The sequence below is a fragment of the Diabrotica virgifera genome, chromosome 7, assembly GCF_917563875.1.
Source record: "Diabrotica virgifera virgifera chromosome 7, PGI_DIABVI_V3a".
In the NCBI taxonomy this organism is placed as follows: Eukaryota; Metazoa; Arthropoda; class Insecta; order Coleoptera; family Chrysomelidae; genus Diabrotica; species Diabrotica virgifera.
In genome coordinates this window covers 197594086-197826429 of record NC_065449.1, presented here as the reverse complement: position 1 = coordinate 197826429, position 232344 = coordinate 197594086, and the positions used below count along the sequence as shown (strand labels likewise).

General features: G+C 33.6%; 3 protein-coding genes across 4 annotated transcripts; 1 reads left to right on the top strand and 2 right to left on the bottom strand.

Annotated features, from left to right (window-relative positions):
• The first annotated feature begins 32524 nt into the window (after nt 1-32524).
• LOC114329064 (uncharacterized) lies at nt 32525-174411 on the top strand. Of its 2 annotated transcripts, XM_028278079.2 has the most exons (5): nt 32525-32662; nt 38014-38037; nt 136862-137185; nt 143722-143916; nt 173357-174411. In XM_028278079.2, the coding sequence occupies exons 1-4, from the start codon at nt 32554-32556 to the stop codon at nt 143904-143906; spliced, it is 642 nt and encodes a 213-aa protein (XP_028133880.1). In that variant the 5' UTR covers nt 32525-32553; the 3' UTR covers nt 143907-143916; nt 173357-174411. The 2 variants fall into 2 exon arrangements, with proteins under 2 accessions (XP_028133880.1, XP_028133881.1); XM_028278080.2 differs by lacking the exon at nt 38014-38037.
• Nucleotides 151053-159831, bottom strand: LOC114329063 (uncharacterized). Its single transcript, XM_028278076.2, has 3 exons — nt 159507-159831; nt 153980-154551; nt 151053-151350 (listed from the first exon to the last, which is right to left on the bottom strand). The coding sequence occupies exons 1-3, from the start codon at nt 159748-159750 to the stop codon at nt 151117-151119; spliced, it is 1050 nt and encodes a 349-aa protein (XP_028133877.1). The 5' UTR covers nt 159751-159831; the 3' UTR covers nt 151053-151116.
• Nucleotides 174412-188005: 13594 nt separating the features above from the next.
• LOC114329062 (rutC family protein UK114) lies at nt 188006-224383 on the bottom strand. Its single transcript, XM_028278075.2, has 3 exons — nt 224224-224383; nt 213763-213992; nt 188006-188180 (listed from the first exon to the last, which is right to left on the bottom strand). The coding sequence occupies exons 1-3, from the start codon at nt 224286-224288 to the stop codon at nt 188062-188064; spliced, it is 414 nt and encodes a 137-aa protein (XP_028133876.1). The 5' UTR covers nt 224289-224383; the 3' UTR covers nt 188006-188061.
• Between the last annotated feature and the right edge of the window lie 7961 nt (nt 224384-232344).

Here is a 232344-nt window from a genome sequence, read left to right as displayed (position 1 = left end):
TATAGTTTTCTTTACTTAGTATTATATCCTCATTAAATATTGGTGATCATTCTTATTATCATGATCAGTGATGCTACAGTCCTACTAGTTGCACCTCGACCTTCCCCAGTCTTCCTCAGTTTTGTTTTTTCATCACCAAATCATTCTTTAAATGGACAGTATCAAATTCTTCATATTTAAAATAAAGGTCTTAAACTACCTATATTAGAATCGATGAAAATTAATAAATTAAGAAATACAGATATATTTCTGAATAATGACCTACTTGAAACAAACAACTTCCCACTCCTCAACCTATTCAGTTAAAGACTTATAAAATGCAGACACACGGTAAAATATATCACTTGAGAAAGACTCTCTGCCGAAACAGGTGAAGTGACATTTACTTATAATAAATTTTGTAGAACTGTTGCAAACAAAAGTTTTTCAGTGTTTTATTGTTAGATAAAATGAACTTCCATCAAGTAACGGTCGAATCTAGCACTCTTGTACATAAAAAATATATACACATGAGGACTATAAAATAATCATAATACAAATATATTTTGATACCAAATATACCAATTGATGCTTACAATAGCATTAAATAATAATTATAATTTCATAAAAGTTTTGATGTCAGAAATACTTTTACGAACATGAAAAATTCAGGGAAATTATAAAAATCGATAGAGGATAAAATCGATACTGCGTGGGATTTTTATAAAATTTTAATTTTCCTAAAATTAAAACTAAATTGGGGAACTTGTAAACTGATAAGGTTATTAGAACAATATTTTCTTTCGCAAAATTACCCTTAAAAGTCATAATTATATTAATAAAAGAATCTGATATTTTTGATTATTAGTTTTCCTTTAGATTTGGTAAACTACATATAAATAATAACAATGTATTATTTTATTTTCTGTTTCTATCTACTTTTGACGGTAAAATTGTGGCTTTATGTACTGATGTGTATGAACGAGCTTTGATTGAAAAGGATTAACATTCGCGTTTGAATGACATATTGTTGTATCTTTCCAGTTCTAATGTATGGAGAAGAAGCGTGGTCTCTAAGTGAGATTAATATGAAATCTGAATACTGAAAAATATAATCTTTTACATCTGATCATTCAGGGAAAGATTCAAGGTAAACGTGGTCCTGGTAGAAATATATCGTATCCAGAGTTGCTCTCAATAAAGTCACGATAGCGAATATGATAGCCAGAAGGATATCCAGCGATCGATAACAGTCATGGAAGTACATAGAAGAAGAAGAGTCGAATATCGATATAAACTGTTTTTTTTTTATTTTGATAATTATTAACACTTCATGGTTTCACTTTTTTATCAATATTGTATTGTTCTTTATTAGACTGAATTTTCTTCTCCGAATGTTAAAATTAAATAGTTTTGTTCGATTTTTTCTAATATTTATTTCAGTCTTGCCCTTACCCTTTGACATTACTACCCTTGGCTCCGACACTCGACACCGCAATTTGACTCCAAGTTATAGATCACCCATTAGGCCTGTAATCCATCCTTTTTGTGTGCTTCCTAAGACTTTATTAGACGGTACTCGTATATCGGTTTACATTGGTAAGCGTTTTTTCTTCAGACATATGGACAAACATTCGAGTTATCTTTCCCTTACATATAATTTTCTTAAGAGGTTACTTTTCTGTCCGAATTAGACCATTTCAACCTATCATGCAGCAGGTTTGCAGCTGAATATTAGCATAATATTTATGGCAAGTAGATAGCACCATTGTAAGTTGAAAGTGAAAAAGTATACGTATGTCTTGGTTGATTCTTTATTTGAGTTTGTATGCACCTGTAGATTTCTTATGATAGGGAAAACCACGATCACATGCTGGTATAAAGTGTAAATACTGACAAAATATTGCGTTCCTGAGACGTAGTCTGTATACATACATCTAAAGGTATATATATCCACTATGTTCGCGAACCTCTTGCGCTCCGCGCTCCCTGCTACTGCTCCCATGAATACGGCATGCGCTCCTCTTCATATAAACCGCCACCGATTTGAGCACCGAGGCAGAGCGCGCACTGTTGCACGGTCCAAGAGGGCCAACGTATCCACGATATGAAGCAGTTGCAGAAGCGAGGAGCGCAAGAAAAGCGCGAACAGAGTGGATACGTGCCTTAAGCTATTAAACCATTATTTCTCTATTTATTTCAGAACTATTCATGTAAGACTACAATCTTACACTCAATTCTATACATCATCATCAGGGCGGCAAACATTCCAGATGGAATGTTTGCCGCCTTTACTTAGAGCTCTCTGATTCGCTTATTGCGGTGAATCACTCCGCATTCCACTTTAGCCCAGGGCGCATCTGTTTTGAGATGGACGTTGAGAAGTGACTGAAATTTTTTTGCAGAAATTGCTTGAAAATAACTCAAATAATAATATTTGAGTTATCCTCCCTCTCAAAATGGTCCGGAACATTTTTTAAATAATCAAAATGTCAAAATATGAAGGAAAAATTAGATTTTTTTATTGCTTTTTTTATTATAACTTTAAAACTATTCATTTCTAAGAAAAGTTGTACTAACATGAAAGTTTCATAATTGAATTTCCTACAATATCAAATTGGTTATGCAAGCAAAATGATACAAGCAGAAATAAGTAATGAAATAAACACACAAATTCAAATATTGACGACAAACATTACCGAAGATCTAACACCAACATGGAATACGATTACAAGTGCTGTAACAGACATCATGAAAAGCAACTTGGGGTACAAACCAAAGAACAAGAAGCAAAAATGGATGACAGAAGAAATACTATTACTAATGGATGAACGACGACGACACAAGAATGGCCCAGATGGCAGCAATATGTATAAAAACATTAACAGGCAAATAAAAGCAAAGATAAGAATAGCAAAAAATGAATGGCTTAAGCAACAATGTATCGATCTAGAATCTAGAACATTTACAACGACAGCACGACGATCGGAATTTACATAAAAAGCTTAAGGAGACTGCTGGAATATACAGAAAACGAAGACCAACTATTATAGTTAATCAGGATAACCAGGTAGTGCTAGGTGAAAAAGAGAAAATTCATATATGGGAGAACTATATTCAGGAGCTCTTTCATGACGAAAGACCCATGAGTGAAGTTTATACAGACGACCAGCTGACTGGCCCTTCAATTACTAAAGAGGAAATAGAAAAGGCAATATTATATTCAAGAAACAAAAAGGTACCTGGACCTGATGAAATCCCTTCAGAAATACTCAAACTACTAGATGAAAGGGGAATTTCAGCACTACATAAAATATTTAATTTTATTTATGAAACTGGTTGCTATCCTCAGCAGTGGTTACTCTCTACATTTATTCCCCTACCCAAAAAAGTCAATGCATAAAGATGTGAGGATCACAGACTCATTAGCCTGATGAGTCACACTTTAAAAATATTCTTAAAAATACTACATCAAAGATTATACAAAAAATGTGAATGGGACATCAGTGATTCTCAGTTTGGGTTTAGGCAAGGTTTGGGAACAAGAGAAGCAATAGTAGCAACACAGGTGTTGGTCCAAAATTGTTACGATCAGAGGAAGGACGTATTCCTGTGCTTTCTAGACTACGAGAAAGCGTTTGATCGTGTCCAACATCACAAGTTAATGCAGATCCTCAAGAAGCTTGATATAGACCAAAAATACTTAAGATGCATTGAAAACTTGTACTGGTATCAGGCAGCACAATTAAAAATAGACAATTCTATATCCAAATCCATACATATAAGAAGGGGTGTTCGGCAGGGATGTGTGCTTTCCCCTCTTTTATTTAACATTTATTCGGAAGCCATATTTCAAGAGTCTTTGGAAGATGCAGAGATGGGAATCAAAGTGAATGGAGTATTAATCAACAACATACGATATGCTGATGATGCTGTCTTAATTTGCGACAACATAGCAGATCTTCAACAACTTGTCACTATAATCGGAGAATACAGTAAGCGAATGGGATTAGAGATTAATACCAAAAAGACCAAATTCATGATCATCTCCAGAAACTTGGATGCATTTGAAAACTCCACCATAACACTGAATACTAAGTCCATTGAGAGAGTGAGCAAATTCAAATACCTAGGAACGTGGCTTTTTGAAGACAGTATCGGACAGGGAAGTAAAATGTCGCATTGAGCAAGCTCGACAAGCTTTCGTAAAATTCAGGAAGGTACTGAGCTGCTCAGAGTTCGACCTTACACTGAGACTAAGGTTTACTAAATGCTACGTGTGGTCTGTGCTGCTATATGGCATAGAGGGCTGGACACTCAAAACGAGGAATATAAACAGATTAGAAGCCTTCGAAATGTGGCTTTATCGCCGTATCCTAAAGATACCATGGACGGCGAAAGTCACAAATGTGGATGTCCTTAAAAGAATCAACCAAGAACGTCAGCTTTTCGAAAACATCAAGAAAAGAAAAACGGCGTATTTGGGTCACATCATGCGAAACGAAAAATACCAGTTCCTTCAACTTATAATCCAGGGTAAAATTGAAGGCAAGAGAGGAATAGGACGCAAGAAAATGTCCTGGCTCCGAAGCATAAGACAATGGACAGGGATTACCGACATACAATCACTGATACACATTGCAAGAAACAGAGAGTTAATGGAAAATGTGATCGCCAACATCCATTAGTGGATTTGCATTTGAAGAAGAAGAAATTGGTTAAAAATTTAAAAAATAGTCACCATTGTTGCAAAATGGCAATAATTGCGAAAAAAAAAACCATACAAAAACAAGTATTAGAATTTTACGTTTTTCAACCATTTATGCTATACTTAGGACCTTCATATTTAACTCAGAAAAGCTTTATGATATAGTTAAACAATACTGTAAATTTTGTTAAGATCGGTTTAATAGATTTTGCAAAATAAATTTTGCAATCCAGCTTTCGCAAAAAAAATAATTTTTTTTTAATGTTGTAGGACTGAAAATAAAGCTGATACAAAGTTGAATTTTTTTTGCTTATAGAAGTGTACTGTACCTTTCATTTTCTATTTGCAAAATTAAAATCGATGATTTAACACGGCGTCAGGAAATTTTTTAAATAAACATTAAGTTTTGGTGCTACGCGCAGCACAGCGGTGTTCGATTCACACAAGTTGATTTCCACCAAAATTTCTTCCAATCTTTATCTAATATATTATTTTCTTTCCTATATTTTGTTGTATTTGAATATTTTAATTCCACAAAAATCAAACTAATTTTATTATTGTTTGTGAAATATTCTTTAAACAATTGCATATGTTAAAATATAATAAACTTTTATTCTCTAAGTTAAAATATATGAACAAAAAAAGTTTTTGCTAAAAAAACTGTTATTTCAAAGGATAGAGTATGTGTTTTTATTTTGCAATAAACAAATTTATTTATTTATGTCGAAATGTAATAAAAATTTAAAGGTATCAATCATTATCAAAGGTCATTGGAATGCCCAATCAGAGCAAACTATCCGCTGTCCTGCGCGTAGCACCAATAATCATTGTTAATTATTAAAAAATCCTGTCGCCGTGGTAGTTAATCGATTTTAATTTTGCAAATTGCAAATGAAGGGTACAGTACACTTCTATACGTAAAAAAAATTTCAACTTACTATCTGCTTTATTTTCAATCCTGTAACATTTTGAAAAAAGGTTTTTTTGCGAAAGCTGGATTGCAAAATTTATTTTGCAAAATCTAATAAACCGATCTTAATGAAATTTACAGTATTCTTGAACTGTATCATAAGGTTTTTCTGGGTGAAATATGAAGGTCCTAAGTTTAGAATAAATGGTTGAAAAATGTAAAATGCGAATACTTGTTTTTGAATGTTTTTTTCGCAATTATTGCTATTTTGCAACAAGGGTGACTATTTTTTAAATTTTTAACCAATTTTATATTGTAGGAAATTTAATTATGCAACTTTTATGTCAGTACAACTTTTCTCGGAAATTAATACTTTTAAAGTTATAATCAAAAAACGAAGGAAGACAAAAATCGAGTTTTTCCTTCGTTTTTTGATATTTTGATTATTTAAACAATATTCCGGACCTTTTTGAGAGGAAGGATAACTAAAATATTATTATATTAGTTATTTTCAAGCAATTTCTGCAAAAAAATTTGAGTCATTTCTCAACGTCCAAATGTACTAATATTTTTACAGATGCGCCCTGGTCTACTTGTGTGTTGTCAAAGTTTGTTGTCAATTCTATACATAGTAGTCTCATATTGTCATTGCAATAAAATTCAGAATGTTTTGCATGTGCAGTATATTACAGCAGAATTGTCTGATATCCTCTACGTAGTAGATAAATATATTTTTTAGGTATTTGGTGAGATGGCTTTACTAAAGACCAATTAGCCAGATCTAAAAAGTCGCATACAATAAATACTTATCGTAAGATAAATACGGTCAATGGGAGCAAGAATAGGATATTACCTCCGAATTCTATCCTACTGCATGGATTTCAATGAAATTTTAGGCCTAGCCTCTACTTATCTCCTAATTCAAAGTCTACCCTATGCCGATGTGTGCTTTTATCTTGGGGGTGGTTCCCACCCCTTCTTAGGGGTGGAACATTTTTGGTTAAAATTACCACGGAATCCGCTAGAGAACCTAATTCTAAGCAAAAACTGTTCTACATTTTTTTTAAACTCGATACTTTTTGAGATATTCGTGGTTGAAAATTGGCCATTTTCATTGAACTTTTCGAACGGTTTTTTGCGAATACCTTAAAAACTATGCATCTAACTAAAAAAACTATTTTAAACATTTTTATAGCTTATAAAAAAAATAAAGAGACACTTGCCTTCATAAATCTTCTAGTTATAATACTAAAAGAGATATGGTAGGTGAAAATAGTTTGTTTTTTGATACATTCTCAAATTGGTGTATTCAACTTGAAATAACAGAGAAACGGTCAACTTTAGGTGTATAATAATGCTACTAACACATTTTGTAGTACTTGAAAAGAACTTCAAAATGAGCTATATTAGAGGTCCCTTACATTAAAACTAAGCAAGATATGCTGCAAACAAAATTGATAACTAATGTATTTTAAGAAAAAATGAGAAACCCCCATTCACTGAAATGTAAATGCATCGTTTTCCTTCTACAGTACCTTTTATTATAGTGTTATTTCTATGTTCAAAAAGTTGGAAGGGTTTAAACTGAATGGTTTTTGAAAAAAAAGATCAAATTATAGAGCGCATTTTTAAATCTTCTTAAAAATCTTCCTTTTTCTCCATGTAACTTGAAAATGATAAGAGATACAGTAATGAAAAATAAAAAGAAAATGTATATCTGAAAAAGCCCTACATTTTTGTGTGGTGTCTTTTTTTCGAATCTCTTATCTTTTTCGAGTTACATGGAGGAAAAGTAAGATGTTTAAGGAAATTTAAAAATACGCTCTATAATTTAATCTTATTTTTTCAAAAACCATTTATTTTAATCCAGTCCAGCTTTTTGAACAAAGAACTAATAAAAGGTATTGTAGAAGGAAAACGATGTATTTAAGTTCTGATGGATGAGGGGTTAAAATATACTTCTCATTTTTTCTTAAAATACTTTAGTCACCAAATTTTTGGCAGAATATCTCGCTTATTTTGAATGAGATCGAAATTTAGTATTGCTCATTTTAAAGGTCTTTTCAAGCACTACAAAAGTTATTAGTATCACTATACACCGAAAATCGACCGTTTCTCTGTTATTTCAAGTTGAATACACCGATTTGAGCATGCAGCAAAAAAACAAACTCTTCTTACCTACCATATCCCTCTTTGTATTTTAAGTAGAAGATTTATGAAGGAACGAATCTCTTTGTTTTTTTTTTATAACCTACAGAAATATTTTATATAATTTTTTTGTTAGATGCATACTTTTTAAGGTATTCCAATTTTCAACCACTAATAACTCAAAAAGTATTGAGTTCTCAAAAAATAATTGTAGAACAGTTTTTGCTTAAAATTAGGTTATTTAGCCTTTTCCGTGGCTATTTTAACCAAAACATTTTTCACCCCCGAGAAGGGGTAGGAACCACCCCCAAGATAAAAGCGCACATCGGCGTAGGATAGACTTTGTTTCTTGAGCTATTCCCTACTTACTGTGAAAATATCAAGTAAATCTATGTAGTAGGATGGAACTCGGAGCCAAATACCCCCATTGACTGCCCTAAAATGCGAAAGTAATTTATTTTTGCCCAATTGAAAAAATGCAATTTTTTAATAATGTTATTTAAACATTAAACCCTTAAAATAAGAGACTTTATATAAAATTGAGGCCAAAGACAAACTCTGTGTGGCTTTTTTAGGTGTGTCTTTTGTTGGCATACATTTTACTGAATATAACGTTCAACGAGATCTTAAGGACAAATTAATAGGTTTTCAATAGTTCACATTTTCCTTTCTTATAATCCATATAAAACTTTATGTAAATTTTATGTGATATTATGCACTACACGTTAGGTATTTGACAATTCTTCATATGTACAGAGTCACCGTTTTTAATAATTTCTAAATGTTTAGTGGGTTTTTAGGCGAACTTACCTATATATTCTCGTACCTGCCAATCCCTCCTTAAAACGTGAAATATTATGCTAATTATAAGATCGCCAAAACTCACTCTGGACAAGACTTGGAACAACCCTTACTACAACATACTGTTATAGATAGCAAAAATAATATAAAGGATGATTTTCTTGATTTTTTTTTAATTCCATGAACTAATATCGCGTTTGATATACTCATGGATACAGGTTCCATAAACTCTCAAATTTGTCAAATTATTATTCTTAATAACTTTTCTTCTTCTGGAGTGGAAATCGTTGTCAAAAGATATTATGAGCATTCCTATGAGTATCGTATACCTAAAAAAACATTTGACAGAGTCAGACTTAGCGATATATTACAGAAAATGAAGCAAAAAAGGATATTAACAAACATTGTGGAAGTCATAAAACAAATGGACAATACCAACAAGACAAAAATTGAAACAAACGACACCGCTACAGCTAACAAACCAACACCAGGGGGACCCAGGCAGGGAGACAGCCTCAGCCCATTTCTATTCAATATGCTGATGGATGATATACAAATAGGCTACAAAAGGAGAAGAATTTCGATTCTGACCAATAGTCAGATCCTTTTAAAATATTATATTTTTAAGTGTTGGATTTTTTGTGAACAAAAATAAAAAGTATTAAGTAGTTTAAAATATCCTAAAATATCATTTTGTATATCCTTGTAACAATGTCTCAGCATTGTAACTTTATTTAAGAAAGACGTAAATTTTACGACACGCGCCCACTCATGTGAAATTAAAGGACGCATCCACTGGAAGGTTAATAAGGAAAATTAACTTATCGAATAGATCTTTTTAAAGTAGTAACAACTTAAAAAAAATTTAAAAAAAAAAATTTTCATTAAAGATAAAATTCTTTCGCAAAATATAATAATTAAAGACCTGTCTCCACCCTAGTCTAGAATTCCAAATAAATATGAACTACGGGTAAATATTTAAACAGTTTAGAAAATCATCCTTCTGTATTGTTGTAACACTTTTTTCTAGACCATCGATTGGTTTAATTGGAAGTTCACCTCCACGTATTGGCCTAATTTTAAGATTTTTTGTTTTGTTACATCTCTTACCAGGTGGGGGAAATCAATTTGCTCTGAATATTTTATAGGGAGATATAAAGTTAATAACATGATTTTTCTCTAATCTTTTAAAAGTACAAAGGTCACATATATACCTATTTAATTATTAATTACTTATATGAGGCATTTGGGATTTATAAATATGTATTAGTTGAAATTACAGAAACATGCAGTTATACTATGGATTTGCACAGTTTTTACTGTATTCCTTAACTCAACAATTCTCTCCAGATATTTTTGTTTTGCCAGTCCCCTTCCTGCAGATGTCTTCTTTCCAGTGCTTCGTCCACTTCATCTCTGAAAGATCTTCGGGGTATGCCTCTCTTCCTTTTTCCTATCGGGTTCCACTCTATTATCCTATTTATTCAAATATTTTGGTCTGCTCTTCTGGCATGTCCGTAGTTACTTTATCGTGTCCGGGCATGTCATTTATAAAATTTCGGCCCAGTATAAGTAAGGACAGTTTCTGCATGTAAAAAGATGTTCCATATTCTGCGTTTCTCCACAGTCACAGTTCACATGATCTTGGTCTATTTTTCCCCATTTTACCATGTTTGATTTCACTGGAGCGACCCCCGTTCTTATTCTATTCATAGTTTTCCAAGTTTTAAAGTCTAAAGACTGATTGGTCTATTGAACCTGAGGAAGAGAAAAATACTCAGGCGGTTCATCCTGCACTGTTCCAAGGAAGCTTTTGCTGGATTTTAGTCGCTTTCGTGGTGTTCGAGCTTTGTATAAGGCATGTCGCTCGTCCACAATCTGTTTGATTTTCTCTATGTGCTCTGCAACGATTCTGCGTGTTGAGGGTTCTGCTAAATCTGCTGCTTTATATAAGCTTGAGAGTGGTGTTGGTTTCATGTACCCCGTTACTATCCTGCATGTTTCATTTAGCGCAGTATTGACTTGTTTAGCGTGAGTAGATCTGCCCCAAACTGGGTACGCATATTCAGCAGTTGAGAAACACAGTGCCTGTGCCGTTGTTCTTAAGACGCCAGGACATGCACCCCATTTACTTCCCGTTAGCTTTCTGAGTATGCTGTTCCTAGTTGTTATTTTTCCTCTCGTTTTTATGCAATGTTGTCTGTAGGTAAGGGACCGGTCCAGAATTACTCCAAGATATATAGGTTGGTCTGTGTGCTTTAGTATATTACCATTCCACACAATTTGGAGTTTTCGCTTGGGGTTCTTTGCGCGAAGATGGAAGGCGCAGACTTGTGTTTTAGAGGGATTGGGTCTTAGGAAATATTTTGCAGATAGTACTCTGTCATTGTTTTTAAGGTAGTTTCGAGCCTCTCCTCCACTTCTTTAAAGCTATTTCCTTGAGCACATATTGCGAGATCATCAGCATAGAGGAAATGCTTGGTTTCACTTGGCGTAGGTTGGTCGATTGTATATATATTGAAAAGCATTAATGCTAAAACACTTCCCTGTGTGAGGCCGTTCTTTTGGACTCTCCACCTACTTACTTTTCCCTCCAGCACCATGAAAAAACGCCTGTTTTGCAGTAAGGAATATACGACCTTACCCAGATGGTGGTCGTTGAGAGTGTCGTATAATTTGCGGAGCAATGTTTTGTACCTTACTGTGTCATAGGCTGCTGACAAATCTGCGAAATCAGCCCCTGTTATAAGTTTTTCTTCAAAGCCCTCTTCAATGTGTTCTGTTAGTGCGAGGACTTGACCGGTGCAAGATTTGCCGGGTCTGAATCCTCCTTGTTGTGGGATGAGGTGCTTGTCGACATTTTTTTCTATTTTGGCGAGGATGGGCCTCTCATATAGTTTGAAAAAGTGACACAACAGCGAAATAGGTCTGTAGCTACTGGGATTTTCTGGGTCCTTTCCTGGATTTAACAAGGCTATCACTTTAGATTTTCTCCATGATTTTGGAATTTGCAGTCTTTGCAGCACGTGTTTTAAAGTTGCAAGATCCAGTTTTTTGCTCATTGGCCTAGATGCTTTATTTGTTCACTGCATATATCATCCACACCTGCAGCTTTCCAGTTTTTAACCTGTTCATACCGTCGTGGAGTTCTTTTAGTGTAAAAGGAGTTCCTAGGTAGTTTCTCTCCTGATTCAATCCACTTCTAGTACAGTAAAACCTCGATATAACGGACCTCTATATAACGGACTTCGGATATAACGGACGAAAAATCCGGTCAAATGTAAAAAAATTAAAAACGTCCTGTTGATATGATACATTCTTACCTGTCACATACCAAGATACATTGAATACCAACGGGGTTCCCGTGGACCCCAAATGCTACATGTAACTAGAAACTTTAGTTGTATGTTTTTGCCAAAAATACAACATCGCATATTCAACCCATGGATCAGGGAATAATTTTGTAAACCAAACGAATATCTAGTAAAAAAAAATTATCTGTTGGCCAAGATGCAGACATAAGATTAGAAGGGTTTGAAATTCCTGATTTCTGTAAGACAATACATGTCTAATAATGCCGGAGAAGAAGTAGGTAGCTGAGATGTTTTATTTTACAATGGCTGGAAGTAGATGAAGGTGTCCCTGGGTATAATATCACGACTGAAAGTGAAATAGCAAATGAAGTTATGAACCTAAAACATGAGGATGGGAGTGAAGATAGCAAATAAGACAAAACAACACTGCAAAAAATGAAGTTCTCAGGGGTAAGATCGCATATTAACGATCTAATAACATTTATTGATTATTCAGACAACGAAGTTCGACTGTATTATACGCAATTGCGTAATTTTAGAGAGTTGATTATAAAAAAAAACAGAAAACTTCAAAAGTGCAAACAAAACTTGATTTTTTCAAAGCAGGATTACCGAAAGCAAGCGTGTCGATATCAAACAACGTCACTTCACGACGAATTTCTAAAGATAATTAAATATAATTTTGTTTGTGTTTTTTATTTATATTTAAATACTGTGTACATATTTTCAAAAAAGAAGTTTTTTTATTTATTTTGAACCTATTTTTATATAACGGACTTTCGGCGTTAACGGACACCCCGTCCCCCCAATTAGTCCGTTATATCGAGGTTTTACTGTATATGGGTCTCTATATGTGTTCTTAGTTTTTTCATTCATAAGGAGTTGAGTAGCAACTTGGTTTGCTGTGCCATGCTGTAGCAACATAAACAACCTTGCAAGGTGGTTTATGTTCTTTAAGGTTACCGCTAAGTTTTTTTACAAGGTTCCATGCTATTTTGCTGCTATATGTGTCATGTCCATTTTTTCCAGGGTTTCAATCCACTTTTCCTTTCTGGCTTGACTCAGCTGTTGGAGTAGGTCTGCTCCGCAATCAACCGTTTCTTGGCTAAAAGGGTAAGTGGAATAGAGGGTTTCGTATGCTCTTATTTGTTCTTTGGACTCGCTGGACATCCCGGGGGCATATTGTTGCCTACATCCTCTGGGCATAGCTTTTCTAGACATATTTTTTATTACTTCCACAAATTTTTCGTAGTTACATGTCCGTACCGGGTTAATGTCTTCTGCTCTATGTAGTCTATTATATCTGAGTTCATTCCCATTCTATGCTTAATCTCTATGTTATTTATTGTTACTTTCCTTGTTACTCTACAGCTTCTTCTTAAGAATTCCATTTCTGTTGATCTTATTTTGTTTTTGGTTTTCTTATTTATTGTCCAATTTTCACACCCATAAGTGAGGTTACTTCTTTTCATGGTGTTATATATTTTTCATTTTGTTTTTATACCCACTGATGTTCTTATCCAACAGTACCGGGTTCAATTTTCGTATGCAGTCTCTTGTTTGTCCTAGTCTATTTTCATATCTTCTTTAGTTCTTTTGTTTAATATTATAATAATAATAGTCTCCTGTTTTATACCGCTCACGTGGCTTTGGGAGTATAGCAGGGTAGTCTGCTATATCTAGGGCCAACGGTATAGAAGGAAGTTAACAGGGGCAGTGCTACGCTTCAACCGCCTATTATTACCCCTGGTTTTACCCAGGGTACACATTTTATTCAGGCTGAGTCGATCTGGGGCCTATAAACATTTTAAAAATGTCTAGTTGTTCTTGCCGGCGGTAGGATTTGAACTCCGGCCTACCAGCACACGAGCCAAGCACACTACCGCTTAGCTACGCTGTCCCACAAAACCGTTGTTTGATATTATGAAACCTAAACACTTGTACTTGTCTGTTTCTTTGATTCGTTTACCTTCGTTTATTTCCAGTTTTTTTATTTCTGTATTCTCCGTTTTTAGGTATTCAGTTTTATTGGGTTTATTTCCTTCCCTATCTTTGAATATTCCTCTTCCAGTTTTCTCATCATAAAACGGAGGTTATCTTTGTCTTGTGCGATCGCTATTAAGTCCTCAGCAAAACTTAGGGCGTAAACATACATTTTCGTTTCTTACTGGTATACCCATTCCTTCGCATTTTCTCTTCCATGGTTTCAGCGTTTTTCCTGGAATATTTTAAAGGGTAGGGGATGTGGAGCATCCCTGTAGTAGCTTTGTCATCTTAAATAGACTGCATATTCTATTGCCTGTTTTGATAGCTACTTTGTTATTATTGTAGAGTGCTTTTAGTCTATCTATCTACCGCTTCTCGCATTTCGACCGCCATATTTTTCTGTCCATCCATTCGTCTTCCTTGATGGCTCTATCTCTCATGATGTGCCGTATATTTTCTTCCCAGGCAACTGAAGGCCTTCCCCTTCTTCTTTGTTGTGGTATGTAATTTAAAGCTTTCTTTGGTTATTTATCTTCATTTATTCGTTTCACGTGACCATACCACATTAGTTGTCTCGTTTCAATTCTATTTACACTGGAATACACAGTATTTATCCTCCTTCTAATATCTTCATTCCTGGTGTAATCTTTTTTGGATATACCACGTGCTCTCCTTAGATAATCCGTTTCTACTACTTCTATTATTTTTCGAGCTTTCTTCGTGATCTGCCAAACTTCTGCAATATAAGTCATAATAGGCTCTACCAAGGTACGATAGATTGTCTATTTCGTTTTTTGTCTTATATCTTTAAACCATACTAGAGATTTTAGAATGTTTACCGCTTTTTTGCCCTGCTGCGTTTCTATTTGACAGGTTGGTTCTGTGTTCTGTGAAGAATATCCGTAAAATTATTTCGTAGATTCACATTTCGGAGGCTTCGACCTTACTTCTATATATTTTGTTTGAGAATCCATGATTCAACTGAGCATGTAACAATGGGAAAAATAAGGGCATTGACCAACCTTAGCTTAGTATTCGAGTATTCCTTGTTATTATTCAATCTTTTTATATTTTAATTAATCCAGCTGTTGCGGTTCAGGCCATTGCTAGTCCTGATTTCTAAAGAGCTATCGCCATTGTTGGTTATCAAGGATCCCAAGTATACAAATTTGTCTATTACTTTTAAATTCGCCACTTAGTTTATGTCTTATTCCTCTTGGTGACTAGGTATTCCCATATTTCCCATTATACTACAGAGGGGATACTGAATAGAAAGCTTTTGTGTAATCTACGAAATAGAGCAGCATTGGTATATTGTGTTCCCTCGCTTTTTCTGTTATCTGTATGGTGTTCAGTATGGGCTCAAGCGTTCCTTTTCCTGGTACGAATCCGTATTGTTCTTCGGCTGTTTCTGGAAGGAGAATTTTCTTTATCTGTTCATTGATTATACCTATGTAGCAGAATTTTGCTTGCATGAGGAATAAGGACAATGGTTCTGTAACTGCTGCATATGGCTGGTGATATTTTTTTATGGATAAGGAGAAAAGTTTACTCGCACAAATCAGCAGGCCATTCATCTGTGATACATATCATGTTGCACATATCCATCTACGCAAATCTCGCCTATTGTTTTTTGAGTTTCAGCTGGTATGCCATCTATCCCTGGATTTTTCTTTGTTTGTTAAAATTGGTTTCTTCTCTTATCCCTTTTTAGTTGAATATTTCTTTCGTTCTGAGACTGATGCATCTTGTGGAAGTATCTTTGTATAATTCTGAGCGGTAATGTCGGTTTTACTTCTCTATTATGATCATGAATGGCCTGAATTTATGGCGTAAACCCTCGATCCAAATATTTAATTGTTTTGAACAGTGTATGACTTTCATGGTGGCTGAGATGAGAACATTTGGCACCAGATTGTTTATGTATCATTTTACTCGCTGCAAAGGTTTATGAATATCGTATTTGTCCTTTCAAAGATCTTTACTAGGTTTCTATAGTTTATCCCAACTCTGTATTCTAAAAAAGTAAAAAATGTGTAAAAATTAAATGAAAACATATTTAAGAATAAAATACTTAATGGATTTCTTTATATCTCCCATAAAAAGAAAATATTTTGTCACTACCTTCCAATAAAAGTTGTTGTTATTGTTGCTATTGATTAGTATGTGAATATTCAAGAATAATAAATACTTGCACTTGTCTTAGTTAAGGAATGACCGATAATAATACTAACACATTACTATTCCAAAAGTTATATATCAACGAGACTTGATATTGTATAAAATCTAAAGACTTCAAAAAGCAATCAGATTTTAATAAACCTCAGTGAAGATTCCTTAAATTTAAAACTTCTAGTATATTAGATATTACTTGACATACCAATCAATTTTTGGTTGTGTATATAATTATATAGTAATAGATACTCGATTGATCCTACTGATAATAAAAAATTTTCCAGGCCGAATTTTAGAAAATTTCGGGTAAATATACGTCACAGTGTAAAATTCAGAATCAAGTAGGGGAACAAGGGGCTTGTTGTAACAGGGGTAAGTAGTAACACGACTTTTTCATAGGTTATTTGAACGTTTTTAACTAATATAGCTGACTCAATCTTATTCTCTTATCGCCCTGCAAATGAGACCGTCTAGCCAGTCATCCTCCGATAGATGCAAATAGTAGTCTTATGCACGTGCTTCATTTGGATGAGGTAATATAAAATTTGACACTCATAAAATTTTGGTTATCGCTGTTGTTTTAAACGGAAATGAAACTTTCGGTGTTCATTTCTTTTCTAAATTTAGTTATACTTTGATGTTGCTTAACAATTTTACGATTAGGAAGTTATTTTTACAGTTATTTTAATAAATATACAAAAGTGGGCTACGGGGTTTGTAAAACAAAACGTTGGGGCTTGTTGTAACATGCTACAACTTGCGCTGAATCTTACTAAATTTCTGAAGTGCGCCGAAATATATTTTGGACTAATTCCAATGAATATGCGAAAACTGGCTTACCAATGTGCCGTGAAACTCAGTGCTAAGCAACTTCCTTCTTCTTGGTATCAAAATTATACAGTTGGTCCAGATTGGATCCAAAATTTTATGCATAGAAATCTACAATTATATTTAAGAACACCAAAAGCCACGTTATTAAGTCGAGCAACATCTTTCAACAGGATCAACGTTGGTATTTTCTTCGAAATTTACCAAAAAATTCGAATATTCCTACTGTTACCACCTGCCCCATTAGGTGTTACAACTATCCCCAAGCGCGGGGTAAGTTGTAACAATGCACTGTTTTTGGTAAAATCCTAGTTGATTGAAAAATACCAGTCTTTTTAACTTTTCTTCAGTTCAATTTTATTCATAAAGAGTTAAACTAGCGTTTAGTGTTTAATTAATGATAATTGGGAAACTCGCTGTCAAGATATATTTGATTATATGAAAATTGTTACAACTAGCCCCCTGCTCCCCTTCACATTTAATTATGTTTTTCGTCATTCAATGTTAAGCCTATAAGTCACATATAGTATATGTGTTGAGTTTTGTCGTTATTGAAATAAAGACATTATCTTTTAACACGGAAACAACAATAAAAGGACTAACCTAACTGCGATTACAGGAAATACACGTAATATACATCTACCGGAGAACTTAAATATCGGCAGATAGTCCCTAATAAAATGCCAGCCCATTTGGATTAAGATCAAAAGATATTAGCACTAAGCTATTCAAAGTTGAATCGAATCTACATAGATATAACATCTGATCATAGTCCAGTTATCTTAACTGTGTATACTAACATACTACAAAAGCTTATACCTCCAGGACTGTGCAATTTTAACTTCAGATGGGATGAAGAATTCCAGGAAATAAATAACGTGGCAAGAAATCTACGGTGTCATTAAAATCACGAACTTATGCGGAGAATTAAGAAGAGCGTTCACACAGAATATCCACCTCCCAAGGAAAACATGGCCAGCATTAATCAGTAGACGTTATTTGGTGCTGTGGTGAATTTGGGGGAGGATAGGAACATAGCTGAATTTCATCGCATTGCTCAGTAGGTGTTTCTCTTTCTGATTTCTTACTAAGCTCTAAGGGTTGGCTTATATACTATATACAAGACGATCCATTTCACTTTAGCCATAATATGCGCAAGTCCAGAAGAGAGCGCATAGCAACAAAGACAGTAAAGATTGTCTCGGGGCTGAGAGTGTCTCTCTACCCTAACTCATAAAAAATCACTGCGTATCTCAACTGGATGGTCAGAAATAAAGTGGATGTTGACAGCCAATGTATTAGTTTTAGATGCCAGCAGAATTTAAAAGTCAGAGGTAGTGTATTACAAAAATATTCATCATTCTGTGTTCCGACAGAAACATTTTTGTATACATGTTTATACAAACTTTTAGTCTTAAAATTGAATGACAAATTTCTGATTACTCGGATAGTACATACCCCATATACATCTGAAAACTATATGTATATTTTATACAATAATAAAATATATCTGACAGATTCTGAAAATAATTATAAAAGATAAACTTAAAAATGGCAGTGCATTTGAATTTTTACATAAAGCTAAAAGCGTTCTAAAAGTATAGCAGAATGCACCATGGTGGGTACTAAATTCATTCGAGGCATTATTTAACAAAGATAAAACATAAAAACGCTGGACGGAAGGGCCGCCCGAGAACTTTATCGTACCGATCTATTATCGTTATCGTACTAGATACTGGCATTCTATAAAAATAACAAAGTTACTCGTTATTTTGATATTTTAGAAACACCTTGTATACTTGAAAATATTTTATGGTTCTACGCATCATTAATTCCTGCATTTGAGAAAATGTTCGGGGACACACTATAGATTATTGCATAAATCAATAGAATATTAGTCATACTTTCATTTCAAATTAGTCCATTTTTCTGAGAAATTAATAGTTTACAATAATTGCACTTTACTGCATGGATTGTAATGAAATTTTGGGAGTAGCCCAAAGCCCAATTTCCTAATTCAAAGTCTATCCTATATACTATGGCGCTTTTATCATGGGGGCGGTTCTCACCACTTCTCGGGGATAAAACATTTTTATTTTCGAATTGCATGGAGCAAAAGGAAGAATTTTAAGAAAATTTAAAAATGCGCTCTATAATTTGATCTTATTTTTTTTTTCACCCGTCCAACTTTTTGAAAGTAGAAATAACACTATATTAAGAGGTATTGCAAAAGAAAAACAATGCATTTAAATTCTGGTGAATGAGGGGTTAAATGTATGTACTTCTCATTTTTCCTTAAATTACATTAGTCATGTATTTTTTTGCACCATATCTCGCTTAGTTTGAATGTAACCGACATTTAACGGTGCTCGTTTTAAAGGCCTTTTCAAACACTACAAAAGCATGAGCACTTTGAGCATGCACCAAAAAACAAACTCTTTTTACCTACCATATCTCTTTTTGTATTATAAATAGAAAATTTACGAAGGAACGAATCTCTTTGTTATTTATAATTAAAAAAAAATTTTAAATAGTGTTTTTAGTTTGATGCATAGTTTTTAAGGTATTCACAAAAAACCGTCCGAAAACGTGTCATTTTTAAATGAAAATGGCCAATTTTCAACTACGCATAACTCAAAAAGTATTGAGTTCTCAAAAAAAGTATAGATCAGTTTTTGCTTAAAAACAGATTCTCTAGCCACTTCCATGCTTATTTTGACCAATAAATTTTCTACCCCCTTGAAGGGGTGGGAATTGCCCCAAGATAAAAGCTCCATAGTATATAGGGTAGATTTTGTTTCTTGAGCTATTCCCTACTTACTGTGAAAATATCAAGTACATCGATGTAGTAGGATGGAATTTGGAGCCAAATACCCTCATTGACTGCCCTATAATAATGCTCTGCTGTGATCGCGTGAGAGGGGACACGCACAAGATTCCAGCAAAATTTCAATTTTCTGTAACTTTTCGATTTTTTGAGTTACAGCAACGAGTTTTATGTCATTGGAAATTAATTTTACATTCTTTCAAAATATGTAAAAATATACAGGGCGTATGTAAAAAATTAAGATTTTTTTTTTCATTTCCGCTTAAACCGGAAGCCATATTGTGGGTAAAATTTATTGTGCTAATAGATAACAAAGTACTGTATATGTCTGCCAAATTTCAAATTTTAGTTTATATTACAGAGGTAGTTACGGGCACTCGAATATTTTTTTATAAAAAATTCATAACTCCCCTCCTATGAGGAGTTAAGAAATCTGACTAATGTTATTCAATTTACCGATAGGATATCAAAAATATATTAAAAAATAAACAAATTCCTTGGAGTCATGTTTGAGAAAATTTAGTTCAAATTTATGTCAAATTTTGACCCCTTAAATATAGGCAACCCATAACTTTTTCTGAAAAACGATAATATTCTTGTTATAGCCCCATCTTTAGGCTATATAAATGTTTTTCAAATTAAATTTATCTTAAACAAGTTTTTAGATTGGTAGGGAAATGTATCGGGTGGGCTATTTACCTATCGATGAGCTAACTTTAAGTTAAATTTCATTCTTTTCGGTCAAAATTTGCAAAAATGGGCCCCAAATAACCCCCTATTTCGGCCCCCCTTTGAGAGGTTTTTTTCAAAAGCTTAGTTTCTCGACAAAGTTCTCTTAAACTTACTCATACCGAATTTCATCGAAATCGGTCCAGTAGTTTTTGCTGGGCGGTGGCGACATACGTACGTACATACGTACATACTTCCGACATGTTTTTTTATTTGCTTTTTAGACTCAAAACGGGGACTTAAAAACGGGAAAAGGGAGAAAAAGACTTAGGGGGACTCAAAACGTCGAAAAAAGGGAAATCTGAAAACAATTGTTTTGCACGATCCTATAACTTTATCTATTATACTCATACTGCGTATGTAGTACGATAAAGTAAAATTACAATAACTACGGTTTATGTTCTGAAGGCTATCAACTAATAGCAAAAAGTTTAGTAATAGCGAGCTGAAAATTTGTTAACAGCTTAACGGTGTGTAGTCGGACAAACTTTGATGTACGGGAACACTGGAACAGGAGAAGTTTTAATTGTGGAACTGATTTTAATTGTGGGACGTGCCATACTGACATGTTTATGATTGTGAAAACTAGCAGGTTATTTTTAAGTTTATTCCATAGTAAATTTATATAATATATAAAAAAATGTTTTTCCAAAAAATATGTTGTATATGTTGACACGTAGAATATGTCAAATGACAGAAATTATGTTGGTGGTACATAGCAGTCTAATTTTTGCATGAGAGTTTAATGAAAGGGTAACAAATCAATTGGAAGTTCTGTCCGACAAAATATATGGGACGTTTTCGTAGTCTGATGTCCGAAACCTGTAACCTGTTCCACAATTAAAACTTCCCCTGTTCCAGTGTTTCCATGAATCAAAGTTTGTCCGACTAGACACCGTTAAGCTATTAACAAATTTTCAGCTTGCTATTAATAAACTTTTTTTGGTACGCGGGATCCATACCAGGCCTATAATTTATCTAGGTCGTTTCCAAAAATTTTAGAATTAATTTAGTCACATGGTATTAACAAATTCTCTGCAAAAAAATTATTGAATATTACAAAACATATTGAATCAAGATAAATAAATCCAAGTATCAATACTTATTCTACAAGAGAGGTCGACAATCAGAAAACTAATTTTGCAGGAAATAATATTTTAAAAGTTCTAGAAATAGTACGAAAAATGTCTACCTCCCTTTGATACTTAAAGTTTAGCAAGAAATTCAATAAAACCAAAAAACTTTCTAAAAATTATATTGTAGAAAATTATATTTTATAAACACATTATTATATTATAGTTGTACAGTGATGAGCGCGCTAATAACCTGCAAAATACCGCAAAAGATAGAAATCATATTAGGTTGTGAGATAAAAAGAAGTGAATCTAGTATTGGTGGGAAATTTAGCGATAAAAACCTATAAATTTACATTAAATTGATTGTTTACCACCTTTAAACGTATCAGAGGTATGTCAACTAACACTGTCACAGTGGTAATTTCCAAACTCGTCCAATACGTCTAAAGGTAAGAAACCATCAATACAATGAAAATTTATAGGTTCCTATCGCTAAATTTCTCACCTCTACTAGTTTCATTTCTTTTTATCTCACAACTTAATAAACTTTTTTAAAAATGTAATGTCAGTTTACTTTATATTATATGAAAAACTGGACTTCCTGCAAGGAAAGGTCTTCCACTTTATACATTAAATAAACTAATATACTGATTTTCAATTTAAGGGGTCAGCACTGATTTCTTGTAAACTAGTATTTTAAATATGTATATGAATATATGAATCTAAAGCCAATTATATGTGATGAATGTAATGTAACACTATATTTATATGATGAAACATATTTACATCTAGAAATATATGGTAGTTTTCACAAAATATACCCAATTATTGTATTGTTGAAAAAATAAAAACTGGTGTTGATTAGGTAGTTTTTCTATTCCTATTGAATATTGTTAATGTTTGCGTGGAAAGAGACAAAGAGAAAAGTTGGTGAAAAAAGCAGTTGCATATTATCTATACACTGATAAAAACCAATTTAATGGAGTGGGAATTATTTTTAATAAAGATACCAACGACAATTTAGTAAATTTTTACTCCGACAGAATAAAGAATAATCATGCTTCAATTTAAGTTAGCCAACTTCAACAAACTTAACGTAATACAGGTATTAGGACCGTTCAAGTTCGAAAGAGCGACACCTGGTTTCATAGCTCAGCAACATTTTTAGCACTTTTAATTATATTGGCCAATTATATTAGTCCTGGTTGCTGAATAATTGTCAAGGCCATAGGCCAAAAAAGAATAAGAAGAAAAGGTAAGATTTAGGTTATGTTATTAAAAAGTAAACATTGCAGGTATGTAGTAATTAAAATTATTATTAAAATGCAGTACTACAAGCAAAATACAATTAATTAAATTCACTTTAATAATTGCATATCATATCAATATTATGGAGCAACATATAATTTTTACAATTTATAACAGAGCATTTGCGAAATGCCATTTTCTTCAATGACAGTAATATACGTCAGTTTGACAATATGAATTATTTAAGAAATATGTTAAGAAGGTTGCAAGATTTCTCCGCTACTCGCGTACGATCGTTTCTCGTATCCCCTTCAAGTACTTGCACACAGCGAATACGCTTCTACCGCTGACAAACCTTGGAAAGAAATTTAAGCATTTCTTGTCTTCTTCTTGCCTTGAATCTTTCTGGATGTTGCTCAAGCTTTCGTTAGAGCACTGCTCAAGCTCAAAGTAAAAAGATCACTAACAAAACAATACTCTCAATTGTTGCAGTCCTATAAGATGGAGTCCTATTTGGAAACAGATTGCACAGAGAGCATTGCACAAAGAAATGGTATAAAATCAGTTGGTCAGGTCCCTATTGTAGATTCTACCAAACAGGTACCTGGGGTTACATTTCGATAAGTGACTGCATTGTAAATTTCAAGTAAAAAAGAAAAATAGAAACTTAGAAAGAATTTCTAAACTATCTACTGATAACCAATGACTGATTTACAAAGAAACGCTAAGACCAGTGTGAGCATACGGTGCGCAGCTCTGGGGATACGCCAGTATCACAACAACGTTGAAGTAATACTGAGATTTCAGAATGGGGTACTAAGAAGTACCGTTAATGCTCCATGGTACGTAAACACAGTACCGAGATCTGAAGATGGAGACCGTAGAAATTGCTAAATGTGCTAGCAGACATAAGCAACGTCCACTTCAACATGTGAATATCCAAGCAATGTGAATAATAGTTGTTAGTGTAAAATCAGAGTGAAAGAGAAAGAAAGGCAATTTATGTTTTATTTCGATTCAGTGGCAAGGCATATTCTGCAGACAACGCTGTTTCTGGTATCACCGTCGTCAGTACAGATGTCTGCCCGCCTCTGAATCAACACAAAACAGAATTATTTATTTAGGGGGTTTCGATTTATCTTTGAAATTCCCCTTAAATAGGCAACTTTGTTTTGTGTTGATTTAGAGGCGGGCAGGTATCTCTACTGACGACGGTGATACCAGAAACAGCGCTGTCTGCAGATTATGCCTTGCCTCTGAATCGAAATAAAACATAACTTGTCTTTCTTTCACTTCTATCTTTACTCAGATTGTGAGTACTAAAAACTATTTCTTGTACCTCTTCCCATATGAAGGAAAATGGGATGTGATTAAATATTGTAGAATCCATTCCGTTTTTTATTTCGTCCCTCTTTTCTTGTAAATTGTAAAAGGCAGAGATGCAGGATGTTAATAAAGAATAGTTCTAATTAAGGAAGGTTTCGAGATTTAAATTAGTATATATTATTTTTAATAATGTATTCTTTTCTAAAATCAGAGTATTGTGCGACCTTAATATTATTATGTAAAGTGTAAATATTACTGTAAGTTACAGAAATATTGCTTAATGAAACTACAGTTCATTAAATGACAACTGTAACAATTTAAGTAAAAAAGGAATTGGTCAGTGATCTTCTTGATCAAATTATAGTACAAAGTACCCCCAGTTTGTTCTTATAATAAACAAACTTTCAGCTTTGATTCTTGTGTTTACCAGAAATGTTGTACAATATAGGTCTGGATCCCGCGTACCAAAAAAAGTTTTTTAATAGCAAGCTAAAAATGTGGTAATAGTTTAACGGTGTCTAGTCGGACAAATTTTGATGTACGAGAACACTGGAACAGGGGAAGTTTTAATTGTTGAACAGGTTACAGGTTTCGAACGTCAGACTACGAAAACGTCTGTATTTTGTCGTACAGAACTTCCAATTGATTTTTTACCCTTTCATTATACTCTCATGCAAAAATCAGATGGGTTACCACCAACATAATTCCTGTCATTCGCCAACATATCTGTCGGGCCAACAGTTTTTCATATATTATATAAAGTTTGCTATTGAATAAACTTAAAAACAGCCTGCTAGTTTTCACAATCATAAACTTGTCAGGATGACACGTTCCACAATTAAAATCACGTTCCACAATTAAAACTTCCTCTGTTCCAGTGTTCCCATACATTAAAGTTTGTCCAACTAGACACCGTTAAGCTATTCACAAATTTTCAGCTGGCTATTAATAAACTTTTTTTTGGTATGCGGGATCCAGGCCTAATAAGTTTTACCCACTAGCTGTGTGTCTCGTATATAGTCGCATAATATCATATACTTAAATTGGGCAGATATTTATAAATTTCACAGAAACTGAGATATATAATTTTTTGTTAAATTTCTTTATTTGAAAAGTTATAAATCCCAAAAAGGATGAGGTGATACTGTTAAGTTTGTAGATTGCCATGATACGTTGCAGGGTTGGTATGTCGAGTTGAAACACTGACTCTAACTTATAACTTTGTTTCTGATTTACAACATCCATCAACATATATGTTATTAAGACGTTGTTGCGCGGGTACTAGGACACCCTTCTCGCATGACTGCTAACTAGCATAGTAACGATCTTAATCTTAATATAAATAATAACAATACTATAATGCCAATATTAATCCCTCTGTGGGCTATTTATATCTTCTTATAATTCGGACTTTGAAAAGTAAACGATACGTGAGTCTCTGCGTGTTACACAAACAAACTCCGTCAATCAACCTTTGTTTTGTTTGCGTATGTAGAAACAACATTTTTGTAATAACCTAATTACTTAAATTATATACATTTTTTAGATACATATTATATTATGCAGTAAGGGTTTTTCCCTTACTGTACAATATGAGGTTTCTTTCATCTGTCATTGGTTTTAATCTTTTTAACAATATTTTTGCAAATATGTAGTTTCAGTAATATAGGCAACAGACAAATAGGTCTGTATGATGAAACTTCATTTTGCGAATATTATGAACAAATTAGCTGCTACACCAACCAAATATCTTAATTCTTCTTATTTTAGACTTATTTAGGAGTAATAAATTAAATTCCCATTTCATCTTGGTATTTCCATTTTGTCAGTTCCTCGAGGTTTGGTTGAAATGAGTTTTGTAGGTTTTATTCTGAGTTTCTGCATTGCATTATTTAGTTTTCTTGTATGACTGACAGTAAATAAAATTATAATATCTAATAAAATATAATATCTAATAAAAATAATGCCATTTTTTGTATAAAAATATAAACTAAAAGTGATTATACATATATTATTGACGTCTTAATTCATCATTTCGCATTCATGCAGATTTGGGAGATAACAATGCCGGAAAGCTAAATATACGAACATAAATTTGCGACCAGGTCTTTGACCAGTTAGGCCTTTGTGGCTCACGACGCGGCTTTTTAACAAAAGTAGTACACACTGAACTCTTATCCTAATATCTTTCAACCTATTGATTAACTCTAGAAAATGATATTTAAATATATTCAAAACCCTTAAACAAGTGGCCGGCCTCTTGCCCTGTCGTTCGATATACTCTGAATAATAAAAAACTTTTACTAGAAGGTGTTGAAAATAGTATAGGCTCATAGAAAGCAAGATGTATAATTTAACTGTTAAATTTACATTAGTCCATTCTTTCACGGTTTTTGCTCTAAATTTTAAAGAACCGCTTGGATTGACATGAAATTTGGCATACGCATAGCTTACAAGTCAAAGAAAAAAAGTGATATTGTGCCGATGTGTGCTTTTGCCATGGGGTTGACTTTCACCCCCTTTTATGGGTGAAAAAATATAAGTCCAAAATAAGTCCGGAAATGGATAAACTGAATAATTTTAAGTAACTTTTGTTCTATAGAACTTTTTGGCCAAGTCAACACTTTTCGAGTTATTTACCAGTGAATATGTTCATTTTTCAACACAATAACTACATTTTTAGACGGTTTTTCGCAAATAACTTAAAAAAGTAAGTATTTTGTCGAAAAAACATTTTGTGAAAAAATAGAGCATGTAAAAAAGTAAAAAAAATGGTGTACGCGTTAGGTCTCTGGACCTCGTAAAACCGGAGTTATAGCCAATGAAAATAGATTTAAATTCACCAAATTTCAAATAGAATACTTCGAAGTAAAATATCCAAAAAATTAGGCACTTTTTGGGGAAAACTCATTATAACTTTTTTAAAGTGTTTAAAAAAAGTCTGTCTGTTTTTATAAAAAGTTTCTAGCGTTAAATTTAAGCAAGTTACACTCAAAATAAAGTTGGTCCCTTTTGTTTTGGCAAAAAAAACGGGAAAACCACTCCCTAATTAGCAACTTAAATGAAATTAATCGTTACCGCTCCACACATTATTTTACTTATGTTCTGTTTATATGACCTGTAAGTTTCATCGATTCAAAGTGGTTATTTGGGAAAAAATTTGGTTTTAAAGAAAAATTTTTAAAAATTTTAATTTTGAAAAATATGCTTTTTTTCAAAATAACTTAAAAATTGTTAGAGATACCAAAAATCTCGAAAAACAAAAAAAAGTCAGCACTGCTTTTCTGAATATCATGTATTTTTTGTTTTTCTGTTAGACAACAATTGATTAAGATTTGGTGTTTCTAAATTTGCATACATTCGTGATCAGTGACTCGTTCAACCCCTTTTAACTACAGCCCTTTCAAAAATAAGGACTTTGAATCGATGAAACTTACAGATCATATAAGCAATACATACACTAGTAAAGAAACTTGTGAAGTCGTAACGATTAAGTTCATTTGATATAGAGGCTGAGTTTCCCGAATTTTTTACCAAAAAAAAGGGACTAATTTTATTTTGAGCGTAATTTGTTTGCTTTTGATGCTAGAATTTTATTTACAAAACAAAAATGAAGCTTTTTTTAAACAATTTAAATAAGTTGTAATGAGTTTTCCCCGCAATGTGCTCATTTTTGGTTATTTCACGTTAAAGTATTCCATTTGGAATTTGACGAATATGAACCTATTTTTAATTAGCTATAACTCCGCTTCTATTAGGTATAGAAACGTGATATATGCACCATTTTTTTAAATTTTTTACAGGCTATATTTTTGCTGCGAATGTTTTTTCGACAAAATACTTAATATTTGAGTTATTTGCAGAAAACCGTTTAAAAGCGTGGTTATTTTGTTAAAAAAATGAACATATTCACTGGCAAATAACTCGAAAAATAGTAACTTAGTGAAAAAACTCTATAGAACAAAAGTTACTTAAAATTAGCCAGTTTATCAATTTCCGGACTTTCTTTGGACGAATACTTTTTCACCCCCCAATAGGGGGTGAAAAGCACCCCCGGGGCAAAAGCACATATCGGCACAATATCACTTTTTTTCTTTGACTTGTTAGCTATGTGTATGCCAAATTTCATGTCAATCCAAGCGGTTCTTTAAAATTTAGAGGTTTTGCAATATTTTACCGTTAAAGAACGTACTACATGGGCGCATTCGCCATTTTACCAACATAGATTTTCCTTGGATTTTGTCTGGCATATTCCTTTTAATATCCTCTCATTTGGTGAACTATAATATTGCAATTTTATATAAATTCTTATATAACCCTTTTTGTAACTTTTGTGTTTTATATGATTTTTTATAAATAAATGTTCTTTTTGACCAGTTTTTTTATTAGCATTCTTATAACCCCTGTCTTTTTAACATTTAATAGCTATTTGTATAACAAGGGAGGAAAGTGCTACTTTTCCTCCCGAGAATGAAGTTTACTGCCCGACGCGTAGCGGAGGGCACTAATCATTCAAGGGAGGAAAAGGCACTTTACTCCCATGTTATACATATGGTTTTTCCACATTCCTCAAATTAATAACAAGTCATTTGTTCATTTTTACTTTATTTATGTAACTAACCAACAAAATTTATTAAATCTAAAACTAACAAGTAGGTACAATATAACTGTCAACTGTCAAATATAAGTCAAATTATTAATGTAAACATTGTTAAATCAAAATAACAATTTACTGTTTTTTACCATTCTGCAAAATACAGGGTGTTTTATAAATAAACGTTAAAATGTATAGATACTTAAGTAATAGAAAATAGATATTGTACAGGGCGTCAATAAGTTATATTTCATGAATGAAATACCATGACGTCACTTTTACTTTTCCTCCCTAGGGAGGAAAAATATTTTCCTACCTAGGGAGGAAAAGTACAACTGTGGTCCCTACAATCAGGTCCGGAAAAGTATACTTTCGGTAGAGGTAGGTGGAAAAATATATTATTTTTTGGATCATCGTGTTTCGATTATTCTTGGTATGAAACCTTTAGCCACGTAATTACATATTAGATTATATAGCTCAAGGGAGTAATGTAAAGGTCTTGTTAATTAGTAAAGTCGACGTCATTATCTCTTCTAAGAGAGCTTATTGAATCCGAATGTCTGCGATCTCTTAAGTGAGTCCCGATCCCAGAAAGAGAGAATTTTACGTTATTTTTTAAATGTTTTAATAAAGAAAACTTTCCCACCCAGCCGGGATTCGAACTCACAATCTTTGGATCCAAATGTAGGCTCTCTTATCACCGAGCGACGGAGGGGATCTCTTATTAAATTCAAATTTAATATGTATCTAACTTTAAAATATTAATAATCTAACTTCATTATTATTAGGTTACTAATGATAGTATGACTTTTACCCCAGTTAATGGGAGCAAGAATAGGATATTACCTCCGAATTCTATCCTACTGCATGGATTTTAATGAAATTTTGGAAATAGCCTCTACTTATTTATTAATTCAAAGTCTACCCTATGCCGATGTGTGCTTTTATCTTGGAGGTGGTTCCCACCCCTTCTTAGGAGTGCAAAATTTTTTGGTTAAAATTACCACGGAATTCGATAGAGAACCCAATTCTAAGCAAAAACTGTTCTATCATTTTTTTAAAACTCAATATTTTTTGAGGTATTCGTGGTTGAAAATTGGCCATTTGTATTGGAACAGCCTTTTCAAACCTTGGCCTTTTCGAACGGTTTTTTGCGAATACCTTAAAAACTATGCAACTAACTTAAAACATTTTAAAACATAACTCTATATTAAACATTTTTGAGGTTATAAAAAAACAAAAAGACACTTGCCTTCATAAATCTTCTAGTTATAATACAAAAAGAGATATGGTAGGTGAAAATAGTTTGTTTTTTTTTTGTACATTCTCAAATTAATGTATTCAACTTGAAATAACAGAGAAACGGTAGATTTTAGGTGTATAATGCTACTTATACTTTCTGTAGTGCTTAAAAAGATCTTTAAAATGAGCTATTTTAAAGGTCCATTACATTTAAACCAAGCGAGATATGCTGTAAACAAAATTGATAACTAATGTATTTTAGGAAAAATAAGAAGTAATTTTAACCCCCAACCACCAAAATGTAAATGCATCGTTTTTCTTCCACAATACCTTTTATTATAGTGTTATTTCTATGTTCAAAAAGTTGGACGGGTTTAAAATGAATGGTTTTTGAAAAAACAAAAAAAAAAGATCAAATTATAGAGAGCATTTCTAATTTTCTTAAAAATCTTCCTTTTGCTCCATGAAACTTGAAAATGAAAAGAAATACAGTAATTAAAAATGAAAAGGAAATTTTTATCTGAAAAAGCCCTACATTTTTGTGTGGTATCTTTTTTTTCGTATCTCTTGTCTTTTTTGATTTACATCGAGGAAAAGAAAGATTTTTAAGAAAATTTAAAAATGCGCTCTATAATTTGATCTTATTTTTTTCAAAAACCATTCATTATACTCCTGTCCAACTTTTTAACATAGAAATAACACTATAATAAAAAGTATTGTAGAAGAAAAACGATGTATTTAAATTCTGATTGATGAGGGGTTAAATATACTTCTCATGTCTTAAAATACATTAGTCAGCAACTTTTTTGCAGAACATCTCGCTTAGTTTGAATGTAATCGACATTTAGTATTGCTCATTTTAAAGGTCTTTTCAAGCGCTACAAAAGTTATTAGTATCATTATACACCTAAAATCGACATTTTCTCTGTTATTTCAAGTTGAATACACCGATTTGAGCATGCAGCAAAAAAACAAACTCTTTTTACCTACCATGTCCCTCTTTGTATTTTAACTAGAAGATTTATGATGGAACGAATCTCTTTGTTTTTTTATAACCTACAGAAATATTTTATATAGTTTTTTTGTTAGATGCATAGTTTCATATCAATTTAATGCCGAAAACTCTCGAAACTCGAGAAGATGACGTACCCTAGGCACAATGTGATTTGTGAGTCGGATACCAGAAACCTAAGAGTAATGCATTTGATTCCTCCATTTGATGCCTCCGAAACTCCAGAAGATAACTTGTCTTAGGCACCAGGTGCTCCTGTTTCTGCGCTGATCACCTATTCGTGTTCAGCAACCTCAAAAACCTATATCTAATCCGTTTGCATTAATGTAGCACCGAAGACCCTCGAAACTCCAGGAGCCCCTTTCATTGATCTTGGAAACCAGGTGCTCCGGGAGTCGGTTCTGGTGGCATATGCGTTTTTAGCGACCTCAAAAACCCTCCCGTAATTCATTTGCATCAATTAAATGCCGAAACCATCGAAACTCTAGACTCTAGAATATGACGTCCCTTGCAGTGATCCTGGCCACCACGTGCTCCGGAGGTCAATTCTGATGGCATATTCGTGTTTTGCGATCCCAAAAACCCATGAGTAATCTGTTTATATCAATTTAATGCCGAAAACCCTCGAAACTCTAGAAGATGACGTCCGTTGAAGGTCAAGGTCAAAGTAAAGTTCGCCATTGAATAGCCAGGAAAAAATCCTAGACTACTAGTACTTTTCTTTGATCCAAACTTCTACATGTTGCCAGATAAACAGTAAATCTTATAATTTTTCGAGTTTGTGCCTCTATATCTTCAAAATCCTCCATATGATCGAGTTGTGCCCATGAGAACTTTTTATCACAATGCTTCAAAGAGTATTTTCCCAAAGTATGAACTAAATCCACTGGGACCTAATTTCCATAAGGTTTGTGCGTGGTACTTTAAGAAGAAATTGCCCTAAGCAGTCTTTTTTCTACTGATCAAACTGATTTCAAATTAAGATTCAGCTTCTCAAGTAAATAGTTAAAATGGTAAATACATCATAGTGGAATAAAATGGTTGTTTTACAAATAAAGAATCCATCAAGATTCTTATACACGGATATTCCATTAGGCATATTAAGAAGAAACCCATGCCTAGCACCAAAATGTGACATTTAAAAAATTGTATTCTTTTTCTAATAAACGGAAACAGACTATGGGCCATTCCACGAACATACGCCTGTTTTGGATTACTTCGACAACGAATATTTTACTGTGCAACATAAGAAGTACGAAAGTAAATGGCGCTAATAATTATTCCAATAAACAACAATGGTATTTGCAATTTACTTTCGTTCTTCTTATTTTGCACAGTAAAATAGTCGTTGTCGAAATAATCCAAAACAGGCGTATGTTCGTGAAATAGGGTATATCAATTTTGTTTTTTAAGTTATAAAAAAGTTGTAAAAAAACATTTCAATCGCTTTGGAAGATAACAATTTATAAAATCTAGGAATCATGTTAATTTTCCCTAACAATCCACGCTACTACGAATTCTTGTCCTTCTCAGAAAATTCCATGCGGCTCGCCACCCACCGGTCAGTTTTCCACGACTCGGCAATATTTCTACCGGTCAGTTTTACACCATCAACCGTCGCGTCCAGTGGTCGTTTCCATTTTTAACAGAATGGGGTGCGCTAGCAGCTCTCCTATTATGGACAGCGGGAAAACTTTTGTGGACGGTGCGAAGGAAACGGTCTCGGACACCATGTCGAAAGGGGGCAAAGTTCTCGAAGGTAATGAAGTAGTTAAAACGCAAGGCAGTCGTAAAGAGATAAGCTTTATGTCTTTTTTTATTTTTTATTTTACCTATTTAAATATTAAAAATACCTGGTTAACAACTTATTAGAGTAGATAAGAACGGTGAAATTTTAGTAGATCGTTACATTTCTGGACATTATTTTATTTAAATTAAAAAAATTGTGTGTACATTACGACAAAATCAAAAAAAAAATTATAAAATCAGAAAGAATAATTTTTAAGATGCTCTATAATTATTATTTCCATTTTATGTTTCCATTCTTTTTTATTTGATGTTAAGATAGACTGTTTTATCTTTATATACCCTCTCCTTCTAACTTAAGTCATCCCTTCACCAGGGAGGACCCACTTCTTCTTCTTCAGGTGCCGTCCTCGTTCCGAAGTTTGTCTATCATCAAGGCTATGCGTATTTTTGATACCGTAGATCTAAATAATTGGCAGCTGCTGCACTTGTACCAATCTCTTAAATTCTTCAACCATGAATGTTTTCTTCTGCCAATGGATCTTTTACCTATTATTTTTCCCTGAATAATTAATTGCAGTAGCTGGTACTTTTGTCCCCTCATTATATGTCCCAAGTATTGCAGTTTGCGCTGTTTAATAATAAGCGCAAGTTCTTTTTCTTTCTGAATCATTCGCAACACTTCCATGTTTGTCACTCTCTCTGTTAACGATATTCTCAGTATCCCGCGGTACATCCACATCTCGAATGCTTCTATTTTCCTTGTATCGATCTTTTTCAGTGTCCAAGCTTCCATTCCATAGAAAAGAACTGACAGCACGTAACATCTCATGAGGCGAATTTTAAGATTTAAACTTAGCTCTCTTCCGCACAAAACTGTTTTCATTTTGGTAAAAGTAGCTCTAGCTTTTTCTATTCTGATCTTGATTTCTTCAGAGTTGTCGTTGTTTTCATTAATAACAGTTCCCAGGTAATTATATTTTCTTACACGCTCAATTCTTTGATCATGTACGGTTATGTCAGAAAGATTTTGTGGAGATTTCGACACCATCATTATTTTTGTTTTTTTGATGTTAAGTGATAAACCGAACTTTTCGCTGCACTCTACTATTCTGTTTATCAGTGTTTGGAGATCTTCCGGAGTTTCTGCTATTAATACTGTGTCATCAGCGTATCTCAAATTGTTTATTAAAGTGCCATTTATTTTAACTCCTATATCTTGGTCAGCAAGGGCTCTGTTTATAATATCTTCTGAATATAAGTTAAACAAGGTTGGTGAAAGTATGCATCCCTGCGTTACGCCTTTTTTGATCTCGAGTTCCTCGGCTGTTTCCCGTTCTACTCTAATATTGTGTATACAATAGTATACACATTGTGGGGACCCACGCTGCGGTTATTATTGTGTATACAAATATCTCAAGTGAGATGTGGTTTATCTCAAGGAATTTGCACCATTCTCCCTTTTTCCATTTAGTAACTGTGTATATTTCACCTTTATTTGTCTAATTATCATCAACCTGTACAAGTCTACTGCTGAACATAGGTCTCCCCCAGCTTTGTTTAGCTGTCTCTATTGTGCAGCTTGTATCCAGTTACTGTTAACACGTTTCACGTCGTCATCGCGTTGGTGAGCGTCCTCTGCTCCTTAGTGCTTCTTGTCTTGCCTTCCACTCGACAATGCGTTTTGTCCATCTTCTTCTTCCTCTTCTTCTTGTAGCACTACAACCCGGGGTGGGTCTTGGCTGACTGCACAACTTACTTCCATCTCGAACGGTCGTCCATTGTTCTTAAATCTGACCATATATTGTCTCTTTATCGCATTCGTGGGCGTCCTAAGGACCTTCTTCCTGTAAGAGCTTCCTCCCAGATCAGTTTGGCAAGGCGGTTATTAGAGAGTCTATGGATATGGCCAGCCCATCTTAGACGTTGAGATTTAATTTCTTGAACTACGTCGCTCGCCCTATACATCTGCTTGACCTCAGCATTTCTTCTCATTCCGTATTGGTTGGTATTAGGGTCGTGATAAGGTCCAAAGATTCTTCTGAGGATTTTTATTTTAAAACATCTGTTTTGTTTCAATTGCTTTGGTCAGAGTCCACGTCCCACACCCATACATGATCACCGGTCGAATCACTGTTCTTTGATGCTCGTGTTAGTCTCGTAGATTTAATAGTATTGTGGAAACTATACACACATCTGTTTGCTGCCTGAATTCTCCATTTAATCTCTTCCGTGATATCGTTATCTGCAGTGATTGTTGCTCCGATGTATGTAAAACTCTCCACTCTTTCAAAGTTACATGGGTCTATCTTAACATTTTGCCCTATTCTATCTCGTCATTTTTGTCTGTTGATGCACATGTATTTGTTTTCTCGTCATTTACCCTTAAACCAGTTTTCTTTGCCTCCACCTCCAATTTATTGAAAGTCATTGGTGACTGCGTTTCCCACAATGTCAATGTCATCCGCGTATGCTAGTAGTAATTTTGGTCCATTTACTGTCAGTAATTCTGTTCTAATTTGTGCTGTTCTTACTATTTTCGTCAGGATTATATTAAAAAGGAGAGGTGACAGCGCATCTCCCTGTGTCAGGCCACTGCTTATTTCGAAACATTTTGGGAGTTTGTTACCTATCCGTACTCTGGATCTACAGCCATTTGTTTTGTCCATCGGTTGTCTGATAATTTGGCGACATGTCTTGCCCAATTCCATTTTAGCGATGCAATTTTTTCAATGGCGTCTGTTGTTTTTGTTGTACGTCTCTTAAGAGGCACCCAACAGTCACGTAATTAGTGACGTGAAGTGACACAATCTGGTCAAATGTTTTCCTTTTGAAACATATCGGTAGTTCCGATTTGAATACATAGTTTATTTACAAAACGCTGTCCAGGCAAATTGTATGCGACGTGGGAGCTCACCTGTCTAGTTTTCAGTATCCAACCACATTTCATGCCCTTAGTACTTCTAGGATGCAGTCTGCTAAATATCCATTCCATAAATAGCAATATCACGATTTAGGATCAGATTCATCATTATCTGTATCTTGTTCATGTTAATCTTCAGCTCAACCTCCAAGGAAGCGCGATATAATGTTTCCAACATTATTTTCATAATATTTAGCATTATTCATACTATAAGGCTATAAGGACGATGTCTACGAATCTGAAATTACTGAGCTTCGCTACATTTATGTTGATACCATACTCAGTCAAATGTGCCTTCTAAACATACTTGTAAATTCTCAACATACTTGTAATGTTCTAAAAGCGTCGTGAATACCTTTGTACAGATGATGTCTCCTTAACGTATTCCTCGCTGTATACAGAATTTATTTGGTTCTTATATATCTGATTATGTTAGTATAGCGATGATCTATTCGGCATTTTATCAATGCTTCTAACATTTTTTGCTAGCTTAGGTTGTCGAATGCTTCTTTGTAGTCGACGAATATCATGGTTTGTTCCCTTCTGCAGAGTATTCTATTAAGTTTTTTATCACCAGTAAGTGATCATTAGTGCTGTATCCTGATCTAAATCTAGCTTGTCCTCTAGTTTTTAGGTTTTTCCTTAGTAGATTTATTCAATGAAAAGTTTGGCCAAAACCTTAATAATTTTATTTTCACCTTATTTGATCGCCTTGATCAGTACTCCGCCATCGCCAGGGATTTTGTATTTTTTATAAAGTGTCATTTTGACTTCATATAGTGTTTAAGGTAATCCATACGAGAATTTACAAGCTATGTGAAAGTCAAATTTCGCCCAACCAGCTCAGGTTCATAAATGCTGTTGGTACGAGACAGGCTTTGTTTTCAATACAAGTCTCATTCTAGAGATGCAGAGACGACAATTGCGGCGTATACGCGTTTTTGGATGATTATGAGAAATTGTTTGATCGAGTACAGCACACCAATATGATGCAAATACTAAAAGAAGTAGGAATTAACCACCAAGATCTGAAAATGTTTAGAAACCTCCACTGGAATCAGACTGAAAACCTCAGAGTTGACGGTGAACACACCAAATATGTGAAACTGAAAAAGGTATTCTACTAAACGGGTACCGGCTAAATAACATCAGGAATGCAGATGACCCCATAGTATTTACGGACAGCCTAGAAGACCTACAACTCATCATTAGCAAGAAAAACAGAAGGTCAACTCTACATCAACCAAACTAGAAAGAGTAAGGCACTACAACTACCTCGGCACCATAATAAATGAAGAATGGACCAACAACCAAGAGATCAGAGTGCGCATCGGTAAAGCTAGATCAACCTTCAAACGTATGGGGGCCTTTTTCAAAAACCACAACCTTTCTCTTGGTATAAACGTATGAATGCTGAGATGCTACGTCTTCTCTGTCCTTTTATATGGTATTGAATCATGGACCTTAAACGAAGATATATACCGAAAATTGGAAGCATTTGAGATGTGGCTATATCGGAGAATAAAATTTCATGGACTGATCGGGTCACAAATGAGGAGGTTCTTAGAAGAATGGGGAAGAACCGAGAGGTACTAACTACCATCAAATCTCGAAAGTTAGAATACTTTGGACACATTATGCGAAATGAATCCAGATATGCCCTTCTACAAGCCATCCTGCAAGGAAAAATATTTGGAAAGCGAGGTCCAGGAAGAAGAAAAACATCCTGGTTAAAGAACCTCAGAACCTGGTTCAACACAACATCTCTGCAGCTTTTCCGCGTTGCTGCAGATAAAGTGAAGATTGCCATGATGATCGCCAACATTCGTTACGGAGAGGCATATCAAGAAGAAGAATATGGTGTTATTTCTGATATTAATTCTGTTCCTTAGTTTGTGATTTTGGGTAGGGGCTAATCTTGTCTTTCGTTGGTGTTCTCATACATTTGGCTATTAAAGGAAAACTAAAAGAAGCAGAAGTCCAGGTAGGAAAAGATGTTCATGGTTGAAAAACATCAGAAAGTGGACGGGTCCGAATACTCAATTCTTATTGAAGCCGAAGATTTGTCATAATTTTTGCCGACATTATGAACTGAAGAAGCCACGCTAAAATGACTGGTTCTTATTTTTAATACTATTTTCTTAAGGATTGTTTGTTTTCACGTTTGTTTATTTCATTTGCTTGGTTCTTTTAAAAATAACTATATTAATTATATTATGGATATCATTGAAATTGAATATTTTATTCATATTAAAAACAAAACTGTTCAAATCTTATGTAAAAAATAATATTCTGAAATTGTTTAACAATTATTAGTAATAACTTTTTTATATAAAATATTTGTAATAACCGTAACGATCATAAAGATGCTGATTTAAAGTTTGGAATAGAATTAACCAACCAAAATTTAGCTCACCTAATAAACAACTTATTATTTCCAGGTTTACCGTCAATAAAAATCATACGTATGTATCCCAAAGACTACATTCAAATACACTTTAAACCATCTCGATCTATATCACACAAATTCATTTCTTAAATTGGTTTTCCTTATTAATCTAAAAGATTTGATCTTTATGTTTGCTAATCATGCTTGAAAAATGATTTTGGTGCTTTTTTAATTCAGTCCTTGGCATATGACGTTTGAGTTGTACATAAAGCTCGCTCAGAAATGGGTCACAAAGAAAAGAAACATTTGCAGTCATTTTTAAGAAGAAGAAAGTCGTGACTTTTACTTTATCAGGTGTTGAATCGAAACTATACTACACTGCAAAAAATTGATCGAACTAATTTGTATAAAACCAGTATCGAAAATGTAATATTTTTATGCGCGATATTTACCTCTTTACCGAAAATATTTTTGCATGACCCTATCTTTTAATCTAAAAGAATTGACTCTCAAATATTATTTATATACATATATTTTTTATTATGTTCCTTTTTTATCCTTATACTTATTTCTAACCTAAACTAAATAAACTTTTCTCAACGTTACTCGACAATATTTCTTTAGTTCCTATAAAGCACCGTCTCTTTACATTAAGATTAACGTGTAGACTACCGTACTTTGGTGAGATCACTTCACTTCGATGGCTTATATGGTTTAAGTCTCTGGTCGTTTGGTCTGCTTCGTGTTGTAACGTAGCTGGTAACATTGACGAGACGATGAAGCCTATCTTGGTAGTTCTGAGCATGTTTACAAATAGCCTGTCTGAATGATAACAAACACCAGGCCTTTTCGGATATTACTATTTCTAATGGTACGTTATTAGGAATGGTATAATTCCGAAGTCATTCTACTATTGAAGAAAGGAGACAAAGCGAACATTAAGAATTACTGACCAGTATCCTTACTATCACATCTGTATGAATTACCAACCAAAATCATAATCAACAAACTAGGGATTGCAATCCAGCAGCATTTTCAACCCAGCTGGATTTTTGTAAGATTGGCCTGAATCCAGCTGGATGCAGCGTGGATCCAGCAAAATGTGAAAACAAAATAAAACAATTTTAGGGTTTTTTGTCTGTATTCTAAATTTCTAAACAACATAAACATCAATTATTTAGTTTTTTGGAAGTGAGACCTTAAAAAACATTTTATCTATCGTCTTATCGCCTATCCTACTTCGCACCGAACTGCACATAGAAAAAACCCTTTCAGCCTTTATGCTGGTCGGTTTTAAGGTCATCAAATATTCATAGACCATGGACAAATGATCGCTTTTCACTCCTTCGGTCTCATAAACGGTCATTTTCTTTTCCAAAATCTTTTCGTAATCTTTTTAAGACTTAGTTTTTTTTTGTTATAAAAGTTTTCTCTTTCTCGTTTCAATTCAATCTCAAGTTCTTGTTCCAATGTAAAATTTACGAGCTCCGAATTAGTCGGCCCAAATTCTTCCCTTGTGTCCTCTTCCCTCAAACAAATTGAATATTGACCACTCGCAGGCAGAGAATTTTATCGCAGAATCAATGTCTATTAACGCTTTATAGATGCAAACTTGTAGGCTGTAGAAACTTTCCAGCATACTGAGCTACTGCTAACGCGATAAAATTGCAAGTTACCGTCTCGCGGCTTTAAATAAAAAGGTTAATGAAGATATTAAGTAACTTATTTCGAATTTGACACGTTTGCGGATCAGCGCTGCTGGGTGCAGCACGGTTTACTGGATTTAGCATGTAAAAAAGCGCTAGATCCAGCTTAACTACTGAATGCTGGATTCAGCAATTGCAATCTTAACAAGAGACTAACAAATAAGCTCTACTTCTACCAACCTAGCGAGCAGGCTAGATTCAGAAAACACTTGTATCATAGACCAGTTATACACCGTAAGACTAAGAACACTAATACGAGTAGAAAAATGTACCAAGTATAACGTTCCAATTCACATGGCGTTTGTGTATTTTCAAAAAGCATTCGACCCCATCTAATTATGGGCTGTGCTTGAATCCCTAGAAAACAAAAGTATAGATTCAAAATACACTAATATAATTAAAAATATATGTATATGAAAATGTCGCCATGCAAATCAAGATGGACGAAAGCACAAAAACGAATCTCATAAAACTACAATGGGGAGTGAGTCAAGAAGATTATTAAAACTATTAACCATTGCGCTAGAAGACATTTTTAAGAAATTAGAATGGAACAAGGGTGTAAATTTAATTGGTGTGATATTTAACATCGATAGCGTTGTCTGTAAAATGAGATACGAACTTTTCATATTTTACCTCACTAGCATGTTGAACCAAGATTGATTCACAGATATTTTGCAGTATTCTCATGTGCAACACGCCTCATTACAGTTTACATCTATTAAGTTCTCTGTTAATCATCATGTATCTACTCAATATTAAATATTCTTGCAATGTTCTGGAACCTGTATAGTAATAGTTTTAGGTTATCTGTATCAGCATAGCAGCATATTTTAATTTTTTTTTACACCTTATTATGTAACCTCTCCCGGACGTTTTAACATCTTTTATGATCTCATCCATCACCAAATTGAAGAGAATTGGCAAAGGCTGCCTCCCCGTCTTATCTTTGTGTATATAGTTACTTTCCTATTTAGCCAGTTGCAATGTTTTTAATATCATAAATTCCACTGTTTTTTTAAACACATGTTACTAAGATTACAAAACAGTACTTATATGTATGTATAAGTGCCAATATTTAAGGCTATGGGTACATAATTCGCAAATATTTTACGTGTATCCCTACTTTTTCTGTCTTTACACGGCAAATTACGTGTAGTAAAATTCACACTGGTGTGGATATGTAAACATTACTAGAATGTCATTCTACTTGAAAATGTCATAATTAATTTAAAGAGATGGCTTTTGAATGTTCTTGGATAACTGTTATTTTTATAATTGCAAATTATTAATTCAGTTAATAAATGTGATAATTTTTTCACTAACTATGTTTTCAGTGATTGTAATAATTTATTTGTACAACAAAAACTAATAATCAATCGAGAAAAGAGGAAAAGTGTTAAAGTGATTTTTTAATAATATGTATGTTGTTATTTTGGAACGCTTACAATTTTGAACATCTCTAACAACAAAATACTTGGATCACAGGATATATCTGATGTATTCTCTGCTTGGATCTTCCACAAATAATACACAATAAATAACTATTTATTAAGTTCACGTCTTAAATCAATTATTTATCAAATACACTATATATCAATAATATTTAATCAATTTCTCAAAATATTCCCGATGCAATGTCAAATATTTAAAATTGTCACTGATTGTCAGTGTCTGACTGACAATATATGCTGACAATATTATATTCGGTTGAGTGCGTTGTAAGAGAAAGACAGATTTGGAAAATATTACCACGGCATTGTGTTCACTTTTTCAAATCCTGAAAAAACCAATAAATATGTTTAAAAAATTTAAACGAAGAATGAAAGACTAAATTATTACCGAGGGCCGAAAGTCCCTTAGAATAAATAAAAAGTTTATTTTGAATGAGATATTTGAAATTAAAAATCACACTAAATTTTCTCTTAGTTTTTTCACCCCTGTAACTTATTAAAATAAAATTATAGAAGTTCTCAGGGACTTTCGGCCCTCGCTAATAACGTAATCTTTCATTCTGCGTTTAAATTTTTCAAAAATACTTATTAGTTTTCTCAGGATTCGAAAAAAATGAATCCCCATTTGAATAGCATTGCAGCCGAAAATACGTACCGATCCTCTTAAGGAGAATTTTTGTTGCAATGGCTTTTGGTCTTCCAATTTGCCTAATTTATATTCTCTTTAAATATAAGCCTAAATTATCTGTTTTAGTAAAGTTCGGATTTATTTTTTGCAGTGTAGAAATAAAACAGTGATTATTTCAGTTTTGTGACCCAGGTTCAATATAAACCTACAAATTGTACATTTGCATGTGAAATGTGGTTATTCTTTTAAAGGTTAAATTTCTTTTCTTTGTCTTTACTAAAAATAGTAGAAATCTTGCATTGGAGTTTGTACTTTATATTGTTTTTAATATTTAATAGGTAATGACGTGCATTTTTTTGCGAGTTTAAAAACATATCTTCTGTTAATAATTTTGCTATAGCTTTATAGACTTTATTAAAATCATTTACAAACAGTTAACTGAATTGAATCTCCCATAATTTAATTGAAGTTAATGAAACAATAAATAAGTTACTATAATTTATCATTTTCGATAATATCGACAAGATTAGACAGTATAAGATTAGACAATATTATTATTATTGTCCAATCTTACACAAATTCATTATTTTGAAATTAGATTAATAAAAATATATATAGTCGGTCCGCTATAACTTTTCCCATGCGGTACGATTCATTTTCAATCAAATAAGTCAAAACAGAAAGTGAAACCTACGACGATGTGTGTAGTATATAGTATACAGTATACAAAATGTATATACACATCGACGTTCATTTCAATTTATGTTTTGACTTAATTTGATTGAAAATGGTCAAATGAGAAGATTGGTCTTTCCCAGAAATTCTGGAGTCTGGATTCAGCAAGCTCATTCATATCATTGAAGAGATAAAAGAGTCTTGATCATGAGAATGTGCATGCAAATGTTAAAATATTTGACACACTGAAACAGCTCCCATTAATCAAACTTTCAATTAAACTATTGATTCAAAGTGTGTTATGATTCGATAATGGTGAGTGTTATGATTCGATAACGCCAAGATGTTTTTGTATGCTTCAGAGGTTATCAGAAAGCCTTCGACAATGTTAAACACAATATGCTATGCTTACAAGAATTATTGGCAGAAGATTTCGTATTTATTCTCTAAATACATTATTGAAATGTGCATGTTGACTTCTATTAGTAGCATGTTATAGGAATGAAAATAATTATCTCTATTTGTAACTTACATATTAAAAAAATATATCTATATATCTAGTCAATAAAGTACACCGTACAAACCTTATGGAAATTAGGTCCCAGTGAATTGCGTTCATACTTTGGGAAAATACTCTTTGAAGCATCCTGATAAAAAGTTCTCATGGGCACAACTCAATCGTATGAAGGGTTTTCAAGATATAGAGGCACAAACTCGGAAAATTATAAGGGTATTCCAATTCCCTGAGTTACTTGTTATCTGGCAGCATGGAGAAGTTTGGATCAAGGAAAAGTACTAGTAGTCTAGGATTTTTTCCTGTCTATCCAATGGCGACCTTTACTTTGACCTTGACCTTCAACGGACGTCATATTCTAGAGTTTCGAGTGTTTTCGGCATTAAATTGATATAAACAGATTACTCATGGGTTTTTGCGATCGCTAAACACGAATATGCTATCAGAGTTGACCTCCGGAGCAAGTGGCTCCTGGAGTTTAGAGAGACTTTGGTACTACATTAATGCAAACGGATTAGTTATAAGTTTTTGGGGTTGCAAAACATGAATACGTGATCAGCACAGACACAGGAGCACCTGGTGCCTAAAACAGGTTATCTTCTGGAGTTTCGGAGGAATCAAATGGAGGAATCAAATGGATTACTCTTAGGTTTTTAACTCCAGAAGATAACCTGTCTTAGGCACCAGGTGCTCTTGTGTCTGTGCTGATCACGTATTCGTGTTCAACAACCCCAAAAACCTATAACTAATCTGTTTACATTAATGTAGTATCAAAGACCCTCGAAACTCCAGAAGCGCCTTTCATTGACCTTGGAAACCAGGTTCTCCGGGAGTCGGTTCTGGTGGCATATTCGTGTTTAGCGACCACAAAAGAATCTCCAGTAATTCATTTGCATCAATTAAATGCCGAAAACCATCAAAACTATAGAAGATGACGTCCATTGCAGTGTCTCTGGCCACCAAGTACTCCGGAGGTCAATTCTGATAGCATATTCGTGTTTAGAGATCCCAAAAACCCTTGAGTAATCTATTTATATCAATTTAATGCCGAAAACCCTCGAAACTCTAGACGATGACGTCCGTTGAAGGTCAAGGTTAAAGTAAAGGTCGCCATTAGCTAGCCAGGAAAAAATCCTAGACTACTAGTACTTTTCCTTGATCCAAACTTCTACATGTTGCCAGATAACCAGTAACTCAGGGAACTGAAATACCCAGTAAATCTTATAATTTTCCGAGTTTGTGCCTCTATATCTTGAAAATCCTTCATACGATTGAGTTGTGCCCATGAGAACTAATTATCAGGATGTTTTAAAGAGTATTTTCCCAAAGTATGAACGAAATCCACTGGGACCTAATTTCCATAAGGTTTGTGTGGGGTACTTTAGTTACTTTGAGAAATAGAGAAATTGTCTGAGTGTCGTAATTAGTTATGCAGATTTGAAAGTATATAACAAATAATATTGTGAGCGGCCGTGGTGTAACGGCATAATCGCTGGCCTCATACGCCAGAGTACGTGGGTTCGATTCCTGCCAAAGACAAACCATTTTCATTTCCAATAATGACACGAGCCGTCTCACCGTGCCTCGGAGAGTACGTTAAGCCGTCGGTCCCCCTGGGCTAGTGTACATCGACACTAGTTACTTGAAACAGGGTTAAAGATGTAATTGGCGCTGGAACTATCCGAAAGGATCTCCCCGGCAAAAATGCCATACGATATTATTATTATTATTACAAATAATATTCTTACTGAGGAATTAAAATGGTTGAAATATTTGTCAGAGTCCTGTTCTAATCTTAATATGTCGATGAATGAATTATTAACAGTTACCTGAGAAAGTAAAAATGATTTATTGAAAGCACGTCTAGAACAAGGAATAACAACACCGCTAATAACAGGGTTGCCAGATGTAATTTTATAAATCCCCCACGTCGAAACTGAAATTCCCTCAAACTGAAGCTCAAATCCCGCAAATTTAAATTTTTATCGTATTTTAATAAATTAGTAATCATATGTAAAGAACTGTAAACCAAAATTATATTACTCATTAACAGAGGGTCCTGGAAATAATTCATAGGTCCTATCGTCTTCGATTATATGAGATTATAATATACAGTTCTATGAACATTCGCAAATTTAATTTACCATGATCCCTTAGAATTCCACATAATTCCCCCCCTCTCCCTAAAACTCCCCCAACCCTTTTTGCTTAGAAATATTCCCCTAAACGCATTCAAATTACCCCAACATTGTGGGAAAATACCCCAATCTGGCACCCTAGCTAATAACCTAGTAGTTGTTGCAGGTAATTAAATTAAGAAAAAGTTTAATAAATATTGAAGTAAACTTTTTGTTGAACTACTTAATCTCAAAAAGCTTTTCAAACGCATTATACAGCCGATAAAGGTACGTGTAGACATGCGCGCCGCGCACCTTGCGCCGTGTGTGCGCTGCGCGTTCGTTAGATTAGTACGTGTTTTCAAGTGCGCGGCGCGCATATCTATACGTACCTTAATAGTTCTGATTCTTGGTATTACAAATTAATGTGACAATTTTTTCAACAGTTCAATATTTTAACAATCTATGTTTAACAATAATCATAACTTGTTATGGTAGGGGAGCCCAAGCGGGGATTTTTGCAGTTACTCGAGCGCGTCAGATTATCATATGGAGAGAAACCTGGTACCCTGCAGATGTACCTCTACCATATACTAGCTCTTAACACAGGGAAGTTCGTTAAGGAGAGGCCCGAAAAAAAAATAAATCCTTAAAAATACTCGATATTGTCAGATTAAGAAAATATAAGGTAAGTTAAGTATATGCAAAAGAGTGTATATTTCAAAAATCTGACGATTTGAGCGGGGCGTAAGAAAATGGGTGAGTCAAAAAGTTTCAGAACGTCAGAACGTCAGATCGAAAAACTAAAAAATACGTCTTCAATATTATTCAAAAATCTATCGAATTGTACTAAACATGGCCCCCACGGTGAGGGGTGGGGGGTAAATTAAAAATTCTAATTTTAGATAAAATTACCGCGATATTTCGCAAAATGAACATCAGATCGAAAAACTGCAAAATACACAAAATGTTTTTGAAAAATCTATCGAATTGTACCAAATACGACACCTCACGGAGGTGTGGTGGGGGGTTACTCTAAAATCTTAAATGGGACCCCCAAATTTTTATTGTAGTCTTTACGTAAAAATAAGTATCTTTTATTCGTTACATTTTGTCGAATTCTGGATAGATGGCACTATAATCGGAAAAAAAGATTGTTGGAAATGGAAAATTTAATTAAAAAGTGGAAAGTCCCCACTAAAATGGCAAATTTTACTTAACTTTTTTTGGTTTTAGGACCTAATCTGCACAACACAATAGGTCCCCATAACGCTCGAGTGACTGCAAATTTAGCATACTTTGCTCCCCTACCATTAATAATATGATAAAAGTGTCATTTTACATTAAAATTGCTTCACACCATGTAGGTATTAAAGAATTAAATTTTAAGGATGAACAAATAAAAATTATACTTTATGAAGATTATTCTTAATTCGAAAAAAACATACTTACCTACTTACTTGGCAAATGTTAGTAAATATAACTTTATAATTATAGTTAAATAGTCCTTCGTGTTTATAATTCATATTCACATAATTTAAGTACTTGCTCTGTAATTTTATCCTTAATTAAATAAACTTAATGGCGTTATTAGTTGGTATTATTTATAAACATATATTTTACATATTTATAATACAGTGCCTTGAAATCGCCTTAATGGAAGAGTACATTGAGTTTCTGAAATTTTTTGGCCTCCTCGTTCTCCAGATTTGACGCTACGCTATTTTTTTGTTGTGGGTTTACCTATATGAAAATATGTGTCTTCAAAGGCAATTTACAGATGCTGCTCATTTGGAAAAAAATTAGGAAAGAAAGTTAGAAGAGTAGTGAAAAACTTTCGTGATACAACAATTACCTGTATTGCAAGAGAAGGCGGATATGTGGAATGGTTAGTAAATTGAGGGAGCTAAAAATGTTCTTGAATTATTACAACAAAAAATGAACTATTATGGTATTACTAATTTATATGCATCGCTAAAATGTTACAAGGCAGATACTAACCAATTAAAAGGTTATCTTCTTCTTCTTCGGCTTTTTTTTCCCATTATGAGATCGCCGTTTTCGTCTTCCACAGCACTCTATTCTTCCAATCGCCATCTCTGAGGTCTCTATCTATCACAGCATTTCCTATGTAAGTTTTCCATCTCATATCAGGTATCCTTCTCCAGTGGCAGTTCTAGCCCAAGGCAGGGGGGCAGCTGCCCCCCCAGGTTTTACAGGACTTTTGTACTATAATCACTTTTGTAAACCGGTCCCTCAAAATCTATGGTGACTTGCCACTCCAGTTTTTTTGGTATAGAACCGCCACTGTTCCTCTCCGTCTTCTTCCCCGCGGGTCCCAGTCCAATACTCTTTTCGCCCATCTATTCCCTGGCATTCTTTGTATACCACAATATTCATAGCCTAAGACAAAGATAGTCCACAAAACTAGTCCATAGATTTAACATAACAACAAAAGAATTTAATATGACAAACTCAACCTAGAAAACTAAAACAATATTAATCAGCAAAGAACCAACAGATGTAAAATAGAAATCGATGGCATCAGTATTGAACAAATAGTGGGAATAAAATATCTTGGAATTACACTGTCCAGCTATCGAGACCAAGGGCGGATCCAGAGAGGGGGCCATGGGGGCTATGGCCCCCTCCGAGAATTTAAAAAAATATAAATTTAAATATTTGCAGTTCAAATGTGTTTAGTGTCAAACACATATACATATATTATGTACAAAACAAGGGATAACCAAAGATGTCTTCTGGACTAGAATTGAACAAAAGTAGTAACGAAGGCTTCAAGAATGACATAGGATGTTTTGTAAATCAGAATGTTGGTAATTTTACAAAGTGCCAATTGTTAGAACGACCTTGGCAGCCATCAAAATGATATCAATTTCCATAATCTGTACACACAAAGAATAAAAAGAAGACAAATAAGAAAGAAGAATGAAAAATGTGGTCACAATAAAGGGATAACAGCCCAAAACCTTGCCACGAAACCTTAAATATCTTTCCCCAAACTCATGGGCACAGACGGAGCCATACACCCATGAAAAAACATCATATCACAAGGAGTGCGTTTAGGCTGGACTGGATTTTCTGCAAAGTTATCGCAACCCGCAAAAGTCAGTCATTAACCAGATAATATACTCTCAGAGGTCTAAACAGATACAAGAAAATAGAGAAAGACTACGACCAATATTAGAGTCTATAGTGTTCTTAGGTCGACCAAATATTCCTCTAAGGGGTCATCGTGATGATGCTGCCTTCTGCTTCTGGACGAAGATGCTGGACCTATCAATGAGGGAAATTTCAGGGAATTGTTTAGGATTAAAATCGCATCACGAGATAAGACTCTTAACCAACACCTATCCACAGCATCGGACCAAACATCGGACGAAATAGAAATACGTAGAGGGGTACGACAGGGTTGTATATTGTCACCGCTCTTGTTTAATATCTATAGCGAACAAATATGCCAAGAAGCTCTCTCATATGCAAACTAAGGGGTAATAGTCAATGGAGAAGTTATCAATAACAATCGACATGCTGACGATACTGTGATAATGGCATGAACAGCGGAAGATCTACAACATCTAGTTGAAAGTATGAATGAGATATGTAATAACTATGGCATAAGGATGAACGTCAAAAAAACCAAATATATGACCTTCAGTAAGAATCCAATAAATGACACTAGTATCACAATAGACGGTACCCAACTTGAAAAAGTAAACGAATACAAATACTTGGGAACCCTTATCAATGAAACAGGTGACCAAAATCACCAGATAAAAAGACGTATTGAAATTGCCAGGTCTACTTTTATAAAAATGAAAAAATTATTTTGTAATCGTGATATTAGTATTAATCTACGAACTAGAATGTTAAAATGCTATGCATTCAGTACTTTGCTCTACGGTGTGGAGTCATGGACTCTTAAACAAAGGAATATTAAAAATCTTGAAAGCTTTGAGATGTGGTGCTACCGCCGTATACTAGGAATAAGTTGGGTGGATAAAATTACAAATGAAGAAGTAATACGCAGAATAAACAACGAGCCAGAAGTTCTACTGAATATAAAAAAGAGAAAACTTGAATACTTAGGCCACCTGATGAGAGGACAAAAGTACACATTCCTACAAAATATAATGCAAGGAAAAATCCAAGGACGAAGAAATCCAGGCCGTAGAAGAATGTCCTGGATGAGAAATTTGAGAGAGTGGTTTGGCTGTACCACTAACGAATTGTTCAAAACAGCAGTAAATACAATTAGAATTGCCCTAATGATATCCAATCTCCGATAGGAGAGGCACTCAAAGAAGAAGATCCACAGCACCTTCCCGAGCAACATACACGTATTGTGGTGAAGAAATAATTGAGCAAATAATGAACCAGGTTCAAAGTTCAAATTATTACTCTGTTATATTTGACGAAACGACCGACGTATCCCACGTGGAACAGCTTTCTCTAAATTTGAGATATGTACATACACAATAACAACATTCGTGAAGATTTAATGAAGTTCATTGACGCTTATGAGAACATAAAAATACTTGGTGAAAGTCAAGAAAGAGGGGAAGAACAACGCCTGACAGGAGAAGTTTTGGGAAAAATAGTATTAAACTTGTTGAAAGAACTGCACTTGGATCCGAAGAAATGTGTAGGAATCGGTACTGACTTTAATATTACTTTAATAACGATAAGTTTTGATTGTCTTTATGCCACTCAAAAGTGTGTGAGAAATGCCTAAAAACTCACCACCTTAGCCATAATTTTTAAAAAATTCCCTCAGTCCCCCGTTACTCCCCCAAAACAGCCCATGGCCCCCACCGAAAATCGGCGCTGGATCCGCCCTTGATGGAGACCTGGACAAAGAAGTGAGAAATCAAGTACAAAAAGCAAATAGACTATGTACCAGAATGACTTAATAACACTATATGGTGAAACCGATATATTAACACTGAAATGAGGTCAAGAATTTATTAAACCGGCATAAGACCGATAATGACATAATATGCATCATAAACAAGACCCGACATAGCCATAACACAAAGGCAGCTGGAAAGTAGAGATGGGAGTACTGAGAAGAATTTCAGGATATACACGGAGAGGTCGAAAGAGGAGTGAAAGCATTAGAAGAAAATATAACGTACAGTGTATAAACGACTAGACACTAAACAGAAAAAAATATAATACATAACAACATAAGCAGAATGGGAGAGACCCGTGTTGTCAAAATAGTAAAAGATAAATAGATAAATAGTAAAGATAAAATAGGTAGACGAACTATCGGACAACCATGCAAAATATGGAGTGACAACCTTCCATAGAGGCATCAATCCGCCAATGAACAGACAAAATAAAGAAGAATAAGAAGAAGAAGGATCCTCTGTCCATTCTGGTAAAATAATATTATCCCTTTTCGTTTTTTATCTAGAAGCACTAGTGATTCATCGTTGGATTTCTTTCATTGTTCACTTTCCATTTTAATCCAATTTATTTTTTATAATTCGTATTTTTATATCCTTTACATCCATGTAAGGCTAATTGTTTGATATAGCCACCGTCCCATCCTTTTTTCATCTTCTCTGTGTGTATTTGGATTATCTATAAATTTTTAATTTCGCATAAAAATGACTTCTCTTTTAAATGATGAACATGTTGCTGATATAATCACATTGTGTAAATGTTAGGATATAGAAAGTCTAATGCTCGCTATCTTATTAAAGGTACAAAAAGCAAATAGACTACCAGAATGGCTTATTTAAACAGTTTTCGGGCGACTGGTTTCGGCGTTTACAGTTTATACGCCATCATCAGGCCCTACAGAAACTGAACAATCTAAAAAGAATAAGCTATGTTAAAATACAGTTGCCCTAGGTTAAGTTTTAGATTTAAGTCTAACAATAGGTAACAAGTTATAGAAAGTTTCACAATAGTGTTTCAATAGACCAGTACTACTCTGATTTTAACTGTTTTAGTCAGTATATGATATATAAAGTATTAATAATGATATTATTGGTACTTACATATCAGTACAAGAAATATACAGTGTACAATCAAACATCACATTGTACACTGTATATTTCTTGTACTAATATGTAAGTACCAATAATATCATTATTAATACTTTATATATCATATACTGACTAAAACACTTAACATCAGAGTAGTACTGGTCTATTGGAACACCATTGTGAAACTTTCTATAACGTGTTACCTATTGTTAGACTTAAACCTAAAACTTAATTTATGCTGTTACTAGGGCAACTGTATTTTAGCTTGTAGCTTATTCATTTTAGATTGTTCAGTTTCTGTATGTTCTGCTTGTTCAGGCTTGATGATGGCGTATATACTGTAAACGCCTAAACCGGTCTCCCGAAAACTGTTTCAATAAAAACCTTCAATAAGATTGTGAGCATTAGACTTTCTATATCCTAAAATTTAGACTTCTCTATTTTTTCATATCATTTTCTCCTCTTTTTTTGATTTCGGAGAAAAATTATTATCCACCATAATATAGTACACATCTAAAAAGTTTTGTCTTCGTATAGGATATACATACTTATAGAAGTTTAAAAAAACATTTTTATACCAATAATTAAAACAATTATACTTTTTACCACAAGTTACTGCTAGATACTTCGTATGTCGATACTAATATACTTCTGGTGGATCGAATTTGGTATGATTTTTCTCTTAGAGGATCATAATATAAAACTATATTTCGGTAGCTGACAATGAACTGAATAGAAACTCAAAAACTAATAACTCATTAAATGACCTATCTGTAGCTTCTATCTACATGGTATACTGTTTTAACATTAACAAGTATATACAATACACGCTACTTTTTTCTGCATAAAATACACGTAGATCCATGCATTAACCTTTACAAACAACATTCAAGCTCCTTTTAAAAACAAGAATAGAATATTCATGTAGAAATAACTAGAAAAGATATTAGGATAAAAAGGATCTTTTCGATCGTGACATTTCCTCTACAAAGGCAAAGACACGAACTTACAAAAGAAACAAAAAGGAAAAACAAAAAATCTGGAAAAGCTCCAATTAGAAATGTTGATACCATTACTACTAAATTTAGAAATTTGAGCTGCTAAATTTAGAAACCTGCATATTTTTGTTTTGCAACACTTTGTCCAAAAGGTAATAAATCACTTTTCATATTTTCAACACACTCAAAAATGAATTACGCATTTTCATTTTACACTAAAATATCCTATTATTAGACTCACACCGTCTTATAGAAATCAATACCCATATTTACCAATTCAGATGAGCCACACACAGGGACGTAGTTACCGCCGTATCAGCTGTATAAATCATACGGGGCCCCCAACATATAGGGGCCCCTAACCTACATGACAGAGTACGCCACGATAGGCTAAGAGACATTCTTGAAAGAAAAGACATAGATAATAAAGATCTGCGAATAATTCTCAACTTATATTGGAATCAGAAAGCTAACATCAAAATAGAAAACGAGATATCAAAAGCAATAGAAATACGTAGAGGAGTAAGACAGGGATGCATTTTGTCACCACTGCTATTTAATGTATATAGTGAAAGCATCTGTTAGGAAGCCGTTTTGCAAGCAAATGAAGGAATCGTAATCAATGGAGAGGTTGTAAATAATATTCGATACTCAGACGACACTGTACTAGTTGCAAGAACAGTAGAAGAATTACAACGATTACTTACAAACATAAATATTGCTTGCAACAATTATGGCATAAACATTAATATCAAAAAAACCAAGTATATAGTCTTCAGTAAAATCATGACACAACCAGCACATATTAGTATAAACGGCATTCAAATTGAAAAAGTATCAAGTTATAAATACTTGGGAACTTTAATAAACGAAACTGGAGACCAAAACAATGAAATAAAAAGACGTATCGAAATTGCCAGGGCCACCTTCATAAAGATGAGAAAATTCTTCTGCAACAGAGATATAAGCATCCCTCTACGATTAAGAATGCTAAGTGGCTATGTATTTAACACGCTATTATACGGTGTAGAGGCCTGGACTCTCAAACAGAACAACATAAAAAATATTGAAAGTTTCGAGATGTGGTGCTACCGTCGAATGCTGAAGATAAGTTGGGTTGAAAGAATCACAAATCTTGAAGTAATACGAAGGATAGGAAGAGACCCAGAAATTTTATTAACGATAAAACGAAGAAAACTCGAGTATTTGGGTCACCTGATGAGAGGTCATAAATACGCATTACTTCAAAATATAATGCAGGGAAAAATAGAAGGAAAACGGAATCCAGGCCGTAGAAGAATGTCGTGGATGCGGAATTTGAGAGAGTGGTTTGGCTGCACCACTAATGAACTTTTTAGGTCAGCTGTAAACAAAGTCAGGGTAGCCTTGATGATTTCCAATCTCCGATAGGAGTGGCACAAAAGAAGAACCTACATGAAGCCCAATCTACATGGCCCCCAACATGTCGAAAGAGAAATTCAATTTGCAAAAAATTGAAGCAAATTTCACTGTTAGGCCGTACTTAGAGTCAATCTTCTAAATGTTCTACAACAGCAATAAAATTGTTATCCACTTTTGTGAGGCTCTTAATTCCAATACAAAGACTCATTTTACTGCTGCTATAATATTCTTACTCGATTTGGTTTAGACGACAATACCGAGAAATAAGAACGCCTTATAGATTTATTTACATCAGCTGAGCTATTGAAGTTAATCAACGAAGAAGACCTTCTTTTTGGACTATTTAATAATATTTACACTACAGTAGTGATCCCTAAAAGAAGGCTTGAATCCGTCTTCATACCACTACCAAAAAGAAGAACACCAAATTATGCCAGGACTTCCGCCTTATAAAGTCTACTCAATAACATTCTGAAGCTTTTCTTGCGAGTCATACAGAACAGAATATATAGAAGATGTGACGAGGTCACCGGGCGTCAAGAACAATTTGGCTTCAGGAAACGTATGGGGATACGAGAAGCAATATTCTGTCTTCCAACTTTGGCACAAAGATACAAAGATCAACAATGAGACCTTTTTGTCTGTTTTATAGATTTTTAAAAAGCGTTCGACCGGGTGCAGCTTAGGACCATGATAGGAAGATTAAACGACATAGGAGTCGACAAAAGATATTCTTAAATTATAGAAGCTATTTACTTGAATCATACAGCAACCATAAAGACCAATAGTAACATGTCAAGGTTAATTGGAATACAACAAGGTATCAGACAGGGTTGCGTGCTATCACCGATACTGTTTAAAGTTTACTCTGATGTAATATTTGCAAAAGATTTATCGGAATCTTCAGAAGAAACCAAGATAAACGGTCAAAGAGTAAATGACATTCGCTATGCAGATTACACTGTTTTAATCACTGATTCGATCCATAGTCTCCAGATACTGTTAATAGGGTTACTGAGAGTTGTGAAAAGATGGGTATGAAGATCGAAACTGCGAAAACCGAAGTTATGAAAATATCATGGAACAAAAATTTACCCCTTACAATATATCTGAGCCAACAACAGCTTGAATATGGAAATCGATACAAATATATTGGCAGCTGGTTCAACAATTAACTTGATTATAAACAAGGAGTAAGAGCGAGAATAGAGGTAGCTCGACAAGGCTTTATAAAAATAAAAAGCTTATTTTGTAACAGTAGCATTAATATCAGCCTTAGAAGATGTCGTCTGCATTGCTATTTATGGTCAATACTTTTGTATGGAACGGAGGCCTGGATACTCAACATAACGCTGATGAATAAGTTAGAGGGCTTTGAACTCTGGCTTTATAGGAGAATCTTGAAAATACCCTGGACAATCCACATCACCAACGAAAATATTCTGAGGAGAATAGGTACAGATAAAGAGCTTTTGAAGATCATCAAAGTTAGAAAAGTTAGGTACCTAGGATACAAAATGAGAAACGAAAAGTACCATCTCCCGCAACTGATCATTCAGGGTAAGATTGAAGGAAAACGGGGTCCCGGTAGGCGCCAGATTTCATGGCTTAGAAACATCAGAGACTGGACCGGCCTTGATTCAACATCTTTGTTTAGAGCCCTATTGGACAGAGACAGATTTGCCAGTATAATCGCTAACTTCCACTAAAAGAGAACCACAAGAAGAAGATAGATTTATTAAAGATGTCTAAATCCTGGCAATAAACTCTACCAAGTGGCCTTTTAGACTGAGTCATTGTGTCATTAGCGAGTTTTTCCTTGCCCTCTTTTCTACCTGATTCTCAACAATTCAAATCTATTTTTAGACTTTGGTTTATTGGAGTTATTTCAATTTGTGCAGCCGATTCAGAAATTTAAATTTTAAAAATTTTGTGAATAAAAAAAATGAGTGAAATAAAAAGAGAGTACCTCAGTGGAACCGTGAAAGGAAAAATAAAAAAAGGAAAAGGTTTTGAAGAAAATGCTCAAAATTTCTTCATTTTTTCTTTACCCAGATTTCTAAATTGATTTAGATTGCAATAGTAAGTACTATACTAAATGTACAATCAAGATGCATTAGAAATAAACAAACCAAGACACGTTAAATGCTACTAGCAGCACTCCCGAATAATAATTTACAATGTATAAACTTTGGAAATCATGATTTGGGATTTACAATTTATATTCATTGTAAATTATGTTTCCGAAGTGCTTATAGTAGCATTTAACGTGTGTTGGTTTATTTGTTTCTACTGCATCTTGATTGTAAATGTAGTATAGGTTTATATCTACTAGGGTAACAATTCGCATCCAGTGTAGTATGTAACTTATTAGAGGGCTTGGGCACATTACAGTAAATTTGAAACATACAAAAAATCAAAATTCGTTTCATTACTTGATAAACGAGTCTAAAAGTCTAGCAAAAAAGCGGGAGGTGAGGTAACAACTATTGTTAAAAATAAAAAACGAAAAGTAACAATACAGAAGATGAGAGGATGTCAGAACCGGAATCGTACTTCGGGGTCAATGTATACTCATCGGAAAAGTCTAGGGATATTTTTAGAAAGAAAAATTTCTTCTTGAGTTGTTTTGGATAAATAATAATCGATTTGTAATGATTCCTATTTAGTATATACGAAAATTTGTTAAAATGTCAAAAATAACGAGAATGCCATTAAGTGTAATTAAATGTATGTTTACTATAAATAAAACTTACCCAATCATTTGCATCACAGTTTTGACATTCTTGGCACCACTTTAATCTTGCAACGCATTTGCCTCTGGAGATAGGTGCACATCTCAATGGACTTCGACTGTGGAGATTGGCTTCATGAAGGTGATTATTTCTTACACTAGTACGGACTATGGTTACCTATATGCTGCATGTCGCTAATCAATTCAGGTTTGGTTGTCTTCTAGCGGTTAACACTAAAAATGAATATTAAGCTGCAGTTGTAACGCGCTCAGGTTCTGGATGGCATTCGGCTGGTCTTCCAATGTCACAAAAACGCCAGCACAATCGACTGATAACACTTTGGGAGACTCCCATGTACTCGGCTACATTAGTTTTCCGCTTGTCACCTTGAAGAAGGCCTAGAGCCCTATTCATCTCAGTCTAAGGTAAATGACGTTGCTCCATGATAAAAAAACATTTTCAATACACCAACTAAATAAGAACTTTATAGCACGAAAAAAATCGAAACTACAAAAATATTTACTGCAATATAAAAACCACAGTTTTTTCCTCTCCTGTTAAAAACGTTGTCAAAAATTCGTTATCACTTTTGACGTTTTGTTTTACTCACAAAAATGTACAGACTGAGCAACTGTACAAATTCAATTGAAATTAAACGAGCACATAAATTTATTTGTATTAATTTTATTATGATATACAAATATCCATAGACTAATTCCTAAGTCCCTTTGTCTAAATAAATTGTAAACAAGCAAGTCGAAAGACTGACTGTTAAATAGTAAAGATCCTTTTGTAGAAATAACTTTACTTCTATAGAAACCAAAAATCTGAAGAAATATAAAATTTCTTCAGCTAGGCTTCTTCTTTAATAAATAAGTTAAGCTGTACTGAGACAAGTTCATTTTTAAATGGTTTGGTTAACATATTATTCGCTCGCCGGCGCATTTGTATTTGTAAATATATTTGTATTTCTAATTATATTTGTATTTGTAATTATATTTGTATACTTTATAACTATATTTAATAAATATTTTGTTCAATAAAAGCGTTTCTGCTTCTTTTGTTGAATATTTTTTAGGACTATCCCATATCAGTCGGGGAAAAGGGCCCCGCGACAAAATTCGATACGTAGCTCTATGGGGCTAGCTACGCCACTGGCCACACAACACTTAAAAAACTCTTGACGCTTCTAAATATAGTACTTCGTATAATTATTGCATTATGAATTGAAACCCTTTTGTAAGAGAGTTATTTATTATAGCTTATATTCCTTATTATGCAAATTCCATTGTCTACACTTGGAGCAACATGTTTTAGACTCGAACCTTTGAATTACATTATAATGGATATAAAAAGAATGACCAAAATAGATTTTTATAGTTGTTACACAAAGAAATGTTTCATGTTTTCTTATACTCTGACCATGAGAATAAAAAGCAATTATTTTTGAAGTATTTGATATTTTTACAAAACAGGAAAGCATTTACTGCAGAATTGTTATAGTTATCCGGTTCTAATAAAAATACACGCTTACTCTCTAAAAAAATGGCAATTTTGTCCCTTAATTCCGCTTCTAAAAATCCTCCAAAAAATCAAATATTGCTATAAAACCACCTAATGTGACAAGATTGTGAAATTAATCCTTAAATGCGAAGATTGACAATCTAGTCAACCATCCATTAATTTCACCTAATGATATGACAGTTAGGGTTTGATATTGTCAAAATAAAGATTGTTTGTCCACGTATAATTCTCGTTTAGTTTTTAAGCAAACTGAATCTAAAAATGGTATCCAACTTACCTCCCAAAAAACAATCATCAATGAATATTACTTTTGTACAGATACCAGAAGTTACATTTCTCCATAAGTCTTCATCTTTGGTCATAACTCATACCAGTATCAAACCTCCTAACCAATATGTTCTGTCTAAGCGTCTCCGCCCAGATTTTCTTTGATATTTCTCTTCTATTCCTTCCAGGAACGTACAAAATCAGCAATTCTGCATATTCTCATTCAATCCACTCGGCCATCTAAGCATTATCATTTCCGCCACATGCATTCGATGTTGCTCTTTCCATTTAACTGGCCAACACTTAGTTCTGGACATTACAGCTGCTCTTATTGAAGTTTTATTGAATATATATTCTCTACTAACACTACATCATCAGCATACATTCAGCATCAGTGAATGATACCCTGTAAATTTTCGAGGTTTTCGAAAGGAGTACATCCCAGGCTGGACGGAAGAAAGCCAAAAACTATATGAAGAATTTTTGAAATCAGAAGATCCCGAAATCGGTGACAACTTACTCAAGTCACTGGATTCAACTAGACTTAATAAATGGAAATCTACCGTAGAACATATTGATTTCTCCCGTTCCAGTCGGAAGGCATGGGGACTGATCCGCTAACTGGGCGAAGCAAGCAGAGCACAACACTTAAACAAATCAACAATTGAGCCAAATAAGATAGCCAATAGAATAATTGAGAACTCTCGAGCTCCATCTGAGAAAACTCATACATCGATGGTAAAAAAAGCTCTTAAACAACTTAAAGCAAATACCCCCACAACATCAGAATACTCACGTGCCTTCTCATTGGATGAAATAAACGAAGCGCTTAACCAAACCAAAACGGGAAAAGCAGCTGGTTTCGATGGAATATATCCTGAGTTTATAGTCCACACTGGTACAAAAACAAGACAATGGCTCAAAGAATTCTTTAGCGACATTGTGACTACAGCTATGCTTCCCCCAGAATTTAAAAGAACAAAAATTATCGCAATCCAGAAGCCTGGCAAAGACAACAAACTGCCTGAAAGTTACCGGCCTATCGCCTTACTCAGTTGCTGTTATAAATTACTAGAACGACTCTTATATAATAGAATATGTAACACCATTGAGGACGCTGTACCAATTGAGCAAGCTGGATTTAGAAAAGGACGAAGCTGTTGTGACCAAGTGCTGTCCTTAACTACATTCATCGAAGCTGGTTTTGAAAGACGTGAAAAATCTGCCATAACATTTATAGACCTTACGGCTGCCTATGACACTGTGTGGAGAGAGGGCCTTATTTATAAGTTGATGAAAATCATACCCTGTCTCAAAACTTGTCAGCTGATAAACAATCTACTAACTAACAGACTGTTTCAGGTATATATAAATGATGCACGAAGTAGCGTTAGAAAACTTAACAACGGCTTACCTCAAGGCTCAGTGCTAGCTCCTTTATTATTTAACCTTTATACGGCGGATATACCTGAAACAAAATCGAGAAAATTCGCTTATGCAGACGACCTGGCCATTGGCTTCCAAGATAATAGTAAGGAAGCTGGTGAACGAGCTCTAAACGAGGACCTAACTACACTTAGTAACTACTTTAAGAACTGGCGCTTACGTCCTAACACAAGCAAAACTGAAACCTGTCTCTTTCACCTGTCGAACCAACTTGCGGGCGATACCCTCAATGTAACTCTAAATGATGCAGCTATCAAACATAACAACAACCCCAAATATCTAGGCATCACACTTGATAGAACACTCACCTTCAAAAGCCATCTTACAAACGCAGCCGGTAAACTGAGAACAAGAAATAATATAATAACAAAACTTGCTGGAACAACTTGGGGTGCTTCTGCAGATACTCTTCGGACCTCTGCTCTAGCTTTGGTTTTTTCAGTGGCAGAATATTGTGCACCAGTATGGTTAAATAGTGCACATACAAACAAAATCGATGTCCAACTTAATCAAACCATGAGATTAATCACTGGAACAATAAAATCAACCCCAGTGAGATGGCTGCCTACTTTGAGCAATATTGCCCCACCAGATCTACGCCGTACAGCAGCATTAGTGAGAGAGTATCAGAAAATTGTAGCCAACATACAATTACCAATCCATCAAGACATACCAGACATCTCAAAAGAGCACCAGCGACTGAGGTCTAGAAATCCTCCAATCAGAACTGCCCGAACAATTGGTGATTCCTATGATATACAAAGGCAATGGTCCACAAGATGGATGCCAACAATAGCAGCAGACTATATTCAGATATCCACCCCAACCCAGGGTTTCATCGGATCGGGTCTGCCCCGGCCCACCTGGACGAGGCTCAATCGCATACGTACCGGACATGGTAAATGTGCTGATTCTCTGTTCAAATGGGGTCGTGCAGAAAGTCCACAGTGTGATTGTGGATCGCTTAGACAGACCATAAGTCATTGTGTTTCAGATTGCCTAAATCGGGCCTACCGTGGAAACCTCCAGGACTTTGTGGAATTCTCCCCAGATGCAATTGAATGGCTATGTAAATTGGACATTAATATTTAGATTCATTCATTATGTTTTGGTGTTTGAATAATATATGTGTGTATATGTGTATATATGTATATATATTATATTTGTGTATTTATCGTACTGAGAAAGTCCATACGCTAAATAAAAATAAATAAAACCCTGTAAATTCGCTGTTATCTGATCCAACACTAATAAGAACAAATAAGGACTAAGCACCGAGCCGAAAATCCTACTTTTACGTATTTATCAGTATCTCCCATACTTGTCCTAACACTAGTTGTTACTCTCTTATACATTTCTTTCAAAACCTTTACATATTCACCGGGAATTCCTTTCTTGATATAGATACATATATACACTGTGGGCCAAAATAAAGGAGTACATTTTTTAGTTGAAAATAACTTTATTGTTTTTTGGGAGATTTAATTTATTTTTGCAGAGCTAATAGCCTAAGATGTCCTCAACATGACTGCAAATTTTGAAGCAAAAATAACGTACAGGGTCGGACTTATAAAAAAATTTATATAACGGTGCATTTGAGCTCGTTGCAAATGAAAACTGTCTTAGCTAAATTTAAACCGATATGCTCTTTTGGTAGGTTAACTATCCAGAACACATTCAGTAAAAAGGAAATTTTTCAAAATTACCGGATTCGCAAAATATCATTTTTTTATTAAATTAGAAAAATATAACATTTTAACAGATAACACATTTATGAAAACAGTTCAATAATTTTAAAACTAAAAGACTAAAATATTATGAATGTAGCCACCATTATTTTTTACCACTACTTGAAGTCGTCTGCACCATTAATTGATAGCCTCATGTATTACACCCTGTTCAAAATTATTCCAAACAAACTGCATTCTTTCTTTGAGCTGTTCGATGGTTTCAAATTGTTGTTCGTCTTACAAATTTTGTTCAAAAATATCTCAAACGGATGTAATTCTGGGCTGTTAGGTGGCCACATCACGGGCTCAATATATTCCGGGCAATTTTCACTCAAGAATATCCTTGTATTGTGGGAAGTGTGCTAAGAAGCACCATCCTGCTGGAAACTGTAATCATAATTTCAGGTAATAGGTGCTGCAAGATTTGTTCTTGATATGTTTCTGAATTAAGTTTTACCCCGGCATCAACAAAAATCAGACGATATTTTTCCAACATGGATACTGCAACAGAGACTATTACACCTTTTGAGAAATGACTTTTTTCAATTAAAGATGCTCTAGAGGTAGAGAAATTTCTCTCTTAAATTGTACGTCAGAATACACCCTATTATTTTGGGTATTTTTAGGAGGCCGTAAATAAAACATTTTTTCATCTGAAAACCATATTTTTCTAATGTCTTCACGAGAGCGGAATTTTCTTAGTAGCAAATTACAATTTTCCAGTCATTTTTCTCTTACATTGGCAGTAAGTCTTTGAGAGTAAACTTTTTAAAATACTCTAAGATGGCAATATTCTTTAATAATTCTTTGAACTGATGTGTAAGAAATCCTAGGTTCTTTTGCAATTTTCCTTGTTCCAACAGGTTGACCAGGATGCAAATTTCCTAATACAACCCTTACTCTAGCAATATTTTCTTCAGTTCTTGAGCTTCGCTTCCTCCCTTTTTCACTGTTATGTTCAATAGACCATGGGTTTCTCTTAGATGTCTTAAGAACTCTCCTATCGTTCTGTCCTTTTTGTTCAAAAGTGGCATTATGAACTGGCCCATTTTCTTACTTAACTATAAATGTCAAACAAATTCCATGGCAACCTAAGCAGTCATAACTTACTAAGTAAAATTGACATATTTGAGCGTTTGAAAAATTCTTAAGACATTTAATAAAAATTACTGCTAATATGAGGCAAAAACGATGGAAACGGTGTAATTTAGTGTTAGAGAGTTTCGTTCTGGTGAACATATTAGAAAACTACTCGAATAAGATTTCCCAATTTAAGTAAAAAATATTTTACAAATACGGGATTTTTTTAAATCTTATGGCGAAGGCTTGTTCTGAACATTATTTAAATAAAAAAATGATATTTTGCGAATCCGATAATTTTGAAAATTTATTTAGCGTATGGCTTAAGTATATCACAGAATATAGTTAGATTTATGCATTATACAATGCATCACAAACAGATGTCCAATTTTTTTATATATTCGATTGACCCTTCGGTTGCCATTACAAAGTCTATAGGGTCGCCTGTGTATGCTCTGCGTGGACAGTCCAGAACAATGTGACTGATCGTCTGTCTTGCAGCGCCGCAGTCACAAGAAGGCGAGGGGAGTTTACCCCATCTGTGGAGGGAGTCGGCGCATCTTCCACAGTTTGTTCGAATTCGATTAAGGGCTGCCCAAATCTTACGGGGACGTTCAAATTCGCCAGGTTTCCCTATGATGTCCGGTAGACTATGGTAATGCGGATCTGTCCTACTTTCCCAATCTTCTCTCCATCGGGTATTTAAGTCAAAGTTGGATTGCTGCAGCGCTTGAGCAGATTGTAGAGGGGGTAACCTGGATCGGAGACGGTTTCCAAGAATATCGGGGATGTCGTTGTGGACTAGAAGCTGGCGACTGTCCATTATTTTGTTATATTCTTTAACCAATGCATGTTCGCGGCGTAGGTTGGGTGGTGCTATATTACTAAGGGTAGGTAGCCACATTGTAGGGGTGGGCTTAATTGTGCCTGTTATCATACGCATAGTACGGTTTAGTTGGGTGTCGACCAGGTGGGTATGCCTGCTATTTAGCCACACTGGAGCACAGTATTCTGCCACCGGATATATCAGGCCAAGAGCAGAGGATCTTAATGTTGATGCTGTGGACCCCCATGTAGTGCCGCAGAGTTTCTGTATTATATTGTTGCGTGTTTTCAATTTTGCTGCTGTTTTCGTCAGGTGTTCTCTGAATGTGAGCGTTCTGTCTAGAGTAACCCCAAGGTATTTCGGGTATTTATTGTGTTTTAACAGCTTGTTATTAAAATACACTCGCAATTCTCTGTTTGCCAACTTGTTGTTTAGATGAAAAGCTGATACTTCAGTTTTTGTAGTACTTGGCTGTAGTCTCCATTTCTTAAGGTATTCGCTGAGGATGGATAAGTCATTCGTGAGAGTGATTTCTGTAGTTTCTAAAGATTGGTGGCTTGTTGCAAGGGTCCAGTCGTCAGCATATCCAAACTTCCGAAATTCGGTTTCAGGCATGTCAGCAATATAGAGGCTGAAAAGTAAAGGGGCAAGGACAGAACCCTGTGGAAGACCATTGCTAAGTTTCATCTGTCTACTCGTCTCCTTTCCCATTATAACCTGGAAGGCTCTGTTGGTCAGCATGTTGTCAATGAGGTTAATTATCTTTCTGCAGGGGATAATGCGGGCCAGTTTATATATTAATCCCTGTCTCCAAACAGTATCATATGCTGCTGTTAGATCTATAAATACTGTTGCTGTCTTTTGTTTCTTTTGAAAACTAGCTTCTATAAAAGTTGTTAATGACAGCACTTGGTCCGTACAGCTTCGATGAGGGCGGAAGCCAGCTTGTTCAATGGGGACATTTTCTAGTATCCTGTGACTAATTCTGTTGAGGAGAAGCTTTTCTAATAGTTTATATACCATGCTGAGTAGAGCTATGGGGCGGTAGTTTTCTGGCTTATCGTTTGATTTGCCCGGTTTCGGAATTGCAATTATCTTTGTTCGCTTAAGTGAGAAAGGAATGTTACCTGACTGAAGTATATCATTAAAGAACATTGCAAGCCACTGTTTCGTGTATGCACCACTGTGTATCAAGAACTCTGGATGGATACCATCAAACCCAGGTGCTTTACCTGATTTCATTTCTTTCAGCGCATGTGTGATTTCAGAAATAAGTATTCTTGCTGAATATTCGGAGTTCGTTCTGTTCATTTGTTTTAATACCCTTAAGTCTCTTTTCACGTTGGTAGTATGTGTTCGATCTCGTGGAGCTCTGGATAGAGATACTATATGGGAGGCAACCTTGTTAGGAGACATTTTAGACTCTCTGGATTCCAGCTGGTTAGCTCCTCCAATTTTCCGCAACAAGGACCATGCCTGCCGGCTTGATTTTTTGAAGTCTTTATCCATTTTTGGCGTCTAGCTGTATCGATGTTGTGTAAAAGCTCATCGGCTATTTCTCGGTCACCACTTTCGAGAAACTTCGTGTATAAGTCTTCACATGTTTCAGTCCATCCAGGCACATATTCTTTGCGATACCCCCTAGGGATGGTTTTCTTGGCAGTGCTTATTACTGCGCCCACAAACCTCTCATAATGTTTGCTGGTTGGAGGGACCCAGCTCAAGGTCCGGTCTAGTTGTTCAGAGAATTTCTTCCAGTTTGCTTTTCTAAGATTCCACCTGGGTCGAGGATATGATCTAATTATTGGAATTGATATTCCGATGGTGATAAGCACCGGACGATGTTGAGTATGTGGGAAGTCTGCAAGGACACTTCTCGCAGTTGTTAGTGGTCTGTCATTGGTATCTTTTGAGACAAAACATAGGTCTGGGTTATATTCTTTTCTCCATGCAGCTGATTTAAATGTTCCTCTGTCTTTGGCATCAAAAACTAGGTATGTGTTTTGCTCTTCGGACCATTCTACTAGTGCCTCCCCATTTTCATCATTCGTGGTGTACTTCCACATTTCGTGGTGGCTGTTGAAGTCGCCGATGTATATAGTAGGATGTGGATGAGTCTTTAGCACTTCTGGGTTCCATGTAGTGGCTGGAGGTTTGTATATGTTAACTACGGTAATATCTCCAATCTTGGTGACTACTTCATGTATATTATTTTCATTGGAAGCAGAAAGTAGGAAACCATTTTCTATATTGCAGCGAATGTAGGTTGCGACGCCGTAATGTTTATCATAGGTGGCTCCCAGTAAATCGTAGCCAGGTATCTTTCCCCTTAAATCAAGCTGGACTTTGTCTTCAGTATGGGTCTCTTGTATGGCAACCAGGTCAATGTCGTTATCGTGTAGGATTTTTTGCAACACTTGGCATTTTGCCTGGCTTATGCCCTCGATGTTAAGGTGACAGACTCGGATACACGGTCCGAGATCTCTAGTCAGTTGGTTCTGAGAAGAACCTTTATTTGTTCCCATCGTATGTTTACGTATAGATAAGATTTCTGTTTGTGATCTGTGATGTTGGCAGGATATTGTTTTTGTTTTTCGTTCGTCTGCCGCCAAATTTTTGCTAGTTCATTTAGCGTTACCCAGGGTGTACCACATGGAGGCGAACTAGCATTACACCCCCATTGAAAAAATTACTTTTTACTGAAGTGTTCTGGATAGTTAACCTACCTAAAGAGTTAACCTGTACGTTATTTTTGCTTCCAAATTTGCAGTCATGTTGAAGACATGTTAGGCTATTAGCCCTGCAAAAATTAATTAAATCGCCCAAAAAACAATAAAGTTATTTTCAACTAAAAAATGGACTCCTTTATTTCGGTCCACAGTGTAGATATTTTTAGTCCAAGAGATTAAATCCCAACCTCTAAGATAAGATGGGCTGGCCATATACATAGACTTCCTAATAACCACCTTAAGTTAATCTGGAAGAAAGCCCCCAAAGAAAGAAGCCCCCCTTAGGATGATCACAAATGCGATGGGTAGATAATAAAGGGTGATTCATTTAGAGGTACTTTTTTAAAAAAAGAAAAAACAATGAAAAAAATTAATTTTATTTGAAAATCATTATTGTCGTAAAAAAGAATCATTCTTTACAATTACTTCTTAAAAATAATTTCTTCCAAATGTTGACCATGACTGCGGTTAAAACGGTCCATTCTGAAGGTCTAATTCTCGATGTCGCGTTCGAGCTTTTTGATTGGTATTGACCAGTGACTCGAGTAATACTAGCCTCCAATGGCTCAATCGTAGCTAGTTTATTTATGTAGACTTTGGACTTGAGGTAGCCTTAGAGGAAAACGACTAGACGTGTGATATCACAGGATATAGGCCGCCAAGGCACTTGTCCGAAGCGTGAAAAAAATTGCTCACCGAACCGTTTTTTCAGTAAAGCCATGCTTTCACGGGATGTATGGCAGTTGGCGCCATATTTTTGGAACCAGATGTAACTTAAACTACGAACTTCAATTTCTGGTACCAAATAGTCCGTTATCATGGCGCGATAATGCTCTCCACTCACAGTAACATTCTGGCCGGTCCAAGACATGGACCGACGATGACACCGGCCCATAAACCACACCAAACAGTGGTTTTTCTGAATGTATTGGCAACTCTTGAACCTCTTTGGGTTGTTCATCAATCAAAATAGGGCATTTTGTTTATCTACGTCCTCATTAAGCCAAAAACGGGCCTCATCGGAAAACATTTTTTTTTTGCTCTAAGCCCACGAAACACATTCTTCATTGAACGCCTATTTTCGTAATACAGCTAAATAATTTCTAGACGTGTTGTACCGAGTTAAGTTTTCTAGAATGAAATGTCAAACAATTAGTGGAGTCAATGAAGGTGAATATGAGCTATTACCTCCGATTTCGTTAAACCTCCATCGATTTGAATGAAAATTGGTGAATGGTTAGAGGATATCTCAAGGAACAAAGGTGAAATGGTGCCAACTTGCGCTTTTACCATGGGGGTGGATGCCACCCCTTCTCGGGGTGAAAATTATTTTATTGAAAATAACCCCATAATTCGATAGAGAAACAAATTCTAAGCAAAATTTATTATATAAAGTTATTAAAATAAATCAAAACTTTTTGAGTTATTAAAGATCAAAGATTTTAATTTTTCTTGAGAAAAATTCATGTTTTTAACCGATTTTTCATCAATAACTCAAAAAATATAAGTTTTTACAAAAAAGTTATTATTATCAAAATTGAAGCTAATAAAAAATTAAATAAACTCCTTGCTAGAAAAACCTTTTAGTGTTAACTAAAAGTGAGTTATAGTTAATTGAATGTATATTTTTTTCGGCGAGTAAAAAAATCTACGTATTCAAGCTGAAATAATGGGAAAATGATGCATTTTATAACATAAACTTATTAAACATTTGTCAAAGTACTTAAAAATATCTATCAAATGAGCCCTCGAACATGTTCATATCATTAAAATTTCTGCTCCAAAATTTTTTCAAAATTTATCTTTTAAAAATGTTTCCAAAAAATGTTAATGTTTTTTTTAATAGCTCCGTTCATTTTTACGATATCAGGTTCGTCTAAAAACCATTTGAAAGTTAATTTCAAGTGCTATTTAACCACGTTAAGCTTAATCTTTTAACCCCCTTACTTTTTAAAAAATAAAAGGTTAATGGCCCCGGTTGCATGGTTTTCATAGCAAAATTTAAGATTTAAACGTTTCTATCTCGGTTATTTTTTACCCTATAGAAATAGTAAAACAGGTTAAGTATTTGTCGCAGAAAAAACTAAAATTTGGTTATGTATCATTTTTACGTGTATTGAGTATTTTTGGAGTTTTTATCAAAAGGATATGAAAACTACAATAATTTTAAAAACTATGACTTTTTTAAATTATACCTTTTTTTTCAAAAATATGCATTTTAAACCGGTCAAAATTATTGAAATCATTACTTATGCTAATATAAAGAAGTTCTTGTAAGGATTATTATAAATTTTATTTTTTTGTGGAAATCGCGTATGTTTGATTTTTCACTTTTTCCTAAAAAATTCCAAAGGGTTCTCTTATTTTCATCATAACTTGCTTAATTTTGATGCCATTAACTTGTTCTTAAGCTCATTTGATAGTTATTCCGAAGTACTTTGACAAATACTTATAAGGTATATTTTATAGATTGCATCGTTTTCCCGTTATTTAAGCTTGAATACTTAATTTGAGTACTCGTCGAAAAAAATACACATTCAATTGCCAATAACTCACTTTGAACTAACATTAGTTTAGTTCTTTAAGTGAGGAATGTATTAAATTTTTTATTATCTTCAATTTCGGTAAGAATAACTTTTTTCCAAAAGCTTATAGTTTTTGAGTTATACGTGAAAAACCGATTTAAAACATACATTTTTTTTTACGAAAAAATAAAGTTTTTGGTCTTTAATAACTAAAAAAGTATTGAGTTATATTAATAACTTTATATAACAAATTTTGCTTATAATTTGTCCCTCTGTCGGTTTATGGTATTATTTTTAATAAAATAATTTTCACCCCCGAGAAGGGGTGGCATCCACCCCCAGGGTAAAAGCGCAAGTTAGCATCATGTCACCTTTGTTCCTTGAGGTATCCTCTAATTACTCACCAATTTTCATGAAAATCGATGGAGGTTCTACGAAATCGGAGGTGAAAACCTTCAGTGACTGCACTAAATACTGAATAAGAAAGCTACTTTAGGTGATACCATTCATGCACGATCTCCCAACAAATCCTCACCAAAAAAAGAACCTCTAAATGAATCACCCTTTCTAAATATATGGTCATATCGCCTGGTGAGAACAATAGTGGCGAAACTTCAAAATGAACATTTAGAGATAATCTTATTTGAAGTTTTGATGAAACTGCTAAATAGTATAACTTACTAATAGGTAATGATTTTGCAAAATTTTTCTAATAATATGCTTTCTAGGTATTTAAATCAATTAGTAGAAGTAATTTTATTTGAAGAAAAGATAAACATTGTATTTATTTTAGATTTTTTTGCGTTACGTCTTTATTGCATTATCTACTATTGCTACTACTACGCTACAACTAGTCTAAGAGCTGGGAGCGGATTTTGTGCGTGATAAGTAATATGGAAAAACTATACTGGGATATGTTGAATTAGTTGTGTACATGACTTTCACCAACAGCCGGAAACCAGAGTTGGGGCCGAGGGTAGTTATAAGGGATCAAAATCGCGGATTTAATTATTTTTTTATGACGCTCATGATCGAGATAGTGCACAAAAATTTGGGAATAAGTAGGTCATGACGTACCTAAGTAAAATCTCTAGGGGCTCAACGCTGCGTGGCCGATAAAGGGGTGGGGGTAGGGGTGAATATAAAAAATATAACGGGTTTTTTGCGACGTTCGTGATTGAGATAGTGCACCAAAATTTGGATATAAGTAGACCATGACATAAATAATTAAAATCCCCAGAGCCGGAAACCAGAGTGGGGAAGGAAGGTAGTTATAAGGGGTCAAAATTCCGTTTTTTATTATTTTTTTTTTTTGTGGCGCTCATGATCGAGATAGCGCACCAAAATTTGGGAATAAGTAGGTCATGACGTAACTAAGTAAAATCTCCAGGAGTGCAACGCTGCGTGGCCGACAAAGGGGTGGGGGAGGAGTGACTATAAAAGAATGTAAGGGGTTTTTTGCGACGTTCGTGATTGAGATAGTGCACTAAAATTTGGGAATAAGTAGACCATGACATAACTAAGTAATATATCCAGAGGCGGAAACCAGAGCGGCGGACGAGGGTAGTTATAAGGGGTAAAATCGCGGTTTTTTTTTATTATTTTTTTTTTTGTGGCGCTCATGATGGAGATAGTGCACTAAAATTTGGGATTTATGACGTAGCTAAGTAAAATATTCAGGGGCAAAACGCTGCTTGGGGTACAAAGGGGTGGTAGGCAGGAGTGAGTATAAAAATATATGGGGTTTTTTTGCCGTTCGTGGTCGAGATAGTGCACCAAAATTTGGGAATAAGTAGATCATGACATTATTAAACAAAATCTCCAGGGGCGGAACGCTGCGTGGGGGACAAATGTTGTGCCGGGTAACAAAAAAATAATACACACTGCTACTTTGACCCCTTAAAACTACCTTCATCCCCAACTCTGGTTTCCGGCTCTGGGGATTTTACTTAGCTAAATCATGGTCTACTTATTCCCAAATTTTGGTGCACTATCTCAATCTAGCACGTCGCAAAAAACCCCTTATATTTTTTATATTCACACCTACCCCCACCCCTTTATCGGCCACGCAGCGTTCCACCCCTGGAGATTGTACTTAGTTACCTCATGACCTACTTATTCCCAAATTTTAATGCACTATCTCGATCATGAGCGTCACAAAAAAAAATAATAAAAACGGTGAATTTGACCCCTTATAACTACCCTCATGCCCAACTCTGGTTTCTGGCTCTGAGGATTTTACTTAGTTATGTCATGGTCTACTTATTTCCAAATTTTGGTGCACTCTGTCAATCACGAACGTCGCAAAAAAAACCCTTATATTTTTTGTATTCACCCCTGCCCCACCCCTTTGTCGGCCACGCAGAGTACCACTTCTGGAGATTTTACTTAGCTACGTCATGACCTACTTATTCCCAAATTTTGGTGCGCTCTCTCGATCATGAGCGTCACAAAAAAAAATAATAAAAACGGCGACTTTGACCCCTTATAACTACCCTCATCCATAACTCTGGTTTCCGGCTCTGGGGATTTTACTTAGTAATGTCATGATCTACTTATTCCCAAATTTTGGTCCACAATCACAATCACGAACGTCGCAAAAAACCCTTAATATTTTTTATATTCACCCCTACCCCCACCCCTTTGTCGGCCACGCAGCGTTCCGCCCCTAGAGATTTTACTTAGTTACGTCATGACCTACTTATTCCCAGTTTTGGTGCACTATCTCGATCATGAGTGTCATAAAAAAATAATAAAATCCGCGATTTTGACCCCTTATAACTACCCTCGGCCCCAACTCTGGTTTCCGGCCGTTGGTGAAAGTCATGTACACAACTAATTCAACATATCCCCGTATAGTTTTTCCATATTACTTATCACGCACAAAATCCGCTTCTATCTCTCCGACTAAACAGTTTGGTTTGTGCATCAAATAACATATTTTATTCTACAAACCAAAAAATTATTCACAAAATAAAACTAAAGTAACATAGAAGTACATAGAAAAATAACAAAATAAGATCTTAAGTAATAATAATTAACATTATCTATGAATAGTAAAATAAAATTCATTATTGCACTTATGTTTCATATTTCAAGGTACTGAAGAACTGATTGTGGGCGGAAGGAATTGATTTATTTTGTAAGAGACTTTGCAAGTCACACTTTTTTTAGAAATGGATATTGGTTCTCGATAGAGTGGAACCAAAGAATACTGATCCAAAGTGCACAGTCGCTTTCTTGATTTTCTATTTCTAAGTAAGACCGGTTGAAACTAAGTTTCTGTGTAAGAAGCTGTTTAAGAAAACCACACAAACAAAAAAGACCACACAGACAAAAGTGCACATTCGCCACCATTGTACATTGCACTACTATTTTTAAAGATAATAGTTCAATGTTCAAATACGTGGAAGCATGGCGTAATTGGAGATTCTCCTGTGTTGATATAAAGTTTCGTTACGTTCCCAAAGAAGACGATTTAAGAACTGGCATTTCGTCGTTAATGCATCAAAATATTTGACAAATGGACCGTGATAGTGTGACGTCAAAACGTCAAAAAGGTTTCCAAATAATAAATACCAAACAAAGCAACTGTGAATTGATTATACAAGTGATTTGTGTAATCATTTTTAATTTTATTTTGTTTTAACAATCATTTGCACATTTTTTCTAAAGACACCATGTTTGTTAGTCATAACAATCATATTGCTTTTAATTTTATAAATGTCCTTACACAAAATCAAGGATTTACACACTACACAATACATACTGTGTTTCTTCAGGTTTTTAACCAATCCTATTTGGAAATGTGGTGAGAAATATAGTAAGGTATGCTTTATTGTCAAAAAATTTTACCAATTTGTGGACAAAGCTTATACAAAATAAAAAATACAATAAATAGCAAAAAATAATAAAAAACTACAAACAAAACAAAAACAGAAACAGACACCAAGTAAATGGCGTGAGTTATACTACTTAATATAATTTTATAGTTATTAAGTACACATTAAAAAATTATAAATTTTGCAAACAATATGTATACAACGTCAGAGCAAAAAGAAGGCGAACAAGGAAAAGGGAAAGGGAAAGTAAATCAAAAGTTCTATGCCGCTGCAAATATGTACAAAAGCACTCGAAAGTAATAATCCTGCAAGTCAATTTGCTGAATTAAAATCGTTTATAAAAAAGTCATTCACTGTATAAAAAGCTCTCTCTAGCAAATAAGCTTTCAAGGCCTTGCGAAAAGCGGGAAATGCTGTAATAAATTTGATGTTAGATGGCAGGTGATTGTGCATTTTTCTCGAATTGTATAGTATAGAGCACTTAACCAGCTCAGACCGTGGGGTTGGCAGATAAAGATTATGCTCCACGATTCTAAGGGGATAGTTGTAAGTGGGTCTCTCTGGACCTTCTGATGCATGTTTGCGGATTAAACAAACGGATTCAAAAACAAACAAAGAAGGAAGAGGTAATATTTTAATTTTTTAAAGAATTCTTGGCAATGAACTCTGCTATTGAGTCTCAGGGAGTAACGAAGAGCTCTCTTTTGTAGTTTAAAAATACGCTCAAATTGAGTCGCACAACACGTACCCCAGAATGGAAGGGCGTACCGAAGACGAGACTCAAAAAGGGCATAATAAACGGTCCTAGATGTTGACAAATTCATTTCCGTAGCAACTGATCTTAGCGCAAAACAAGCAGAACTTAATTTTTTGTGTAAGGCATCAATGTGCAAGTTCCATTTTAGAGACTTATCCACAATAAGCCCTAAGAACTTCACCGATTCAACTACCTCTAGACTCTAGACTGTTGTTATTAAGTACTAAAGGTTGCATCATACTGTTGTAAGGTAGGCCTTTGGTTTTAGAAACGTTAAATAACAGGAGATTCAAATCGCACCACGATTTAATGGTGACTAGGTCTTTAGCTATGGTATTGCGAAGATCCATAATATCCGTGTTACTCCAAGTAATACTAGTATCATCTGCAAAGAGACATAATTTTCAGACTAGAGATATCATTTATGTATATCAGAAGCAATATCAGAAACAAACCTAGAACTGAACCCTGAGGTACCCCACATTCTAATGGCATGCAAGAAGACGTCTTCGTGTCAACCCTTACAAACTGACTTCTTTTATTAAGATATGATTTAAGCCATTTAAGAGCCTTTCCCCTAAATCCGTAGTGCTGTAATTTGTCAGTCAAGATGTTATGGTTTACACAATCGAATGCTTTAGAGAAATCACAGAAAATTGTTGCTGTAGAGTGATGGTTGTTTAGACTGGAGTAAACATGATCGAAAAGGAAGAACATAGCATCATTCGTGCATTTGTCACTCAGGAATCCAAATTGATGTGGAGTAAGCAATTTGTGTTTCAACAGAAATGAGCATTGATTGCATCACGGGTACCCAACTCATTACCATTTTGTAAAAATTAAACATCCTACCAGCAATATATTCCAATTATAAAAATCAAAACAAACACCATGTGTGATTGTGTGAATCTCTGCTTTGTTTGGAAACCATTTCAAAGTAGCCAACATTGATTTGACGTCACGACTATGACGGTCCATTCACAATACAATAAAGACATGTAGGCGCCCTCTAGTAATAAGGAAATTAGGTAATTGTTCGCCGATATTGCACATAAAAGAGAGCATATTTAGACGTCGGTTGATGGACTTTGATTTTCGGGTTTCGCCACTAATGTTCTCACTAGGCGATATTTAAAAATAATGGGGCTACCCACTGACTTAACTATCATGGAAGACCGTTCCATAAGATGGAAGCAAGTTGTGCAGTCAGCCAAGATCCACCCAAGGTTGTAGTACTACGATAAAAAGACGAAGAAGAAGAACTCCTTTTTTAGTGACAACCCACTACAAAATTTCTCGATGAACTCATATGAGTGTTTGATTCTTTATTCCTCTATTTTTCCCTAACATGTCTTATAATGTAAAATGCATCTGTTTTTGATCTGACTTGCATAAAACTGTCTATCAATTACTCTCTGCCATACTGCCATATGTTTATAGTGTGAGTAAGTAGTTTTATGACCCTGTAATTTGTACACTGTTGTATATTTCCCTTGTAACAGGTACTAATATACTGTTTCTCTATTCGTCTGGCATTTGTTCCACTTCCATACATGTTAGCCAATTTGTTCCGTCTTCGTCTCTCCTAAAGCTGTCAATACTTCCCCAGGAATATCATCTTGGCTATCTGGTTTACCTTTCTTTATTTTTTGAAGTTATTGAATAACCTCCTCCTTTGTTATTTTGTCCACCATATCTGCTACTGCCTCCTAAACTGATTAAAATATTTTGCTTTGTTTGCCCTATGATTGGTTAAATGCAAATTGTGACTCTGATTAAACGTTAATAACCAGGATCGAAATAATCGAAATAACAGAAACCTGTCGATTCACATTTTCAAGAAGGTCGGGAAAGGTTACGTGTGATCTATCGTATTGTATGGTTGTGAGACATGGACGTTAAAACCACAATGCTAAACAAATTAGAATCAGTTGTGGTGCTATCGACGGATATTAAAGATATCGTGGGCTTCTAAAATGATGTATATATGTATGTTTTTAAAATGATGAATTCAGAACGTCTGCTCATAAATATCAAAAAGAGGAGAAAACAGAATATTTTTGGCCATATAATTAAAGGACCTAAATACCATCTTCGTCTTATAATACCAGAAGAGAATATCCAAAGAAGATAAGCTAAAGGAAATTGAAGAAAAATTTCAAACTAAAGAAATAAGCTCATTTTACCAGGAGGTTAAAAGAATGGACAAAGGATATCAGAGCCGAAGCATCTATATTAAGAATAAAGAAGCTTTACTAATAAGTGAAACAGCGCAGGTGCTAGAAAGATGGAAAAGTTATTTCGAAGAGCTATTAAATAACATTGAAGAGGACGAGATGGACATAATACAGAACATTGAAGAAAACGATCCAATAGTGGAGATGCCAACAAAACAAGTGGTAATGAATATAATCAGCCAACTTAAAAACAAGCTCAGGAACGACAGAAATAATAGCTGAAATGTTAAAGGCAGAAGAAGAACAACTGTATGAGCAACTATATGGGCTGGTGAAAAAGATATAGGAAGAGGAAAAAATGCCAAATGACTGGATGCTGGCTAGAATCTGCCCCATACATAAAAAAAGGAGATAAACAAACATGTGAAAATTATAGGGGAATAGAACTCCTAGAGCTGAAGACTAAACGAATACATAGAGAATACTGTGGGAAAGTACCAGGCAGGCTTTCTATCAAACCGTTCGGTAACAGACCAGATTTTCGCTCTAAAAGAATTACAAGCAAATTGCTATGAGTACAAAATACCCCTTTATGCGCTGTTCGTAGATTTCAAGCAGGCATTTGATCATATAAATACAAAAGAAATATACCGTAATCTGAAAGAATTAAAAATCCCCAAAAAATTGATTAGCTTGATTAAAATGGCGTTGGCAAAAACAAAAAGTGAAGTAGTGTAGAAAGACATCTCAGGTGATTTCGAAATCAAACAAGGACTCAGGCAAGCTGACCCGATGTCAACCACGTTTTTCAATCTTGTTCTTGGAGTAATAATGAGGAATTGCGGCATAAAAATGGAAGAAACCATATTGAAAAAAGAACATCAATGTATTGCTTTCGCGGATGATCTAACAATATTAGCAAAGTCAAAGAAAGTATTGAAAAGAAGGATTACATATTACAGTTTTGACAGAGTGGAAGAGTTTACCTACCTTAGTGTGAAAGTAAAGCAAAAAAGGACATGAAGATAACGAAATAGAATCCAGAATTACAAAAGGCAACCAGAAATATGGAATGCTGAGATCCCTAATGAAGTCTAGGTCTGTTTCAAGAAAAAACAAAAGAAAGAATTTACAGGACAGTGATTAGAGCTACGGTTGTATATGGAGCTGAATTATGGGTTTTGAGAAAGGCAGATGAAGAAAAATTAGAAAGATGGAAGAGGAAAATTCTCCGATCAATGTACGGAGGCATAAATTCACAACTGGAATGGAGAAGGACAAACAAAGAGTTGGAACAGCTGTATACAGAACCAAAAATCACCGCTATAATAAAAGCACATCGAATAAGATGGCTGGGACATGTGCAAAGATTGGAAAACCATATAACGACCAGAATTACTTTGAACAGGAAACCAGTCGGGAAAAAAAAGAAAGGAAGACCTCGTAAAAGATGGTTTGACAGCGTCCAAGCAGATTTACGTGAATTAAAAATAGATAACTGGAGAAACAAGGTACTAAACAGAAGATAATGGAGAGGGGTGGTAAGAAGAGCGCAAGAGAAATTGTAAAACAAGAATGTGCCATGAACTGTAAAATGATAGCTATATATATTTACTTATATAATGTATTTTTATTAAACAAATATTGTATATTGTATGTATAGATAAAATGTAATAGTGTATTTCAAGCCCAATGGCCTACATGGCCTGTTGAGCAAAATAAATATTATATATAATACAAGGAAAAGTGGAGGTAATATTAGACAATAGTGTGTTATTAGACCGTACTATGTCGCTAGTTTAAATATACCATTGTCCACTGGTTGACATAGATCTCCCTCATAATTTTCCATCTGTCTCGATCTTGTGCGTCCAACTCCTATGACAACGTTTTAGATCATCAGTCCAACGTGTAGGTGGATGACCTCTGCTTCGGTAGGCATCACCTCTTGGTATCTATTGCAATATCCGTTTTATCTATCTTGTGTTATCTGTCATTCGAGCCACGTGACCTGTCCAGTTCCATTTTATTTGAACCACACGGATCTTGTGCAGTACACTGTTCTTTCAGTTTCCTTTATATTTTTTATTATTTTAGTTTCAATTATTGCTTTTTCCCTGATAATGATGTTTTCACTGATAATGAACTGATTAGAAAGAAAAGGTTCTTAAATTTTTAATCGGTTGGGATAATTCCAATTTTATAAATAACATTCTGAAAATGCGAGCATTATCATAACGAAAAATTTGTTTATTTGCGTATTTTAATTCATAATATGGAAAATTGCTGTTATGAAAAGTATATGTAAGTTTTAATGTGCAATTATATCATTCTAATTTAAATGCTATGAACTATAAAGGTAGTTTACTCTTGATCGAAAGTCATATTTTTTATATACCTCGTATAAAATTAATAAAATTTTACATGATGGTTGCATCATAAATCTTAGAACATGAAGAGCTTTTTATGAATAACTTTTCTTCGTCAAATTAAAAATAAAAGAGTTATAAATGAAAATGGTGTTAGTATCCATAATTTGAGAAAAAATTTCAAATACTTTTTTCCATTAGAAGGATGCACATATCAAACCATAATTTTTTATTCCAAACAACATTTCATATGGTCGGTTCGCTAAACTCAGACACAACTGGCTAGTGATTTTAGTCAGTAATTTTGCCAGTTTGGCAAAAAAAATAATTACTAAATAGTTAATAATCACTAAATAGTTAATAATCACTAAATAATTTATAATTTTGCCAATTTTGGCAAAATTGGCAAAAAACTAAAAAATTACCCACTAAAATCACTAGCCAGTTGGGTCTGAGTTTAGCAAACCGACTATAATAACAATTTTCATTTTATAACAAATGGAACAGTTCATTTTTCATTAAAGGGGAGGCCGTATACTTGTATAAACCTTTTTAAAGTTTTTAATAAATTATTACCTTCAAAATATACTCAAATTGTATTTTTGAACATCTTATTTATTTTATATTATAATAATTAAATTCACTATCAAATGTCATTGATATTTTATTAATACTTCATTTAAAATTTAGTTTGACATTCACGAAGTGTCAAACTCAAATGTTAGTAACCAATGCTTTGCTTGAAAATTTTATATTAAAAAACTAGCCTACTTACTAACAACGATTTCAGCTGACATGACGGTTAGTGTGTCGGTAGAAAATAAAATGATTGTTACTTCACATTTTAGACTTTGAGGTCGATTATCTCTAAGACGGTTAGAGATATCGAAATGCCGTTTTCAGATTTGGATTCAGAAGACAAAACTAGATAAGAAACCATTGATAAATCTGCTCTAAGTATTGCAGTAGCGGCAACGCAATAACACACAGACTTTGCGAATTTATAAACGAAAATTTTTCGTTGAAAATTAAACCATAAGCCAAGCCGCACACCAACGAAACATGAAATGAAAAACATGAAACATAAAACGTAAAACTCGTTTCATGAAAATTAAACACGGCTAATAAACAAATCTTAAAGTCCGCCTACCAATGAAACGATTCATAAATGGCCGGACGTCTATTTGTTTAGCAGTGTTTTATTTCCATGAAACGTGATTTACGTTTCATGTTTCTTTGATGTGCGGCCTGCCTAATACAACAAGTTATTTACTTCTTATGGTATAAAGCCCACCGCTGGGATTTTCCTTTTTATTTGTTAATTATCTTGTTTGGTTCACAAAAATGTGCTCCCAGAGCTCTATCATCCCTATTTTTGCGTGACTTTTTAGTTAACGACTAGTGTAACTTAAAAACAATAATAATAGAGTGCGTTTTAGCGTATTGCTGAGCAAAATAATAATTGTACACTGTGGAAATGATCTTCAATTTAATTAATTTGAAGAAATTTTTTAAATATTCATATGAAAAAAAGTAGAAAAGTAAAGAGTAGACCATTATCACCAGATATTATTGAGAAAACTGGTGTAAGTAGAGAAAAAAGCTTATTAAATTTAAATTTAAGAGAGATATTTCTTTCAAAAATGCATGGATTTGAGGATTTAACAAAGCAAACACTTTATACATTGGAAGTTCACATGGATAAGGTGGCGCAATAATAATAAACATAAACATTGATGAAGTGTAGTAAATTTTGCCCCATACTCCAAGAGAATTATACTCACGTGCACTATAAACTAAGGTAACATCCACCTTATTCCCCAGATTTGTCTCATATTTATCTTCAATACTAAGGGCCATCCTCGACGATCAGCATATTTCGTTTGATGTTCATATCATGACGGCGATAGTCTCCGAGACACCTGGTACTCAAGGTGGCCTCGGCTCCCGTAGTTCTATGGAAATTTGATAGAAAATCAATGCAAACTCGTTACTCGGATGTTTTTGGGCTCGCTGTATACTAATATCATGTAGGCAAAGGTCTCTGAGACATCTGGTGTCTTAATGAGTCTAACCTGGAGTTTTATGGAAATTCAATACAAAATTAGTGCAAACTCGTTACTCGGAGGTTTTTTGGGACGCTGATTACGAATATCACTACCGTGATGGTCTCTGAGGCACCCGGTGATCAGGACAGGGATCATTTTCTGGAGATTTGTGGAAATGTGATACAAAACTAGTGTAACTCGATGGTTTCTGGGGTGTCGCTGAAGACTAATATCATATCAACGATGGTCTTAGAGGTAACTGGTGCCCAGAGTCCTGAAGTTTTATGGAAATTTGATACAAATCAATGCAAACTCGTGACTCGTGTGTTTTTAGAGTCACCGATTAGGAATATCATGTCGGCGATGGTCTTTGACGTACCTGATGAGCAGAACAAACTGAATTTGTATAAAAATTCTATAAAACTACTGTAGATGAGTTCTTTCTGTGCATCAGGATGATGGTATCTCGAGATCTGTTGCCCTCATGATATTCGTGACTAGGGACCCCAAAAAACCACTGTAAGGATTTTCATTGATTATGTATCGAATTTTCATAAAACTCCAGAAGAACACGCCCATCATGGGCACCAGCTACTTCGAAGATCATCGTCGACATAATATTAGTATTCAGCAACCCCAAAAATCAGGTTCCTCGGAAACATCCCTGAACAGCAGGTGCCTAGGAAAACAGCGTTGTCATGATATTTGTGATTAGCGACTACAAACACTCACGAGTAGCGAGTATGTATTGATTTTGTATCAAATTTTCATAATAAAACTCAATGAGACGAGGTGCAGCGTAAGCACAAGGTGCCTTGGAGACCATTGCCATCATGCTATTCATATTTAGCGGGCCCAAAAACCCCCGGGTAATAAAATTGAATCTATTTTCGTCAGTTATTTCCTAATTACAAATTTATTCAAAAATGAATAACCATTTTCAATTTCATTACAACACGAAACTACGGCCGCATCATTATTCCAGTTCAATCAGAGAGTGCAGCAAGCACCTCTACCGGTTTCGAAACTTATTAGTCTCTCATTAGGAGGCACATATGCTACTCTCTCTGACCCAACTAGGACAAACTCCGACGTGCAGTCACGGATTGCAACGAACAAAATGGCAGGAATGCCCTAGCGGCAACTGCTATCAAAAAACTAAGTTTTCAATCTAATAGCACATAAAACAACATCCAAAAATGGGGCGGCCGTAATTTCGTGTTGCAACGAAATTGAAAATGGTTATTCATTTTTAATTTACATGTTTACTCCGATAGGAGTACGAAGGGAACCATTCTCGTTGGAACTTTACCGCGCTGAGCAGATGGGACGTGAATTATAAATTGTAAAATTCCGTCATCTTCCCTAGTCTCAGCAACCGTTATGGCTTGCAAATTTTAGAAGCCTCGAAGGTGTTACCAGAGTTGGTTCCCATTGTTTTCAGTCTGGTAAGATGTAGAATAACATTTTTGGATGTTGTTTTATGTCCTATTAGATTGAAAACTTAGTTTTTTGATAGCAGTTACCGCTAGGGCATTCCTGCCATTTTGTTCGTTGCAATCCGTGACTGCACGCCGGGGTTTATCCTAGTTGGGTCAGAGAGAGCAGCATATGTGCCTCCTGATGAGAGACTAATAAGCTCCGCAACCGGTAGAGGTGCTTGCTGCACTCTCTGATTGAACTGGAATAATGATGCGGCCGTAGTTTCGTGTTGCAACGAAATTGAAAATGGTTATTCATTTTTTATTTACATGTTTACTCCGATTGGAGTACGAAGGGAACCATTCTCATTGGAACTTTACCGCGCTGAGCAGATGGGACGTGAATTATAAATTGTAAAATTTCCTCATCTTCTTTAGTCTCAGCATCCGTTATAGCTTGCAAATTGTAGAAGCCTCGGAGGTGTTACCAGAGAAGGTTTCCATTGTTTTCAGTCTGGTAGTATGTAGAATAACATTTTTGGATGTTGTTTTATGTGCTATTAGATTGAAAACTTAGTTTTTTTACAAATTTATTATTATTCATCACTTCTAAATGCATTTTAGAAAATGCATTTTCTTTGTGCAATATTGCAATTTTCATTTTGTCATCATCATTTTTGTTCACAAAGTTTCTTAAGGCTCTTATGAATTGATTGCAAAAAGTTTCATAAGATTCATCCAACTGCGGAAATTTGGTGGGTTTATTGCTTCATTTTCTCGCCTGTCAAATACAATAGTTGATTTATTATTTTAATAGGAGATATAAATACAATTACACGGAATTTTTACTGCATTGACTGAATGATACTTATTTCGTATAAGTAGTGATTTTGTTGCTGGAATAACAAGCCGAGTAGGTATCTACCAGAAATCGAATAAAACCATACTTTATAAGCAGTAATATAACGTGCTCACGCTATTTTGAAAAATCGTTAACATTTTGAAGCTGAAAAACATAACACGCGATCAACACTTTTGCCGTTAAGCCAACAGAATCGGCATTCGAAGTAATTTCCTAACATTAATATAAGGGCTCCACTGCTGAATATTTTTAGAAATTGTTCTCCAAGCTTATTACTAGAGTTTGCAGATACTTAACGGTAAGAGACTGTCTACATGCACGATAATAATAGGAATTTCACAAGAAACGCATAGAACAAAATTCACTTCGATGTTGATAAACAGATAACATGCTAAAAAATGTTAATGTCGAATATGATTTTGAAAGGAATATGCAAGTTATGAAAGAAAATAATAGGAGCAGTAAATTCTTACAGGTACTAGGTTACTCCATACATATTCCATAAGATAGAACGGTTTCTGAAATGGAAATCGAATCGACAAAGAAATAAGTTTTAAACTAAAATTCCACATCCAAACATCTTCATCTTTTTGTATAGATATAACTCTGTCTGTTTTTGCAATGTGCCTCTAGTAAGTTGTGGTTCCATCGTTTTCGTGGTCTTCCCACTGATCGTCTTTCTATTGGGCAACCGTATGGTGGCTCCTGGCTTCTGAGCCACCTTAGATAATTAGGGGTTGGTTACCCCCGACCATAAGGGTTGATGTAGTAAATAACTCTCACAGTTAATACATTTATTTATACGTGGAATATTTAACGGTAAGTAGCTGGTGGTATATTATTTGCTTAATGTGATGTTACTCGCTGGAATCTCAACTACTAATTGATTTATCTGTTCCCCGTGAAAGTATAATTAAAGGTCGATTGTTTTGTTTTATGTTTTGGTAAGCAAAAGTGAGAGTGATTAAAAACTGCTGACTGCTAACAAACATACATTGATTATTATTGCAACTTGACCTTGTATCAAATACTAGCATGTATCGATGTGGTAATCTAGGCTAATCGTATTTATTAAAAACAAACATATTTGTTTTTACCACGGGCATTTAATTATTAAAGAGTTTGTCTTAAGAAGATGTTTACAGAGATGCTGTGTACCCCAACACATCTTCCCCTTCCCCCGAAAATTTTCTGACTACGGAAAAGGAAGAAAATTTTTCTATTAGTACCACCACCTGCTTACTGCTTTTTAATAAATACAATATATACATTTTTTATTCCTATAAATAATAATTAAATACAAAAAAAATAAAAGTGAAAATGTTCGTTATCAACATTGTTCCCGTTTCACTTGTCACTCACTGTGTTCTCGGATTATAAGCATATAATATATTCTTATGTATTTCCCTGAATTTATTGTTTTCCAAACTGATCTTACAATTAACAATATTAACCTCTGTTATTGTGAAGGGGCCTACATAAAGACTATCAAACTTACCATTCTCTTCCCTTTTTACCAGGACTAGGTCTCCTATTTTAAAGTATTGTGGTGTTGCTTTGCGCTTGTTATTTTCTTGTCGCTCTTTTTTGTATTTTAGTAAGAAGGTTCTAGCTCTCTCGTGTGCGCTTTGTAGTTTGTAGGGTAACTCATTGTAGTAAGCATCTATATTGTAACATGGTTGAATTTCCTGTGTAAGGTCTTCTGGTAGGTTAACCTTCCTGCCATATAACAGTTCAAACGGTGTGTAACCATGATACGCGTTAGGGGTTGTATTGTAGCAGTATGTGAACATCCTGCAACACACATCCCAATTTTCTCTGTATTCGTCTATGAATGCTCTTACGTACTCGTTTAATGTTCTGTGCAGTTTTTCGCAACTTCCAATGGACTGTGGATGGTATGCCGTTGAGAAGTTGTGCTCTATTTTTAGTAGCTTTGTTAGTTCCTGCATTACTTCATTTTTATATTCTGTGTCTTGGTCTGTTCTTATTTGCTTCATGAGTCCGTATGTTGGTATGAAATGATCAAAAATTCCTCGGGCTATTGTCTCTGCTTCTTTATTGCACACGGGTATACTGACCGCGTATTTCGTAAGCTCACATAACATTGTTATACAGTATCTATTACCTTCGTTACTTTTAGTGAATGGACCTATCGTATCTATGTATACTATGTCCCATGGTTTGGAAGAAGTGTCAGATATCACGAATTCCCCGACATGTGTGCTTTATGGTTTGTTAATTTGACATTTATGACATTGTTTAACGTATTTTCTTACGTCTTTTTCCAAATTTTTCCATCTAAATCTTGCTTTTAGCTTCTTTATGAGTCTGTTATTTCCTACGTGTCCTCCAAACATCGGATGATTATGATATTCTATTAACCTGTGTTTTTCTTTGTCATCTTCTATTGTTTCTGGTACTTCACATATGTATATTTCTACATTCTTCAATATTTCGTTTCCTTGTTTAATAAATTCCTCAATTGTGCACACTTTAAAAATAATATCGTTTACGTATATTTTTACTTTACGTACTGCATTCTCTACCGCCAGCTTATCAAGCTGTTCCAACATTTGGTTTAAATCGAGATGATTGAATCCTGTGGCTATGCTCTTGCTGCACTTTATTTTGTTTTTGACCCTAATGCTCAGTCTTGGTGAGATTAGTTCTGCTCCAAAAGACAAAATTGGTAGTATATGCGCCTCTAAATTATTTAGTACCTTTCTTACTATCTGTTTGTGGGCTTCTGGCTGTAGTGCGAGTTCACTTTCTGCCTTCGTTTGCCTTGCTTCCTTCTTCTTTTCTCTTGCTTGAGCTCGTGTTATAGCTAATATATGGGTATTGTCTATGTATAGGTTCTTTAGTTGATGTAATGTTATTCTTGAAAGAATATCTGCATAGTTATTTTTCCCTGTTATATACTCTATTTCGAAATCGTATTCTTCTAAATCTAATCTGATTCTTGTAAGTTTCGAAGTTGGTTCTTTCATTGCGAATAAATGTGTTAGTGGTTTATGATCCGTTTTGACTAAAAATGTTGGTGCTCCATATAAATAACATTTGAAATGATTAATTCCCCAATGAATCGCTAGTAACTCCTTAACGATTATAGGTTTATTACATTCTCCTTTATTGAAACTTCTTGATGCGTATGCTATTGGTAGGTCTATTCCGTTATAATCTTGACTTAAAATTGCTGAACAACTCTCGTTGGATGCGTCTGTTGTTAGTATGAATTGTTTATTGAAATCCGGATATTTTAGGATCGGTGGCTTCATCAGAGATGATTTAAGCTTATTGAATGCTTTTTCACATTCTTCTGACCAAAAAAATTCTACTCCTTTTCTTGATAATCTGTTGAGTGGTCTGCATATTTCAGCAAAATTTTGAATAAAACGTCTATAATAGTTACAAAATGCTACGAATCTTTTTGTTTCTTCCGCTGTCTTAGGTGTCGGGTATTGTTCAATCGTTGCATATTTCGCTTTGTCTGGTGATACTCCTTCCTGAGAAAGATCATGTCCTAAATATGTTACTTCTCTTCTAAAAAATTGACATTTTCCTGGGTTAAGTTTCAAATTGAATTTTCGACATGTCTCGAATGTCTTTTTCAGGTTGTCTAGGTGATGTTTTTCGGATATTCCTATTACTACTATATCGTCCATGTAAATAAATGCTTTGTCCGGTGTTAATCCCGAAAATGCTATTGACATCATCCTTGAAAAGCTATTTGGGCTTACATTTAATCCAAAAGGTAATCTGGTAAATTGAAATGCTCTATTTTCTGTGCTAAACGATGTGTATTTTCTCGATGATTTTTCTAATGGTATCTGGTGAAAACCTGACATTAAGTCTATAACTGAAAGCCATTTCGCTCTTCCTAGTTGATCTAGTATCGAGTCTATCCTTGGTATGGGATCTAGTATCCCGTCGGTTGGAATAGGAAAGCTAGGTTCCACTAATTGAAAGACATGCTCAAATCGAGATCCTTTTACTTCTAGCGTTGTTTCAACTTCTCCCATTGTTTGTAATTCTCCTTTAGTTACTCCTTTTATTTTCGCTTTTGTGTTTGGTTTCACATGTTCCTTCATAAAATCTTGTGAACATTTCAGTATTGAAATATCAGCTCCTGCGTCTATGATAAAGGTATTTGTGTTTTCTAGGATTCCTGTTTTCATTCGTACAAAATTCGTTAGGTTTAAATCGAAGTTGTAAATATTATATTCCACTTCTGACTGTGTACTTTCCTTGTTTCGTTCATTCAAAACCCCAACTGCTGGTTTTCTGGTTCTTCTTGGCTGTCTTCTAACTCAAGTAGCCTTACGTTTCTGTTACGTCCTCCTCTCTGGTTCCCTCTGTACGTTTGGTTGTTGAATTGTCTATATCCTCTGTTGGAATAATTCCTTTGGTTTCCTGTTTCTTCTCCTTCGTTCCGTTGTCCGAAGTTATTTCTTCTTCCTCTGTCGTATTTGTTATCGTATCCTCTTCGGTATTGCTGTTGTCCTCTCCTATTTTCATAATTCGTCCTATAATTGAACACTCTTCCCTGTGTGTTCTCCTCTGTCGTATCAATCGATAAAAATTTAGATACTACTTCCTGCGGTGTTGTGAAATTACCTGCCTCCAGTATTAACTTAGCTCTATCATTTCGTTTCATTGTTGCTACGACTGTTTCCGTTGTGTATTTTTTCGCTAGCTCCAATAGTATTCCTTCCGCTATGTATGCTACCTTCAACTGTTCCGCTAATTCCTCTACTTCGGATGCGTACACTGCTGCATCTTTGTTTCCTTGCCTTTTCTTTGCTAACTTGTCTGTTATCGTTTTCGGATTGTCGCCTCTTAATTCCTTCTTCAGTGCCGCTGCTATAAGTGGGATCGTATCTTCTGTGGTTATCAGGTTTCTAGCCTTATTAGTCAATCTTGTTTTTATTAATGTTATCGCTGTTTCTTCATGTCCTTCTGCTATTTTTCCAAGTAACTCTAATGCGTCTAAAAATGGTTGTAGTTTCCCTGCGCTTCCATCAAACTCGTTGGGCAATACCTTGCTTGCAATATTCAAAAATGCATTGATTGTCAGAGCCATGTTTAATATTTTTATCTCTTGTTTTATGTCGCTTTTTCCCTCTCTTATTTCCTCGTCAATTTTTTCCTCTATCTCCTCGTCACTTTTTTTCTCTTCTACTTCTTCGTCGCTTTGTTCTTCCTCTATTTCCTTGTCGATTGTTTGGTGTATTGAACTTGGAACTACTGTCCTTAAGTTTACAGCTTGAAATGAGCGTATAACTTTGTCTCTTATTTTTCCGAAATATTTGTCGCACGCTTCTCTTTGTTTGTCCGATAGCGCTTCCTAATTTTTCTTCGTTAAATGTGTGAATTTGTTATACAATTTAATTAGCTGTGTCGTTACTTCTTCTTGTATATCCTTAGATTTAGGTACTTTCTTCTTCAAGACCCTTCTACTTTGTCTTGTTACTTCTTGCGTAATCTCCTCAACTATTTTGATGAAGTCTTCCCAAGTAACTTTGTTGCTACTCATTTATTCATAATTTTCCTTATTCCTGTACCCGTAACGAACTTATAAATTTGACAGTCTTACGAGGTATAGTAAATATATATATATATATATATATATATATATATATATATATATATATATATATATATATATATATATCAAACAAATGAAATAGAGAATGTGGAAAAATCCCCTTACGAATAACTCACACATCCACTATTTCTGGCTGGGAAAAATTTTTCGAATAGAATCAAAGATCCAAACACCAGTTCTTAGAAATGTGTTTCGCCCTCTTCAACCTCCGTGGGCTCGTCGGTAAAGATGAGAGGTTGAATATCTTTAGACACATTCCATCAAAATTATATATATATATATCCTCATTCCTATATATATATATATATATATATATATATATATTTATTTTTAGCATCTCATGACGTCCCCCCATGTTAAACTGTAGTCTCTCGTGGCGTCCAGGTCTTCGTGGACTCCGATATACGGTTGCCACGAGGATTTTCTCTAAAATTTATCGCAGGTGAAAGGTACCACTTCCTACAATGCTTGAACAAAATATTGGCCGGATGTCCTCAGACTCGTTAGCTGTATAATAATATACACATTACTTAAGGCAGTTGCCGTCAGGCGCGCCACGTTCGCTTGCTGTATATCTAAAATCACTTTAACGGTTTTGATGACGTCCAAATATATATTTATTCATTTTAAGGTTGTCGCGGAATCCGTATATTTCAGTTAATGTCCTCATGGCTTCTACTACGCTGTTGCCACCTCAAATGTTGGTATTTAGACTTCGGATATTTTTATAAATGATTATTGTAGTATGTTAAAACAATTATTGTTGTGACAGATTAATGATATTCTCTTTGTATAATTAACAGTGTATTTTTTTACTGCAAGAATAAAAACAATTAAGAAGTATGTTCATTAAAATTGATGAATTTATCATAACCAGTTGCCGAAACTGGTAGTCTAATTGCTCAATTGTAACATATTATAGAAGTGTTAGAATTTAATTCTTAATTCTTTATTAGGAGATCCAGATTTAGAAATTAGAACAACAAATACATTTAAAGAATATAAATGTCTCGAATCTATATTATCTAAAGAAGGCAAAAGAGACATCGAAAACAGAACACAGCAGGGCAAAATAGCGGTAAACATTCTAAGCTCTCTACTATGGTCTAAAGAGATAAGACAAAAAACGACAATCTATCGTACCTTGGTAGAGCCTATTATGACTTATGGAGCAGAAGTTTGGCAGATCACAAAAAAAGATAGAAAGAGAATAGAAGTAGGTAGTAGAAATAGATTATCTAAGGAGAGCGTGTGGTATATAAAAGATCGCATCAGGAAGGAGGACAAAAACTGTATATTCCAGTGTAGATAGAATTGAAACGAGACAACTAGTGTGGTATGGTCACGTCAAACGAATGAATGAAGATAGATGGCCAAAGAAAGCTTTAAATTACATACCACAACAAAGAAGAACAAGGGGAAGGCCTTCAGTTACCTGGGAAGAAGATGTACAGTACATCATGAGAGATAAAGCCATCAAAGAAGACAAATGGATGGACAGAAAAAGATAGCGGTCGAAATGCGAGAAGTAGCAGAGGCTATAGGAACCTGGCTTATAGATATAATTATTTATTACAATATTTTTAATAATATAATTTTTCTATTCTCATACTACAATATATCAATTATAATGTCACCACCTGTATAATAGATATAATCAGATAGATCATTAGATAGAACTAAAAACGCAGGACGAACTTCTCCAAGAAGTAATTACATAAAATAATGCCCTCTATTCGTAACGGAACATCACAAGAAATATGGGAGACTTTTAAACATTGTGTAACAACACCTAATCCTGTGAAACGGAAACACTGGATAACAGATGGAACCTTTCAAATCATTGAGAATAGAAGAAATCTTTGTCAAAGTGGTATGCATAGTGAAAGGAAAAAAGCTAGTTTAAGAAACCTCAATAAAAAAGTAAAGCGAAGATGCAAGGCAGATAAAAACTGTACTATCAAAGTATATGCAAAGAAATTGAGAGACATGGTCAGAATAATCAGCCGAGAGATCTATTTAGAAAAATACGCTACTTAACAAGATACTTCAAAGCCAGAACTTGGGCCATTGAAGACAACACTGGAACTCTGAGAACAATCAGAGAAGATATAGCAGAGACATGGAGATCGTATTGCAGGTACCTATATAAAGATGATTAACCCCAAGAACCTGTTAACCAAATCTTTGATGAAGTAGAAGGAGAACCTGATATACTTGAAAATAAAGTAAGACTAGTGATCATTAAGCTTAAATATAATAAAGCACCAGGTCCAGATATGATAACAGCAGAAATACTCAAAGCCACAGAAGAAACTGGCGTAAAATTACTTCATCTACTCTGTAACCAAATATGGCATTCTAAACAATGGCCTGAAGACTGGACAAAATCTACAATAACAATAATTCATAAAAAAGGCAGCTTCCATAAATGCGACAATTATAGAACTATTTCTCTTATATCACATGCCAGTAAAATAATACTAAATATAATCAATGAGAGACTAAAAACATTCCTTCAAAGAGAAATTCCACAAGAGCAAACTGGATTTACCAAAGGTAGAGGTACTCGAGAACACCTGTTGAATATAAGACAGATAATCGAAAAATATAGGGAATTTAATATTCCACTGTACATATGCTTTATAGATTATCGTAAGGCGTTCGACAGGGTCAAGTGGAGACACTTATGGCAAATACTAAAAGAAGTAGGCGTACCCCAACACCTTATTTCGCTTATAACTGAACTATACGAACACACTATTGGATCAGTTAAAGTGCTTGACACACTTTCAAAGGAATTTCATCCAGAACAGGGTGTCAGACAGGGATGTATACTATCTCCACGATTATTCAACATATATGAAGAGCATATTATGAGAAGAGCACTTGAAGGATGGGAAAAAGTCATCTCAATAAATAATCATAAAATAGACAACCTACGTTTCGCAGATGACACAGCCCTTCTTGCAAATAGTCAATCAGAGCTGATTGATCTTACACGACTGGTTGAAAACGAAAATCAAATATTTGGTCTGCAATTAAACATATCAAAGACATGCGTCTTTGAAGTAAGGGTCAAAATAAAGATGAAATTAGCCAAAGACAAAAACCGGAAAATAAACACAAGAATCTAATTCACAAAAAGATTGAAATTAAACCGAACAGCAGTGTCCCAACATGAGGAAACAGTGGAAGAAATATGGAAGAACTTCAAGGATATTATGCAAAAACTGCAAACGAAATTATAGGGATGAAAAAAAAGAGAAAAGAAATGGATAACCGGAGACACATTGTACTCCAGGGAAATAAGGCAAAAATATACGTTCGGAACACTTGACCGGCCAGGTTGCAAATGGATTTTTTGGATACTATATACCTATTACATTATAAATATAAAAATGTCCGTTACAGTTCGGACGATAATTTTAGTTATTAGCAAATAAGGGTCAAAAATGTCAGTTTTTGAATTTTGGTACAATTATTTGTTGCTTCGGAAGTTGCAAAATAAAACTTAAATTTCAAAAATAAAAAATTTGCTATGTGAAAACCGCATGAAAAAAGAATACTTATGTTTTCAAAGTTTTTAAAAAAATAATAAAAAGTCATTTTTATCATTCCGAAAATATTTTAGTAAAGTAGAGTCATTTTTGGCTTATAAACAATTTGAATAACTTTGTTAGTATTGACTGCAAACTAAATTAATCGATTTAGGGATGGGAAAAACCTACCGGTTATAACCTAAAACCGGTTTTTTAATTCGAAATAATCGGTTTTACCGTTTTTTTTTGTCCCGGATATAACAGGTTTTTTCTTTTTAAAGTAATAACCGGTGAAAAACCGAATAAGTTACCTGTGGAAAAAAAATTTATTTAGAGAAAAATGAAGAAATTTCTATCTATCTTCGATCTCAATCATATGTATTATAAATAATATGCGAAGTAATAAGTAATTAACCCAAACAACCATAATTCAACTTTTATTTACTAATAGAGAACTGGACGAAATTGTCACATCAGCTTTTATGAAACAATTTTGGGAATAGTTATTTAGTTTTAGATGATAATATAGTTACGTAAAAAAGTAAGTGATCTGCTTGAAATCGATATTCCAACCATCATCTAAAAATTGTTTATACTTGAGTACTTGAGACTTGAGAGTCTTGTATGAAATGTGAATACCGAAATACGATTAGGAATCTCCAATATGTAATTTTTAAATATTAGGAAATAAAAGGTAGGTATTACAAACGTATTAAAAAATATAACCTACTGAAATTTTTTGATGGCAATAGAGAAGTAAATAATGAATTGGTTTATCGAATTTATTTTTAAGTAAAATATAAGTCATTTGGACATTTTTCTAAACTTGATAGATCTAAGGGACATTCGGTAGATCGGGTAGGATCATCATTTTTGAGAATATCCCAATTATTGACAACGCACTATACGCCGAAGCCGTCTACAACGAGCGACGAATCAGAGATTGGGGTACTTTCGCCCATTTTTAGGGTAATTTGAGAGCGCCTAGGAAAATTTTTATAGGTTGAATTGGTTGGGAAATTTTTCGGGAGGAAAATTGAGCAAACTAAAGTGCAATATAAATGTAACATTATAACCTATTTGCTTTTGATTAAAAAAACGAAAACCGGTTTTTGGAACAACCGGTTATTTGACCGGTTATAACCGCCAGGTTAAACCGTAAGTAAAAAAAACGGTATAACCGAAACCCGGTTTTTTGTTCAACAACCGCCATGCACCATCCCTAGACTTTAGGATTTAAAAAGCTGGTACTTTTACATTATTATTGTATTATCGGTTTATAACCTTCTCCGTCTTCCGATACCCGTTCGCCGTTCGCCATTCCTCTCTGTCCGCACATTGATCTACTTACAGACCTCTTTCATCCATGGCTTTGTTTATTCCTGCCTGCCAACTTTTTCTCGGTCTACCTCTTCTTCTTCTACCTTGCGGTTTCTAGTTTTGCACTTGTTTTGTGATTCTATCTTCATGCATTCTTTGTACGTGACCCAACCATCGTAGTTTATTTCGTTGATTTCGTCATTTATTGTATGTGTGACCTTCATTATTTCTCGTATCCGTTCATTGGTGACATGTTCTCTTCTTGATCTTCCTGCAGCTCTTCACCAAAAATCCATTTCAGTGACATCTAACATTTGTTTTGATTTTTCCTTGATATGCCATACTTCGCAGCTGTATGTTATAATGCTTTTCACTACGGCGTTATAGATTTTTTCTTGTTTTGGTTGTTTATCTGCTTGTCCCAGAGTACTGAGTTTAGGAGCCTAATTGCTTTCCTGCCCTGAGTATTTCGTTCTTTAATGGCTCCGTCCAGTGTTCCATCATTCGTGATTTTCATACCCAGGTATTTATATTCGTTACATTTACTGATTGTTTCTCCTTCTTCTATAGTCGAGAAAATGAAGCATTTTGGCTCGCAATTTTTTCGTCCAGCATGTATTTACTTGAAATTTTCACAGAGGGTAGGGAATAGTCCAAGGATCATTTTCTATATCATGCCGCTGTACGCTAAAAGCTTGGGGTGGTTGCCACCCCATCTCGGGGACGGGAATTTTTTATTATATTTTAACCACGTAAATCGATGTAAAAATGAATTCTAAGAAAAAAATGTTTTTTACATTTTCTTCGTAAAACTAGTATTTTTCGAGATATTCGCGCTTGAAAGTAACAGTTTTTCGACGAAAAAATCGACTTTTTTAGATGGTTTTTTGAGAATACCTCGAAAAATATGGATTTAATCAAAAAAACTGTAGATATCAAAAATGCATCTTTTAGTAACACAAATTAAATTAAACTTAAATAATCTTTTTAAGTATAATGATAGACCTTTCAAAAAATAATAATATGAAGCTCCTAGCATGAAAATTAAGCGACTTATGATCAAAAAATGTCGGTACCTGCTATTCTCTATGAAAAAATCAGTGAAAAAAACCCCCTAACTTCCCTACTGATTAAAAATTGGTCTTCACCTTTCTGTAATTCCCTTTATATTCGTATTATCAATACACCCAATAAGTTTGACTTATTTAAAAGGCCTAATTTTAGAAAAATTGATTTTTTGCAATTTCCTATGTCACCTTTTACTTCAAAATATCTCCGAAAATACTGGAGATATGAAAAAATTATGGACTATTAAATTGTAGCTTATTATTTAATAAGTAAAATTCTCTTGTGCATGGATTTTCATTACAGTGAACAGATAGCGAGAGACTATGGCTATTTGAAACCTCTATTTACGAGCAGACACCCCCTTATTCGAGTCTTTTAAATTCACCCCAATTAAAAACTAAGGGATCTTACAGAATTTAGTTTTCACGGTCTTAGAACTCTTCAAAAATCCTACAGAATTATTTTTGAAAAAACTTTTTATCGTCAAAAATGAAGGAGCCATGTTTAGAAAACGATTTTTTTTAAATATCGAATAGGCTGCTTATGGATAATTTTCAATGTATGTATAATACCACAGAACCGGTTGATATACTGGAAGATGACTAAAAAACTATTTGTATTTGTAGATATTTGTAAATTCGTATTTTTTTGTAAATAAATGTTTTTGTAATTCTTTAATTCTACTTTTTTTCTGTATAGATCTATTAAACTATCTACTTATAAAAATTGTGATGTTATTAAGGGTGGTTTTTAGGGTTGAAATATGATATTTTATCCTAAAGTATAAAACAATCATTATTTAACCAATCAAAACCAAATTTTACCCATATTAAAATTTACAATGTTTTTATATATTTTTATCAATAAGGGGTAGATTACACCCCTAAAATAATCAACGCCCTTAAGCATGATCTAGAATATGAAGTACAGGGTGATATGATCCTAATCCCAAATTTTTATGTAAATCGATGCAAGCCGAAATGATTCTTTTAGGATAAGTAATTTTTTTATATATAGCTTCAACAAGGGTGGTTTTAAGGGTTGAAATATTATGATAGTATATCTTAAAGCATAAAACAATCATTATGTACCTAATAAAAACCAAATGTTGACAATATTAAAGTTAAAATTGTTGTTTTATAATTTTTTACAGTTAGGGGTAATTTTCACTTTTCACATTTCTATGTTTATATTTGTATTCTCCATTGCCTTCCATAACTTTACCGAAGGTACACTGTCGTATACCTTTTTCAGATCAATATAATATACGAAATGAATCTCTTGGTTAATCGCTGTTTCCTTTTCCATGACTTGTGCGATTGCAAAAAGGTGATCAATTGTAGATCTTCCGGCTCTAAATCCTGCTTGTTCTTCTGCTTCCATTTTCTTGTATTCGTCTCTATTCGGTTTTTTAAGATCCTTCCGTATATTTTGCTGATTGTTGGTGTACAGGAAATACCCATGTAGTTATCACATTGTTTTCGATGTGTACTTTTACATAAATGTTAAAAAAACATTCACCTTGGTTAATTACGGTCAAAATTAGCCACTTTTTTTTATTAAGAAAGCTAACTAGCGCTAGTTTGAAGTTCAAGGTATGTATATAGTTTATATGTAAAAGTTTGAGTAAACTTGAACAGAGTGGTTAATATATCTTTAAAAATAACGCCCTAACGAAATCGACTCGTGGTCAGTGGAGGGGAATTATTAAAATCCGTGCACTCAAAAAATGAAATTTATTTTTCAAAGATATGTTGCTCTTTATATCTCCAGAGATAGTTGATGGATTTTGATCATTATTTTTTTAAAATTTATATATATTTCTTGTAGTCTTGTAGAGTATGTTATGTACACATATACCTACCTAACAATACAAAATGTTATGGGGCCGATAATTATGATTCTAAGACCTTCGAGTATACATATATAATTTCATAAAAATCGTTCAAGCGGTATCGGAGGATTATGGCAACTAACATTACGACAGGAGAATTTTATAGATGTAAATAAATAGATGGCTATTAAAAAATAGGGTCTTGGTGATAGAAGGGTGAAAATTAAGGGTTGTATATATATTTTTAATGGTACATACTATAAAATTAAGGTAGACAATTTTTTCTAAAACAATAAAAAAGTGGCAGAGGGTAAACCCCTTATAACTTATGGGTATAAATAATAGATTACAATCTATTTTCAATCCTACAGAATATATGTGTAAAATTTCATAAAAATCTGCCAAGCCGTTTCGGAGGAATATGATAACTAACACTGTTACAGGAGACTTTTATGTATATAGAAGTAACTGTAAATTAAATAAGTAATAAAAGTGGCTTAATTTGCTCGTAATTAACCTAGGCGAAAAGTTTATTTTTTTAAATTCGTGTCAAAATATCAGCTTTTCAAATCCCAACGCAGATTTAGTCAATATGTTAATATGGTTATTCAAATTGTTTATAAGCCAAAAATGATTCTACTTTCGTAAAATGTTTTCAGAATGGTAAAAATGACTTCTTATTGATTTTTTAAATAAGTTGAAAATGTAAGTATTCTTCTTTTTTGTGGTTTCCACAGAATTGCTGTATCATTATTATTTTCTGAACAACAACATTGCAAAAAAGTTCTTTGTGATAAACAAATCGAATGCAATTTAAACTAATTGACAAATCGTCTTGCATTTTTTTATGCATTATGTGGACTGTTTGACTCAACATTTCATGCAATATCAAAGTCTTAAGTTCATTTTTGCAAAATTTATAGCAATTTCTTTATTTTCGAAATTTAGTTTTATTTTGCAATTTCCGAAGTAACAAATAATCAGAACAAAACTCAAAAACTTCCATTTTAAACCTTTGCTTATCTACTAAAAGATGAATAATCTAAATAAGATATTTAATTACGTTATTTTTACCTGTAGCCATTTAAACGAAAAAATTGTCATATTTGACCCTTATTTGTTAATAATTAAAACTCTCGTCCGAACTGTGACGGGCATTGTTGTATTTATAATGTAATAGGTATAACTCTAAAAGAACCATTTGCTACCTGGCTGGTCAAGTGTCGTGACAAAAACCTTATTTTAAGGAAAAGTAGTAGAAAGGAAATACAAAGAAAAATATAGCGGTTAAAAAGCAAGCCAGAAAAGACAAAAGATACTACGTAAATCATATGGTAAAAATGTCAGAAAAAGTTGCGCAAGAAAACGACCATCAAATACAGTACAATATCATCCGAAATTTGACAGGGAAAACACTAAACAGTAATAAACAAATCAAAGATAAACAAGGAAATAATATAATTAAATCAGAACATAAAATAATACAAAGATGAAAAGAACCCTGCGAGGAAATATATTCCAAACACCACCTATAGACGGAGATAATGTAATACAGGAAATAAACATTAGAACAGTTGAAATTACCAAAGAAGAAATACAAAACACACTGAATCAACTAAAAAAATGGCAAAGCCGCTGAAAGCGACAAACTACCGATAGATTTAATAAAGGCGGACGCAAACGAATTAGTACAAATGTTACACAAATTCTTTAACAAGATATGGGCCGACCAGGAGCTCCCACAGAAATGGAACGTGGGTTTAACCATTAAGATACCAAAAAAGGGCGATTTAAATAAATGCGAGAATTGGCGAGAAATAACACTGCTAAGTGCCACATTCAAAATAATGTCAAATATCATATTGAATAGACTGAAGCCAGAAATAGACAAGAAACTAAGACTAAGAAACAACCAAGAAGGTTTTCGCGCAAAACGCTCCACTATCGACCACATTTGTATTATATCTGTACCTACCTCGTATCTTGTCCCTGTACCTCTGTATCTCTTGTACTCTATAATTATCTTGGAACAAGCTGGTGAATGGCAAAAAAATATAAACATGTTTACTTTCACTTTGACTTTGAAAAGGCCTTCGATGGTATAAACAGAGAACAAATGTGGAAGATTCTAAAACTATATGGACTACCGATAAAATAAATCAACTTAATCAGACTATTTTACAGGAAATATAGAGCCAGACTAGAACATGCGGGAAAAATGGTAGTAGATATAGCTATACAAAGCGGAGTTAAACAAAAATGTGTGCTATCCCCGACAATATTTATAATAAAAGCGGACTGAATCATGCAGAAAATAAGCGATAATAAAACAGGTATTAGATGGAAATTGCATAACTAGTTGGACGATTTGTAGTTCGCAGATGACATTTGTCCCCTAATCGAACATAGCAGCCATAAGCAAAATAAGATCGACAAGCTTGCAAAATACTCCCAAGATAATGGGCCTAAAGATAAAGACAAAAAAAAAACAAACTTAAAAAAAACAGCAACCAAGAAACTAAAATTAAAATAAAAGGAAGACAAATACAGGAGGTATGTAGATAACTTTACATATCTGGGATCGATCATGGAAAAAAGGCGCTAGTAGAGCAGTTGTAGAAAAAAGGATAGTAAAGGCACAATATGCACTCATTATATAATCATATAATGCATTAAGGTGATACAGTAGCGATCAACAAGTAGCCAAAACGCGTTCCAAGATTGCGGCTCTAATTTTGAATATTTTTTCGAGATATTTGGCACACGTATTCGTAATATAATAAAGAATGGCGGTACAGAGCCCAATTTGAAAAATATATTAATATGTGGAAATTACTCTGTAATTAAATACAATATTAAAAAAACGAGCCTGTACCGCCATTAAGAAGAACAAAAAAATACACTTTCTTCAAATAAACTTTTTTTCCGATGCCTAGATTTTGTGTCATTTTGGAACTACTAATGAAATAAAAAATTTTAGTAGTTCCAAAATTACACAAAATTTAGGCATCGGATAAAGAAGTTTATTTGAAGGAAGTGTATTTTTTTGTTCTTCTTAATGGCAGTACAGGCTCGTTTTTTTAATATTGTATTTAATTACAGAGTAATTTCTACATATTAATATATTTTTCAAATTGGGATCTGTACCGCCATTCTTTATTATATTACGAATACGTGTGCCAAATATTTCGAAAAAATATTCAAAATTACAGCCGCAATCTTGGAACGCATTTTCGCTACCTGTTGATCGCTACTGTTTCCTCTTAAGGAAAATCTGGAACACAGGCGATATATCACAGTTAACCAAAATCTAAATATTAATAGCTGGAGAAGAACTGTTACAAGAGATCATGAAAGAATTGGCGTTGAGATGAAGAGAAGTCAAACAAAGAGCGAGAAACAGAGCAATGGAAAATACTTGTATAGCAAATTTCGAAAGAATAAAACAGAAAAGAATGCGCTAATCCTGCAAATCAGCCATCTTTGATTTTTGGCTAAGAAACGCAAGAGCGCCCAATACTTCATAATAAGGGAAGGTATTACAGGGAGAGGGAGAGAGAGAGAGAGAGGGAGAGAGAAAGAGAGAGAGAGAGAGAGAGAGAAAATATACTGATTATTTATCAAAATAAAATTTAAGGTAAACCTAACCTAACCTATCGAAAGGCTCATCAAACAATTATTAACTAAAAAAAAACATTTGTCAAGGGTATATAGTGGTATTAGGTATATTACATTATAACTTATTCCATCGAAATCTTCCGAAATCCATAATCTTCCATCGAAATAAAATAGAAAATTTTAAAGTCTAGAAAATACATTATTCATAACTACACCCAAGAAATATGTTTTTCTAACCTGATTTAAGAGTATAAAAACGAAAACAAAGAATTTACAGCAAATCTTTATCGTATATCCGAGCAAACCACCTAGTTGGCAAAAGTTATAAATAGAATTTGTCTGGGTTCTTCAACTAAATTCTCACGTAAACACGACCAAGGTTAAATATTTTACTTGATATTATAAGTACATTGTTGCCAGTATAACGGATGCCAAAGCGAGCGCTAACTGTATGGAATCATTCTTGTTAATATACACGCTGTATATTGATCGGAAGTCACGAAGAGTCAAAACTATACAGAAGCCACGAGGGACGCAAATGCAATATATATATATATATATATATATATATATATATATATATATATATATATATATATATGTATATAAAATGTTATGTCAAAAATAGTAAAAATATAGTAAATTGCAATAAAAATCATTATATCAATCAATATAAATCACCATTAAACAGCAGTAGACCAATAAAAATGTAATAAAAATCAGTAGGTCAAATAATAAATGGATAAAAGTCAATAAAGATAAAATATATGTTGGTAAATATATAAAAATCATATAAAAATTGTATCATTGCGTCCTATAATAACTAATATCAGGGTTAAAAAAAATTCCTTATAATACCAATAAGGAAATTAAAAATAGAATAGTTAAATAAAAATAGGTAAAACTTAAAAGGTTATGTGCATCTTAAATTACAATTACGTTAGTATTACTTTATACTTTATACTTTATATTATACGAATCAGGACTAATATCATAAAATACTTAATTATTATACGAATCAGGAAATACCATAAAAATAGCTAATATGGACTTACCACTTTTACACTTCAATGTTCGCTGTTGATCTCGCCAGTCCACGATGAATGTTCCTTTTGAGGTTCCTTCTGTGGGCCTTCCATAGTGACCACGCCAATCTAAGAATCAGAACAGCCGTAATTATGTAAAGCAGCACCTTCAGCTCCGTATCAGGTTTGACGTCCTTATTCTTGACGATAAAGTTGCTGTTCACTAATCCATTCTCCTGGAGTTCATCCTTGGACGACTTTCCTCCCATCCTTGTTCCGTTTACCAGTCCTGAGTTCTTCCCTGGTCTTGGATCGCCATATGGTGGCTCCTGGCTTCTGAGCCACCTTAGATAATTAGGGGTTGGTTACCCCCGACCATAAGGGTTGATGTAATAAATAACTCTCACAGTTAATACATTTATTTATACGTGGAGTATTTAACGGTAAGTAGCTGGTGGTATATTATTTGCTTAATGTGATGTTACTCGCTGGAATCTCAACTACTAATTGATTTATCTGTTCCCCGTGAAAGTATAATTAAAGGTCGATTGTTTTGTTTTATGTTTTGGTAAGCAAAAGTGAGAGTGATTCAAAACTGCTGACTGCTAACAAACATACATTGATTATTATTGCAACTTGACCTTGTATCAAATACTAGCATGTATCGATGTGGTAATCTAGGTTAATCGTATTTATTAAAAACAAACATATTTGTTTTTACCACGGGCATTTAATTATTAAAGAGTTTGTCTAAAGAAGATGTTTACTGAGATGCTGTGTACAACCGTCTCTTGCCGTCTTTACTACTCTATTTTTTGTCATTCGGCTTATGTGGTCGTTCCATTCTACTCTTCTGTTTCTTATCCAGTTGTTAATGTTCTCCACCTTTCGTCTCCATCGTATATCTGTACTTTCGAAGGGTTTTATCTCCAGTGTTTCGAGAAATCTTTTTTCCTCTCTGTGTTAAGGCGTGCTTCACCAGCATATGACATTATTGGTCTGATGACTGTTTTGAAAATTTTGCCCTTAGTTGTTTTTTCTGATATGTTTATTTCTCCATATTTTGTCATTTGGACAACTTGCGGCTCTGTTTGCTCTATTCAGTTGATCTTCCACTTCTGTTTCAAGCTTTCCGAGGCTAGATAGTGTGATGCCTATACATATATTTAAACTTCATCACTTGTTTTATTATCTAACCCTCCAGCTCTAATTTACATATTAGTGTATTTGCTGTTATAACCATGCATTTTGTCTTTTTTGGGAAAATTAACATGTAAACTTTCTGGCGGTTATATGAAATTGATGCAGCATACATAAGTTGTAAATCATCCCCACTTTGAGAGACTAGTATTGCATGGTCTGCATAGCAGATAATTTTAAGTTGTTTTTCTCACATTTGGTATCATTTTTTAGTTCTTACTTTTTGATTATTTCATCCATGATCGGTTTTAATATTAAAACATATCACTATGAATTGACTTATCTGTTTCTAAATTAGGTGTAACACAATATCCAACCTGTAGTTTTGAGTTTTCCGCAACTTCAAACATACATTTTTACTGAAAGTGTACTCTATACGTGTTTTAAACTATTCATTTCTCATCAGGAGCACTGAAATGCTCTCAACTATTTGGGCGTTATACTGGAGCTTGTCTTGAAAAAAAATACAGTCGTCAGATTTCATTTCAACATCTTTTCTTTACGTAAAGACTGCAAAAACGATGGTGTTTTCAAGGGTAAAATATAATAATCAAATAAACAAAACAAATAAAATTATGGTAGACGGGCGGAATATAAGGCAATTGTTATATTTTTGTATATAACCTTGTTATATTTTTTTATTATCAAGTTATCGATTTGCCTATTACATAGTACTCATAAGTAAAAATACAGAAGAACTGATCTGCATGCTAAAGGAGCTTAAACAAGAATCTGAAAAAGTCAGTTTAAAAATGAACTTACATAAAACAAAACCAAGGGTTGTGTATATTCCACGGGACAAAGAGTGTATATTCCACGGTTGACCGAATAGAAACAAAGAAATTGTTATGGTATGGTCATGTTATGAAAATGCAAGAGGGAAGGTGGCCAAAAAGAGCATTAAATTACACGCCTGTAAATAGAAGAAGAAGAGGAAGGCCTACAGAAAAATGGAAGAAAAGCATAGTACAGTCTATTGAATATAGAGCTATAAAAGAGAACGAATGAGTGGATAGAAAACGATGGCGAGCGAAATGTGGGATGCGGAGGAGACCGTAGGAACTTCACTGCTTAATATGTATATAAATAAAATAAAAGTCACGACAAATCAGGATATCACAATCGAGTTAGATGGAAATAAGATCAAAAGTGTCAAAGAGTATACACGGTGAGTCACCACTAACGGGACGAAATATTACAGCGAAATGGTAAAAGATTTGAAAAAATTTTTAAATTAATAGTTTGTAAGTTAATAAAAGCTACATTTTAAAACTATTTTGGAATATACAGGGTGTCCCAATAAATGGCGGCGTATCAAAGTTATAGTTTTTCTTATAGAACACCCTGTATTTTATTACATTTTTAATTGTCCGCAAAAAGTAAGGTATAGTTTCATAAGGCTTCCCTATACCTATGCACAGAGTGTTCTGAGTTATGTTGACTTTTCTTAAAATGTAAAGTTTTAAAAGAAAGCTTATTCTCAAGTTATTTAAGAAATTATAAAAACATTACTTTTACATCTAAATAGTTGGATATTGGTTGAATGTGGTCCATGATTAATTATTACATATTTGTCTACAGGGTGTTCAAAATTTACAGTTTCATATATATTAATAAATAATTATACCAAACAAATTAACCTCTTTCAAATGGTATATGGATGTCCTATACCTAGGTGTCATAGTTTTTGCGTAATTTACAATTATTTAAATTCTTAATCTGTAAATCGATTTTAAAAAAAATAGATATAGTTAATTAATGTCAATATATGACATTGTCAGTTTATAACAGTACGGCCTGGTAATTATCAAAACTATAAACATCCGTGTATGATATTCAATTTTTTTTACTTAAAAATGGCTTTGGCAGAGCCAATTACATTCAAATTTAATTGTTCCTAAAAATGAATAATCACGCTATCTATGAAAGAGTAGACATGCTACTTTGCATTGGGGAATATTTTTAAAATTGTCTCTTAGCTTCTAATGTTTGCGCTTAAAAGTAGTATCCTGATAGAAGACACCCAAAAAAGGACGTTTTTGAGAGATTTCTCGATAGATTCCGTACTATTTACTGGTAATGTTGCATAGGTACTTAAATAAAAATTAACCATTTATTTTTGATGACGTCAACGAACTTGTTGTCCTGCTTTCTGTAACGGAAAACCCAAATACTATTACGTGAAAAATTTCGAGTCAATTGGAAATCAGTCAAACGAGTGTATCTAGAATACAAAAGAAAAACCACTATCATCCGTATAAAACTCAACTACACCAGCATTAGACAGAACAGAGGGCCTGGATTCCGTGCACTGTAGATATCTATACGTCGCTTTATACCGATGTCAATTTTCGTAAAAATATTTGAATTTTTAGCTTTAATTGAATTATTTTCTAGTTTTGCTAGGTTATACTCTAATTGATGCTGAAGTGACACAGTAAAACAAGAAAATATTTGAATTAAAACTAAAAATTAAAATATATTGACATCGCGCCAATCGCTTTCTATCAATGTCAATATATTTGAGTTTTTAGTTTTAATTCAAATATTTTCTTGTTTTACTAAGTGTAACTTCAACATCAATTAGAGTATACGCTCTGAGCTTCGCTGGTGGCGCTCCTGGCGGATTACTAATTCAAATTTCACCGGTAATTTTTAAATTTATTATTTAATTGTTATCGCTTAATATTTACAACGCAAAAAATTAATTAAATTGTAATCGATTTTTTTAAGATTTTGCTAATCATTTTGACGTTCTATTGATAAAATATGAATTTTTTACTTCGGATACTTTCACAATTATCGTGTAGATGGCGCTAAGATTAATTTATAATTACATATTACGGAACATTAAAAAACTTAAATTCAGTATTTAAAACGTAAGTATATTTAAGGTAAAAATATATACCACAGCTTTGACCAACTAATATTTTTTATAATTAATGTTTTTACTTTTAATTTTAAATTAATCACTTTGACATTTATGTCAAATTTCCGGTAAACGTTTACAGACTTGCCACTACTGGCGCTCGCGAATTTGTAAATATCCCCTCTACGTACGAGCTCACAGCGCATAACCTAGCAAAACTAGAAAATAATTCAATTAAAGCTAAAAATTTAAATATTTTTACGAAAATTGACATCGATAGAAAGCGACGTGTAGATATCTACAGTGCACGGAATCCAGGCCCAGGAACGTTTAACTTTTCGTTTATAGACTTTAGAATATGGAGAAGATCCTGATTTTTTTTAAGAATGTATTGTGTACAGACGAATCTACCTACGTTTCATAATAATCGTCTATTTAATAGACATAGCTTTCATTTTATTATGATACAGTAAACAAACATTTTACTGTTGATCGCCAACATCGATGGAGTGTTAATGTTTGGGGAAGTATTTTGAGCGAATACGTTATCGACCCATATTTTTTTGACGAAAATCTGAGTGGAGCAACTTTTTTAAATTTCTTTAAACGTATCCAAAAGTATTTGGATCCATCTTAAAACCTTCCACTTAGAGTGCGTATTTTTGACGTGATGTTAAGAACAACCTCAATACAAAATTTAGAAATAAATGGATAGATATATTTGGTCCATACCTATATTTGGCCACCTTGTTCACCAGGATTGACCAAGATGAATTTTTTTAAATGGGGTTATATTAAAAATATTGTAAATGCTACAATTCCTACCCTACTACTTCAGATGATATTTTTATGAAATTAAGAATTTCGAACGCTTTTGCGTCTACACACCAGCTATGTTAAATAATGTAAGCAAATTATTTAAAATCGCTTGTTGTATAAACATTTTTAACATGTATTACATAACTGATAATTTTTTACTTATAGTAAGTTGTGGTTCATTTAGTATTATTTATGTATTTGTTTTATTAAGATTCTATATGTTTTTTATGTATTTAGTTATTTTCAATAATGAAAAAATTTATTATACAAATCAGCAAATAAAAATATACCTACATATTTATTTACAACTACACTCTATAACAACTATGCCAAGATGATGGGTTTAAAAATCGCGAGTGCCTATAAATATTTTTAAAATCGATGTATCGTTTAAGAAAATTGTAAATTACGCAAAAACTATGACTCCTAGTTATAGAACATCTGTGTACCATTCGAAAGAGAAACCTGTGTTTAGTATAATCATTGATTAATATACATAGTGTTCTAATAAAATAACCATCATATTATAGGCTATTGATTATATTCAAAATAAGATAGCTAAAAGGAACTACAACGTTAACGGGGTTTTATTATTTCATATGGTCAATGGACATCTATATATGAAAAAACCGCGGAGTGCTACCATTTAAAGGGGTGCGTTTTTGAGAAATGGGTGAATTAGTCCCTGGGCACAGGTTACATTAGGGTGAGTTCTATGCACTTTTGGTATAAACATACCTTCATAAAAATTGTTCCTGGTTAAATTTCCTATCTAAATATCGCTTTTTAAAGTCAATGTTACTTTTTTTTACAAAAATATATTCAAAAGAAAAAGCACAAAGAAACCCAAAAGAAAGAAATTTTGTTTTTTGTCCCATAACTTTTGTCCACGAGGATATAGGTATAGACATTGCTTTACAGAAAAAAATCTACATATTTCTTCTTTAAAATGTTGTGTAGTAGATGTAGTTAGGATTTACAGTTTTCGCAGTATGATTTTTCAAAGTTCGCCACTCACAGCAATTTTGGGCAATTTTCCTTGTTATTTCGCAAATATTGTTCTATAACTTTTTTCCACGTAACTTTAGGTATATGAAATGGTACACGTAATAGAAATAGAAATCAATTAGCTTTAAAATGGTCTACTGTCTAATGTTGTACGACTTATTTTAAAGAGATTATGGTTTTTCAAAATTTTATACTTTTAACGATTTTTTATAATATAATATAAAAATAAAATTATATTATTATATGATATAGTGTATATTATATAATATTATATTATATATAGTATATATAATATAATATTATATTATATAATATATAATACCTAATATAAAAACAATATTATTTTTTACATTTTTTACGATTATTTTTGAAATTTCTCATTATAACTTTTTTTCTTCTACATTTAGGTATATATTATATTATATAATAAAAAAAGCTTATTTTGTTTACTTTAAAATTTTGTATTACAAAAAATTCGAGGATTATTTTTGAATAAGATATTATTTTTCAAAATGTAATAAGTACTTGCAACGATTTTTGATTTTAGGATTATTTTTTAAATTTCTCATTATAACTTTTTTTTTTCTTGTACATGAATATACTATATATTGCTGAATAAAGAGGGCTTACTTTCTGTTCTTTAAAATGGTGTATCATCTATATTTAAATAATGGAAACCGAGTGATTCTTTGATATTTTTTTACCTGTATTATTTAAAATTATTTCTTTTACAAAAATTACATAAACATTAGTCTTAGAAAACATCACTTTAGTTAAAATTATTTAAACGTTGACATTTAAAAAATTTCAAAATCAAAGTCCATCTCTTCGTTAGCATTAGCTTCAATATCTTCCTCTGACACCTCAGTTATCTTAGAGTCCCACAATTAGTACCCATGCACATGCACCCTTTGCAGAATATTGAAAAACTAATTCCTATCTTCCTACAACCGCAGTTTTTTGTACATCCTTTGGTACATTTACATGCTATTTTTTCAAGCAAAGCTTGTGGTGCAGGAGCTTTGACAGTAAATATTGGAATTAATCCATATTTTGAAGTTTGCCCGGCCGAGTCAAGTGGATCCAAAGTATTACCTATAAAAAATAAGATTCAATCATAACACACAATCACATAAAAAAGTTATAAGGAGAAATTTTAAAAATAATCCTAAAATCAAAAATCGTTGCAAGTACTTATTACATTTTGAAAAAGCATATCTTATTCAAAAATAATTCTAGAATTTTTTATAATACACCATTTTAAAGTAAACAGAATAAGCTTTCTTTTTTATTATATAATATATACCTAAATGTAGAAGAAAAAAAGTTATAATGGGAAATTTAAAAAATAATCGTAAAAAATATAAAAACTTGTTAAAAGTTTTGAATCTTGAAAAAGATAACCTCTTTAAAAGAAGTCGTACAACATTATACAGTAGAACATTTTAAAGGTAATTTATTTCTATTCCTCTTACACGTACCATTGCATATGCCTAAATTTGCGTAGAAAAAAGTTACAGAAAAATATTTGCGAAATAACAAGGAAAATTGCCCAAAATTGCTGTGAGTGGCGAACTTTGAAAAATCATACTGCGAAAACTGTAAATCCTAACGACCTCTACTAAGCATCATTTTAAAGAGAAAATATGTAAGTTTTTTTTCTGTGAAGCAATGTCTATACCTATATCCCCGTGGACAAAAGTTATGGGACAAAAAACAAAATTTCTTTCTTTTGGGTTTCTTTGGGCTTTTTCTTTTGAATATATTTTTTTAAAAAAAAGTATCTTTGACTTTAAAAAGTTATATTTAGATAGGAAATTTAACCAGGTACAATTTTTATGTAGACGTGTTTGTACCAAAAGTGCATAGAACTCACCCTAATGTAACCTGTGCCCAGGGACTAATTCACCCATTTCTCAAAAACTCACCCCTTTAAATGGTAGCACTCCGCGGTTTTTTCATATATAGAGATTCATTGACCATATGAAGTAATAAAACCCCGTTAACGTTGTAGTTCCTTTCTATAGTACATAATCAATAGCCTATTATGCTACATTGAATAATCCAATAATGAAACTGTAAATTTTGAACACCCTGTAAATAAATGTGTAATAATCAATCATGGTATGCATTAATTATAAGACAATTACCAGACCGTATTGTCATAAAATGACAATGTCATACAATGACATTAATTAACTTCATCTTTTGTTTTAATTCGATTTACAGATTAAGAATTTAAATAATTGTAAATCACGCAAGAATTATGAGACCTAGGTATAGGACATCCATATACCATTCTAAAGAGGTAAATTTGTTAAGTATAATACATATTTATTAATATACATGGTGTTCTATTTAAAATAAGTATCATATGACACATTGAATACTTCAATAATGAAACTGTAAATTTTGAACACCCTGTAGATAAATATGTAATAATTAATCATGCATTACATTCAACCAATATCCAACAATTTATATGTAAAAGTAATATTTTTATAATTTCTTAAATAACTTGAGAATAAGCCTTCTTTTAAAACTTTACATTTTAAGAAAAGTCAACATAACTCAGAACACTCTGTGCATAGGTATAGGGAAGCCTTATGAAACTATACCTTACTTTTTGCGGACAATTAAAAAATGTAATAAAATACAGGGTGTTCTATAAGAAAAAATATAACTTTGATACGCCGCCATTTATTGGGACACCCTGTATATTCCAAAATAGTTTTAAAATGTAGCTTTTATTAACTTACAAACTATTAATTTAAAAAAAATTTCAAATCTTTTACCATTTCGCTGTAATATTTCGTCCCGTTAGTGGTGACTCACCCTGTATATACCTACATAGGTCACACGATCAAACTAGGCAAATAGAATCAAACGGCAGAAATAATTAGAAGAATCAGAATGACTTGAGCAGCAGTAGGAAGACTCACTGATGCCAATATATCTAAAGAAAGGGGTATTCTACCAGTTACGACCTATGGAATGGAGACGATGATACTTACGAAGGTATCAGCCAACAAATTGAGAACGACACAGAGGCCCATCGAACAAGCTATGTTAGGAATATCTCTGAGAGAACATACACGAAATGAGGACGTGCGAAGCAGGACGAAGATGGAAGATATAATTGGAAGACTTGGACAAATCAAATGGAACTGGGTAGGATCCGTGGCAAGACAAAACATTTAAAGGTGGACGAGAAACATTGTACATTGTAGACTACGCGAGCACAGTCGTAGTAGTGGAAGACCACAAAAACGATGACATCACAGCAAAAATGGGGAGAAACTGGCACCAAATAGCACAAAATAGAGAAGAATTGAGAACTCATGGGGAAGCCTTTGTCCCGGATTGATGCAAATAGTCTTAGAAGAAAAGAAGATTTTTTTATTTTGATTTTTGCAATTTTCAGAGTCTGCAATGTTTGCATTGTTTGCAATTTGTATTTTTTGTGAATGTCTGACAACTCCATTATTACAGAGCAGTGTTTGACAAAAAATGACACTATTTTTTGTGATTTCAATCGAAAGCTGTCTTCTTCTTCTTCAGGTGCCATCTCCGCTACGGAGGTTGGCAATCATCATAGCTATTTTAATTTTTGAGGCAGTAGCTCTAAATAGTTGTTTCGAGCTGCATCCAAACCACTCTCTTAGGTTCTTCAACCATGAAATTCGTCTTCTTCCGATGCTTCTTCTGCCATCTATCTTTCCCTGCATTATGAGTCGTAGGATGCCATACTTCTCGCCCCGCATCACATGTCCGAGATACTGTAGCTTCTTTTCTTTAATTGTAAGTTCAACTTCCTTTTCTTTACCTATTCTTCTCAGTACTTCATTGTTTGTAACTCTATCTACCCAGGAAACCCTCATAATTTTTCTATAGGTCCACATTTCAAAGGCGTTAAGTCGTCTCATTGTCTCTACATTTAACGTCCATGATTCCACTCGATAGTATAGAACACTGTAGACGTAGCATTTTGTTAGGCGTACTTTAAGAGCTAATGTTAAATCTTTGCTACATAGGACCTTTTTCATTTTTATAAAATTAGAACGTGCTTTTTCGATGCTGACTTTTATTTCTGCAGTGTAGTCGTTATTTTCTGTTATAAGTGTTCCTAGGTAAGTGTACTTTTTTACTCTTTCGATCTGCTGGCCCTCTACTATCAAGATTTCGTTAGTATTATGGTTGTTTTTACTAATTTTCATAAACTTCGTCTTTTTGATATTGAGAGAGAGTCCGTACTCCCTACTACACCTTACTATTTTACTCATGAGTCTTTGCAGGTGTTGTAAACTATCGGCTATTATTACTGTATCATCTGCATATCTGATGTTGTTAACTAAGACTCCATTTACTCTTATGCCGACTGTTTCATCTTCCAGAGTTTCTCGCATTACCTCTTCAGAATAAGCGTTAAATAATAGAGGTGATAGTATGCAGCCTTGCCTGACTCCTCTCTTTATTTCCATTTCTTCAGATGTTTCTTTTTCAATTCTTACTATTGTTCGCTGATTGTAATGGAGGTGTGTTATTAGTCTTAAATCTCTTTCATCTAGATTTTTATTTTTTAGGATTTCCATGAGTCGATCATGTTTTACTTTATCAAACGCCTTATTGTAGTCTATAAAACAGACGTAAAGAGGATGGTTAACATCCAAACATCTCTGTGTCAGCACGTTGAAGGAGAATAATGCCTCTCTGGTACCCATGCCATTGCGGAACCCATATTGAGTGTCACTAATATCCAGCTCCAGTTTAGAGTGTATTCTGGCGTGGATAATTTTCAATAGAATTTTCAAGGTATGTGACATTAAGCTTATGGTTCGGTAGTCACTGCATTCTTTTGCATTCACCTTCTTTGGCAAACACACAAAGGCTGATGTCAACATTTCTCTAGGGATGATTCCTGTAGTATAGATAGCGTTGAACAGTTCTACTATTATGTCCAGGTTTTTCTCGTTGACCAACTTTATCAGCTCGCTAGGCAATTCATCTGGACCAGCAGATTTATTGGTCGAAAGCTGTATGTTCCTGCAAAATATAAGTTTAGTCCACTCTTTCACGTTTTTTGCTCTAAATTTTAAAGAACCGCTTGGATTGACATGAAATTTAACATACGTATAGCTTACATGTCAAAGAAAAAAGTGATATTGTGCCGATGTGTGCTTTTGCCCTGGGGGTGACTTTCACCCCCTCTTGGGGGTGAAAAAATATATGTCCAAAATAAGTCCGGAAATCGGTAAACTGACTAATTTTAAGTAACTTTTGTTCTATAGAGCTTTTTCGCCAAGTCAACACTTTTCGAGTTATTTGCTAGTGAATATGTTCATTTTTCAACAAAATAACCACATTTTTAGACGGTTTTTTGCAAATAACTCAAAAAGTAAGTATTTTGTCGAAAAAAAACTTCTTCGCAAAAATATAGCCTATAAAAAAGTAAAAAAAAACGGTGTACGCTTTAGGTCTCTGGATCTCGTAGAACCAAAGTTATAGCCAATGAAAAATAGATTCATATTCACCAAATTTTTAAATAGAATATTTCGACGTAAAATATCTAAAAAATTAAGCACTTTTTGGGGAACACCCATTATAACTTTTTTAAAGTGTTTAACATAAGCTTTATTTCTGTTTTTACAAAAAGTTTCTAGCATTAAATTTAAGCAAGTTACGCTCAAAATAAAGTTGGTCCCTTTTGTTTTTGCAAAAAAAATCGGTAAGACCACCCCCTAATTAGCAACTTAAATGAAATTAGTCGTTACCGCTCCACAATTTATTTTACTTATGTGGTGTTTATATGATCTGTAAGTTTCATCGATTTAAAGTGCTTATTTTTGAAAAAATTTGGTTTCAAAGTAAAATTTTTAAAATTTAAATTTTGAAAATTATGCTTTTTTTCAAAATAACTTAAAAATTGTTAGAGATACCAAAAATCTCAAAAAACAAAAAAAGTCAGATTTTCTTTTTTAAATATCATGTATTTTTTGTTTTTCTGTTAGATAAAAATTGATTAAGATTTGGTGTTTCTAAATTTGCATACATTCGTGATCAGTGACTCGTTCAACCCCTTTTAACTACAGCCTTTTCAATAATAAGGACTTTGAACCGATGAAACTTAAAGATCATATAAACTATATACAGGGTGTTTCATTAATAATTGTCCATATAGTAACTGGAGAAACCTTAGCACAAAATACGAAGATTTAACCTAAAACACTTAAATAAAATGTGGTTCCTTACTGAGTTACAGGGTGTTTTATCTAAAAATTTAAAAATTATTTTTGCTCAGCAATTTAAAACTATTCGACGTATCCTTTTCATACTTGGAAGGAAGTATACGTACTATACAAGCTACTAAATTATGTTAAACAAACGTTTTGGCTATTACCAGAGGCGTACGACGGGGGAAATTGAATGGTTGACCCTTTCCAAATTCTACGCCACTGGCAAAATTGCTATTTTAGTTCAATTTTTGGATTCTCCAATACTGTCCAGGAAAATAATGTACTCCTCATTCGTAACGATAAAGTCATTAGTTTTCGAGATATTTTAAGTTAAAAATGAAATGACACGGTTATTTTGATCAGTGTGTTGTGTCGCTTTATTTTTAATTTCAAATATCTCGAAAACTCATCATTTTATCGTTACGAATAAAGAGTACATTATTTACATAAAAACTATTGCAAAATCAAAAAATTACACTAAAATAACAATTTCGTCAGTGGCGTAGAATTTGGGAAGGGTCAACCAGCCACTATCCCCTGTCGTACGCCTCTGGTAGTAGCTAGAAACGTTTATTTATCTTAATTTAGTAGGGTGTACAGTATCTACACTTTCTGACAAGTATGAGAAGGATATGCCAAATAGTTTTAAAGTACTGGGAACAAATAATTTTTATATTTTAATCATATGAATCATATCATAAATTAATCAAAATAACTGTGCCGTTTCATATTTAACTTCAAATATCTCGAAAACTAATGACTTTATCGTTACCAATGAAGAGTATATTATTTACGTAGAAAGTATTGTAGAATCTAAAAATGGCAATAAAATAGTAATTTCTCCAGGGGCGTAGAATTTGAGAAGGGCCAACCATTCACCATCCCCTGTCATACGCCTCTGGTAGTAGTTAGAAACGTTTGTTTATCATAATTTCGTAGAGTGTCTAGTAGTTGCACTTTCTGCCAAGTATGAAAAGGATACGTCGAATAGTTTTAAAATTCTGAGCCAAAAAAGTTTTTAAATTTGTAGATAAAACACCCTGTAACTCAGTAAGGAACCACTCTTTATGGGGTCCGGACAAATAATCCCCGGACAAATAATCCCGGACAAAAAATCCCCACAAATTATCCCTGGACAAAAAATCCCCGGACAAAAAATCCCCGGACAAATAATCCCCGGACAAAAAATCCCCACAAAAAATCCCGGACAAATAATCCCCACAAATATTTTTGGACAAAATATCCCCACAAAAAATCCCGGACAAAAAATCCCCAAGAAATATTTGCTGTCGAATAGTTCTCTAAAAGTTTTCCCGAAATTTTACCAAATTTCAAATTCCAATTCCATGCTGAAAACTTCAAAATTTACATGACAAAAGAGTGTGAGTTTTTTCAAAAATCGTGGAAAATATGGGGAATGAGCTAAGGCACCGTTCTCTTGACAGGTGCTTGATAACGCGCATTTTGATAACGCCCGATTAGAACTACATCACATTTTACCTAAGACCGTTCACATGCTAACGCGCGTTTTAGGTCATTAAAACGCGCGTTTGCATGTGAACGGTCTCAAGTAAAATGTATGTAGTTGTAATCGCGCGTTATCAAAACGCGCGTTAAGCGCCTGTCATAAAAACGGGGCCTTAGCTCATTACCCATAATATCTTCCAAGATTTTTAAAAAAACTCACACTCCTTTGTCATATAAAATTTGAAGTTTTCAGCATGAATTGGAATTCGAAATTTGGTAAAATTTCGGGAAAATTTTTAGAGAACTATTCGGCAGCAAATATTTCTTGGGGATTTTGTGTCCGGGATTTTTTGTGGGGATATTTTGTCCAAAAATATTTGTGGGGATTATTTGTCCGGGATTTTTTGCGGGGATTTTTTGTCCGGGGATTATTTGTCCGGGGATTTTTTGTCCGGGGATTTTTTGTCCGGGGATAATTTGTGGGGATTTTTTGTCCGGGATTATTTGTCCGGGGATTTTTTGTCCTAGCTTCCATTTTATTTAAGTGTTTTCGGTTAAATCTTTGTATTTTGTGATAAGGTTTCTCCAGTTACTATATGGACAATTATTAATGAAACACCCTGTATACACGAGTCAAGAAACTTGTGAAGTCATAACGATTAAGTTCATTTAAGATACTAATTAGGGGGTGATTTTCTCGATTTTTTTACCAAAACCAAAAGGGACTAGCTTTATTTTGAGCGTAACTTGTTCAATTTTGATGCTAGAAATTTTTTTATAAAAGAAAAATGAAGCTTTTTTTAAACATTTTAAATAAGTTGTAATGAGTTTTCCCCGAAATGTACTTCATTTTTGGTTATTTCACGTTAAATTATTTCATTTGGAATTTGACGAATATGAACCTATTTTTCATTAGCTATAACTCTGCTTCTACTAGATGTAGAGACGTGATATATACACCATTTTTTAAATTTTTTACAGGCTATATTTTTTCTAAAAATATTTTTTCGACAAAATTCTTACTATATGAGTTATTTGCGAAAAACCGTCTAAAAGCGTGGTTATTTTGTTGAAAAAATGAACATATTCACTGCCAAATAACTCGAAAAGTATTGACTTAGTGAAAAAACTCTATAGAACAAAAGTTACTTAAATTTAGCCAGTTTATCCATTTCCTGACTTTCTTTGGACGAATATTTTTTCACCCCCAACAGGGGGTGAAAACCACCCCTAGGGCAAAAGCACATATCAGCACAATATCACTTTTTTGCTTTGACTTGTTAGCTATGTGTATGCCAAATTTCATGTCAATCCAAGCGGTTCTTTAAAATTTAGAGATTTTGCAATATTTTACCGTTAAAGAACGGACTAGTTCTGCTTGTCAGAGAAACGCGCATTTTTATTAACATTATTAACATTATTAATATTATTGAGAAGAGGTTCAAAACTGTAAAAAATATCTTGTGCCATCTGAGTAACAACAAAAGAATTATTTTTATTTGCTTTCATAATACAGTCGAACCCGCTTATTAGAATCCCTGTTATAGGAATATCCCGGTTTATGGAATATAAATTCAAGTTCCCGAAACATTTCCATTTACCCCTTAATAAATTTATCTGTTTATTGGAATAGGATCTAACTAGATAATACCGCTTATTAGCATATTTTGCAGGTCAAAGAATATTTTTTTTACAATTTACTAAAAATTTAAATTATGTTTGGTATTATGGTTTGTCGTCAACGGCCTGTAGTGCTGGATTAGATATTATTAGGGTAATAAATATTTATTACTTTGTTACGAATACCAATTTGATCTTTAGCATGGCCGACAAATGCATGGGTCATAAAATAATTTTTATTTGTCTACACAAAGGCACTGTTACCTGTTATAAAATTGTTAGAAGCAGTTTATTTAGAATTCACTCAGAGAGTACCTACTTGTTTGCAAGATGTGAATTATGGCTTTGTTAAATTCGAAAAGAAGAGAAAAGCAAAAGAATGTAACAATCCATTTCTTGACGCCCATAAAACTTCTATTCAACCAATGGATTAAGGATGACCACACGGATTAACAACGAAAAAGCTATAATTACCAATAATTTCTCTAGAAAAAAAAAGTAATTTTGTTATATATGCATTTTAATAAGAAAATATTTGCATATCTACATATTGCATACATTTCATATTAATTACCTAATGTATTCATTCACATACATGTAATGTAATTTGGTATTTAACACATACATAGATAAGTACTAGTTACACTACTGTATTATTGACGTAAAAAGACCTAAAACCATTTACATACACTGATTATGTAGGTACATATATGATATACATATTGGCATAGTATGTAATAAAACTACATATTGGCATAGTATGTAAAACTACACATTGGCATAGTATGTAAATAATATTATTACGTATATTCGGTAACACTTATTTCGACTAGCCACCAATGATCGGTTATTAGAATATCCCGGTTATAAGAATATTTTTGCCTTGCACAAAGGCTATTCCAATACGCGGGTTCGACTGTAATATAAACCCCAACTTCTGGCTAGTGAATAATTGGTGCATGGTTTCTCTGGCGTTTCTCGATTTGAGCAAAATCTCGATCTGATAGCAGAATGACCACTATCCAGAAAGTGCTGTGTTATTTGTTTAAATTTCTTTTTCATGTGTCAAAATTTGTGTTACCTTATCTTCTCTCTCCTTTATCCTTGGTAAAGTAGTTGTGTTGACGTTATGGTATTTTTGGTGTATGGCTACTATTCATCATTCTCTGTCCCTGGCGCCTCCACTAATCTCTTTATATATTCACTTCGTTTGGCTATATCTTATGTCCAAAATATTATCTGTTGATGATTTTCGTAAGCCAGTTATGGTGGTAACGCGTTTTTGCTACCCTAACGATGGGGTGATTAACTGGAAGACACTATATTTCCCATTAATACTTTATTATTATAGGTACATTTAATACTCGTTAATAGTACCCAGTTGACGATGGAATGAACGTCCTTAGTCGAGGTGGCACTCTCTACAGTAACCCCAATATTAGACTGTTAGACTGCCCTAAATATTTCTGTGTATGAATACTTATTGATTACCTATGTTTGTAATACTTTCGTATATGTATGTCAAGATTATTAGTTCAATAATAATATACAGAAATGCAATCTTGCACTAATACCTACATGTGTAAGTTTTGTTTACAAGACTACTTAAACATTCGGCATGCTTGATTGTTTACTAATATATTTAAATATATTACAGTGGAATAATTTTAAGATATTTGAAATTATCTGAAATATTGTTAAAATCTAGGACACCACCGTTCCTAAAGAAAAAAAATTACTCTGCAATTTACTGTGCCTTTTCTCTCTCCCTTTTGAAAAAGAGGAATTTTTTTCGTGTCATCATCATCAACTGAATTTACAAAAAAATACAAATTTATACAAAATATACAAATATACAACTTATTACACAATTAAAAAATAGTCATCAAACATCGTCTATTCTTATTTATTACTTCCTTATATCTCGCGAAACTACACTGAGAAATTATATTTTATATTTTACTTTAACTCAAAGGTTTAAAAAGAAATTTACAACTTAAACTCTTAAAATTTAAATTACTCTGTTACTAGACATTTACAAGACAAATATTTTGCTGTTCTCAAATTTTTACATATTCTTCTATTAGAAACTCTCTTTTTTTTATTCTTCTTGTCTGGTACTTCACAATAATTACATATTTCTTCATTTTCTTTATACTTAGTACTTTCTTCATAGTGTACTATTAAACATAAATCTTCTTCTTCTTCATATTTCTTCATTATTTCATTTTTCATTTACTTTATATTTCATATATATCTTTTTTCATATATATTCATCACTTTTCATAATTCTTCATTTATATATCATTTACTTCATAAATTCTTCTTCTCTTACCCTTACCTACTCGGTGGGTAGTTTTTCGCAGCTTTAAACCCTTGAATTTGCTTCCGGTCCTTTCTCCACGTCCTTAGTCGTGGGAAGGTTTGTTCCAAAAAGACAAAATGGATAGTTGTGCGCTTAAAAATCTTCTTCTACGTCTCGCATCCCTAAATTCCTATTTGAACCTACTGCTCACCCTTAGTTGAGAATAGGATTACTTCAAAACAAAAATTGGGTATGCTAAAATCTTCTGATCTTCATTTTGTACCAGTTTTCTTGACAAGAGTGTGTTTTTTTTTGTTTTGTCTAGATTGTCTCATATTAATATATTAAAAAAATCAGTTATCTCATTAATTAATCATCATAAAACATTTAAAAATCATATTTATATTAGAATTCGACCGATATTAAAAAAAAGTTAAAATCAACGATCTTAATCGTATCAAACGATCTTTATCGGTATCAAAAAACTTCAAGCATTCAATTATGAGAAAAAAAATCCGAAAGAAAGTGTTAATAAAAATAGACTATATTCTGTTAAAAAAAATCGATTAAAATCTCCTGACCATAAGGAAAAATTTAAATCCTAATTCTAAATCTGTTTCTGGGCCCGGGTACCCACAAAATATTTACATAAAAATTACGAACGAGAAAAACTTACAATAGCTAAAAATAGTTTATCTTTTTTTTTGACACTAATTAAATATAAGTTCAGTTTCTTCCCACGAATAGTCACTTTTACGTCATAAAAAATAGTCTCTATTTCTCTAATTGAGATACAGTCTTACATGACTTGTCTTATGTTTTCAATCAAAATATATTTATATTATAAGAATTTAAAGTTATATTATATTATATTATAGAAATTTAAAAGTATATTTATATCATACTCAATATATACTGTTTGTAGCAGTATAAAATATTTTCTTTAAATATTCTATTTTTCAGATAACTTATTCTTCATTGTCACTTCATTTTCATTATGACTTGTTTTGTCTTTATTCTTGTATCAGATTAGTTTCCAGGACATATTTCCTTAGCCTGTATCCTCTTTTCGTATAAAGAAATTCTTCATCGTTAGTCCCTATATATGGGATAGTCCTTGTATATAAAAAAATCAAACTTCTCTTCCATATTCCTTTTTTATTTTCCCTTTTTAGGATTCATTTCTTTGTAATTATCATTATTTTCAACAAAAATTTCCATATTAATTATTTAGACATTTCCGTCTCGTAAGTCCTGTATTTTGTTCCAACGTCTCAAAGTATTTCTTTTCTTATCTTATATGATATAATTCAAATAATGATAATATTTCTTCCATTATATTCTCAAAAATATTCTAATTCATCGTAATTCCATAAAATCTTCCTATTACATAATTTCTTAGTGTACATATAGTACTATAAATAGTCCATTTAAATCGTATATTATGACGTCTCAGCACATTCTTTTGTTTCTGTTCACGGTCAATATCAACATTTGAGAATAGGTAAATATACCTTACCTTACGCAAAATAAAAGTGTTTAAATAGCAAAACATTGATAATCATAGTTAAAAATATAATCTATTAAGAATTGCAAAAATTCGTATCTTTCCTTAAAAATAAAACTTAATATCGATACTATAGTCAAAAATAGTTATCAACTAACTTATTGAATATATTAGATTCTTTATATTATATACTTAAAAATTAATAAAAATTATGAAAACTTCACCTAGTTTGATAATTATTGTATTCAATTAAAAAGTTAATATTTCTCAAAAAGATTACCTATATTTTTACGTTTTATTTACTTAATCAAAAAAAAATTATTCTTATATGTGAGATTAATGTGTGAGACTGTATGCAATATAAAAAAATAGCTTATTAAAAGTTACTCACAAATTCACACACAATTATTGTCCACTATGGTCCATTTTCCTTGACGCTGGGCGTGGTCCCATGTCTCCAAAGCTGTTCCTGCCGACGTCTACCATTTCTCGTATGGTTGGCCTCTCCAGCTCCATATTGCAGCTAATAATGCTATTTTATAAGAGGATTTGTACTTTACCCCAAATTTTCTGTCTTTTCTTCCAGTTTTTTGTTGCCATCTTTCTTGTTGCTGTTGCTGGTTCAGAAGTCCAGTTCGTCTCTCAGGTCGCCATATGGTGGTAACGCGTTTTTGCTACCCTAACGATGGGGTGATTAACTGGAAGACACTATATTTCCCATTAATACTTTATTATTATAGGTACATTTAATACTCGTTAATAGTACCCAGTTGACGATGGAATGAACGTCCTTAGTCGAGGTGGCACTCTCTACAGTAACCCCAATATTAGACTGTTAGACTGCCCTAAATATTTCTGTGTATGAATACTTATTGATTACCTATGTGTGTAATACTTTCGTATATGTATGTCAAGATTATTATTTCAATAATAATATACAGAAATGCAATCTTGCACTAATACCTACATGTGTAAGTTTTGTTTACAAGACTACTTAAACATTCGGCATGCTTGATTGTTTACTAATATATTTAAATATATTACAGTGGAATAATTTTAAGATATTTGAAATTATCTGAAATATTGTTAAAATCTAGGACACAGTGATTCTCAACCTGTGGGGCGCGCCCCCCTAGGGGGGCGCGCTTTTGGCAATGAGGGGGCGTGAAAATATAAAAAAAAAAAACCTAAAACATTGACTAATTTACTAAAATCAAAGCAAAACAAAATTCTGACAAACAAAAAATAAAATACCCATGAACAAGGAGCTATACATAGTTATGAGCACTGAATATTAAATCAACTAATTTAATGTAAATTAGTGACTTCTTTGGGCGTGTTTTGCAGAGCAAAGCTTATCAAAACAGGGTGTAATATTAGAAATAGACGCTCTCAGTTCTTTCTCTATATTTAGCTGCGATCTATATTTGGTCTTTAAAGCAGCCATCGCGGAAAATCCTGTTTCGCAAAGGTAGGATGGTGAAAACGGTAAAAGTATACGAAACGCTCTGGTTTTCAGTGCAGAAAACTCATCATTTACCCCTGCCCAAAATTCAAAGAGGGATCTAATGTTAACTTGTTTCTTGATTTCGGCATTTGCTGTGAAGTCTATGAAGGTTTCTTCTTCTGCAGTAGAGAGCTCTTCGGGTGTAATTTGAAACGGATTCCCGACCCACTCATAACTATTAGGTAAGTATTAATTGGTCGTCGGCAAAAAAAATCTTTTAAAATTTTTTGTCAGCGCTTAATGATTTTCAATGGTTACAAAAACAACTTTCACGTGTTGTTCTTCAACCTGGTAAGTTTTAAAACATTCATCCACATTTTCAAATATTTCTAGGTTTTTTGCTTTAAAGTTCTGCTCCACAATTTCAATTTTCTACAGAAAGCGTTAATTTTATCATTCGTATCAAATATAATATGTGTATTGGCCCCTTGAAGTTGTAAGTTCAAAATATTTAGTTTCTCGAATATATCAACCAAGTAACTCAATTTCATCAAAAATAAACCATCGTGAAACATCTTGGCTTGCGGCCTCTTTTCTTCTTCTAGAAAAATGGAGATTCCATGTTTTAATTCAAAGCACGTTGTAAAAATCTCACACGTAATAACCAGCTTGCCTCACAATAAAATAATAATGCTGAATGTACCGCATCCATGACTTTGCAAAGTAAAGAAAAGATTTTTTTCAAAGAAAGTTTTCAAAGGTCTCATTTTTATGTAAATAATTAACTATTGTTACAACCGTAGTTAGCACAATATTCAAGCCAGAGCTTCTCTGTTGATCATACAGTGTCTCTATGTTTGCTTCATTTATATAATCATTTAACATAGCAAATAATGCAAGCGACTTTGCTAACAATTCTATTGGTTTGCAGAAAAGTGGTTCTGCTACTAATCTGCCATCACAAAATCGAACGTAGGCAATAAAATGAGCATATTTATTGCTACTGTTGCCTCATCAAGCTGAATCGAAAACGGCTTTTCACGCAGCTTCCTGATTAGCTGATCATGTACATATTCAGCTATATCACCAATTCGGCGGGCAACAGTATCATTTGATAGAGGTATAAACTCCAATTTTTTAGCAAAATTATCTCCAAACACAGTTTCTACAATTTTGATTGCAGTTGGTAATATAAGATCTTCACCAATAGTGTTAGGCTTTTTAGATCTGGCTATTTAATATCAGACTTTATAAGAGGCAAGTAAAGCTATTTCATTCACAGTCAAAGTTTTTATTAAAACTAATTTTTGCTTTTCACGCCGGTTTAATTTTAACTCGGCGAAGAATTCTCGGGGTTTGTTAATGTACTCACTACGAAGCGTTTCCCAATGTCTTTTTAGTTTATTAGGTTTCATACTGCTCAAGGTATATTATTATTGCATAGATATATTGTTATTGAACGAGGGGGGCGCGGTGAAAATAATTATGGAAAATTGGGGCGCAAATGGTAAAACGTTGAGAAACGCTGTCGTAAGCCTAGTGATGATGTGGAGTTCTATTGCTGTTGAGATATTTGTGCGGTGTGTTGTCCAGGGTATCCGCACCATCATACGGTAGACTCATATTTAGTGATGAGCGAGACTGGTCTTGGTCTTGCGGTCTTGGTCTTGGTCTTGCAGCAATAAATAATTTACATAAATAAATTACAATAAAATTTTGGTTTTGAACAGTTTTATTCATGAAATAATCGCAACAAATTGCACTCGACCTCTGAAATTAATATAGAATTTTTGCTCTCGTGACACTTTGTCATAATTTCACTCGCCTTCGGCTCGTGAAATTAAAACTGTCAAAATGTCACTCGGGAAAAATTCAATAATTTCAGAGCTCTTGTGCAATTACTACTGAAAATCCCAGATGACAAACGCGTAAAGAATTTTACTGATTTCATAGTTGAAAACTATTTGGAAGAATTTAGGGTTTCCCCAGAAAGGGCCAGTACTACAAATAGTATGTGCAGCACTTGAAATGCATGCGAATCATTTCAGTGGGTTTTAAATTCTAGTTTTTACTACCCAGATCCGAATATTTTCAACTTTTAAATGTCATAATGGGTATTCAATCCAAAAATACGTGAAAATAAAAAGTGCGAATAACTCGTGCTACAAGAGCAATGTAGTTTAAATAAAGGTAAAGAACTGCAAGATAACAAATTACAGAATTAAGCGTTTATAACACCCCATTAGGTTTTTTTTAATGGCATGGACTTTATGTCATTCAGCCAGTCACAACATGAGTATTAGTGTCATGTGTAGTGTGTATGTTGAGTAAGTGTCTTGTTACTTTGCAAAGTCGACGTCATTGTCTTTGCAAAGAGACGCTAATTGTATCCGAACGTCTGCGGTCCCTCCGGTGAGTACCGATCCCACAAGGACAGAAACTATATTCATTTATTAATTTATAATAAATGAAAAATTTCTGGCCCTGGTGAGATTCGAACCCACAACCTTTCGGATTTTTTCAATCCAAAGGCAAGTTATTATGTTATATAGCATTAGGTCTATAAATAGGTATGGTAAATATATATGTATTTACTAAAAAGTATGTTTTAGTTAGTTTATAAAAAAAGTTAATTATAATAAATAAAGTAAAAAATATTTGATTTTTGTGTCCTCTTAAAAAAATTAAATTTCTTATGTTATTAAATTTGACCCTCAGAGAATAAATACTACAGTATTCGAGTGAAAGGAGCAGATCATTATCTGTTAACAACAACTACAAACCGTTTATCCCTTTTCGTAAAATCCGTGGTACAACTGAAGGTCCCCGACCATTTGCGACACCTTTAAAAAGCTCTTTTTCTTTAACATTTTATTAAAATACAGGGGCAATAAACAATAATCCAGACTCGAGGCAGTCTGAAGGCAGGCGGCAGGTATCGACAGCATGCAAAACACAACCGATGGCCGGCAATCGCAACAAGGGTTGTAAATGCAGGTTTTTCCTACTGATAAACATTACCATTATAAAAATATACATACTCTAATCTCTTTCATTTCTTAGACCCATTTACCTACAACAGTCTAGTTTTGAGCTTTTTAAGAAGTAGTCGCAAATACGAGTAAACTCAAAAGTGAAAAAAGATGAGTGATCCGGAATTATCGCCATATATTAGTGATAGCGAAAGTTATGTTCAAAGTGGAGGTTCTGAAACCGAAACAGATTCAACTTAAAATTGAAATTTGAAAATAAACCTTTATATTATTTGAAACATATTTTTAATTAAATAATTAGGTGAATGTATAATGTTAAAATTGGTATCCGTTTGAAACTACATTCTACATTCTTTTAAAATTGTAAAGCAAAAAATATAGTTTCATTCTTCACATCTTTATTTATTTCAATGTACATTTTATTCGAAATTGTTTGGTTCAAATTATTACTACCAAAAAAGCAAGACCAGTAAGACTCTTGCAGCAAGACCAAGACCAAGAACAAGACCGGCTAGTGCAAGACCAAGACCAAGACCAAAACTGCTTTTTAGCTGCAAGACCAAGACCAAGACCAAGCTAGCAAGAACAAGACCAAGACCAAGACTAGCCTGGTCTTGGTCTTGTTCTTGTTTTGCTCATCACTACTCATATTGTGAATCAAACTCTTTGATTGTCCAAGTCTCTGCAGCGTATTTAGTGGTAGGAAAGATAAGCACATGTTTCTAATCTGGCCATTTTAAGGTTTCCACGTATTTCTTCTTAGTATCCTGCATTGCTTGTTTTAACAGATCTCAAGTAATTGAAACCACTTACCACTTCATATTGCAGAAGAACATTTGTATTGCAGAAGAACGTAGGATATTAGGTTTATCGTACAGTGGTGTTACTATATACCAGCTATATATCATTAATTACAAAAAATTTAAGAAAAATCTTCTGTGTAAAAGGTATATTTATTTAAAACCCCAATGAAGGGCTACAATTACAAAACAGAACATTTTCGCTCTAAAGAGAGCATCATCAGTGTTCTTTGCCTAAAATAAGTATAACCATAATAACTGAAGACAAATGTAAAAAATTTTAAAGTTGACCAAGATAAAAAATCAGGTTATACTCACAAGCTCTACATGCTAAGCCACCAAAAATACATGGGTTACAACCCTTAAAATGTCGACTAAAAGTCTTACATTGAAATGTTGTATACTAAATCCTGGCGATGGATGAAAAATATAAAGATACCCTAAAAGGCATTATATGACTATTCCACGAAGCACGTGGGTGATTGAGTCGATTTCTCTGTCTTCACAAAGAGAAAGGTGAAAGCCAACTGATTACAGGTGTAAAAGCGTTTCTGACTGATGACAGTACGGGACAGACAGTGCAACTTGAAGTTTTGTAGTAAGGTACACTAGCCACTAGTTTTAAAAATCAATTGTAGTAAAATTCAATAATGACATCAAACATCGTGTGCGGGAATTACAAGTATTCCATATTAAGCTAACATGAATAATATAAGAAGTGAAGGTGAGTTATTTAAAACTAATTGTCAGCGGAGTTGAAATAAATGTATTGAGTAAAGATAGGCAACCAACCATACATGGGTTTTTTTTTTAAATAAAGATATTATTTTTTAAAAAGACTAAGTTTTCACTCACTAATGGCATATAAAACAACATAATGCTATTCTACATCCCACCAGAATGAAAACAATGGGAACCTTCTCTGGTTACACCTCCGAGTCTTCTACAATTTGCAAGCCATACGGGACTGCACGCTGGGGTTTGTTTTGGTTGGATCAGGGAGAGCAGCATATGTGCCTCCTGATGAGAGACTAATAAGTTTCGAAACCGGTAGAGGTGCTTGCTGCACTCTCTGATTGGACTAGAATATGGTTCGGCCGTATTTTCGTTTTGCAACGAAAAAATGGTTATTTATTTTTGATATTATTTTTTGTTTTAATAGTTATAGAAAAGGATAATATGACCATATATGTTCAAATGCATCCAGTGCAGAGAAAATAAGTAAATTTTTCCAAACTATTAAATATGATGAAGGCAACGTATAGGTTGTAGTTTATATATTCCTATCTATAAGTAGTTATTTGAGATCCAACACAAAGATGATTGATGTAACAGATTGAAATGAAAAAGTCAACAAAGTTATGACTAGTGCTAGAACGATAATAACAACAAACATCGTGTGCTGGGATTACAAGTATTCCATATTAAGCTAACATGAATAATATAAGGAGTGAAGGTAAAGTTATTTAAAACTAATTGTCAGCGGGGTTCAAATAAATGTATTGAGTAAAGATAGGCAACCAACCATACATGCGTTGTTTTTTTAAATAAAGATATTATTATATTATTTTTGTTTGAATAGTTATAGAAGAGCATAATATGCCCATAATGTTCAAATGCATCCAGGGCAGAGAAAATAAGTAGATTTTTACAAATATTCCAAATAAAAATTATTCCAAGAAGTTAAATTCTAATGTATCTCAAACAAAAGTTGTATAACTAACGTATTTTGCCACTACAAATTTATTGGGCAGAGATTTTAACGCTTACACAAAGATCCGCAAATATACCCAGAGATACAAAATGTACCATGGAAGCTACGATGCTGCACGTGCCTTCAAAACCACATAACAAATCAACAAAACGGGCAATGATCAGACGTTCAAGTTATCGTCGAAATAATCACGACGCTAAAGTGGAACTGGATAAGGCATAACGAGACTACAAGATAGATAGTGGACAATACAAATTATGGATTGAAGACCCAGAAACTATAAGAGAAGCTAAGGATAATCGACTAGATGAACAAATGAGGTGAAAAAAGTAACGAAAAACTGGCCACAAGCTGCTCAGTGTATAGAGCATTAGAAGAGACTGATGGACGCCTATATCCAGCAGTGGACGGGATATAAAGCTTTAATAGAATATAATAATATTGAATTTTCTATTTAACGTTTATTTATTACCTGCATAATTATAACTGTTGCACTTTACACTCCTAAACCAATCCTGTACGTAATATTAGCTTCACCCCGTATAAAATATATACGTGTTGTGAGCTGAGTCAATAGCATTTGACCTTTTTACTAAATGTAAAAAGATCTCTGATATCAATTCAAACGGTCGAGCAAGTAAACTCCTAAATTCATCAACTACAATGTTTTATCCCCTATAATTTGCATATTTCGTTTTGAAAGCACTAGATAGCAGTCTACGAAAACAAAGAAAAACAAGTGGTTGTTGCGAAAACGATCATTTAGTGCGATAGCAAAAATTTCAATTTTTTATGGGTATAATAAATCCTGTCAAATGTGCTTTAGGTTGATATTGATAAAAATAGTAATAAATGGCATGTAATTAAAGCCTTTTTGATTAATTATGGCCATATTTTATACTTACACTTTAGGTTGATGATAATATTTAATAATAGACCTAAAATAATTGGATAGACTAGGTCAACAGCCGATAAAATTGAACAAATTATCACTTTTTAGCCATGAAACATGCCAAAGAATCCTGGTTCGAGAATTCATGTAAAGAAATAGAAGACCACCAAAAAACATGACAGTTTACATGGCTCACGTACTTAAAAACGCAGACGAAAAAAGTTGTGATTTCGAACAAGAGTGCAAAGAATGGGAGAGATGCATTAGTGACCTTTTTGATAATGTTTCTCGAGAAAATGCTACACATGCTACCTGTAGTAACCAGTTAGACAGACGTTAGGTATACTGAAATCTAAAGTCAGAAAAGCAATACAGCAAACCAAAAACAATAAAGCACCTGGTCCAGATCAAATCTCTGCTGAGCTACTTAAACTTTTGGACAAAGAAAACATCACCTGTATTTTCTGTAACAAATTTTGCAACGAAGCTAAAATAGCAAAAGATTGGTTGGAGTCACTGTTATAACATTACCAAAGAAAAGCAGAAAAACAGGCTCATCAAATGCATCGATTATAGACTAGTCAGTTTGATGCGTCACGCACTTATGGTACTTTTACGATTTATACAAAACCAAATATTCCCTCTGTGCGAAAGTAGAGATGGTTTTGGAACTAGAGAAGCACTATTTTGTATGCGTGTTCTCTTGAAAGAAAGTTGTGAGTTTCGAAAGAACGATTATGTTTGTTTCATTGACTTCGAGAAGGCATTCGACCGAGAACAACACGATACAATTTTCCATTGTTTGCGGGCAATACAACCCCTTGACCACTATGATATAAGACTGCCAAAATACTTATATTACAATAAAGTAGCCTCAATCAAAGTTGGAAATAGTCGTACTGAAATCTACCCATCAGTGGAGTACGACAGGGTTGTGTTTTGTCACCGAGTTTTTTTTTATCTGTACCCTAAAGAAATCTTTAGGGAGGCTTTAGATGGCAGACAAGAGGAAGTAAGACTAGGTGGAGAAATAATCAACAATATCAGATACGCTGACGATAGCCATTCTTGCAGAAAATTTACAAGATCTCCAGATAGTAGTAAATCCAGTCAGTGAAGCAAGTTATCGGAGAGGCCTAAAAATCAATATTTTTAAAGACAAAGTGGATGGCAGTTGTAATGATTAATATAGATCAATGCCTGCTTTCTCTTAATCGAAAGGAAATAGAACGGGTAAAAACTATTATAAATTAAACGAGTTAATAGTCTACTCGGGTTAGACGAATAACAGGCCTAACCTTGCATTAGGAGCTGCCCCAAATTTTATTTTTCTAATCTTTAGGGAGGGTCAATATTAGTATAAATTTAAAATCTCGACTGAATTCCACCGTTGCGTTAGCCGCCATCTTGATTTTAAACAAAAACCGTTTTTGCTCAATATCTCCGCCATTTTCAATTTTTTGAAAATGGCAAAAAGTGTAGAAACCGAAATTGTTGAAAATGCGATTTTCTGTAGTTTCATTTATTATAATTTTTTTCGTGCGGTCGATATTTTCCGAGTAATGAGGGGAAAATAGGGACAGTTGTAGCATAATTATTAAATTATTGAATTATCTCGTTTATTATTAGTTTTACAACAAATGTGTACCTTTACAAAAATGAAGAGAATTAAGGTCTACACAATTTTGATCTCTTTAATTTTTTTGCTAAAATTAATATTTAAGGTAGTACGTATGCGGTAATGACGCGAGCGTAAGACCGGATTGATTTTATAGCAATTGTTTTTGTTCAATATCTACGCCATTTTCAACTAAATTGTTCAAAATAAAATTTCCTACAATTTCTTTTTAACAATTTTTTTCATGCGGTTGATATTTTCCGAGTTACATGGGAAAATAATAAAAAGTGGTGGGGGAAGCATATTTATTGAATTGAATTTTATTTCCGAGCTACCCCAAATTTTATAATTATATCCTTTAGCAGAGATCAATAGTAGTGTAAATTTAAAATCTCGACTGAATTCCGCGGTTTCATTAGCCGCCATATTGATTTAAAATGAGAACTGTTGTTGCTTAATATCTCCGCCATTTTCAACTTTTCAACCTAAATGGTAGGAAAGAAAATTGTTGGAAATGCAATTTCCTACAATTTCTTTGGCACAATGTTTTTATACGATCAATATTCTCCGAGTTAAGGGGGAAAATAATGGAAGCGGAGGGGAAGCACAATTATTGAATTGTCTCATTTATTATTAACTTTACGACATAATTGTACATAAACAAAAATAAAGAGAATTATATTTTATACAATTTTTGAAACTTCCAATGAAACATCAACCAAACTAAGTATATAAAAGACATAAAAAGACATTATATGCATTAAGTTCACTTATTTTTATTAACTAGCGGGTTTGATTGGTTGAATTTGTCTGTCGGTATTTTAAGTTTTATGTCAGCTAATATATCGTGATGTTTCAACAATTTTTTTTTATTTTGGACCCTGTTGGGGGGAATTTTCCCATTTCCCCCCTTGTAGACCCGCCACTGGTTCTCTCGAAAAATTGTAGTAAATCGTAATTGCAACAATTTCAGTTCTTACACTTTTTGTCGAAAAGTTGAAAATGGCGGAGATATTGAACAAAAACAATTGCTACAAAATCAATCAGGTCTTACGCTCGCACTTTTACCACATATGTACTACCTTAAATATTGATTTTATCAAAAAAATGTGCGGCATCAAAATTGTACAAAATTTAATTCTCTTCCTTTTTGTATAGGTATATATTTGTTGTAAAACTAATAATAAACGAGATAATTCAATAATTTAATAATTATGCTACAACTGTCACTATTTTCCCCTCATAACTCGGAAAATATCGACCGCACGAAAAAAATTATAATAAATGAAACTATAGAAAATCGCATTTTCAACAATTTCAGTTTCTACACTTTTTGTCAAAAAATTGAAAATGGCGGAGATATTGAGCAAAAACGGTTCTCGTTTAAAATCAAGATGGCGGCTAACGCAACGGCGGAATTCAGTCGAGATTTTAAATTTATACTAATATTGACCCTCCCTAAAGATTAGAAAAATAAAATTTGGGGCAGCTCCTAATGCAAGGTCAAATGCTATCCCGACTTGGCTATTAAGAGGAAACAGTAGCGATCAAAAGGTAGCGAAAACGCGTTCCAAGATTGCGGCTGTAATTTTGAATATTTTTTCGAGATATTTGGCACACGTATTCGTAATATAATAAAGAATGGCGGTACAGAGCCCAATTTGAAAAATGTATTAATATGTGGAAATTACTCTGTAATTAAATACAATATTAAAAAAACGAGCCTGTACCGCCATTAAGAAGAACAAAAAAATACACTTTCTTCAAATAAACTTTTTTATCCGATGCCTAGATTTTGTGTCATTTTGGAACTACTAATGAAATAAAAAATTTTAGTAGTTCCAAAATGACACAAAATCTAGGTATCGGATAAAAAAGTTTATTTCAAGAAAGTGTATTTTTTTGTTCTTCTTAATGGCGGTACAGGCTCGTTTTTTAATATTGTACTTAATTACAGAGTAATTTCCACATATTAATATATTTTTGAAATTGGGCTCTGTACCGCCATTCTTTATTATATTACGAATACGTGTGCCAAATATCTCGAAAAAATATTCAAAATTACAGCCGCAATTTTGGAACGCGTTTTCGCTACCTGTTGATCGCTACTGTATCACCTTAAATGTAATCAGGATCGAAATATCAGGTAAGGCTTTTATAATCTGAAAACCGGTTTTGTGTAACAGAAACCTGTCGATGAAGATTCGCAAGAAGATCCTGAAATGTTATGTGTGGTATATCCTATTGTATGGTTGTGAGACATGAACATTAAAAACCACAATGCTAAATAGATTAGCGCATACAAATTGTGGTGCTATCGACGAATCCTTAATAATATATCGTAGGTTTCGCACACTTCCAATGAAGATGTTCAAGTGATGAATCCAGAACGTCTGCTCATACACATAAAAGGAGAAAACAGAATACTTCGGCCGTAATAATTAGAGGACCTAATTACCATCTAGTTCAATCACAGTAGAAGAATTATTTCGCAGAGCAGCGTATAGGAAAAGGTTTCAAGAACTTCTTAACATGATGAAGGTTAACGTCTAAATACGGACACGGCACCCAAAGAAGAAGAAGCCATTTTTTGTGTACTTTTACTTTAGCGTTATAATAAAAATAAAGATTTACTATTATTCTTATAATACCTAGTGGTAGAGCAGGTAGAAGTGGTAACTGGTAGATACTCTTTTATATTCCCAGTAGAAGTTAGATCTACTTCAGTAATGCGTTCCTGCCCACGTGAGATATACCTATCTACCCGGTAGAAATTATGTGCAAAGCCCATTCTCCCACCTAATAACCAAAGCTTAAATTCCTATGTATATCCTAGGGATGGTGGTTATTGACAAAACACCGGTTTTCCGTTATACCGGTTTTTTCTACCTACGGTTTAACCTGGCGGTTATAACCGGTCAAAAGCCAATACCCAATAGGTTGCATTTACATTGCGCTTTAGTTTGCGATACTCCATTTGAATTGATATCAGTCCATATCAGTATAGAAATCAGTCATCAGTGTTGTGAAATCGGTTTCAGTCAGCTGAAAAATTTTCATTTACGCGCGGAGAGCGAAAAATTTTCCCATTTTTTCTCTGAATACAGTATTTTTTCCACTTATCCGGTTTTTCACCAGTTATTACTTTAAAAAGAAAAACCGGTTATAACCGGGTCAAAAAAACAACCGGAAAAACCGATTATTGCCGAGGAAAAAACCGGTTTCAGGTTATAACCGGTATAGCCCAGTCGGGATAGCATTTGACCTTGCATTAGGAGCTGCCCCAAATTTTATTTTTCTTATCTTTAGGGAGGGTCAAGATTAGTATAAATTTAAAATCTCGACTGAATTCCGCCGTTGCGTTAGCCGCCATCTTGATTTTAAACGAGAACCGTTTTTGCTCAATATCTCCGCCATTTTCAATTTTTTGACAAAAAGTGTAGAAACTGAAATTGTTGAAAATACGATTTTCTATAGTTTCATTTATTATAATTTTTTTCGTGCGGTCGATATTTTCCGAGTTATGAGGGGAAAATAGTTTCAGTTGAATTATTGAATTATTGAATTATCTCGTTTACTATTAATTTTACAACAAATATATATCTACACAAAATGAAGAGAATTAAATTTTGTACAATTTTGATGTCGTACATTTTTTTGATAAAATCAATATTTAAGGTAGTACGTATGTGGTAGAAGTGCGAGCGTAAGACCGGATTGATTTTGTAGCAATTGATTTTGTTCAATATCTCCGCCATTTTCAATTTTTCTACAAAAAGTGTAAGAATTGAAATTGTTGCAATTACGATTTACTACAATTTTTCGAGAGAACCAGTGGCGGGTCTACAAGGGGGGGAATGGGAAAATTCCCTCCAACAGGGTCCAAAATTAAAAAAAATAATTGTTGAAACATCACGATATATTAGCTGACATAAAACTTAAAATATTGACAGACAAATTCAACCAATCAAACCCGCTAGTTAATAAAATTAAGTGAACTTAATGCACATAATGTCTTTTTATGTCTTTTATATACTTAGTTTGGTTGATGTTTTATTGGAAGTTTCAAAAATTGTATAAAATATAATTCTCTTTATTTTTGTTTATGTACAATTATGTCGTAAAGTTAATAATAAATGAGACAATCCAATAATTATTCTTCCCCTCCGCTTCCATTATTTTCCCCCTTAACTCGGAGAATATTGATCGTGTAAAAAAATTGTGCCAAAGAAATTGTAGGAAATTGCATTTCCAACAATTTTCTTTCCCACCATTTAGGTTGAAAATTTGAAAATGGTGGAGATATTAAGCAACAACAGTTCTCATTTAAAATCAATATGGCGGCTAATGCAACCGCGGAATTCAGTCGAGATTTTAAATTTACACTACTATTGATCTCTGCTAAAGGATAGAATTATAAAATTTGGGGCAGCTCGGAAACAAAATTCAATTCAATAATTATGCTTCCCCCACCACTTTTTACTATTTTCCCATGTAACTCAGAAAATATCAACCGCATGAAAAAAAACTGTTAAAAAGAAATTGTAGGAAATTTTATGCTAAACAATTTTAGTTGAAAATGGCATAGATATCGAACAAAAACAATTGCTATAAAATCAATCCGGTCTTACGCTCGCGCCATTACCGCATACGTACTACCTTAAATATTAATTTTATCAAAAAAATGAAACAGATCAAAATTGTGTAGAATTTAATTCTCTTCATTTTTATATAGGTACGTATTTATTTTAAAACTAATAATAAACGAGATAATTAAATAATTCAATAATTATGCTCCAACTCTCACTATTTTCCCCTCATAACTCGGAAAATATCGACCGCACGAAAAAAATTATAATTAATTAAATTATAGAAAATCGCATTTTCAACAATTTCAGTTTCTACACTTTTTGCCAAGAAATTAAAAATGGCGGAGATATTGAGCAAGAACAATTCTCGTTTAAAATCAAGATGGCGGCTAACGCAACAGTGGAATTCAGTCGAGATTTTAAATTTATACTAATATTGACCCTCCCTAAAGATTAGAAAAATAAAATTTGGGACAGCTCCTAATGCAAGGTTAGGCCTGTTATTCGTCTAACCCGACTGGACTAGTAGGTTCTTCCCATCCCTAGTATATCCTTCTCTGGTGTCGGGCAGCAGCAACATCAGAAACATCAGTACCAAGATAGACCGTAAAGTAAAATGATCCTGGATCAGTCTATTCTTGGATACTAGGCATTTTAAATTCATCGAACTATTACCGGTATAAGTAATCCCCCACTTGGCAATTGTGGCAAGGTATACAATGCGTCTGAAACAAAACAACACATGGAAACTAAATTTAAAATAAACGATAACTTAAGAAAAGTAAAAGAAGATAATGCGGAGACTCTAACCTTTGACCAAAGATGGGAGAAACTTCAACATGTCCTTGTGTTAGTTGGAAAATAAAGTCTCAAACCACTTGAAGAAAAAAGAGAACCTTGGATGACAGTAGAAATACTTGAACTTATAGAAGAACGAAGAAAACATAAAGCAAAGGACATGCTGAATACAAATACAAAGAAATTCAGAGAAATATCAGAAAGAAAATTCGTGAGTCAAAAGAGAGTTGGCTGTCCGAGAGATGCAATGACATACAAGATCTAGATAGGTATGGTAGCTTTCATTTACACAAAAAAAATGAAAAAAACAATGACTTGTTCTAAAAACAGCACAAGAGCGAATATCCTTAAAAATGATAAAGGGGATATTGTTACTGATGTAAAAGAGAGATTATGTCACTGGGTCAATTAGGTCCATCAACTATTTAATGATGAAAGAGAAGAATTGTCATTCAAAATATAAGAGGATACCGGACCAACAATATTATGAGAAGAAGTTGTCTATCAAAAGCATAAGAAAGGGCAAAGCTACTGGATCAGATGATCTGCCCATCGAATTCTTAAAACTTATTGAAGAAAATGTTTTGATGTAATGGTTGAACTCTTTAATCTAATACATGAGACTGCCACAATCCCCATCCATTGGTTGCAATCGACCATTGTAGCCATTCTCAAAAACTCAAGTACAACAACCTGCTTATATTTTATCACAGAACAATAGCTTCATAGGCCAGGGTAATAAGACAAAAATATACCCTGTTGTTGACACTTTAACAACCAGGGTACTGAAGCGTTTTTTCGACAGGTAATACCTATAAGAACAAATTGTAACTATTTCCTGCGTAGGATCTGGCGGTAATTTTTTTTATAAACAATTTAGTTTCAAAAAACGGCCTTTTTTTCCATTTTCTTTTCAAATCAATGGAAAACAATAATACTTATGGCTTTCTTAGTACATACATCTTAGAGAGAGTGGAAAAAGCTTTAAAATGGAATATTACAAAGTTTAATACATTGATTTATTGTTAATATAATTGCGAAAAAAGGACGAAATTTCAAAAAAACTTATTTAGCAATAACTATTGTAAAAATAAGTGTACAGCTTTGAAATTTTTGTCAAATGAGGGTTCTTTGGTGCTTAATATATGACAAAAATTTCAAAGATATTTATTTAATTGTTTAAGTTTTATTCAAATTGATTATCCCAAAGTACTTTTTTGCAATAACATAAGTAAGAAAAAATAATGTCAGAATTATTCTACAGATGTCAAATGAAAGAGCATCAGCTAAACTTTCAAATTGGTTTAAAAAAGTGAATAAAAAATGAATTTATTAGTAATAGATAATTATGCAAAAGTATCGTCAACTTGTCCTAATAAACTTTTTGAATAACTTTTTTCAAAAAAATCTATTTTTTACCGTTTTTTAGGTGAACAACTACCAAGTTATGTTATGTATATTATGATAATTAATGAAAAATTGTAATAAATATATATTAGGTCTGGATCCCGCGTATGAAAAAAAAAGTTGATTAATAGCAAGCTGAAAATTTGTTAATAGCTTAAGGGTGTCTAGTCGGATAAACTTTGATATATGGGAACACTGGAACAGGGGCAGTTTTAATTGTGGAACAGGTTAAAAGTTTGGAATGGTCACACCACGAAAACGGCACATTTATTTTGTCCGACAGAACAGACTTAAACTCTCCGAACAGAGATTAAACTCTCATGAAAAAATCAGATTGTTATTTATCACCAAATGGGCGTTTTAATGAGTGAAACATGTAGAATATGTCAAATGACAGGAATTATGACAGGTGATAAATAGCAGTCTGATTTTTGCATGAGAGCTTAATCTCTGTTCGGAGAGTTTAAGTCTATTCTGTCAGACAAAATAAATGTGCCGTTTTCGTGGTCTGACCATTTCCAAATTTTTAATCTGTTCCACAATTAAAACTGCCCTGTTCCAGTGTTCCCATATATCAAAGTTTATCCGACTAGACACCCTTAAGCTATTAACAAATTTTCAGCTCGCTATTAATCAACTTTTTTTTCATACGCGGGGTCCAGACCTATATAATTTATTATATAAAAAAATAAAAAGTTTATAAGGAAAAATTGAACATACTTTTGCACAATTATTTATGACTTATAAATGCATTTTTTTCACTTTTTTTAAACCCGTTTGAAAGTTTAGCTCATGCTCTTTCATTTGACATCTGTAGAATGGTTCTGACATTATTTTTTTCTGACTTATGTTATTGCAAAAAATGTACTCTGGGATAAACAATTTAAAAAAGATTTAAACAAATGAATGAATCGCTTTGAAATTTTTGTCACATATTAAGCACCAAAGAACCCTCATTTGACAAAAATTTTCAAAGCTCTACATTTATTTTTAAAATAGTTATTGCGAAATTAGTTTTTTTTTGAAATTTCGACCTTCTTTCGCAATTATATTAACAATAAATAAGTGTATTAAATTTTGTAATACGACATTTTAAAGATTTTTCCATTTTCTCGAAGATGTTTGTACTAAGAGAACCATAAGTCCTAGTGTTTTCCATTAATTTGAAAAAAAGTGAAAAAAGACCGTTTTTGACACTAAATTGTTTATAAATAAAAATGGCCGCCAGATCCTACGCAGGAAATAATTACAATTTGTTCTTATAGGTATTACCTGTCAAAAAAATGCTTCAGTACCTTGGCTGTTGAAGTGTCATGAAAGAAATTTTATTACCCTAGACTATTAATGAGTCACACACTTAAAACATTTTTGAAAATAAATAATACACAGCAGGGAAATAAGTGACACACAATTTGATTTTAGAAATAGCATGATACTTTATTAAGCTTGAATGTGCTGGCCAAGACATGCATGGACATGAATCAGGACATTTACCTATATTTTGTAGATTTTGAAAAGGCATTTGATAAGGTCAACGTAAAAACTTTATATAGATATATTAAAAAGCAAAAATGTTAATATTAAAGAATGTGTAAGTCGTCATATGAACATTATTATATAGATTGTATATTACCTAATCTATATTGGAATTAAACTGCCTCTTCAATGTCTCATTTATTTTATTAAGTATTTAATCTCTTTTAAACTATTATTTAGTACTGATTACATTTTCCTATTTCCAACAGATGTTGGGGAGTCAGCCAAGGAAGGACTATCCCACGGGATGGACACAGTTAAAGAAACAATGCACAACGCAGTAAACACAGCAGAACATGGCGTCGATACTGTTATTGGAAAAATCGGAGAAACGTTCGCCTTTGCCTCTTCCACAGCTTCAGAAGTAAAAGAAGATTTAGAAACGAAAAAAGACGAATTAGTAACCAACGCTTCTGACACTGCAACTGAAGCGGTATCCGAAGCAGAAACAGTATTAGCGTCAGAAACGGAAAGTGCGAAAGATGCATTTACTTCAAAAATGTCGCCGGCATTTGAAACTATGAAATCTGTAGGTAAGTTGATTATATTCTTATATTTATTTCTTTGTTATTTAGGAATCCTATATATCTTCTTCTTCAAAAGGGTTATCAATCTTCTGCAATATGGAATAATTTTCCTGCATCAGCCCTCTACTTTCCTTTAAGGATCAACTGTAGTAATCTATATCGATTTCCCCTAGCTATATACGTTCCATATAAACATTTTCTGGTGTTAAACAGTCTTTAGCAGTTTTCTATCTGTATTTACCATTCTTAGTACTTCCTTATTAGTTTTTCTTGCTTTCCAAGGTCTCTTCAGCATCCGTCTATGAATCCACATTTCCATATTTCCAATACTTCAAATTCCATCTATATCTTTTTTTGTGTGAATTTGACGGCCTTGGCCGAGCCAATTAGCCAGACATTTTCTTATTTTAAAAATAAACATTTTTTTTTTCAATTAGAGGGATTTTTTCTGTATTTCTAATTCTAAATGCATAACAACCTTACAATTATTATCTAAATACTACACTGTTTTCGTTGTAAATATTTTTTTGTAAATATTTATTTTTTTGTATTTTTTATTATATTTTTAATTTGTTTTTTTTTTTCTTTTTTTTAATTGTTTTTTTTTTACTACGCTAAGACATAAACCCGATTCAACATCTCGGACGTTTACATCTTCTTAGTTTTTTTCTCTTTTTTTTGCTTTTTTTGCTTTTTCTCTTTTTATTGTCTTTTTTCGTCTTTTATACCTTTTTTTCCATCTATATCTGTTGTTAAAATCATCCCCTATGCTTCTATTGTTATATATTACTGTTTCGGAATATGTGTAAGTGCTTGTATTTATTAATATTTGATGAGTTATCTCTGCGTCTATTGAATCTTCCGTCTCCTCTATTCTCATTATTTTCATTATCTGTGTGTTTCTTTATTTACATTAAGATTGTATTTCTGTGCTTTGGAGTTTCATTTCTCACAGTTGAACTTCAATTTTCTCTCCCTATTGTGCTATAAGCATTGTGCCATTCGTAAATATGGATATATCTGCATTTTTCGTTTGGATTCACCCATTGCTAGATTCGATCGGGTCCGTTAGTTCTTCTTTTACTTTTAGTTTTATTGTGCTGTTCTGGTAAATATTTTCGATCGTTTTGTTTATTTCTAGAGCTATCTCTCTTGCGTACAGTAAGTGGATAACTTTCTTTAATTTAATTCTCTCAAATGCCTTCTTAAGGTCCACGAAACAAATATACATATTTGTTGTAAGTATTCTAATAATTTCTCTTGTACTTACCTGATTATAAATACAGTGTCGGAGCATGATCTTCCCGACCTGAAACCTTGCTTCTCTTCTGCTAGTGTTCTAATTTCATTTAATTTACTTATTATTTCTTTGGTTGTTAATCTTATTGTGGAGATAACATGTTATCAATTCTCATCTCATTTCTAGTACAGATCTCGATCGGAGATTTTCCTTTTTTATTGCATATAGATTCGTTATATTCCTATCTATTTTCTCAACGTTCTTGGTAATATTCGATACAACATTTCTCTTTCTTCTGGTAATTTTCAAGATGTAAAAATCTGAAACAATACCATAATGTTTGAGCGCCTTCAGAATCTTCCTCTTTAAGTACCATCTCCCAATCGGAGGTTGGATATCATTATTACTATCTTTACTCTATCTACCAATGCTCTGAAGAGTTCCATAGAACTATATTTAAACCAGTCCCTTAAATTCTTCAACCATGACACTCTCCTTCTTCCTATACTCCTTCCTCCTCTTATCTTTCCCTGTATAAAAGTCTTAGGCGGCGTGCATACTCGGGCGATAAGAGATAAGCGATATATCGTAAACGATAGGCGATACGCACAACCAAATACTTAAAATCTAATGGTAGGGGAGCAAAGTATGCTAAATGTGCAGTCACTCGAGCGCTTTGGGGACCTATTGGGTTGTAATTATTAGGTCCTAAAACCAAAAAAAGTTAAGTAAAATTTTCCATTTTAGCGGGCGCTTGCCATTTTTTAATTTAATTTTCCATTTCCATGAATCGTTTTTTCCGAATATAGCGCCATCTATCCATAATTCGAAAAAATGTTTCGAATAAAAGTTGCTTATTTTTATGCAGAGAATTCAAATCTGCAATAAAAAATGGGGGCTCCCATTTAAGATTTTAAAGTAACCCCCCACCCCACCTCCGTGGGGGGTCGCGTTTGGTACCATTCGATATATTTTTCAAAAATATTAAATAAGTGTATTTTGCAGTTTTTCGATCTGATGTTTATTTTGCTAAATATCGCGGGATTTGTATTTAAAATTTAAAATTTACCCCCCACCCCTCTCTGTGAGGGGTCGTGTTTGGTATCTATCGATAGATTTTTGAAAAATATTGAACGTGTAGTTTTTAGTTTTTCGATCTGACGTTCATTTCGCGAAATATTCGCCTTTATCTTGTGAAATTTTGTGACTCACCAATTCCCTTACGCCACGCTCAAATCGTCAGATTTTTTAAATATACACTGTTTTGCATGTATTTAACTTACCTTATCTTAATCTGACAATTTCGAGTATTTTTAAGGATAGATTTTTTTTTCGGGCCCCCTTAAACGAACTCCCCTGTGTTAAGAGCCAATATATGGCAGATGTACATCTGCAGGGTACCACGTTTCTCCCCATATTATAATCTGACGCGCTCGAGTAACTGCAAAAATCCCCGCTTGGGCTCCCCTACGCGCGATTGGACAACATATCGCAAGTGATATATCGTTCGAAGTGCTGCGTGTCGGTCGCCCTCGCGATTTGTTGCATACAATAATGATATTTCAAGCTGCAGATTGTTAACTCCTAGTGTAAATATTTATACAGTATGGTGCAAATGTTTTGAATAAATTAGTTACTTTGTAAACCGGCGACTTAAGGAAAAATCCCGAAAGAGGTCAATTTTTATTTTTAAATTATGATATTTTGGCATATTATCATACGAGTGACGTCATCCATATGGGCGTGATGACATAATAGATGATTCTTCAAATAAGACTAGGGTGTCAGTAATATAAATATTAATCTAATTATTTGTACAGGGTATCCAAAAGAAATTTTGTTTAAATAAATTAATTAACAAAAATAGAATGTAGGTATGTATGTATACACCGTTCTTAGGCAATGTATGTATACACCGTTCTTAGAATGTAGGTAATTTATTTAATTCAAAATATATTTTACTGCTGCCAGAAAACCGAAAAACATGTTTATTTGACAACCCAGTATTATGTACGCAGTATTTTCTTTTTCTTTTCATTCTACGCCTAAACCAATAAGTCACTACAACGTCTTGCTCACTTGAGCTCATAATTTTAACTGGAATGAATAATTGTGCTTCCATCATCATCGCATGGTCGCGGCGATTTATTGTCCGTTCTGTATGAACCTAACTAGCAATATATCGTAACGATAAACGTCGCTTATCGTCTATCGCCCGAGTATGAACGTCGCCTTAGCATTTGGTATCGCTGTCTCCTTATTGTGTCACAGATCTTTGCTCATTTCTCACAATACTTGCGTGTTCGTTGTCTTCTGTGTCCATGGTATTCTAAGCATCTTTCTGTAACACCTCATTTCAAATGACTGAAGCTTATTATGTCTTCTTGTTTCAATGTCCAGTTTTCAAGTCCATATTGCATCTCAAGGCTCTTACTCTCAGTTCTAATCTAATGTCTTTGTTGCAGATACAGTCGAACCCGCTTATTAGAATAGCCTTCGTGCCAAGCAAAAATATTCTTATAAGCGGGATATTCTAATAACCGATCATTGGTGGCTAGCTGAAATAAGTGTACCGAATATACGTTATAATAGTACATACTATGTTAATATGTATATGCATATATGGTTTTAGGTCTTTTTATGTGAATAAAAATTTATAATCTATTTACAAAAATAATTACGAAACGATTAGACAATAAATTGGAATTAGGTTTTAGAAAAGACTTTAACTATCAACTATTGGTAATAAATAATCTTATAGAAAAATGCTGTTTCTACAAACAGCCAAGTGTGTGGCAATGTACAGCTGGTTCCAAAAAAACTGATACGACTCTTAAAGCGTATTTTGTAGAAAATTGAGCAGCGTATTTGAAGGATAAATAATTATTATTTACATTCTGTCACTGTCACTGCCAAATCTTAAAGTTTGTCACATAACTTATTCTGTTCAACGTCAAAAAATGGCTGTTTGTTTCATTGACATATTAAGCGTAGACTCGGCATACTCACCAAAAAAGCGTAACGTAACAGCATGGAAACAGTCGATCGGTGGTCTATCTATCTCTTTTAACCAAACGAGCCCGCGCATGTGACTGACAAAGATGGCTAGACCACTCAATCCTATGTCGACGTTACACCCCGATGCATTGAGTGGCATACCCTAGCCAAGTCTATCTTTTTACATGTATCTGGTTTGTTTGTTTATTTTATTATTTGTCTGCCATAATAAATATAATATAATGTCAGATCAATCATACACTGCTCAAAATAATCAAATCTTACTAAGAGTCGTATCAGTTTTTTAGGAACCAGCTGTACCTATAGAAATAAATTTGTAGACAAATGAAATTATTTTATGACCTTGTCGGCATACGATTAAATTTTCTGTGGGAAAGGAGCGTTTACTCATAACACAGTAATGAAGTGTTTATTAGGTACCTGACAAACCATAATCATATACAAAATAGCAGGCTTTCGAAGCTCTTACCGACAAACCATTATATCAGACAAATTTAAAATTTTTAGGAAATTGTACGTAAAAATTTATTTGCTGTCCTGAAAAAATTATTCTAAAAAGCGATATTAGGTTACTAAACCATATTCCAATAAACGGATAAATTTGTTAAAGGGTAAATGGAAACGTTTCGGGACCTCGAATTTATATTCCATAAACCGGGATATTCGTATAAGCGGTACTCTAATAAGCGGGTTCGACTGTAATTGTTTTCATTTTTACAAACGCATTTCTTACTATTTCGATCCCGGTCCTTATTTCTGTTGTTTGATCAGTATTGTCTGAAGGTTCCCAGGTTCCTAGGTATTTGTATTTATCAACCCTTTCTATCGGGAACTGCCGAATGCAGACGATAATAAATGTGAAGGAACTACTAATATATTAATATGATTAGGGACTTTGCCATAGTACGATTCATAAAAAGTAAAAGAATGGATAAGATATGCCATGAGTCCCGGACAATTGCCCGAAAACAGTTTCCCGAAAGACAATTCCCCGAAATCAATTCCCCGAATGGACAATTCCCCGAATGGACAATTGCCCGAATAGACAATTGGCAGATAAACAATTGCCCTAAAAGAGAATTGACCGAAAAGTATATTTAAATAATTATTGCTTTATATAAGTTATTACTGCTTAGATTGTGTTCGACCTAGCTATCTCATTAATTGATTTATTATTATAATAATATATATTTTTTATTCCATGTTCCCTTCACGCTTTACTCAGGCTTGGGACTGGCAGCGTACCGCTGACATGTTTAGAACTTGGAATAAACATCCAATTTGTCATTTATTTGGTATTTTTTTATTTTTTTGAATTATTTTTACAGTTTATTTTATTTTTTGTTAATTTTTTTTAATTTTTAATTTTTTTGAATTTTTTTTTTCGAGTTTTTTTTAATTTTTAATGATTTTTTAAAATTTATTAATGCACATGATCTTTATATGTACCTATTTCCTATATACTATTACGATAAATTATGTGCTATTCCATTACATATTATGTTCGCAGGGTCGTAATTGTTTACCAGATTTGCAATCCGCTCTGCACAATCTCTGTATTTTTTACGTGTAAGAGGGCCTTCCAAGCCTCCTATATACTGTTCAATTTGAAGTTCATGTAAGCTCTGCTCCAATAATTGGAGCTTTAAAGCAAAATCTGAATCAGTTTCATATCTCCTTTTTAAACCGTCTGACTGAATTCTTCCAAAGTGAAATTGAAAAAGCACCCACGATGTCTTGAGTCGGGATATTCTTGTCTTATAGCACTTATCATACTTTGGAAGTTTATTCCAAGTTCTAAACAGGCCAGCGGTACAAGTATGAAGGAAACATGGAATAAAAAATAGATTATAATAGATTAATTAAGGACATAGCTAGACCGAACACAATCTAAGCAGTAATAACTATTTAAATACCACGTAAGTTACCGTATTAGTATATAGGAAATACATATAAAGCAATAACTATTTAAGAATATTTTTCTATTCGGGTCAATCATTCTATTCAATTGTCCATTTGGGGAATTGATAATTCGGGCAAATGTCCATTCGGCGAATTGTACATTCGGGGAATTGTCCATTCGGGGAATTGCTTTCGGGGATTTGTCTTTCGGGAAACTGTTTTCGGGAAATTGTCCTAGATCCATATGCCATGACCTATGATGCCTTAAAGTGATGTTTTTATACGGATTCAGTTTAGTTAATCTATTTGTTCCACATCATTTTTACTTTATTAAAAAAATATTTTAATTCTGTAGTTTATTTCAAATTAATATTTGTTCTAGGAGAAGATATAAGTGAGAAAGCTGCAGAAATTCACGAAAATGGAATAGAATTAATCGACGACCTCGAAGAAAGTATGGACGATATGTTAGGTGATAACGTAAGCAAACTCGAGAAGAAAATGGAAGAAATCATGAAAACCTCTCCTGCTGATTCTCCCGTTAAGGAAGTGGTAAAGGAGGAGTAAGTGGTCAGATGTGAGTGTTGAACCAATCGTGCTTTTTTCTCTAGTGTGAGTTTGTAGACAACTTACTTTGTTTTAAATATATTTTAAAAATCATAAAATGATAATTTAAATTATTAGACACAAAATTCAGAATGAACTTGAAAATTATTTGGAGGCTCTTTAGTCAATGCTCTTTGCTGATGATATCGTGTTAGCAAAAGGGAGCAAAGAAATGTTGGAGTCGAAGTTGTAGAATTGGAGAAGGGCTGTTGAAGATGTAGCACTTAAATTTAGCAGGTGAAAAACTGTAGTATACGTGGTTGGAAAGAACAGGAATGGTTGGGGTTGGGGACATAGAATGGCTTAGAGAAAAGCTAGGACGAGTTAAAGAAATTAATTACCCCGACTCCTACAAAACGGAAAGTGGGAAACTAGGTCGAGAAATTGCCCATAGGATGCAGCCTGATTAGTTTAACTGGACGAGAAGGAGCGGAGTATCCTCTAATCAAAAGGGGAAGGACTGAAAGGAAAGTTATATGTACAAGAGTGAGGTTCATTTAAAGATGGAGTTACTACAAATAAAATGGTATCTTTGAACCGATGCGATAAAATGGTGAACTGATTGTAAAAAAGCAATAGTTTTAAGTACCTGGGATCGATGTTACAGAGTAATGGAGAAATGGATGGAGATGCATGCAGTAGAGTTAGGGCGAAGTGGAAAGTGTAAAGAAGCGAGTGGTGTGTTGTGTGACAGAAAAATTCCAATGAAGCTGAAGGGAAAATTCTATAAAACAGCCATAAGACCGGCTATAATGTAGGGAACTGAATGTTGGGCATTAAAAAAGAAAGAGGAACAACGAATGCATGTGGTGGAAATGAGAATGCTTAAATGGATGAGTGGAGTGACAAAGAAGGATAAAATTAGAAATGAGTATATTAGGGCAAGCCTAGGTGTGGCACGAATTGATGCCAAAATGAGAGAGCATAGGTTAAGATGATTTGGTCATGTTCAACGTCGAGACGTTAATCACCCAATACGAAGAATAGCTGAAGTGCAGATTCCTGGAAGGAGTAGGAGAGGAAGACCAAAGAAGACCTGGGGAGACGATAAGGCAGGACATGTTGGTAAAGGGGATTAACATTGATATGACCCAAGATAGAATTGTGTGGAGAAATGCAATTAGGGAAGCCGACCCCGCATAGGGATAAGGCAAAGAGAATGATGATGAGTGAGGTGAGACCTGGCGGTGAAGTGTGACCTATAAAGAATATTCATGAAAAGAAGATGGAGGTAGCTGAAATAAAAATGATACGGTCGATGCTGGATCCGTCTAGAAGGGACAGGATCAGGAACGACTTGGTGGGAAAAGTGACGGGGTGGCTAAAGTCTCAAAGAAAATTCAAGAACAAAGGCTGCAATGGTTTAGTCACGTTAGACGTAGAATTAAAAATTATGTCGGAAGAAGTATAGTGCTGTTCGAAGTTGATAGAAGGAGACATAGGGAAAAACCGTGAAGAAGATGGAAGGACTGTGTGATAGAAGACTTAGGAAATAAAGGTTTAGGTGAGAAGATGAGTAAGGATCAGAGACACCTAAAATGGGAAAAGTTAAGGAAGAAGAAGAAGGAGTATAGTTTTACATTTTACCAATATTTCCAAAATTTAATATAAGTATACTTAAATATTTAAATTTTAGTTTTTGCCTGATAATTATTCTATCTACTTCAAGCATCCATCTCATATCTATCTTTGATGTTATGTATATTGTGTTAGAGGCAGAAATCATAGTGATGTATAGTATATACATTATTAATAATTTATCAATATGTATATACTATTTACATTAATAATGATCAATATAAGACTAAACTATATTTTCAACAAATTAAGTTATTTCTAGAGTAGACTGCACGATCTTTAGAAATGTTTTCACAATGTGTTAATTAAATTTAAAATTAAATTAAATTTTAATAGATGCAGTTCTTCTTCGTCTCGAGTTGATTCAATTCAGTCTACTTGCAATAGCCTCTTCCACAAAGGGTAGAGACCCAGAAACACTGTGTCAGAGGATGGCAAGAGACTCGAATTGAATCAAAACGAAAACGATTATTTTATTTTTCTTGTTAATTAAATGTTTATATTTTTTATTACTACAGAGGTATTTGTTTAGGAAACAGGTAATGACTCCAGTAAAAAGTGTTGCTAGAAATTAATGTTTAATAATAATTAATTAAATCGTCGTTAATTCTCCTACGTCGTTAGATAAGATAGGAAAGAGAACAAGGTGAAGAAGGAGAAAAAGAAGATGAAGATGAGGAAAGATGTTTTTAAACAATAGTATATTATTTAATGAACTTGCGATGACGGCTATTTTTTTTAATAGAATTTAATTTATGTCAATCAGACAGTCACAACATGACTACTATATCAAGAAGAATAAATATTTAAAGACCGTAAGTCCATCAAACATCAATAACAAAGAAAAATTAATTCAATAGCTGTTGAGACGTAATTTAAGTACTGAAATAAAAAGATAGTACTAAGCTAAGGTGAGCTAATTATAGCCTTCTTTCAACATCATAGGTGTGTTCAAAAAGGATCTACAAAAATTTAATAATAATAACAATAATATAAAAAAATAATAAACAAGCCGGTGCGGTTCTCAAAGTTCCATAGCAAGTTTTCTCTTTGTTTTTATCTTCCGCGGCTCCCTAATCAATTCGAAAGCTGCCTTGCTATGGACTGCCCAAGTTGTTCACCACATTTTCTCTATATACATACATAGTACACATATACACACATATACTTTTAATACTTGACACTACAAAACTATTTTGGTACTTGACAGAAACATCACCAATACATACTCTCTTGTCCATTGGCTAAGATACTAAGGATATTAAACGGAGCTGGTATCTTACGTCTATGTAGCTGCTGAATAAATCGATCTGTTTTATTCTTATATTTTTGGAATTTATAAAAAATTTGATCTAAATCACCTTTTTTATCACAATTTGGACATCGATCATTTTTGAGAACAAGAATTTTATGCAGGTGTGTGGGATAACAGGCGTGACCAAAACGAAGACGTGTTATAGTTGTGATGTATTTCCTTGAATAATCATATGGCTGGAACCACGTTCTATTCGGTATTTTCTTCTGTATACTACAGTACCTAGAAGGGTTGGTATAAGTATGATGTGACCAACATTTATTCCAAATTGTGAGGTACATATTTCATTTTAATATAAGAGACTACATTACAAAAACTTACAGGATGTTTTTTAGGCAAACCATTTTTTACACTTTTTTTCGCCAGCATATCAACATGCTCATTATGTTCAAGACCGATATGTGCTTTAACCCAAACAAAATTAATCTTTTTATTAACTTTATGTAGTTCCAAAAAGCGTTTTTTGATTGCATATATGATATCATTGGAGGAGTAACTTGGGTACTTAGTCAAAACCAAGGAATTTAAAACAGACAGGGAGTCCGATATAATTATTGCAGAATCAATTGTAGAGTGACTTACATACGTCAAAGCTTTGTAGATTGCAATAGCTTAAGCACTAAATATAGAAAATAAGTTATCTAGTTTGTAGGAATACTTAATATTTTTGGAGGGAATATAAAAATCCCATTCTACACCATCCTCTGACTTGAAAGCAGCAGTATATATATAGCCACAGATTCTTCAAAGCTTGTTAGTATTGAGTATAATAAGTTAATATTAATGTGAAAATTATCACTGTTTGAGGGTTTTACAATCTTGATATTCAGGAGCAATGAATTGTAATCATCGAGGTCTGACAGAGTTGGGCTGGGATAATATAATTTACTAAGGATATCTTGATTAAATTGTAGCACACAGTAGTGAAGAACTTTTCTTCGACCAATATTTATTTGTAAGATCGTATTCATTTAATATTGCTATTCTCGAATATAGACTATATTATTTTATTATTCACAAGAGTGAATTTTACCATACTCCCCTACGGGATGTGCTGTAAAATATCCATGTTAATAATAAATAGATATTATAAGCCAATAAAATACTATACTTTATCCACGTCTGCTAGAAGCATTTATGATAATAATATTTTATTGAAGAAAAATATGTAATTTTTATTACTTACAACATGAAAAACAATATCAATATTACTTTATAATTGATTTTAATTCAATAATAATTATTTAAGTTAATTAGAATGGAAATAACATTTAAGTTAATAATTTGGAAGCAAACTTTTTTCAAAGGTTGAACAGAATAGGAGTCTCTGCTGAGCCTTGTACAAGCCGATTATTAATGGGTTTTGGTTTGTATATCTCTTCGTTTTTAGTAGAAAAGCATCACTCTTAGGAGCGATTAGTCCTTTTTCCAGACACTCTCATGGGCTGATGGCTAAGTACTTATTCTAAATTTACAATCAAGATGCAGTAGAAATAAACAAACCAAAACAAACAATACAATTTATATACATTGTATATCTCAAATCATGATTTCCAAATTTTATACATTGTAAATTATGATTCAGGAGTACTCCTAGTAGCATTTAACGTGTCTTGGTTTGTTTATTTCTACTGCATCTTTATTGTGATTTCAGTATAGTTACATTAGCTACGGCCAGACCTAAAGCCCGCCTGTTTTATTGATAAATTTCCAGTATAGTTCCAGAAGTTTGTGCAGCTAAGGATTGCTATTGATCTGTAGCTTTGCAGTTGGTCTGCTTATTTTCGTGACTTTAATAGGGCTATTATTTTTTTAACTTCCTAGCGACATTGACCGCACATCTGAGAGTATTGAAGTGCTATTGAAACTTCATCATCATCATCACGTAGCGCTACAACCCTGGGTGGGTCCTGGCTGATTGTACAACTTTTTTCCAATTTGTTCGGTCTTCCATCAACCTAGGGTCAAATGGGATGTTCATTTTTCGGAGATCTGCTTGGATGTTATCTCTCCATCGCATTCTGGGACGTCCGAGTGTTCTTTTGCCTGTAGGAATCTCCTCCCATACTAGTTTTACAAGTCTCTCGTTATGGAGTCTGTGCACGTGGCCTGCTCATCTTAGTCGCTGTGATTTAATTTCTTCGACAATATCGGTGTCATCGTAGAGTGCTTTTAATTCGATATTAGTTCTGATCCTATACTGGTTTGTGTTAGTGTCCGAAAATGTTTCGTTCGTCCGAAAAGTATTTTTAGTTCAAAATATCTGAGCTTTTTTTCGTTTGCTTTGGTCATGATTAGTGTGACCAACTAGTCCGAAAAATCCGGGACATGGCCCGAATTACAAAGTTGTGTCCCGGTGTCCCGGACAAGACTTCCGGGTCATTCGAATTTTCAACGTTTTGGTAAAATTCTATTTTGAAATTTTGAATACATACGTTATTCTTCTAAGAATTCACATGAAACTGAATTGGTGGGAAAAATTCATGGTGGGTCACCGTCATTGTTATAAAGCAAATTTCATCGCAAGATAAATATAATTTTAAGAAACAAGCAATGCAAACAGTGAATATATTTTGTTCGTTGTAGTTGAAGTCAATTTAAAATATGAATGGATTGATTTTTAAAGGTTTTCTTCTCATTTTTAAGCAACTTCAATGGTTCGACAAATATGATAGTAAGAAGTAATCAGCATAATGATGTTCTGAAGATGTTTTCTTGTGGCATGTTTGACAATTATATTTTTGATGGGATTAAGCCAAAATTGGTTGTAATGATAATATTACATTTCTATATTAACCTAAATTTATATTTACATGGAAATCCAACATCACCTGATTTTCTAATTTTTCTTTTTTGAGAACGATTTCCCGATTGGAAGTCGATACGTCAAAAACTAACAAAAATATAATAATTATCATTACAACCAATTGTGGCTTAATCCCATAAAAAATATCATTGTCAACATAAAAATGTTAAATAATCAATAAAACGATGATATTAAGTTTCTATATTAAAAAGTGGCCCGATTTTCATTGAAAAGTCCCGGATTTAAGGTATTTTTCAGCCTTGTCCCGGATTGGACTTAATTGGGGTTGGTCACACTAGTCATGATCCACGTTTCGCATCCACATGTTAGTACAGGTCTAACGATGGACTTATAGATTTTGATCTTGGAACTTCTTGTGAGATTTTTTGATTTTATTGAAACTTGGACAACAAAAATAAAAAATCTTACTAAATTAGACCCGTTCGAGTTGTGGTGTTACCGTCGTATGCCCATAATCCCATGGACAGCATACATATCTAACGAATGTGCGCCTAGAGACCATGCACAAAGAGCGAGAATTGATTAACATCATCAAAATGAGAAAGGTCCATTACTTTGGTCATATAATTAGAGACGTAAATATCGCTTGGTCCAGTTGATCTTTCCGGACAAAATAAATCGAAGGAAAACGCTGGGTCGGAAAGAAATAACTGTAACGAAACAAAATACTTACATATACATTGGAGACCATGAAATCACACACATTAAAGAGGAACACCACAACTTAGGTAGTCAAATGACATAACAAAATATGCTGGACCGAGACAGATGCAAATAATGCAAGATAGAGAACTCTGAAAAAATAAGAAAAGGACGTGTGCAAACAAATTGTACATCGGTCAGACAGCAAGAAATTAAAAAAAAGCGTAACGTGACAAAGAATTAATGTTGTCGATGGTAAAACAAATTAACGTCTTGATTTTATAAAACTCAAATGTAGCAAATGTTTCAAATTTTTTGCACGCGTAAATGAATGCACATATGAAATATTTAAACAATAAGAGTTATTTATATATTAAGAGCGAAAAGTGATACATTATTGCTTGAGAGTAAGAGTTGCATTAGTGCTTGCGGTAATTACTCGAAAGCAATAATGTCACTTTGCGCTTGTAATACATACAAAATTTTTTCTACAATCACTTTAAGAATCACAAATCATAACATTAAGTTTTATATCTTTCAGTTTGAATATTCAATGTGTTTGTATTGTATGGTTGTACGGTTGCTACGGACAACGAGCGTAAAATCAAACTTTACGCGCTAGTGCGATAAAGTGACGGTACTCAGTAAACATAAACTTTTCGTTGCCATTGACAAGCGAAAAAGTCTTCTTTATCAAGTGATTGTAGAAAAAATATATAATGTTTAGCTTAAAATAAAAAGAGAATTTATACATTTTTATTTCTTTATATTCATTAAGACAAAACAATACTTAACAATACAATATAATGTTAAGCACTACCAGCATCTGTACTAAGGTAATCCTCGACGGTTCTAATATCCATATCTTCTTTTTCTTCTTTTGATATATCTTCAGTAACTTCAGATGGTGTTTCTTCAATCATATGTTCCACACTTGATTCAGCAGTTCTCCTCAAAACGTTATCTAATACTTTGTCCAGCGCAAATGAAATAATGTCTGAAGGAGTGGATTCTTTTCTCTTTGTTTTTTGTTGTGTTGCCGCCTAAGATCAAAGTTAAATATTTTTAAACATTATTACCTTTTAAACATTATTAAAAATTACAAATTTTCATCCAAAAATTGTTGACTCCAAAATATAAATATAATATTATAATTGTTACATATTAAATCACTCATGTGCACAAGAGTTACAATTAACAGACCTCAAATAAGCATCTAATAGAGTAGGACTAAAAGCGAATATTGAGAAAACTAAGGTAATGCCAGCTAAAGAAATAGGTATCATGCTTGACCATAGGCAGATTGAAAATGTGAAAGAATGTGTACTTGTGACATAAAATAAAACAAAGCAAAGATAATCAGACTGTTTCTTGTATGTTATTAGTATTAGTCCTGTCGCCAGGGGGGGTACAACGGCCTCCTGTATTCAGATGGACTTACCCAAGTTTTTTTTATATATTTTGATCCGTAGAACACGAATTTTTTGGGTAACAGTTGATCCGGATGTCGATAAGATTGTTATAAACAAAGAAGTTGAGGAATTACATAACAGCGATTTCTCGCAAAACAAAACATGTTTTTGTATTTTTTGGGCCATTCTAACCAAAAAGTGTTCCTACAAATTTTTTCGTAGGATGCATAGTTTTCGAGATAAACGCGGTATAACTTTCAAAAAATCGAAAAATTTCAATTTTTGTACCCGAATAACTTTTGATTAAAAAATAAAATAGAAATTCTGCTTACCGCATTTGAAAGTTCAAGTCAAAGTATATCGGTTTTAGTTATTTGCATTGCTAAAAATTTGTTATTTTATTGTTAAACAAAAGTATAAACACCTAGTGCTGGAGTGATGTTTTCAATGATTTCTCATTTAAAATCGAACGAGTAGATAGAGTAGGTACAAGTGCAAGCGAGGCTATTTCTACGTAGCATGCATGTAAACGCATGTATTAGGCACGGGAGACACTATGTGTTTATAGCTTTTTTTAACAATAAACACATAAATTTTTAGCAATGTATATATTCGAAACCGATAGAATTTGACTTGAATTTTCAAATGCGGTAAGCAGAATTGCTATTTTATTTTTTAATCAAAAGTTATTCGGGTTCAAAAATTGCAATTTTTCGATTTTTTGAAAGTTCAACCGCGTTTATCTCGAAAACTATGCATCCTACGAAAAAACTTGTAGGAACATTTTTTGGTTAGAATGGCCCAAAAAATACAAAAACAGGTTTTGTTTTGCGAGAAATCGCTGTTATGTAATTCCTCAACTTCTTTGTTTATAACAATCTTATCGACATCCGGATCAACTGTTACCCAAGAAATTCGTGTTCTACGGGCCAAAATACATAATAAAAACTTGGGTAAGTCCATCTGAATACAGGAGGCCGTTGTACCCCCTCTGGCGACAGGACTATATGTTTCTTGCATGTATGTGTTTAGTCTGATGGATTTCGTTTTATTAATATTATTTTTTAAACCTATTTTATTGGCTTCAGTGGAAAGTGTTTTCAGTTGGTCAGCCAAATCGTGGAACCTTTGTTCTAATAGGCAGATATCGTCGGCGTATTATATATCGCTTATGCGTGTGGTTAACGTCCATTGTATCTCTCTTGTATCGGAGTCTAGTTTGGAGAAAACGTAGTCTACAGTTATGTTAAGAAGAAACGGAGAAAGCAAGCATCCCTGTCTGACTTCAGTAAGTACGTTAAATTCATCACTGTTGATCACATTGTGTGTTACTCTGCATTTCGCTTCAGTGTATAGTGACTTTATAATGGACATTATTATATACGGGATGTTTTTTAGCTCTAAAATTTTTCATTGCAACTTCGAGAGAAATCGTTAGAACACAACAAACCGGCATATTTATGGTTCGTGGACCTTAAGAAAGCATTTGACAGTCAAATTAAAGGACGTTATCCATCTGTTATGCTCAAGAGGGGTACCTCTAAGAATAATTAAAACGATCTAAAACATCTACCAGAACAACACAACAAAAGTTAAAGTAGAAGATGAACTAACTGACCCAATTGAAGCTGGCAATGGGATAAGACAGGGGGATTCCTTGAGTCCTTTATTGTTAAACCTGATCATGGAAGAAATAATAAAAAAATAAGAACTAAAAAAGGATACCAAATGGGAGAAAAACAACTTAAAATCTGCATCAGATGAAATCAGCATAAAATAATCTGTCAATGACACACTCGAAATCTACAACAACTATGTATAGGAGTGTGTTAAGGGGGAAACGGCTAGGCGACATCAAAGGAAAAAAGTGGGGAGAAACTGGCAGCAAATAACACAAAACTAAAAAAGGTGGAGAATTCATGGGGATGCCTTTGTCCAGGAGTGGATGCAAACAGGCTGAAGAAGACAAAGAAGAAGAAGTCTTCATAAAAGCGGTAAATCCGTCTTTCTTAGTTACTTAGACTACTGATGAACACCAGGATCCCTAAGCTCTTTCGATGATATCGACATTTGTCATGTCTTGTATTATCTTTTCTACTTCTTTTTAGTCAAAGGATTTTTTCTATATGAAATCAATCTCACGGAACTGTCGTAATAATAGGATAGTAGAAGAATTCACAGTCACTTAAAGGTCCTTAAATTATAAATTTCAAAATTATCAAAACCTAACTAGGAATAAAAAAAATAGATGAAATTTTACCTCTTCGACCATATCCTCGTCAAAATCAACATGTGGTATAACTGTATCATAATCAATTTTAACTGTCTTAGATTCACTGTAATATGTAGGAATATCTTCGTCTTCTTCAGCTTCCTTTGTGTCCCCAATTTCCTCCCCTTCCAATAACGGATGTAACATTTTCTGTTCATCCACAAGCTTGTTCATAATGCGTCGAGTATAATACCCTTTGTAAGCAGCTTTAATCAAGGTGGCAGCTCTATTGGCCTCTTCGTTAGTAACACCTGTTTGCCGATATAACTTGATTGCGCTTCTAGCTGCTATTCTCCAATCGATCATACCACTCAGCAGTTGCCGCTCCATTTGCTTTCGAGATTTGAACTTTTTGTAAGCACCTTGTATTATTCTTGCAGCTTCCTCAGCTAAATCGGTGGGCAGATCAGCTTCTGCTAATATATCAGTAATTAAATTGGCTTCTTCGATCTCTTCCGTTTGTTGTTCGTATTGTATCATTACTACATCATCTCGAATTCGTTTTTTAAATGTATCGTGGATAATGGCTACTATCTTGTCCGCTTGTGGACGGTCTATTCCTAAAAGTAAGTTTAAAAATTGCATTCTCTTAAGTTTGTGGAAATATATATTATGTGTGATATTATTATGTGGAAAATAAATCTTAGAAAAGTTATCTCTAACTTAGATTTATACTGTATCGGAAAGAATTTAAGGTGGGTATGCACTTACACAAATGCAATACAGCGAGCCAAAAATAATATAGCACCTGAACCAGATCAAATCCCCGGTGGACTACTTAAACTTTTGAACGAGGAAAACAATACCTACTTAAAAACTTTCTTTAACAAAATTTACAACGAAAGAAAAATACCAGATGATTTATTGGAGTTACTGTTTATAACATTACCAAAAAAAAGCGGGCAACCTAATGCAGCGACTTTGGATTAATTAGTTTGATGAGACACGCACTTATAAGTATTCCTTCTGTGTGAAAGTAGAATGAGTAATAAGCAATTTGGATTTAGAAAGGGTTTAGGTACTAAAAAGGCACTATTTTGAATGCGCCTTCTCTTACAAAGAAGCTGTGAATTCCGAAAGAACGTTTATGTTTGTTTCATCGACTTTCATCGAGAAGTCATTTCATCGAGTACAACATGATATACTTTTCGACTGCCTGCGGGTAGCAGGCTTGACCAACACTATATCTTCTTCTTATAGTGCCTATTCGTTTCGAATATTGGCGATCATTCTGGCTATAATTATTTTATTAACTGATGCTTTATAAATAGATTAGTTGTTGTTGTGGAGAACCATTTCCTCAGGTTCTTTAACCATGATATTCTTCTTCTCCCAATTCCTTGCTTTCCAAATACATTACCTTAAAGGATTACCTTCAGTAATCTATATTTAGTGCAGTTTCTCATTATGTGTCCGAGATATTATAACTTTCTCCTTTTAATGGTATACATCACCTCTCTTTCGTTGCCCACTCTTCGTAATACGGTCTCGTTGGTTATCTTGTCCGTCCATGATATCCTTAGGATTCGCCTGTATAGCCACATCTCGAAGGCTTCAAGTTTTTTCTTCATTGCTTCAGTGAGTGTCCAGGATTCAACTTCGTAATACAATATTGAGAAGATATAATATCGTAGGAGCCTTATTTTATCTCCATATTAAGGTTGTGGCTTTTAAAGAGTTTGGCCATGTTATCGAATGCACTCCTAGCCTTCTCTATTCTACATTTTATTTCTTGTGAGTGATCCCATTGTTCGTTTACTATTGTTCCAAGATAGTTATATTGTTTTACTCGGTCCACTATATAAGACTGCTATACTTATAATTACAACATTAAAATTGAAGATAGTCCTTCTGAAAAACTACCGACCAAACGTGGTGTACGACAGGTTTGTATTATATCACCCAGTCTTTTTAATTTGTATTCTGAAGAAATTTTTAGGCAGACTTTTAATGACAGACAAGCGGGGTAAGACTAGACGGAAAAGTAATCAACAGTATCAGATATCTTGACGATACAGCTTCTTGCATAAAATTTACAAGATCTCCATACATTAGTAAATCTAGTGAGTGAAGCGAGTTATTGAAGAAGCCTTAAAATCAACATTTTAAATATAAATTGGATGGCAGTTGGAAAGATTAAGATCAAGGTCTGCTTTCTCTTAATGGAGAGGAGATCTTCTTCTTCTTGTAGTGCCTATCCGTTTCGGATGTTGGCGACCACCATGGCAATCTGTACTTTGCACACTGCTGGTCTAAAAAGATTTGTGGTTGTTGTGTTAAACCCCGTACGTAGATTTTTCAGCCAGGAAATCCTTCGACATTCTGCTCCTCGCTTTCCTTCCACTTTTCCTTGCAAGATTAGTTGCAGCAGTCCATATCTTTCACTGTTCCTCATGATGTGACCGAGGTATTCGATTTTGGCTGTTTTTATTGTGATTAACAGCTCTGTTTCTTTTTGCATTCTCAGCAAAACACCCTGATTAGTGATGTGGTCGGCATAAGATATCTTTAGGATTCGACGATAAAGTCACATTTCAAAAGCCGCAATTTTCTTGCAGGTGGCGTCTGTGAGAGTCCACGACTCAACACCGTACAACAGTATAGGAAAGATATAACATCGTAGTAACCTGATTTTTATGGGTCTCGACAAGTCATGACATTTGAATAACTTTGCCATTTTTTGAAATGCAGATCTTGCTTTCTCTATCCTACATTTGATTTCTATGGAGTGGTCCCAATTTTCATTGACGTTCGTACTAAGGTAGGTGTATGTTTTTACTCTTTCTATTTGTTGACTGTTCACACTGATTCGTCCAAATTGCTGTTCCTTCTTAGACAGGATCATACATTTTGTTTTCTTAGTGTTAAGCGAAATCAGCTGACTGCCTTCTGAGATTCTGTTCATTAACTCTTGGAGGGCTTCAGCACTGTCAGCGAATACCACTGTGTCGTCTGCGTATCTTATGTTATTCATACATTCTCCGTTAATTCGAATTCCGGCTTCAACATCGTCCACTGCTTCTTGAAAGATTTTCTCAGAGTAGATGTTAAACAGCAGTGGTGATAGTATACATCCCTGACGTACCCCACGTTTGATTTTGATATCATCGGATTCTCCTGCCTCTGTCCGGTTAGATGATGTTTGATTCCAGTACAGATTGCTGATAATCCTTAAATCACAGTTGTTTATTCCAATATTGTTTAGTATCTCCATCAGGTTGTCGCGCTTTACAGTATCGAACGCTTTATGGTAAACAATAAAACATGCATAAATATCGCAATTTACGTCTCTACATCGTTGAAATAGCACTTGTATACTAAATAGAGCCTCTCTTGTACCCAGTGCATTTCGAAAACCAAACTATGTACGGCTGATTTTTTTTCGCACAGTCTATATATTCTTTGATGTATAATTTTTACAAACAATTTTAAAATAAGGCTCATTAAGCTGATGGTTCGGAAATCACTGCAGGATACGGATTTTGTTTTCTTTGGTAAAGCAATAAACGTTGACTTCAGACATGTTCTTGATATCACTCCGCTTAAATATATTTCATTAAATATTTTGGTAAGGCGTTGAGTACCGTCGGTGTTAAATAGTTTTATTAATTCAGCATGTGTATTGTCAGCTTCGGGAGCTTTGCCATCTTTTAGTTGTGAAATGGCTCTTTCCACTTCACCCGATGTGATTGGTAAGTGGTTATCACATATGTAGGATGGAGATTGTTCGGATCTAGTATCATCAAAAAGTTCCTGGATGTATTTTGTCCATATGCAGATTTCTTGATTTCTGTCTGAGATAATATTCCCCTGTTGGTCTCGCAATTTGCTAGCTGTGTTGGATTTCTGAAGACCAGCTGCTTGTTTCACCTTTTTATGCATGTTAAACGTATCATGTTTTTGTTCTAACAACTATATCTCTTCACACTGTGATTTTAACCAATTTTCTTTGCCCTTTCGTATTTCAGTTCGTATTTGTGTCTGAATCGTGTTGTACATTATTTTGTTGTTCTTTGATTTTCTTCTTTCTTCCATAAGTTGCAGTATATTGTCATTCATCCAACTTTTTCTCATCTCTTTCTTTTCTATTAGATATTCTTCTCTGATACTTGTAAAGGTTTCACATATATTTTGGAGTGATTCTTCAGCATTATATGTTTGCTCCATATTACTTAGCTTCTCTGAAAGAATCTGTGCGACTGTCTCTTTTGTTTTCTTATCTTTCGGTATTCTCATATCGCACTTTTTGTTGCTATCCTTTTTTGCAACCTTCTTGAATCTAAACCTAAATTTACCAACAACAGGAACATGATCTGATGATACGTCAGCACCGGGGTAACCCTTAACTGATAAGCATCAATTGCGGAATCTCTTGTTCACCATTATGTAGTCAATTTAATTCCGAATTACGTTTCCTAGTTGATCTTGCGGGGAGATCCAGGTATACAAGCGTCTTGGTGGTAGTTTGAAGAACGTATTTAGTATTGCAAATTCTTCTTCCTCTACAAACAGTTTTAATCTGTCTCCCCTTTTATTTCTCTGTCCTAGACCAAAATTACCTATGAATTCACCGCTTCTCTCTTTACCGGAGAAGAGATAAAACGTGTAAATCATTTTAAATACCTTGACAGCTGGTTAAATGTAAATTATGAATCTGATGAAGAGATAACTAGGATCAAAATATCACGTAAGGCTTTTATGACCTGGAAGCTAGTTTTATGTAATAGAAACCTGTCGATGCATATTCGCAAAAAGGTCCTGAAATGTTATCTGTGTTACATACCCTTGTATGGTTGTGAGCCATGACATGGATGTTAAAAATGACAATTCTAATCAAATTAGAATCATTCCAGTTGTGGTGCTATCGACAGACCCTAAAGATATCGTCCGTTTCACACACTCCCAATGAAAATGTTCTTCAAATGATAAATTCAGAACATCTGCTTATAAACATCATAAACAGGAGAAAAACATAATAATTCAGCCAAATAATTAGACGAACTACATACAAGGAAAAGTGGAGGAAAAGAGATGGATTCTTCGAAAGAAACTTTCGAGGCTGCGTAATATTAGAGAATTGTATGGTTCCACAGTTAAGGAATTATTAAAAGCAGCAGCCGACAAAGAAAGTTTTCAGCAATTGTAAACATGATGATGGCGAACGACTGATTTCGGACACGGCACCTAAAGAATAAAATGCACTTAAATATGTAGGAAATGAGCGAAACATATTTAAAACGACATAGCAATGTTTTCTTCTTTTGGTGCCTATTTGTTTCGAATTTTGGCGATCATTCTGGCTATAATTATTTTATTAACTGATGACTTAAATAGATTAGTTGTTGTTGTGGAGAACCATTTCCTCATAGCTATATTAGTTGCCTGAATATTAGTTGCCTGAAATATTTTCTTCAGAATTTAATAGTGGGTGAAATACTTTATCCAAAATTTAATCACATGCATTCAATAAGAAGTACCTATATTCTAATTTTTTTGATTTTATAATTTTACATACCTGTCTGTTCCAAAAACTCCATTGTCGCTTCTGTTATTTCGGTTATGCTTTGCACCATCCTTGCGGCAATTCTAGCATTTTCTCTTGTTATAAGAAGGGCTTCTAAATAATCAGCAATAAACAAGTAGATATTCTCAGGTTGACTTCTTAGAACTTCTCTTGAAATGTCGTTCATTAACTCCTTTAGACCTTCAGGGACGCAATAAATATACTTGGCGGCATGCCGTGTTAGCAAGACGTTCATTTTTAAGATAAATTATTATTTTGTATAGAACTAAAAAATGTTTGGTACAGAAAATACTTGTAAATGTCAGAATACTGTCACTGTCAACTCATTTCCTGTGTCCTTTTTGTCAAGAACAAATGTGAGAAATGACAAAAATGAGAACAACGTCGACTTTGCAAAGTAACAAGACACTTACTCAACACACACACTACACATTACTCCCCTGATTTAGTGATAAGTTATACAATTACGTGGCTAAAGGTTATATAAACCAAAGCCAGAATCAGAGAAAAAAAAACAAATGTGAGGCTATAAAAAAATAAAAAATTGCTATAATAACGATATATAACGTGACACTAATACTCATGTTGTGACTGGCTAAATGACATATAGTCCTGTCGCCAGTGGGGGTACAACGGCCTCCTTAATTCAGATGGACTTACCCAAGTTTTTTATGTATTTTGACCCGTAGAACACGAATTTTTTGGATAACAGTCGATCCGGATGTCGATAAGATTGTTATAAACAAAGAACTTGAGGAATCACAGCGATTTTTCGCAAAACAAAACATTGTTTTGTATTTTTTGGATCATTCTAAGCAAAAAATGTTTTACAAGTTTTTTTGTAGGATGGATAGTTTTCGACATAAACGCGGTTGAACTTTCAAAAAATCGAAAAATTGCAATTTTTGAACCCGAATAACTTTTGATTGAAACATAAAATAGCAATTCTGCTTACTGCATTTGAAAGTTCAAGTCAAATTCTATCGGTTTTGATTACTTTCATTGCTGAGAAATAATTTTTTATTGTTAAACAATGCTATAAACACATAGTGATTGAATGATGTTTTCCATGCATTTCCCATTTGAAATCGAACGAGTAGGCGGCATACAGACAATTTCTACGTAGATTACATACATTAAAACGCATGCGTTGGGCACGGGAAACACTATGTGTTTATGGCTTTGTATAACAAATAAAAACTTAATTTTTAGCAATGCAAATAATCAAAAACGATAGAATTTGACTTGAACTTTCAAATGCAGTAAGCAGAATAGCTATTTCATTTTTTAGTCAAAAGTTATTCGGGTTCAAAAATTGCACTTTTTCGATTTTTTGAAAGTTCAACCGCGTTATCTCTAAAACTATGCATCCTACGAAAAAACCTGTAAGACAATTTTTTGCTGAGAATCACCCAAATAATACAAAAAAATGTTTTGTTTTGCGAAAAATCGCTGTTATGTAATTCCTCAAGTTCTTTGTTTATAACAATCTTATCGACATCCGGATCGAGTGTTACCCAAAAAATTCGTGTTCTACGGGTCAAAATACATAAAAAAACTTGGGTAAGTCCATCTGAATTAAGGAGGCCGTTGTACCCCCCCTGGCGACAGGACTAATAAAGTCCATGCCAATAAAAAAACGATATACAGGGTGTCCCGAAAAGATTGGTCATAAATTATACCACAGATTCTGGGGTCAAAAATAGGTTGATTGAACCCCACTTACCTATATACAATAATGCACACAAAAAAAGTTACAGCCCTTTGAAGTTACAAAATGAAAATCGATTTTTTTTCATATATCAAAAACTCACAGAGATTTTTTATTGAAAATTGACATGTGGCACGTTTTTGGCAGCAACATATTAAAAAAAAATTTAAGTAAAATTTGTGCACCCCATAAAAATTTTATGGGGATTTTGTTCCCTTAAACCCCCCCAAACTTTTGTGTACGATCCAATTAAATTATTATTGTGGCACCATTACTTGAAAACATTATTTTTAAAACTTTTTTGCCTCTTAGTACTTTTTCGATAAGTCAGTGTTTATCGAGATATTTTGAATATTTGTCGAATCCACCACATATTTGTATATGGTTAAGTATGATTATAGAGACCTGTTAATAATCTGAAAATTTATTTATAATTTACATTTTTAGGTATATCTTGAAAAAGAAGCTACATCTCGATAAAAGGTGACCTATGAAAAAATACTAAGAGGCAAAAGTTTTAAAAACACTGTATTTAATTAAGGGTACCACAATAATAGTTTAATTGGAACGTACACAAACATTTGGGGGGTTTAAAGGAACAAAACCCCCATAAAATTTTTACGTAAATGTACTGAAAAAGAAGCCGCATCTCAATAAAAACTGGCTTATCGAAAAAATACTAAGGGACAAAAAAGTTTTAAAAACGTTATGTTTACCTAATGGTACTACAATAATGAATTAATTGGAACGTACAAAAAAGTTTAGGGGGGTTTAAGGGAACAAAATCCCCATAAATTTTTTATGGGGTGGACAAATTTCACTACAATTTGGCTTTAAGATGTTCCTGCCATAAGAATGATACATGTCCATTTTCAATAAAAAATCTCTAATAGTTTTCGACATATTGAAAAAAATCGATTTTCATTTTGTAACTTCAAAGGGCTGTAACTTTTTTTATGAGCACATTTGTACTAAGGTAAGTTAGGTTCAATCGAACTATTTTTGATCCCAAAATGTGTGGTATAATTTATGACTAATCTTTTCGGGACACCCTGTATAAACCCGTCAAAGTATAAGTTAAAGTAACATAACATGCGTAAATACGCTATCAGCGACTTCTGTACGAAGCAGCAAGAAGTCAAGAGACTTTTTTTCGATATTAAATTAGATGAAGCGCAAATTCAGGCTTACTGGAAGCTATTGCACGATGCTAATAACAACCTGAAGATGGGGAATGAATTCGAAGTCATAAAAACTATACAAACGAGAAAACTGGAATCTACAAGGAAAAAATTTCCTGTGGCTGGCTGTATACCATGAATTACAAAAATTAAAGAAAAGATCTTCTTTGTAAAAGGTATATTTATTTGAAAACCCCAATAAAGGGCTACATTAAAAAACAGAAGGATTTCATTCTAAAGAGAGCATCATCAGTGTTCTTTGCAAGCTCTACATGCTAAGCCACCAAAAATACATGGGTTAAAACCCTTAAAATGTCGACTAAAAGTTTTATATGGACATGTTGTATACTAAATCCTGGCTTATCTGGAATATCTAGGACCCATAGTGAAAGAGGAAAGTACTCCCTGCTAAGGTTCATAATCCAAGGAAAAATCCAAGGGAAAAATAAATGTGGCACTTAGGAGGATCTCCTGGTTGCGAAATCTAAGGGAGTAGCAGTGGCGGCTCGTGGCCTTAGAGACAGGGTCGGCAAGGTGTTTTTGTCTCCTCATATATGTATACCATCTAATTAAAAGGCTTAAATCATCATAGGAGATTTTTTTGTTTGGTTTACTTGAGATTCTCTCTTGTTTTATGGTGTTTCGACAATATGTTTTGATTTTTTTTAAGACAAGAGAAATCCCGTTCATTTAAAGCAGAAGTTGGTGGTAATAAGATGATCAGTTTGTTGTAATGAAACGCAGTACTTACTATATAAAATAACACATACTTTGTAACTTATTCAACTTTTTGAAAATATTTGGATTAGCGTAATTTTTAAAAAATTTGTAATTATAAATATCTTAACAATTCTTTGGCGAATTTAACTTTAAAATTTTGAATCGTCAAAGAGGTAAAAAATTTGCAAATCTTCAAAATTCGAAAAACGAGTATCTATTTGCATAATGCATAGTAGGTATCCAAAATTTCAAAATATACTCGTTTTTCGAGATATGTATCATGCCTGTGTCTTTTTTGGGTGGTTCGGAAATATCAGGCGAACCCAAAACGTCACTGCGTATATACTGGAAACTACTATCATTACGAAAATCTCTGAGATTTTGCACCAGTTTTCTTATTCTATCTTTGGAATAAATAATGTCAGTTGACTGATTTCGAACAATAATGAATATCAAATCGGTTTGGGTAAACACTTTCTTAAATATTTAAAAGAATATTAAAAGAGTAATCATTTAAGAAAGTTCTCAAACCGATTGCTTCACGGATCGAGATATTACATCACAACTTTCAAAATCGTCGCCTTCGATAATAAATTTAAAAAAAACTTCCAAAAGCTGCTCACTAAAATCTACTACAGTGAAAACTAACCGAGGTTTAAAATTTGATGGCGTCTGACAAACTGTTTGCATTTTTTTTTTTTTTTTCGAAACAAATTGTCCTAAAACAGTAGTCCGGGCGAGCTAAACTGGCAAGAAAAGACGATATTCTTTAATTTTTTTACACGCATCCTGCAAAACTAAAGCCATTCTATTCCCATAACAGTGAGTAAATAAAGCTTATGGTGCAATAGTTTTAACTATTGCCTGGAGGCCGTTAAATTCACCAGACATCACGGCAGCGCCGTCATAAGTTTGCCCCAGTTTGCCCTACCAATTTATTTTTGATATCAAATAATTTTAATCTGTTATTTAAAACACCAAAAACATATTCTGCCTTATTGCTTTTACTCACGTCTGTAAAACCTAAAAACCTCTCATTATCATGTAACGCGTATCGGACAACAATTGATAATAATTATTGTGAATGCCATGATAATCAGAAGTTTCATCTACTTCTAGCGAAAAGCAAATTGTTTTCTGAATCTCAGATCCAATAACGTTATTCAAAATGTAACTAATTGATTATATTTTTTATTAGTTCATTCTATACTGTTTTAGACGTGCCGTAAATATCTTAGAATCAGAAAGTAGTAAATTAGAAAATTCCAAATCGTATTTCTTAAACAATTTTATTAGTTATCTATAATTATATCATATATAACGATTATACAATATTATATATCTATAAATAAATGATAATTCCTGACAACTTAAAAAAATTACAATATCAATTATTCAACGACGTAAAACGGCGTGATTATTTTTTAAAATTTCTGCCGATGCCTCGAAATGAAACCTCGGCAAATCTAAATGTGCCGTACCTGCCGTTGCCTGCCGTATCTGCCTACGGACAGAAATGTATGTTTTGGTTGCTTATCGACTTGTATTTCGTTGAGTTTTAACGTGTAAATTGTCACGCTAGGGATCAACTGGGATCGGCTAGCCAGTACAGTCAGATGGATGGCTCGGATCATTCATTTTTTAAAAAGTCTCCTATGCGCATGGATCACTTAACGCTCGGATTGGTCGAAGCCTTTTAAAAACCACGAATAAAATTTAGTCTGTATTATCTGACAGATTTTTTTTATTTCACAGATACAAAAAATTACATAAACTCTGATTAAATTGAATATTAAAAAATCTATAATATCAATAAATGTGGAGGTCGGCACTGCCGACCCTGCCGACTCTGACCGGCCGCCACTGGGGAGTAGTACGGATGCAGTTCAATACAATTGTTCAGAGCTGCAGCTAACAAAGTTAAGATTGCTGTGATGGTAGCCAACCTCCGATAAGAGACGGTACTGCAAGAAGAAAAGTAATAACCTTTTATTCCGACAATACATCTGCAGTTTACTCTTGAAAAACACCATCTTGTGCACTCTTTAAGTCTTTATGTAGAGAAAAGACGTTGAAATGTAAGTAAATAGGCTATTACATTTTTTTTTTCAATTCGAACTCATTGTTATACATATGTTTCGAGTTATTGAACTCTCATCAGGAAAACTTGCTCAGACTGAAATAACTGTATCACGTGCTTGACTATATTAGGCTCATACAATTGTAGTGTACTAAAGAGAGCCTCAAATACAGAAAGCCAAGCATTTCCCACCACAGTTCCCTATGCAAAATGGACAAGAGTACGTAGGTACAAACTACCTTTAATGGCAGAAAATAAAAACAATTACATGTTTGACGGCATCCTGACTCTCCTTTCTCCCTAAAACATGATCTGTTCATGAACTCATTGAGGTTTGATCACAAAATTGTAGAAGGAAACTTCCATAACGCCAACTTGTATAGGTAACGAAAAATGTGAATATGTAGAATAGCAAATGAAAGTCAGTACAGCAGTTTTTATCATTTGACTAGCCTATGAATCGGAAATTTAATATTTATTGTTTGAAAAATAACAATAATTTTGAAAGTGCAAAAAGTTTCTTCTTTAAATTGTGTCGGCCTTTAAACACAACTTTATTAGGTCGGTTTAATAGTTTTTGCATAATAATTTGGCAATCCGGGGTCTGCAAAAAAATGTAAATTTGCAAAATTATGTTTAGCCCACAATAAGCAAAGCAAAAATTTTTCACATATAAGGAGAGGTTCATGCTTTCAAACTTATTTTGAAGAATTTAAATCGGTTAACTTCACCGGAGGGACCGCAGACGTTCGGATACAATTAGCGTCTCTTTGCAAAGACAATGACGTCGACTTTGCAAAGTAACAAGACACTTAGTCCACATACACACTACACATTACACCTTACTGTTATACAATTACGTGGCAAAAGGTTCTAGTTCTAAACCAAGGCCAGAATCAGAGAAAAAAAATCTGTTAACAAGGAGAGCCTGGGGATTTTTTTTTTGAAAAATATGGTGGTGGGGCTAGCCCCAAAACATTTTTCGATTATTTAAACTGCTTGTCTTGGGCCTCCCATAATTTGCCTTATATTTGCAGACCCTGCATTATAAAATTATTATACAAAAACTATTAAATCGATTCTAACCAAATTTAGTGCACGCTTAACTTGTATTGAGAAGTTTCTCTATGCTGAATATAAAGTTTGTAAGTTACGTTTAAGTGGTCGAAAGATTGTAAAGGAGAAACTCCTTTTTTGCAATTTCTCCCAATAATTGCACTGTTTTGAATTGCTATTTTTATGCAATATAAAATTGAAAAACCACTCTTTTAGCTCTATAATTTTTTTCTATTTGCGGATGATATTGTTATTGTGGCAAGAACTAAAAGAGCTTTGGAGGAGAACATAAGAATCTGGGAGGCAGAATTAAAAAATTACAATATAATAATTAATATGGAAAAAACAAAAGTAATGGCAATATCCAAGAAAGATGTCAACCTAAATATTGAAATCCAAGGCAAAAAAATAGAACAGGTAGATACATTTAAATACCTTGGAATAATTTTAAATAAGAAGGGGATACAAGAAGACGAAATTGGAAATAGGATTAAAGCCGCCACAAGAACATATCATTCGCTGTATAAAAACTTCCTAAATAAAAAAGAAATACTTAACAAGGAAAACCAAAATGATAATATTTAAAACAATTTACTTACCTATCACTACATATGGAGCAGAGGGTTGGGTGTTGAACGACAGGCAGGAAAAGAGATTGAAAGCCGCGGAAATGAGGTATTTAAGAAAAGTCGTGGGAGCTAGGAGAACCGATAAAAGACGTAGCGAAGATATTAGAAGAGAATTAAAAGTAAAATCATTAAAGGAAAAAATTCATGAAAAAAAATTAAAATGGACTAGGCACTTATTTAGAATGAACGACGGCAGACAGGTTAAAATAACATGGGAAGCGAGGCCGATAGGGAAAAACAGGAGAGGCCGACCAAGGAAAACGTGAAATACCAGTGTGATAGAAATATTGCAGAATAGGGGAAAATCGTGGCAGGAAGCCAAAGAATTAGCTAGGGACCGAAAAAGTGGCGTAAGTTCGCAAAGAATAACGAGTAAAGAAAACACCTCGACACCTTACGTTATAAGAGGATCATCAATTATGTTATGTTATGTAATTTTTTTCTAGCCATATCTCTCAAGTTATGGGCGATATATAGGCGCAAAAAGCAAATGATTGTTATCAGATTTTGTTGAATAAAAAAACTAAACACAAGGTTTACGACTGGCCTATATCGTGATTATTGCTAAAAGTTCATCCTGAAGTGATTTCCTTAACAGTGGTTACGCTCTACATTTATTCCCTTATCCAAGAAAGTCAATGCAAAAAGATATGAGGATCACAGACTTTTTAGCCTGATGAGTCACACTTTAAAGATATTCTTGAAAATACTACATCAATAATTATAAAAAAAAATGTGAACGGGACATCAGTGACTGTCAGTTCGGGTTTAGGCAAAGTTTAGGAACAAGAGAAGCAATAGTAGCAACACAGGTGCACAAAATTGTAACGAGCAGAGGAAGGACTTGTTCCTATGCTTTTTAGATTACGAAAAAGCGTTTGATCTTGGCCAACACTACAAATTAATGCAAATCCTCAAGAAACTTGATATAGACCAAAAAGATACAAGATGCATTGAAAACTTGTATTGGTATCAAACGGCGCAATTAAAAATAAACAATTCTATTTCCGAACCCATACATATAAGAAGGGGTGTTTGACAGGGTTGTGTGCTTTCCTCTCTTTTATTTAACATTTATTCAGAAGCCATATTTCAAGAGTCTTTGGAAGATGCAGAGATGGGAATCTAAGTGAATGGAGTATTGATTAACAGCGTACGATATGCTGATGATGATATCTTAATTTTTGACAACATAGTCGATCTTCAACAACTTGTCACTATAATCGGAGAATACAGTAAGCGAATGCGATTAGAGATTAATACCAAAAAGACCAAATTCATGATCATCTCCAGAAACTTGAATGCACTTGAAAACTCCACCATAACACTGAATAACAAGTTCATTAAAAGAGTGAGCAAATTTAAATACCTGGGAACGTGGCTTTTTGAAGACTGGGCATCGGACAGGGAAGTAAAATTCCGCATTCAGCAACCTCGACAAGCTCTCGTAAAATTCAGGAAGGTACTAACCTGTTCAGAGTTCAATCTTCAACTGAAACTAAGAATTACTAAGTGCTACGTGTGGTCAGTGCTGCTATATGGCGTAGAGTGCTGGACACTCAAAACGAGGTATATAAACAGATGAAAAGAAGCCTTCGTCACTAATGTAGATGGCATAATGTAATAGCATCTGGGTCACATCATGCGGAACGAAGAATACCAGTTCCTTCAACTTATAATCGAGGGTAAAGTTTAAGGCAAGAGAGGAATAAGACGCAAGAAAATGTCCTGGCTCCGAAACATAAGGCAATGGACAGGAATAATTAACGAAATACAATATCTGATACACATTGCAAGAAACAAAGAGTTAATGGAAAATGTGATCGCTATCATCCATTAGTGGATTTGCATGTGAAGAAGAAGAAGAAGAAGAAGAAGAGGTGATTTCCGCAAAGAAATAGACTAAAATAAAAAATGTCCATTATGGTCTGCTTTTCAACAGATCCCGCATGGCCTATATAGCTTCATTTTATTGCAATTTTTTTGTAATAAAATAAATAAGCTCTGCTAATATAACATCGGCTTTGAAATCGCAATTTATATCTTAATGTATTCTCAAGGTTGAAAGTTAAAACTTACTCAATTCCATACCTTTCGCTTTTTTATCTGATGAAGTTGAAATATTGGACTTTTATTATGCATTTTCTAAATGTGTTTACAAAGGAAATTACTGAATAATAAATTAATTTTCTGCTTGCGATTTTTTTTATTGCTGTGGATTATGCAAATTATCAAATTGCTTTTAGTTGAAGTAATTTTAGATCAAATTATAAAATTATAAAAATTAGTTTGAAATGGTGGATGTCAAAAGGCGAGAAAACATATGTGTACTCAGAGTTGAAATAGAAGAAAAATGAGGTGAAATATGAAATAGGATTTTATTTGAAATTTGTAAAAATAGTAACATTATAATAAAAAAGTGGCGGATCTACGGGAGGGAACATGGGGAAATTTTTCGCCCCCTCCCCCCAAAATATAGAAACAAATTGTTAAAACATAAAAATACATATATTAACTGACATGAAACTTAAACTACAGACAGACAAGTTAAACCCAATAAATAATCGCAAAGTCCGCAGATAGTGTGCTACTTTTTTTATAAACAAAATGGCGGCAGAAAATCGTGTTTTTTTCAATTTTTACTCTATAACTCCAAAGATTTTAACTTTACACCAAAATCACACAAATAAAAATTGACCGTAATTAAATTCTGTATAGAGACGTGTTTTTCCCGATTTACCTCGACGAAAATTTTTCCCGGAAAATGCGGGTTTTTTCAACAAAATTTTTACTTTTCATCAAGTAATTGTTCATCAAAAATTAAATAAAATAGTAATATAAAAGATCCTTTCGTACAGATTATAATTAGTAGGACGCTCCTTTTAAAAGAAAAAACGTTTAATTGGGATGAGTGGTTCCTGAGATACAACCGGTCAAAGTTGACCGGCATTTATGGGAAAGATATAAACAATAGGATCATAATTTTCAAACCATCACATTTTTGTCCTCTTTCTCCACACCAATTTTCATATCTTTAAAATACTCATAACATATATTAATATAATAAAAACTATCTATATTACGAGTGACAATTGCCAAAAATAGCAAAATTCTAATAAAAAATTAGGTTGGAGAAAATGTAATGTCATAGTTCAAAATCGGTATACGTTAAAAAATGCATTTTCTCGGCTTCCCATGGAGCAATTTTCTTCATTCTTTTTTTGTTCCCAAGTAACTCGAGTAGAGCCATCCAACTAACGCATTATTAAATGTCAAAGTTGCTTTTGTTTTGTTATAATAAATTAATTTTTTAATTTGTTTAAGTAAAGATTGTTTAAATAACAATACAGTTTTCAAATGAGAATATTTCTATTTTTAACGTTAAAAGGTACACTTGTAGTAAATTTATCTAAAAAAAGTCGATAACTGGAAAAAATATTTAGTTTTTTTTTCTTAAAAATGAATTAATCTATTATAATAAATCAAAAGCAAGATTGACATTTAGTAATGCGTTAGTTAGATGGCTCTACTCGAGTTACTTGGGAACAAAAAAAAGAATGAAGAAAATTGCTCCATGGGAAGCCGAGAAAATGCATTTTTTTAACGTATACCGATTTTGAACTTTGAGATTACATTTTCTACAACCTAATTTTTGATTTTAATTTTGCTATTTTTGGCAATTTTTACTCGTAATATCGATAGTTTTTATTATAATAAAATATGTTAGAGTATTTAAAGATAACCACCAAAAATGAAATAGACTATTTTCTCTCAAACAACAAAAGAATATTTGAAGACGTAACAACAATCAACAACGTAACAACGGGTAGTGACCATCGTATAGTTAGAGCAAAAATAAATATTAACATGAAAGAAGAGAGAAAAAGAATATTTGAAAAAACAACGCGAATAGATGCCTTTAAATTAAAAACAAATGAAGAGCAATTCCGAGAGGTCTTAGCGGATAAGTTCAAATATGATCCTTCACATAATCAAGATGAAATTGACGAAATTAACAAAAACATCAATAAGAACCTTCTCGAAGCCGGACTAAAGGTCGCAAAGAAAACAAGTACTAAAGAAGACAAAATAAGCAACGAAACTAAACAACTAATGACGGAAAGACGACAACTACTAACGCAAAACAAACGCCATACTCAAGAATACATAGAACTTAATAAAACAATTAGAAAAGAACTAAAACGCGACTTACAAAAATGGAACGAGAACTTAATAGAGCGAGTCATTGAAAACAACAGAGGCTTAAAATGTCTAAGACCGGCACTGGGTGTTCAAAAAATCATCAAAATTAAAGACGCCAATAGTAAGGAAGAGAAGGACAAATATAAAATTACAAAAATAGTCGAAGACTTCTACAAAAGCTTGTACAGCTCCCAAAGCCAGCCTAATGAATCAACAAAGGTGAGCATCAAAAGAAAAATAAAAAACGTGGGATCAGAAGTACTACCAAATATAAAGGGATTCGAAATAGAAAGAACTTTAAAAGAACTAAAAAATAATAAAGCTCCAGGACAGGACGGTATAATTGCTGAGCTCTTGAAAACAAGCAAAACAGTAACAATCCCTATACTAACAGAGCTATTTAATAAATGTCTTCATAATAGCAAGATCCCTAAAGACTGGAACGAAAGTCTAGTAATACTTTTACACAAAAAAGGGGACAAATGTGACCTACAGAATTATAGACCGATATCGTTGCTCAGTCAAATATACAAACTATTCATGAGAATTATTAACAACCGGTTGACCTACAAAATGGACAATTACCAACCAGTGGAACAGGCTGGCTTCCGCAAAGGATATAGTACATCAGACCATCTGCTGACAATGAGAACATTGATAGAGAAGGCAAATGAATACCAACTACCCATATTTCTTGCCTTCGTAGACTATGAAAAGGCGTTTGATAGTATCGAGATGTGGGCCATAGAACAAGCTATTAATAATTGTAGAATAGATTCGAGATATAGACAACTAATACATAATATATATGAAAATGCAACTATGATAGTACAACTAGACGAAAATACAAATCCCATCCCTATTAAGAGAGGCGTGAGACAAGGAGACGTAATATCGCCAAAGCTTTTCAACCTAGCACTAGAAGACGTCTTCAAAACGACAAATTGGTCAACCTATGGCATTAACGTTAATGGCAAGAAGCTAAACCACCTCAGATTCGCTGACGACATTGTGATTATAGCGAGCTCATTCGAGGAACTGCAAATTATGATGGAGGAACTCGCAGGCAGCTCCCAATACGTCGGCCTGAAAATGAACATGAAGAAAACAAAAATAATGACAAACACAGATGACCCCAGACGCATAACTATAAATGGCAGTGAGATAGAAAAAATCCAGGAATATATCTACCTAGGCCAAATCCTGAAACTAGACAAAGAAAACCAAAGTGCGGAAATTAATAGAAGAGCAAGACTAGCATGGGCAGGATTTGGAAAACTTGGTTGGATACTTAAGAACCGCAAAATACCTCAATATTTAAGAACCAAAGTGTTCAACCAGTGCATCCTTCCTATCATGACATATGGGTGTCAAACCTGGACCCTAACCAAGGCAAATATGAATAAACTAGCCACAACACAAAGAGCTATGGAAAGAGCAATGTTAGGTATACGACTGTCAGATAAAAAGAGGAACGACTGGGTAAGATCAAAAACAAAAGTCGAGGACATAACAACAAAAGTTGCCAAACTTAAATGGAGCTTCGCAGGCCACACTGTTAGACAAAAAGACCAACGTTGGAATGCAACGATACAACATTGGAGACCTTACCAAAGTAAACGACCGAGAGGAAGACCACATATGAGATGGGTTGATGATATTAAAAGAGTAGCCGGAACGAATTGGAAATATGTTGCTCAGGATAGAGACAGGATAAACAAATACTTATCTAAAATTTTAGTTTAAAATTAAAAATTCTGTTGGAAAAACCCGCATTTTCCGGGGAAAATTTTCGTCTAAGTAAATCGTGAACTACACGTCTCTATGCACAATTTAATTACGGTGAATTTTTATTTGAGTATTTTTGGTGTTAATTTAAAATCTTCGAAGTTATAGACCAATAATTGAAAAAAAGATGATTTCGGGCGTCATTTTGTTTATAAAAAAAGTAATACACTATCTGCGGACTTTGGATACCTAGATATATTATTAATATATACAATCATAAGATTCGATTCCAGCAATAAAATTGCTGGTAAATAACTTTTCCTTGTATTTTGCTAATTAGCCCAGAGTATTTTGAATTTATTGTCAAAGCTAGTTTGGCAGCAGTTGCACCGATGGGTTGCCCCATAGCGATATCTGCTTTTATCTCATCGATTAGCTTTCAGCTGTGATAAAAGTAACCTTTTCCGCTTGACACGTGTGTGATATAAATGTCGTAAAATACGAAATGCCTAATTCTATCTTTTTTGTTTCAGACCACCCCCTACTTTTTGGGAAGCAGCGGCTGACGCAATCATCCTCCAAAAGACAATAAAATCAATGGGTTTTCGAGATATGGGTGCGGATAATAGAAATTTTAACCAACCTGATATATACGATACTAATGATTTTATTAAAGAATCTAGAAAAGAAGTCGTTACGGATTAATTTATTACTGTTTACTATAAAATATATACACTGCGCGCCAAAATTAACGCATAATTGTAAAATTTTAATTTCAGTCAAAATGAAAAAAAAATTGTTTGTTCTTTTGTACTTTAAGGTTGCTTTTAGAACATCTGATATAAAAAATATTTCTTTCTTACGAAAAACGTATTGAATTTAACAATCTAACATCATAAATCTAAATATCTAAACAAACATCTAATCTAAACAAACTAACATTATAAATAAATGACGGAATTGAAATTTTTCAAGTTCAAGAAAATTAAACTAGTACCGAGTATTGCCTCTTCTGTCATATATAACTGCTTGACAACGATCTCTTATACTGAGAATTACCGTTATTATTTCTTCTTGATAAATTTGATCCCAAATTTCAACTAATCGCCAAAACAGTTGATCTAATGTATTTGGTGCATTATCGTAGTTATCTCCCTACGATGCCCAAAGATGTTCTATTGGGTTGAGGTCAGAACTTCTTTTAGGCCAATCCATGGTAGGAATCCCAACCTCCTGACGATATTGCTGCACAATTCTTGCCATGTGTGCCCTGACATTATCTTGCATAAGCATGCAATTTTCCCCAATAAATGGTGCAAGTAACACGACATGATCTTCTAAAATGTCTGTAATATACATGTGTGATCTAAGCCACCCGCGATATGTTCTAAATCCATACGAACCTCCAAATTAATCTTACCCCACACAATTACCACAGTATAAAGAGGGACAGTAGAACCACTCTCTGAAAAATTAGAAGTAAAATCTTAAGTCGCGCATGGCGACCGCGCAATGTTGGCAGTCGCTTTTGCCCCACTCTAGCATTGCTAGTCGCATAGAAACGTATGGGTTTTAACAGGGAAACCCCGTATCCACCACTGGTGAATTACCAATTGCGTACTGCCGGTATTACTTCTTGAGATCAAAGTGCCGACATGGAAGAGGTTTTACTCTTCCTCTTTATACTGTGCCATTACCGAGCGCCACTCTACCGTACAATTCCTACGGTGTTACACTCTACGTAGCGTTCCTCAGGCATTCTGTACACTCTGTTCCGCCTGTCATCAGAAAAAAGGCGGTTCTGGATTCATCGGTGAACAATATTCTTCCCCAATCGTCATTATTCCAAACAACATGTTCACGAGCCAAATGCAATCTTTGCCTTCTATAGTCTCTGGTCAATAATGGGCTAGTGAGTGCCCTTTCATGGTGTAGGTCATTATCGGCAAGTCTATTTCTTATTGTATTTTGACCGATTCAAAAGTTATAACGATCCAAAAATTCATTCTGTAGAGAAGTACTGATAACAAACCTTTGTCTCAATGTACGAAGTATCAAAAACTGGTCTTGATTAGGAGTTGTAACCCTTCTACGGTCTTGACCGGGTCTTCTCAAGTTACTTCCAGTAACATAAAAACGTGTTAACTCTCTTGAAATAGTTGACGTTAAGTGACATTAAAACGTTCAGCGAGTTTAACTTGACTGTATCCTTCTTCGCGAATAGTGACGATTCCAATAGTCACTTTCTGACAAATTTAGATTTTCTTGCTGCTGGTGGTTAATTTCAAAAGGAAAAAACATTGAATAAACTTGAAAAACGATTTTAAACACAGCACAACGTATTCCAACCCAATTAAATTTAAATAAAAATGAAGCACAACTAGCATGTTTTTAATTTTTTTGCAAAAAATGATAAAAACATCAATGTTTTTTACCGTTCTTTCGACAAATTTTACAATATATCGGAAATAACAATAATAAATAATATCGCAAAAATTTTAAATTTAAAAATTAAATTAAATATTTTATATTATCACAAAAATCGAAACATTAAAATTATTTGATTTACCAGGATTTTTAAAATTATGCGTTAATTTTGGAGCGCAGTGTATATTGTTCATCAGCTTTTCATCGATATTTTATTATTCACAATTTTTAGGCTTAGGGGGAAAATTTTTAACTTTTTTATATACAATAGCACCTTTTTCCTTTAATGTAAAAGGTTGATGAAAATCTGACGTAACATATTTAAAAGATTATAAAGCGATGTACCTAATAGAAAAAAAATTATCAGGTTATCTGCCAATCTTAGTTTATTTTGTAGTTTATATGCATCGATTTTGGATCCAAATAAATATTTTGAAGCTAATCAAAAAATTAAAGCATGTCTTTACTTTGCAACTGACCTATAAATTTTCGGATATTATATATGGCATACTGTGATATTTTCAACGATTTCTTAAAAACATATATGCTTTTAGGTAGACAAGTGAAAAAAGTAAATATTAAAAAGCAAAATTTTAAACAATGCACAAAAACAATTAAAAAATACTGTTTTCAAATAGTATATTATGCAACGAGCATTTAATGATGGTCATTATGAAGCGAGTATGAGGGTTACGAAACGAGCCGTATGCGGCGAGAGAGTATAGAGTACGAGCTTTAAAATGATAATTAAATGCAAGTTGTATACACTATTTTTTCTATGATCATTCACAACAAAAATAAATTCAAATTTATTAATTTTGTAACACAAATAAATTCAGTAGTTTGTCAGTTTGACGGTTTGTTTACATATTGAGAACTGTCAAAACGTATGTATTTGACTCGCCATTGGTCACTGCGTATGTACCACCTTTATCGCTAATGCCATATCGCGATTCTATTGGTTAAAAATCTGTATCTTAATGAAAATCTGTATCATAATGAAGTTCATTATGATACAGGTAGTGACATCATAATTGGTATATTATAGTGCGAGAATAGAAAATAGTTATTTATGATATAAGTGTTAAAAGTACACGTTTAGCACGCATGTGAAAGTTTCACGCATGTGAAAGTACACGTTTAAGCCACATGAGTGCCTTAAAAATGTACTTTTTAACACGCATATCATACAATATTTTTTCTACAAACGTAATTACAGGACAATATCTACAAAAACTTTTACTTGAACTTGACTGGCATTCCATTTTTATATTTTTTTGACATTACATCAAAATTGCCTAATACGAACTGCAGTGCCATAAAAATTTTAAAGCACTAGTGCCTTAAAGTAGTATTTTTAACGCTCTTATGGAGTGCTAAAAATTGCATTTTTAACACGGTTGTAGAAAAATAATATTAAACGCTTATTTAGTTGCCGCTTTATGTGTGATGAAATCTAAAAACGTATACACTTATATAACAATCCGTCCAAATATTTCGAGGTTTTTATATTCACCATTGGTGCATGTACGGAGAATGGTCTGAAGTTTTTTAAAGATAAAAATTAGTGCGCAATTGAGAAATTTCAAATTAACAATCATTTTTGAACTCCTCGTTCAATTTATGACAAAAAATATATATTATCTTCCCTTTTTCTCATACGGCGCTTCGTTTTTATGCAAAAAATAAAACATCTTAACACTTACAAAATATTCCAAATAAGTTTCTATACATTCATTATACAGTGATGATCGCACTAATGACCGATAAAATAACGCAAAATGCGTTAATTCGTTGCGAGATAAAAAGAGATGAAACTAGTAGAGGTGGGAAATTATCGGTATAAACCTATAAAACATGACCACTTACAATAGTTTCCACCTTTAGACGTTAGCTTTTTCGTTTTTCGTTTCGACTGATACAAACATCAAAATATGAGAAGGTAGTAGCTGAATATTTTTTGCCTGAGGGAATGGAAAAACTGTGTCTTTAATTTTTAAATTAGTTTTTAAATAAAAATATTTTAAAAATTTAAGTAGAATTATTAACTCATTAATTATAATCTTTCTTTTTGATTTGTTTACGGACAGCCTTGGTTCCAAACTCACTGATTATATTCGTTCTAAGAGTTCCGTCGAAATTATTTATATTTAAAAAAGTGTTAATGTCACTATTTAACGTCATACGTATAAAGATGTGAAACTATCGTAATGTTTTATAGGTTAATACCGATAATTTCCCACCTCTACTATTTTCATCTCTTTTTATTTCACAATGCATTATGTTGTCCATCTTTTATTTTGTTAAGATTTTATCCCTCAAAATTTGTCATACTTATTTAGAAACACCCTGTACGCTGTATTTACCAATAAATTGTCTCTGGACCAAAGATAGGTTTCAATTGAACAAGCCTCGTATTATAGGTTTACAAAGCAAAAAACATGTCCTGGTAAACATTGGAACTTTTTTATTTATTCGGGTAGTGCCTATCTCGGCCCAAGAAACAGGTAGGTCTTTTAAAAATGTCCCAAGTCGGCGCAAATATTAAAACTGCCCGATATAAAATATACCAGCTCGGTTCATGGGATAATAATTGTTACTAACAAATAATTTTACATCTCAATGGAAAAAATACAGATAATTTTGATCAGATTTTGAATCAGTTGTTAAGTAGTTTTGTAAAAGGTAATCAGAAAATTCTTTATTTTAAAATGGATAAAAAGCTGAACCTTTACAGTAATACATAGAAACTATGATTAACTATTTATATGGGAAATAAGCCACAAATAAATTGAAAAAAATAATTTTATTAACGTTTCGACGCTCAAATCGGGTGTCGTTGTCAAAATGCAAAATACTACTGACATATATTATATATATATATATATATATATATATATATATATATATATATATATATATATATATATATATTTATATATATTTATATGTTTTGACAACGACACCCGATTTGGGCGTCGAAACGTTGATAAAATTATTTTTTTCAATTTAATTATGGCTTATTTCCCATATAAATAGTTAATCATAAAAATGCCACAAGGAAATAACTTCGGAACAACATAGAAACTAAATTAGGTATAATTTCAAGATAAAAACGTAATTGCTTTTGACTACATGAGCAGTGGCGTAGCAGATACCCAAACAGTCAATATGTCTCAAACATCTACCTTTATCCTATGTATCAGTAGCGAAATCGATTCCACGGCCAACATTTCCAACCAAGAGAAACTGTTTCTTAAATTAGCAAAGAACCCAAAATTTCTATACAATGAGGTACTAATAACTACCTGCTAATCTTCGAGCCGACCTGGGAGGTTTTTAAAATGTACCTGGGATATCATAAAGGACTAAAAGATTATATTGAGCCGATATGGGAATACTCCTTATTTATATACTTCTTATTCATTAAAAGGGGACCTACTTATGAGTACGCAGGTATTTTAAAGTATTTTCCGGGAAATAGTGACTGTCATCATGGTTACCATCAATTATAGTAAAATATTACAGGTCGACAGAAATATTTGAAACTACCAAGGTCACCGATCGAAAGCCTTGGTTACGCGACGTTTTCAGATCAATCAAGTTTCAAAGGTTTTTCGAATTTCTATTTGTTACCTGTTTCACAGTAAAATTTCCTTATGTTTCCTCCTGAGTGAATGTTTAAACATTGTGTATAATTTCACGGGATTGTGTACTTAGTGTCCTAATTTTCACAGCACTACTTGTAATGCTCATGTTTATTAAAAAAAATGTTATATGTATTCTAACTACGTATTATATGTATTCTAACAACTATTTAAGAGTTAAGGAAGTACAAAATCAAAGAGGTACCACAAAAAATGTATATTAATAAAAGGTCATAAAAGCACGCGTTTCGGCTCTTCACGAGCCATCATCAGCTTTAAAATACAGGAGCAAAGACGAAAACTGTCCAGACCAGGAAGGAGGAAGAATCTACTAGATTACATTATTTAAGGTTCTATAGGCTTCATTATTTAAAGTTTTAAGTACTGTATTAGACATTAAGTTATATATGAATATAAAAATTCATTAGAAAGATTTTTTATGACTTCCACGTTGGGAGGAACCATCTTGCGAACAGATCAGGTGCAAGGAACTTTTTGGTGAAATGTCTTTCACCAAAGAACCTTGTTCATGTTTTCATATTTTTGGAAACTTTCATGTTTTTGGGACATTTCACCAAAAAGTTCCTTGCACCTGATCTGTTCGCAAGATGGTTCCTCCCAACGTGGAAGTCATAAAAAATCTTTCTAATGAATTTTTATATTCATATATAACTTAATGTCTAATACAGTACTTAAAACTTTAAATAATGAAGCCTATAGAACCTTAAATAATGTAATCTAGTAGATTCTTCCTCCTTCCTGGTCTGGACAGTTTTCGTCTTTGCTCCTGTATTTTAAAGCTGATGATGGCTCGTGAAGAGCCGAAACGCGTCCTTTTATGACCTTTTATTAATATACATTTTTTGTGGTACCTCTTTGAGTTTTGTACTTCCTTACCTCGAGACCACATTTGAGAATGGATACTTCTCTTCATGTATTTAAGAGTTTATCTGACAATGTCGCAAAACCGCTGATTTCGTGCAGTATGCATTTAAATAATAGATGTTTACTCTTTGACCTACGCGTTCAACTGAAATCCCCTCTACTTGATTTGCTACCTGAGTGACCTTCCCGGTTTCATATATTTCTGTACAATTGTAATTGAGTCTCAATCACCTTTTACCGCTGCATGATATTTATTGTTGTTGCTACTTGAAAAATATTATTGATTATTTTTAATTTATACAATATTTTTCTATTAGGTACAAAAAACCAAATTACCTATAAATTAACTATAAAAAATTGTATATTTTTATAATTAGTTAATGTTTGTGAATATTTTATGTTAAAATTAAAATATTGTCTTTAAAAAGTTTATAAGAGATATCGTATTATAAATTTTTAGTAAAATAAATATAAGATTTTGATTGTATTGTTTATTAATTGATTTCCATAAAAAATAGTGTGGTTTACGTAACTTTCCAAATGTAAGAGAAGGGAATATGATGTCTTGAATAGAAGAAAAGAAGATCATTAAAGTTAAAACGAACCAAGAATAATAAAAACTGTAAGTTTGATTATTCACAAAATATTAGATCGTTAATCCGAACACATTTTGAACTAGATTTTCATATGCTTCATCGGTTGTAGCTTGAGCGAAGTTTGTAATTAGTAAACAAGTCTTATCAAAAATGAATAACCATTTTCAATTTCGTTGCAAAACGAAAATACAGCCGAACCATATTCTAGTCAAATCAGAGAGTGCAGCAAGCACCTCTACCGGTTTCGAAACTTATTAGTCTCTCATCAGGAGGCACATATGCTGCTCTCCAGTGGCGTGCGGTGACTTTTTCGAAAGGGGAAGCGATTCAATAAGGATATAAAAATATTATCTTAAGGGTCGAGGGTCGAGCCACTTCCCACCTGATAACACTCTAATGCGCAGGGGCTCTCTATCAGCAAAGTACTTAATAATGTGAGACGTCCTGCGTACAAGGACTCACACACTAAATCCGTGACGCGTGAATGCGTGAGGCAATCTATTCCCGCTATTTCTAGTGACTAGTGACTAGTGACCTATCATTGATCTGTATTGCTAGCTCGGGCCTTGAGTCCTCGCGCCGGGCTTGGTTTTCTAAAGAAGAATCCTATTTAAAAAAAAATATACGAGGCATTTTCCACAACACACAACTTTCACTAAAATGGCACTTATTTATACTCGAGGTCTATTCTCCTATCAACTTCTGATAATTGTTGAATGCAGTCTTTTTCAATGGATAATAGGACTAACTTTCAAAGTCTGTCTTCGCTTGTTGAATTTCTTTTAAACTCTTAATTTGAAACTTTTGATGCATCTTAATACTGCAAAACTTCGTTCAACTGATGCACTTGTGGCTGGGATAGTTAATAGTACTAATTCACACAACTTGACCGACCACTTCACACAGTGACTTGTTTAAACCAGTAGTTATAAAGAAATCCCAGATTTCTGGGTATTTCTTTATCATTAATGTCAGTTGTTTCATAAATGACACTTAAGTGAGAATGCAAAGCTGCATGGGATATCAAAAAATTTTCATTATTTAATCGTAATGAAATAAATTCCTCTGTGGGAAATTTTGATGAATTATAATTAGAAATATTAAGATTATATATAATTCTACAAATTTTAAATCGTTAAAATTTTGAAAGCTAGAATTCATTTGTTGTAGAATACTATCAAAAGGTCTCTTTGTTTCCTCTGTTTTCTCTGTCTCTCTGTCTCCGAAATTATCAATCTTCATTATTTTTCTTTCATGTTCAAACCCCATATGTTCAGTTTTATCCCAAATATTTTTAAACTGCTCTCGTTTTTTTAATTATTGTATTAATAAAGTCATCAATTTGTCTTATACAAAATGCAATAACATTTGATTTCTGTAAAATGTCTCTATACCTCTCAGAGGAAAGGGGGGAAACTTATATGCAAGCGAAACAGTATTTTTGAAACAGTATTTTCACTTTTATTTAATAATGGTACGGTAAACAATCCTCATTTTTTAATATGTTATTCCTTATAAAAAAACCTTTAATTTAAGCACAAATAATTAAAAATCGTAAATTTGGGTCGAAAGTTATTAACTTTTTAAGAATTCCCATAAGAGCCCATGTCAAAACTTAACTTTGAACCTTAATAGTAATTAAACGGCACGGTAAAACAATTTTTAAAAAATCAAGTCTTAGTTTTTTGAAGTAAACTATAACATACTAAAATTTCATGCAAATCCTTAATTCTTTGCCGAAGGTGTAGACCGCAGTAACAGTCGGAGCATCTCACATTCGGGAAGGCGATAGGACGATCGCTTCCACAGGGTACCAAAATTCGCGCGACTAGTGGGTGCGGTCATTGAACCCTGACCAATTTTTAAACGGGACAACTGCATGACAAGCGGCGATTTTGAGATGCGATTCTGTCAGGAGTGGACCGAATAGTTGAATTGTGTGTATATTGAGTTCGTTCGTACGCGATTAATTTTTAATATTTTTCAATGCATATTGCCTAGGTAATATGTAGATTACTTGGATTAGGGAAAAATTTCTTATTACTAAATATTAATTAATAATATATTTTCTTATATCGACGTATAAATAGGGAAGCGGCGCTTCCCCCGCTTCCATGGGCCGCACGCCTCTGCTGCTCTCCCTGATCCAACCAAAACAAACCCCAGCGTGCAATTCCGGATTTCAACGACCGAAATGGCATAGATGCCCTAGCGGCAACTGCTATCAAAAAGACTAAGTTTTCACTCTAATGGCATATAAAACAACATAATGCTATTCTACATCCTACCAGAATGAAAACAATGGGAACCTTCTCTGGTTACACCTCCGAGGCTTCTACAATTTGCAAGCCATACGGATGCTGGGACTAAGGAAGATGAGGGAATTCTACAATTTACAATTCACGTCCCATCTGCTCAGCGCGGTAAAGTTCCAACGAGAATGGTTCCCTTCGTACTCTAATCAGAGTAAATGTAAATCGAAACTGAATAACCATTCTCAATTTCGTTGCAAAACGAAAATACAGCCGAACCATATTCTAGTCAAATCAGAGAGTGCAGCAAGCACCTATACCGGTTTCGAAACTTATTAGTCTCTCATCAGGAGGCACATATGCTGCTCTCCCTGATCCAACCAAAACAAACCCCAGCGTGCAGTTCCGGATTTCAACGTCCGAAATGGCATAGATGCCCTAGCGGCAACTGCTAGCAAAAAGACTAAGTTTTCACTCTAATGGCATATAAAACAACATAATGCTATTCTACATCCCACCAGAATGAAAACAATGGGAACCTTCTCTGGTTACACCTCCGAGGCTTCTACAATTTGCAAGCCATACGGATGCTGGGACTAAGGAAGATGAGGGAATTCTACAATAATTTACAATTCACGTCCCATCTGGTCAGCGCGGTAAAGTTCCAACGAGAATGGTTCCCTTCGTACTCTAATCAGAGTAAATGTAAATCAAAAATGAATAACCATTTTCAATTTCGTTGCAAAACGAAAATACAGCCGAACGATATTCTAGTCAAATCAAAGAGTGCAGCAAGCACCTCTACCGGTTTCGAAACTTATTAGTCTCTCATCAGGAGGCACATAACAGTCTTATTATTTGCGGAGATAGAGAAAACTGAGTGATCGGTATGTTAATGTTAATAAATAGAATTTCTTTTCCAAGAGCAAATCTTATTCCTTAGCAGCCTCATAGCAGAATTATCCTACTAAAGAACAAGCTATAATAGTTGGTGCTATAAATACCTGTAACGGTTATTATTGGGAAACTAGAAATAAGAGATAAAAGAGACGAAAAATAAAACGCTCCCACACATACAACATAATTGTAGAAACAGTGAAAAGGTTGAAATCAGGAAAAGCAGCAGGACTGGTTAAAATCAGCAATGAATTAATAAAAAATGGAGAAGTACAACTGATGCCCCGAATTAATAAACTAATTAAAATTTTATGAAATTCAGAAAATATGTCTAATGGATGGAGAAAGAGTCATGGGTCTAGGACGTTTCATCGCCGCCGTTTCGATGCCGCCAGTTCGATGCCGATGCCGGCCGATTCATCGCCAGTCAATTAATCGCTATCTGATATATTTCCGAATTTTCGACAGTTACAATTATTAGTTATTTTTAGTATTAATAAGGAATTCTAGGAAATGCGAGATATGACGGCGATGAAATGGACTGGCGATGAACCGGCGGCATCGAAACGGCCGGCGATGAACCGGCGGCATCGAAACGTCCCATTCCGCGTAATAACTATATATTAAAAAGAAGACCTAAGGGATACCAGTAACTATAGAAGAATCATCCTACCGAACACCAAAATACAAAATATTGACAAGAATGTTGAGACACTGAGGATAGATAAATACACAGAAAATACATTTAGGCAATACAAACAAGGCTTCAAAAAAGGAAAATCGACTATAGACGCCATTCACCTACCAACACAACTAATTGAAAAGTACTACGCAAATGACATCAATTTACACCTACTGTTTATAGACTTTCAGTAAGCTTTTGAGTGTTTCAATAGACACCAACTCTTACTCGAAGTACAAAATATGAATATTCCTGCAAAACTGATTAGATTAGCGAAAATAACAATCGAGATCTTTATAGCAGAAAGTATAATACGCTTCAAATACAACAACTATCAATATAAAAGTAGAAGTTATACAAAATGTCTGTTACGATTTTTAACATAATACTGGTAGGAGAGGACTAAAAATAAATGAAAGAAAGACAAAGTATAACGTTAGTCTCAAGGAAAAATAGTAACACATAATATAAAGACTAAACAATGAATAATCCAAAAGTAGAGAGTTTTATGTATCTAGATGTGACAATTAGTAGACAGCTCAAACGAGAAGAGCGCAAAAATAACTGAAAGAGTCCAAAACTACTAAAAGACAGACATATCAGCAAAAACAACAAAATGAAAATTATATAAAAGAGCAATCAGACGAGAACTTACTCAGCAGGTGGGACAATGTGCATGACTGAGACGAAGAGAAGCTAAGAATAATACAAAGAAAGGTCTTCAGAAGAATTCTTGGACTAAAAAAACGAGACTGGGTGTTTAGATGATTGTTCAAAAATGATATAAATACCACAAAAATGGAGAAGGTATAGTCAAACATATAAAGGCCCAAAGGTTGAAATAGCTCGGACATATACTAAGACAAGAACATAAATTAATAAAAAATATATTAAAGTGGAAACCTACATATACAAGACCTAGATTAAGACCAAAGTGTAGAAGGGAAGATCAGGTCAGAGAAGATATCAACAGAATGAAGATACCTAACTCGAGAACACAAATAGAAAATAGGAAGGAATGGAGCTTAATTGCCAATCAGGGAAAATCACACCGTGAAGAAAGACGGTAGAGAACAAGAAAATTAATTCGAAATCAATAGGAAAATCCCAGTAGCTGGCTGTATACCATAATTAAAAATCATACAGAACAAGTAAAAAACTAGTCATAATTTTAACGTTTTGTATTCATTCTAACGTGGAAATACTTCGTTCTAGGCACTGAAGATGATCAAATCTAGATCGAAAACGTTTTGCGAATCCTTTTGGATGACTTTTTAATAGTTTTTCAATAAACTTTTTATACCATTATACAAACGAAGTTTTTACTTGTTCTGTATGAAAACTAATTCGATTCCTTCAATTTCAGTAAGTATATCCAGACGGAGAGCTAGAGCCGAAAAATCATCGTCATAAGTAATATGGAGTTTTTCCTGTGAAATGTGTCCATTGTCTATTGATAATTATAACCCCTTTCAGGCTGACACCTCAGTGGATACAGGAAGTAGCAATAAGGGATGAAAGGGGAAAGTTAGTGCAGTCATTAAAGGTTTTCACCTCCTATTTTGTTAAACCTCCATCAATTTACATGAAAATTGGTAACTACTTAGAGCATACCTCAAGAAACAAAACTGATTTGGTGCCACTTGCACTTTTACCCTGAGGGTGAATACCACCCCTTCCCGCAGATGAAAACTATTTTATTAAAAATAACCCCACAAATCGATAGAGAGACAAATTTTAAGTAAAATTTGTTATATCATGTTATTAAAATAAATCAATACTTTTTGAGTTATTAAAGATCAAAGATTTGTCTATTTAAGAGCATATGCGTGAAGTTACGGATGATAAAAAGATCATGTTTAAAAATGATGTAATGTTAGTAAAACATTACAACATCATTTGTAATGTATTGTATGTTAGTAAAATATTATTTTTATATTATTTCGATATTTAATTGAATTTTTTTTTTTTTTTTCATTATAAACTGAATATGTCCAGAAACTGGGGGTGTCCAATAATGGGTACATTTGACATATTCCAAAACACTTTTGCTAAATTTATAATATCGAAATAATATAAAAATAATATTTTAGTAACATACAATTAATTAATATGTTCTTTTTATCATCCGTAACTTCACGCATTTGCTCTTAAACAGACAAATCTTTGATCTTTAATAACTCAAAAAGTATTGATTTATTTTAATAACATGATATAACAAATTTTACTTATAATTTGTCCCTCTATCGATTTGTGGGGTTATTATTAATAAATCGTTTTCACCCCCGAGAAGGGGTGGTATCCACCCCCGCAAGTTGGCACCAAATAATTTTTATTTCCTGAGGTATGTTCTATCTAGTCACCAATTTTCTTGCAAATTGATGGAGGTTTAACAAAATAGGAGGTGAAAACCTTTAAAGACTACACTAACTCTCCCCTTTCATCCCTTATTGCTACTTCCTGTATTCACTGAGGTGTCAGCCTGAAAGGGGTCATAATTGTCAATATACAATAGACGCATTTCACCTGCCAAACTCCAGATTACTTATGACGATGATTTTTCGGCTCTAGCTCTTAGACTAACCCAGGGATGGGCAAAAGCCGGCCCGCGGGCCTGAATCGGCCCTTTTGCTTGCTCTATACGGCCCATTGAAAAATCCCGTAAGCAATTGTTTTAATCTCTGATGCGATTTTGCTGAAATAAACAGTATTAGTGTGCGTAGTGTTCATATAAATAATGAATCTTTATCTTCTACTTTTCTTAAAAGCATCTGTCGGTCTTCGGACTCATTTTCGTTCGACTTTACCCTTCATAGTCAGCTGCAACAACTCGTACTTATATTTCTAAGTACCTATGTGCCCCAAATATGCCGTCTTTTTCCTTAATGGTGGTCAAAAATTCTCTCGCTCTTCCCATTCTGTGCAACACCATTTCGTTCTTAATATGATCGGCCCATGGTATTTTCAAAATTCTCCTAAAAAGCCCATCTTAAAAGCTTCCAGCTTTCTCATTAAATCAGCATTAACAATCCAATAAAGAAGAATAGAGTGGACATAACATTTTACCATCCGACATCGGACTTGTAGGTTGAGTATTTCCTCAAAAATTTTCTCATCTTCAAAAAGGCTGCTATGACTCCGAAGTATTTCATTGTGTCCACTTGTTCAATATCTTCATTTTTTATCTGGATCCTTGTCATGACTTAATATAATGAACATTTCTTTAAAAATTACGTGACATATTTTACTGGGCACAAATTGTTCGCATGTACACCCAATTAAAACAATTTATTATTACTATTATCTATTATTAACAGTCAAATTTCTTTATCCAAATACTTTAAAATGATACTTATTAGAATCTTTGTCAAAAAAATTTGTTAAGCAGGGAAAAACTCCACTAAAAACATTCGCGTATGCACAGGCAGCGTACCAGCGTAAGCGGTATAAATAGTCCTCCGGCCCGGGAACATTTTGAAAATTGCATTTTGGCCCGCGTTTAAAAGTATTTGCCCACCCCTGGACTAACCCGACACACCCAATTGAAAAAAATTACGACAAAAGTGGAACTTGAAACATCTCAAGAAAACAGTAGGGTAGTTAGCTCATATGGATTTCTTTTAATTTTTTCTAATGAAGATCTCTATTCAGATTTATGATAGAGAATCAATTTCAAAGTGTGTACAATACGATTTAAAAATTTCTATAAGTAAAGCAAAAAGTGTTAAAAACTTGGCATGACAAGTAGCACACCACAATCTTTTGTTTAAATAAAGAAAATAGAAAAGAGAAGAAATTCTACGTTTTTGTTTAATAATTTTACACTATAAGAAAGTACATAGTATACACAAACTAAACAAATACTTTTTTCACATTTCCAATAGCTGCTTCTACCTCTACTTCAACTAATGAGTTTAAGGGAAGGGCTCCTACAGCAAAACCTGTTCTAGCTGGAGGACCATTTTTAAAATCTGTAAAAAAGATGATAAATTGTAGTTATATAATACTCGGAAATCATTCTAAGCCTAATGATTAACAAAAAGGTTATTAGAATCTTCTACCCGCTGTGTAAAAATATTATAGAGCTCCAGAAGACTGAAGTCAGAATAAACATTGTATGGGTTTCTTATGTTCTCTTAATAATATAGCTTGCAGATTCTTCAAAAATGCTAAATAAACGGCTGAAAAAATTATCTGCCATTGCAAGTCACTTGTTCGTGAACGTCATGAATACCTGGAACAAGTTCTTATTACCTGACCATGTGACAAATATCTCTCCGACATAGGCTTTCTTATAAGCCTAGATCTGTTTGACTAAACGTATACATAGAAGATTTTTTTGATCGCACTGTGAGAAGGTTAACGAGATCTAACTCAAAAAGATTAATTGCAATAATTCTATAGATTAGGATTTATGATTCAATTTTATGTTATCTTCACAAAGTGGGGGACATGAAAGGAGCCTCCACGTAGATTGTGATCACTTGTGAATACAATCGGGCGTCCCCTGGAAACGAGTAATGTCGGCTAATCCTTTCAACACCGGTGCACCAACAACACAGATGCAATCAAAATCAAAACGGTCTTTATCAAGGCCATTTTTGATGACGACCTCAATTAATATTGAAGGACTATCAGCAGATAAAGAAGACCTATTGTCTAATATGTGCAGAGAACATGGTGTCGATGTTCTACTGGTTCAAGAAACCCATAGAGGTACTGCAAGCCGCAGACCAAGGATTCGGGGTATGAAGCTCATACTGGAGAGACCACACGACCAATATGGTAGCGCAGTCTTCGTCAGACCAGATATCGACGTAGCATCCACATCTCTAACAGATCAAAATGACATCGAGATCCTCACAGTGGAGATAAACTCCTGTACAGTAACGTCAATGTACAAACCACCAAACGCTGACTTTGCTTTTGAGGAACCGAATAACTTTCAATCACAGCAAATCAAATTCGTACTGGGTGACTTCAACTGTCACAGTGTCGCGTGGGGTTACAACGAAACAGATTCCAATGGCGAAGAACTAGAAAAATGGGCTGAAAGCATGAACCTAAAACTTATTCACGATCCAAAGCAGCCTGCATCGTTCAACAGCGGAAGATGGCGCAGAGGTTACAACCCAGACAATATATTTGTCAGCGACAGAATTGGAGACCAGGTGACAAAAATCGTTGGAAGCGCTCTCCCAAAGACACAGCACAGACCAATAATTTGTCTTTCCAACGCGGCAATCAGATACGAAATTGTTCCTTTCAAGAGAAGGTTCAACTTTACTAAAGCAAAATGGGAAAAATTCTCTGAAACATTGGATCAAGAAGTTTCCCAGCTAGAACCTTGCCCTGATTCATACGATAAATTTGTAGAAATCGTAAAGCAAGTATCACGGAAATTTATCCCTAGAGGTTGTCGAACTGAGTACATAGCGGGGCTCAATGAAGAATCTAAACCCCTACTTAAAAGATACGAACAGCTATATGAAGAAGACCCTTTCTCGGAAGCGACAATACAGGCTGGGGAGGAAATGTTACATGCGATATCCGCCAACAGAACGGAAAGGTGGTGCAAGCTGGTCACGAGTCTGGACATGAAACAAAACAGCAGACGTGCCTGGAAGCTGATTCGGAATCTTGGCAACGATCCCACTGCTCCGGCAGTCAACATGACAGAAGTCACACCCGATCAGATAGCCCATCATCTTCTAATGAACGGTAAGACGACATCAAGAAAGAACAAGGTGAGAGCTCAACGGAATATCGACGAAGAAAGAGATGTTCTAGGTACCTCTTTTTGTCTAGAGGAGGTGAGAGGCGCGATCCATCAAATGAAAGATAATAAAGCGGCTGGCCTGGACGACATACGAACAGAGCAAATAAAGAACTTTGGACTAAAAACCGTAGAGTGGCTCGTAAAAATGATGAATTGCTGCATCCGTACATTACAAATCCCCAAAATCTGGAGAAAAGCTAGAGTGGTAGCCCTCTTAAAACCAGGGAAGGATCCGGCGGATACAAAGAGTTTTAGACCTGTATCTCTCTTGTGCCACCTTTTCAAGGCCTTTGAAAGAATGATACTGAACCGGATCGCAGAATATGTGGAGACTAAAATTATTCCAGAACAAGCAGGATTCAGACCCGGAAAGTGCTGCTGCAGTCAAATTCTTAATCTCACCCAACATATTGAAGATGGTTTTGAACGGAAGGAAATAACAGGAGTAGCGTTCATAGACCTAACTGCCGCCTATGATACAGTTAACCATCAACGGCTACTCGCAAAACTCTACGAAACTACAAAGGACTTCCGACTAACAAGGTTAGTGAAATGTCTCCTCCAGAATAGACGCTTCTACGTAACGCTCCAGTCCAAGAACAGTCGGTGGAGGGACCAAAAAAATGGGCTACCACAGGGAAGTGTCCTCGCACCGTTTCTATACAACATATACACCAACGACCAACCCATACACCAACAAACAAGGCAAATTATTTACGCTGATGATACAGCGGTGGCAGCTCAGGGAAGAACCTTCAATGAAGTCGAAGTGAAGCTGACAGATGCCCTGGGAGACTTAGCTCTATACTATGATAAAAACCATCTGAAACCCAATCCCACAAAAACCCAGGTATGTGCTTTCCACCTGAGAAACAAGCATGCCCGAAGGTCGCTGGAGGTGGAATGGCGTGGTCAGATGCTGGAACACAACAAGACGCCAAAATACCTTGGCGTCCGTCTGGATAGAACTCTGTCTTACCAATACCACTGTCAAGATGTTAAGAAGAAAGTAAGTGCCAGAAATAATATCATCCGCAAGCTAACTAATACAAAATGGGGAGCACAACCACACACTCTCCGCACTTCTGCCTTGGCATTATGTTTTTCGGCCGCGGAGTTTGGAGCACCAGTATGGGCAAACTCTGCTCACGCAAAGAACGTCGACGTGGCTCTAAATGAAACGGTCCGTATAATAACGGGTTGCCTGAAACCGACACCTATCGAAGAGGTATACCCCATTGCTGGAATTGCTCCACCACCAATCAGGAGAAAGGTCACGTCAGAGGTAGAACGGAAAAAGCAGGAGACGGACCGAAGACACCCCTTATATGACCACCAAACTCAGCCAAGCAGACTAAGATTTCGGAAAAGCTTCCTGAAAACATCAATATCCATCCCCGAAGCGCCAGAGACGCGCCGAATACACCTATGGCAAGCGTCAACTACTGCGACACATTTTCCTCCCTCGGAGGAAATGGCTGCTGGACACAATTTACCGTATCCGACTTGGAAAGCGCTAAACAGACTAAGAACCGGCGTTTCATGTTGTGCTAGTAACCTGAAAAAATGGGGATACCAGGAGGACGATACCTGCGACTGTGGCGCGGTTCAGACCAGCCGGCATCTACTATCATGCACAGAGATGAGAGAGACCTGCACAGAACAAGACTTAATTATAGCAAATGACAGGGCCATCTATGTGGCCAACCATTGGAAATACAGAATTTAAAGTTGTTGGTGTTCCGGACACGGAAAGTAAGTAAGTTCACAAAGTGGTAGTGCCTATCTGTTTTGGATCTTGATCTTGGCGAACATCATACTTTGCATACTGCTGCTTTGAAAAGATTGGTGGCTTATGTATTGGAATGGAACCACCTAAGAAGATTTTTAACCAGGAAATCCTTCGCTTTCTTGGTTCTCGCTTTCCGTCTAATTCTCCCTGTAAAATTAGTTGCAGCAATCCATCATCCAGATCTTGCTTTCTTTATCCTATATGTGATTTCTAGAGAATGATCGCAACTTTCATTGACGTTTGTATTAAAGTAGGTGTATGTTTTTACTCTTTCTATTCGTTGACCGTTCACACTGATTCGTCCGAATTACTGTTGTTTCGTAGAGATCATCAAACGTTCTGTTTTCTTAATTGAATTCCCATATCTCTGAATTACTTCTGTGATCCTATTCATTCATTCCTGGAGGGCTTCATAACAACTGTCAGCGAATACTACCGTGTCGTCCGCTTATCTCATGTTATTGATACATTCTCCGTTAATTCGAATTCCGGCTTCAACCTCATCTACTGCATCGGATTCTCCTACCACTTTACAGATACCCGATATTTGATTCCAGTAAAGATTGCTAAGAATTCTTAGGTCACAGGTGTTTATTGCAATATTTTTTATATCTCCATCAGCTTGTTGTGCTTTACAGTATCAAATGCTTTACAGTAATCAATGAAGCATGCACAAATATCACAATTATTCTACTCACGGCTCTATCGTTGAAATAGCACTATATGTTAAAGCAATAATTATTAAAAAAAATTCAACTACCAAAAACCCGTTTTTTGTCTATTGTTTTCTATTCACAATCTATTCCCACCTTTTCAAAAGACTGATTAGTTTGATATGCAAAATACCAGTAAGCATGTTTATATTTTATCTTTTATAGTAGTATTTGATATCAATCATTTCTGACGGCTTTGAAAGTAAGCAGGTGGGTAAAAATGTAGAAAAAAAATTTATTATTATTATTATACTTTAGAATGCATAAGGTTCGTGACAATTACAGGAATATGCAAAGTAATTAATTTATAAAAAATATTATACTCAATAAAATGCATAACAATCGTAGAGATTACCAAGTAAGGTATATTTCCTTGACCCAAATAGTAACAATCCAGATACATACTATTGTGTATTTTTTCTTTTAAAAACACGTGTGTCTCTAAACACGTGTTACGACTAATTACAGCTCATGATAAAAATAATTTTTTTATAAAGAAATATAATCAGGTTATTCTTAAAGATAAGTAGGTTACCCATGAAGTTATAAATACCTTCGATTGCTTTTTTAATCAAGAAAAAATATCAACAATAACATTAAGTTATTATTATCACAGTACTTATTAGGTGTTTTCCAAAACAAATGATATAGTCGAAAGAGCAAGGTGAAAATCAATTAAGAAAAAAAGTCAATAGAAAATGCATTATTGATGGATGTGTACGTGTAATTGAGTTGTACATCTTCTTGAGTTGACACAAGAAAAGAAATAATAATACAAAAATACAATTTCGGTCCACAAACGAAGGCTCAATCGAATAATTTTTTTTATTTAAATAAAGCTGCATCCTCCCGAAGGACATTAGCGACATCGGTTGTAATATATACAAATAACAGTAATATCTGGTACTTACATGATTAAATTTTGTACAACATATTGATACAAGATAAATACCCTATTAGTTGTCTGTAATCAAAGTTCTTTCCCAGTAACAATTGCAAGCTGTTCAGGATGCCAATACTATCTAGGATATCTTTCAATACTATTTAGGACAATCAATTAAGAAATGAACTATACTGTCTGCTACATTTCAAACGGAACACTTTGAAGCTTCGCTGTTTGTGAATAGGTGTGCGTGTGTATACCTACTATGGCCAGTCTCAAACGTGTTAGGATTATTTGGGATCTTCTGCTTGCTGCTGTTGGTTGCCACGGAGAGATGTCATTTTTAATCAGTTTTAGTTTCGAAACCGAATTATGCCCCATTCCACGCACTTAACACTTATTTTTAAAGAAGGCTTTTAAATCACTTGCCACACTCCGATGTTCGACCTCCGATTCGTCACTACCAATAGCATCGCGAGCATTTTTTGTTGCCATCGATACCAATGTGCGAAGGTATCCACAGGAAATTTACTGTTCTGCAATTTTCTTAAACTATCTGAAGTTCCAATTTTATCATTTTTTCTATGGAATGTTTCGGATATAGATTTGCATAGCTTTAATAGCGGAGAGTATTTGCTCAGTAATAAGTAGTTGGAGAAAAGCGAGGTGATGGAAAAATCCATCAATATTCCATTGAAGTAATGACGTGAATGTTATTTTTGTCTTAATTGAGAAGTGTCACTGTCAGAGTCAGAAATCTCTTAACCAAGGTAAGCATACATTTTCTTCTTAATGGATGTTAACTTGCGCTTTATACTTCTGTCTTTTAAGTGGGGATATACTTTTTCGAACATATTAATTAGACCGGACTAATCTTTTGTGTATTCTTGAATGATACTCAAGGGATCAGCAGAGCCTGTAATGTTAGTTAGAAGCATAACCAGTTGGTTGTAATCAAGAACGAAAGATGGAGAATGATTTTCAATGAACGTTTTTGCGGGTTCTAGTAGCAGTGATATAGAGTTATTACTACTTTCCGTTGAAACAGTTTTAGATTTTTTGATTTTTGGCAAAATTTTAGGCTCACGGAACGACTCGCATTCTGCTGAAGAAGACTCAATTTCAGGTGAAGTTATATCGTCAGCGGTACGCTTATGAGAGTTAGATTCTTGAACAATGTTTGTTATCGGGGTTGTTGTGTTTGAATCGTGGGATGCTAACCTTGGTTCTTCTAATACCTGATGTGCATGTTGGGAATCTGCATTGGTGGAAACGTGGGAGATTGACATTTCTTCAGATGGTATATGTGTTTGTTGCGAAGTTGCATTGCCTAGACTGGGTAAAGATTTTTCATTATTTGAATGTTGATCTTCTAGATCTGTTGATTCGGAACACTGAGATGCTTTGTGGCCAGGCTTCTTGCAATTGTAGCAGATCAAGCCATCCTGTGATATGAAGATCCTATTATAGGTGTTATCAAACTCAAGTAGAAATGATTCCGGAAGTGTTAAATTGTGGGGACTGATGTATATTTGCCTCCTAAAGCTGAGAATGTGGTTATATTCAGGTATGGTGGCACTAATTTTAAGGAATGTCGTAGGTGAAGCCGGTACTAAACCAATATTTTGTAATTCGTTGATTAGTATTTTATGAGGTATGAAGGGGCTTACGTTGGAGAGGACAATCCTCTCTGCTGGTGTTATTAATTTCCTAGCTCGAACAATTTCGCCTTGAATTTCAATGTATCCTCTGTTGGTCATGAAATCTTCTACCGGTTGTTTGCTAGATAGGTACATACATATGCGATTGTTAGATAGTCGAGAACAGAATATGATGTTTTTGGGTTGGATTATATTTCCCAAGGGGATGAGTTATTCTTGAAGTTTGGTACTGTTTAGTGCATTAAAAATGATCGCGTTCTCTTTAGAAGGAAACTGAACTTTTGATGTTGCTAAAGAATATGTATGTGAGATATTTTGTTGATATTGGATATTGGATTGCATTGTGGTAACATTATTTTCCACGGTTAATTAATTTCATTAAACACTCTTTGTCAATAAAAAGGATCTGACCCTGACCACCATAATAAATTTAACAAACTGTCCCAATATATTAAATTCAAAACGTTTTTACAAAGAAACTAATTAAATCTTGTACACTTACAGTTTCGATTATAATTGGGCACAAATTCACAATTTATTACTTTGTTTTATCGCTTAAAAATAACAAGTTTACGGAGCACGTGTTAGGAACAACATTTCTTATCTCCATGCAGGCCGCACTCCGATAATGAATTTTGTATAGGTATTAACTATGTTATAATTATAAATTATGTATATTACCTATTTTTGACATTTCTATACTTATATATTGTTATGATCTTCTTTTTATTAATTTTATATTAATTATTATTTATCTGATTAATTATTTAATTGTCGCAAATCATACATAAAAATGAATAAAAAATCTCAGGGTGCCTTTTTATACTATTAAAAAAAAATCTAAATTATCTCACGTTATACTTATCTTCTCTCGTGGGTTCAGTATCTCTTAGTTGATCCTAATCGGGATAAAATAGGGAAAAGAAATAAAGCAAAATATTAAAATAAACATACAGAATTGTCTTTTATTTGTCAAAATCAATACTCTAAAATCTATCAAATCTAAAACCTGTGGACACAGATGTCCGAATGAAATCTTTACCACTTAAATTTATTATAGTTAACAAAAAACAATTTATCGGTTTGTTCCCGCTGACTTTGGTAAAACAAACTAAACAAACAAATTTATGTATTCGCAAGATTAGCTATACTTCCTATTTACTTTTAGAAATATTGGAATTTTAATTCATATGCCTTTTACTCAAAACTTTAGTTTCCGAACATAAAAATATCTTTCACATAAGTTGACTGACCTTTTGCTTCACTCACTCTGATGTCTTCTCGTGACCCAAAACAGCTCTCCCTCGTTGACTATGTTAAAGGCTACTCATCAAAGCCCTCTCCGTTCTCCAGCTTCAAAACTATCAGCATACCAGCACCAATTCTCCAACAAGCCGGGACTCTTTTGACACGTACTCGATTCAAACAAAACTCAAAAAATTCTCTGCTCTCCTTCTCACAATAATACAGAATCAAAGAGGTATTTCGTCTCAATTTGATCTGTCTCTCGTTCCACTTTTCAACACTATTCTCCACTATCAAACAAACCACTGGTACTTGCTAACTACTTATCCACCAAAACGTCGACCGCTCCTCAGCGCTGCCAAATAACATACTGCCTTCTTATTCAAACTCTCTCAATCATCTAATACACTTTTCCCCTTCCAACTTGCCAAGAATCAGAAACAATATTTTCCATTCGACAAACAAAACGTCATTTTCAAAATTATTCCGACCATCCTTAATTACTTTCGGGGAAACTCTACAATATTTACTCGGGTTGACACAAAGATTAAAATTCCAAACTTTCTTTTAAAACCACTCTTCTAGAAATTGATAATTACCTCTACCTGTGGGTTCTATAGTTCTCGTAATAAACAATCTATTTCCATTTTAAATCTAAATACATCATCCTTTTCACTTTAATTATTCACAAAAGTCTTTAATGGTTCATCGGAAAGCTTATTAAAAGAGAAATCCACTTACATCCAAACTAAATTCTAATAAATATTTACCAATTTATGTGCCCGCGTTATTTAAAAAAAAATTAATTTAATTTTCATTTTGCTTTTGATTGATAAATTTGAAAACGCAATAATATTTACTAATGAAGTAAAAACCTCACATGTAGGTAGGTGGTATATAATTTATTAAAAAATTTTTTCTAAAAATGATCCAAGATGGATAAAATCACAAACGTTTTCGGACCAATCAGTCCATCATCAGGTGGTAGAAACCTAAAATAAGCAAACCACTGTATTAAAAAAGCCAAGATGAAATTTGACTGTCTGAAAGTTAGGAAAATTACAACATGTGGTTACTTACTTCAGATCCAAAGTAGTTGGAACTAGCTACATATTTAGGTCAAAAGACCTTAATGTAATAATAATTATGTCATTTAGGCTACAAAAATGTCGACAATAAGTCGATGTCACAAGAAATTAAATTGCAACGGTATTACAAAGTGGTCTTCATCTTGGCCTCAAACTGACAGACTAAAATATGACATTGAACCGATATTGACAAGACTTTCTAGGGAATTTTATGTGTATGTAGTTATATTGTATTTTAGAAATGCAAAAAATATAAAAAATATTTTTACTTAACTGAATGAATTTAATTAGATATTAAATAAATGAGTAAGAATAAACAATTTAAATTAATAGTCACATGAAATTATTTATGAAAATTTCATGGCGGTGAAAGCGAAAATTTTGCCAACAGGTAATGACGTCACTTGGTAAAAAGAAGAACAAAAAGAAAAATAAACTGAAGAAAAATAAAAATAAAATAAAAAGAAAATTATTAGATAATAATTATAAGGTAAAAGAATTAGTGAATAAATCTGGAATTTGGCTATAATGAAATGTAATATAGTTGATAGTCATAATGTAACAGTATAACTGGTTGTCTAATTTCAAGTAGATGTAATAGGGTGAATAAAACACAACTAAGTAAAATACTATGGTTTAACGGAATTGAGATTAAAGTACTAAATGGATGTATTATTTAAGAGAAAGTACTGTGAACTGTAAATAAGAAAACGATAAGTGAAAGTTAATATGGTGTGAAGTAAATAATGATATGATGCCAAATTATTGTTTGAAAATTATGTGAAAATAAAATTAAAATTAAAAATAAAAATATAGAGGGAATAAAACGAGGGTGAAAATAAGGTAGAAATGATGCATTATAAAATAAAACAAAAATTGTAGGCCTTGAATTAATGGTTGTCTAACTTGAAGAGAGATTGAAAATAAAATTAGGTAAAGAAATTAAATTAAAGTTAAAAAGAAAATGAACATTGTATGTGGTTACTGGACCAACAGAGACATGAAAACCTAAGCCTACCTCCACAAAGGATAGGAGACACGCAAAGGCACACACATATCCGTCAGCTCAATGATCACATAATAATCATGACAAATTGGCAAAATAGTTCTCAGATTAACATTGTAGGTAATGGTGTGATAAATGTATAGTAAAAAGTAGAGGAAGGTCTTGCTTGTTGAATATAACAAAGCTAATAGAAAGCAAAATGAAAATGTTTGTGGTCAACAAACTGACAAGAGCAAACATGCCCAAACCTACCTCCACAAAGGATAAGAGACATGTAAAGGCACACACATATCTGCCAGTCCAATGATCACAAACACTAATAACAACAATTTAACTTAGATGAACTGAAGGATTGTATATTAGAGGTGTCCAATAACCCCCAGCAACCGAACCACAACCAAAAAACCTGTGTATAAGAATAAAAGGTAAATAGTTCAGAAAAATATATTGTAAATGGATGGAGGGTTTGTGAATAGTATTTAATCGTTTTTATAGCGTTCTACGACTTTCCGTTCCTAATTTTCACTCATTTCTATTGTGACATTCTTCCTCCCTTAAATTTCTTTCCGATATCGCCTTGGAGATGCCCTTTATCCAGTAGTTGATGGTCTTCCTCGTTTTCGTTTTTCATTCTAATACTTTTTTGGGGATTCTTCGTTCCTCCATTCGTCTTACTTTTCCGTACCATACTACTGTTGTTTATCGATGTCATCTACGATTGGTCTTTCTATTTCCATTTGTTGTCTAATGTCGTCGTTTCTTATGTGTTCTAATCTAGATCTTCTTGCTGACCTTCTCCAAAAATCCATCTCAGTGGCTGGTAATTTATCTTTGTAATTTTTGGTTAATTGCCAAACTTCAGCTCCATAGGTTAACACTGGTTTTAATATTGTGTAAATTCGTTCTTTTTTTAATTAATTAAAAAAAGAATACGCACTATCAAAATTCAACCTAACTCCAATACCAATCTAAAACAAACCCAAACAATACGTAACAACAATAATAGTAATGTCACCAGTTCAAACACACAATACATATCCCTACCCTACATTAATGGATTCTCCGAACAAATGTCGAAAATGTTGGCAAAATATGACATCAATGTTGGACATAAGTCATCTAAAACATCGGGAAGATACTTTTCAAAATTTAAACCCAAGGTTGCTAAAGATCAGCGGTCGGATATTGTCTATAAAGTAAATTGTAAAGACTGCAATTCAACGTACATTGGGCAAACACATCAATACCTACATAGAAGGGTTGTTGCACATAAACTTAGTGTACAAGCCAACAAAGTAAACACCACAGCCTTAGCCAAACATTCCGCAGAAAATAACCATGGTTTTGATTTTGAGAATGTGCAGATTTTGGAAAAGAACATAATTATAACCAAAGATGTATATTGGAGATGATTCACATAAAGAAAGACCAAAATTGCATCAAAAATAAAACTGATATTAAGGATCTCTCCAACATATATTATAATTTGATAAATTGAGTACATTTTGTAAACACACCATTGGCAGATAATTTAAATACGGTCCTTCTTCCTATTATTTTTTTCAAGTGGCTACCTCAAAAAGTGGCCGCCATCATGGCTACTTTCATGTTTTATTTTAATACTACTATCTATAAGCAGCTCCACAAAGCACCCGTGTTGAGCTGGGCCCCCCCCACTTACAAAAATCAAAAAACAAATAGCCCTGATTTATGAGCTATTTATGAGCTCTCATATTCCGCAAACTAAAAATTTTGAGCTCGTTCCACTGAGCAGGAATTTGATACTTTAGTGGGGGGGGCTGAGTCAGCCCCCCCACTACTTAAAAATAGGAATAATGAATCGGTTTTTGCGGCAGAATTACGAGCTATTTATGAGCTCTTGAAATTATATAGTTTCGATTTTTGAGCTCATCCCCTTCACCCCCAAACAACCCTTTAATTGATTTAACTTACGAGAAAAATGCTGAGAAAACTTAAAATATATCGTATTGCGGATATAATTCCTATAGCGTATATACTCTAAGAATAAACTATTAAATCACGTGTATTTCGATTATTGAGCTACAACCCCTTCGCAAGAAAACCACCCTATCTTCCCGGCTTAAGAGAAAGTTGTACTTGAAATGCATTAAATTAATTATTTGGCGACTACATATCATTTAATAATTTACAAGGTTCCAAATTACGCGCATTTAAATCAGTAAATTGCAATTTATTTTGTATAGTGCAGTCACTGAAAGTAAAAATCAACGATTACCTTCAATTTCGGTGAACCTTCATCGATTTTTACGAAAATTGGTCAGTGGTTAGAGGATACCTCAAGAAACAAAGGTGACATGGTACCACCTTGCGCCTTTACCCTGAGGGTGGATACCGCCCCTTCTCGGGGGTGAAAATTATTGCATAAAAAATAACTGCACAAATCTATAAAAGAACAAATTATAAGCAAAATTTATTATATAAAGTTATTAAAATAAGTCAATACTTTTTAAGTTATTAAAGATCAAAAATTTTAATTATTCGTGAAAAAAATGCATGCTTTGAAGCGGTTTTTCGTAAATCACTGAAAAACTGTAAGTTTTTACAAAAAAGTTAATAGTAGTTTTATTCGTATAGCTTATATTCTAAGAATAAACTCTTAAATCACGCGCCTTTCGATTATTGAGCTACAACCCCTTCGCAAGAAAACCATCCCATATTCCCGGCTTAAGAGAGAGTTGTACTTAAAATAATTTAAATTAATTATTTGGCGACTATATATCGTTTAATAATTTATGAGCTCGCTAAATATACGCATCTCAATTATTGAATTGCCATTTTCTTTCTATAGTGCAGTCACTGAAGGTAAAAATCAACTATGACCTTCGATTTCGGTAAATCTCCATTCATTTTCACGAAAATTGGTGAGCGGATTTTGATGCTATTAACTTTTTCCAGAGCTCATTTTTGATAGGTATTTCTAAGTACTTTGACAAGTATTTAGTACCTAAGTGTTATAAAATGCATCTCTTTCCCGTTATTTAAGCTTGAATCCTTAGATTTGAAGAGTCACATAAAAAAATATACATTTAATTACCAATAACCAACTTTAAATTAACATTAAAGGGTTTTCAAGTAAGCAATATATTATATTTTTTATTAGCTTCAATTTTAGTGATAAACACTTTTTTGTAAAAACTTACAGTTTTTGAGTTATTTATGAAAAATCGCTTTAAAGCATGCATTTTCTTTCACAAAAATTAAAATATTTGGTCTTTAATAACTCAAAAAGTATTGATTTATTTTAATCACATTATATAACAAATTTTGCTTACAATTTGTCCCTCTCTCGATTTGTGGGGTTATTTTTAATAAAGTAATTTTCACCCCCGAGAAGGGGTGACATATACCCCAGGTTAAAACCTCAAATTGTTATTGTTAATTCGTGAAAATTAATGGAGATTTACCGAAATCGAAGGTCATAGTTGATTTTTACCTTCAGTGACTGCACTATAGAAAGAAAATGGCAATTCAATAATTTAGATGCGTATATTTTGCAAGCTCATAAATTATTAAACGAATATGTATTCGCAAAATAATTAATTTAAATTATTTTAAGTAAAACTCTCTCTTAAGCCGGGAATATGGGGTGGTTTTCTTGCGAAGGGGTTGTAGCTCTATAATCGAAAGGCGCGTGATTTAAGAGTTTATTCTTAGAATATAAGCTATACGAATTAAACTACTATTAACTTTTTTGTCAAAATTTACAGTTTTTCAGTGATTTACGAAAAATCGCTTCATAACATGCATTTTTTTCACGAATAATTAAAATCTTTAATCTTTAATAACTTAAAAAGTATTGACTTATTTTATTAACTTTATATAATAAATTTTACTTTTAATTTGTTCTTTTATTAATTTGTGGAGTTATTTTTTATAAAATAATTTTCACCCCCGAGAAGGGGCGGTAGGCACCCTCAGGGTAAAGGCGCAAGGTAGTATTATGTCACCTTTGTTTCTTGACGTATCCTCTAACCACTGACCAATTTTCACGATAAAGGTTCACCGAAATTGAAGGTAATCGTTGATTTTTACTTTCAGTGACTGCACTATACAAAATAAATTGCAATTTACTGATCTAAATGCGCGTAATTTGGAAGCTTATAAATTATTCAATGATATGTTGTCGCCAAATAATTAGTTTAATGCATTTTAAGTACAACTTTCTCTTAAGCCGGGAAGATAGGGTGGTTTTCTTGCGAAGGGGTTGTAGCTCAATAATCGAAATGCACGTGATTTAATAGTTTATTCTTAGAGTTATAAGCTATAGGAATTATATCCGCAATACGATATATTTTAAGTTATCTCAGCATTTTTCTCTTAAGTTAAATCAATTAAAGGGTTGTTTGGGGGTGAAGGGGATGAGCTCAAAAATCGAAACTATATAATTTCAAGAGCTCATAAATAGCTCGTAATTCTGCCTCAAAAACCGCTTCAATATTCCTATTTTTAAGTAGTGGGGGGGCTGACTCAGCCCCCCCCCCCACTAAAGTATCAAATTCCTGCTCAGTGGAACGAGCTCAAAATTTTTAGTTTGCGGAATATGAGAGCTCATAAATAGCTCATAAATCAGGGCTATTTGGTTTTTGATTTTTGCAAGTGGGGGGGGGGCCAGCTCAACACGGGTCCACAAAGCTACACTTGCATTTTATCAGGGTTACATTTTGTCTAGCCAGAATATACCTCATCGACATAATATGTTTCTCCTATCCGTTATCTTTCCCTGTATAATGATCTACCACAACGCATATCTATTTCATTTCCCACAACTATGGTTAATATCTCATTTTGTTTGTTCATTCCTTTTTACAAAATGATCTTTGTTCATAACAGTATCAACCCAGCTTATTTTTAATATTCTTCTATACTACTCCAACGTGTCAAATGTTTCTATTATAATATTACAATATCTACTTATATTTCCTTTTTAGCGCCCAGGCCTATATTTCTTAATAATCCAGAAAATACATAACATTTCAGTATTCATATTTTGAGTTTTGCAAATTCACATCATCCTTAAAAAATATTTTTCTTTTCTCTTATTAGTGAATGGTAATCGGATTTTTCTTATGTGTAATTCGATCTCTTGTATTCTCCTTTTCATGAACATTTTTCAGTGCGTCACAAATTATAGAAAAAAAGGTAAGTCCGTGATAATACACATTTATGACGTTTATTCTAGCGTGATATTTTAGTTAAATCTGACAGTTGTCAAATTTTAATTTCATTTTGGAATAAAACCAAATCAATTGTGTCTATTGCATTTATAAAATGGTATTTTCTTTCATTTGTATAGTCTTATAAATTGTACAGATTATATTGATAATATTATTTTATTTAATAAATAATTCTTTTTTGATTATGGCGCCATCTATCGACAACTAGAATAGACACCGAACTAGAATAATTACCCAAAGTATTCACAGACGTGCCTTTTTTTCTGTCACATACAATTTAATGCGTTAGAGAGAAATCGAAAAACTGTGACGCACTGAAAGATGATCATGAGAAAAAGAATATACATAATTTTTAATTTATGACCTGAAACCGTTTTGAAGTGTCTACATAGTACATATGGTGTGAGACAGGCCAAATTTTTTCATTCTCGCTTAAAACATCGAGAATGGAGCATGCATTTTATGAATGTTAAAATATAACGTGTATGTGAAAATATAATATTAAAAGTGTAATGTTTTAATCATTAAAGTTTAAGGTGCTTATTGAAAACGGCAATGTAGCCGAAACGTTTAAGCAAAAATAAAGTGTTTTATTTTATCAGACCGATAGACCCAGGAATAAAATTCTTCTTAAAAATTCACGGTCAGGAAATAACAAACTATTAATCAAAATAACTGTAACGTTTCATTTTCAACTTCAAATATCTCGAAAACTAATGACCTTAACGTTACGAATGAAGAGTATATTATTTACATAGAAAGTATTGGAAAATCGAAATATTGTGCTAAAATAGCAATTTCGCCAGTGGCGTAGAATTTGGAAAGGGTAAACCATGCACTGTCCCCTGTCGTACGCCTCTGGTAGTAGCCAGAAACGTTTGTTTATCATAATTTAGTAGGGTGTACGGCAACTACACTTTCTGCAAAGTATGACAAGGATATGTCAAATAGTTTTAAAGTACTGGGTATAAATGGTTATTAAATTTTTAAATAGAACACCCTGTAACTCAGTAAGGAGGCACATTTGATATAAGTGATTTGGGTTAAATCTTAATATTTTGAGGTCTATAATCTACAACTCAGAGATTATATATATATATATATATATATATATATATATATATATATATATATATATATATATATATATATATATATATACAAGCTGTACGCTCCCGAGGAAGCTGAAGCTGTTTTCACTTGAAGATCCTTTTTGTGGGGGATCATCCCATTCTGACTTTGGTTTTACAATTGCTGGTGTGACTTCGCTGTTTCCACTACCTTTCTCCATTCTTCTCTCTCTCTGATTTTGCTTCTTATATTTCTAATTTCCATACTTCTTAAGTCTTCTTCCACTTGTTGTCTCCATCTGAGTTTAGGCCTGCCTCTGGTTCTTGTACCTGGTGGTATCCATTCGGTTATAACTCTTAACGGATTGTTCTTCTCTCTTCTCATTATGTGTCCATACCATCTAATTCTCTGTGCTTTTGTTGCTCTTACTATGTTCTCTTGACCCATCCATTCTTGTATTTCGTGGTTCATCCATTGCCTTGCATCCTCTTCGTTTTCCCTCTTTGGTCCCAGAATTTTTCTCATAATTTTTCTCTCAAAAACTTTCAGCTGCTCTTCTTCTCTTGCTGTTAATGTGAATGTCTCCAAAGCATATAGCACTATTGGTCTTATGGTCGTTTTGTAGATTTTCATTTTTGTATTTCGGCTTATCTTCTTATCTTTGAAAATTTTTTTATTTCTGTAGAATGCTTTGTTTCCTGCTTGAATTCTTCTTTTCATATCTACACTTTCATTTCTTCTGTTGACTAATACTCCCAAATATTTGAATGTTTCAACCTCTTCGAAGCTGTGTGCGTCTATTGTCATTTCTGTCAGTTGCGTCTTCTTTTTTTTACTTACATTCATGTATTTTGTTTTATTTTCATTTATTTCCAGTCCTCTTAGTTTGGATTCGTTTTCTATTTCTTGAAAGGTTTTCTTTAATGCCTTTTTATCTGTTGCTACTATGGTTATATCGTCCGCATATCCAATTATTTGTACTGTATTTTTATTTATAGTTCCTGCGTTTGACAACTTTTTTATTATCTTATCTAATGATAGAATAAATAGTACAGTTGAGAGCGCATCTCCTTGTCTTACTCCATTTTTAATTTTTATTATTTCTGTTCTCTCTCTTCCGGTGTCTATTGTTGCTTGGGAATCTCGCATTGTGATTTCTATCATTCTTATAATTTTATTTGGTATTTTGCTCTCTTGTAAGTCTTGGCTCATTTTTCTTCTACTTAGTTTGTCAAAAGCCTGTTTAAAGTCTAGAAAAAGTATATGTGCTTCTCCGTCGTACTCGTATGTTTTCTCTATCGCTTGTTTTAGTGTATGGATAGCATCTATCGTGGATCTTCCTTTTCTGAAACCGTACTGGTAGTCTCCTATGCTTTGTTCTGTGTATATTGTTAGTCTGTCTCTAATTATACCAGTCAGTACTTTATATGTTACATTCAGTAAATTAATTGCTCGGTAGTTTTTACATATCCTGTGGTCTCCTTGTTTTGGGATTGTCACAATAATTCCTTTCTTCCATTCTTCGGGCATTGTTTCCTTATTCCATATATTCTGTATTAGTTCATAAATCTTTCTGTATAGTGCTTCACCCCCGTACTTTATAAGTTCTGCACATATTCCGTCGTCTCCCGCTGTTTTCCCGTTTTTCAGTTTGCATATTGTATCTTTTACTTCTGTATAGGTCAATTCTTCTTCTTCACCTTGTTCCGGGTTCATTATTGTTTCTCTTTCTTCTTCTCAGAGATTGGACATTCTTAATGAATCACCCTGTATATGTATGTACTTCCAATTCTTCCGTTCTGTAAGACATTTATTATTGCTGTACTGTATCGAATGCTTTGTCATAATCCACGAATGCAGTATACAAGGGTATGTGATATTTATTTTCGATTAAACAGTAAACAGTAAACAGTAGCGCGTTTTCAGCAGGTCATCAATATTTTTGTTTTTCGAAATTTCTGCGAACTTTCAAAAAAGTCATATAATGTCACTGACACTGACAGTGAGATTATACTATCAAAAACAATATTTTTTATACTCATAGGGGCTCTAAATGTTGCCGAGTCAGTCACGTTCGATTTCTTGTTATAGAAAATCGATTTTTAGTAGAGCCAATGTGACACAGAATCTAGGCATGGGATAAAAAAATTTATTTGAAGAAAGTGTATTTTTTTTGTTCTTCTTAATGGCGGTACAGGCTCCTTTTGCAATATTTTATTTAGTTATAGAGTAATTTCCACATACTAACATATTTCTCAAATTGCGCTCAGTACCGCAATTCTTTATTATATTACGAATATGTGTGCCAAATATCTCGACAAAATATTCAAAATTACAGCCGCAATCTTGGACTGCGTTTTACGTGCGCTACTGTTGCCTCTTAGTAGCTTCATAATATAAAAAAAATGATCGCTTGTACTGAATCTCTTTAGAATTAGAATGTAAAATACTTCAACTGTTGGCTTTTCTTAATCAAATAGATTGGAATAATATTCTTGTGTTATTTGTATATCTTTTATTTTGCGTACTTCTATTCCATATTTGATTTATAGACTTGTGGATTTTTGTCAAAATAAACAGTTCGCAATAATGAAAGCAATATTCTAACTACCCGACAGAAGATTGTACACTTGGAGATCTCCTATTGGCTCCGTGCGTCTCCCCTCTACTTACAGTCACGTGACACGCTGTCAGATTTTGTAAGGACGTTTTAACATTGAGTCTTATGGGATTATTTTGTTAAACTTGAATATTTTATTTTGTAGTGATAATAACCGAATACAATTGTTAGAATTCATTAGTTATTAATTTATACTGTAATTTATACTGCAACAAAAATATTTTCTTTTTCGTTAATAAAGATTTATTGACATAAACTGCGATAGTGAGGTTATATATACAAAATCAAACTGATAATCAATATTGGAAAGTGAAGAATTTATATCAGATTAAGTGCGTTTTTATTTTCTGTTTATGTTAATACATAGTATCAATAGCGTGACAAGGCATTTTTTTTAAATATCTCATTTAAACATACACAAAGCGTCCTTATAAAATTTCAAAAAACCGCCACCATGAGCAGGTCGGTCGATTATGCTTTGACACTTTGTTAACGCTCGGAGCGAATAGACAATAAAGACCGCATTGTCAGAAATCAAATAGAATGTAAAAAATATTAGTCTCAAATAGATACAAAAACTCAATTAAAGCGTAAAGGCATACCTAGTGATGTGAGTCGAGAATATTTCCAAGCGAATATTCGCGAACATTGGAAAGTTTCCGAGAATATTCGCCCATATAGAATGGAAATATTCTGCTGACCGCGAATATTCCCGGAAACTTTCAATGGAAAATTCTCGAGAATATTTCCGAGAACTTTTGAGAATTTAAAGCATTTACAGTAGGCATTCAGTGTGATGGCTGGTCAAATAATATAAGAAATCAATCTGTTATTAACTTTAAGGGCGTTTAGACGCCGCGATACATGCGAGCAATTTATTGTGACGATAAATTGCTACAGTTTATTAATTTTTTTTAAAGCTGTTTAGACGCTGCGATAAATTGTTGCGATTAATTAAGTGGCGTTTAGACGCCGCGAAATATGCGAGTAATTTATTGTGATGATAAATTGCTACGATTTATTGATTTTTATAAAGCTGTTTAGAAGCTTCGATATATTGTCGCGATTGATTATAAACTGAAACAACTTTATCGTTACAATAAATTGATGCAATCCGATAGGTACCAATTCCAATCCAATTCCAAACCCGATACGTCGCTGCGATGTACCGTTTACAAACAACGATAAATTGAAACAACTCGATTTATATCGATAAATTGCACGGATTTATCGCTGTGTCTAAACGCTGCCTTATAAACTGAAACAACTCGATCGTTACAATAAATTGATGCAATCCGATACGAACTCCAATCCCCCAATTCCGATAAATCGCTGCAATGTACAGTTTACACTCTACGATAAATTGAAACAACTCGATTGATATCGATAAATTGCTGCGATTTATAGCGGTGTCTAAGCACTGCTTTGACAACACCTGAACCAGTAATGTGTATTTAACACTTTTTACAGATTGTGAAAAGCACACAGCTGAATATCTTTCACAAGAAATGCAAAAGAAAAGGAAGAAAAATTTTGTGGGATTGTTACAGACAATGCAGCACCAATTTGGCAAAATGATCCATAAAAAACAAATATAATTTTATTGAAGCATATTCCTGTGTTTATCATACATTAAATTTGCTGGTGTCTGATTTGATGAACCTACATTCTCTTAAAAATGTTGAGGCATGTTGTAAAGAAATTGTTAAAAAGGTAACTAATTCCCACATATCTCTTGCCCGATTTTATTACAATCTAGCTTCAAAACTACAATAAAGTTATATCATTAAAACTTCCTGTAAAAACTAGATCGGGTTGAATCCTTAATTGTAAAATAGCCTTATTGTGTTTGAAAGTGCTTTACAAATGCTTATGGTCATAGAGGGAGAAAATTTAAAATTTTCACGGAATTTTAAATAAAACTGTCTGGATGATGAAATATTTTGAACAAAGTTGCAAAAAGTAGCAGTTGTGCTAACACCAATAATAATTGTAAAATGGATTACTTTATTGGAAGGCAATATGTTTAAAATATCCCAGGTTGTCGAAGCATTTAAGGACATGGCAAATATTTTTACCGGGAATATTCCATTACTTCCAATCAGTAAGCCCGAGGAAAAGGAATAATTAGCAAAAAAAGGAGAAAAAAATGGCAGTGAAGCCTGTGCACTATGCTGCACACTTACTTGATTCTTTTAACAGGACAAAGCATCACTGGTAAAGAGCATATATTAGCTAAGCAGTGTATAGACAAATTATTAACCAACCATCCCAAGTTTATTGACAAAAAAGAAAACATTTTTACAGAACTAACATACAATAGACATACAACATACACACAATACACACTAGTAACATAAAATAGGCTAACAAATACAATATTTCCATAAGTTTCCGAAAGTTTCCAATATTCCCGGAAACTTTCCGGCGTTTGAATCTTCCCGGAAATCTTACATCACTAGGCATACCCCGGAGTCTATGCCAACTTAGACCATAACCCGCTGATAGAATAAATGCACATGATCCAACTAGTTGCAAATGCAGAAGTGTTAAGAAGGATATAGAAGTATTGCGAGGTAATAAATAACATCAATACAAGACAACTGGAGTATTTAGGCCACATTACCAGAGGCATAACTAAGGGTAAAAGATCCATAGGATGACTAAGAATTTCCTGACTGGCAAACCTAAGAGAGTCGTATAGGTGCAGCTCAGTAGATTTTTCAAAGCAGCCGCCAATAAGGTACGAATAGCTGTGATTGTAGCCCATCTTTGGTAAGAGAAGGAACTACAAGAAGAATATCCCATATTTGTGGTTTATACTAGATCAGGGGTGGCCAAACTGTGGCTCACGAGCCACATGTGGCTCTTTGAAGAATTATTTGTGGCTCTCAATAAATGGACCTGATTTACTTTTAATTTTTGTTTTTCAAAATGTCTTAAATTACTGACAACAAATATAAAAGACTAAGTGTAACATCAGGACTTGGACAAGGTGGCCCCTTGTTGGACCCCACTGTTGCTATTCAATTTGGCCTTAAATTATGTAATAAGTAAAATATCATCTGAGCTGGCAGGAGGATTTGCGAATCGAGGATCAAAACTATTGTTGTCATTTGCTGATGATAGAGGTGCAGTCACTCTATCTACACAAGAGACGTGAGAGAGTTGTTTTCACAACTCGAGGAGAAAACAGGTAGTCTGCGCCTTCAAATAATTGGTAAAAAAAGAGTTTAAATATATAGCGGTAATCACACATAACAACTACATCTTAGGCCTATAGAATCAACACCTGCTAGATCCATGTATTGAAATTTTGTCAGGAGGCTAAAAGAACATTAAAAATGTAAATTTTCCAAAAAGTATCCGGTATTTTTCAATCAAAGGGGCATCAATAAATATCATAAAATGGCACACTAATTTGTGTAATTTTTCTGCACGCCCCTTACATCTTCAGAAATTTGTACTTAGTTTGAATTTAGCAGAACGAAAAATTTAGGATTTAGCAGGTTTTGATTCTGATGAGCTCATCTAAAAAGAGGTCTCAGCAAGGATAGTTGCGTGGAATAGAACATTATATTCCCTACCAACATTATTAAGATCTAAGCAGCTAAAAATCATTAAGACTGTATAACTAATTATTCACTAAGATATTTAAGATGGGCAGTTCATATGGTACATCAGAGGAAGACAGAGTGTTAAAGAATGTGTTTTTTGAAAGACGATAGAAGATAAGATGGCAGTCCCAGAAAAAGATGGAAGAATGATGAAGAATCAAAGTATCCTGAATTAGCATAGGCTGCTTGTAGAATTATTTGAATATTTGAAACAACGATGTTAACCATTTTATTTCACTTTAAAATTCGTGAAATCCAAACAGTGAGAGAAAAATTTAATACCTTCTGTACACTTTTTAGATAATTGTTTAATTGCGGCTCTCGAAATATTTCAAATTTTGAAAAATGGCTCGGACTATCAAGGAGCTTGGCCACCCCTGTACTAGATATTAATTTTCGTTACTAGTTTTGACTTTAATCATTTTATATTCTTATTTTATTCTTATAACTTCCAATTTTGTCATTCCCGCGTACCAAAAAAAAGTTTATTAATAGCAAGCTGAAAATTTGTTAATATCTTAACGGTATATAGTCGGACAAACTTTGATGTATGGGAATACTGGAACAGGGTAAGTTTTAATTGTAGAAGGTGATTTTAAATCCGAAACGTGTCATACTGACAAGTTTGTGATTGTTAAAACTAGCAGGTTGTTTTTAATTTTGTTCAATAGCAAACTTTATATAAATATGAAAAAATGTTTGTCCGAAAAATATGTTGGACATTTTAATAGGTCCGACACGTAGAACATATCAAATGATAGGAATTATGTTAGTGGTAAATAGCAGTCTGATTTTTGCATGAGAGTTTAATGAAAGGGTAACAAATCAATTGGAAGTTCTGTCCAACAAAATACATGGGACGTTTTCGCAGTGACGTTCGAAACCTGTAACCCGTTCCACAATTACGTAAAACTTCCAGTGGTCCAGTGTTCCAGTACATCAAGACTAGGTACGTACAGGGTTATTCCCTATATTTTGACCCCCCTGTGAACTGCTTTATTTACAGAATTAGAAAAAAATGTAAAATACAAAAGTTATTCGATTTTTAAATTATGATTTTTTGACATATGAGGGGTGTAAAATCAAAGACGGCAATCTCCAATTTTTCTTGTTTTGAGTTAGGGACGTAATCTGTTGCGTTTTTTTATTATCTGTTAGATAAAACTATTTTTAAGAACCAAAACCGGTCTTAAGTGTATACAAATCGCAGTGAAAAATTCATATTGGAATCAAAAGCGGCAATCTCCATAGCTGAGTGCGTACCAAACACGGCAATCTCCGCTGCGGCCAATAAGAGCCACGTAGTGCTCGCATGTGATCAACTGTAGATGTCGTGAACTCTGTCGAAACCTGTGAATATATACCCGAAATTTCAGATATTTTAGTTTAAGTGATATGCATATTAATTGATTTTACATATTATATTATTTTCTTCTTCTTGCAGTACCGGCTCCCATCGGAGGTTGGCTACCATCACAGCAAATTTTAACTTTGTTGGCTGCAGCTCTGAACAATTGTATTGAACTGCACCCGTACCCTTCCCTTAAATTTCGCAAACAGAAAATCCTCCTACTTCCCTCATTTCTCTTTCCCGAGATTTTTTTCCTTGGATTATGAGCTTTAGTAGGTAGTACTTTTTCCCTCTCATTGTGTGGCCTAGATATTCCAGTTTTCTCGTTTTTATTGTTTTTATGACTTCCCATTCCTTCCCATATCTTCAGCAAAACATCTTGATTTGTTACTCTATCTGTCCACGGTATTTTCCACATTCTCCACATTCTCTGGTCTGGTCATTAGTATCAGTGAACCAAACCCCTAAATTATATTATTGTTCAATATCAAAATATATTTTTCTTTACTAAGTAGCCGGCACAATGATGATTTATTAGTTTCAAAACTGGCAATATATTTATAGACCATTTTCATATCCGTCAATCTCTAAGCATTGCAAACAAAAACGGCAATCTCCAAACTAAAATATTTAAAAAAAGGAAAAGAAATAATTTCTTAAGCCGCTCTTTCTGGACATCCGGCCACAAACCAAATTTTAAATGATTATTTATCAGTTTTATTGTTTTAATTTCATTTTGTTAGTTTCTACAGTTTTTCGCAGTTTCCCAAAATTATGGAAATGGGAGATTGCCGACTTTGATTTTACACACCTAATATACATCTTACTAGTGACGTCATCCGTTTGGGCGTGATGACGTAATCGACTATTTTTTTAAATGGGAATAGGGGTCGAGTGCTAGCTCATTTGAAAGGTTATTCAATTCCCTATTAATAATATAAACATCAACATGATTAATTATACAGGGTATCCAAAAAAAAGTTTGAATTAAATTAATTGACACAGAAAGAAGAATGTATGTAATTTATTTAATTTAAAATCCATTTTACTGCTGTTAGAAAACAGAAATAAAAGTTTATTGCACAACTAAACATTGATTTTTGCTTAAATTCCATGTTCAATCTGCCAAGAGGCAGATGGATGGCAGCTTGAACATTGAATTTAAGTGAAAAGTAATGTTTATTTGTTCAATAAACATTTATTTCCGTTTTCTGACAGCAGGAGAATGTATTTTGAATTAAATAAATTACATAGATTCTTCTTTTTGTGTCAATTAATTTAATTTAAAAAAAATTTTTTAAACATTTTTTTACATTTTTTTCTAACTCTGTAAATAAAGCAGTTTACAGCGGGGTCAAAATGTAGTGAATAACCCTGTACATCTACGTTGGTCAGACTAGACTCCGTTAAACTATTAACAAATTTTCAGCATGCTATTAATAAACTTTTTTTTGTGTGCGCGATTTAGGTCTATTAAATATTGTTAAAAATTTAATCAGATCCTAACTTACACTTTTTGTAAACTTCGTTAAAGCCGGGATAGTCTTTAAGGTCAGCAAGATATACCACAACATTTAATACATTATCTAAGCTGGAGCCTCCAGCTTTAAGAACATGCTTAATATTCTCCATAGCTTGAGTTGCTTGAGCAGTTATGCCTCCTTCAACGACTTTATTTGTATCCCTCCTGATTCCGTGACACCCTGACATGTAAAGTACGTTATTAAAGGCTACAGCATGACTGAAATAAAAATAATAATGATTTTAATTATTATTAAGACTTTAATAAAATAGATCACACATGAAACATTCACGAGAAATATTTTAAATGCGTTGGAATCAATATTAAAAATGATTAAAATGTTCAGTAAAATGGCAGTTCTGACTTTCAAAAAAAAGACCTGTAGGTACATAAGTAAAAGAAAACTTTATATTATACATGTATATTAAATTTATTTACTTATTTATTAAAATTATATCTACGAAGATTGGATAGAGACCTGAAAAATGAAGGAAGGGAAAATGTATACAGACTAAGCCAAATAAGTAATAGAGATATAATGACTAGTAGTTTGAAGTATTATGGAAAATATTTTTCTATTTTTATAGAGTCAAATCTAGTTTTAATATCAATAAACTTTTAAGGATTGAGAACTTATTCGAAAGCCGCTTATTCTTTTTCTAATTTATCTTTCATTATCTCTTCTGAGCTTCCTTTTTACATTTCCAGTATACAGGGTGTCCCCGAAAATAGTGTGTTCCTTAACCTGTAACTACCCGCGCATCAAGTTATAACATAACTATACGCGTGGCGTACTTTATACGCCACAAGAAAATACACTTAAAAACAGCGGATTTGTTTTTTTTTTTTTGAAAAAATACACTTAGTTGTTTGTTATAAACCTTATTCGGCATCAGTGAATACTTGGAGTTCCTTCTCAGTAAGCCAATTGGGATTTATAACTGGAATCATGGAATATCTGGATTCCATGATAAATAAAATTACTAATAAAAAATTTTTCCACCTACCTCTACCGAAAGTATACTTTTCCGGACCTGATGTTAGGGAGCAAAGTTGTACTTTTCCTCCCTATGGAGGAAAAATTTTTTCCTCCCTAGGGAGGAAAAGTAAAAGTGACGTCATGGTATTTCATTCATGAAATACAACTTATGGACGCCCTGTACAATATCTATTTTCTATTACGTAAGTATCTATACATTTTAACGTTTATTGATAAAACACCCTGTATTTTGTAGAATGGTAAAAAACAGTAAATTGTTATTTTGATTTAACAATGTTTACAGTAATAATTTGACTTATATTTGACAGTTGACAGTTATATTGTACCTACTTGTTTGTTTTTGTTCTAATAAATTTTGTTGGTTAGTTACGTAAATAAATTAAGTAGAAATGAAAAAATGACTTGTTATTTGAGGAAGGTGGAAAAACCATATGTATAACATGGGAGTAAAGTGCCTTTTCCTCCCTTGAATGATTACTGCCCTCCGCTACGCGTCGGGCAGTAAACTTCATTCTCGGGAGGAAAAGTAGCACTTTCCTCCCTTGTTATACAAATAGCTATTTTGAAATATGATTTTTTACAGGAGAAATAGTATTGTTTATAAAGAAAAATATATTTTGTGCCATAATAACTAAAAAACAATTAAAATATGTACTTATGTATATTACTACTTATATTAACATAATCGTAGCATATATTGTCCACCACTGGAAATAACAAATAATAAAGTGTAAATACGCATTCTTCCCAGAACGCCCATTAGAACGAAACTAAAACCAGATTGTAAAGCGCATTCCAGTGATAGGTTAGGGAGATAAACAAGGTCAAAAATTAAATTTTTAAATATATTTGCAGTAGAATTCTTATATCTGGCGTACAAAATACGCCAGCGCGTGTAGTTAAAGGTATAGGTAGAAGACAAAATGTGGAGCAAAAAGTCTCATAACATTTTTTTCTAAATTGATCCGTTTGACCAAAAAAAGAAAATACATTTTGATATGCAAATTGAAATCTGGCAACAACGCGCAACTCAAAAATCTAAAGATTAAAAAAGTAGGTTTGTAGATCAGTTGCATCTGGTAGGTAAAATAATGTAAATATCAACCAAACCCATATCCATTATTTTGCAGGTACGTACCTGCGATGTCAACAACCCCAAGAAGCACACCTCAAAGTAAATAAACAAGGGGTTATTAGGTTAAATTTCCACAGTCACAGCAAGTTCTTCTAGGCTACGTTGCCACGTCATTCAAATTTATTAAAATAAAAATTGACTTATATGGAGAACAATGTCATTTTTTTCTTGGAAACGGTTAACTTTAGAAAAAAATGTTATAGAACTTTTTTGTTCTAAATTGTGTATTATATCCAAACCTTAAAGGAATGCACTATTTTCGGGGATACCCGTATATTGTAAAAATATTACTGCCCACTGCAATCAAAAATCATCATGTGAAGGTCTCATTTCCCTGGACTTTTACATGATATGCAATTAAGATAGTAGTTCCCCACAATATAGCAATATGTGGGGGAAGGTGGATTGTCTGGAAAGCACTGAGGCTGGGAAGGTTCATCCCTGGCTTATCTAGGTGCAAATCCTTCTCAAGTGAGGGATAGATGTATGAATGTCATTTACGTATGCGTTTTCAGGGTAATCCCTTGCTTATATATGTATTGGTATTTTTATATTATCTTCCAAATGTTCCTGAATAACTTAAGGTTTGCATACGATAATATTCCTTATTTCAGACCGGGTAGATCATGCATTCTAACTTCTTCAAGACCTCCAGAGCTCTTGTGTATGAGTAGGTATAAAACTTATATGGAACGAAGAGAAAATACCAACAAAATGGCACGAAAGTGTAATAAACCCCATCCATAAAAATGGAGACAAAACCAATTGCTCTAATTATAGAGGCATCTCCTTACTTAATACGACTTATCAAATTTTATCGAACATCCTATTAAGTAGGTTTACACCGTTTGTAGAAGATTTCGTAGGGGAATACCAAGTTGGCTTCAGAAAAAATAGATCGACCATAGATCAGATTTTTACTCTACGGCAGCTACTTGAAAAGGGATGGGAATTCAATAGAACTATCCATAATCTCTTCATAGATTTCCGACAAGCGTACGATAGCATTAAAAGGGATCATATGTATAATGCAATGGCAGAACTTTCAGTTTCAATAAAACTTATCCAGCTTGTTTGAGATATGCGTAAATGGCTGTATATCCAGAGTCCGGATTGGTAATAAACTCTCAGAATCGTTCGAAATAAGCAGTGGCCTGAAACAAGGAGATGCGCTGTCACTAATCCTTTTTAATATAATCCTGGAGAAAGTAGTAAGAACAGTACAAATTAGAAAAGAATTACTGACAGTAAATGGACCAAAATTACTACTAGCATACGCGGATGACAATGACATTGTGGGAAACACACTCACCAATGTGAAGGAGACTTTCAATTTTGAGGTAGAGGCAAAGAAAACTGGTTTAAGGGTAAATGAATAGAAAACCAAATACATGTGCTTCAACAGACAAAAGGGACGAGATAGAATAAGGAAACATGTTACGATAGACCCATATAACTTTGAAAGAGTGGAGAGTTTTAAATATCTCGAAGCAACAATCACTGACTGCAGATAACGATATCACGGAAGACATTAAAGGGAGAATTTAGGCAGCAAACAGATGTATGTATAGCCTTCACAATACTATTAAATCTAAGAGCCCAACACGAGCATCAAATATCAGAATATATAAAACAGTGATGAACAGTTGACTCTGACCAAAACAATTGAACAATTGAAAGGAAACTTAGATGTTTTGAGAGAAAAGTCCTCAGAAGAATCTTTGAACCTTATCACAATCCTAATAGCATCCGATACCGAATGAGAACAAATGCAGATGTCAAGCAGATATACAGGGTGACGTAGTCCAAGAAATTAAATCTCAGCGTCTAAGATGGGCTGGTCATGTCCATAGGCTCCCTAATAACGGCCATGCCAAGCTGATCTGGGAGAAACCCCCACAGGAAGAAGGCCCTTAGGACGCCCACGAATGCGATGGAGAGACAATATTATTATATGGTCAGATTTAACAACAATGGGGCTACCCACTGACCCAACTATCATGGACGACCGTTCGAGATGGAAGCGAGTAGTGCAGTCAGCGAAGACCCGCTCCGGGTTGTGGTGCTACCAGATGAAGAAGAAGAAGAAGACATGACCAACCTTGTAGTGACCAAAAACATTTCAACGTATAGCATTCAAATTAAACAATTGTTAAACAGGAATTAAACAGGAGAATAGGACTAACATGAGCAGGTTACAGAAAACTGAGGAACGAAAGTCTTTAGATCACATATTGCCATCTGCTTGAAAAGTCTTTCATCAGTATGTACTTCCGGTTCTAACGTATGTAACAGAAACAGATATAGTCCAGAGAAATAAGATTTTTCTCGTGACACATCCCCGTCCAGGCCGAAACTAAATTTTTTAAGTAGTTTGGACATATGTATTGATAACCTACAATATGTTTTCTGCAGCCGATTTTGATAATGTACATAGTTATAAACAAATGAAGATCAAAAAACGGTAAATTTTCGCTTTTTTCGTCTATTACTAAAAAGTAAAGCATTCTAAACAAATTTGAGAATAAGAAACTCATACATCATAATATAAAAAGCTTCAATATGGCGTTCGCTGAATATGTCTATCCTTATTTGTTGCTTAGAAAATTGCAAAAGAAGTCATAAATTTTGATATTATTATAATGTTCATAACTTATGTAAAAATTAAGTTAGAACCTTCGTATGACACGGAATGCTGAGACTTCTTGTGCTTAAATTATATTTTAAATTTCAAAGTAATTGGCCAAATAGTTTAAAACGTATTTAATTTGTTTATCCCAAATTCATTTTGTTTTGCAACACTATAAGTCAGGGGTGGCCAAACTGTGGCTCGCGAGCCACATGTGGCTCTTTGAAGGATTATTTGTGGCTCTCAATAAATGTCCCTGAATTACTTTTAATACTTGTTTCAAAATGTGGCAACAAATATAAAAAGTTAAGCGTAACATCAGGACTTGGCCAAGGAGACCCCTTATCACTGTTGCTATTCAGTTTGGCCTTAGAATATCTAATAAGTAAAATATCATCTGAGCGGACAGGAGGATTTGCGAATCGAGAATCAAAACTATTGTTGGCCTTTGCTGATGATATAGGTGCAGTCGATCATTCTACAAGAGACGTGAGAGAGGTTTTTTCACAACTCGAGGAAGAAACAGGTAGTCTATAGTCTGTGCCTTCGAATAAATGAAGAGAACACGAAATACATGCTAGTAACCAAAAATCTAAGATCAAGAGGTAGGCAGAACATAACTATTAATGACCACAACTTCGAAGTAGTAAAAGAGTTTAAATATCTAGGAACGGTAATCACAGATGACAATCATATTACAAAAAGAGGTCTTAGCAAGGATAGCTGCGTGGAATAGCTCATTATACTCCCTATCATCATTACTAAGATCTAAGCTGCTAACAAAACAATCTAAATTAAGACTATACAGCTAATTATTCGCCCAATTGTTAAATATGGAAGTGAAACTTGGACTCTACATCAGTGGGAAATAAATCTTCTTCAGATGCAAAACTCTCTGTTTCTTGCAAAATATATCAGATATTCATTGTCATTAATTACTGTCCATTGCCTTATGTTTCGGAGCCAGGGCATTTTCTTGCGTCCCATTTCTCTCTTGCCTTAAGTTGGATTAACTGGTATTTTTCATTTCGCATGGTGTGACCTTGATACACAGTTTTCCTTTTTTTATGGTTTCGAAAAGTTGGCGTTCTTGGTTGATTCTTTTAAGGACATCTACATTTGTGACTTTCGCTGTCCATGGTATCTTTTGGGTATGGCGATAAAGCCACATTTCGAAAGCTTCTAATCTGTTTATATCCTTCGTCTTGAGTGTTCAGCCCTCTACGCCATATAGCAGCACCGACCATACGTAGCACTTAGTAAACCTTAGTCTCAGTTGAAGATCGAACTCTGAACAGGTCAGTACCTTCCTGATGAGACCTTTTACTTCCCTGTCCGATGCTCAGTCTTCAAAAAGCCACGTTCCCGGGTATTTCAATTTGCTCACTTTTTTAATGGACTTGGTATTCAGTTTTACGATGGAGTTTTAAGGTGCATCCATGTTTCTGGAAATAATCATGAATATGGTCTTTTTGGTATTAATCTCTAATCCCATTCTCTTACTGTGTTCTCCTATTATAGTGACAAGTTGTTGAAGATCGGCTATGTTGTCACAAATTAAATAAATAAGCTACTGGGAAATAATAATAGCTGCTGGTATTTGAAAGCAAAGTCCTCGGAACGATATTTGGTCCTCAAAGAGATGAATTGACAGGAAAATGATCTGAGTGATACTGAAAACATCGTCAGACATACAAAAGCTAAGATAAGATGGGCAGGCCATGTGGTAGATCAGAGCAAGACAGAGTGTTAAAGACTGTGTTTTTTGAGAGGCGACAGAAGATTAATAGGCCACCACAGAAAAAAATGGAAGGATGATGAAGAATCGAAGTATCCTGAATTAGTAAAGGCTGCTTGTAGAATGATTTGCATATTTGAAACATCGATGTGAACCATTTTATTTCACTTTAAAATTCGTGGACTCCAAACGGTAATAGAAAAATTTAATACCTTTTATACACTTTTTAGATAATTGTTTAATTGCGGCTCGCGAAAAATTTCAAATTTTGAAAAATGGCTCGGACTATCAAGGAGCTTGGCCACCCCTGCTATAAGTCAGAAAATTATGAGGTTACAGTAATACTTCGGACAGGTTATGAAAGAACATTTATACTATTAAGTTAATTAAAAAAAAATGACAAAAAGTAATTTTAAACCGTGTAAAATTATTTTGCAAAAACATGTCGATGTTTTGCTTAATTAAAAACAATTAGAATAAATTTTTAACCGTTACCCGTAGAAAAATTATTTTTTCATATTTAGAATGACTGAATTTTTATAGACATTTAGAAAGAAAAACAATTGTCCTAGGACAATTAGGGACGAAGTTAGCCCCCCTTTTTTAATTCACATGTTCTTGCAAAATAATTTTGCAATATTTACAATTATTTTTTGTGACTTTTTTTAATTAAATTAATAGTATATCTCTTCTTCTTTCATAAACTATCCAAAGTATTACTGTAACTTCATCATTTTCTGACTTATAGTGTTGCAAAAAAAATTAATTTGGGATAAACAAATTAAATAACTTTTAAACTTTTTGACCAATTGCTTTAAAATTTAGGGTGTGATTTAAGCACCAGAATTATCAGCATTCCGTGCAATAAGAAGGTTCTAAGTTAATTTTTACATACGTTATGAATATTAATAAAAACTCAAAATTTATGATTTATTTTGCAATTTTCTAAGCAACCAATAAGGATAGCATATTCAGCGAACGCCATATTGAAGTTTTTTACACTATTTATGAGTTTCTTAATCACAAATTTGTGTAAAATACTTAACTTTTTGGTAACAGACGAAAAAAGCGAAAATTTACCGTTTTTTATCTTCATTTGTTTATAACTATGTATATCATCAAAATCGGCTGCAGGAAACATAATAGATTATTATTACAGACGTCCATACTACTCAAAAAATTTGCTTTTGGCCTGAATGGGGTTTTGTCACCAACAGGATATTCTATTTCCTTATTTCTCTGAACTAATACCTAATTTCTCAAAAATAGAATTAGGCGAAAAACTGGTGTGACGGGCGCAGTTAAAAGAATGACAACGCTAAAATGAAACTGGGCAGGCCATGTTGCCAGAGTCAGAGATGTAGGATGGACTAAGAAAATTTTGGAATGGAAACCTAGACACGATGCTTATCGTAATAGAGGATGTTCTCCAACAAGATCAAGCACATCCAGCAAAACTGATAATAATGATAAAGCTACATAAATAAAAAATAATAATAAAATTTGAAACAGATTAACAAAAAACGACAAAATAAATTAAATGACAGAAAAATTAACGACAAAAATAAAACAGTAACAAAAACATCTAAATTTAAACCGATCTAAATACATCTACAAAAAAAGTAAAAAGAAATAGAAAATAATTAAATATGGGAACAAAAGACTAAAAGAAAAATCTTGAAGAACAATATCTTAGATGCATATAGAAACAAGAAAATAAATGATTATGAGTACAAACGATTTGTCAATATATTTTAGAAAAACGGGAACAGTGAATGAGTAAGAGAATATACAGTGCACTGGAATAAGTGTTATCCCCCTCCCCCTTCCCCACTCATTAATTTATTTATTTTTAGCACATAATCAAAACGCTCGAACAGGTCGATTTTTAAAATAATCATAGTATATTATAGCATTAATGTTTCGAACTTTACGCAGTAATAACTTTGATTTTTGTAAATGGGAAAGTACATCATGTGACACCTCATTTAAAAGATTTTGAAATACTGATTACAAAAATGTATAATATTTTAATTCTTTTTGAGAGCGTAGGTGGAACATGTCGGTCGAACTCTTTTTAAATGCATTTTTTTTTCGAATCCTGAGAAAGCTGATAAGTATTTTTGATATATGATATATTACAATACTATCGAGGGTCTAAAGTCCCTGAGCACTTCTGTAATGGTTATTTTAATAAGTCACAGGGGTAAAAAAAGAGAAAATTTAATCTAATTTTTTAATTTTAAATATGTCATTCTAAAAAAACTTTTTGTTTATTCTAAGGGACTATCAGCCCTCCGTAATAATGTAATCTTTTATTCTGCATCTAAATTTTTCAAAAATACTTATTACTTAGTTTTCTCAGGATTCGAAAAAAATAAATGCGTTTAAACAGAATTCGACCGAAATTTTGCACCTATCCTCTCAAATAGGCTTAAAGTATTATACATTTTTGCAATTAGTATTTCAAAAGCTATTAAATGAGGTGTCACATGATGAAGAGGGATCGCGTAAATTCCGAAACATTGATGCTATAATATACTATGATTATTTTAAAAATCGACCTGTCCGTTATTATGCGTTTTGCTTATGTACTAAAAATAAATAAGGTAATTAGAGATTGCAATTGCTGGATTCAGCATCCAGCAATCCAGCTGGATCCAGCGCTTTTTTTACATGCCAGCAGCGCGGATCCGCAAACCTGCCAAATTCGAAATAAGTTACTTAATGTCTTCATTAGCCTCTTTATTCAAAGCCGTGAGTCGGCAACTTGCCATTCTATCGCGCTGGCAGTAGCTCAATATGCTGGAAAGTTTCTATAGCTTAAAAGATTGCATCGACAAACCGTTGATATACATTGATTCTGCGATAAAATTCTCTGGTGGCGAGTGGTCAATAATCAATGCGTTAATCGCCACTTTTAACCGGCTGTAGAAGCTCTTTGCAAAATAGACTTTGGCAACGGCCGACATAACCATGAAATTTGTCTTAGACAAACTAAATAGCCAGGACTCTAGCCTTTAATGATGATCTATCGGAAGCGCTACGCAACAGAATCATGGAACGGCGCCTCTATGAGATTACAGGTACCTACATTAGTGTATTTACAAAATAAAAAAAAGTATGACGAAGGACATGCAAGAGATAATGGAAGAAGATGGGCTAACTAATCCGGAGCCCGTGAATTTTACTTTGGAAGAAGAACTTGAGATTAAATTGAAACGAGAAAGACAAAACATTTATAGCCAAAAAAACTAGTTCTCAAAAAGATTACGAAAAGATTTTGGAAAAGAGAATGGCGGTTTATGAGATCTAAGGAGTGAAAGTCGATCGTTTGTCAATGGTCTATGACTATTTGATGACCTTAAAACCGACCATCACATAGACCGGAAGGGCTTTCTCCGCAACCGGCTGTATGTGCAGTTCTGTGTGAAGTAGGTAAGGCCTATGTTTTTAAGGTATCACTTTAAAAAAACTAAATAATTAATGTTTCTGTTGTTTAGAAATTTAGCATACAGACAAAAAAATCATTAAAATCGTATTTTAATTTTGATTCCACATTTTGCTGGATACGCGCTGCATCCAGCTGGATTCAGGCCAATCTTGCAAAAATCCAGCTGGATTGAAAATGCTGCTGGATTGCAATCCCTAAAGGTAATAAGGGGGTAACACTTATTCCAGCGCGCTGTATGAATAATAGAAAGGATACGATACTGGGCAAAGTGTATTAAGACAGTGCAAAAGAGAATAAAAGTCATTAAAATAGAATATAAGGATAAACAGAAAACATGTTAAATTCTCATACTTCTAAGTTAAAAATTGTTGATGATGATATTAGTGATCACATTGTTAATCATATCACCAAAGAATAAAAAAATTACAGTCAAGATGAACATTTCTAACTGAATGTAAAGCATATTTTAAATGACATTAATAAAATAAAATTACCTTAAAAATGGCATAGGAGCTGGAGCTTCTGGAGATTCAATTATTTTAATTTCTAAGTTGGCCATTGTGATTCTAATGATGTTCAAGCACTGGAAAATTTTTCAATATATGACAAATATCTCTCAGAAAGCCTTTATATACCAATGTATCACTAGATATTACAAATATATTTGTATGATACACTTAGAAGTATGTATTTGTTTGTTGTATGTAATGGCTAATCGAAATTACTCGTTTGGGGTATTTAAAGCATGTTTAAGATAAGTCAGTCTACTTCAAAAGTTCCGCTTCTTGGGTTGTGTACTTACAGTATTATCGTATTTTTTAAGTCTTTAAATTTACAGTGCTTTTTAATAAACTTGTTTATGATATCTACTCTATCTCATATTATGTATAAGTTTTTAGTTTGTGAAAACTGTCATTATAGATAGCAGTGCGTGATGGATTTAAAGTGTGCGTGAAGTAACAATGTATTTTCTACAACCACTATTCAAAATGCACTTTTTTCTACGGCCGTGCTAAAACAACCACTTTCACGGACGCATTTCGTTTCCGAAAGTTGCACTTTTCCGCACGGAGTGCGGGAAAGTAGAATACCTTGTAATATGGCATTATAATATATTATAATACGTGCAATGAACTAAAATTTAGATATTATTTACTAATTTATTTCAAATTTATCTTATTTTGTTCATGTTTTAATGAAATTAACGCGATAATTCGTTGAAATAGAATTATTTTGACATAATAATAAAACGTCAAATCAGTAGACAATAACAATGGTTTTGAATCGTCGTCATTGGAACCAATATCGTCGTCATGGTAACCAATTATATTGAAAGTTTGGTTTTGGCAGCTTTGTCAAAGAATTAATTTGTGTATTTCACTCCTAAATAAAAATTGATATAACTCTATTTGTCGTGGCTTTTTTCCAAACATACGGCCCTAGAAAAAATATTGTTCCTAACTCATGCGGAAACTGTCTTCCCCGCACTCGACTGCTTGCCCGAACTCCGCTATCGCGTCGTTCGGGTCAACGGCAGTCTCTGTGACTGTAAAAGTGACGTTTCTGTGCCGGAAAGTTATATATTCTGTTTAAATATGTGGTTAAAATGTAGACAAATATAACCTGTAAGACCATTATTATACTTAATTATCGAATAGAAATTAAATGCTGGATGTTACAACTGTTTTATTTTACAATTTTATTCTTAATAAATATTTTATAATTATCAATTAACCAATAAGGATTTAGCAACCGCAGCAAGATACGTCGGGTGAAGTAGGTTTGGTGGAAATCCGTGACTGCATAAATATAACGTCAAATGTGACAATATTTTGTAATAATTATTTAAAATAGTTTAAATTCAAACAAATTAAGGTAGTGCATTAAGTTTTTAACTGATTTATGTGTAATTTGATTAGGTATAAGGAATTTAAATTGATTAGTATTAATTAAACACAGTTTAAAATTAATAATTTATTGTTATAATTAATCTTCGATTGGAAATTGTGTTTTTTAGTTTTAGCAAAATATGTGGTTGTAGAAAAAGTATAGTGTGTAACACGTACAGAAAGGTAATTTCTCACTCGTTTTAATTGCGGCACTCGCCAAACTCGTGAGAAATTAGTACCTTTCTGCACTTGTTACACAATATACTATTAAATGGGATTTACTTTTTCGCACTGTTTTTTGGCACACTTTCATATAAGCAAATATCCTTAACTTTCGCGTTGTCACGTTGATGACATGTGAGCAATAAATTACAACAAAAGTTTTGACAGTTTTATGGTTTGAAAGAAGTTAGAATTTTTAAATGTCAAAGTTCTAAAAATTGTAGAATAGAAATGAATTCCAGTGACGAAGAGTTACAGTTTTTTTATTTGTTTATCGTAGATACAATATTGTATGAAACTGTGCGTGAAGTACTTTTTGAGAACTAATGCGATGTATAGCACTCGCTCCGTTTTCGCTCGTGCTATAAACATCGCGTGCGTTCGCAAACAGCATACTTCACGAACTGTTTCATAATTAACTATTATGATTAATAAAGAATATAATTTAGTTCAAAGTAAGGCTTAACCATAATAAACCACTTGGCCTTATTTTTGTTAACTTTCAAAAAGCATTTGACGAAGTAGAAACAGCCGCTATCTTAAAAGCGCTATCAGAACGCAGAATAGACCACAGGTATACAAATATTATTGGAAATATATATAAAAAGACGACAACAACTGTAAACTTTCAGTGTATGACTGAGAAGATAAAAATTCACAAAGGGGTGCGGCAGGGACATGTTGCAAGAATGAAAGAGAAAAAATTACTTGAGTGGAGACCACGTGCAGACAAACGAAGCCGATGAAGACCCCCAACGCGATGGACCAACCACCTCAAAAGAATTGTGACCAATTGGATACCAGAGGCGCAGAACACAAGAAGATGAAAATATCTGAAGGAGGCCTATGTTCAACAATGGAAAAATCAGGACTGATTGGTGATGATTATGATATAGGCTTAAATATTAGTTTAATAAAAAATAATATTTTGTAATCCTTCTATCCTCCTTAAGGTGTAAGGCAGAGTATCTCATTGGTAATACAGATGATCCAAAATAGCGACCTGCATAGTGAAATCGAACATATTGAAAGAGAACTGCGAAAATGGGACAGAAGAGGCTGTACCTAGAATCAATATTATGTCAGAGCAATATTTTTAACCTTAACAATTTCCTATTCGCTTCCACTTTTACTTAGACTATTAGACAAGGCGAAAACGGCGGGTTCGAAGGGAAAAATATTCCCATGAGATTTTTTTGCATAATCACATTCGTGAGACATCCCAGAATAAGGTTCAAGAAGTCGCCCATGTGAAAAGTGGGCCAATTATTTTTAACAATTTTTTTTAATCAAATTGCAAGAATCAATATTTTTGGCCTGAACAATTTTTTCTTTAATTTTTTGGACCATTCTGGACAAAAAAGGTCTCTTATAATTTTTCTCTAAAGTTGATCGTTTTCGACTTATAGGTAATTTAAAATTGAAAAAAACGAAAAATGGCGATTTTCAAGGCTTAATAACTCGGTTAAAAGTTATTATGAAAGTCAATATATGACTAAATCAAAGTTTAAAGCCCCCCCTACAAGATCCTGAAGAAATTTTTCTCATTATTTTATTACTAAGCTGTTATTTTTAAGTAATAATAATAAGCGCCATGCACGTGTGCAGGGCTGTAAATGCTGAGTGCGAGAGAGAAGCCATTCCAGCAGTCCAATTGTGCATCTTACTCGCACTCACATTTACAGCAGCGTTAATACCATCTAACCACTCATTATTATTAATTAAAAATAACAGCTTAGTAGTAAATTAATGACACATACTTGTTCAGGATCATGTAGCGGCGACTTTAAACTTTGATTTAGTCACTTCCTGACTTTCAAAATAATAATTTTTGACCGAGTTATTAAGTCTTAAAAATGGCCATTTTCGCGTTTTTCAAATTTTAACTTGCTTATAACTCGAAAAAGATCAACTTTAGAGAAAAATTATGAGAGACCTTTTTTGTCCAGAATGATCCAAAAAATCTAAAAAAAAAATTAGTCCGGGCCAAAAATATTGATTTTTGCAATTTGATTAAAAAAAATTGTTAAAAAAAAATTGGCCCACTTTTCTCGTGGGCGACTTCTTGAACGTTATTCTGGGATGTGTCACGAATGTGATTATGCAAAAATATCTCATGGGAATATTTTTCCCAACGAACCCGCCGTTTCCGCCTTGTCTATATGTATTGTGACGTGCCACACATCGCTCATTTTACTTTATAGCGCAGGGTCTATATAGTCTCCTGGTTAGAATGCTGAAAAGCATTGAAGCATTTGAAATGTGAACTCCATGAAGACTCTCACGAGTGTTATCGACAGTACATTCCACGAATGAAGTAATTTTAAGAACCACTGGATATGAACGAGAACTATTTAACATCTTTAAGAAAAAAACTTCCTATTGGCCTCATATGTTTCGAATCTGTCAAGAAAACAAGTTAAGCTATATTACGTGCACTTGTGAGGTAACTCACTGCCTTTGGGAACTATGACGTTCTTGGCATTAGTGTAAGGCTAAAATAAAATAAAAAAAAAAGATACAGGATATTGTCCAAAGTTAGATCAACATATTTTGGCAATATACCTGTAGGTAATTTACTGATTAAAGACCAATACATCAAACACTATAGACTAGGTACCTTTTCGCGGTGTGCAAGTACTTGGAGGGGATACGAGAAACGATCGTGCGCGAATAGCGGAGCAGTCTTGCAACTTTTTTAAATAATTCATATTGTCAATTGAAATTGTCAAATTACTACTGTCTAACTACTGTCATTGAAGAAGAAAAATTATATGTCGCTCACAATGTTGATACGCAATTATTAAAGTGAATTTAATTAATTGTATTTTGCTTGCAGTACTGCATTTTAATAACTAATTTTATTTACTACATACAATTGTTTACCTTTTAATAACATAACCTAAATCTTACTCTTTCTTCTTATATTTTTTTGGGCTACGGCCTTGACAGTTATTATCCAGCAACCAGCACAAACATGATTGGCCAATATAATTAAAAGTGCAAAAAGTGTTGCCGAGCTATGAAACTAGGTGTCGCTTTTCCGAACTTGCACGGTCCCAATATATTAAGAGCACAGCCACAAATATTTTACGTCTATCCCTACTTTTTCTTTCTTTACAAGGTAAATTATATATATATATATATATATATATATATATATATATATATATATATATATACAAGCTATACGCTCCCGAGGAAGCTGAAGCTGTTTTCACTTGAAGATCCTTTTTGTGGGGATCATCCCATTCTGAGTTTGGTTTTACAGTTGCTGGTGTGACTTCGCTGTTTCCACTACCTTTCTCCATTCTTCTCTTTCTCTGATTTTCCTTCCTATATTTCTAATTTCCATACTTCTTAAGTCTTCTTCCACTTGTTGACTCCATCTGAGTTTAGGCCTGCCTCTGGTTCTTGTACCTGGTGGTATCCATTCGGTTATAACTCTTAACGGATTGTTCTTCTCTCTTCTCATTAACAAGGTAAATTAGGTATAGTAAAATTCTCACTGGTATGGATATGTATTGTATGTGTATGGATATGGTACACTACTTGACAATGACATTGTCACCATTAACTTGGATAACTGTTACGTGTATAATCGCTAAATTATTAATTCAGTTAATTAATATGATTTTTCTACTGACTACGTGTTCAATAATTATATTAATTTATATAGTTACTATGAAATCAAAACTAATACTTAATCGAAAAACATATTTTGTTACTATGGAACATAGGCGTAACCAGGAGGGGGGTTTTGGGGGTTATAACCGCCCCCCCCATTGCGATGGACTTTGAGCTCTATGCGCTTAACAACATACCCCTCAGAGACCTTCCAGTAGTTGTAACCCCCCTCCCTTTCGAGTAGTTATAACCCCCCCTCCCTTTCGAGTAATTATAACCCCCCTTAGGATCGTCCTGGTTACGCCTATGCTATGGAACGCTTAGATTAAATGTTGAACATCTTTAACAACAAAATAATTGGATCGCAAAATATATCCTGGTGAATTATCTGCTGTTGATCTTCCATAATTAATAAAAAATAAATAACTTTTTATTAATTTCACGTCTTAAATCAATTATTAATCAAATACACTATCAATATTATTTATTAAACAGCTCAAAATATTTCTAAAGCCGTGTCAAATATCTAAAATTGTCACTGTCTTGTCAGAACATTATGTTCGACTGAGTGCGTTGTAGGACAAAGATAGCGAATGTTCGATTTGGAAAATATTACCACGGACATGGTGTTCATTTTTTTCGAATCCTGAAAAAACTAATAAATATTTTTGAAAAATTTAAACGCAGAATAAAAGACTAAATTATTACCGAGGGCCGAAAGTCCCTTAGAATAAATAAAAAGTTTCGTTTGAATGAGATATTTAAGATTAAAAATCAGACTAAATTTTCCCTTAGTTTTTCACGCCTGTAACTAAGGCTACGGCTCCACGGGCGAGAAATTGACGCTAGCAGTAGCAATAAAATGAACTTAAGGTTCCGCGGAACGGAATGGGAATAGCCGAACTGTACCGACTACAGGACTTGTGCGTAGTCGGTTCAGTTCGGCTATTCCCATTCCGTTCCGCGGAACATTAAGTTCATTTTACTGCTACTGCTAGCGTTAATTTCTCGCCCGTGGAGCCGTAGCCTTAGTAAAATAAACATTATAGAAGTTTTCAGGGACTTTTGGCTCTCGGTAATACCGTAATCTTTCACTCTGCGTTTAAATTTTTCAAAAATACTTATTAGTTTTCTTAGGATTCGAAAAAAATGAATCCCGTTTATATTCTTGTTATTGCTTTTTTTTGTATAATAAACGTTACTTACAAGGAATTACTTTTAATATTATTTTGTACAAACTTCTAATTAATAATATTTTCTTATTCGACTCAAAAAATACTATAAATTTTACCAGAATTTGTACTTTAAAATCGTAGTTTCGAAAGCGGTAGTCCGAAAGTCGGACTACGGACGTCATCAATTGCGACGTTGCATTGACGTTCTGCATTTAAATTTTCCAAAAATACTTATTAGTTTTCTCAGGATTCGAAAAAAATGAATCCCATTTAAATAACATTGGAGCCGAAAATGTGTACCGATCCCCTTAACTTTTAATTATTTTTTTTTTAATTAAAAAAAGATACGTACAGCCGTGTTCGAACTCGGGACCTCTCGATCTGCAGTCTAATACTCTATCACTGAGCCACCACCTATCAATCTTTAACGTACTTTAAAATGGAATTTAAATGTCGTTGCATTACTCACATTTTGTGAATACTAAAATAGTTTGAAATTAAAAAAATCGATTTATCCATATAATAGCAGTTAAATATTGCATTGTTAACTAGTTCTGAGGTATTCTGTAAATTTCAGGTGCATAGGTAGCATAGAACTATTTTTAAAATGGATTACAAAATTTGCGGATATAGTGACATAGTTACAAAGACCACAGAAGTCAAGTATAATACACTGCGCGTCATACAAAACGGGCACCCTAAAAAATGGGTCATGTTTGATGTCGTGTATCTCCTTAACCTGTTGTCCGATTTAAGTGATTTCTTGAATATCTTATAGCCTTGTTCTTTGTCAATATCATTGTAATAATATTTTTGCTAAACAGGTAAATTTTCATTGTATACCGGGTGTACGAATCAAACGGTGTTTTTTTCTCAAAGTTCGCAACACCATGTGGAATATTCTAGCCTTTATAAAATACAGAATGAAATCCTTACTATAGCCTCAGGATTTCTGAACATTCTTTTTTTTTATTCATTCTCTTATGTTGGATAATACAAAAGTTATGTACTTTAACAACTAGTCATGTTCTTCATCAGTATAGGTTGTTTGTAAATAAGTGCGACAAACTTTAAGGAGCAATTCTGGATGAAAAAATAATGACCGATTGCTTTATAAACTTATGTCCGCAAATTCTTCGTTTACGAGATACGAGATGTTGAATTTTTTTTACAAACTGACGATTTATTTTATTGCCCTAAAACCTGTTGAGATATGCAAATGAAATTTGGTAGGTTTTAAGAGATAGTCATTGCGAATTTTTTGACTTGCAATCAAGAATTTTATATTCACTATTGGCGTGCATATGGGTAATATGACCGATCATATTACCAGTATGCACGCCAATGGTGAATATCAAATTCTTAATTGTATGTCAAAAAATGTGCAATAACTACGTCTTAAAACCCACCAAATTTCATTTGCATATCTCAACTGGTTTTAAAGCAATAAATAAATCGTCAGTTTGTAAGAAAAAATTCAACATCGCGTATCTCGCAAACGAATCATTTGCGGACATACGATTATAAAGCAAACTGTCATTATTTTTTAATGCATAATTACCCCTTAAAGTTTGTCGCACTTGTTTAGAAACACCCTGTACTGAAAAAGAACATGGGTAATTGTTAAAGTACCTAACTTTTGTATTATCCAACATAAGCGAATGAATCAAAAAACAAAATGTTGAGAAAACCTGTGGCTATA

Bases quoted from the DNA above. Each gene is read 5' to 3' on its own strand.
- LOC114329064 (XM_028278079.2), top strand. From the start codon at position 32,554: ATGGGGTGCGCTAGCAGCTCTCCTATTATGGACAGCGGGAAAACTTTT. The intron at 38,038-136,861 runs GTATGTATCCCA...TATTTCCAACAG, and splicing joins ACCGTCAATAAAAATCATAC to ATGTTGGGGAGTCAGCCAAG. The intron at 137,186-143,721 runs GTAAGTTGATTA...TATTTGTTCTAG, and splicing joins TGAAACTATGAAATCTGTAG to GAGAAGATATAAGTGAGAAA.
- LOC114329063 (XM_028278076.2), bottom strand. From the start codon at position 159,750: ATGAACGTCTTGCTAACACGGCATGCCGCCAAGTATATTTATTGCGTC. The intron at 154,552-159,506 runs GTATGTAAAATT...ACTTACTTTTAG, and splicing joins GGAGTTTTTGGAACAGACAG to GAATAGACCGTCCACAAGCG. The intron at 151,351-153,979 runs GTAAAATTTCAT...CTTTGATCTTAG, and splicing joins ACGAGGATATGGTCGAAGAG to GCGGCAACACAACAAAAAAC.
- LOC114329062 (XM_028278075.2), bottom strand. From the start codon at position 224,288: ATGGCCAACTTAGAAATTAAAATAATTGAATCTCCAGAAGCTCCAGCT. The intron at 213,993-224,223 runs GTAATTTTATTT...TTTTTATTTCAG, and splicing joins GCTCCTATGCCATTTTTAAG to TCATGCTGTAGCCTTTAATA. The intron at 188,181-213,762 runs GTAAGTTAGGAT...TCTTTTTTACAG, and splicing joins TAACGAAGTTTACAAAAAGT to ATTTTAAAAATGGTCCTCCA.